This window comes from Cyrtonyx montezumae, unplaced genomic scaffold (assembly GCF_038088225.1).
Source record: "Cyrtonyx montezumae isolate F1298 unplaced genomic scaffold, pur_monq_1.0 scaffold_29, whole genome shotgun sequence".
In the NCBI taxonomy this organism is placed as follows: Eukaryota; Metazoa; Chordata; class Aves; order Galliformes; family Odontophoridae; genus Cyrtonyx; species Cyrtonyx montezumae.
Genome location: NW_027072033.1, coordinates 3080603 through 3288778, shown reverse-complemented (window position 1 = coordinate 3288778; position 208176 = coordinate 3080603). Strand labels below are relative to the sequence as shown.

General features: G+C 39.2%; 4 protein-coding genes across 6 annotated transcripts; 1 reads left to right on the top strand and 3 right to left on the bottom strand.

The window, feature by feature from the left end:
- Positions 1 to 16785: 16785 nt before the first annotated feature.
- FOCAD (focadhesin) lies at positions 16786 to 115732 on the top strand. Its single transcript, XM_065740597.1, has 44 exons — positions 16786 to 16839; positions 22020 to 22108; positions 26346 to 26420; positions 27626 to 27780; positions 32932 to 33036; positions 38752 to 38853; positions 40448 to 40652; positions 41180 to 41386; positions 41839 to 41926; positions 43101 to 43297; positions 44744 to 45001; positions 56827 to 56931; positions 57378 to 57479; positions 57962 to 58092; positions 59598 to 59724; positions 67566 to 67700; positions 68038 to 68088; positions 68883 to 68966; positions 70147 to 70279; positions 74420 to 74608; positions 74859 to 74980; positions 81402 to 81494; positions 83058 to 83146; positions 84526 to 84567; positions 86952 to 87060; positions 88803 to 88919; positions 89960 to 90198; positions 91837 to 91926; positions 94263 to 94410; positions 96809 to 96928; positions 97806 to 97928; positions 98593 to 98670; positions 99046 to 99117; positions 99285 to 99387; positions 99817 to 99897; positions 100874 to 101002; positions 105296 to 105411; positions 107609 to 107866; positions 108455 to 108544; positions 109916 to 110093; positions 111516 to 111613; positions 112382 to 112633; positions 113714 to 113789; positions 115307 to 115732. The coding sequence occupies exons 2-44, from the start codon at positions 22052 to 22054 to the stop codon at positions 115378 to 115380; spliced, it is 5403 nt and encodes a 1800-aa protein (XP_065596669.1). The 5' UTR covers positions 16786 to 16839; positions 22020 to 22051; the 3' UTR covers positions 115381 to 115732.
- A 3610-nt stretch (positions 115733 to 119342) lies between these two features.
- On the bottom strand, positions 119343 to 133318 carry HACD4 (3-hydroxyacyl-CoA dehydratase 4). Its single transcript, XM_065740611.1, has 8 exons — positions 133230 to 133318; positions 131822 to 131964; positions 130062 to 130165; positions 129188 to 129315; positions 123915 to 124027; positions 121471 to 121577; positions 120740 to 120871; positions 119343 to 120014 (listed from the first exon to the last, which is right to left on the bottom strand). Exons 2-8 carry the CDS (start codon positions 131893 to 131895, stop codon positions 119932 to 119934), a joined length of 741 nt encoding a protein of 246 aa, XP_065596683.1. The 5' UTR covers positions 131896 to 131964; positions 133230 to 133318; the 3' UTR covers positions 119343 to 119931.
- Positions 133319 to 139893: 6575 nt separating this feature from the next.
- LOC136051238 (interferon alpha-2-like) lies at positions 139894 to 140523 on the bottom strand. Its single transcript, XM_065740568.1, is given in 1 exon segment — positions 139894 to 140523. A coding segment is annotated over 1 exon segment (630 nt).
- A 13782-nt stretch (positions 140524 to 154305) lies between these two features.
- Positions 154306 to 201461, bottom strand: TJP2 (tight junction protein 2). Of its 3 annotated transcripts, none has more exons than XM_065740601.1 (23): positions 201254 to 201461; positions 176037 to 176090; positions 173921 to 174045; positions 172023 to 172125; positions 170715 to 171294; positions 169238 to 169341; positions 168947 to 169100; positions 167797 to 167905; positions 167552 to 167691; positions 166964 to 167030; positions 165395 to 165545; positions 164704 to 164812; positions 163450 to 163660; positions 162042 to 162229; positions 161463 to 161558; positions 161276 to 161355; positions 160024 to 160234; positions 159554 to 159654; positions 158985 to 159197; positions 158513 to 158623; positions 157175 to 157513; positions 156708 to 156793; positions 154306 to 155224 (listed from the first exon to the last, which is right to left on the bottom strand). In XM_065740601.1, the coding sequence occupies exons 2-23, from the start codon at positions 176079 to 176081 to the stop codon at positions 155056 to 155058; spliced, it is 3492 nt and encodes a 1163-aa protein (XP_065596673.1). In that variant the 5' UTR covers positions 176082 to 176090; positions 201254 to 201461; the 3' UTR covers positions 154306 to 155055. The 3 variants fall into 3 exon arrangements, with proteins under 3 accessions (XP_065596673.1, XP_065596672.1, XP_065596671.1); XM_065740600.1 differs by lacking the exon at positions 201254 to 201461 and adding an exon at positions 192992 to 193101; XM_065740599.1 differs by lacking the exon at positions 201254 to 201461 and adding an exon at positions 179739 to 179835.
- Between the last annotated feature and the right edge of the window lie 6715 nt (positions 201462 to 208176).

Here is a 208176-nt window from a genome sequence, read left to right as displayed (position 1 = left end):
CTCTTGACTCAGGACAGGAGTGAACCAATAAAACCAGTACTGAATGAGTACATTCTGATTTGCTGTACTGCACATCAGCGTAATGATGGAAACGCTTCTGCCACTTGACTTTATTTGCTTCTGCAGTCTTTATAACTATTTATCCAATACCAGTCAGTTGATAAATGATTACTAACATCTGCAGATTCAGGTTCAAATTTGGAAGAGTTACTTAATGTGTTAGTTGTGAAGCAGTGTTCCATTTTAGACAAAAAGTGTTTTAAAAATAGCATTTGTATTTAAGCTGAAATGGTTGTGATACAATTAAAGTAATTTAAAAAATATATTAGTTTTACAAACTCCAATATAACTTCCAGTTGTCAGAGGCAGAATCAAAGAATGATCCTGAGCCACTGAACTGACAAATTGGTGCAACCACTTTCTTCATTTTGGATCAGAAGTTAAAACAACCATTCTTTGATCTCATCTCAGCAGATGGATGCAATTATGCGCATATGAAAGTGACTTTGACTCTGGGTCAAAGACATACAGAATTACAAAGGTGACAGCAATTTTCTAGTAGTTCTGCCTAGTACTGTTAAACTAGAGCTTACCATGGAATAATTACACAGCTGCAGTTTCTCTTTTGAAAATAAGAGACACTTGGGCCATGTTCTTAACGGAATATAACTACCTAAGGGTTTATACAAGCAGTCACTGCAGTGCTAGAAATCCTTGCACATTTTATGTCTGCCGAGATGCCTTCTGTGGCTGCACACTTCCCAGTAGGCACCAGGCACCATATTCAGACACCTTCATATGAACTGTGTGATGCGTGCTGTGGTGCACAGATCCCAGCCTGCTGTCTTTGAAGGAAGATGAGAGAATATTTTGGTTCAGTGCACAGCTGACTTTGGATGCCATGTAGCTGTGCTAGTGCAGCACTGCACCTGACCCAACAACGGCCACATTTCACAGCTATATTCTTGTTGATTTCACACAGAACTGAAAAGAATACTGCCTTTCTCTGTTATTTCCTAAAGGAGGCAGGAATGTTTTGTGCCATTAAAAATGAGATTGTTTCCCAAGTCACTTGGACACATTAAATTGTATTCAGTATTTCAATTACGGATGTTTAAAATTAACTTTTCCAAGTTCACGTTCTGTGACACAAATATATGGGCCAAATTTTACGTAGGCCTTGGTATTAAATGTTTAAAGAAGACAACTAGCTGAAACAGTTAATATTACCAGTGAGCTAGGAAACCACAATGTCTTTTAAATATATCACCACTCAAAATTTCTCTTTATTTGAGATCACAGAATCATAAAGTCATAGAATAACTCAAATTGGAAGGGGCCCATAAGGATCATCGAGTATAACTCTTGGCTCCACATAGGACCACCCAAAAAATCAGACCATATGTCTCATAGCTTTATCCAGATGCTTCTCAAACTCCACCAAGTTCAGTGCCATGACCACTGCCCTGGGCAGCCTGTTCCATGCCCACCATCCTTTCCCTAACCTTTCCCTTACACTCACCTGGCTCTCTCCTGAAGTAGCTCCATGCTGTTCCCTCTTATTCTATCAAAACACTAGAGAGTAGAGCTCAGCATTGCCCCTCCACTCCCCTCATGAGGAGCCACAGCCACTGTGAGGTCTTCCTCAGCTTCCTCTGCTCTGTGCTGATCACACTGAGGGACCTCAGCCACCCCTCATATGTCTTCCCCTCTAGTCCCTTCACCACCATTGTAGCCTTCCTCTAGACACTTCCTAATAGTTTTGTGTCCTTTTTGTACACTACGCAAGGTCAGGTCACGCAAGTGTAGTGTTGAATGGGACAATCATTTTCCTTAACTTATTAGCAATGCCATGATTCATGCACCCCAGGATAAATCAAGTGGAGGGGCTACTACCATGTTCAGTGGCAAAGGTAGAAGAAATTAAAGAGTAGTCTCCAGGAAAGAATTCAATTTCCATAATGCCACAAGACAAAAAAAAGATTTCTGTCCCAGTGTCCATTGCTTTATCATCCCTCTTCTCCACAGGCATGTTTTGGGAGATCACCCTAGTCAGCAGGATGAGGGCCAAATGGAGCAGCTGTATCCAATTGGACTGCAGGATGTCTCCCCTGCCAGGGGAGTTTTTCTCTCTGGCCAGCTTCTCAGAAGCAGTCTTCTAAAGGCTGCTCAAATTAAAGCACGTTCCAGATGTGGATCCCTTCTGGTAGCAGCCACATGTATGCCATACAAGCTTGTCACCGTGGGAGCCACATCCACCCTCTCACTGCTGCAACAAGCAGCAGGACCCAGTGCACTAGGAATTTAACATCACCATTGTGTTCACACTGGGGTCCATCATTGATGCATTTACACAATCTGCTGCTTTTACTTGCACTATTCACCAAATGCCATGCTTCCATTAAGGGAAGAGAACTTTTCTGATGTTCTTGCTCTCTCATGGCATCTGAATTTCCCTGAATTAACACTTTTGGCAGAGTTACATAACAGCAAACACAGAGCGCTAACTCCAATCCAAGCAGACACTGAGAGCACATCCTGAGCACCAGGGTATTTCTGGTGATGCATGTGAATTAAAAATAAAAGTGGTGCATTTAACTCTTGGAATAGAGAATCAAGCTGCCCAGACAAATAATAGATTCTTGTGCAGGGAATAATAATGTTCTTAATAACATTAAGTAAACAAGGTACGGGATCTAATATTCAATACTTTTTAAATGCAGTAAAACTGAGCTTTTTAATACAAGCAGTTCTTCAAAATAAATAAAAAATTCTGGGCTAGCATTGCATTGGAAAATAACACAATTCTGTTCAAAGCCAGATACTTTGATCACAATCTGAAGATGCTAGTCTGAACTGAAGCGAAACTTAAAATGAACCTACAGCTGATCTTACACATAAGACAAAGAATATGTATAAGCTGCTTTGTAATGCCAGAACTAATGGCAAAATACTCTCACTAGCTTGGCTATTCTCTTATTTAGCTACATAGGATGGACAAGTGCCAAGCAGCCTAGTCCAAGTGCATGCTTGTTTTGAGGTTTTATTGGCTTGTCCTTTTCTATTCACAAATCAAAGTGGAAATAAGTAGTTCAGCTGGTAACATATTAACCCATTAGTCAATGGACAAGATCTTTAAGAGCAATGTCTTCATGTTTTACACAACAATATAAAATAGTTTATAACTCACCACCAGCCACCTCAGAGGGAGGTAGTAATGACAAAGGATAAATGTAAAAAGGAAGTATTGGTTGTGCACTTACTACAGCATAGAATGTGGGGGGGGGAAAAAAGAGAGAGAGAGAGAGAAATAAAAAATAAAGGCTCTAGGGACTCATGGACTCATAAGAAAATCTCTTTGGAGTGGAAAATCTTGTTAAGAGACCTACAAGGAGGAAGTATTTTGTTTTTTATTTCCCCACAGTGATGTAGCCTTAAGAGGAAATACTCCTCTTAAACCAACAGACAGTCAAATTCTGGAGAATGCCTCAGTTCAGAGAACTTGTTCTGGATTTCCAAAAGGGTAGCAAGGAGATCACACATGCAAAGAAGCTACTAAGGAGTAATTTTACCTAAATCAGTGTGCTCAATTCTTTGCCTGTAAATATGTCTCCTTGCTGGAAATAAACCAAAGCTGTAAAGGAGACTGCCCTCCTCTTTAACAGGTTCTTGTCAAGGCCAGTATATTATTTTTGTAAACAGATCATTGCCCATGGTAGGAGTGTATGCATATGATAATCATCGTGACTCAGTCACTGACTATATGTTTTATGCTAGAGCTTGGTTCAGAAGTATCAGAGAGGCTGAGGATACTTTATTCACATTTTCTGTGGCCAGAATTACAGAACAACAAAACTGTCCAGATTTCTAGTTTCACTAGAAAGTGATTGAGAAGCTAGAATTGCTTAATATTACCTCAGAGAGAAATTTATGACGATAAGCAGATTTATTTATTAGTGACAAGTGCCGACATAACCATAGGGTTCTTAGCTGTCCCCATCTCTAATCAACTCACTGTTGCAGCATCACTGTCACAGTTACTACTTAAATAGTTACATCCCCACTTATTAGATGGGGAATTGAAACAAAAAGAGATTAAGCAGGTTGTGTAAGGAAAAAAAAATCCTAACAAAAAAGAAGTTATAATAGTTACGCAGTACAGCAAGCAATTAAATCCAAATAAATCCAAATATTTAGGGAAAAGTTTGCCCCTAAAAAAAAAAAAAAGAAGAAAACTAACTCACTAACTAAATAAATAAGAAGGAAAAATTGAAGAAATGGGAAAAAACTGTACTCAAAAGAGGCACAGAAAGACAGAGACTGAAATTTAGAGCTAGCTCAACAATAAGAAATGCCTGTGAAATGTGGAATTTGAAAGAATATTGCTAAGTCTGTGAAATTGTGAAATGTATGTATTTGCAGATGGCCTTAGTGGTTAGGTAGTCATATATCAGAAATCTAAACAGAGTTATCGTGAGTAGAAGGTAAGATGTTTCTACATATGAAAATGTTGCAAAGCAAGACTGCTCAGCATATGGATGTTTGGGATCCAGACAGTAATCACAGACTACAAGAAAGTTGGATCCAATGTTTATGAAGGTACTGTGGGAAGCAAGGCAGAATTAAAATGGGTCTGAAATGCTTTGCCATTGGAATGAAGAGTTTCACTCTCTACATTCTTACTTGTCATGGAGATTTCAGAAGCACCTCCATATAAGCTCTGCGTGGTCCACTGAATTCAGCAGATATGAGCAGCAGAGCAGCTGCACTCTGTTTACACTCCTCCTAGCTGTAGGGACTCCTCAATGCACAATGAACTTCCTATCAGAAGAGTTTTCAGCATCAAATGTCTTTAATTCCAGATACTTTTCCATATGCTTAACACCTCAAGCACAACTCTCCAGTTCTCCAGAAGATACAAATGAAAAAATATGGTGTCCTGATGAACTGCGTATTCCATATCGCTTATTTTAAACTAATCACGACAGTTTTATCCTCTTCAAACTGCAAATACACTGATAAAGATGTTGAATAGGAGTGGCCCCAATACTGACACCTGGAGGACACCACTCATGACTGGCTGCCAGCTGGATTTAACTCCATTGACACCAAATCTCTGGGCCAGGCCATCCAGCCAGTGCTTCATCCAGCAGAGTGCATGTTCATCCAAACCATGGGCAGACAGATTCTCCATGAAAGTGCTGTGTACTGTGCTCAGTTTTGGGCACCTCAATACATAAAGGACACAGAGGTACTGGAGCAGGTCCAAAGAAGGGCAACAAGGCTTGTGAAGGGCTTGGAGAATATGCCCTTATGAGGGACTGGGGCTGTTTAGTCTGGGAAGAGGAGTCTGAGGAGAGACCTCATCACTTCTTCAAATACCTGAAAGGTAATTGTAGTGAAAGTGTGTTATTCTCACTGGTGACAGGACAAGGGGAAATGGCCTCAAGTTGTGCCAGGGGAGGTTGAGGTTGGATGCAAGGAAAAACTTTGCTACAGAAAGGGCTGTTAAGCATTGGAATAGGCTCCCCAGGGGAGGTGGTTGAGTCACCACCCACGAATGTGTTTAAAATCCATGTGGATGTGGAGCTCAGGGACATGATTAGTAGTGGGCTGTTAGAATTGTGGTCGTATGGTATGTTTGCAGTTGGACTTAATGATCTTGAAAATCTTTTCTAACATGAGCGATTCTATGATTCTATACATACAAATACATATGTGATAGATATATATTGTCTTCATACAAATATTGAGAACAAGTTTTCCAGAGCATCACTGATCATTGCTCTTTTCTGCATCATCCTCTGAACGGAAGTATTTGAGGGTAAAAAAGCACCCAATTATAACTCTGGCACTGATGCTGTCTTAATGACTCCCAGACCTGCAAGTTGGGAGACAATCAAAAGCACTATTCATGAATTAAAGCATGTCTGTAAAGAGATTTTCTGCTTTATTTCAGCTTCAGAACACAAATATGATATCCCTGATACCATGGAGTAAGCAAGAAGCCGCTCTAGTGAGATGCTTCACAAAGCATGACGCTTCTCACTATCAACTAAAAGAATCAGACAATTCAGCATTAAAAGAAAAAAAATTCAAAATGATAAGAATATCATCTAGAAATCTTCCCCAAGGAGATATAGTTCTGAGTGGCAGGGAGTGTAGGATGGTTTGGGCAGGTGTCTAGAGCAGTTTGGAACTTCATTTCTGAACAACTGCAGACTCATGAAAATCTAGTGGAATATCTGGAAGAGATCTGCTGTTACCCTGGTAATCCTAAAAAGATACAAATCTCTGCAGCATGCTGTGGCCTGGCCCATGCCTACCAAGCTCTATTCACACTATTCAGCATCTTCAAGGGGAAAAGAACACTTTTGAATCTGATGACAATACAACAGACCCTCCAACTCCAATGACAGACCCTGAAGGAACTCCAGTTTCTGTGGCTGCACTGAACACTGTGACAGACCCTGCTGTCATTCCAGCACTCATGATGAGTGGTTGCTCGTGTTACAGGTCCTGTGTCAGTTTCAGTATTGTGATGAGGAAAAGAAAAAAATCTTCCTGAGGGAGATGAAGTGTACCCAGAGGTACAGTCCTGTGGCTGCTCCACCCCCTATGAAGAGCACTGTGGCTGCTCAAACTCCTGTGAGAGGTCCTGCAGTTGCTCTGGCTTTTTTGAGAGACTCTACAGTCTCACAGACCCTAGAGGTGCCCTGACACAACCAGTCCTGTGGTCACTCCAATCCCTCCAAGCCCCACACAAAGTGTCAAAATGACCGCTGTGGTTTAACATGGCAGGTGGCTGAGCACCACACAATTGATCACTCACTCCACTTCCCAGTGGGATGAGGGGAGAGAACTGGGAAAATAAATAAATAAATAAATAAAAGTAGAACTCATCAGTTGAGATAAAACTATTTACTAAGATAGATAAAAAGAAAAAGATAGAAATCATACTGTATGTTATATCATATATCATATATCATCCCAGGCACTCTGAAAAGGACAAAGAACAATTTAATCCCAACTGAAACAACAATACTTAGGAAGAAAACAGAGATGAAACATGCTCACAGAAGTTTTATGGTTAATATACTACATTTACTTGTCAAGGCAAGATGCCAGTTAAAAAAAATATAATAAAAAACAAACAAACAAACAAACAAAAAAATATATAAAAGCTGGTGCCAAAAAGGCTACATGGAAACAATTTAAAAAAAGTTTTTATATAGGCTAGGAAACAAAATGAATAACAAAACAATACAGGAGCACCACACCAGATGCTGCAGCTGGACTGACCACTGTTTGGCCCTGCAGCATACTAGACATGGACTTGATGAGGTGAATTAGGAGCTTTGCAGAAGGCAATGCTTCACAGGTGTTCATCACTTAGACTACATCCACTAGGCCTTGTTCTTTGGGTTGAAGAAGCCTGAATGTTATTAATATAGTCTGTAACACACAACATCTTTGGGAAATATGATGGATATGCCGATCTCAGCATGGAATGCAGTGATCCTGACCAGGACACCACTGTACACAGATGAGTCAGTGACCCATCCAACAGCTGGCTTCAATAGGTGCAGACCTGTGTGTATGGGAACTGCTGAATCACGGCCTGAACCACTGATTGGTCACCTGAGGTGAGCACCAAGTCAGCCATGGGGGCACAGGTGAAGGTGATATACCTGTGTGGGTGGAAGGGGTGGAGCCTAGTTCCTCCTCTCTCAAACCCCATTTAAGGGCTGACCACCACCAGGGAAGGATCTCTTCTTGGAGATCCCTCCCATGTGGAGTCCTCTGCGAGCCTTGTCATCTTAAAGGTGAGCCATCTTCTCTTTTGTATTACCTGTATAACTGTTTATATAGAACTACTTAAAATATACCATCTTCTATACTATTCCCTGGTGGAGTATCGTCATTAGGAGTTATTTACCCTACACCTGTGCTGTTCAGCACAGCCTTCAGGCATGTTGTGCTGCACAGATCTCCTGGCAAAAGGGTAACCTCAGCCAGAACATCATAACAGAAGCGTTCTCTTCTGTCACATCTCTGGAACATATTACAAATTCTTTCATCCTTTTCAACTCAAGATACAATGTCTCCATATATGTTTTTGGATTTAAGCCAACATTTAACTTTGAATTTAAGAGCACAAGAGACCAGAAAACAAATTCACACCACCTTCACCCACATGAAAGCCTGGACAGACAATGCCCATGTGAGCCAGCACCTGGGCCAAGGGACAACTGAGGTTCCCCAACCCTTGTAACCACAGACAGACCAAGAGAAGCCTGAAGGAGGCTGGAAGCCACATCACACTCAGGCTGTGCTCACACAGCTGCCACAAGCTGAATCCATCAGAGCAAAGTGTCATGGAGGCATGAAAACACTGCAGCAGTACAGCACCTTTATGGTAGCATGGCACTACCTTCCTTCCACAGCACTCTTTAAAGCCAAGATGGATCTCTGGCTGTAAGCAGGGTCAGGCAGTTGCTGCCCAGGGTGAGGTGCTGCCAATCGCCAGCTGTTCAGCCACCCAACAATGGGTTAGAGCCTGTTCCACAGAATCATAGAGTCACAGAATTACTCAGGTTGGAAAAGATCTTCAAAATCATCAAGTCCAAACCACAAACAAACGATACTACCCTAACTCTAACAACCCACTGCTAAACATGGCCCTGAGCACCACATCCAAATGGATTTTCAATACATTCATGTGTGGGTGACTCAACCACCTCTCTGGTGCTTAACAACCCTTTCTGTAAAAGTTTTTCCTTACATCCAACCTAAACCTCCCCTAGCACAACTTGAGGCCAATGTCCTTTCTGTACTGAGGTTCCTGTATGGGAACTGCTGAATCATAACCTGAACCACTGATTGGTCACTTGAGGTGAGCACCAAGTCAGCCATGGGGGCACAGGTGAAGGTGATATACCTGTGTGATTGGAAGGGGAGGAGCCTGGCCCCACCTCTCCCAAACCCCATTTCTCTCTCTCTTCTTGGAGATCCCTCCCAGGTGGAATCCCCTGCAAGCCTTGACATCCTGAAGGTGAGTCATCTTCTCTTTTGTATTATTTGTATCCTGTCTATATAGAATTGCTCAAAATATACCACCATCTATACTATTTCTTTGCGAAGTACCATCCTTGGGAGTTATTTACCCCACACTTGGCAAGCCAGGCAGACCTAGTGATAATAATCCATACTTACCCAACATGTCCTTTATTTGGAATATGCTTAAATGGGCCAGGGGGGAGAACGTTACTCCCCTAGACCAGACAATCCCTGGTCTAATTTCAGGGTTCATGGGGTCACCCTACTATGGGTTGGCATCCATTATTGAGAAATGGGGACCCATGCGGGTTCCAGGGACTGCCTCTCTCTCCCCATCTTATTTGACTGACTACTTTCTAGGATTAGATAAGGACATACTCGTTACCAAGGAGCGGCAGCTAGCCGCCTCTGCAGTAGCCTGGCCTTTAGTAATGGCCATACTTAAATTAGATACTGCAAATGTTAACATGGAAACTGAAAACCAATTATTAAGAGAGTGTATTGAGAAACTTGAGCAACAGCTGGGTACATTAACAACCAAAAAGCCTGGCCTAAATGTCTCCACAAGACAAATATGGAGTATATAGGTAGAGGACATCCAAAAATCAGAGGAGGCAGACTTAGATATGGCAGAAAAAAAGATCTCTAAGGCAGATCTTGAAACTCCATCTATGATGGACCCATTCGAGATTCAGCCTATTATAACTCAAAAAACAAAAAAGGTACAGGATAGACCAGCAGGGGTGCCTCCTGACCAATGGCCCCCTGCTGAAACCTGCCTCCATGTGACAGCTTGTCCATATACAGTTAATGAGTTGATGGACCTAGTACAACGGTTCCATCAAAAACCAAGGGAAAGCATACCATCATGGCTCCTAAGGTTATGGGATGCAGGAGCTGAAAAGTGTTTTAGTGAATGGGACAGAAATGTCAAAATTAGCGTCCATAACAATAAACCCGGCCTTGAGACAAAGGTTATATGCAGCCATCCACTACAATGATGAAAACTATTCTATTATAGATTGGTTGATGGCAGCATGCCGCCTAACATGACTTAACAAAACCGATGTTCCCCTCAACACCGGTTTGTGGCCCTCTATGGAGGACCTCCAGACATACATCAGAGAACTAGGTATGAGGGAGGCTATGTACGCAGACACTTTTGAAAGCCCCGATACAGAGAAATTTACAGCGGGCATGAGAGATCTGATGCTGCAGCAGGCCCCCTCCCACCTATACGGGATGCTACTTTCCATACTAAATCCGCTGGTGGCATCAGAGGCCATCATACAGCAGGCAGCCCAGTTAGTGGCAGACTTAGGGGAGACAAAGCGCATAAGAACCAGGCGCAATGTTCGTGTAGTGGAAGACGCTGAGGCCTTCCCTATTAAAACTAAAAAGCCTGCTCCACGGATACCCCGATCAGGCCCTGTACGGGTATCCCGGAAGACTATGTTCAATGACCTCATATGGGCTGGGGTTGCATTTACCAAAATTGATGGGCAACCCAACCATGCTTTGTTACAGCTGTGGAAACAGCTTAAAAATGATCAAAAATTTCAGAGCGCTCCCAGAAAATCGGGAGTACGAATTATACAAGAAACACTGACAACAACCTGGAATCTGGCTGACTTCATAATACCAAACAGAAGAAAAAAACATCTGCAGGTGTTGCGGGCTACAGTGCCTGAGCCAGCTGTGCCAAAAGATTTGGATCTGGCAAAGTTCACAGATTAACAAAAAACACTGGTCCCCATAGGGCCTCCAGATGTGACTGGAGGCCCTATGTAGAATTAACAATATTCTGGTCTAGGACAAATGTGCAGAAGGTGATGGCTCTAGTGGATACTTGCACAGAAACGTCAATTGTATATAGAGACCCAACAAAATTTAAGGGTAATAGAGTGATGATTGGTGGGTTTGGGGGACAGACTATTCCAGTCACCCAAACATCGTTGAAATTGGGGGTTGGGTGTCTCCTGCCCCGGGAGTATAAGGTGTCGATTGCCCCAATTCCAGAATATATCCTGGGCATAGACATTCTATGGGGTCCGGCTCTCCAGACGACTGTGGGAGAGTTCAGACTACGGCAGAGGTACATTAGTATCCGGGCAATACAGACAATATTGAGGGGCCATGCAAAACATGAGCCCATTTGTTTGCCGAAACCACGCCGGATTACTAATGTAAGACAGTACAGACTCCCAGGGGGGCAAGAAGAAATATCAAAGATGGTGCAGGAATTAGAGAAAGTAGGTATTATAAGACCTGCACACAACCCATATAATTCCCCCATATGGCCAGTACGGAAGTCAGATGGAACATGGAGAATGACGGTGGATTATAGGGAACTAAATAAGGTCACGCCGCCCATCCATGTGGCCATACCCAATATTGCCTCCTTAGTGGACACTCTTAGTAGGGAAATTAAAACCTACCATTGTGTCCTGGATTTAGCAAATGCGTTTTTTAGCATACCTATTGCTGAAGAATCACAAGATCAATTTGCATTTACGTGGGGAGGCAGGCAGTGGACCTTTCAGGTTTTGCCACAGGGGTACGTGCACTCACCAACATACTGTCATAATTTGGTGGCACGTGACCTGTCTGCTTGGAGAAAACCAAATGATGTGAACCTATACCACTATATTGATGACCTCCTGTTAACATCTGACTCACTGGAAGCAGTAGGGGAGGCAGCAGATTCATTAACTGCCTACCTAAGTGAAAGAGGATGGGCTATCAATCCTCATAAAGTGCAAGGTCCAGGACTGTCTGTAAAATTTCTAGGGGTAGTCTGGTCTGAAAAGACCAAAGTGTTACCTAATGCCATCGTAGATAAGGTTCAGGCATTTCCAGTCCCTACAACACCAAAGCAGCTGCAGGAATTCCTAGGTATATTGGGATATTGGCATTCCTTTATACGTCATTTGGCGCAGCTGCTGAGAGCTTTATATAGACTTACCAAAAAGGGCCAATTATGGGATTGGGGAAGAACAGAACAGGATGCTTTCCAACAGGCGAAACAGGCGGTTAAACAAGCCCAGGCACTGGGTATATTTGATCCAACCCTCCAAGCTGAGCTAGATGTTCACATAACTCAAGATGGCTTTGGCTGGAGCCTGTGGCAATGACAGAGTTCTGTTCGGACCCTCCATTGGATTTTGGTCTCAGGTGTGGCATAGAGCAGAGGAAAGATATAGTATGATTGAAAAACAGTTATTGGCTGTCTATTCCGCATTACAAGCGGTAGAGCCAATAACCCAAACGGCCGAAGTTATAGTCAAGACTACATTGCCAATTCAGGGGTGGGTAAGAGATCTGACCCACTTTCCTAAGACAGGGGTGGCCCAGGCACAGACGGTGGCACAATGGGTCGCCTATCTCAGTCAGGGGAGTAGTCTGTCTTCCTCACCGTTGAAAGAAGAGCTCCAGAAGATTCTTGGCCCAGTAACGTATCATAGTTACTGGTCAAAAAAAAACGAAACAAACCTTGGTTGCTCTACCACAGAAGAGTCCCGTCCAGGAAGGAAAATATCCCATTCCTGAAGATGCCTGGTACACGGATGGGTCCAGCAAGGGCAACCCAAGTAAGTGGAGAGCAGTAGCGTACCATCCTGCCACAGACACAGTATGGTTCGAAGAGGGGGATGGTCAAAGCAGCCAGTGGGCAGAGCTGCGGGCGGTGTGGATGGTTATAACCAAAGAAACTGGTGATGGTATCCTGAATATTTGCACAGATAGTTGGGCTGTGTATCGGGGGCTCACTCTTTGGATCGCACAGTGGGCCACCCAGGATTGGACTATCCACTCCCAGCCGATCTGGAGCAAAGATATGTGGTTAGACATATGGAATGCAGTTAAACACAGAACTGTACGTGTCTACCATGTTTCTGGTCATCAACCCCTACAGTCACCAGGAAATGATGAAGCCGACACACTGGCCTGAGTTAGATGGGTTCAGAACTCACCATCTGAGAATATCGCTTACTGGCTACATCAAAAGCTGCAGAATGCTGGGCAGAAGACCATGTGGGCAGCTGCTAAAGCGTGGGGACTGCCCGTACAACTATCAGACATCGCTCAAGCATGCTGGGACAGTGACGCCTGCTCTAAGATAAGACCGAGGTCATTGCCTGAAACTACAGCCCACCTTGCTAGAGGACACGATCCTCTACAGAGGTGGCAGGTTGATTATACTGGGCCCCTCCCTCAGTCTGAGGGGGCAAGATATGCCCTAACCTGTGTTGACACCACAAGTGGGCTAATGCAGGCCTATCCAGTACCAAAAGCCAACCAGACATACACTATAAAGGCACTCACAAGGCTGATGGCTGCCTACGGGACACCGCAAGTCATTGAGAGCAACCAAGGAAGTCATTTCACGGGTGCAGTGATACAACGCTGGGCAGAAGAAAATAATATCGAGTGGTGATTCCACCTGCCATATAATCCAACGGGGGCAGGCTTTATCGAACATTACAATGGTATTCTCAAGGTTGCCTTGAAGACAGACTCTCAGTCCCTGCAGGGATGGACAAAGAGACTCCACGAGACCCTGTGGGACCTGAATGAAAGACCTAGAGATGGCAGACCCAGTGCCTTGAAAATGTTACAGACAACATGGGCCTCCCCACTTAGGATCCAAGTTACGGGCACTGATAATGAGGTGAGACCCCAGATTGGCTGTGAGAACAATCTTCTGCTCCCTGCCCCTGAGGACCTAAAACCAGGTACCAATAAAATAGAATGGCCCTGGAAGGTGCAGGTAGGACCACGATGGTGTAGCCTACTTGCACCTTGGGGGAGATTATTGGAGGTAGGGGGTTCGGTAGCCCCTCTGGTAATTGGTACATGGCCTATTGAAATAATGGTTAACACTCCAGCCTTTATTGCTAAGGGGACCCCTATCATGTCTCTGTGGCAGATCACGACACCCCCTTTGGTGCCTGATATAGTCGTACAGTCACAGACATCGGGTCAAAGAGTTTGGTACAGGCGGCCAGGGCATGCCCTTGTACAAGCTGAAGTGTTAACCCAAGACAGGAATACGGCCTGTATCTTACCCTGGAGAGCGGATCTTCCCCTCTTGGTACCTCTAAAGCACTTATATTACTCCCCATAAGTCTATGAGTCGCCAGAAGGAACCAAACAATGCTGAAGTGTTCCAGAGTTGCCATATGACCATGTGCAGCATCTGGTGATGGTCTAACCGGGACTGATGACACATAAGATGGACCTGCACTGTGTGATTGCATGCTTCCAGTAGATACCACCGAGCACTGGCCCAAAGAAGAGTTTGACTGATATGCCAATCATCACCCATCTCGGATTACATCAACATGCGTCGTGATGGGCAATTATGTAAGCGATGCAATGTATTGGGTCTCTGTATCAAGGGGAGCTCACCTTATGGTTAGTTGATCAGTGGTTCACGTCGTGAAGGGGTAGAGTGTATGGGAACTGCTGAATCACGGCCTGAACCACTGCTTGTTCACCTGAGGTGAGCACCAAGTCAGCCATGGGAGCACAGGTGAGGGTGATATACCTGTGTGAGTGGAAGGAGTGGAGCCTGGCTCCACCTCTCCCAAACCCCATGTAAGGGCTGACCACCACCAGGGAAGGATCTCTTCTCGGAGATCCCTCCTACGTGGAGTCCCCTGTGAGCCTTGACATCCTGAAAGTGAGCCATCCTCTCTTTTGTATTATTTGTATCCTATCTATATAGAACTGCTCAAAATATACCATCATCTATACTATTTCTTTGTGAAGTACCATCCTTGGGAGTTATTTACCCCATAGGTTCCCAAAATCAAACACAGTACTCAAGGTGGGGCCTCTCCAGTGCCAAAAACACGGGCAGGATTACTTCCCTAGTGCTGCTCACCACACCATTCCTGATACAAGCCAGGATGCCATTGGCCTTCTTGTCCGCCTGGGCACACTGCTGGCTCATATTCAACCCAATGTCCATCAGCACACCACGGTCCCTTTCACCACAAAGCTTTTGAGCCGCTCCTTCCCAAGACTGCAGGGTGGCCTGGGGCTGTTGTGACCAAAATTCAGTACCCAACACTTGTCCCTACTGAAATTCATAACTTTACCTTGGCCCATCAGTCCTGTCTATCCAGGTCCCCCTGTAGTGCCCTCCCAACTTGATGTTGTCTGCAAACTTACTGAGAGCACACTCAATCCCAACATCAAGATCATTGATAAAGACATTAAATAGAAGTGGCCCCCGTACTGAGCCCTGGAGGACAGCACTCATGACTAGCTGCCAGCTGGATTTAGCTCCATTGACCACAGCTCACTGGGCCAGGCCATCCAGGCAGTGTTTCACCCAGCAGAGCTTATGCCCATCCAAACCATGGGCAGCCAGCTTCTCCATGAGGATGCTGTGGGGGACAGTGTCAAAGGTTTTACTGAAGTCCAGGTAGACCACACCAATAGCCTTACCTTCATCCACTAAGCAGGTCACTTTATCATAAAATGAAATCAGGTTTGTCAGCTTACCGTTCATGAATCCATGCTGACTGGTTTAATTGATCTATGATGGGTCCTGGTATTAACCTTTCCATAACCCTGGCACTGAGGTGAGACTGACATTTCTGTAGGTACCAGGATCATATTTCCAGCCCTTTTTGAAGCTGGGCATCACATTTACCAGTCTCCAGTCCAGGAGTTTTCTGGGACATCCCTGGTTATCCAGGACTGTTGAAAGATGATGGAGAGTGGCTTGGCAACCACATCCACCAACTCCTTCAGCACTCTAGGGTGCAGTCCATCTGGCCCTATGCTGGATGTAAGCATCCAGCTCTCAGAGCAGGTCCAAAGCCATCTCATAGTGGATTATGCAGGGCCTATTCTGCTTCCCACCCCTGTCTTCCAGTGTAGGGGGCTGTGTGCCCAGGGAGCAACCCCACCTAGAGTACTGCATCCAGTTCCAGAGATCTCAGCACAAGAAGGTCATCGATTTGTTGGAGCAGATCCAGAGGAGGGCCATGAGAATGATCAGAAGGCTGGAGCACCTCCCCTATAGTGACAGGCAGAGAGAGCTGGGGCTGTGCAGTCTGCAGAAGAGAAGGCTCCAGCGGGACCTTAGAGTGGCCTTGCAGGACCTGAAGGGGCCTACGGAAAAGCTGGGGATGGGCATTTTATAAGGGCAGGTAGTGATAGGACAAGGGGAAATGGCTTTACACTGGAAGAGGGTAGATTTAGACTAGATGTTAGGAAGCAGTTCTTTACGTGTGAGGGTGGTGAGACACTGGAGCAGGTTGCCCAGAGACGATGTGGATGCTTCCTCCCTGAAGGCATTCAAGGCCAGGCTGGATGGAGTCTAAATCTGTTCTAAAGGTAGGTGTCCCTGCCTATAGCAGGAGGGTTGGAACTATTTTATCTTTAAGGTCCTTTATAACCCAAACCATCCTGCGAAACTAGTCTTACTATCGAAGACCGGGGAAGGAAGGCATTAAGGACCTCATCCTAATTTTCTCCATGAAGCTCTTCCAGGACGAGCTTCACACGTGCAGCCACCTATACCTGCACCCCACAGGCACCACAGACGCCTACCTGCCACAACTCCTCCCCCCTCCGCTGCCCGGGCCGCCGACGCGGAGCCGCAGGCAGGCGGCAACGCAGAGCCCGCCCCACGCCCGCAGCCCCCACCCCCCCTAGCAGGGGCGCAGGCGCCAGTGGCCACGCAGGCGCCTTTCGCTGCGTGGGCCGCGCTTGGCTCTCGCCGGCGTTCGCTTCCGGGAGCCGATCCCGGCGCCGGGCGAGGTGGGGGCGGTGAGGCGTGCTCTTCAGGGGTGCGGGTGCGGAGCCTCAAGTCGAGAGGCGGGGTCCATACTGACGTGGGGCCGTCCGGCACACGGCTGCGGGTTGTGGGGAGCCGCTCTTGCTCTGGGGCGGCGTGTGGGGCCGTTGTGTTCCGTGCTTGCCTGCGGTTCTGCCGGGCTCCGTGTCTGCCTGCCTGTCGCGCCGACGAGGGAGCAATCGTTGTCATTACTCAGCGCTTTTCTTTTCTTAAATCTTCGGGCTTTGAGAAGCGCTGAAGTACGGGGTGCGGCCTCTGTCGTGCCTTTGGGCTGTTAGAGTATTTTGGGGTCCGAATTAGGAGTCCTGCTTATTCCTGCGCCTGATTGGTGAGTGCGTGCCTGGGAGCTGCCGAGACTCGCGTTGTAACGGGCACCGGTGGGGCCGTGCAGCACTGCTCCCGCTAACATCCTGCGGTGCCGATGGCTGCTGCAAGGGCTGTCCTTCAGAAAGCTCTCTCTTGCTTTCCCCGATCATTTGTGCATTCTTGTATTAACTATGGAGATAGACCTGTAACCCGTGTTTGTCTTTCCGCCGTGTCCCTCCCTCTGACAGGCGTTACTGTAGCTGACAAGCAGTGCAACTGTGTTTTTGCCTTTTCTCCATTAACATAAGCAGTGCCAGTGCTTGCTGGCGGGTGCCTTTGTTCTTTCTGCTCTGGTTTCAGAAGAACACTGGGTTGAAATGGGAATCCTTCCTAATAAACAAAACACAGCAAATATAACAGATGTAGTCAGAATGCTCACAGTGGCAGATCTCTGTGTTCTTTTATTTAGTTTAGCTTAGCTTGTAACAGTGACTTGGAGTAAACTTTTATTATGGGCCAAATCTGTAGGTATAACTCCAAAATAACCCTTTTCTAGTTCCAGTGTATTAGCGTTGCTTGTCCTTAGCATTAGGATGTTTACCATGCCAAAAAGTGGGCCCATGAGAACCTTATGAAGTTCAGCAATGCCAAGTGCAAGATTTTGCCCTTCAGTCAGTGTAATTCCAGATGTGTATACGTGCTGGGAGAACTCACTGAGAGCAGCCGTGCAGGGAAGGACCTGGGAGCTGTGATGGACAAAAAGCTAGACATGAGCCAGCAGTGTGCTCTTGCAGCCCTAAAGGCCAACAGTATCCTGGGCTGCATAAAAGAGTGATAGCCTGCAGGCACAAAGAAGCACTTTTCCGATTTGCTGTGCCCTTCTGAGGCCCCATCTGGAGTACTGTGCCATGATCTGGGACCTCCAGCACAAGAAAGACAGTGAAGCTCTTGGAGTGTGTCCAGAGGAGAGCCATAAAGATGATTAGAGAGCTTGAGCATCTCTCCTACAAAGACAGGCTGAAGGACCTGGACTTGCTGAGCCTGGAGAATGGAATGGTGCAGTGAGACGTTGCATCTTTCCAGTACAAGAAAGGAGCTTGCAAAGAAGAAGAGGAGTGACTTTTTACATGGTTTAATAATGATAGTACTAGGAGGAATTATTTTAAAGTAGAGGAGGGAAAACTTGGGTTAGATGTTGAGAGGGAATTCTTTATTCAGAGGGTGGTGAGTCCTGGCATAGGCTGTCCAGAGAAGCTGTGGGTGCCCCATATCTGGAGGTGTTCAAGGCCAGGTTGGATGGGGCTTTGGGTCAGTGACTGACCTCACCGGGTCAGTGGCTAGCCTCTGCCTTGCAGAGACTGGATGAATTTAATGTTCCCTCCAACCTAAGCCATTCTTCATTAGGAAAATGAAACTGAAATCCCTTGCATTATTGTCTCATTTCAATCTTTTTTTAGTGCATTCATGTGTGTTTCTGACTGTTATTTAGGGAGGCTGTTTTTTATCAGTTGGTGTTAAAAAAACACCTTTTCAGTCATCAGAACAGGAAAAATACGGTTGGGCCAAGGAAACAAAGAGGCCTTATCAGGACAAGAACAATGTAAGAGTTGCCACTTAGAAGGTGGGATTCTGACCTGAAAGGTTTCAGGATTTGTGTATCCCTGCTGACATGAGCTTTTTTTGTCATGGCCCTCTTAACATGTTAGGAGTTTATTACTGTGAGAATCTGCAAGATTTTGTAGTGTATCTATTTATTTCTTTTTCTGCAGGTGAGGAAATGGGCTATTGATCACTTTGAGCCCCTTTTGCACATGGATAGGTTTGATTCAGGGTGATGTGGATTCCTTTGCAGGGTTGTTTTGTGTGCAGTGCTAGCAGTCTCTGTCAGCTGTAACATGGAAAGAACAGTGGTATTGGAGTTAATGCTATTAAGGGAGATTCGGCTAGGTGTGGGTATTTTGGGGGGGTACTCAGCTACAGTTGAGGCAGTACTGTGCCAAATATTGTAGTGCAGTGTAAAGTTTTAAGTACTTTTCGAGGCTGCTGCTGTCAGGCCAGAGACTTGCCAACAGCTTGGCTTTGCTTGCTTTTGTGATAGAAGACTGATAAAAATAGGAAACACTTCTTTGATGTCGCTTTTCCATTTCTTGGGATGATTCTGTGCCAGTTACGCCATTCATGGGAAGGAGAGAAAGGAGTTGAAAGAAATACTGATTTTATTTATTTATTTATTCTTTCTTTCTTACAGAAGTGGCTCAGCATGCTGACAAGGGTAGGCAGCAGCCATCGCTCCTAGGGGGAAGGAGCAATTGTTCATAATTTTATTTAACTAATAGCAAGTGCTCTCCAAATTAGAATACTTGAACTTAGGAAGGGGAGAAATCTCACCTTTTTCTTTTATTTATTTTTACTGCACCTGTCTTGACTTACTTCAGTTCCAAAAAGCAAGGCAGTAGGTTAAGAAAAAAGGCCCTTTTTCAGCAGTGGTGGCAGTGTTGGTTTCTCTTAGTTGTTTTTTTTTTTGTTTGTTTGTTTTGTTGTTGTTGTTTAATTAAGTCTAGTTTTTGGTAGTGCTGAGGTTCTGTTTTATAAATAATATTTGGAAGTGTCTACAGCAAGATTTTGGCTGTTGCCTCTTCAGTTACTATCAAAAGCAGCTGTTTGTCTTACCTTCTGTCTCATGATAGTGAACAAATGATTGTGTGATGTTTCCATGAAGGTTTTGTGCTGATGAGAAAACTGGAAATATCCTTGAAGAAGAGGGATTTAAATGAATAAATGACATAATGAGAAGCTGTGACCAATTTAAGAAGGCTGGTAGCAGAGTGCAGACCCTGAACTTCAGGAGAGCAGAATTTGGTTTCTTTTGGGTGCATGATAGTAGGATTCTGTGAGGTAGCTCTGAAGGATGCAGGAGCTCAGAAAAACTGTCAGGGCTATAAGCACAGTGTCTTTCAGGCTCAATAAGAGAGCATTCCAATATCAGGATACCAATTTTGGGAGTTTTGTTCTGGCAGACTAGACAGGGAGCTCCACTGTGAAAACAACAGCATACAGGAGGGAGATGAGGGAACAGGCTATGAAGGCATGGTTCAGAAACATCACTGAGTTAACAGAAGTAATATAGAAAAGTTGAAGCTGAGCCAATGTAGAAGCTTGCAAGGGGTTTCAGTGGCAACAAGAGGAGCCTTTACTGTTGCATTATCAGTAAAGGCTGAGGAAGGAAAAGTAGGATGTTCTCAGGGGATTTGGCTGATGTCCTTGTGAGGTTGTTCTTGCTGGTCTTCAAAAGGGAGTGGAGATTAGAGGAGGTCTGCTGTCACTGGAGAAAAGTAAATATTGAACTGTTTTCAAATGAGGCAAAAAGGCCTATTTGAAGAGCTACAAGCATGTCAATCTCACTTCAGTCTGTGGAAAAATCATGAAGTCAGCATCATATGCTGCTGGAGCTGTTTGAGGATGTGGAAAAGGTGGAAATCACGGGGAGTTGTAGGCCAGTCAACCTTGCTTCAATCCCTGGGAAGACTGGGAAACATACACTTAAGAAACTACTTTTAAATGCTTGGAGAAGAAGGTGATGAGGCAGCCAGTATGGATTTATCTCGCGCAAACCATGTTTGTCTGGCCAACCTCCTTGCTTTCTCTAATGAAACTACTGGTGCTGTGAACAAATGGAGGCAGTGGATGTTGCATGCTTTACCAATACTTCTAATAAAGTTATCCATCACCTCTCTTTCAGCAGTTTGCTGCAGCTGTTGCTCTGTTAGAATGCAATGTCTGTGGCCATTATTCTTTCCCTCTATTTGGGTGCTTGTGAGATAGCATCTTGAGTGTGATATCCAGATCTGGGCTTCCCATATCAGAAGTATACTGGAGTAAATCCAGTAGAGGCCAGCAAGATGGTCAGGTAGTAGAGCACAAAACATAAAGGGGTGGATAAGAGGTCTAGGCTGATTGAGCTTAGCTTTTGATGCTTACTTTTAGCTACTTAACTGTGAGAAACTTTATATTCATTCAAGTGATAAACATTTTCCTTCTGTGAATGGAATTTGCTATGGCTCATAGTGCATTTCCATGTTTTGAGGGTTTGATCCCACCCTTTAGAACACTGGTGGCGATATTCTGAATTTATTGCACCAATAGCTTATGTTGAAATTGGAGTACAGTGTAGGCATATTTTCTGTAGGCTGTTTTTGCAAGTGTTAGCTCTTAATCAAATGCTAGATTGTACTTTTTTTTTTTTTTTTTAAGGAAGACTTCTAAAATGACTGAAGGTGTGTTTACAACAAACAAAAATGTTTGAATTCTTGTTGTTTGTCATCAGTGTCAATGGTATGCAACAGAGTACACTGAAATCTGATTCCTCTTCAGTTTAGTTTCCTGAGTACTGGGAGGTGTATACATATTCCAGCTTCTAGAGAAATTTGGAATTTTTTTTGTCAACTGTTCTACCCAATAACTGCAGTTCTGATCTGCAGTCTTACAGATGGATTTTTGTTTTGTTTCTGTTTTTGCATGTGGTACTTAGATGTGTGGAGATGCTTGCTCTCATACTCTCAGAGTATGCTTATGCTGTGTTGTATGAAACTGTATTTGCTCTGTGTTTAAGAAGTGTTGATCAGTCGTTCTTGGCATGAGAGCATAGGGTATTTAGAATTTCAGCTGTTCCAGGGTTTTAGCTTATGAAGCAAGGTAAGCTAATGTGGTACACTTAGGAGATGAGAGAAAATGCTGTAATGTTCATATCTGTTGTTTAGTGTAAGCATCTTAAACGTGTTTTCTTGTAAATATCAAACTGTATTGGCTAGTCCCAAGCATTTTTTTTTCTCTCTTGCAGGGTATGAATTAGTGTCACATGACAGAGCCAAAATGTCGGATGACATCAAGAAGCGGTTTGAATTCCCTAACACAGTTATTCAATCACAGGTATTTACTTTTTTAATGTTAAACAAATGGAATAACCTGTGATTACTTTTCTTCTATGTCCTGCTGCCTGACTCCAAAGAGGTTTTAAGAAAGACCTTTTAGCTTCAAACCAGAAAACCTAAGTAGCTGTTACTCTCAAGGTGCAAACAGAAGCTAAGTGCTGTGTCTGTGTAGCCTGAACATTGTACATTATCACTCATCACTGTAAAGTCTCAGGGTGAAAATCAGAAGGCTTCCAGTCCTGGAAAGTTTAAGTAAGGCCAAATGCTATTTAGTAACCCCGTGAGTTGGAGAGAAGCAAAGAGTTACCAGATGTCATGTATGAGGTGGAAGTTCTTGACAGTGTTTTGTACGGCTGTCCTTAGGACTGATATATCTTTCTTCTGTGTGGTGGCAGCTGAACTACTGCTGTCTTGTCTGTCGTCAGTAATTCTGTACAGATTCTGTATAACCAGCAGGCAAAATGCCTGTATTTTCATATCATATCTGCCTTTAACTTTCTTATTTAAGTGAAACATTTATCATAGTATCTTTAACAAGCAGCAAGGAAGAAAGTAATAAGCTCTGTTTAGTCTTTTATCTGGTTCAGTCATTTTTCATTTTAGCATTAAAATGTTTCTCTTCAGCTGGAAGATGAAGAGCTAACTTCCCCATTGTCTGCTTCTTCCTATTTTGAATTGAGGGTTAAATTTGCAGCCAGATGTTTGATGGAGTTTGATGTGAGTACAGTCTGCAATGTGATTCATCTGTCTTTTCGGTTCAGGTTAAGCTGCTTTGGTTTACAGTAAGTAATTGACTTTGAATAGAGACTAAAAAATCCCCTAGTGGTCAGCTTGATATTAGGCATAGTCCTCAAAACTGGAGTACACCTAAGCTGTAGTAATATGTCTTGCGCTACGGATGAGTTTGTGCTCTTTAGCCTTGGTGAATAGGGCTCAACATTTTTTAACTACTTCAGTTTTCTTCAGTGCAGAATGCCTTTGTATGTACTACAGATGTTTCTTAGTTTATCACTACAGTTGCTCATCATTTAAGCTCACCACAGCTACTGCTGTGGGTGGGTGATTTCTGTAGCTTCCACCTCTATTCTGTGACCCCTCAAAAGCACACTGGCATCAGCTGTCCAGGTATTCCAGCTGTCATCAAACATCTGCTCTGCAGATCATATTACCTGTACAGACAAGGATCAGCAAAATGAGGGACTTGAGGAGGGCTTTTTAGGATAAAAGGTTTTACAGATGAATCTTGGGATGTGGTGGGCTATTCTGTGTCCTGGGTTTTTTGTATAGCTCACAAAAGCCCCTTTCTATTGATAAGCCTTTTTTCCTGTGTAATGAATTTTTTAAGGATGCAGTTGTCATTTCTAAAGTTTCTGATCATAGAATGGCTTGGTTTGGAAGGGACCCTTAAGATCATCTGGTTCCAACCCCCTTGTTATAGTCAGGGATGCCTCCCTCTAGAGTCAGAGTCCCATTTAGCCTGGCCTTGAGTACTTCCAGGGAGGGGCAATCATAGCCTCACTGGGCAGCCTGTTCCAGTGTCTCACCACACTTACAGTAAAGAATTGCTTCCTAACATCTAGTCTAAATCTACCCTCTTCCAGTTTAAAACCATTTCCCCTCATCCTGTTGCTACCTGCCCTTATAGAAAGTCCCTCCGCAGCCTTCTTGTAAGCCCTCTTCAGCCACTGGAAGGCTGCTATAATGTTGCCTTGGAGCTCTTCTCTTGGCTGAAAAGCCCCAGCTCTCTCAGTCTGTTCTTGTAGGGGAGGTGCTCCAGCCCTCTGATTTGTCTTAATGGCCCTCCTCTGGACCCACTCCAACAACTCCATGACCTTCTTGTGTTGGGGCCTCCAGAACTGGATGCAGTAATCCAGGTGAAGTCTCATAAGAGCAGAGTAGAGGGGCAGAGTCACCTCCCTCAACCTGCTGGTCACGTTTCTCTTGATGCAACTAGGATATTATCGGCTTTATAGCCTGCACGTGCACATTGCTGGCTCATGTGGAATTTCTCATCAACTACACTTCCAAATTCTTCTCTTCAGGGCTGCTTACAAGCCATTCTCCACCCACCCTGTATTTTGCTTGGGATTGCTGTGATCCACATGCAGGACCCTGCTCTTGGCCTTGTTGAACTTCATGAGGTTGGCATAGGCCCACATCTCCAGCCTGTCTAGGTCCCTCTGGATGGCCTTCCTTCCGACTGGCATGTCAGCTGCACCTCTCAGCTTGGTGTTGTCCACAAACTTGCTGCGGGTGCAGTCAATCCCACTGTCCATGGTACCTGCAAAGATGTTAAATAGCTCCGGTCCCAACACCTGTCCCTGATGATTGCCACTCATCACCAGGCTCCACTTGGACACTGAACCATTGACTGCAACTGTCCTAGTGTGACCATCCAGCCAATTCTTTTTCCAGAAAGTGGTCCATTTATCACATCCATTTTTTTTCCAATTTGGTGATCAGGATGGTTGTGCAGGACAGTGTTAAATGCTTTACACAATTCCAGGTAGATTATGTCAGTTGCTTTTCCTTTATCCACTGGTGCTGTAATTCCATCATAAAAGGCCTGCACATTTGTCAGGGATGACTTACCCCTTGGTGAAGCCATGTTGGTTACTACCAATCACCTCATCTTTATTTTACACGTGCCTTAGTAGGGCCTTCAGTAGGATTGGCTTAATGATCTTGCCAAGTACAGGGGTGAAACTGGTCTATAGTTCCCTCAATCTTCTTTTTTTCCTGTCTTGAAATTGGGAGTTATGTTTTCCTTTTTTCAATCAGTGAGAACTCCACCAGACTGCCATGAGCTTTCAAATATGATGGATAGATGGCAACTCCATCTGCCAGTTGCCTTAGAACCCATGGATGGATCTCGTCAGGTCCCATGGATTGCACGCCTTCAGGTTCTTTAGATGGTCTCAAACCTGATCTTCACTTACAGCAGGAATAAAAGAAAAATGATGAGCAGGAAAAAGAAATAACTGGATGTTCACTTAAGTTCTCTAAAAAGCTGTGGTCTGAATGAGCAGACTATTTTGCTGCTCTTTCAGTGAAATAGCTGGACAGAAACAAAGACCTGACTTAGTTCAATTTTCTCATTTTAAATTCTCAGATAAGAAGGTTTTTTTGTTCTTTTGTTTCTTTCCCTTTTTTTTTCTTTTGTTGCTGTGAAATATGTCAGAGTACACATCAAAACTTTTATGAAGTGCAATCTTGGTAGTCTAGGAAGGTTTATAGTGACATTGTTCCTAGAAATGTGACCTGCTATCTCAGAGTTCTTCATATCAGACTAGTGGCCAGCCTCTAAAGGAGTTGTAAATAAATTGTAAGAGAGGAAGAAACCTGGAAACGTTTTGAAATATGTTCCTTTATTTTTATACACTGGTGAAACAGAAATGTTAATCATGTGACTTTTGTTGGTTTTTTTTCTTGTCTTCCAAGTTAATTTTTATCCAAAAGTAATTATCTGTTCTTACAATAGGAGAGCAGATGGAGCTGTTCTTCTGGTTATATTGATAATCTGAAACATTCTCATTTTTTCTGCTCTGAAGAGATCTTTATCTTTCTCAGAGTTTTCAGTGTAGCACTATCAGTGATTATGAAATGTGTGCATTTTGAAGGAATCTTGAGGAAATTGGGTATTTCTTCTGTTATTTAATGAGAATTATTTTCATACTGCTCATATAAACAACCTACTCCTTTTAGAGAAGTGAAGCCCTGTTTTTAACAACATTTTTACTGGAGGACCTGGAAAATCAGTCTTGTTTGTTATTTCATTGCCACAGAGTAGCATTATGAGAAATACAGTTATATCTAAATGTCTGATTTATAGTAAATCAAACATTTCTGGCTGTAGATGTACTGTCAGGTATGCAAAGGTTTTAAGACCATGTTCATCATCAATGTTTTCCTAAAGTAGCACTTCAGATCTTTGCGCATGTTTATATGTTCAATTCTGCTTCCTTTCTTGCTTTCACTAACTTATGTAGTGACAGTATATAGTAAAGAATATAGTAATGGCCAGTGCTGTGAAGTGTGCAGAGATCTACATAGCTGCAAGTCTGCTACAATTGATAAACTAAAATGTGTGCGATTCCTGAGTATGTGCGTAATCCTAATCTTACAGGAGGCTGTGTAGAAAATGCACTTATTTCTGTATTTTTTTGTTGGTTTTTTTTGTAGTGGAGAAGTGAAAAATAACATTTGATCTGCATGCATTTTTATTTCTTGTTCAGGCAGTGGGCCATCTGATTGCTGCAGTACTGAAAGAAAATGCTTCTTCAGAGAAGATTAAGCAAGCCTCTCACCAGGTCTGTACCATTCTTTCACTTCTGTCTTCTTTCCCATCCATGGATGCCTATATTTTTCCTGTGGATTCTTACTCCTTATTGTGTAGCTTTAATAAATCTGAGAAGTTAAGTACTTTGACACTGTGTCTGGGTGTACACCTGGTAACTCAGCCTTCAGGATCAGAAGGCGGATACCTTAACTCTGCAGGAGAGTAACATCTCATTACTCAACTGAAGAGAGATTTGAATTTATTTACTTTACCAGAAGTGTGATATGCTGTGTGGTGAGATATTGCTGTTTTTAAAAAATAAATAAATTATAACAATATAGGTATTTCAGAAAATATATACATTCATGTAGCTATATTGATTTTTTCTTTCATATTAACTATGTAAGAGTGCATATTTATGTAAAAGAGCATGATGGAAAAGGATGCTTTTAATTGAGTCTAGCTCACTTAAGTATGGATCTATCTTGTTAACCAAGATCCATACGCAGTGCTGGTGTTTGCAGGTGTCACAGTCACATCAGAGAGGTCTTAGGATTTCCTCCATTTTTCTTCTCCAGTGCTAATCAGTGCTGAAATAAGCAGAAAAAAAACCCTGTGGATTTTTTCCTTTGTCTGAAGTCCCAAGCCCCAACAAAGTAATAAACCCTTATCATGGGAGAATTTTGTGGTATTCTGTTGTTCAAAAACGTTTTCTTTTCTCCACATAAAGTCAATAAACCAACTTAGAAATGCACATCTAGCATCAAATAAACAGTGTGTTTGATAGACAGATATTTGTGTTTAAGAGAATGGAGGGCTTCATTTGAGGAACAAAGATGGTTTCCTACCCTGTAGCTGTTTGTATGCCTGCCTCTAGCTGTCTGCAGTACACTGTACTATAGAGCCAGTTTGACATAGCAGTTTCTGACATTTCTGTTAATATTTCAAAGGAAAGTAGAATTGATATGAGTCTATTCTCACAGGCATAGCTGAAAGATTCTCTTGTTCTGTCTTATTCTTCTGTTCATACTGAGGGCAGTGCATCTGGGGAAGAGAAACATGAGAGCTACCCTAACGTAGTTGTTTCTTTGATGAAAAATCTGTATTCCAACTTCCTCTTTGTACTCTCTCAGACTTAAAGCGAAGGTGTTAAGTATATATTATATACAAGTGTGTTTGAAATGAAGGAAATCAGTGTCATCCTTCTTACTGCTTGTCTCATACTTCTACTTTTAGACTCCTGCTCTGAATTTACTCTGGGAGAAGTGCTGCAGTGAGAGTGTTGCCTTGAGAACAGCTTGCTCTGAGGGTTTGGTGGCACTTGTTGCAGAGAACCATGCTGAGCTCAGCTATGTTCTTCATGGAGCTGTCAACCTAATTCCCTCAGCCAGGTGGTATTTGTTTGTCTAATTTTGTGCCTTTTGTCAACTGCTTATCAATCACAGCTTTTTTCCATATGAACCCTATGGAAGAGAAGTGGCTCTGTGAGTGACTACAGTCAAATTGATATTCATTCAGAGCTGACAGTGCACTGCTATTCTGCTGCAGGACAGTGTTTTCATCTTGGCAGTAACCATATTGGTTTGACTATGAAAGAAGAACTCTAAGTCTCTCACACATGTGCAAGTGGAAATTGTTAAAAGTTTAAGCTAATGGTCTGAACTGTAATAACCTCGGAAATCAAGGCACTGCCTGGTTTTGTTCCCTCTGTCACGGGAAGGAAAATGGCAGTGACTCCTTTCATGATAAGGGAAGGGAGAATAACGTGGATCCACCATTATTCTCTAGGTAGGCATTAGGAGTGCTGGCTTGTGTTTTCACATCCATTGAAGAAATCACTTTATCTAACTCTGCAGCTGTTAACTCTTAGAAAATTCTGCAAATATAATGCTTACACCTTGTGATGTATTTTTTTTTATACAGGTAATCAGCACAATATACAAGAAAATGCAGATTTGGGGAAAAAATGCACAATGTGTAAAACTTAAAAATGGAAAGTCAAATGATAATTGGGGAAGTGTTTTCACACAAGTCCCCCAGCCTCATAAAAGACTTTGGGTACCTTTGTCTCTCTCCCTAGTGCCATTTTTAGCCGAAGCTAAAGTGAAGGCTGCTCTAAAAATAATGCCTCCTGTTTCATTGTGTTGGTCCACAACATCAGAGGCAGATGGTGGAACGGCAGTAGTGATTAATCCCCTCACCAGTATTTCATTACATATTATTACCATGTGACAGATAGCAGTAGAGGAGCAGTCTGAGGTGGAAGTGCATCTGAAGCAAAGGTGTGGAATTGAATCCCTGCATTCAGAAAAAATGGACCCAGTGACATTCATCAACACTAGCTGAATGTTTCTGGAGACCAAACAGTGGATGTGAGCACAGTGAGGTGGTGGGTGGTGCCATTCAGCAGTGGTGACAGTGACAGTGGGTCACCTTCACTGGTGCAAATTTTTGAGTGCAGCATGGAGGCTCTTGTTCATCTCTGGTGAAAATGGTAATGACTGTGTTGAAAAACAGGTTTGTAGCTGGGATCTTTCTCTATTGATAAAGTTGTGTTATGTTCTTTGCATCCTTTGTAGGTTCCATGGAAATAAATAGAAGGCCTTATTTTCAGAGAGCTCAGTGTCTAGTGTGGTGTATTATGCTGGTGAACTCAGCATCATCACAGAGGCTGCAAAAACCATGCTATTCAAGATAAGTTTTACACTCTTTAAACTCACAGAATCAGTTTCAGGCTGAGGTTTCTCATGGTCAGTCTGAGCCAAGGATGAATTTAGTTTTTAGTAAACTGCAGTGAAATGCTGAAGAAATCACTTGCTTAAAGAAACAAAAATAAGACTCAGTCCTTGTGGCTGGCTTTCTTGAAGTTGAATTATGTGTAGGATCTTGCTGTGATGATGTGACTCTGCTGAGTTTACAGTAGCTGGTTATGATTCCTATAGAAAGTATCGTAAATGTGTTCTTACAATATGAATAATTTCTGCAAACCATGCATTCAAAAGGACCGTCAGTTTGGGACCAAGAGGGGAATCTGCATTGTTAGCAAAGAAGCAAAAGCACCTGCGCTTCAGACACTGGGAATCTGAGTGCTTTGAGATTAGCTGTAGGGAGTTTCACTAGCTATGGCTTGCAAACTGAAAAATATTTCATTCCTGTTCTGGCCAGGGTTGTTAAGAGTATCACCAGAATATAGGGAAGTTAAATTTTTATACCGTCTCTGCTTCGAGATTAAAAACTACCAGGAAAAAAAATATTTTAGACTGAGCTGACCCTAAAGACAAAAGTAAAGTATTGAAAGGATATGGCTCTGCCTCAGTTCCACCCATTCTTAGATTTTCCATGTGTTAAATCACCACAATTGGTTAGTTGCTATGGTAAGTGCTGGCACATTACCTAGGAGCCATTATACATGTATTTTTGACATTTTTTCATCAAGATGCCACAGTTCAAACCACATCCTTTACAGACTGCAAAGCAGGATTTAGCCTAACCGCAGAAGTCCCTGGATTTAAAATGTCTGTAGCCTCAGGAGCTGATTAAAATGATTGTTTCTTATTGGTTCATTTCAATGCTGATGCCTTTTTTTTTTCCTCTCAATTGTTTTAGAGTCTTAGCCTGCTGTTTCTTGTTATTCCCAGCCAAATTTTTCATCCAGGTTTGCTCTGGGGCTTTGCACAGCAGTGTGCACAGTGTCTTTAGAAGAAAATAAATATGAGATTAGCAGCCAGAAAGGCGCATGGAATTGCTGAGCACATTTCAGTGCTAGATGAAGTTAGGTAAATGCTTTATTGGCAGAGACTACTGATGTTTTGTTCTTTCTTCCCCTCCTTTTGTTATGATGAATTTAGCAGGGGTTTAGCACACCTGGTGGTTTTTATTTTGTCAGGTGTATCAATTTCTACATGCTGGGAAAAATACTGTTAGGGATGCATTCACTGCTTACTTGTATTTACTTTTTACGTGGTTCTCACTGTCTGCTTATTATAAAAGTGAGAAACTATTCAGATCTCTGGTGCTTTGTTGTACTTGTCAGTATTAAGTTTCCTATGATGCCTTTAAAGTGTAAACCTCATGGAGAGTTACAATTCTAAGTCTATGTTTGTACATACATACTTTCTAGTGTATATTCATAAACTTAAGTATGCATATTTATATATATATATATGAATATACACATGTACACATTTTACTATGGTTTTTTTGACATTGACCTTTGACTTCCTTTGCTTTGATCCGCAAAATAGTAGTTTTCTGCCAGTATAAATCATCACAGGCCTTTCTGTTATGGAAGAAGGAAAAATTGTGGCCAGTATTCAGTAATGAATGATCATAAATAACCAGAATATTTTATAAAAAAGCTATTAAAAATAAATCGTTCTAATCTTTAAATTGTCAGAAGGATTTTTGTCTGTTTTCAATTTTTCCTTATTACCTGGGCATTACTGCTGTGATTTTTTGCTATGTGCCATAGCAGTGCTCTGCTACAGTTCAGTAGCTGGGTGCAAAGCCTCAAGCAGGTGCTCTTCCCCCACCTCCCACCAGGGAAATTCAGACTAGCACTACTGGAATATTGGATCAATCTAACCTGTTCTCTTACTGTTTTATTGTTTGCTTTTTCTGCACTGCATACTTGCTCTGGTGATGTTGGGGATACATCAACAGACTGACCTTTAAGTGGTTCAACCCTTACAGCGTCTCCAAGGTCATTTTTCTCTCCATGCCTGTCCAAAAGACTCTCCCACTCTGTGTGTTAGGCTGGCTGCTCTGGGATCTGTAAGCCTGCTGCGCTCCTTTGTTTTGGTTGCTTGGCAACAGAATTCTGCTGAACCTCCTATTCTTGTGTATGGTTGGATTTCTGTGTTTCAAGAGCCAGGTGTCATGATAGCCACTAATTTTAACGATTACAGGCACATTTTTCAACTGACCTACTTCTGGAAGAAAACAAGCAAGCGTAGTCTGGTTTTGTAGCACTGTTGCAAAGAGCATGAAAGGCACAGAAGAAGGCACATGATCTTTGCCTTTATTTTGAATATGAATATAAACATTTACTGGTGGGTTCATGTAGTGTTGGAATCTCTGTAGGATATTCCCTGGTATACCTTGACATCTTGTGGATGAGTCCCTCTGCAGGTGGTATTAAATTTTATAGAGATCTGGTGGTTATAAGTGATATTTATCTGTCATATTTGTCCACTTTCTTTGTTGTGACTTTTAGGCTTTGATTTCCTAATTTTCAATTTCTTGAATCTTCACTTGCAAATATCAGGCCGTGCTGTTTTTTGTTGGTTTTTTTTGTTTTGTTTTGTTTTGTTTTTTGTGACTACATTACCCCATTTTTGACATTACATGGACCTAGCCTGTTTGTGCAAACAGGCTTTTGGAGTTGAGTTACTGCAGTGGTCCATTCACTGATGCAGAAGTGGAGTTATAGATAAAACAGATTTTTCTGACTTTCTACTTTGAGGAAAGAAAGAGGGAAATAATAATAAAGAACAGTAAAACAACACTGGCCTCCAGTTTTCTTTTTTTCTTCATTATTTTTCCCTGTGCGATATGTGTTAGGTGATGATCTTTTATAAAATATATTATTAATTCTTCCTGTTCATTTTTCTGAAGTTGCTGTGTTTTAGTAATGGCAGCAGTGAACTATCTGATACCATTCTCTGGATGAACAATCAAATAATTGATCATGACTCTTTTCTCCTGACAGCATTTTTACTGTGTAAGAAGTAATCTTCAGAAAATAGATTGGGTTCTATAAGGTTAGGTTGAGTTTTATGTGATCTGGTTTGAAAGATGTAGAACTCAATGGAAAAAAATATCTTGAAGATCATGCTTTTAAATTCATCCAAGCGGTATCAACCCTTAGATTTGTTATTACCTTTATTGCACAATCAAAAGACTTCTGTTTCTCATTGTGCTGGACTTTACTACCTTAATTATCATCATCCCTGGAAAATGAGAAGTCCTATCAAACATTCAGAAATACTTCTTGTTTCTCGTGTTTTCACTGGAAACAAACTTAAAAATGTAAAAAGGAAATAAAATAGTTGTATGTAACAATCTTGTGAGATTTAAAGTAAGGATAAAGTAGATATCTCAAGCATTCTTTTTTCTGATAAGGTATGTTTTAGTGTATTTAGATGCTTTCTCCTGGAGATGAGGAGTATGGGCTGAAATGTGGAGTACACTGAATGCTTACCTGTCCATTGGAATGCAGAGAATAGCTAGTTTGAGAGTTTAATGTTTTAGAATACCAATGACCATTAAACTAGGGACAGAATTGTGCTTGTAAGATCACATGGGAAGAAACCATGACAAATGTTAATTTGTACATTGATTACTGTCTGCTATATTGTTTTATGAAAAAAAAATACATGGATATGCAGCGTGTCTGAAACTGTAGACAGATGGCAGATGTAAGGTCTGTAAGGAGAATTCAGTGCTTCTTTAGTGTCAGTTTTGTTACTAGGTTCTTCCTCTTACAAAAGAATCAAATAACTTGGCTCCACACTTGACAGCACTGTCCTTTTTGTCAACAGGAATGTGCATGGTTTAGTAAAAACTATTTGGAAACTACTGCAAATTCAAGCCATACAACTGGGAAGAGATGGAGATGAGGCTGTTCAGAATGCGTATGGAATCAGGTTAGTTTCAATTTGTTTTAAATAGACTCCCTATCAACGTTTTGTAATGAGGGTTAATGCTGGCCTTCTGTCTGCTTGTTTGGGTTTTTTTGTGTTATTTTGGACCTAAAGTCCTAGAACCAACCCAAGTTTGAAAAGCATCATCCAGTCAAACTCCTGGCTTCACACAGAACCACCCAAAAATCAGACCGTATGCCTGAGAGCATTGTTCAGACACTTTTTGGACTCAGGCTAAATTTGACAAGAGTAGTGTCTGTGCAAGGAAGTTAACTGCTGCATGTTTCTTCAGTGATTCAAGGGACACCTGGCTGGGTGCAACTGAACCTGGCTTCATTTTTGAGCTCAGCCTTTATTATCTTTTATGTTTGCTGTCGGCTGAGGGAATACATAATTCAAAGTTCACAGCTGTACAGATAACAGCTTTAAAACAGCTGTCTCTGAAGAAAGAGTTCCCAATAGTTACAGTTCTCACAAAACAAACCTTTAATACTACTATTAATGGAATAATTTATCATAACTATTGCTGAACATTTTTTAACATGTGTTGTAACAGTCCTTAAGGTACAGAGAGGAATGTTCTGAAGTAGTCTGTTCATTCCTTTGGGTGAGCAGCAACAAATGGGAAGAGACTTATGTGAAACAAGTAGTATTCTGAGGATGTCTTATGGTCACAGTATGATTGTCTGAGGTGGTATTTTGCTACTTTCTTTAACCTAGCTCTGTAATTCATTCAAGGTCTTAGTCATATCTGAGAATCTCACTAGGTATAGAGTATATCTGAGCTGCTTTCTTTCTGCAAAATACTGGGGGAAAAACTGCTTTAGTAACAGTTGCAGCAGAACTGATTTTCATCAACTTCAGAGGACTCCTAAATAACTAGGACAGCATATGCACAATTTCCCTGAACCAGCAATGCACCCTTGTGGCAAAGAAGGCCTGCAGCAGCCTGGGGTATAGTAGGAAAAGTATTGCCAGCAGGCTGATAGAAGTGATCCTTCCCTCTGTTTGAACATGAGACAGATTTTTGTGCTTTGTCCACTGCCAAGTTATTAGTGCAGAAAACTTAGGAACTTACTGGAGAGAGTCCAGAAAGGACCACAAGGATGATAGAGCGACTGGAGCACTTTTCATGTAAGGAGAGGCTGAGGAAAATTCAAACCCTTCAGTGTGGAGAAGGCTCAACAGGATGTTACCACAGAATCACAAGCCCAGGGGTTGGAAGGAACCTCTAGAGATTGAGTCCAGCCCATTGAATAGATGTTGCAAAAAATCTGTTAGAATTTAAAATAGTTATGATTCTGCTTTTTGCTTAAATGTTTTAAGGTGTTTGATAGTACAGAGATAAAGTGAACACTGGAAACTCAAAAGGGGCAATGGCAAAGGAAGGTTTTGTGATGAAAAAGAACAAATACTGAGGCTTGTGCATACACAGTAGTGTGATAATTGCTAATGGTCATTTTATCATGTCCCTCTCCCCATTGTTGTTTTTTTTTTTCCTTCTATCAAAATAAACTTCCCATTATGAGTGGTGTCCTCCAGGTTGGGTCGATATTGGGGCCCATCTTGTTTAATATCTTTATTGATGACCTAGACGAGGGGATTGAGTGTACCCTCAGTAAGTTTGCAGATGACACCAAGTTGGGAGGTGGTGTCAAACTGCCTGAGGGTAGGGAGGTACTACAGACGGATCTGGATAGGCTGAATAGCTGGACTGAACTCAATGGGATGAGATTCAATAAGACCAAGTGCCGGATCCTGCACTTTGGCCACAATAACCCCATGCAATGCTATAGGCTTGGGGCAGAATGGCTTGAAGAATGTAGAGAGGAAAAGGAGCTGGGGGTGTTGGTTGATGCTCGGCTTAACATGAGCCGGCAGTGTGCCCAGGTGGCCAAGAAGGCCAACAGCATCCTGGCCTGTATTAGAAATAGTGTAGCCAGCAGGAGCAGGGAGGTGATCATCCCCCTGCTCTCAGCTCTGGTGCGGCTGCACCTCGAGTACTGTGTTCAGTTTTGGGCCCCTCACTACAAGAAGGACATTGAGGCCCTGGAGAGTGTTCAGAGAAGGGCAACAAAAGTGGTGAGGGGTCTGGAGCACAAGTCTTATGAGGAGCGGCTGAGGGAGCTGGGATTGTTTAGTCTGGAGAAGAGGAGGCTCAGAGGAGACCTTATTGCACTCTACCACTTCCTGAAGGGGGGTTGTGGTGAGGAGGGCATGGGCCTCTTCTCCCAGATAAATAATGACAGGATGAGAAGGAATGGCCACAAGTTGAGCCGGGGAAGGTTTAGATTAGACCTGAGGAAACATTTTTTCTCTGAAAGCGTGGTCAGGCACTGGAATGGCCTGCCTAGGGAGGTGGTTGAGGCACCATCCCTAGCGCCGTTCAAGAAGCTTTTAGATGAGGTGCTAAGGGATTTGATTTAGTAGTTTAGTGGGTAGGGATGGTGATAGGAGGATGGTTGGACTAGATGATCTTGTAGGTCCTTTCCAACTGAATGTATCTATGAATCTATAAAGTTCTTAAATATTCTTACTGTTAAAGTGGTTGTCATGTTAAAGTAAATAATTTCAAAGGGCATCCAGAGCTACTAATATGAAGCTGCTTGCCCTGCAGTAGCAGTCTTCTTGAGAGGAGATCTTGGTAAACTCATCCAGCTTTAAAGAAATTATGAATCAGTTTTGAATCAGCTACTCTTCTGTCTTCATATGGAGAAGATCCAAGTAATGTTATGAATATGCTTCAAGCTGCTTTTTATGCAGAGAAGTGATATCATTAATGGCACGTTGTATCTCTCATGCTTTAAAAAAGACACTGTTTGGTAGTGGAAAAACATTTCTTTTCCTGTATTTAATTTTGCTACGGTAAAACGGAGGAGACTTTGGAGAACTGGATGCACTTACATAGGTCACTCTGTAAGTAATGCCTCCTGTTTGTTTCCATGGAAACAACAATAGACACAGAGAGCACAACTCTAATAGTGTACATTCTCAGCTACAGAACACTATTTTTTGCAACTTTGTCATCGCTATTAACTGTGCATTTTTGCCAACCACAAACAAGAGCCAGCGTGCCACATTTGTAAAAAATCTTTCTAGCTGTGTGGAACGTGGCTTGTCTCTTACTATTGCTGTTGAAATCCACCGCCCACTGCATTGTGCCAACATCCACCATGTTGCCATAAATGTTCTGCAAGAGTTGATGGATGTCAGTGGATACCATTTTTTCTGAATGGAAGAATTAATTTCTACACTTTCCTTGATGCGCACCTCCATGTCAGATAACATTTTGTCAGGCTGCCCCTTTGCTGCCATTTGTTGCACAGCAACAAAACATAATGAAATACTGACAGGAAGGTTCAACCTTACTGCCATACCAGCAACATCCACCTCTGGTGTTGTTGGCCAGTGTAATAAAAAAGGAGTCATTAATTTTGGTACAGCCCTTTTATTTTACTGTAAACTGTGCAAGTGAATTCTATACAAAAATCCTCAATGGAATAATAAAAAAGAACATTCACAAAAATCCATGATTCTCAATCTTTTGGGACATTCATAAGATAATATTAGAGGCTAATGGTCAGATTTTTCTTTAAGGTCAGTCTCAATTATAAATAATAGATCTACCTACAGTACATCTTCCTATCATGATATAATATTGTATCTAATTCTTGAATTGGGAGAAAATAATGTCTTGCAGTTCACAGGATTTTATGTGGTTGTGTATTCTGATTTCATTTAGGAAAGCATCTGTGCTTTTAGAACTGTGATTCCACACATCCCTTAAACAAATCAACCTTGGAAAACTGAGAAGGGTTTGTCTATGCTGCTAAAGAAAGCAGGAAATGTTCCTTTTAACCTAGTATATTGATAGAAACTGCCTAATTTATCACTTAGCTTTAAGATTTCTAATTGTTTCCATACTCTGTTTAAGTATTGCTGTCTTTCTGACTTTCTGACATGCTAGTATTTCAGGGGTTGCTAAATACCAAATCAAAATAATAGTAATAATAATAGTAATAACTGATGCTACTTAAATTTAAATATGGAATAGTCTGAATTTTTATGATGAAGTTAGGGCCAGCTATAGTGAGACAGAAGTAGCAAGAAAATTGTCACTGTGCTTGAGAACTATACAGTCCCGCTGGGTAAATTCTCTGCTCTAGCATTAAGTTGTTTGGTGGTTTCCTCCTCGTATTAATATGCCTGTGCAGTAGCTCAAACTTGAGCTGAATTGAGGCAGAGGAGGTAGAGAATAACAATATTTACCAGGAACACTGTCAACATCCTTAGTTTGGGCGAGTTATAGCATGCATTTATGGAACCTTGTCTGTAGATATTAGCAGAAAGCCATTGGCTTCTTTGTTTGGGTTTTTTTGTTTGTTTGTTTGTTTGCTTTGAACCTGGGGCTGTGTGGTGTTCAGTAATAAAGCGAATGATCACCTTAACCTTGTTTTATTATTGTCCCTCCACAAGACAGTTCATTTCCCTAGATACTCATGTATTTACAGACTTCTGAGTGGATAAACAAGTCTGCAAGTAATATTTGAAGAATACTCCATTTAAATTGGAGTTTTATTTGAAAGTCTACTTTTTATTGAATAACAAGCCATCTTTATTTTGGGATGCAGACTTTAAGGCTGCAATGCAGCAATAACCTTAGTCTTTTGATTACTGTACACAGATTATAGAAGATTCTTAATCTCCAGTAAAACGTTTACAGAATCAAGGAAGGTAGACCCGTGAAGACTACGTGCATAAGTAAGCAAATTTTAGATAAATGAATATAGGGATTGCCACACCTCCACCCCAAAAATGAGGACCAGAACTATAATGTATGCCTACTTCTCAGTTAATAGATGTTTTCTGAACACACTGCAAGTAGTCTATCTAAGGATCAGTCTCATGACAGTCCCTGTACTTTGAAATCACTTATTTTCCTGAACAGAATCACTTCTTTAGAAGAAAAAATAATTTGAGGAGCAGAGGGAAAATCCAGTGTAAAAAAAATACATGTATCTTCTGTGCTTGCAGAGTGGTTCCAGTAACTGAAAATGCATTCTCTTTTCATAGACTAAATTTGCCAATTTCAATTCCCACCATCTAGTTATTGCTTGCTAGCATGACCAGTTTTACTTTGTTGGCACTCTGAGGCTCTGGTGACCTTTTCACATCAGCATTTGTCACAAGGCTGGCAATAAAGAGGAGGCTCCCAGGCTGCTGAGGGACCTTCTAAAAAGAAGAGCTGGTGAGAACAGTAAGTTGAGAACAGATTTTAAGTGTTCAGTTGGACAAGTGGTTGAACTGGTTTCAGACAGTAAAGATTTATACCTGTGCTTAAAAGACAAGTGTGTTGTGGATCAAAATATGTAGTGCATATTATGTGGAACCTATTGCTAGAGCCTAGTGCTTTTACCAGCTCAAATCAGGTGATGCATCTTAACAGTGTTCATCGCATTGATTAAAAAAAATAAAAAAACAACAAAACCTGAGTCAGGAATTTTCAGATTGACTCTTCATTTTATTCTCTTTTCTTAGAGATCCTAGAAAATGTACTGATTTCATAGTGTAAGTCTTGGGAAAGTGGGTAACAAAGAGAGCTGGTAATACCAGGATATTAAACTGTCCATTTCTACTGCTGCTTTTATTTTGAACATTGTAAACTTACACATTTACTTGTTGCATTATAGATCCAAATGTGATTTTTCTGCATTTCAGGAACAATCCTCATCCATTAATCACTGTCCTTGAAAACAGACCTGATTGCTGGCCAGTTTTACTGCAGCAGATAACAGTATTTTTCCGTCAGTGTCCAGAGAGGTAAGTAAATGAATAAACTGAAAAATAGCAAATCTAGGTAACTCAATTGTCAGCATAGTTTTCTTCTTGAAGTTAGCTGCAATTGTAGAGGCTTATATGTAAGCAGTAAGAAGTGTATCTTTGGAAAAAGATAATTATAAAATTTAATGACACAATTTAAATGTAAAAGTGGATCAGTAAGTGACAATATAATCCATTAAAAATATATTTTTAATTTTTGCTTAACTCACCTATATTGATAACATTTTTGTGGACATGGAGAAACTTGTGTGGAGAAATATGATTAAAAACAGAATTCATTTTGATTTTTTTGTAAGCAGAGTTAAAAATAGAAATCAAGTAAAATTAGTTTTAACAAAAATGATCCCCATTCTATGATGGAAACTGCAATTACTGTCGTTCAGCTGCTAATGGAAAAAGTTCACTAATCTCATCAAAAACTATAATCTCCAGCATGTTTTAGCAAGTAGAGTTTTACAGGGATAAAAAAAATGATTTGTATTTGCCAAAATTTTGACTACTTATAGTCAAAGATGACTGTATATCATGTATGTAACTAATATATGTGAAACATATGAATGTTGTAAGATAAGGGCAGGAAGCTATACCTCATAGGAAAGGATGAGGTCTTTATATATGGTATATACTTCTTGATTTAAAAAAAGAAAATGAATAGCATAGCCTTATTATAAAATACATTTTACAAGAGACAGTTACCAGGAGTTTCAGTGTTCTTTCATGCTTATCTCCAAGGAACTTGTCCAGTAAAGTTTCATTGTAAGATGTCAAATGCAGGAACTGCTTTGCAGTCAAATGTTTTAAATATGCAACAACGATATGCATGTATTTCAGATAAAACAAATCTCCTTTTTCCAGTTTTCTGGAAGACTTACGTAAACTGATCAGAGTAATATTATAGTGGAACTGACTTCTATATTTTATTCATTTACATTAGCAGAATAAGTTTATTGATCTCTTAAATTTCTAGTAGGTCTAAGTTATATAATCAACAGAAAGACTTTCAGAGAAAAGTCCAATTTAAATGATTGGAGTATTTTCAAATATTATTTGCAGACTTGTTTTTCCACTCAGCTACTAAATCTGAGACTCACCAAGAGTCTCGACAGAGATCTGAGTGAAGTTTTTCTGCTGTTGGCATGTTTCAAATTAAAATAGGAGTTATTCTTGTTGTTTCCAAGTACTACTTCAGTACTGTACAGTAGACTTTAATATTATTCAACACAGAAAGTAACTTTCTTAAGTTGAGGAAAAACAGACTAAAACGTAGAGTATCTTAATATACAAGTACATATCAAATCATATTCCTTAGTGAATACTTACTCTCTTAAAAATGCATTTCATTGTGTGGTTGCTAGATAAGATCACATGATAGTACTTTGTGATAGTAAATAGTGTTTTTTTGTTGTTTTTTTTTGAGAGAGTTAGTAATGCTTTTCTTAATACCTTTCTGTTAATCATATCCTGTGAATTACTGCAGAACCAGGGAATGTCACATCACTTGGGTTTTCTATGAAGTTTGTTCAATTTATGGTAGAAAGTACTCTTGGCAAACTTTTTTTTCTTTTAACCGCAGGGCACAGAGTTCATGTGTTGCTATAATGGCTCCATTTCTAAGATACCTATACTGTGAACCATCTCAGCTACGAGAATATGCTGAACTGCGAATGGGTTTGCTTAGGATTTTACTTCAGCCGCATGGTCCAAAGCATAAAGAAGCACCCTGTGTTCTGGAACATCAGATTATTCAGCTCCTGTGTGATTTGATTCCACACCTTCAGGTAGAGTTCTTGCCAGACCCAGCAGGAATGAGAGTGCTGTTACTGCATTTGAAGTGAACAAACATATCACTATCTTCCATTTTCTGTAGACTACGTTCTACATGGTGATAAATACTACTACCTTTTCTTTTGAGATGTACGTTAAAATCTTAGTTACATCATAGAGGAAGTAGCCTAGAAATATCTGATCGAAGAATATTTATATTAAAATAGTATTTCCCTGCTGTATGAAATCTCTGTACAATTTGTTTTACTTGGTTCATAGAGCTTCAAGAACTAAGTTGATTTTCTACTGCATTTGAAGAATAAGGGATTTTTCTCATCAGTTACTTTAGAATCTTAAATTAAGTTCATCTATTGATTTTGCGAATAAGTTTTATCAAAGATTCCTGAATTTTGTTCTCTAAAGCCTTAACAGTAACTGTAATGAAAATATTTTAGATCTAATAGAAGTAATTTTAAGATATTCTGCATAAATAGGAAAGGACAATTGAAATTGAAAGTGTTTTTCAACTACCTCTCTATAGGTTAAAGACTTGCCACAAGTTACAGAATCCTTGTTTTTTATTCAAGAGTTATTCATCAGCCTGTTGCGCTTTCCTGTGTTTTGGAAAGTTCAATTATCCCAATTTTGTCTGCAACTGATATGCTTCTGTGAAGTGTGTTTAAGTGTAACAGGAGAATGTTCATCTCTGATCTCCTTAATAGAGGACAACTTTGAGCTCTTACAAGAGGTAAGAGTTTATTTTTGTGAAAGGAAATAGTCATGTTAAATTTAAAGGATGTCATGCTAAAGGCAGAATTTCAAGACTTTGATATATGGCATTCATCTTTGAGTGACCAGTGTTGTTTTGAAAGCTGATTTTTTTTTTTTCTTGATTAAAAACCTTCTGATGGAAAAAAATTAAAAAAAACCAAAACAAAAAAACAGATGCTGTGTATATAAGCTAAACTTTAAACATAGAGATTTGTTTAAACTGAGTTTGTAGTTACTCGTTTAAAGTACTTCCCATTTGCTATTTATATTCTTAATCGCATTACAGTCCATTAAGAATGGATTCTCCTTACAGAATTTTGGTCACGTGTTTTTGTGTTTGGTTGGTTTGCTTTGGTGGTTTGGTTTTTTACTTTTTATGCCCCTGAAAAATAAAGATAACTTGAACCTTTTTCATTTTTTTCTCTATAGGTGTTTCCAGTGGAACAGTGTATAATTGGATTAGCACTTCTGCTGCTGCAAACACCAGAAAGTCAACAGAAGTCGATCTTGAGTCTAGGTAAAGCTCTTCTGAAAGAAGAATACGCACACTTAAGACTACATATTTATTTTTGTTTTGTGAAAATGGGATCTGCACTCTATTGAATTAGATTGAAGTGTGAAATATTTGGTATAAACTGGATTTTTTTCCTTGATTTAAAAAGTAAAATACGATCTGATGGCAGTAAGGCTCGATTTTTCCCACTCTGTTGACTTTTCCTGTGAATGTTACTATCTTTGTTTTGAAGTTTATTTGTTTCATTTTTAAGTCAGTAAGAGTATATTTTCAGTGGAGATTAATATTTTCTGAATGGTCTCTTTTGATATGTCTTAAGAGAGTAGGTGTGATAATCTTGATAATGTTAGTCTGAGCCTTTGACTAACAGTTTTGATTGAGTTACTACAGTAGAAGTGAGGGACTATGTTACACTCCATTACTGTATTTTGTGCAGCCATCAAGTGCTTCACTATAAAGAACAGAAGTGTAGGGGTCTCTAAGTAGAATATTTTACCAAAAATACCGGTGGTGCTCCAAAAGTAATGCCTCCTCTATCATTATATTGGCCCACAGCACTGGAGGTGTATGTTAGTGGTATGGCAATAGAGATTAAACCTTCCCAACAATATTCCATTGTATTTTGTTGCTGTAAGACAGTGGGGCAGTCTGAACAAAATAGCATCTGACATGGAAGTGTGTTGGAGGAAAGGGGTGGAATTGAATTCCTCCGTGCAGAAAAAGTGGTGTCTGCTAACATCCATTGGTACTTGCTGAAGATTTGTGGAGCCCAGACAGTTGTAGTGAACACAGTGAGGCAGTGGGTGGTGCCTTTCAGCAGTGGCAACAGCACCTGTTGCTGGTAGGTTGCCTTCGCTGGTCGATTGTTATGAGTGTGGCATGCAGGCTCTTGTTCATTGTTGGTGCAAATGCAGTGCAAATGGCAGTGACTAAGTTGAAAAACAGAGTCTTGCATCTGAGGATTTGCTCTACCAAATAGTGTTACTGTGTTCTTTGTATCTGCTGTAGCTTCCATAAAAATAAGTAGGAGGCATTACTATGTACTGTATAATTCTTGAAACTGTTACTTTGTTTGACCAGTGGGTTTCCTAGAAATGTTTGTATCATGCAAAATTAGAAATTGTATTCTTTTATTTTCCTTAAATTATAATCTTTTTATCCCCATTTTCTTCAATAGCCAACAAGCTCCTTTCCTCTTCAGAAAATGTTTCAGCCACAGCCCTTGTTTTGGTGATGCCTCTGCTACAGATCTTATCTTCTTCATCAGTTGGAGACTGCTTACAGGAGGATGATTCTGGAACTACTAGGCAGCAGCTGGCTAAAGATCTTTTGGAAATAATAAAGGAAGAAGATGTGAAGAATAAAAAGGAATTGGTAATGTTCTCAGTTTCTTTTGTTGTTATTTTTCATTAGTTTTATGGTACTTACAGGGAATACAGTTAACATTTTGCTGCATTATGCCTATCTGACTGGGAAAAACTTTATATAAATGAGTTTATGTAATAATTTTTTATGAAAATACTCTACGGTCTGTATATTGTGTAGACTACTAGTAAAACTGAATGACATTTCTTTCTTCCCTTTTTATAGACGATATAAAGAATTTACCTGAAATATTGATTAAGTAACAGGACTTAGTAGAGAACTACATTATGTATACTTACTTTGTTTCTTCTGCTTATCTCATTCCTTTCCTTACTAGCGTGTTGTCCTGGCTTTTTTTAATGTGTACTGTTGTTCTCCATCTATTTACCTATACCTGTTTTTTACATACACTAATTGTAGTGTCCAAGAAATTGATTAATTTATCTTTAAATTACATGCTATTTTACAAAGCTATCCAAAGCGTGGAGGCATTTTACTTGCAATTACTGAAGGAAAGCATCATTAAAATGAAGCTCTGCAGTTTACAGAGAACTGCAGTTGCCGCTCAGAATCTTTTTTCCCTGGTAATTTAAAGCTGGGTGAGTTTGTCCCACTGGGGTCTGAATTCTATTTCTGATTTTAATTTGGAGACTTCTTTTCAAATACTTTTAAGACTGGCTTTTTAAATAAATGTTATTCATTTAATTACTACATGCCAATTATTGTCTTGATAATAAAGATTTCTGAAAACTTTGCATTTTCTAAGGAAGTAGAATTATAAGGAGAAAAGGTACTGTCTTGTATTTCTTTTAACGAAGAACTTGAACACATGCATTAATAATACTTACAATTAATTTAGATTAATTTTCAGGAGGTTTATATTTACCCTTTTGAATATGCAATTTAATATATAAATACATATAAACATATTTATGTATGTATAGCCTTTTTTTGTGTGTGTGTGTAGTATGTGTGTATATGTATGTCTTTATATATACATGTAAGAAAATGAAATAGCCTGAGTCAGGAGAATTTCTCACTTGTATGTTACTGCTTTTCTGCTTCTAACCTTTATTTTCCATGATGACAACTGTAGAACATGAATTCTGAGAAATGAAGCAGTTACAGCAAAAATAAACATAGAGGAAGATTAACTTAAAATAAGTGGTTTTTTTTTTAGTGAGTGCTATGAAAAGTATGAGAATTTCCTTAAAATATTTAAATACTTCTATAATGTTCATGTCATGGTCAGGAACATAAGTTTTAACGTATATCAATTTTATTGTGTACATTTTTGTGAGGAGGTAGCACTGCAGTTGCCTGCAGAAACAGGAGTGATGGATTTCAAATAAAGGGGAAATTCCTGAGAGAGTATTAATACTTTTGATCATCTTTGTTCTTTCGCAGTGTTTTACTTGTTAATTTGAAAATTTTGTTTATATGTTTCATTTTCAGATGTACTGTAAACTCATATTCCCCATAACCAGCTCTTACAGTTTATTGTACACCACTTGGAAGATTATAGAGCTCATGAAAGAAAAGTCAGCAGTTACTGACTGGTTATCTTCTGTGAGGTCAATGCTACCAGTTACAACTCAAGTTCCTGCCCACATTTTTCTTCTGCTGGCTTATCTACTGATCCAAGAAAAGGGAGACAGTCTTCGTGATGTACTACAGACTACTACAGAAGTAGCCAAAGCTGATTGTTCTCAGGTAAAAACGTAGTGTTATTTGATTTTGTTACAGGAATTGTGGTAGATTGCCCACCTCAAGAGGAGCAAGTCTGCTGTAGCTTCCTGCTCAGGTCCAACTTGTCATGGGACTGAGCATGCATTCCCAGTAAGTACACACACAAGACATGTATGTACCTCATGTGCCTGTGGCTCTGTGTGTACAGTGCAGACACAGTGCACTCTCATTAATATGAACAGCACTAGTGGCTTTATTTTGCTCCCCTTTCCTGCTGAGTGCGTTGGCTATCAGCTAATAGGAGTACATGTACATTGTGTACATATGTGTACTATGGCTGTCTCCAGCAGTAGAGCTCAAACTGTCGCACTAGCTATCCAACTCCCCACTTTCTGGCATCTGGACATAAGAACCCCTGTGGCTGAATCTCCACAGGTTCTGGTACAGACTGCCTTCCAACCAAGCATACACAGCTGGTTGAACTACCATGGCAACACATGCATGTATATATTCACCTACGCATTTAATACGTGCATGTGTACACACATGTATGTTGACACCCGTATACTTGACACATACAGCTCACCAAAACATCCCTAGTCTCTTTTCGACTTGCACAATTTTTTGTGTACAGTAACAAGCACATTATACTTCCGTGTTAGGGTGTTTTCTTGTTTGCAGGGTTAAGAAAAAAGACTGGTCTATTTAGTGAAATTACCTAATAAGGATAGAATAAAACACCAACAAGTTAAAAAAAGGCTACTAAACCATTTCTAGCTTTTGGAGGATATTCATCCTGCTGAAGTTACTGGAGGACCACCAAGTCACTTGTGATGTCTGTTGCTCTGCTTCTTAAAAATATCTCCATAGTCTCTGCTGTTATTGTCTCATTCACTAGTGAATCCAAGTTAAATTTATGCAGTATGTTTGTATGTTTCTGCATAACTTAGATAAATGCAGATACATAGCCTTTTAATATAGATAAATAGATAGATCAGGAATCCTTGTGCAGAACTAATCATCTTGTAAAATGAAAAAAAATATGGGTAAGGGAAAGTGTTGTTTAGTTTCAGATATACTGTAAGGGCAAGTTCTGTATGCTTAGGTTTTGTAGTTGCTTTCTGTTTCAAATGACTGTCACACTTCTGTAGTACAAAAGTTGTAAAAACTTACAGCTTATGAATATGTACTTAATGCCTTAGGGTACCAAGCACTGCAGGTCCAGGATGAGCTTGCTATTGAACATGTTTTGAAATGTTGTGCTATAACAGAATCACCATATAGTGCTTTTGGAGATAACTGTAATTCTTAAGCTGGAGAAGTTTTTTAACTTGGTGCCAGCTTCATCTTCTTTGGGTTGCTCACTGATAACTTTCTTATGCATGTCATTCTCTCCTGTGTTTTGTTGTTTTCTTTTCTGTGTTTCGTATGTAGTGGGATTGAAACAGATTTAAGAGAATGTGATTTCTTCAATTTTTTTCTATATTTGATTGAACTTTTTTGCATTTTTTACCTGTATCAAATTTATACCATTGTACTCAGTCATACTTCTACATTGTAATTAATTTTGGTGGGCATCAATTATCTTATTTCAGGACTTACAAGGTATTTAACAGGTTTTTTTTTTGTTTCATGATCCTTGAAACTCAGTAATTATAAAGACTGAGAATTTTATATATTTTTTCCTTTTTTATCTAATCCTATGTGAAAACTACTTCTGACTCTTGTTCAGACACATACTAACGGATTAGGAGGTCTGTTTTTCAGTCTGAAAAAAATTGCTGGCTTCTGCTGTGGAATTACTCATCAGAACTGTGAGCATTATGTGGGAATAGAAGAATGTGTAGAATGTGTTTATTTACATGAGCTGTATGATCACCACTGTGGTGGGGAGAAAAAAATAAGTAAATTGTAGTATTTAAATCTTAGCTAAACCAACTAAAAGCCTGTGGATGCTTTGTTCTGCAGTGTAGCTGTGTTTCCAAGAAGTGAGTAACCTCCAAATACATTTAACTCGTGGCGTTTCCCACTGCAGCTTGGAGAACTAGACACAATTTGAAGGGGCTAATTCAAAAAGGAAGGCGTTTAAAATGTTTTTTTGTGGTGCCTGTGTAGCTATAGTGTTGACTTTTCGTTCTGGTTTGAAAGTAAACAGTGGATGTGGCGTATTAGCAGGAGATAAAGTGAAAATTGCATGCTAATAGCTTCAACACAGTTGTGACACTTCCAACAGCAAGTAGCCATCAGTTAGACTGAAACCAGTTACTGGCTAATTTACTGTTTTACTATACTTGTGCCTGTTGTATGTGAACTAGTTAGGGAAATGTTTAACTTCCTACATTTTATTGTATTTTGGAGTTCCTCTTTTGTCCTATGCATGCTGCTGTTATTAAACTAATGCTAGCAAGGAACATTTCATCTTAACAAATATAAAGATGTCTGCAGATTCAAAATACTGCTGTACAAAGTTTGAATCTCAATATTGATATTTGCTGTATTCTTGGAGAGGAAACTTGCAAGACTACATAGTTAATTCTTACAATACAGAATACAAGTGGGACCTAACTCTTAAGTAATCTGTGAAATATTTGTGTGATTGGTATACTTATTGACTCGTGTCCCTTTCCTTCTCTTTCCTTCCCTCATAAAACAGAAATAAAAAAGCAAGAAAATAGGGTGTAATTACAAAGAACATGAGCAAACTGGAGTTTTACAGTGCTATTCTCAGTGCAAAAGATTTTTTTTTCTGCCAGCTACAGCAGGAACGTACTTGAAGTTGTTTTTTGTTGTTCTGTGTAATCGTTGACTTCCTTTTAATTTGTCATAGTTTTTTTTTTGCCTCTCTTGACAAAAATACCAGTTCTGCATGTTACTTAAAAACCTGTAGTGAAACATACTGGATCACAAAGGCTTTGTCTGAGACAGGAAGAAATACGTATAGAGTTTTCTAAATGTGCTCTTCCTGCAGTGGTAAAATTCCAACTTATTCAAAGAGAGCAGTTTCCCAAGTGGTGGCAGTGTTGCATCCTATCACCACGTAGAATAGCATTTTAGTATTTTCTGAATGAGGATGGTGTCAAGCTCATTCATTGAGTTGTTTCTTAATTGTTTTCAATCAAATGGAAATCTTCAGGACTTTTATGCCTTTCTTAACAGGTGACTTCACATATTGTGAGTCAGAATGTTGAGAATGAGTTTTCTTTTGTGGAGGGTTTAAATTATATTCCTAGAAGTGCAGATTAGTTTTCAGGAGGATATAGTTTTATCTTAGTCATCTACTTCATGGCTAGAAGACTTTCTACATTACAGAATGTAATGTAGAAATGTATTTACATTTAGGTTGGAAAAAAACTTCAGTATTAAGTCCAGCCATGAACTTGACCGCTGCTGAGTCCATCACTAAGCCTTGTGCCATATCTACATAACTGTTAAATGTCTCCAGGGATGGGTGCTCCGCTGCTTCCCTGAGCACCCTGTCTAGTGCTTCTTCTCTGTGCTGTCTTCTCTGTGAATATTCCCCTAATATCTAATCTCTAAACTTCCCCTGGTGTACGGTTGTTTTAGAGAGCAGTGAGGTCTCCTTTTAACCTTTCACCTCAGCCATTCAGAGAGACCTAGACCGACTTGAGCAGTGTGCTCATGAGGAACTTCATGGGATTCAGCAAATCCAAGTGCAAGGTCTTTCCCCCTGGATAGTGGCAACCCTCACAATCAGTACAAGAGAGGGGATATAAGAATAGAGTGCAGCCCTGCTGAAGGAGACTTCAAGGTACTGGTAGATGGCAAACTGGATGTGAGCCAGCAATGTGCCCCCACAGCCCAGAAAGCCAATTGTATCCTGGGTTACATCAAAAGAAGTGTGGTCAGCACATCAAGAGAGGAGACCCTACCCCTCTGCTCTGCTGAGGCTGCACCTGGAACACTGTCCAGATGTGGAGTCCTGTGCACTAGGAGGAATGTGCTGGAGCACATCCAGAGGAGGGCCACAAAAATGATCCAAGGGATGAAACACTTCTCCTATGAGGACAAGCTGACAGAGCTGGGGCTGTTCAGTCTGGGGAAGACCCTAGGGTGCAGCCTTTCAGTATCTAGAGGGGGGGGGCCTCTAAGAAAGAAAGGAATAGGCTCTTTAGCAGATCTTTTGTGGTAGGGCAAGGGGATATGGTTTCAAACTAAAAGAGGAGAGATTTAGATTGGATATAAGGAAAAAGTGTTCTGCAGTGAGGGCAGTGAGACACTGGAACAGGTTGACGTGAGAGACAGTGGATGCCTTCTCCCTATTGATCTGCAAGGCAAGGCTGAACCAGACTGAGCAGCCTGATTGACCTGTGGATGTTCCTGTTCATTGCAGGGAGGTTGGGCTGGATGACAATTAAAGGTGCTTTCCAACTTTTAGGATTCTGTGATTCTCTTGAGCTGTGGTGATCTGTCTACATCGAACTAACAGGTGAAAAAATCCTTCCTGGCAGTGAAAAAAACATCTTCTGCCCAGATGCAATTATAAGGGATAGTTGAAACTTCATCATCTTTTTTCGTTTCTTTAATGATCAGCAGAAGTCCATATGAATTATAAATTGCCTAAAATGCAAAAGTTAAGCCATCATTTGTTGATTACCTCTAACTTTGTCACATTTCATTTGCTAACAGAGACTGCAAGTGGTGAACTTCTAGTCTCTTAAATTACACTGGACTTTGAAATACATTATTGAAAAATTTGTTAAGTATTCAGATGATGTTTTAGTAGTATTATATAAAGCAACCAGAATAATTAGTAATACAGCTGCTGTTCTGCTGGGAAACATTAGGAAATTCAAAGAGAGAAGAATACTTCATTTGGGTTGATGATTCCCTTCTCAGTCCTTAGTTATATTTGGGTCTCCTCAGCTCTGCTTCCTGAAGTTAGTACTATCTATTGCAGTACCAAATTCTAAATATTTTTTTTATTATTTGTTGTTATTTTTAAGGGGTCAGTGTAATCTGTAATACTATTGCTAATGAAATTCTGTTTCTTGAGTTAGATTATTAGTGCTGATAGCAATGAATACTGCATGGAAAGGCCACAAGTGATTGCAATGCAAAATCAGAAAAAAATTGTTTCAAGACATAATGGAATCAGAAAAGGAAAATGTGTATTTAGAATGTTGTCCATTGTTTTCATAAATGGGTTCACACCTACACAAGGAGCATTCACAAACAGAATCTCCACTGTCCCACTGAATACTATTTTTATATGGAGTCCATAATCTCAGGAATAAAGTAATGGAGCATTTCAGAAACAGTACTAGGCTTAAAAATAATATATAACAACTTTTACAAACGTTATTCCAGCTATGCCTTACTCTTTCTGTGGAGCCTGCAGGGGACTCCTGGGTATGTATCTCCTCCTTCCTCAGTAATTAAAAGCCTGAATTTCTTCATGTCATGTATGATGAGCAATTATATTAGATCTGTTTCTAGCTGAATCATTTTGGAGTAATGGTCTGAAATACTAGAAGTCCGGAAAATCTTTTTAAAAGCGTGATGAATTAGGAGCAGTATGTTGGCTTTTAGGCTGTTTTAAGTTAAGTCTCTGCAAAGGCCACACTGACACATACTGTTCATTAAATATCTAATACAGTCTTTCTAATCAAATTAATTTTCTTGTTGTGCACAAACGACAAAATTACAGTGGGTGCTACCCACTTCACTGCAGGAGAAGAAATCCAATTTATCTCATGGAGACATCACTGGTGAATGGTAACACGAGATTTATTATAATTACTAATGAGTTTTAAAGGACATCCATTCTTTCATGGTCTTTCAATGGCTGGAATGAAGTAATGTGAGGAAGTGCATCTCAGGATGCATTATTGCATTTACATTTTTATTCAGGAGACTATGTTTAAGAGCATGTTGAAATGGTTTGGTGATGGGATGCTTGACAGTATTGCTGGAAGTCTGATAATGTGATTTTAAGAGTGTAGCTGTTGGGGAATTATCATGTTGTAGTCTTGTCTTATGGACAGACTCCTCATTTTAAAAGCTGACTGATTAAGATCCTGGTGATGTACATGTAATATTTCAAAACCTAGCATATGTTTTCTTAAAAAGTACTTCAGTTCTTTGAGAAGGACTTTGTTTTACAGCCTTTATAGAGAAAAACCTGTCTTCAGTTGGGCGCTCTAGTGAATGAACCAGTTTTTCAGATGTGTGTATTGTTTAATATTTGGTTTTGCTCCCTGGTGCAAGAAATACCACTGTGCTGAATGCTGTTGAAAACCTGGTCACTATGCTGTCTTGCCTGCTGGAGAACTCGGTGTTACCTCCTTTCTAAAGTTCAGCCCTACATTTTCCAGAAATAAAATGTGGAATACTTTGTAATGACGTTATTTTTGCCTTTTTGGCTTGCTTTTTCTGAGTTGCCTGCAGTGATCTCTAAATGTTAAAACTGACTCTTGGAGGGCTAAAAGAGCCCTCCAAGTTAGGTGTTAAACCAAAGAATGTGTGGCATGAGTTAGGTGGTACTCTGTGCTTGACGTATAAAATGGAGTCAGCATTACTGATGTGTTTGAAGAGGCCTAGGGAGAACATGATTTACTATTTTTTGGAGTATATTTCTTGTGCTGATAGAAGGGCTGTGTAAGGGAAAGTTCCCCCTTCTGCAGAGTTAAGAAAGTGTGGAGGAACAGAAAGGGTGAAGAATTGTCTTCCATCCTCATTTTTGAAGAAAAATTGTGTTATAAAAAGAAAAATAAAATAATTTCTAAAAAATCAGATCACCAGTCATTAGTCTTGTTAATAAATGAGGGTATTTTGTCTTGTAACTTCTTAACTTGTATGTTAAGAAAGGGGCTGTTGAAATACATAATTTTTGAGATGTAAATTGTTGTTAATAACAAACCCCAAAGTCTTGAAACCTTTTGTCAGACTGCTAATGAGAGGCTTGACCTAACGGCTGCATCCTCCAGGAGAGGTACATGCAGGAGGCATTGTAGCCAGGCATCATGCCTCTCTGCCTCCGCAGCTGCTTCCTGCGTGCTGAGAGCTAGTGAACTGTTGTATTGGCTTTTCAGAGCTATTAAGCTTTTGATGAAGATTGAGCATAAATACAGTACTGAAATTAGTCCCAGTATTGTTTATCCATTGCATTAGGGAGAGAGGAGCAATTTTGCTGTACTGGAACATTTTGTTTTTCTCCTGATCTTATAATCTGAACGTCAACTTCAAAAAGAAGCACATTCGAAGAGCAAAACAGTAAAGGAAATATGTATCTGGCCTTTTTAGTTTTAAGAGTTTGATCATTCCCTGGCAATTCTGTGTATTGAAGTTAATGTAGAATAAATTTCTTAAACTAGAAGGTTAATGTGAACACAGTATTTGATATGAAGCTTTTGTTGCAGGTGAGGAAGGATAAGCTTGATCAGACTGACTTGAAATACATTTTAAGTAAAATTAAGAATATTATTTCTTTTCAATGTAATTTACTTTGTGTGTTGTTCAGTCTGATTGCCATGTGTATAGTGCCCTGCTGATGCTGAGAAAAGTGCAAGAAATAGTCTGTTGAGTAGAGAGTTGACTGAAGACTCCATGGAGCAGGGTAAGATCCTGCTTCTGGCAGCATTGGGGAGAGATCGAAAGGAAGGAACATAGGTAATGAGTTCAAACACTGTTACAATACATCTGACAGCTTTACTATGGATACAGCCTTTGGACAGCACGGCACAAACCACTGACAGCATTAATCAGAAATGGATATAGTTTAAAGGAACAACAAAGCTCTAATTCTTGGAGTTGAGTGTATTCCAGCCATAACGATACATGCCAGATGTTCTGCATAATGTTTTCTTCTCTGTTCATGTGTTGTGTTAAAAGCAGTGTGGAAGACTGTATCTCAGAGAAAGAGCATGCAGTGACCTCTCTAATAACTTAAAATAATGGTGGAGGTTTCTTCATTAGTGTTACTGGTTCCCACACTTGGAGGAATTTAATGTTCACCATTTGCGCCATCATCAGGGTTTTACCTTGAATTAGCCCAAGATTCAAGTAACAGTAAATCAGTGGATGATTTTTTTCCTTAATGCCAAAGTTACAACAGGTGCCCAGAAATAAGTGTATTTATATCTACCAAACTTCCTAGCTTCTTTTTTTTCATCCTTTATTATTTGTTTTATATGCAAAATTCTCTTTTTCATGAAGTGTGACTTAACATCAGTGGATTCTTGATTTGAAGACACCTGAGCGTTTGATATTTCCAGTCTTACTCTGTGTTCTAATTAATTTATTAGGCAGTTAGTTTTAATATTTTCCTGTGTAGTAATGCATGTCCTTTTCTCTTAGGCATTGCTATTGCCCTTTTGCCATCAGTCAGGTGGGGAAACACGGCTAAACAGATAATTACTTTTGAAGTGGAAGGTAAATAGAAGGCAATTAACCAAATTGTTTGTTTTGAATGAAGGTTTATTTTTTTGTTTGTCAGTATCAAGGCAAGCTTTATGGGATTTTGACTGGGGCTGGAATTAATGTTAATTAACCTCTGCCATGTGCTGATGGACTTGAATGAATTAATTCCCATGCTTATTGTTGTATTTCTAAAAATACTGTCATAACAAAAACTACTTATGATGCAGGATTTGTAAGTATTGAAACAGTCTAGAAAGTGACTGGGCTTATCAGAGGTGTTTAGACTAGAAAGAATATTCTGGTTACAGCACATGTAGGAGCATAAATACAGGATAGTCTCCAGAGACTGTGAACAAAAGGATCCCAATTAGTATTTATGCCTGAAAAAACTGTTGAGTTGTGCTATGAATGAAATGAGTGAAAAGGTAACTGACATAGTGTGAACAGAAAAATGATAGTTTGGAGAATTAAGGAAGAGGTGAGAACTAGGTTCTCAGCTCCCTGCAAGTCTCTTCTAAGTGTTGTTCCAAAGTGATGCTATGAGATGGGTTTTCACTTTTGTGGTATAAACCAGTGTATTAGATCTGAAAGGAGTTAGAGATATAGAAGATACTTGTCATATGAGAATCAAAGAACCATGAGATACGTTGCTTCTCAGGGATTGTGTTGCTTTCAGAAATCTGTTACTTCTCTTTATACCTTTACACATTCTTCTATGGAATTGTTTATTCTGAATGAAGTAGTTTTTTGATCAGAGAAGGGCAAATTGATTTCAGAGAATCTTGCGAAAAGCCAGCAGCTGTTCTGGTGAAAATCAGGTGTACAGTCACTTAAATAGAAAGAATGGTACCTGTCTCATTACCTGCCTTGAATTGTTTGGAAGTTGGTGTCACTGTTAATGGTAGTTTAGAAATAAATTGCTGTGCCTACACAAATGCCTTTGGCTGCTGTGGTCTGCTGAGTCAAGGATGTTAAGTTAACCAGGAGAATGTTTGTTAAGAATGCTGGTTGGGAATATTTATGTTGAGGCTAACTACTGGAGAGTACAATATAAAACCACATCCTTTGGGTGACAGTGTTTCTTGGGGCCATCTGTTTTACCATTAACTGTTAAGTAATAGAGATGTATATTATAGATTTAGGTTTCAGGGAGGGTAAACAAAAACAGAGAACCCTACTGGAAACAAGGAGTGAGGGTTGCTTGAGATAAAAAGGTAAATCTGTCTCCTACAGTTTTGCATATTCAGAGATATTATTCTCTACTTCCACCTTGTATGTTGGCATGTACTGCAGGATAACACAGGGAGAGTTAACAAGTGTTCTCCACTTAATTATCTATTAAATCCTGAAAATTAATTTAAGCATTTCAGAATACATTGGGATTTCGAAACCTACAGTTCTAGCCTAAATTCTTAAAAAAGTGTCTATACAGATTTGCAATCTACCTTTCATAAATGTAACAAATGTTGCGATGTGTAAGACATAAAACTTTAACCCATTAGCAGTTTATATTTCCTGTGTGTAAAAGCTTTCAGCTCACGTAAAAGAAGCCTTGCCTCTTCAGGTTTTATTTAGAAAAATAGTCACTACGTGTGTTTAATTAGAGGATTGAGAGTTGTCCTTGTAAAGTATTTGTACTTCACATGAAGTATTAACTGGATAAATTCTGCCCTCATCTGTATCTCTGCTACTTCATTTCTGTATTGCTTTCTTGATCTAGTCTGTTCTTATGTAAAAGATTAAGAACCTCAAAAAAGAAACTAAAAAAAATAATTCCTACAAAAGTTAGAAAACTGCACAGGCTGTCTTCAGTTCTTTTTTTTTTCTGAAAGAGAAGCAGAACTACTTCTACAACCAGTAGAAAAACCGTGGGAAATAGGGTGAGTGAGAGGGATGAGTCCATTAGTCATAAGTGTGGGAAGTTCTTGGGGTAAATAAAGGAATTCATTTTATTTTGATATGCCAAGTGGTATTTAGAAAACTTGAATAAATAATATATTGCAGTTAATTCCTTAGTTGTTAAATACAGATTCCAGAACAAGACCTTTAAATGTGCGGAAGTACAGATTTGGATTTCTCAGTTGTTATAAAGATAGTACTGTTTTGTAGGACAAATGGTGTTTTTTGGTCTGTTAATCACAATTACATGAGTGTGAACCAGTGCTGTATAATTGCTTTTAAGCGTCCATGAAATAAAGTGGAAAACAAAGCACAGCATGATTAAATTTAATTTTACAGTGTGGTGATATGGGTCGCCACAAGAGGGGGAAAAATAATGCTGCAGGGATGCAAATACTAAAAACTTTGGCCTAAATATAAGGAGAATGGTAGTGTATGATAAATAAATAAACATCTCCTATCTCTGTCACTTCAGGAAAATCTCTGTGGTCTTTCATTAGCATATATTTGAAAAATTGAGTAAATTACATTTCATCGTGAGAGGTTTTGAGGGATAAGATAGGAGCATCGTCAGAATTCCTTTGAAAGGACAGGAAGCAGTTGGAATGTTTTTTCAATGATTTGGTATATGAATATTTTAATGTATATTTTTTTCACTTACTATTCCCTTCACAGTGCCTGTGACAGAAGTTTTACATAAAAATGTATTTCCTATGGAAATTTTAGAGAAAATGGGAGACTTCTTGCTAGTAATGTTCTCAAGTTCTAGAAGTAGAGGACATATGAATAGCTGTAAACATGCAATTCAAAGTAGCTGAGTCTTCTGTTGAACTTAAATTTCCCATTTGGAAAGAATTCTTCATAGATTACTTTATGTAAATAATCATTACACTTCCAAAAGAGAACATTGTATGGTGGCAATACAGCATGTGCTGTAACAAAACCTGCAGCATTACTTATTTGTTTGTATTAAGGCGTGTTTGAATAATATTGCCTGATGATAAAGGAATACCTTTAGAAATTTACACATTAAGAAGATGCATGTAATAAACTGGTAAGTTATAGCTTATATGTATTACTAATATTTCTGTAATACCAATTCTCATCTCCAAATCTGAGCTAATTAATATCTGCTAATTATGAGACATAATCTAAGAGAAGTAAGAGAGAGAGAGGGAGGTAGTTTATCCCTTTAAAAATATTCTTCTGGATCTATAGATGAAGACCATTGTACATATTTGGATCCAGATTCATAACTACATTCATTTTTACCTGATCTTCTTGCAAAAGTGAGACAGTCATTAGCATTCCAGATTACTGCACTAGTTACAGCTGAACATACATAACAGTGTGCTTCTAAGATGATTACCTAGAAGTGCATAGAAGAAATAAATTATAAAAAATAAAAAATTAAAAACAAAGGAAATTTTCCAAGTTTATTATTACCAGAAAGCAAAATAATGCAGAAAGGTAGGAATTCTTAATATGGTCATGTAAAATCATTGTCTTTTATGTAAGACACTTCCAGATCGGCGACCTAATTCTGAAGTTATTTTCTTGTTTTATTATAGGTCCCAAGTCTTATCCCGGTTCTGATATTTATATTGGGAAGACCTTTGGACCCTGCACTTTACAGGGATGTATTATATACTTTACCTTCACTTGGTGTACACAAGGTCAGAATGAAAGCTTTTTTAGTAAAATAAGAACTGTATCAGTAAGCAGTCATTTATTTACAAAAGAATGAGTGATTTAGACTGAGAAATCCAGAGCTCGCTTAAAATAATAGTTTACTTGCAAGCATAAGCATAAATTCTTAAATTGTTGGATGGTATATGGCATTTGTGTTCAAGGGTGGAAAGTATATTATGCTTTGTTGTCTGTGGCATGTCATTATTGTTTTTAGATAGCCTAAAAAGTTGTTCTTGGATTCACTGTGCCCTGAAGTTAGTTTTTTGCCTCCAGAAATTGGTTTCCAGCTTCTTTCTGACATTGCTGTTGGAAAGTTACATAACTTTGATACTTGGTCCAAATAACGATTTGTAGATTTGTGCACCTTCTTGGACATTAAAAAAATATAATATAAATAATGGTGACTTTTGGTTAACAAAATCTCTTTCAGGTTTGTGTAGCTCAGATTTTACGAACCATATACATGTTGGGGAGCACACCGAAGCTTAGAGCTATTACTTTGCGGCTGATGACATCTTTATGGGAAAGACAGGTTAGAAAGTTCTTGTTGTTGTCTTTAAGTATAACTGCAACTTGTAAACTTCATTTTTTCTAATGAGGAAAACAAATTTGTTTTGGAGCATTGTTTACCATAGTATCTCATTAACAGCAATATCAATTGAACAATGAAAGTGATGCCTTCATTGGTTATATTTTAGTGAAAATTTTCAGTAGTACATCTTTCTGGAAAGCTGCTTTTCATTTCAGCAGGAGGAAAGTTAGAATTTTTGAGGGACAAGATTCTGTTTCACTTACAATATCATATGAACAAGTCCTTAATAAAAAGGCAGTAACTTGTTGCGAAGTAACAATATATGGTCTGAAGAAGTTATTCAGATCTCACAGCAGCACTGAACTCTGATGAAGAAAAGCAAAGTATGGCATTCAGTAGAAGTAGAGTTTAAAACTCAAGTAAAAATGGTAGCAATCAAAAATCTTGTCACCAAGATAATTTTTATATTAAATTACTTCTAGGATCGAATTTACCCAGAATTACAGAAGTTCTTGGCAACATCTGATGTACCCTCTTTGTCTGTTGACAAGGATGCTCAATGGGAAAAACTGATTGCAAAAGCTGCCTGCATAAGGGATATCTGTAAACAGAGGTAAGAAGAATTTGTTATCTATCATATGTCTTTGTGAGGGAAAACTTTGTGTGGTTTGAGTTTTTTTTGTTTGTTTTCTTTTGTTTTTCACGTAGGCTGCATAATTATTGCTAGCTGGGCTATTTGGCTAATTATGGCTAACATTATGGCTAATATTTTTCTAGTTATGCAAGATACTGATTCAAGCATTGTTAATCTCAACTGCTTACACATTTTGGATTTGAAAGGATAAGTAATTTTAAAGTTAATGGGAAACAGCTATCTTCATCTTAAAACAAAACAAGGGTCTCGCACTGGTCCAGAACAGAAACCTAAAGCATACCAACTCCAAATTTTAAGGAAAAGAGTTATGAACCATTAGAAGAAATAGCTATGACTTTTGATGTGTTCAAAGAAACATCTTTTCTAGAAGTATTCTTTTTGTCACATGCAAATTATGGGTCTTTATTCAGATCTAGTAGTGGCTGTCTAACACACTAACAAATCTAATTGGATGCTGTATTGATGCTTTCCAGTTACAAAAATTCACAAAGGTCAGCAATTAGTAGTAATTTACAGTTCCTATGAAGATTATTTTTAAACACGATATGAATTATTTTTGTTTTTGTGTACTCAATACCATCTTTTGACCTTCAGGAAAGTGAAGTTACTAACAGCAGGAAAGATTCAAATTGAGGACAGGGAATGTTAATATTTAATGTTATCAAACAGCATTTTTCATGAAATGATAAAATAAAAATGAAAACAAGTGAACATACTGAGAGACATTTCAGTGCAGCTGGGATACTTTCTTTCCAAGTAAAAGTCATTCAGGTATAAAGCACTGTTCTTCATGCATTTAGGAACGATTTGGAAGAAAGTGATAACTAGTAGAGAAAGCCTGAATGTTCTGTGCATACAAACCACTTCAGCAGTTGCTTTTTACCCAGAGTTCTTACAGAATCAGCAAGAGGGTCTGCAGAATCAGCAGTTGACTTTTTTTTTCTGCCCTGAGAATTGGAGTGGGTGTTGTAATACTAGAAAACAAATGAGTGGCTGTGTAGGCATTGAAAGAGAAATAAATAGCTGCAGCAAAAAATGTATTTAAAAAAAATTTTCTAGCTGATGTAAGAGAGTCATCATGTATCATGCCAGTCTTCTGTTTCCAAAATACACATTAATGCCTATAGAAGACTACAAGTAAGAAGCACAGAATAGTTTCTTGAATAGCACTTTCTTGGCTGCTTCTTCATGATGTGATCTTTTAGAATTCACAATATTTTTCTAGAGAGGCTTAACTACTTGGTACCATTTTTAATTGCAGATTCTGTGCCTTATGATCTACTTCTCTATCACTCAACCTTTAGAATTCCCTACCACTTCATCCCTTTTCGCTTCTTTGCCCCCTAGTTTTAGTTGTCATTTTTGTATAACCAGTACTTATTGAAATTTTGTATGCAGAGTTTGTATGTACAATTGTTTGTATGTGTGAATACTGCCCTATATATTTGTGTTTTTCTCTTTAGGCCATACCAGCATGGAGCAGATATGTTGGCTGCAATTTCCCAGGTGCTGAATGAATGCACAAAACCTGATCAAGCTTCACCTGCTGCTATTGTCTTACAAGGTCTTCAGGCACTCTGTGAGGCTGAGGTAAGGTCAAATAACTTTATCAGGGTCTTCCATGTTTTGCTTGTGCATAATGTTATTTTTCCCCCAGTTGAATAAATATATATATATATATATTTATTTTTTTCACAAAAACAGCTGTACAGAATTCTTTGGTTGATAGTTCCTGGGAGACTGTACTGTGAATTTTCACTGCAGCAAGTCAGGTGGTTGGTTTGGAATTTAAGTCAGTGTGATTGTGTCAGAAACATTCTTTCATGCTTTTTTCCTTCAAATTTGAAAAGAACAGCTGTGTGGAACATAATTTTGATTAGCTGGAAAGTATGTAAATCATTTGTCATATTTTCTTACTAGCCTGCCCTTTTGTCTCTTATTCACACAGTTCATCTGGTGTAGGATATGAAATCACTTGTAGTAGTTTATAATAATAAATTCACTACTGGTAATGAGGATGAACGTGTTACTGGAGCTGGAATGTGTTACTATCTCCATCCTCGGAAGTTTTCAAGTTGCATTGGATAATATCCTGAACAACTGGATTTGATCTTCTTGAGCAGGGGGTTGAATTAGAAACCTCCTTGCCAACTCAATCCCACTGTTGTGATCCTATGGTATCCCTGAGTTAGGAGCCAAGACTCCTTGTTTTCACTGACAACCCAGATGTGGTGTCTCAGACATGCTGAGAATTACCTTCTAGACAGACTCTGGACAGTGTGGGTGCTGTGTCTGTTAGTGAACTAGTAGAACTAGTAGTACTAGAGAACTAGCGGTACCCTACAGGAATATGTGATTACTTGTTCACTGCCAAACAGCAATCTCAAGTTGTTTCCTTACTCTCGGTGCAATGTTTTTCACAAAGAAACTGATCCAGTAAAAGAATCCAGCCATTACCACACTGTACATGTACAATCACATCAGCAGTTCAGGAAGAACACAGAAGATGGCTAGTGCCCATAGAGATTATTATTCAGTATAGTTAAGTTTTAAGACAGTGGTTACTAAGAACCATCTTGCTCAGAGTAATTACTGTGTTTGTTTTTGGTGCAGAGTTTGGCTCATCTTGAGCTCATATGAATTCTTGGAATGGAGGCCTCAGTATTACTGATGTTTTCCCGGACTGGATTATATATAGGCTTTGTTTCCTGCAAAGAAGCAGGAGTTAGGCCTGTGACAAATGTCACATCCAACTGAAAAAAACATAATTTGAAAAGCACTGTACCACTGATGAGTGGTGGGAAGACTGAGACAACTCAGTGTATTCCAAGTAAAAGGAACACTTTGTCAACAGTGAATGCTTTCCTTTTCTAATTTTTACTGGCCCTCTTGAGCCTAATTTTTTCCCTAATTTCATGTCAGTTTGTTTGGGAAAACAGACATACTGCAATGGGATGCTGTAACTTTTATAGAGTTGTCTTTCAGTAAACTGGATAATTGCTTGGTAAGTAATACAGTCCATGCCATATTTTTTATTTAGACTCCAGTCCACAGAGCAGGAACCTGAAAAGGCATAATCATAGAGGGTTTTATTTTGCTATTTTCTTATTGTGGCACTGTCTCAACAAGTGACCATGGGAAAAGGATTTAATATCTCTTGAGTTCTTTCATGTGTAGCTGCTTAGGTGCAGGATTTTAGCAAGCACCTTCTCAGATGATCAGCTTCTCCCTGAGTATAACAAACTACATTTTCATATACATAGTGTTGACAGTTGATGACAGAACTGTACATGTTGTGTAACTTGTTCCAAGAGTCTCAGATAGGTTTCTTTGTAAAAGCAGTACTGTAATAAAGCTTGCTGTAACATTAATTTTTTTGTTAAATGTATAGTTTTACTGGTTTTTGAATGCAGTAATTGTTTGGTGTAAATGTACAGGCTTTATGAAAGTAAATAGCAGTGCACGAGCTGCATTGAGAATACTAGCTTTGGTTTTGCGTGGCTTATAGGGAAGACTAAGCTTTTTTTTTATTTTATTTTATTTCTGTGTATAGCAAAAGGTCTTTAATGAGTAGCACACAGTGACCTGCACATCAAAGGTACAAGGCAGTTGTTTGATTTTTATTTTGCTCATGTTAATTCAACAGAAGCTTATATATTTGATATGCAGATGTCTACCTTGGCTACTTATTGCTTTTGTACATCAAGGACTGTATGCAAGCCAAGAAATATTCAAGAATGAAAATGCTAAGCATAGTATTTTAAATGCCTTTCCAACCTTTTTGTGGAACTGGTTTCTGTTTATTCCTTCAATACATACTTCTTTGTTCTATCTTCAATACATCTATCTTTGTTCTATCAAAAGATACCAGCATAGCAAGGGAATATAGTGAACTAAAATCTTATGTGGGAACAAATTTTATTGACTGAGTTTGATATTTAGAAGTAATTGCAAAGCTGGATGTAGTTTTAATGTACACTTAATAACTGTATTCTTAAAAATGTGGGTTTGTATTGAGGGGTTATCAGAGAACTGTTACGTTTTTCTGTGAGTCAGTTTTCTGTCATTTTATGTTTACCAGGTCTGATTCACATCTCATTTGCAGCCTCCTAACTTTATATCCCTTGCCTAATAAGTAGTTAAGTACTGAATTTATATATGAAATTTTATCCAGTAACATAGATGAAAGTCCTTACCTGTGCAGAGTAGATGCTGAAGGTAGATGCCAAGATCTCTCTGCTTTGTTTCGGGGTAAACTCTGTATATGTAAAGGTTTTTCACAGCAATGAATAAGCACATAAAATTAACTGACTAAAAACTTCAGTGGTCTGCACTCAGTATGGTTGGTCTGCTTGAACGCTCAGTCAGAATATTTGCAATGGTAAGGGTATACTTAATTTCTTGTTTTTTCTATTGCTGCTTCTAACAGTGCTGCTTCTTTTTTCTATCTGAACTGTGCTTTACGCCTTCATTCACATTGCTACCTTCACTTTCAAGTCAGCTACCAGTACCAGGCAGTGAAATGACTACTTAATTCAGCAATTATCTGTTGTTATTCTCAGTGCAGAATAACATTAAAACTGTTTTTCTTTATACTTTTATTGAGAATGTTTATAAAAATCTCCTGATTTAATTTTATCACATAGGTGGAATTGTATTTCTGTCTTAATATTTTGCTTTAACTTAATAGGACTTGAATAAATTTTCATAATGCTTGCCCTGGTGGTTTAAAGACATTTTTTATTTGTAATTCTGGTTTGTTTCCCCTTTAAAAGGCAAAATGTGAGCTCTGCCACCACTGTTGGTTTTTTTTTGTTTGTTTTGTTTTCTTTTAGACTTTGGTTCTATTCTGTGTGTGGTTATGAATTTGGGTAGTTTTGTTTGTATGTTTTGTTTTGTTTTTTTTTTTATTCCTGACTTTTCCTGTTGGCTCCATTGTTGTTGCCATGGAGCCTGAAATCTGAAAGATAAATGGTAGCAACAGATAACTACCCTGTGGAATTACTTCAGATACAGTGATAGCATCTGGAAAGCGAAATTCTCCACAGGGAGCAGTTTAAGATTTGATCAAATGCCACAGGGAAATTATTCAAGTTTTCACTAGAACACTTCAGTCCTTAAAGAGAGAATACATGGGCAACTGGAAGAATCTCACAAGGAAAAATAATACTGTTTAGCATAGGTTCCTATAGAACTCAGGCACTTACCTTTGTGCTGTTTTGGATAATTCTTCCGCTAGAATTGTACCACTAACAGCCCCTCTCCACTTTCTTGTAGGCCCATGTACTAGAAAGTTGTGATGTGATCTTGCCAGAGCCTTCTGTTTCCAAGATGAGCAAACCCAACTGTTTCCCACCTTAGGAGAGGTAGTGCTTCAGCCCTCCAGTCATCCTCATGGTCCTTTTCTGGACCCTGTTCCAACAGCTCTATGTACTTGTTATGTTGCAGGACCCAGATCTGAATGCAGTACTCTCGGTGGGGCCTCACAAGAGCAGAGCATAGGGGAAGAATCAGCTACTTTGACCTAGTGGCAGGGCATATTTTGTTGCAGCCCAAGAAAACAGTTGGCCTTCTGGATTGCAAGCACAGAATAATGGCTTGCATTCAGCTTTTCATATGTTTGCACCCTAAACCCTTGTCTGTGGGATTGCTTTTTATGCTTGGGTTTGCCTTGGCTTGGGTGCAGGATCTTGCATTTGGTCATGCTGAACTTCAAGAGCTTCACTTGTACCGTTCTTTCAAGTCTGTCAAGGTACCTCTCTAGATGTCATCTCTTATTCTGATCAGTAAAGTACCACTGCAGCAGCTGGTGAAACCAGCCTGCGAAATCATTGCACTCTACCTGCAGAACAAAACCTGGTATTTTTGTATGAGATCTTACGGTTCAAGCTAAGCTCTGGAAGCTGAATATACTAAACCAGGAGCACGCAAAAATCTGAGCAGATCTTCTGTGTCAGACCTCTGGTAGTTGTCTGTTACTTTAGCTCTTATGACAAAGAAGTAACATTGTGAACATTTAAGGCAAACTGTTGCCCCTAGATATCAAAGGATCTACAGGGAGGAATGTGAAGATATTTATTTGAATATCAAAGTGGTAAATTAGTTAAACTGTTAGTATGAACAGATTTTATAATACGAATGTGCCCTTCATACTGAAAGAAATACAAAGAGAGGATAATGGGAATAGGGATTTTAGCAGTGAATAGATTTCAATTTGAAGAGGAGTTTTTCATTGGATTTTTATCTGTTTCCTGATGGAATAGTGCAGTGCTTGTTTCTTCAGCATTTTTTGTCAGGTTGAAAGGTGTTAAAGGACATTTCTTTTGACTATATATAGTATTATAGATATCAAAAAGCTTCTGAATTTATTTGCAAAATAATCCAAAGAATTTCCTGTTTATAAGTTGTGCACATCAGTTCCGGAAATGCCTACAGAATAGATCATAGCTCAGCTTGAATTGTTCCCATCCTCTGATTGATAAAATGCCGTGATGAATGGAAACAGTGCACTTCCCTGAGTTGGCAAGGCTTGGGTTTGTTTTGGTGTGTGTGTGTGTGTGTATGTGTGACTAGTCTGACAAAAGCAGCAGGTTTTGTTGTCTGAGGTTTGAGTCATGTTTTTTTGGAGGTGATGTTGAGCATCTGGAACTTAGGGTCAAGTGCTGGAATAGCCTTTTTTTTTTTTTTTTTTCACTTGGATGCTATTGCCTGAGCTCTCAAAAGATCCCTCTATGCGTTTTGTGCTTTTGCAGTACTGCTACTTGTGCCGTTGCTCTGGTATTGTTTCACAGTAGTAGTATCTTGCTCGTTCAGTCAGACCTTTTGTCTGAAGAAACCAAATACTTTTGTAACAGCTTATCTGCGCAGCACTTCTGTTAGTATTCCTCTTTATAGTTAGAAGAAGTCAAAGTCTTTGCTTTTCTCCTAGGCCTTTGACAGAATGAAACTCCAGTGCCTGCTTCCTCAATCTGTCTTACGACCATTAAACTTTCTCTCTCTGCTGTGATTTTTTTTTATACTAATTCTGCATGGCGCTGAATTTCTAGATATGTCCTAAATGCCTTGATGAGTGGTTGTTAACCATTTACTAGATTCATGGCTTTGAATTATTTGATGAAGTACATAAGAATAATCATTAATTACATTATGAAGTACAGAAACTGATCTTACATTTAGTGGAACTGTTCACATGTTTAAAACTAGGTTGAAAGTGGAATGGCTTTTTGAATAGAGGCCTGAGAAGTGAAGCATGTTTGGAGAATACTGTTCCAAACAGCTAGCATGAGAATAAACTATCTACTGACTCAATACATAGAAACAGTATTTTCTATGAAATAACATTGTAATATAAGGTTTGCTGTAAATATATTTTATGAGTTTGGTTCTTGATTTCATTCAGTGTAATATCTGTGAGCCACAGAAGTCATAGTTGGTTAGGACAAAAAAGCCATGATATTTTCTGCTATATATCAAGTGCTGAATGTGAAAGGGGAGTAAGTTCCTCAGAAGTAACTGTATCTCATATAAATTTTGGCTACAAGCATTTAATTAAAAAAATCTATATATATGAGGATCTATTTAGCAGGTCCATAAAACTGAGCATACTTTCTGCTGTTCTAAAACACTTACCAGTTCATTATCAACTTGCATGAGAGTTCTGATTTTTTTTAATTTTTTTTTTTTTTTTGCTACTTGCAACAGTTTTGGGCCCCTCACTACAAGAAAGATTGAGGCCCTGAAATGTGCTCCAGCTTTGTTGCCCTCTCTGGACACAAGTCTGATGAGGAGCAGCTCAGGGAGCTGAGATTGTTCAGTCTGGAGAAGAGGAGGCTCAGGGGAGACCTTAGTAGTCTCTACAACTCCTTGAAAGGAAGTTGTGGTGAGGTGGGAGCCAGCTTCTTCTCCCATGTGACTAGCAATAGGACTAGTCTGAATGGGGTCAAGTTGCACCTGGGGAGATGCAGGTTGGACGTTAGAAAATACTTATTCTCTGTGAGAATGTTCAGGCTCTGGAATGGGCTGCCCAGGGATGTGGTGGAGTCACCATCCCTGGAGATGTTGAAGAAACATTCAGATGTGTTACTGAGGGCATGGTTTAGTGGGAAATATTGGTGATAGGTGTTCAGTTGGAATGGATCATCTTAGAGGTCTTACCCAACCTTGGCGATTCTGTGATTCTATAATTCTAAACTGCTGGGATACATCTGTCTTGTAGCATTTAATATTGAAGCTTCATTATTTGACTTTTCTTACACTCTGTTGAGTTGATAAGCAAGGTAGCATCCTTTCTATGCAGAGTGTTACCTTGCTGTTGGAAGATGGATTTATTTATTTATTTCCCTAATGCTTTCAAATCTGAAAAAATACCAGTCTTAGCACCATCTTGCAAGGTGTTTTGAGTGTTGGATTTCATTATCTGTAATGACAAATCACTTCTCTTTTCAGGGTATGTTTGCCATATAGCTATATTGGTCTTCTAAATAAAAAAACCTTTAATTCTTTGTTGAGTAGATGCCTTGTGGGTGCTCTTTTTTTTTTTTAATATTGGTGTGGCTGATTTTTCTTTTAAGGAACTAATAGCTGGGATTGCAAAAATGTGTCTGAGGGGATTTCACCTTCTACTTGGTGCAAAAATGACTTTCTGGTTCCTAACATAACTTTGAAGTGAGATTTTAAAGCATAAAGCTAATGTTTTTGAGAACTTGGAATGCAAATGACAAGACTCTAAATTCATTATTAATAGAATAAAAAGTAATTCCATGATTTTCAGACATTTCACGATTTTAAGTTAACCCTTGGAAGTGCGATATTACTGACATCTGCATTTTTTCACAGATTAATTTATTTTTCTTATTTGTTTCATTTTTCTTCAATTATCAGCTGTATAAAAACTGACCAGCTTAACATAGGTCTTAGTATTGTATTATTTTTTTTATTTTAGTTCGTGTTCTTTGTAACGATTTCTGGATTCCCACAGTTTTATATTCTTCCTTTCTGTTCTACAGATTCAGCAGGATTTTATTGTGTTTAAACATTAAAGGCATTTTGTTTTGGAGCTTTCTCGGCTTTCATACTGTTGGATCTCTAGAGATAGCTTACTTTTAAACTAAAAAGGATGTAATTATATTATATGAAGATAACTTATGCATCTGCGTCTTTATTTGTATTGCTGCAGTGCCCTATTTATTCGGAGTAGCTGTTTTATCTGATGAGGGCATATCTAGTATTATTGTATATAAGAGAATTTTTAACATGCTTGCAGGATCTTTGATCTGGTGGGTTTGTTGTGTTTTTGTTGTTGTTTGTTTTTTAATGCAACTTATGTTAATTCCTATTCACAAGTGTTAAGAAAAAGCAAATTGTAGAAACAAATGTTGTGCCATATGGGTAGTAGTTGCTATTATTAATGATGCCTCCCACTTTTCCTTCAGGTTGTTTGTATTAATTCTACATGGAATGCTCTATCACCAAAGCTGAGTTGTGATACAAGACCCCTTATTTTAAAAGCACTGAATGAATTGTTTGCTTTGGTTCCCTCATTAACAGTGAATACAAATGAATATGAGGTATGTACCCTGGACTATACTGAATTTCTTCTTTCGCTGTCTATTAATTTTACAAACACCTGCTTATTTTTGCCTATCACTAAATTGCAGCTCATCACAATACACATTCCTATACCATTTCACAGCTTTAGTTTTTGTTAATGAATCCTGAGAGACAGTTGTGAAATTCTAGTGCAGTATTGATCACAAATTTCCCTCTCCCAGAATGTGTTCATAGTTCCGGCCTTCCTCTTTCATCTTTCCTGATTCAGTACATTTTGAAGCAGCAGACTGTGTGAGGTAACTTGATTTCAACTGTTTTTGCTTTAAAAAAAAACCGGAATGTCTGTTTTTATAGAAATTCAAAGCTCAAGTTCTCAGCTTCCTGTGGAAGAACACACAGAACAAGGTAGGTGACAACTGAAATGGTTAATTTCTGATGTCAGTTTTAATAATGGTGTTAATAAACGGTGTCAGCAACTAGATATCAAATTTGATACCTTTCTGTCAATAAAAAGTTATCATTGCCAGCAGTGTTGTTTTGTGGTAGCTTTTTCTTCCTGTTGTTGAGTGCTGAATCCCGTTTTTGAAGCAGTGTAATGTATGTGAAAAGTGGTAGCTAACTGCACATCCTGAGATTTGCAGCTTCCACAAAGAATTGTACCATCAGAGTAGTTTGAATCCTGTGATAGGCTTCAGCATTGACATAGTAGAACTTTGTCTAAGCTGGAACTGTGATAACTAGCTCAATTTGGAAAATGTCTAAAATACAATCTTAAATTAGTTAAATATAACATGTAGAGATCGGAACAGTTGCATGGGTAGGTACACCTCTTTTCTTTACTGGGGTATTGTAACTGTGGGAGTGTTGGGCTGTCGTAACCATAAACCTAGTAGAACCAAAGAAATTTAGTTTAGATGTAACTCATATTTCTACATAAACTAAATTTAGAGCAGTAGTATAGTAATCAGAATGATGTCAGGCCTAGATAATTGATTTTATTCACTTGCATTTTATTTATAAAGTACAAAGCAATATAGAGAATGCCTCAGGAAAGCATTACTGTTTAAAGAAAATAGTTGGTTACTCTTTTTCAGCATTCAGTGGTTAATGGATAGGCTTTTTGTATATGGAGTGTTCGGTATATACCAGTGCTGTTTGCCATGCTTGTGATTTTCTTCTTCTTCCTACTGATTTTCTAGGATGCTATTGTAGCTGTTTCAGCCTACAAATCACTCTCATCATTTGGCTCTGACGATCACACAATTCTTCATCTTCCTGAACAGGTAGCAGTGTTGTATTTTTAGCAGTATGGGACATCACTTGTATTTGCTGTGAGTTTTATCCCGTGAGTGATGCATTGTCTCTATGAGACAACTGAGAGTCTCAAAAAAGGAGTATGAACTCCTGCTAGTGCAATGATATTGTGTATGATTAGCATAACTGAGGTTTATGAAAGGGAAAGCCTGCAAATAGGTGTTAAGCAGTCAGAAAGTTTTTCTTCTTTCAGTGTTCAGATCAGCACATTAATCATTAGGCACCAGATTTGCACTTTATGCTCTTCTCTGTATGCAACTGAATGTTGACACTAAGGAGCTCTCATGACCACTCTTCCATCCATTGCAGTACTTGGTGCTTTGGAATGGGCAGGTCAGTTTGAAAAATGCATGCTTGTTTGGAGCTGAAAACTTTACCAGCATTAGTTCTATGTTTCTATAACATGGCACTTCGTTGTTTTGGTGATTTTAAAAAACAGTCAAAGTATTTGAGATCACTTACTAGACATCTTGTTGAATATGTAAAGGGCTAGTAAAATCTGAAGCTTCAGTCTGATCACTCGAATCAGTAATCTTACAAAATGAAACAGTAGAGGGGCATTAACATATAAGATCTTTGTGAGTTATTTTCTCTTTTAGAATAACCTTGTAAGCTAGAGCACAAGACAGAAAAAGAGAAATCTCTTAACACTACTGTAATGCTGTTTCTCTTTTGTGATAGTATGTGGTTCAGTATTACCAGTGCTGTTACTTCACTCTTCTCAGAAACAAAACATGTTTTCATTGAAAACACTGTAAATATTTTGCAGTTCTTCAAAATCTGAAAACTATATCAAAGTGCAGAGAACATTTTTATTGTAAAAATAAGTATGAAGCATAGTTTACTTCTTTGACCAAAGAAGAATCAGTGTGAAATTTTTAGTAATACTGTTTCAGTCACTGCACGTCAAGAATAATTTTATTACTACAGGTATCATGGATTTACATATCCATGTGATTTTTATCATCCAGTTCTGCATTTCATTCAGATAGAAGAAAAGTTTTCTTTCAGCTCCAATTAATGAAATTGTTTGAAATTAATGAAGTAGGGAACTTTTCATATTTACTTGCTACTTCTGACATTTGGAATCATGGAAGATAGTGAGGATTCAGAAGTTTGTTCTAATATTTCTGTTTTTTAATTTTCTAGGCACGAACGGAAATTAACCCACTGGAGGAGACAGATATGAATGAAGACGAGGAAGAGAAGGAGGTGGATCTTTTTGTTCCAGGCTCTTCGTATATCAAGCTGTTATCTCTAACACCAGATTGTGTATTAGGAGGTAAAGTTCCTTTGGTTAAGGTTGTCTGCGAATTAGTAACAGCAATGACTGTACATGCATTTGGCTTTCTTATAATAATATCATGTTAATGTGCATACTGATTTGTTATTTTTTTATCATCTTACATCTTTTTATCATCTTACAAATTACAGAGAAAAATATAAACTAAAACTTCAGAAGAAAATAAAACCTGCAACTCAGTCTTAGGAAGACTGTGGGTCAGAGGTCCTGATGTTAGAAAAGAAGAAACTTCCAGTGTTTCTTAAAAATCCTTATTTATAATGCTCAGTCCTGTAGCAAAAGCCAGTTGCTCGTGATTTACTTTCTGATGTCCAGATGGCCATTGTTTCATATCAGTGCAGTGTCAACAGGAAGGGCAGTGCACATGCTTGTACAGGCAGCTGTCTGTTTTAGGGAAACATAAACAAACAAAAGTTTTATAAAACGGTTTTTCTGATATGAAGAACATCACATGCTTTTTAACAATACATAATTAATATACAAAAAATGCAATATGTAAAATATAGCCAATCAATGAAGATATCAGCGCTATGTTTATGTATATGAATACTGAAGTGTGTTTTAAGGGGTGTTCCCTGGATGGTAGATATTTCTTGACAACTAGGGAGTTGAATCGCTTTCAGTATTTGTTAGTGGAAGTTTCTTTTCTTTTTTCTTCTCATTTTTTTTAAGCTCACTCAATTACTATAGTTAGTGCTATCATTCACTTCCAGCATTCATTTTCTAACAGATGAAGATAACGCAGAATGTAGAACTGTTGAACAAAATCTTTACTAACTGCTAGAGATTGTTGTGAATTAGTCAGTTTTCTGAAGGGATATGAAACACAAAAATAATTAGGTCTATACTCTATTAGAGCTGAAACTGCTGTTACTTGTTACTGAAATTAATGCACTACTTCCAGCTTAGAGGGAGAAGGATCTAGATTTATCCATTTATTTATTTATCTATTTTACTTTTTTATCTCTCCCTCCTTGTTAGACCTTGCAGAGGGAATAAAACCTTTAAAATTTTTCAGCATCCACATGCTTCTTCCTGAAGAGGGTAGTAGTTAATGGAGTTAAGTCCAGCTGGCGTCCTGTTACGAGTCGTGTCCCCCAAGGGTCAGTTTTGGGGCCCATCTTGTTTAATATCTTTATTGATGACCTAGATGAGGGAATTGAGTGTACCCTCAGTAAGTTTGCAGATGACACCAAGTTGGGAGGATGTGTCAAACTGCCTGAGGGTAGGGAAGCCCTTCAGAGGGATTTGGATAGGCTGAACAGCTGGGCTGAGCTCAATGGGATGAGGTTTAATAAGGCCAAGTGCCGGGTCCTGCACTTTGGCCACAATAACCCCATGCAATGCTATAGGCTTGGGGCAGAGTGGCTTGAAGAATGTAGAGAGGAAAAGGACCTGGGGGTGTTGGTTGATGCTCGGCTTAACATGAGCCGGCAGTGTGCCCAGGTGGCCAAGAAGGCCAACAGCATCCTGGCCTGTATTAGAAATAGTGTAGCCAGCAGGAGCAGGGAGGTGATCATCCCCCTGTACTCAGCTCTGGTGCGGCCGCACCTCGAGTACTGTGTTCAGTTTTGGGCCCCTCACTACAAGAAGGACATTGAGGCCCTGGAGCGTGTTCAGAGAAGGGCAACAAAAGTGGTGAGGGGTCTGGAGCACAAGTCTTATGAGGAGCGGCTGAGGGAGCTGGGATTGTTTAGTCTGGAGAAGAGGAGGCTCAGAGGAGACCTTTTTGCACTCTACCACTTCCTGAAGGGGGGTTGTGGTGAGGAGGGCATGGGCCTCTTCTCCCAGATAAATAATGACAGGACGAGAGGGAATGGCCACAAGTTGCGTCGGGGAAGATTTAGATTAGACCTGAGGAAACATTTTTTTTCTGAAAGAGTGGTCAGGCACTGGAATGGCCTGCCTAGGGAGGTGGTTGAGGCACCATCCCTAGCGCTGTTCAAGAAGCGTTTAGATGAGGTGCTAAGGGATTTGATTTAGTAGTTGGGTAGGGATAGTGATAGGAGGATGGTTGGACTAGATGATCTTGTAGGTCCTTTCCAACCTTATGAACCTATGAACCTATGAAGATGTGAACAGACAGGGAGCTTCTATGGCAGCTCTAGTTAAAACACATCTCCAAAGATAAGATGGTCCTGGTTTTGGCATTATTATTGAATTGCAGGAATTATTTTTTATAGTGTTTTCTCCCTCTATGTGTAAGGTTGCAAATCTACAGGATGTATTTTTGCAACAGTGCAGAGAAAAATTAGAAAATAGTAGAAGTAAGCTTTCTATGGCCACTAGTTAGAACTTGCTGCAGTTCCTATTTACTATATAGTTTTATGTGTGGAGCATTGAAAACAGTATCTTCTCTCAAACTCTTTTAAAACTTATTTGTCATTTCAGTTTTTATATTATGTCAAAGCATTAAAGCTCATAAGGCATGGGAAGGAGTGTGATTTTTTTGTTGAGTAATTTTTAATATTAACAGTTTTTCATCCTGAATGTCTGAAGCTTGTTTGAATATATCTCTCCTGCGAAGATGCAAAGTATTTTTTTCCTGTAAAGTCAGTTGAATTTTTTCCTTCAGTCTGATTCCAGGCTCTAAAATATAATATCCTATCATTTGCTGCACATAGCATGCACATAGCTGTTTCATGAAATTTACCTAGATTTTTCAGTGTATTTATATCTGGCAGCTTAAATCCTTGGGTCGTATCTCTTGCATAAGGATTTGCTTTTGAATGCCATGTTGAGTATTCAGTCCTTTTGCATAACTAGCAAGTGAAATGAGTATCGCTTGTGCTAGGGTATGTGGATAGTTACCAGCAGAGAAAGAGCTGGTCTCTTTGTTTTTCAATTACTGTAGTCCACCTAAACAGTAAAACCTTTTGCAAAAGTCAGCATTTGTGAATATTGTCTTTCTGTCATTACCTTTAGTTTTCTAGGAATAAGTATTTATCACTGAGGATTGGCAATAAGCTTACAGTTTGTGTGAATCGCTAGTGTAAGTCACCAACTGTGAATTCTAAGGTTTTTCTTTGAAGGATGTTGGTCTCACATGTAGTAAAAAATAAATAAATCTGAATATGTAGTTTCCCTTCCTGTTATAACACAAAGACCTGTCAGATTTAGACTACTACTCTGTTATGAAGCGATTTGCTAAAAATAATGGGAACATAATGAAAATAGAAAATGTATGGAAGTTCCAGTATAAAATATCGTATTGGAGTTGGAATTATATTCCAAGCTCAAGTAGATATTTCTGGGACCTAGGAAGGATGAGTGAATGCCATTTTGTCTCCATTGTTTTCAAGCTCCCAAGTCAAAGCAGGGCTGTATTTAATTTGGGAACTTGTATGACAAGTAACAAAAGTGCTGACAGACTCTTGGAGATACCAAGTTTGTAATGTCCAGGTATGATTCTGACTCTTAGCTGTAATATAGTAACATTGTGCAGTCGTGTACATTGGTGGTACACTCAGAAACATGGTCCTTTTCACTAACTTGTGCCTTCAGATTGACTTTGCAAATGAACGGTAACTTTTTTGTTAATTCTGTAAATTTTGAGCTCAGCTAGACTATGAAACACGCAACTTAAGCGCACAGAACTTAGCATCCATTGCTGTGGTTATAGAAATCAAGGCAGTGCTTCTTTTTCTCTCTATTCCTTGTTTGCACAGGCATTATCTTTTCATGTAGTCTCTTTGCATTGCACTCTTTTTAAATCTCCTTAAAAACAGTCAAATTTTAGAGACTATATTTTTTACTATGCTCTTATTTATTCTTCTGCCAGTCTGTGTCAATTTTACTGGTGTAACAGTGAAAGAGTACATTTAGGGAATAACTCAAGGAATAGCTCAGGCTGTTTTTCTTCTCTACCTGAGCGTATGATAAGACTTAGACTAAGACCATTTGAAGTCACAGTAGCAGCCAGTATGGCCTCAGAGAGACTTGCCAGGGATTCTCAGTTCCTTGACCATGAGCTCTCATCTGAATGTATTACTTGATTAGCATACCTGCCCTGAAGCACAGATGTCAGTCATTTGGGGTTTTTTATGATTGGTTTGTTTTCCCAGTTATCAGCTCTGATGTCCCCTTTCATTTCTGTTCCTTTCTTTGTGATTCATCTAGCATTTGAAGAATTTGCAACTGCACTAGTGAAACAGGAGATGACCAACATGCCCCGAGGTGTGTATCATTCTGCCTTGAGAGGAGGGGCCACTCGCACAGACCAGGGAAAGACTGTGGCAGGTGTTCCGAATTTCTTGCTGAAAATGTATGAGAGGAACAAACAGCCAGGAATGACACCAGGTCTTGCAGGTAGGCTGTCCCTCTATTTGAGTTAGGTAGTTATATGCACTTGGACCCAGTTATCTCTCATATCAGAATCAGAGTGAATCAGTTTAAGAAACAGTGTTGTCTTATGTTGCTTACCTGTGATTACATGTGCTGCTTAGACTTTTAGATTGTCAGCTCTATTTAGTTGACTTTGAGTTTTCAGCTGTCATATGCAAGACTTCTAAACTATTATGAGTATTTTTACTGAGGCTTCTTTTCTCTTTTTTTTAAGCTGGCATGTTGTTGTGTTATGACCTTCCAGTCCATATGGGCAGAGATGGCAAGCCTATTAATCGCTTTCTGGCTAGCAGAGGACGCAACTTCCAGCAAATGTTGGTAGCCCTCATTCACGAGGCAAGTTGATTACTTTTTTTTTTCCCCAGAGATACTGTGCTTCCTTGTCCTCCTTTACAACTGTTCTTTTTTATAATTAGGAAGTAGCTAAATCAATGACACGCGTGAATGTGTTATGATTAACTAAATGTGTTGTGAGGGACATTTTAACCTAAATGAACATTTTTGAGTCTTTACTGCTATAATAACTTCTAAAATCAGAAGAAGCAGCACTTGGCCTTTGCCTTTTTCTGACTTGCAGAAATAATTAGACTTGCCTATACCTGTCATGTCTAGCTACTTCTAGTTGAATAGAAAGTGAACAATAATGGGACTTAGTCGGGAAGTAGCATTTATGTCTGGTGTTCAAGAAACCCTTAGATGTTGTACTAAGGGACATAGGTTAGTGGGGAAATATTGGTGCAAAGTGGATGGGTGAACTAGATGATCCTGGAGGTCTTTTCCAACTTTGGTGATTCTATAATTCTAACTAATGCTTGCTATTCTATTCTGTTTCTTAAATGTTGTAAATCCCTGACCTATTATAATGCCATGCAGTTATAGAATCGTAGAATGGCTTGGGTTGGAAGGGACCTTAAAGATCATCTCCTTTCAACTCCACTGCTGTGGGCAGGACTGCCACCCACTAGAACAAATTGCCAAGGGCCCCATTCAACCTGGCCTTGAGCACCTCTAGGGATGGAGGCATCCACAGTTTCTTCATCTTTGATAAACTATAATATTTTAGTAGTTTTGGATTCATATCAAGAAATAATCCTCCCACTTAATCATTACAAAAAGTGAAGTACTTGTAACTAACTTCAATAGTCAGAAGTCATGGTATTTTTGTGGTTGATGTGGAAGATCATCTTTGAAAATTTAAGAGCAGTAAAACAAAATAAGTAAAGAGGAACTTGTGAAAAAATGTTTATTCCATAACTTTAAGGACGCTCTGAGGAGTTGCTAAAAAAGCATGTTAATCTCTTTCAAAGTTCATAAAACAGTTCTGTTAATATAGTCATTCTGTATTGCTGCAGACATGAATTCCATGCATTTGAGGATGAAATGTCTGCACACAGAACCTAAATAAAGATATGAGAATTTATGTCTGATATAAACAATAGATCATAGATAATGATTTTTTTAAGAAAATGATTTTTTTTGCAGACTGAAAACCTGAAACTGAGTATATCTGTATGCAGTGGAATATCTATGGGGGCTGTGTTCTGATCCTGAGATATGTCATCTGTGCTGTCTCTTGGATTTGCTGTCCTGTCCTGACTGTTCACATAATATTTGTACTTGTTCTCTTTTGAGCTAATATGCTGGTTCCATCTATAGCAAATTTGTCTTTAGCATAACTTGCTTGCAGCTTCCAGACAAGTGATGTGTACCATGCAGAATTTGGTTTCTTTTTCATTTGATCTCTCGAGGTCCCTTCCAACCCCTATGATTCTATGATTTTACATAGGGCAAACTTCCATATGCATCATATTTGATGCACATAAAATCTACATCCCATAAGAGGGCTGTGATACAGCATCTCATCATTTTGGGTGCTCTGAACTGAAAAAAGAGCCACATAAATTAACAATCATGTCTTTGAACCACAGAGACATATATCAGTCTGCAGTAGGTGGACTACAATCTAGAAACTCCTCCCTGGTGCTGTCCTAAGAAAGTAATGTTAGAAGGATTATGAAGTACAACACACATCTCAAGGCATCTAATCATGTATGCAAATGTAATACTTTATATTTTGTCTTCACTTCTTTATTGCAATAGAATGAAAGCATAAACTGGAAACAGTACCCCTCATCATCACAGAATTGAGCAAGAATGAATGTTTCGTGTTTAAATGCGTTGGAGGAGAGCAGCAGGGAAAGCCCACTTGAATGTGGAGAAATATATCATTGGAGCAGATTCAAAATAATAAGCTGTGAATAAAGAGTGGGCTTGCATGCATAGAGTACAGAAAGAAAAATGTCCATCTGTACAGTTGTTTTGTGTGGAGGGACTTAGATTCGGTGCCAGATGTTCTGGAGGAAGGCATTTATTTTATTATATAATAATAATACGACTTCACATAACCAGAGTGGTATGAAGGCCAATTCTGTTCTTACATGGATTCTGAGTATGGATTTTCTGAGGCTGTGTGTTCCCCACTCTGCTAGCACTAAACTGTTGTTTTGTATACATCTACTTGTCCAAATAAAGCATCAGTTAAAATGTGTAGGAAAAAGTTAAACAACATGTGCATACTAGTATAGATTATAATATCCAGCAGCTCAGCAATAATCGACTTTTCCTGAGTTAACAAATTACCTTTTGAATCAAAAACTCAAAACAGTTGGTTATGACATGGTGTAGTTTTAATGTGAATGTGGTGAACTGGAGTTTGTAAAATTTTGAGATTGTTTTAATGTTTCTGACTACAGTCACCAGCATGTATTTATTGCTAATACAACTGATTAAGGTATAGTAAAACTGAAAAGTCTGTGTTTAAAATACGTAAATACTAATTAAACAGTCTTTATTTTTTGTGAAAATTCTTAGCTGTATATCTTTTTAATTAAAACATATTGATACTTCTGTTTAAAATTACATTACTTTTAAAGACAAAAAAAAACTTCTTTCATTTTTTTCTCATATGAACAGTTGGAGTTAATGTCAGGTAAATGTGGTTGGGCCATTGGCTAGAACAGAAGTGAATTCCTGGGCTCATCTGCGTGAATTTAATGCTTTAGTATTTCTTTAGTCCTTGGAGTTTAGTCCTTAGGGAGCAGCTAGTAAAAGCAAGGAGTTTAAGCTATAAAGCTATGAGGTAGCATTACTGATCTAAGAAAACAGCACAGATATTACTGACTCAAGTCTTTTTTCGTGCACTAGCTAAAAGGATTAGCTGTTCCTGTGAAGTCATTTATTCGGGTTTCAATGGAACACATTTAGCAGTTTTTCAGTAGGTTTAAATTATTGGAATGTCATTTTGTTGCTACTGCTCTAAGTCTTTTCAATTTATATATTTAATATTTACAATTTTTTTCAGTAAAATAAGCATTTTTATTAGTAAGAGAACTTAGTTGTGTTTAAAGCACTGCAGTTAGCATAAAGCTCCAAGCAAGCTTCCATGTGCATGTAATTGAAGAGATAATTAATTGAGAGACAGCAAACATCCCCTTGTCTTACCCACAAAAATTCTAAGATTATCAGTTGTCGACATAAATAACATCCTTAGATAATTATGTCTGTATCTCTTCAGTAATTTGATGTGCTGTCACGTCTGTAGAATGAGTTCACAGGTTGCAGATCAGCCTGGATCTCTGCGGAGTTGCTATTACTACACTTGTTTTTTTTCAAATAACTGGGCTAGATTAGTCAGTGATTATTTGTGTGTCTTTTAACCTTTCAAGTAGTTCTTGAGATTTTTGGGGAACTATGTCTTAGTTCCTTCTCCTGTCTTTCAATGGTGACTAAGGATGAAGAGTCACACATATTCACATACATGCCGTGTGATTTGATGGTTTTATGAATGTATGTTTTGGGTTAAAGGAAATAAAATTGTTTGGCTTTTGGCTAACTACCCAGCCAGCTTTTATTTTTTTTAAAGAAGATGAAGGGAACAGTTTATGCTTTGTGCAGAAAGCTTATGAGACAGGCTGCTTTTGGCACGTGGATGTTGTAAATAGTGAGTTTGACAGCCTGAAGTGGTGCAGTATTTTTAAAGCACAGGAGGAATATAGACTTGCCTTTGCATGTTTATCAATATTCAAGTGTTTACTATTTGTTGTAAATAGCATAGTTATGTTGCCATAATAATAACACTTGCAAGCATGACTGCACAACTGAGCACTACTAGTGAGTTGTGTAATATTAAATAGGCTGCTGAACAAATAACCATGTTAGACACTCTACATGCTCACAAAAGAATCAATCTCTGTTTTGTGTTAATCATGCATATCCAAGATAAGCATCTTGGATCAGCTTCTTCTGTGTCCCTCCTGTTTTAATTTTAATGTAATCAAGAGATTCAAGAATTTGTTCAAAACTTGTCTCTGAAGTACCACAGATGGTGATTAGGTTTTCTAGAAAGGAATTTTCTGTAGTGTATTCTTTTGTGCCTAGATACTTCAGAGGATATTATTCACATTATGGACCATTTTGTGCTGGTTTCCACTAATGAATTTGTTGAATGTTTCTCCTCCAGTGATGAAGCAGTGTTTAAGAAGTAACGAGAATATTGAAAAAGAATCTCTGAGCAAAATTTGAGAAGCAAAGAGATGTTGCATCACTGCTTTGTTGATACGTAAATCTAATGCTTACCTTATTTATGAAGTCTCTGAGGCTTTATATGTTCTTGTATGAGAAGAGCATTTAAACTCAGGCACTTCACTGACATGAGTAAAGTTCCAAACACATTTCTATAGTCACATATTTGTTAGTGAGATGAGCTGGATCTAGGGACGATTAGAATCGAAATCTCTTGTGCTTAGTAGAACTCACTGGAATTCCCTGTCTTTCTGCCAAACAACAAATTTTAATATAGATCATAAATATTGATTTTGCTGATTCTAGGTCTTGAGATTTGTTCTCTAAACAGTGTTATCATAATTAGGTACCCAAGAAGCAATAGAAACAGTGTACAAAGATTTGCGGCAAAGACAAAAGTGCTTAAGGAAAACTCATGCATGTCATTATGTTTACTTTTTATTGAGAGTGCACTTTTTAGGTGATATGGACTTACTGTTTTCATTGGAAATGACAGTCCAGTGTTGCAGAAGAGTGTGCAGTATGTGCTCAGAAGCACTCAAGTACAGCAGTAATATCTTCTGTGGTTTGTCAGAGCTCCCTCTCTTGTATTTTGGCCTGCAGTCTCTGCTATTGTGCCTTCAAGGTGACAAGTCCTTCTGAAGGTTTTAAGCATCAGTCAGCAGACTTAGATGATTCATTCCCAGCTCAGGGTATTTCTCATTGCTTCAGTTATCAGGCTGCAGTGCTTCCTACTTTTCAACCTGATGTGGCTATGATCCCTCCCAAGAACATGTTACATTTGGATCAGGTGTAGCAAGGCTTCGCCAATGCTTGTAGTGGCCCCTCTATCCTCTTTCCCAGCACCCCTCCACCTCATTCCCCCATATCTTCTTACAAATAAATATGTAAATTGCATGTTCAAAAGCACATGGATTTCGCTGATCTTCAACTTTGCCCATGCTTACCTGGTGCCGGTTTTCCAACACTTTATGGAGTTGTTACCCTTGTGTATTCAGTGATTGAAGAAAAGTCAAGACAGTTAGTATCCTGTACTGAATACTGAGTACATACAAAACTTACATGATAATCTTTAGCATTGTATCCAGTTATTTTCAGTGCTAGATAATCTTTATTTGAGCATTCTTTGTGTTGAGGTTCTGTTTCCTCCATCTTCCTTTCACTCCCTAAATTCACTAAATATTTGATACTAGTTCATTGAGAGCTGCTCGACAGGGCAAGCCATGGCTCACCATAGAGAGCAACTTTTTTAACAATTTATGTGGAACCCGAGGAAGATGTCCACGCACCTAATGAGGTAAAAGATAAAAGTATTCTGTTATGATTCTGGTGCTTCTTATGAGGTAAAATTGTTGAGGCAAAAGATGAAAGCGTTCTGTTTTGTCTCCAGTGAAAAATTATTGAGAAAAAGAAGACTGTTCACCTGCTGAAGTTGGAATTGAACATTTTAGAACCATCATTTATGGATTCCTTTTGCTAAACAAATGTATTGGTTCTTAAACTAATATATTGATCCCTATTGTTAAACAAACCAACCTTCACTTTGGTATCCCTTTGCACTATGTTTAGTCATAGTTGAGTTTTTCCGTAAGTCAGAGAGTCTGGCATGTTCTTAATTTAGAAATGAAAAGTGCAGGTCTTAAATAGTGGCTGCTGAAATATATTTGTCCCTCTCACCTTAGCCTGACAAGTTGTCCTTTCTCTTATTAAAAACTAATTACCCTGGAAAGGGCTGATATTAAATAAATAGCTAATTTCCTTTGGAGTCTAAATGGATGTGATAGCATTTTTTCATCATTTTTTCATCATTTTTCATCACAAAAGTGATGTCAAACATAAACTGTTCCATCATCTCTGTTGTGAGTGCATTTTTTGTCTATCAGTGCTACAAAGTGTTTTGATCATTGCCATGTATAAATACTGTGCTCTCTGGTATCAGTTATATTGTGAAAAATCAGAAGTCTTGATTGTCCTGGTTATTGAAGTTGAGAAGTAATTTGGTGTGGAGGAAACCAGGAAGAGAAGAGCAAAGAATGTTACCAATTTTATTTCCTACAAGCGTGTATAGTGTTCTGTACACATTAGCAAAATGTTGCCTGCAAATCACAGGTTGAAGAATATATGAGTTGCATATGTTAGACTTAATATAACCATTCCTGCCATTTCTGTTGCACAGGTTAACATTCAACCTTCTGAATGGCACCGCTCTATACTGCTGCCACAGTCCTGGTTGGGATTTATGAGTCGAACTTACGGCGCAGTCCTACAGGTAATTCTGAGGTACACAATACTGTGCATATTAATGCTCATTCAATCTGTATGTGCTTTCATTTCTTCCAGCAAGAGCTTCCATGTAAGTAACAATAATTTAAAACTGAAGCTGTTGAACAGAAAATAAAAATGAGTCTTCACAGTCTGAAATTATTTGAACACATACAATTCCTGTTTACAGTTCTGGTCCATGCAACCTTATTTGTGTGTCAAGTCCCTATGTAGTCAGTTCCAATTGCAATTTACTTCTATTCAGCTAGAACTCTATGCTGTTGTTTTGGATAGGAGTTTTCAGATAACATTTTCACTTAATGGTAAGAAGGTATTGAGAAATTATTAATTAAATAACATTACATGCTGAGCATATTAATTTCTAATGATAAGAAATATAGGAAATACCTTTAAATTTCTCTTTGATTTGGCTATTTGACATGGTATCTAGAGCAAAATAGTGTCATTGTTCTTTTCACTAGAAGAATAACTCAAAAACTCGTAACAAATAACTCCCTTCTGGAAGTCTCCCTTTGTAGTACCAGAAGAGTTACTGCTTTGTATTTCCAGGCCTTGTCAGAAATTTTCAGCATGAGCAGCTCAGATTGCTGAGCATATTCAAAAAGCTTGGACTGCCCTTTTACTGTGTAGCAGAATGTATGCTTCTCTAAAATTTTTCAAAACAATTTTTACCTGGGATATCTTGAAGCATCATTTTCTAAGTGGGTCCTCATTACAAAGCAAGCAGATTTTCAAATTGTAGTTTTAGGTCTTAACTACAGAGGGGGCCATTGTACCTTGCATGTAATTAGTTGCTTTTTCTGCTTCTTCCCCTCTGAGACTATGAGAAACCTTGCATTTACCAGGCTTGTTTCTGAAAGCTTCTCTAGGATTTGCTTTCTTTTGTTTTTCAGAGCAACTTCTGAGACCTGTCAGTAAAAAACACTTTTTTTTACATTGAGATCTATTATCTTTACTCCTTGTGTTTCTTTAGTATATTTTATCTGAGCTGAGAGATTACAGTACAAAATAAATAGTCTGGATCATGCATAACTGAGTATTTCTGAGGAGGTAGAACAGTAACCTTTTCCACTTTTCTGAGGTAGAGGTTTGTAGAGTCCATGGCTTGTTAACCAAAGGTAAATGCTCACCACTGTTTTATCAAGGCACATCTGTGAGGTTTTTTTTCCCTTCGGACATGTGGAAGTTCTCTTGTCTGTAGTCTGCTCAAATGCCCAAACTCCTGCCAGTTTGGCCAGTTTGTAAATTTAACATGTTTTTGGTACTCACCTCAATTTTGTTATGATCCTAGAGGTCTTGATTTAATCTTGATCTTAAGCCATTGATTAGTTGTTTTAGGAAATTGTAATAGAATCAAGAGCACTATAAAGACAAGGAATTTCTCATCTGAGATTGTGCTTCTATGTTCAAGAAGTGTTTGGACACATAAGAAGCAATTGGTTAACTTATGAGTTAGCCCTCAAGGAAAGGGTTAGTTATCCAGGTGTTTCCTGAAAAAATCTTATCATGATTGACCATGTAAGATCTACTTTATGCTGTGATTCTGCAGGGAAGGCAAGCAGAGCTTGAGATGCAGTTAAAACATGGAAAAGAGGATCCTGAAGATGGGCAGTACAAGCAGTTTACAGCATGGCTCTGGTAAGGAACTGTGACTTGTCACTTACAAAATCCCGCCGGAGTTCAGGATGCTTTATGACAACTTACAGTGACAAGTGAAGCGCAGAAGACAGCAAGACTTGAAAGCCTTTGATTTTGCAAATGTAGCAGTTTGTATAAATACTAATGACAAAAAATAAAGTATCCGTTTGGGAGGAGGAAAAAAATTACCAATAGTGTGCAAGGACGCTGGTATTCACAAGTTCAGAGGTGCATTCCCTTTTACTTTGGCCAGAATTTTGTAGTGTGAGCAACTGGAAGAAATGGAAATTATATTTGTCATATGTTGTGTTAAATTACAAAGATCATGGAAGAAATGAAGACTTTCCTGTAGATATTTTGTGAGCTGCCTCACTCAAAATAATTTATGTAAGAAATGTAAGTCACAAAGTAACATATATATTAATAAACTGAGACATCTCAGTTCATATAGTAAGCTGAAGATATTGTTTAAAACGAAATATATGATGCACACTCTGTTCCGTATCCTCAAGAAATTATATTTCATCCAGCTGACCTATATGCCTCAGTCTCAGGATATAGTCATGTATGTGCGCAACCAGTGGTTGTATGTTGAGAATTCAGGGGACTTCACAGAGAAAGAACTATATCAGTGGACAGGACAGATGTCTCTTTCTGTGTGTGTTTGTAAGTCTGTGAACAAAGTATGTAAGTGTGTGTGACCAAAATCTGTACAGAGAAAACCAAAATGACATTTGCCTATCTCAGTCAAAAGGGCGATACTAAGTCACACTCAATAACAGTGCAAAATCTTAGTGGTTTTATTCCAGTTAAGTGTAGGTCAGTGTTTCATAGCAAGAACCAGAATTGTAAGATATATTTTTGTCTAAATTGACAATCATGTCCATTGTTATAAGATCATTCCTTACCCAAACTTGACAGGGTAGAGGATTACTAGCGCAACAGCACATCATCAGTAGGGTAAACCTAACCTGTCTCACGACGGTCTAAACCCAGCTCACGTTCCCTATTAGTGGGTGAACTATCCAACGCTTGGTTTCTGCTTTTGTCTTAATATGAATGCAAAACTAAACAAATGCAGAGTTGTCATATGTGAGAAATTCTAACTATTCCTATTGCTCTTGAATAAGTAGATCCAGATTGCTACATTCCCTAATAGTGTAACTGTCCATAATTGTTTTCAGGAGAATAGTAAGTGTTAAGTTTGTATGATACTCTGTATGAGCAAGAGGAAGCATTGGGTGGTAGGTGAGCACTAAAACACTATACCTTTGCACTAAGTTTTCTGAAGAATGTGGAAAATGGACATATGTAAGACATAAATCAGCCAAATTCATACTCTAGTGTGCAGTTGTTAAAATTCTTTGTTTCTTTTGCAGGGTTAGAGATATGTTGACAGATGTCATCAAAGGTGCTTCGAAGTAAGAGTGACTTATTTACTACAGATATGACTTATTTACTCTACAGATGAGAATGAGGTTTCTTTTGTGGTAGATGATGTAAAATACTTCCTGCAATTGTCTCTCTGCCAGTTTCATGTTTTCATGTGACTGGTGCTCAGCAAAAGAAGTCTTCCCTACATTGTGCTTTGAACATTTTATCACTGTCAGAAAGGCTGATGCCTAATGTTTTGAGAAAAGCTTGTGTATCACTGTATGCGTTATTGTTTGCTTCTTTCTTAAATAGCAAATTCTGCCTCAAGTTCCTTAATTTATCTAGGAGTTAGCTGGTCTTTACTGGAACACTGGCTCTTCAATGCTATATTGCTTCCTGCTAAGATGTCTTTTGTATGCCTAAATGCCTTGAAGACGAGTATTTCTTTCCAGATTGTGTCAGGCTTGTTAATTTGCTATTAGCATTGGCATGTGGCTTTCAGTCAGCAATTAATATCTTAAAGTTTCTTCATTGGCAGGCTAGACTTCCTCCAAGCTTTCTCCAGTTGCAGCTATTTTCTTTTGCTTTGCCCTTGGTTAACTGGAAACTGTTCACTTGCAGCAGGTTGCATAAAAGTGTCGAACAATGATTACTCAGAAGAGCAAGTGCTTAAAAAATCTCAGGTGATAAGAATGTAGGTGAAGAATTACCATGAAATCACACAGACCATTTCATTGTTAGTAGTCCTGTAAATCTAGAAAAGAATAGGTTTAGATTACTGCTGTGAGCTGAAGGTTCTGGATGTTTAAATCAAGAAGTGAACTATTTTTCTTTTTATAATTTACCATTATTCTGATATTACCAGCAGCTCAATTTCCTTGCCTGTCAGCTCATCTTAAAAGAAGTCATTTGAGGGACATGTTTGATATTTTATCTACTCAAAAAATGTGTGTGTTAAGGTATCAGAAAAGGAATGAAATAATAAACCTCGAATATATAATACTTTGTGTCTCAGAGTAAAAGCTACAATTTTAGTTTTAAAAGATCACTTGTGAAACTATTCAAGGCAATGGCATTTCCAGTTTTGGAAGAGAGTATTTTCTTTCAGTAACAGTAGAAAAATTTTCTGTGTATAGATCACGTCTCTGGAACTACTTGTGGTTAGTGACTTTCTTTTAAGAAAACATTTAATTGGCTGTCTATTTTTGGTGAAGGGTAAGACCCCTCCTCGTTAGTATGTAATGATTTGTACTTTGATTAGATTTAAAGCATTTGACTTTAATGAGAGTGTAGATGTAGAGATTACTCTTATGTACTTCATGAAGTATAACCTCTTAGAATTTGATACCAACAAAAAAGACTCTGTAGCATAAATGAGGAAATTACTTAAGACAGGAGATTTAGGGTATTTGCAATAAACTTAACTAAACATTTAATTGTAATTATTATAGGTATCTCTTATCTGAATTCTTAACTATAAATATTTATTATTATCTGTTATCTAAAAATAAATACTTTCGATGTGTGGAAAGGGTCGATGACATTCCAGTAAGATGGCTTTTATAAGAGAGAAAATGCAGAAATCCAGAGCATATTTTCGTTGTTAGAATGAAATATTTAGATCAGGAACAAATCTGTGGATAGGTTTATGTCTGTAGCAACAGTTGAAGAAGTTTTTGGAAATGGAAGACTAATGCAGAAAATATAACAATTTATATTGGCCTAGTGTAAGGCAGTCAGTGGTCTCCTGTAGTTGTATTAATCATTTGCTGTTACAGTAAAACACTGAAGATGGTTCTAGCAGAATTGTATTGTGACATGTTTTTTTCTGAGAATGATGGGAAATTGATATCTTTCTTTTAATGAAACTGAATACAGTTACTGTCTGTATAATATTCTCAAGTGCGAGATTTTTTTTTCCTGAGTTCTTTAAAAAGAAAAGTAAGGTTTGCACTGTGGTAGAGGTTCATACTCTTTGAAATCTGTTACTGTCCATTATACAAATGTTTCGTAACATGGAAAAATCATTCAGAACTTTTTTTTAAGCTAGGATTTCAGTGATAGGTGCTCTACTAAATCTCCTAAACATGCTCTTGTGGCACCTGTCAAGCAGTCTGTTTGAAGAGCTTTTTGTGTTATCCCATCCAGGGATGGTACTAGCTATGATGATTCATGCATTCCTGTGACTGCAATTGATCTGCAAGATGGTCTTTGAGTAGTCGCTGACATCTTTTTATATGTATTGTTTATTAAGATAAAATACGTTACATATTTGTTGAGCAAGAAAAGAGCCCAGTGAAGTCACTTAGTGCAAAGCCCTTCCCTCCTGGACTCCTTGTAGCATAACTTTTCTTTATTTAGATACTTGCTTGGTTGCCTAATTATCTATTATGCCACTTCACTGTTCTTTGCGTTTTTTTTGTGTGTCTAGGGAAAGCCCAGTGGTGAAAGGAAACTCTATTTTAGCGTTGACTGGTCTTGCAGTTGCTGTAGCCAAATACGAAAGCAGTCTTTTCTCAGATACTGAAGGCATGCCTGAAGTAAGTGATCTGAGAAATAAATTATTTTAGTGAAATGTACTGAAGTAATATGACCTGGTATGTTTGAGGATTTAGTAAGAGGGTACGAAGTACTTCATGCTTTGAAATTCAAATTTCAGTCAGAGCAAGCAGGCATATTCTGAGAATAAACATACGCTAGCTTTGTTGCGTGAGATAAGGATGTAGTGGACACTGAAGCCCAACCACTCTATTTTCTTACTGCTTAAATCAGATACAACAGAGTGTTTTAGGGTGGCATAGAAGACATGCTATTTTTGTGTCAGTACATCATCTCATATTGTTACAATAACTGTGATGATCCACATTTTATACGCGTTGAAAAGAGAGGTCTTAAAATCAACCACTTAGTCAAAATAAAACTCAGAGCAACAGATGTATACTGTAGGTTAGATTAAATGCACTTAATGATACAGACATCTTTTGCTGACAGATCCAGATCACTTAAAGAATTCTGTTACAGAACGGTTGCATGGAAAGAAGATAATGCACTTCTGATTAATTTAACTAGTTCATTGTTTTCTGGTGACCTGAAAAATATATGCTCTTACATACTAACTTGTTCAGTCTTTTTTGCCTGATTTCTTTTAAGAGCATTTTGAATGAAACTTTTGACTTGGCTAATGATGGAAGATTTCAGTGTCACAAAATGCGTATGATTATGTAAACTCTTGGTCACAAAGCGAAGTTTAATGACTTGTATGGAAATGCACAATATGACTGAGAGGGAGGGAGGAACTTCTGGCTGAGTTTTTTCCACATTTTATAAAAACATGTCAATAACTTATTCCCACGCTGAAATGCTTCCTGACTGATTCCTTCTGCCTCAGAGACCGAGACATTTTTGGCGTAGTTTGGGTGCTTGGGTTGCCATTCATTGTTATTTTGTTCCTTCTGTTATGACTAGTGAATATGCTACTCCTTACACCTGACAAAAGTTCACTGTTTTGCCATAATCTCCCCCAAAGTTATTTGATTTCTTCCTAGAGTGAAACAGCTTTTGAGCAACATGTAGTAGGAACCCCACAGTCTGTTAGCAGCAGGTGCCATCTTTAGGTAGAAGCAGTTGAACTATATATTATTTATATCAATGTTAAGTTGTATTTTTTGTGACAGGGCAAATTGAGGTTTCTGATTGTTTTCGTGTATATGAGGGGCTGTGTAAGGTTTATTTTTATAATATCCTTTATTACTGGAATAGCCTTTAAAAGAATATGTGGGGAAAAATAGTCTTGTTTTTCAGATGTCTTTTGTCAGCTTGTATGTAATAGTTACTTAGAATTTAGGTTTTCCTGTCCGATTTCAAGAGTACAATAGTTAGTTTAAACATTCTTGTCAACAATTGTACTTTATAACCACATTGCAGTTACTTCACTAGCCATGCTGAGTTTTTGTGGCATCATTAAACTTATATCTTGGTCTGAAAAAGTTCACTAAGACTGTAATTTACAGAGAAGCTGTAAAAGTTCAGAGTTATGAATGTTTTTGTTTGTTTTTATTTTCCTTGATGCTGTTGTGAAGCTGACAGCTGTTTGCTCTAACTGAATAATATGTTCAAAAGTAGTGTCTGGAAGGTCAGTGTTGTCAAATAAAATGTGCTGTGTATAAAGGTAACGATTTCATTCTGCATGGATCATAGCTGATGATCCACTGCTGAGCTTCTGTTCAGAACCCAATTTAAGAAAAAAACAGCAGTGAATGTTTGGGTTTGATTTTTTTTTCAGGCTATACCTGACTTTCTTCCCATGCAACAATGGATTTACATGGTGATGGAGACTCTCTTTAGTATTGTGAATAGCCGTTACCGCCCTAAAGGGCAAGTCTTCCCATGGTTTTACCAGGTATGTGCAGCAGCGTTAGAAGCAAGAGCATTTATTTGTATTTTGTGCGTGGAATTCTTTGTCTGGAGTTTTCTGATTCTGTTTGCCTTGTAGGAGTTAGAATAATAGAAAGGCTTAGGTTGGAAGAGACCCTAAGAATCATCAAACTCCAGCCAGACCTGGATGCAGTATTCCAGGTGGAGTTTCATGAGGGCAGAGTAGAGGGACAGTAACTTCCCTGTCCCTGCTGGCCACCCCTCTTCTGAGCGAGCCCAGGATATAGTTGGCCTTCCAAGCTGCAAGAGCACACTACTGTCTCATGTTCAGTTTTTCATCCACCAGAACTGCTAGGTCCTTCTCCTCTGGGCTGCTCACAAGGAGTTCTTCTCCCAGTCTGCATACAGATCTGGGATTACTCTGACCCAAATGTAAAATCTTACACTGTGCTACGTTGAACTGCATTAGGTTCACATGGACCCACGTTTCATGTTTGTCGAGGTCCATCTGGATTTGTAGCATAGGAAATATAGGAATATATAGGTAATGTAGGATATATAGGCAAATAAAAATATTTTTTTCCCTTTTAATGTGTCTTTAATGTGTCTTCTGCTTATATTTGGATTTGCCTTGAGTTTTTGTCTTCATTAACAAAGTAATAAAAATCATATGAAAATACTCTACTGCATAAATGAAGAAAGTTTTGAAAGCACCTCTGGCATACATCATTGCTGTTAAGGAACACATCATCAAACCAAATGCAGTATTAAACACTAGTCTGTCTGAATGTGAGGAGATTCAAGTATTTGGTTGTCATTAAGCAGTTTTTGTAACTCCTGCTTTTGGGAACAATATTGTTGTAAAGTTATTTTTGAAATGGACATGTGAAGTGGCTCATATTTCACTCCTAAAATCCATAAATAATTTTTAAAAATATTATACTGGATGGATATTTATTTTAAATTCCAGAAGTACTGAATGTTACTATCTGAAAAAGAATTTTACTTCCTCCCCAGCAGAGGGGGGAAAAAAAAAAAGTAAATCTTTTGAAAATCTTTTTCTAGAAATCCTATTCTGGTGAAAATACTGCTAGTGCTATAGCTCGTTCCTGTGCAGCCACTGCTTTGTCTCTTCTGGTGCCAGTTATCATTATATCATGCAAGGAGAAGGTTGAAGAAGTCCTGAATATGCTGACTGCCAGGTTACCTGGGAAACCAAATGCTGATGAGTCTCAAGCTGTTCAAATCCACGTGGGTCTTGCTTTGGGGATGTTTATCTCACGCTTGTGTGAAGAAAAAGTCAGGTAAGGATTACTGTGTGTAATGTAGGTGTAGAAATATCTTCCTACTTTTTCCATCGTGTGGCTTCTGTGATCTAGGGAATAAAGTATTTACAGGTTGTAGGCAAATGATTCATAAGTTGCTTTGCAACATTTCTTAGAGAGTGTCTTTTATTATAATTGCCTTTTTCCCTCAAAATCTGCTATTTTGGGTGTTTTGCTGGCATTCCTTCAGGGTGATTGACTGATTTTTGTTATATCCTTAAGCTGCATGTGCAACCTGGGAGTTGCCTGCTTACATTTAATTAAAGTATACTAGATGCTCTGAGAGGCTTAATTGTAAAATAATTCACAGATTCCACTTGTCCCTTTCAAAGTGATATTCAGTACGCTGAGTAGTATCTACTTGCATCTTGTTACCTATATGAGGGCAGAGCTACAATGGTGGAAGTGTAGTGGACTGTTTTACAGGTGTGTCACTACAGGAGTGCTGAAGATTGGCCTCAGAATTGGCCTAAGGTCACAAATTTTAAATGATTCCAGAGAATATGAGATGTAGGTTTGTTTCTGTATTAGTCCAACTTAATGACTACTCAGAAGTTCACCTGTCTGTGTACACATAACATTTAATTACTATGTTATCAGATGTATCAAAAAGATTTGTCTGTCAGTTTTTAATTAACTCTATGAAGGTAATGTTTCTGAAACAACTGCTGGTAAAGAGCTTGCTGCGTGGCTCTGCGTTAATCTTCATTCTTTGTTGTCAGCTTCCTGCATCCAGTTCAACAGCAAGATTTGCTGATGCACTGCCCATGAACAAGTCAGTGATGACAACTAAGCTACTAGCAAATATTAAAATGCTCTTAAGTGCTGTTGAGAGCTCTGCTTCCCCTTTTTTATGTTCACCCTGTAACTTTAAATCCTCTAGTCTCTCAATCACATCCTTAAACAGCTTTGAGAATGCAGAGGAATTCAAAGAATCATCCCCTTCAGGGGATGCATCTACCAAACCCTTAGATGAGTCTTTTTCTTCCTCTGTCACTTGTTCCACCTGCTCCTTACAGTCTCTTGCATTTTGACTAACTACCATTGACGTCCCATCATTGCAGCACTTAAGTATGTAACAAATGACAATGGAATTTTGGTGTATATGAGCCTTTATTTGTTTTGTTTATTTTTTTTAGTTTGGTGAAGGGTAAAGACATTTAATTAAAAAATAAAACAACTTTAAAAGGAATCAAACAAACCTCCAATGAACTAAAACAAATCAATTTTTACTCTTCCACTGCACTACATAATTTCAAAACTTAATCTTAAATATTCTTCCAGACATTGACTGTCGCCACATCCTAGGGATGCAGCTGTAGGTAATATCAAATCATGGAGATAATTTGTATTAAACTTGTCCTGTTCATAAGGACGGCTGTGGGTATGTTTTGTAAGGGGGAGTCCCTGTGACATCTTTGGAATGAGAGATAGTTTCCTTTGTTTTATCAGTATATTAGGTATATGGATAGAGAGAAATACTTCCAGAACCTGTTTCTGCAAGAAAATAATTTTATTTAACAATATATTCTTTCTTAGCAAAAGGTTAATGTCCTGCATGATTTGAAGAGCAGAACCGCATTTGTAATTTGTTTTCTGCTTTGTTCTATTTCGTAGTGAGTTACCTGGTCAACAGATGAACTTACTTCTAATGAAGTCCCTGGATGCACTGGAAGACTGTTGTTTTGACTCCAGCCTGGAGTACAAGTGAGTTTCTTACATTCTTGATTTCTTGTTTTGTTTTGGACCCCATATATGTATTTTTTTTCATTCAACCTTCTGTCCCTAAATTTTGTAAGATAAGGAGACTCCTTTTTATGAGTACTTCAATAGAATCATGGACTTATGCAGGTTGGCAAGGACCTTGGGAAGCCCACATCGTTCCCAAAACAGACCCAGCTGTCAGGTTGGAGTGTATTATCCAAGCCTTCACACTGTCAGGGTTTGAAATTGACTATCTGAAGCAGGTCTGACCTGCCTGGACCGCAGCTCTATGGCTGGGCTGTCTTGGTGAGGAGAAAGCTTCTTGACTTCAGTTTGAGCTTCTCGTGTCTCAGATTGTGCCACTGCTTCTCACCCTCCCACCACACGCCATGTGTACAGCTGTAAATGTGGCAGACTTGTCCAAAAAAGGCATTACTGTTCTACAGGCAGGATCTTTACAGCAGGATAATAGGCACAACTAATTGTGGGTCATACGCCTTAGGTCAACCTTTGTGAGTGTTTCAACTGTGCTCAACTGATGATGCTGTTTTATTTTAGAGTTTTTAAATACATACCAGGTTTTCTGAGATCTTTCTACAGCAGTCCTTACTGGAGTACTACAGCCAGCGTGAGGCTCCTAGCATGAGAAAGATGTGGAGCAGTTTGAGTGTGTCTAGAGGAAGCCTCAGAGGTGATCCTCTTCTATGAAGACAAGCTAAGGGAGCAGGATTTGCTCAGTCTGGAGAAGTGAAGGTTCTGGGGAAAGCTCTTTGCAGCCTTTCAGTACTGAAAGTAGAGTTATAAGCAGGAGGGAAACTGACTTTTCACCTGGTCTAATAGTGATAGAGAAATAGTTATAAAGGAAATGAGGGAAGGTTTAGGTTAGCTGTTATGAGTAGATTCTTTACACAGCAAGTGGTGAGGTACTGGCACAGGCTGCCTAGAGGAGCCATGGATGCCCTGACCCTGCAGGCATTCAAGGCCAGGTTGAACTGGGCCCTGGTCAGCCTGAGTCTGAGCCCTGCCCATGGTAGGGGTTCGAGCTCAACGATCTTCAGGTTCCCTTCCAACCTATCAGTTTAGTGGTTCTGTGAAGTGGTTGTGAAGCTCTGCCACACTTTGGCCCAGAAATGTTTTTACAAGGTATCATGGCTACATCCAGGCTGCCAAACAGCTTGCAAGGAAGAGTCATCTTCCTGAGAGGCAATGAGAAACACCTTGAACTGGTATCTAATCATCTAAGCCTATCAGTCGATGCTTAAAAACCTCAGAAGGGCATGTTATCTTCAAAAGACACACAGACAGAAACTGTTGCATTCATGACTGTTAACTTCTTACATTTTTCACTTAGATCATACTGAACAGATTTTCTCACATCAACCTTTGTATAGTGAGGAGGGGGCAAAAGTTAAAGGTAGGCTTTTAGTTGTAGCAGTATAGTATCTGTGTAACAAACAAGACAGTTCATACAGTCCCTGTTTTGTACAGTTTTTCTTTTTTTTTCCCTTTTCTGTAAACAAATAAAAATATGATGTGTTGAAGATTGAACTAGCTCTCAGTTTTGAAGAGTTTTATTTTGAGAGTAACAGGAAACAGTAGTGTTTTCTGTCTTGCCTTACAATTTTCTTTAACCAGCATGAATTCTGCAAGATGTGGCTTTTTCTTGCAGCGCAGAACTGTCTTACAGTAATAAATATTGGAAAAATATTGAGCAAATGATGAATGTTGATGCTTACTTATTAAGGATGTAGTAAAGAACAGATCATTAAGAAACTAGAAAGTATATAGTAGTCTTTAAGTTGCTGTGCAGAGCCTTTGATTTTTACAGTTTTTTGCCAGACAACTAACTGATTTGAATATAACATATTTTCAATTAAAGTTGTCATGAGATTTGCTTATTCTGCAGTTTGAAACCTGTTAAATTCACCTTAGTAACAAGATTTAAAAACATCAGTCTTCCTTCATCCTGAAATACAAACCATTTGTTCTGTTTCAGAATTCATTTGTGAAGTCTTTAATTCTGCAACATATTAGACTGTATCACTCTGTACAGTGCCAGATTATGGTATTGAGAGAAGTAACAGTGGATTCAAAGATGTGTTGTGACAACAAGTCAGTATGTCTAATATTCTGGCACTGAAAAGTCTGGAACAAGTTAGGAAATCAGAGATGCAATATATATGACACATATACATGTGTGTATATATATTTATTTTTATAAATCACAAACAAGATGGCCAAGTGAAAGAGAGGGGTGAAGAGATGCAGTCAAATATAATTTTTAAAAAGTTCAGTGTAGACATAGTTAATCTTTTTTTTATTTCTCTTCTTTTTTTAAGCACTGGATGTATTTTGGGAGTGGGTCTTGTTCTTTCATTTCTGAGTCACAGTAGCCAAACGGAATCACGAGTACACGTTTCTGCTTCACTGAGAAAACTATGTGCATACCTGGACAGCAGTGAGGATCAAAGCAGATGGGTCCAGGAGGTATGACCACCTTCTTATCACAGACTTCAAATTTTCATTTTTCCTTCTTTGCTGCCTTTAATAACTCAACTTTTTACTGAAGTTTTTTTTACTGGTAGTAATGGTGTACTTTTACAGTATCAGACTAGTTTTTTATCTGTTGAAGAAAACAATTTTAAAATAACCCATAACATGGTACAAATACTAGGAAATTGCCTGAAACAGTTAAAGACATTCTTCTCTGAAGTGCCATCTGTTCTATTAGAAAGCATACAGCAAATTATTCTCAGAGAGCCCTAATATTTCCTTCTTCAGCGTGTCTTCTGCTTCCTGCTTTGAAAGCTGTTGTCATTGCCTAGCCATGAGTCTTTTGCTTCTGAAAGTTGCTATGGGTATGTTTGCTGTTCTCTTTTTAATTTCTGGGCTGTTTTTTTTTATAAGTTTAGGAAACTAAAAAACTGAGTGGTGCTAAATTTGAGTGTGTATTTCAGTATCATTTGCCAAGATATGCTCTGCTAGTTTTTGACATGGCCCATGTTATGAGTGAGTGTTACCGTGCTGAGGTAAAGCTTGCTCATGAAACTGGAGAAGTTCACAGCAGTAAACAAGAATCAGGATAAACAGGTTTTTGCACACACAAAAAAAACGAACTCTGTATCTTCGCATCCAAGGTCACAGCAAGCTCAAGCAAACTGCAGAGTTGCTTTATTAAGGGAATTAGCAGAATTGGAGAAGGAAAATAGCTTCCCTCTCCTGCGAGTCTCGAAGTGTTTTACTGAACTTAGTTCAATAAGCAACTTAATAAGCAACTTCTGAGTTGAAATGCAGCACTTGTTTAGCATCATTAATTAATTTTAGATGGTACAAAAATTACCTTTATCTCTTAAAAATCTGTAAGATATTGCATAGATAATTACACCAGTTAAACTTCACCAGCGCTGTAGGCTGAGTACAGCTATACTTATGAATGCCTCTACAGGCTAGAAATGGCTGGCATACAATCCTGCTCTTATGAGGTAGCTTTGGCTACATGCAGTAAGGGGTTCAATCTGAGCATTACTTCTTGAAGTCAAATTGTTGATAACTGTCTAGCAGATCGGAACTCTTCAATTAATATATATGTCCTGTTGCATAGCATTGGTGCAAAGGAGGGTGGACAATTGCCTCAGCTGCGTTATTGAAAGATCAGGCTTCATTTCCTTACTCTTCATATCTACGGCTAAATGACTGAAAAACAGTGTCACTTGTGAAACTCTGTGCTGGGATATGAGGCTAGTGTCTTATATTTTGTGAGGGAGACTGTTCTACTGTATGCTCTTTTTCTGGACTTGCAGGTGTGCTTCAATCGTGAATGGCCTCCTAACATGCAGTGAGCGCTGACATAAATTATGACTGGATTACTTGTGTGCAGGAAAATTACTGCATTTATGCAGATCAGAAGTTGGCCCTACATAAACAAAAACAGAAGTTCTTCTAAACTTAGTTATACTGTTTAGTAGCATAGATTAAGAATCTTTCTTAGAAGGGATAAACATCTGAAAGTATGAATTGAAAATGGCATGATGTTTTTTGTCATGCTACTGGATTCCCCTGTGTATTTACAAATGAGATCTTCCATTAGCCTCCATTTCTTAAGAGTTAATCTTCTTGTCGAGTGTTTTCTATAGTGGCATTTTATAAATTCTGATGCAAATACTATCCATGGTTCTGATGAGACCGTGAAACCACCATTCCTTTTTACTATTTGTGGAGTTACCAAATGAAAAGTGAAGGCTTAGATACCATCTTACAGAAAGAAAAAGGATCAAAGCCTAGAGTGAGGTTTCTCAAGTTCCTAACACTGGAGAATGAAGAGAAGGATTGCTGAGTGTTTAAGGGATTGTGCTTAGCTTCCTTGGGTACTGCTGTCAAACTTTGCAGATCACCTCTGGGCAAGGAGAAGACAACAGCAGTCAGATTCATAAAATTTGTTTCTTAAAATATTCAGTCTATATTGTGAAGTACGCATTTTCTCCAGAGAAAGGGTATGTACACATACTGTGTGAAAGCAAGTGTGACTGAGGAATGCAATACCAGTGAAGAGCAGAGCAGCAGCAGTAGTAGCTTTCTTTTTGAACTGCCAAATAAGAATTCATGTATGGTCTTAGTGTTTAGTAAGTAGGTAGTATAAATCCTGACTAAGGTTTTATAGATAGACTCTTTTTCTCCTTGTTTGTTCTGTGTTTGTTATTTTTGTTTGCTTATTTGTTTTGTTCTGTTTTATTTTGTGGGACTATTTGTCAGATCTTGTAAATAAGACATATTGTTGCCCTCTGTCAGTGAGGCAGCACTTCAAAGCTATGAAAAGCATCCCTCAGCTTCTACTGTTTACATTGAAATTGAATAGTGCTGGATAACAGAGTTAATTTATTTTTTTCAGGTGCTTGCCTATTCTGTTGCCTGTTCCTGTGTCTCTGCTTTCAGTGTTGGAATCATAGAAGCAGCAGAAGCTGAAGAGACCATGAACAAGCTGCGGACCTTAGTGGAAAAAAATCTGCAGGTGATGATTTAGAGTCTGGGCTTTTTTTCAGTTCTGTCTCTTTAATACCACATCCCGCTATATCTAGACTGCCGCTTGAAGAAAACTATATTAACCTATTTGATCATTAATGAATAATCACTGTTTTCTGCATGCTATACGATTGTCCTATCATTTTGTTCAATGGTGCATTATCTGCCCTAGTATAGCAATGATCAGAGACTGAAATAGTACCAGATTGTATATATTTTATTACATGTAAAAGGAAAGTTGGTACCTTGGAGATCTTGATAGCTTTAGTCCCTGTGTCTTGCCAATTCTTCTCTTGTTTGTAATATTTTTGTTAAGAAAACACATCTGCTGTGCCCTTCTGAATTTGTTTTCTCTCAGTCAGATAGATCGTCATAACCAGAGCCACAGCTTACTCCAGGTTACTGTTTCTTCAAGTGTTCTGAAGTTACATGCAAAAATGCATTAATAATCTCCATATTCTAGTACTTGTTCTTGTTGGTTAAACATATATCAGAAAAGGAAAAAAGGAAGAAGAAAAACAGAATGTTTTAGGGTCAGAGCCTGCTATTAGGCTGATCAATTGTTTTGAAACTTCATCTAGAAAATAAGGAGTCTAAACAAATGGCCTTTGTAATTCTTTTGATCTTTGTATTTGAAAGTCTGCTCCAGAATATAGGCTTCAGAGCAAATCGTATGCCAAAGGTCAGAAAATCGTGCATTGTTTGAAAGGAGAAAATACTTAAAATACGGAAGCATCTGGTGTCCTTGATAAAGACATGACTTCTGAAAAGAAATAATAAATGTTTAAGTAATCTTGCAGTAGCAAATACAGAAAAGAGTACAGAACTCTTCGGGAGATTGGTTTCTTAATGTGTCTTTCTTGCAGACATCCGGTTTTGCTTTAGCTCTTGGTACGGTTGTTCATGGTTTGTCAGCTTGTGGTCATGGCAAAGCTGAAGACTTGAGTAATAAACTAATGCCAGCCTGGATAAAAGTTGCTATCACAGAGGTAAAGGAGTTTGAGTTCATATCCTAGATTTTAAGAGGGGGATCGTAAGAGACATAATTTTCATTGTTTTATTTGGAGTGGTTTAGGTAAACTTGGGACAATCTTAAGCTGTTTGAGTCATACTTGGAATTAAAAATGTGGCTTTAAGCTGTTTACTAAAGAGGAAAAAGCTTGTTTCTCTTCTGGCTGTTTGCTTTATGGAAAATTCTTATTCTTATGGAGTCTTGGAGATCTGGGAATCTTTATTAATTTGGAACAATATCAAAACATAAAATGCAAGTTGTTAATTAAGATACCTGGTGAAATTAGGTGCTACTTAACAAAATGGAGATAGTAGTGTCTCAATTGTTTTGAATTTACTCTCTTAAATGGTTGTTTTGTTAAGTAATAAATTGCCAGTAATTCATTTTTATGATAATTGTAATTGCTATCTCTGTACTCAGGGGAAGCAATGACTGTAGTGCATTTTTTAAATTGAACAGGCAGCATTTGTGACTGTGTAGATGAGCAGTTCCAGGGTGGCTGAAGGCCCCACTCATCATTGCTGTTGTAACTGTGCAGTGGGAAGATTAAAATGTATTCATTTGTTCTGCTTGCCATTCTGCTTCAATAATTTTAATTTCTCATTTCCTAAATATTCACTGACACTGAACTACTTCTCCAGGGCTCTCCAACAATGCAGCGTCTGGCTGCTGTCAATGGGCTGGTTGCACTGGTTGGCTCTGAAGGAGGCATGATACAGGTAAGACCATACATGCTAGATAGTACTTTTGGCTCTTCTAGAAATCTGATGAGAAAACAAGACAGAACGATCTCTCCCGTATCCATACTGGAGCAGTAAGCTACCAGGGCATCTAATATTGAGTTATGCTGGGTATGAACCAAGTGGATGAGTTAGTTTGTAGAATGGAATCTGACCCACTTTTGCCACCACATGGCCTGTATGCAGTATCACTGGGAATAAGTTTAGCTTGAGTAGGCTTTTTCCTCTTGTCCTCCACTCCCCCATAAAAAGGCATGTGTGCAAATGTAATTGTATTTTCAGTATTCATTCTCTGTTGTGTAGCTTCTTTTCCTCCCTTTACAAAAGTCACAGCTTTTTTTGTTCCTTTGGCAGCTTAAATCTGAAAGCATCCAGACCTCCCAGTTTCAAAGTAAGCTCAGTGAAGTCATTAGAACCCTTACACAGGTAAGGAATTAGTCTCACAGGTAAGGAATTAGTCTATATTTTTAAGCTTTGGATAATGCACTAAGATATTTTGACACCATGCCCGAACAGACCAATTTTGTTTGAGGAAATGATGTAATGTCTGTGTCCAGCTTGACTTTCTAAATATTTGTTTGTTATCTGAACAGATAATCAGTTTTTCAGGCCAGATTGGCCTTCAGACAAATGCAGCAGGACTTCTTGGACACCTTCATATGTCCTGTTTGTCTTCTGCCCAAAGCAGGACATCTGGTAAGATGCTTTATTCTTGCTGCTTAAAGATTATATAGCAGTAGCACCTAATTGAAAAGGCTACAAGAACACTATGGACTAGGCACTTCTGTTTCTGTTCCATTAAATTTAAGGTGGAGCTTTAGGGCTTACTGAGGCCTGACTTGCAGTGGCTGTTACATTTAAGGAAATTCTTAGCCCTGGCTTTTCAGTTGTCGATTAAATTTGTTTTTCAAAATTGACATTTTTCACAAAGACTAATGTTTAACTTGACTTTACAGTGGGAAGGCCAATGGATCTATCAATAATCTTTTGGTCTAATTGTATCGAATCACCTGCAGATTTAGTGAGCTCGAACATAGCTTTGTTTGATATTTTTGTTTACATGGAATCTGGAAGTTATAATTTCTGGTGACACATTTTAGTATGTAAATGGTCTTTTCTTCACAGTTCCTCCAGATTTTAGCTACTTGCCTGAAAGCAGCTTTATCAGGGCCGCCATTGACTTTGCCATTGAAAGTGGGAAAAAAGGTAAGAAGGAATTAGAGTATAATGTCTAGGAAATATGTTATGGCTTTAAAATATGACCTTAACATCCTGCTTTTATTCAAGAGAGCTTTTCTAAGCACTGATTTGTGTATCTCTAATGATGCACAAACTCCTTTAAAACAAAAAAATTCAATTACACTTGAGAGAATTAAATAGTTTTCTGATTTTTTCCATATTTTTAAAGGTTCTACTTTTCCCCTCTGCCTGTGAGGTCATGTATCTCCCTTATGGAAGTGAAAGTTTAATCACTTTGTGTTAGCATGTATTCTCAGAAATTATTCATCAGACAAGGTTTTCTTCTGTCCCGTTATCAGTGTTTCTTGTCTAAGATTCTATGTGACATTCTGATATTTAAATGGATGAGTACTATGTGTGAAAACTGCAAAGGAACCTGGTGAAAGTATGCTATATTGTGCAGAGTGCTAATGAAGAAAAGCTGTCCAATTAAGCAAGATTTGCTTCTAATGATGGTACAGATTTCTTTGTTTACAGAAAACTGAGTTAATTCCCCATGTTTAAGTAATGCAGTATTTAGTAAAGGTTAGCATGTCTTGCAGTTTTTTGTGGTGTGCACCTTTGGGCTGGGACATGAGCACAGTAGCAGAAAACTTGGCTGTTCTCTTACTAAAAGATCCACAAAAAATACAACCTTATTAGATGAGGAATATCTGTAATTAACTTATGATTCAAGGAAAAGGAACTAGAAAGCTTTTCAGAAACAGAAAAACCTTCTTTGTCAGGTTTTTAGTGTTGAACATTGATCCATAATTACAAGCAAGACACAGCTAATTCTTAGATATAGGGGACAAAAAACAGCGCAAAACCAGTAGTTAATTTTATAATGCTCTTCAGTTAATCACTACAGACTGGTCTTCAGTGCAGCTTAAGTTGATATAGTAGATGCATTTTTCTTCTGAAGTGTTTAAAATTCAGACTGTGATTGAATATTCTGTTCTAGGCCCTGAATCTGTTCCAGCTCAGCTGGTGAAAGTCGCACTGGCACCCATTGCTGTAGTTGGAGGAAGCCATCAGTATCCACCTGTGAACTGGGCATCTGTTCTTTCTCCTTTGATGAGGTTAAATTTTGGTAAGTTTTATCATTTGCTGTTATGTCATTTGTACTAGCCACATGACTTGTTTACAGAAATTGTGTTAGTAAAGTACAGAACCTACAAAATACTTCAGAAATTGAAGTGTTTACTCTACTCTCAAGGCCAACTTTGTGATGTTTGCAGGCATATATTTGCAATTTTTGTGTTGGACTTAGGATTTTATAATACTAGAAGAGGTTAGAGAAGAGCAGAGCTTAGAGATCTGGAGAATTTTCTAAGTTCTGTAGAGCACCTAGTGAATTTGGATTATTACAGTGAGAAGAACCCATCAAAAACTGCAGTGCCCATTCAATGCAGCAAAGTTTCCTGTGTTAGAAGATGCAGGTAGTTTTATCACATGCTTGAACTGTAGCACATCCAACTCTTGCTACTCTGAAATACAGTGTCTACAAAATGGCACTGGCTAACAGGGAAAGAAAGCATGTCCCCATCTTTCCATCACCTCTCTGATTCCTATGCTTCTAGGAATCATTTTTCTTCATACTGAAGACTAGCTTTGTTCCTGAATGTCCTGATTTCAACAAGAACAATTTTATTCTTAATAGCTGTCATGGTGCTGTGTTTTGGATTCTGGGTAAGAATACTGGTGACAGTACAATGATGGTTTTGTTGTGGCTGAACAGTGCTTAAACTAAGTCAGGGACTTTTCAGTTCCTCAGACTGCTCTGTCAGCAAGGAGCTGAGGGTGCATAAAGAACTGGGAAATGATGCAGCCAGGACAGCTGGCCCAAACTAGCCAATGCCACAGTGTGGTACTAAGCAGAACTATAAAACTGGAGGAGTTGGCCATAGAAGGGCTGCTGCTTCTCAGGGATTGGCTGGGCATCATTTAGCAGGTGAGCAACTGCAGTGTGCATCGCTTGTTCTGTATATTTTTTTTCATTACTATTACTTTCCCCTCCTTTTCTGTCCTATTCAACTGTCTGTCTTAGCCCACAAGTTTTACAGTTTTTCTAGTTCTCCATCCCACTGGGGGTAAAGTGAGAAAATGGCTGTGCAGTGCTTATTTACCTGCCAGATCAAGTTACAATGCTGAAATATGGGGTTGAATAGCTTATCTCAGGATATCTGCTGCTGTCATTTTTGGTTGACACTGATGTCTCTGAATTTCACTTATTTCCTTAAAAAACATTTATTATTAATTGTCATGGTTTTATGATTTTTGGCATTGGTATTCCACATCATAACATCATGTAGTACACTTAGAGTTAGAGTTAATGCTCCAGCTCCATGGATCATTGATAGTTCTGGATATACCTGTCTTGAGAAGAGAAGAACTACATTCCCCAGAGGACTGTGCAATGCTTTGTATTTTTACGTGTTTCCGCTCAGAGGGAAAGATAAAAACTGTCTGCGGTCACGGGACAGATCTCTCTTTTTGGGATGGACTCAGCAGTGGGTGCTCGCTGCCGTCCGCCTTCAGCGTTAGCGTTCGGTTTATCGGACACTCTCTCTTGCTCATTTTATTTGATTTAATAGCTTCAATTCCAATTATATTGTATTATATGGTGTTATTTTGCTTTCTGATATCTTATTTAGTAAATTAGCTTTCCTCCTCACATCGTTGCAGCTGTTTTGTTCCTAGGCCCATCTCCCTTTTCTCTTTTCCCTTTCCCCCTTCCCCTTTCCGTGGGTCCCCCGCACCAATCGTCATGCAACCGGGCCGAACCTGCCCGTAAACCGTTGACATTCATAGTTCTATATTCCCTTGATTCTGTTGAGTTTTGTTTCTCTTGATTTATGTAGTTGTCATTACTGGCCTTGCAGATCATTTTTTACAACTAGCCTGGGCAAGAGCTGTTGCATTTAAATTGAGCCCAGAAGATTGTAAGTTTTGCTTATTTCTTTCTGATGCTTGTTTTACTTATATAAATTGCCTGTAAAAGCTCTAGAAATCACTGAGCTGTCCACTGTGAAACAAATACTTGCTAGATCTAGGAAGATTTGGCAACAAATGAAATGCTTTTACTGTTAATCGAGCTGGAACTTTTGTAATCTTGCAATGGATAGTAGAATCTTTGGTAAGAGTAGATGAAAGAATTTCCTACACTGAGCTGTGCAGTGCTTGCTGATGCAAATTTGTGTGCAACCTTATGAATATCTGAAACTTTTTAAATTCTTGGGAAATTTTTTTATTCCTGTTTTTTGCTTAGGACTCTGACTTTTGTAAATGAGGGGAATTCCAAAGGAAATAGTACATCAATTTTGTGACAATATTTTTATTGACTTCAGTCCACATCATCGTCTGTTTTCAAATATTATTTCCCTTAGAATCATAGAATCATAGGGGTTGGAAGGGGCCTCAAGAGATCATCAAGTCCAACCCCCCTGCCAAAGCGGGTTCCCTACACCAGGTCACACAGGTAGGCGTCCAGGCGGGTCGTGAATATCTCCAGAGAAGGAGACTCCACAACTCCCCTGTGCAGCCTGTGCCAGTGCTCCGTCACCCTCACCGTAAAGAAGTTCTTGCACACATTCGTGCAGAACCTCCTGTGCTGCAGTTTCTGTCCATTCCACGTTGTTCTGTCTCCACACACTGCTGAAAAGAGTCTGGCCTCGCCACTTTGCCCCCACACCTCAGATACTTATAAACCTCGATCAGGTCCCTCTAAGTCTGGATCAGGTCACCCACCCTGCCAGTGACAGCATCATAGAAGGCCACCAGGTTGGTCAGGCATGACCTCCCCTTGGTGAACCCATGCTGGCTACTCCTGATAACCTCTTTTTCTTCCAGTTGTCTGGAGATGGCATCCAGCACAAGCTGTTCCATCACCTTTCCAGGGACAGAGGTGAGGCTGACTGGCCTATAATTACCAGGGTCTTCCTTCTTGCCCTTTTTGAAGACCAGAGTGACATTGGCTATCCTCCAGTCATCAGACACATCCCTCATTCTCCAAGACCTCTCAAAGATGATAGAGAGCAGTTCAGCAATCACCTCCGCCAGCTCCCTCAGCACCCATGGATGCACCCCATTGGGTCCCATGGATTTATGAACATTAGCATTGCCTAGGCGCTACGGACCACCTCTTCCCTGACTAAAGGAAATGATTCTTCTTCTGTGTTTCTGTGGAAGTTGTACACTCTTTTACATTATATATCTGTACAGAAATAGATCTTGTTGTGTACTAAAAAGCATTATTCAACTTGTTTTAAAAAGCCTAATGCAATACAGTTCACCTAGCAGTCAATTAGAAACATAAAACTAATGTAATTATGCTGAAATGTTTGTATGAAAAATAGACTATATATTCAGTTCTCTTGGATTCTTAGATCACTGTTATTCATGAACACTTGCATAAAACATAAATGCTTCAAAAATTTTACTGTGAAATTTATCTATAAAGGTATTGCAGATAAGACTGCTTTCCTAGCTTAGAAAATTTATTGTAGTTGTTGAGCAAAAACTATATAATGGGATTAAGGTGGGACCTGTTATTTAACAGTGTTCGGTCAACAATCATAAATAAATTTCCTGTGCTTTAGTACTCCAAGTTAGTGAGGCAGTTTTGAATTGGCTGACAAAGTATCTTGTAATGATTTTACCCTTTCAGAGTTCTGCAAGTAGCATAACATCTAATGTAAGATCTTTTTAAAGAGCCTAAGTAAATGCCAGTATGATAATTAAGGCTTTTGATTTTGTGCTGCTGTAATCATGAGCTACATGGAAGCGATTGCATTGCTCTCTTGAATATGTTTTTGACTAGTTATTCTATTAAGAAATAAGCTGTACTAGTCACTAAGAGGTTTCTAAAAAGATGCCAGTAAGAGAGATTTCATGCCTATTGCAGTCTCCAGGCACTGTAGAGTCTTCCCACATGTTAAACTGTAGAACAATGCAGCCAAGCACTGCAAGCATTGACAGTGACTAACCTCTGTTCTGTGATGTTACATGAGCATACATGGATGTCTCAGATACACAAATTAGTACTGTTAATTTAGCATGATGGAAATTGACTAATTTCTCCTGTGGATTAATACGTGGGGTTTTTTTTTAGTGAGGAGCATTTATATTTTCTTTCAATTCTCATGTTTTCCTTAGTAAGAGAACTGAAGGGGACATTCAGCAGGACATCTCTGAATTTGTCCAAGTGTGCACAGAGAGAGTAGAATTCTACATTGAATGAGTTGAAAAGTCTTAAGTAGCAACTCTATAAAATGGAGCTTCATCTGCAAGTGCTCAAGTAGAACAGTAATCTTCATTTTATGAGTTAAGAATAAATTTAAATATAAATTATTTTATTTCCTAACTTTTATTTTGTTTCTTTTAGGTGATGAGATAAAATATGTCTGCCTTGAACTGGCTGTGACACAAGCCCAATCATCTCAAAATGCTGCAGCGCTTTTGGGGATGTGGGTGGCACCTCCTCTTCTTTACAGTCTCAGTGTACGTATATCAGAAAATCTCTGTGACTTCAGCACCTCTTTCCTATGAGATTGCTCAAACAGTAATGAAGTTGAGAGTGTCAGACTGGAAAATGACTTCTGGGTTCTGAATTCTACCGAAATGAATACTACGTAGCATCTGTTTGTAATGGTAGTCTGGAGAAGCTCTTCTGGAACATTCAAGTTCAAGATGAACTTAAGACCAACATTTTGATCACAAGATCTTTTGCATCTCTTTCATTTCCTGCAGCATTTCTGATAACCTAGAGATGTAAGAAGGCATGGCATATAGGGAAACAAGTTGTTTTTCAGTATGTCAGTTGACAGGCTTGGATAAAACTCCTTCTTATTTGTCCAAAATCTTGCCTGCTTCTTCTAGCAACATTTCTTGATTTACTGAAAGATGTTACTTTTTAAAAACTTAACATTAATTCTCTAGATAGTTAACGGACACATCTATAGCAGAATCAAACTGAGGCTTATCTTCCCTTGCAACACAGGTATTTTTATGGAGGTTCAGTATGGACTCAATTATATAGTTTCTAAAAACTTTCTGAATCTCATAGTATACTTGACTATGCAGTTCCATTAGTTTATTCTACATGAGGAACATGTTCAGAATGATTCTCTGTAAATCCAGTGTGGATTTCTATGATCTTTTCCAGTTCCTTGAGAGGTATCTTTTGTCTTCTGGTTTAAAATTAGTCTCCACAGATAAATAAACACTTAGTGACTGTTCTAATTTATACATTTGATGAGGTACTTGATGAAGAAGCAAAGTATTTGATTTCTGAGTTCTGGTTCCTCAGTGCAGTGTGGATTTGAGGTCACAAAATGGACTTAGCCCCCAGATAGTTTTCTTTTTTTTCAAGATGACTGCTGTTTTCAACATTAACTAACAATAATAATGGGATTGGGAATATCATACTTCTGTGCTTGGCTGACTAGGCAAGTTCTGTGTGTTTTGTGTGGGAATGCAGTGTGCAGCATACAGGGGACTCAGAATTTTTGTCAGTACAATAAAGTATTTAGTAAGATAGAGTTCATTGAAAGGAAATTCCTCACTTTTGAAAGAATATTGCCATGTTTAAACTCCTTCTAATTCAGTCAATCCATAAAAAGACAAAAGAAATGAGACACATTTATGGAAGATTTGATTTAACTTAGAGTGCTTTCAGAAGTGGTATTTGAGCTGCATTTTTTCATTTTTTTCTTTTTCTTTTTTTTAAATTATATATAATTGTATTTATTAATTATTATTATTAGTTATAATTATATATTATATAATTTTTATAATAACAGTTGAATGTCATATTCCATATGAACATGGAATAAATGTTCCATCAGAAGAGGGGTGACCAGTAGTACAAGGGAGGTGATTGTCCCCCTCCTCTCTGCCCTTATGAGGCTGAAGCTACAGGAAAGATGTGGAGCTTTTGGAGACGTTCAGAGGAGGGCCATGAAGATGGATCCAAGGGCTGGAGCACCTCTCCTATGAAGACAGGCTGAAGTTGCTAGGCTTGTTCATTGCAGCCTTCCAGTATTTAAAGGGAGTCTATAAACATGAGAAAAATAAACTTTTAACATGGTTGGATAGTGATAGGACACTGGGGAAACACTTTCATACTAAAGGAGGGGAGATTTAAATTAGATGGTCAGGGAAGGTTTTTTTACTGAGAGAGTGGAGAGGTGCTGGAACAGGATGCCCACAGGGGTTGTAGATGCCTCATACCTGAAGCTGTCTAAGGCCAGGTTGGATGAAGCCCTGGGTTATCTGATCTAGTGTTTGATCTAATGATTGGCAAACCTGCCTGGGAACAAGGGGTTCAGAGCTTGATGATCCTTGAGATCCCTTCCAACCCAAGCTGTTCTGTGATTATAGTGTTAGAATATGAAACTAATGGAAGATTAGATTCTGCTTTTAGCACGAGAGGAATTTATCAAAGTCCTTGAAACATACTGATTTATATCAAGTGTAAACAAATCATTTGGTATTTCAAAGCAATTAATTTTTTTTTTCAGTCTAGATGATGAGTGATACCTCATCATTTGTAGATTGCTTCTATGGAGAACAGGGAATACCAATGAATTGAAAAACAATTCCAAATATCTAGACCAGTAAGAAATACCTAAACACAATGAAGATAATCTGGAAATTACAGCAAACTTTAAGACTCAACCTTCTGTTCACTTTTTAGATGAAAACAAAGAAATACCTTTTCACATCCCTGCCCCTGTGGATGAAACATGTTGCAGACGACAAGCTGCAGGCTTTTACAGAAGTGTTTCTGATACAACAATTTGAAATGAACCGCATGAAAAACCCAGAAATTTGCCAGTGTGTTTTACAGGGACTCGTGCAGGCAATGAAAATTCCAAACCCTGCCCAGTACTGCTGGGGCTTTCTGTGCCATGCTACTGAGAAAATATTTGAGCTTCTACCAAATGAAATTCAGGTAAGGAATGAATTATGAAACATGTAAGCTTCATGACTGGTTATTTTTACTGATGTAAAATCCCATCTTTTTTCACTGACTCATCAGATTTGAAACTGAAGTAGGATGTAAAATTTTTAGTGAGAACAGCTAAGATTCCTGCATAATTTCAGTTTGTTACTTTCAAAAATTCTGTTGATTGAGTTGTGAGAGCAGTGTAATAACAGTTTTCCCTCATAAATAATTTGGTAATGGGAAAACACAGTATTGGTACTGAAATAAATGATACTGAAACAGAAGCAGAGAACAATCAGAGATATTCTTTTTCAACAGGGGATTCAGCATCTTGCAGTGATGTAAAGAACTGTGTAGCTACAGAAAATATCTGCAAGGGAGGATAGTTTAAAAAGAATGATTTTAAAAAAATGTATTTTTTCCTACGCAGAGTGTATTGAAGTCTCCAGCAAATAGGGGATTTGAAAAATAGAGTAAATATTTAGTCTAGTCTCTAGCTTTATTTTACTCATCATGATCAGAATGAAGTTCCTGCACACTCTGGTTTTAATGAAGAAATCTGGTGGTAATTGTAAATTTACTTTTCTGTTGCAGAGAAGTGAACTGGAGATGTACGTCAGTGTAGCAAAATGTATCTCAGAAATGGCTGATGCAGAGATCGATCGCATTGTCCAGATCTCTAAGGTAATGATGATTTTTTCCTAATCTTTTATCACAAAATTAAATGAAATAAGCATATATTACATTTTTTCTTCTTACCAGGTATTTTAGCTCCTGAAGAAGATTGTTTATTTTGTGTGTCTTACATATAAGAGTTTTAGCACTACTCTACAGGTGTCAGAAGCAAAAGTGGTCAGTCCATATCCAAAACTTTGGATATTAATTTGGATATAATTTCACCCCAGGACTGTGAACTGGACTGTTATTTAGAGTAGGAATGGTGTTAGATGTTCTTAGTCCATTAGTGTAAAAAGCAGACTGTAGCCTTCTGTGATAACAAGATTACCAACTTGAAACAGACTGTAAAAGCATCCTGGTGAGAACTGCTGGAGTTTTTCCTTTTGTTAAAAATGTAAAATGCTTCTGCCGAGTCGTCTTTTCAATTGTGACTTAATGTGCTGCATTTGTATTCACTTTCTGAGTGTTTCCTGGTATACAGGACGAGAGGGAATGGCCACAAGTTGCTCCGGGGAAGATTTAGATTAGATTTGAGGAACGATTTTTTCTCTGAAAGAGTGGTCAGGCACTGGAATGGCCTGCCTAGGGAGGTGGTTGAGGCACCATCCCTAGCGCTGTTCAAGAAGCGTTTAGATGAGGTGCTAAGGGGTTTGATTTGGTAGTTCAGTGGGTAGGGATGGTGTTAGGAGGATGGTTGGACTAGATTATCCTGTAGGTCCTTTCCAACCTACTGTACCTATGAACCTACAAGATGACTGAAGATAACAATGTAAACTTTCAGCGCCTAGCTCACCACATCAGCTAGCAGTGGAACTCTTTGCAGATGAAAAATATTATATGCTGAGAAAATAACCTGTGTAGAAGGACCTGCTTAGAGCAGGTCTATTATGAACAAATATCCATTACGTAATGCCATTCCATTTACTGGCAGATTCACTTGTCAGAGAGAGTGAATCAAGCATTTAAATATATCAGGGAAGATGAACTGACATTTTCTTAATTTCTTGAGTTCTGATTTCCACACAGTAGAGAACAGTTTGTTAAAACTTCTTTTGTCTCTGAAGGAAATCTGTCATGCAAAAAGATTTGGATCTTAGGGGCTGTCACTGTGGCTCCTTTCAGTTTAAAGGGGAGCGTAAAACTTAAAGCGGTATGGAAACAAACTATTTGATTGCACGTTGCTTGATTATTCAGATGTGCGTAAAATTAATGCAGTGTGTACAGTCTTATTTTTCTTTCAGACAAATTATGAAACCTAAGCCTTCTAGGTAGTCAGAGAATTCCTTCCATGTTTTTATAAAGAGGAATACATCATATCCTTCTGTTTCCACAAAATAAGATATATTTTTATTTAACTTTTCCTTCTTGCATTTGCAGAACAATGTGGAGAAGGCCATCTTCACCAAAGTGTATTTAATTTCTCAAGGCAGACTGCCTTTGAAGGACTTGAGTGTTGTGATCGATACTGTGACAGGCTGTTACCAGAAGGAATCTGTTGTATGGATGTTCTTGCATAGTTTCTATCATTCCCGTATTGTGACCCATGAAAACACTGGTAAGACCAGCCTTAAAAAAGGATCAACAATGATGTCAACAAATATTAATGGGTCTGCACTGATACTATTTAATATAGTTTTAGGATAGTCTAATGCAATTGTTTTCAAACTTCTCCAGATAAGAAACTACTGAATTTTCAGAATATTTCAGCTTTTGTAATTCTAACAAATGTTTTTATGACTTTCTCCATTTCTTTATGGTTCCATGAATCAGCAATGAATTGTACATCATAGACAAGTGATTTGCTGACCAGAGTTGTGACTAGATGTGTGTCTTCTATTGTTCTGGTCTTTTGGGTAATGTTTGAAATATATAAAGCACACCAGAGACCACTACCAGTGCAGCCTTGATGTCCTTCCAAGCTAGTATCTAACTTAGCAGTGTGAGACACAATGTGTATCTGTGAACCTGGCTGAGCCAAGAGAGTAGCTTGCCTTTTTGAGCTCCTTGTGGTGAATTAGTACAGGAAATGAAATTGTTCTTCCTCCTCCCCACCATAACTGATAGTTGTCTAGTGGGTTATCAGTTGGTTGGCTCACCTCAGCTTCTGATAAACACTGGAGCTGATGCAGGAGAAGTAGCAGAAACACACAGTAGGATAAATGAGGAAGAAACAAGTACAAAGGGAATGAAGAATTAAGTTTCCCTGTTTTTGTGGCTGTGGGACCTCAGGCTTATGGATGAACTTCAAAGTATTATGTTGTTCATTCATGCTTGAGGTCCAGACTTGGACCTCAGTGATTGAGAACTTCAGCCATTAGTGAGTTTTGAATGAATGAATGAATGAAGTGGTTCCTTTCACTAAAAGAGGAGGCAATGTGGAAAAGGGTGTGTGTGGGGAATAGAAGGAGAGGGTAATGACATTCTCAAAGATGATGAGATAAAAAGTGGTTATTGGTTTGTAGAGAACTGAATTTGGACAGAAGACTCTGAATCAATGAAATATGTTCTATCATTGAGTTGAGCGCTGGTTTTAGTTCCATTGCCTGGCTGTATTTTAATGATCATCTCTGTACTCTAAGAGGATTTTTCCAGTACTCACCACATTACTGTCTGATGTATAGTGACATCAGGGCTACACTTAAATGCTGCGCTGAGGCAAAAAACCTTGGGGAGATTTTAGGTTTCAGACGTAGTCATGTCTGCAGAGCAGGCTGCCATTATGTGAAATTATTCTTGCTAAAAATTTCTTTTTCTGCACATACAGTGTGTTGCCTGCATTACAAGCAAAGGCTTTGTACTGTATAAATGCCTGTATGCCTTCTGCTAGGGGGAATCATGAAACAAATGTCACAGTGGTATTGCTGGTTACTGTTCTTCCACAGTTGTTGCCACAATGTGTCCTCATGTTTGATTTTTAAGGAAAGATGGTCCATTAGTTTAAAAAAGTTTAACTGAGACAATATTATTTTTCTTTTAGGAGTGCTGAAAAGAATGGACTGGCTGCTGGACTTGATGGGCTACATTGGAAATTTAGCATACAAGTCAACTCCCATACAAAATGCTGATCTTAAAGAGGTACATGCTGGGAAAATAACTAGCAGCTTTCAGGGAAAAAAGTTGTATTTATGTAGTTGACATTCTTTCTCAGCACTAAGTATTATTCTCTATTATTATGATTTCATATTTTGGAAGATACTCATTTTCAATTTATGCTGTGAATGTGCATTTAAAACTCTTACTTTAAATAACCATAGCATCTAAATTGTAAGAAATGCTATAGGAAGCTAAGGGAAATTGTTGCTATTAACTTGCTGTTTATAGAACAATTAAAGAAATATTTGAGTTCTCAAGTAGAACTAGGGAGGTTACAATTCTGCACCTGCCATTTATTTGAGGGTTTGGGCAGTTCTGGAGTAATAATATGGTTAATTATAACATCTGTTCAGTCAACAGTCTCCTGTCTTAGGATGTCAAGGAAGATACAATTTTTGTATTGCTACAATATTTCCCAGTTGTAGCTCCACAAGCTTGACCCTACACGTTCAGGTTATTGTAAAAATGTTATTTGCACATTTTAAATAAGATGTGGGTCAGCCTTAAATTAAGAGATGGCTTTAGAGGAGTGTGTTTTTGCTTCTCTTTCTGTAGATGCTTTAGTTTGATTTTGAGTTGAGAAAAAAAAAACAACCTTTCACTGCTTCAATTCATTGAGAATATTAAGAAATTTTTAGTTGTTATCTTTTGAATCAGCTGATTACTTTGAACAAGTGACCTTTTCTTTTTTTTTTTTTTTTCCTGTATTACTCATTTAATAAAGTGTAATTCTACTTTTTTCCTCTTTAGGTTATAGATTTCCTCCTGTGGCTATTTGCAGGTTCTGTGGTGGCCTGGGCTGACCATAATGCACCATTACTTCTTGGCCTCAGTGCTGACTGGACACCATGGAAACACCGAACAGTATTACCAGAACTGCCTGAGGATTGTGTAGGCAAGCACCCCACTGACAAGTTTGCTATGCAGGAGACACTCACTCTTCTTCCAAGTAGCATTTCCCTTCTGCTGGCTAAAGAGCCTTGGAAAGAACAGACACAAAAGGTAAGTTTGCATGTAGTGGTAAGCTTTTTCCAAGAGTCAGAAAGAATCCATTCAAAGTAGTCACCTGAAATCTTAAGTGCACCTGATGTGATCTTGTTCATCTTTATTCACATTGAATATGACTTGTCTCAGAATAATTGACTCAAGTAAAATTAGAATTACAAAGAAATAAGGAGCATTCCAAGAATCAAACTCTTAAGAGTACAGCTCAGAGAGGAGAATTTGCTGCTGTTAGCAAGTTGATTTTGTAAACGCTATAAGGCAGATCCCATAGAGTTGTACATCACCATTGTGGCAATTTAGGGCATTTAAAGATCTTTGTAGTGTCTTTCAGTTTCATTTTATTTTCAAGTATTTCATTAAAGTAAGTGTAAACTATTATCTTTTATTTGGTAAACCTACTGCAGTTTGTTTATGATTGAGATAGGTGGAGATATTGTGAATCCATAGATTGATGGCTGTTTTTTTTACAAACTAGAGCCACTGACCAGTTCCTGCACGCTTCTGTGTGGGAATTTGAGTTCCCACTCAAATCAGACTTCAGAATACAGGAGGAATGTAGGAGTGGGGTGTTAATATGCAAGAATTTGATTAGGCTTAAGGGAAGTATTTGACTCTGTGTTCTGAAGATTGTTCTGATAAGGCTGAAATACCATGTTTTCCTGTAGGTACAGTGCATTGGTAGGAAAACGGTGAGAAATGACAGAGTTTAGAAGAGGGACAAATACAGTAAGAGTAATGATAATAAAACATCTGGACAAGAGATTGATACAAAAGGGTTGTATTAATAAAGATGTAAACAGGCAAGAGGAAAGGATTTACTGTGCTTTCTTTTCTACAAAGAATTATTGCTTATGTAGTAGGAAGGAACAGAAGTACCAAATCCAACAGTGGAAGGAATTACACTAATGGTGAGTGCAGTTTGGATAGTTTGGCTGAATCTTAATTGAGCACTACTGGAGATAACTGTTCAAATTCAGCTGCAATCTGATGTTGCTTATCAAACTGAAAAGAATTTATGGTTTCTAAAATACAGAGACTCTTTTAATTCACGTTTTCTTTTTTTATTTCGATCCTTAGTTTATTGACTGGCTTATCAGTATGTTGGAAAGTCCTAAGGAAGCATTATCAAAATCTTCTGCAGAACTGCTGAAAGGTATTAATTGGTTCCTTATCTTTCTGTAACTATCAATACAGAGAAAATCCAGTTATAAAAGGAGTAAGATGAATCCTTGCAATTAGCATATGTAGGAGAGCTATATTTTGTCATTAAGGGAACTTCAGAAGTAAGAATCTACCCATCTGTGACACCTTTTTAAATACTGTGCTGTCTTATCTACTGCCTCTTGTGATATTCTGATGAAGATGTAAAGAACCCAGTGTCCCCAAGGGAGATACCTGGTCCTACAAGGGTGGGTCCTTGGTACCCTACATACAAGGGTAGATCCAAGATAGATCTGTCAACTGTTTTTTAAATTACTTTTAAAAATAAACATACTATTTTTAAAGCCTCTGATTCTACATCAGAAATCACAAAAAAAAAAGTACTATTCTGATGCAACTGAACTGTGGGGAAGGGCGAAGAGACATACAATGACAGCCTAATATAATCGTCTGTCATGTTTAGGAGTAATAAAATGGTGGAATAGGGATTATTGAATTGAAGGATAAAAATAAATATGGGAGATGTACAGTATTTTGATGTAACGTAATATAACGTGACCCTACCTCGCACCCGCTAGTCACTTGGAGATGTAGAATTGTGATGCAATCTGTGCAGGTGATTGTTAGGGGACATCATAAATACTCTTCAGTGAAGGAAGTGTGCTTTTTCTTCTTTCCATTAATGCACGGCACTTCCTGTGAATCCTTGATTTGTTGGACCTAAACATGACTTCTTGAAATCTGCTTATAAGTTGTTCGCTTTACTAGGATAATTAGCCTTGCTTTGAAGGGCTACATCTTGTAATCACTCTGTGATAAATTTAAAAATTGGCTGACTGTCTGCTTGTCTTCAGGAGACTCTAGTGTAGCAGAAACAATGCTAATGGATGTTGGGAAATCTGTAATCAGAAGGATCCAATGCAAACAGTATACTCTCAGTGTGCAATGGCTGAGATGAGTTGATTAAAGGTTAACAAACTCCATCCTAGATGAGTAGAACGTGAGCAGTTTGGTAACCAGATTCTGCTTAAAAGCATGATCCTTTTGAGTCAAAGAATCAGTGAATTGCACTGTGAATCAGTAACTGTGCAGAGGATAAAAGACCTTGTACTTCATACTTCTGTCCTTCCCAGTAACTCCTGTCCCCCCCTCTTGGATCCATGGTCACTGAATTGAGGCTTCCTGCAGACTTGTATGAGCTATGTGCTGCTTCAAAGTGACAGTCTAATTAGAAAGTGGTGATGTGATATGATTTCAGTAGAAGACATGCCATAAAGCAGGTGAAAGGTCTAGTACAGCATGACATTTCAGAGTGATGTAGAGACTAGTGTATCTGGGAATAGCAGAAGTGGCATCAGAAGCTGTCACGCTAAGAAATGAAAGTAATGAAAAGTCAGTGTAAGGGGAACTGAAATCTATACCTGTTAGTGAAATGACTAGCAAGAATACTCGCACATACTTTTCAGTCCAGACTGCACATATTGATGTGATTTTTCCTTGTCTTCACAGCTACACTTCTGGCCTTGAGATCTCTTGCAGAGTTCAAGAAGAAAGCAGTGTGGACTAAAGCTTATGGCTGGTAGCTGCATGCAGCATCTTACCCAGTGAAGGACAACTGTTCGTATCTGAAAGCATAAAGTTACTATTCAGGCACCAAAACGACCAATTTCGAAGATGTTTCCTATCAGAAGTTTTTGGATTTTGTGTTTTATTATTATTCTTTTTAATCCTCTCCCCTTCTCCCAAAGACTTATGAGGAAAGACATCACTTTTCACTAGTGGGGTCATTCTCCTACAGTCTGTATGGCGTGGTTTGAGCTTTGCTGTATCTAAGTGAGAAATATGCATTCGGCTGTTTCAATTGTTTCAGTGACATCTGGGAGCCTCAGAGGCTGGAGTGGAATGTTCCTTTAAACATGGAGGCTTTCTAGGTGCAAGTGGAAAAAAAATAAAATATAAATATTGTTTGGATGTGGCCTATTTACTGAAGTATGTTTTAAAGACTTAAATGAGTGCTAGTTTTCAACTGATAATGCTTTTTACTAATAACATGATGCCCTTGAGCAGCCGTGGCAGAACAGTTAAGGCATGTAAGATAAACAGCTTCTGAAAGGAGTGTTACGTGTGTCAGTTTTGCAGCAGCTTTATCAAGACTGTTTAAATAAGTCAGTGTCTGCAGGGACGTGGGGAACCCCCAGCTCCAGGGTTACTGCAGCTTTCCTTCCACTAAAAACTGTTCTTGTGTCCTGTACACAACTCTGTATATGAGAAGAGCTTTTCCACTGCAGTCTGGGGAAGACAGATCTTTAAAGGAGGGAAGCTGTATTTAGCAATTGTCCTCACTGAACAAAAGTTAACTGACAATAACTGCATGTGTGCTGGACTGTAATTAGTCTTGCAGAGCTGTACTGCAGGGGAGCATTATGGCCCTTAATCTGGAAGCCACACCTCCTACAGGAATTCTGTTAATTTCAGGACTGATAACATTTCTGTGCAGAAGAAATTTTCCACTGAATTCATCGTTGGCATTTCCCACCTAACAGTGTGTGGCTGTGAGAAACAGACACTGGCTGTTGACGCGTTCTTTCAGCAACTGGGTATGCGGAAAATTACCACAGTGCTCACTTGTATTTCTAAAGCAGTAGATAATGATTTCCTGCAGTATGTGGAGAAGGCAGTCTAAAGGTGAATACACAGAAGGACTCTGAAAGCAGTTATGATTCAGTCAGAGCCTCAATTTGTGGCATTCCATTGGTATGCACTTGAAAGTAACCTCTAACAAAGCCAAATGTTTTAGTGCTGCCACCTCTAGTGTGCTATTGCAAAGTAATCTACAGCTCGATTCATCTGAGTTTAGCATTAGCATTTTATTCCAGATGAAAAGTGTGATCATTTAAGGGGAATCTCTGGGTAACGCTCATGTGCTGTATTAGTTTGCATAGTAGAACAGTATACAAACTGCTGAATTGGAGTATATGTAATGGAAATACTCCAACGTAGTGTATAGTATACTTTATTCCTTCACCCTTGTCTATACAGTTGGCTCTTTGCCTTCTTTATATAGTTATGTAGGAAAAGTGCTTGGGCTTTATTTCCCAGGGATGGAAAGAAGTCAAGCAATATTTGAGGGTCTTTTTTGCCTGTGCAGTCCTGAGCTTTTCCAGAAATTACATAAGGTACAGTTGAAGTTACAGTGGCCTACTGTGGTCATACACAGAAAGCTTTCTTCCCTAAATCTCCCTCATGCCTGCCCCAAGTTACCTCTGCACCGGAAATGGGGGAAGTTTCCTGTAACATTATATGTTGGAATTTCTTTAACAAATCATTTGACTTTAAAGAATCATTCTACTATTTCAGCCTTTTAGTCAGCTATTAGAATCAATGCAATGGGAGTAGAATGCATATTAGTATGTTAAAACAAACAAACATGAATATCTGTGCTTTATGCTTACCCAACCTCCTAACCAGAACAGGGTGAAAATCTCAAGAGGTAGGATAGAGTTTAAGATAGGGAGAGCAAAACAAACTTAAGAGTCAGAGGAAGATCAGTTTTTTGCCATATCACAGAACCACAGAATTGTAGAGGTTGGAAGGGACGTCTAGAGATCGTTAGTCCAATCTAGTCCAACTCCAGTTAACAATAGTGTGATGAAAAATATAAAAACATTCCCTCCTACATGCTCAATTTCACTTCTTAATTCCTGTTAGGGAGTAAGGGAAACAGAGATTGTGATAACATTCTGTCTCTTCTGCTGCTTCCTCCTCATTCTATACCCCTGCTCTGGTGTGGAACACCTCCTTCAGCATCTGCACTGTTGCAGGCCCTTCCCATGCACTGCAGTACTTCAAGAGCTGTTCCAGCATGTGTCTTCATTGTGGGGTAGAGACCATCTGGAAATGGCTGCTTGGTATTTCCATGGCTTCTTCAGTGAGTGCACATCCACTGCTGCACAGTTAATAGTGGTGTCTTGTGGTGGCTGTTTTGGAGTCCTCTGGTACCAACTCTCTGGCAAGGTCAGCCATCCTTGCACTTTCCCTTGTGCCAAAACCTTGCTACATAAAACCCTATATAATATGTCATGTTTCTTTATACAGGATAACTGAACAGTTGGAGGGGACCTCAAAAATTCTCCAGTTCCAACCCCATGCCATGGGTAGGGCTGCCTCCAGCTCGCTCAGCTGCCTGGGGCCTCATCCAACATGATGAGGGATGGAGCATCCACGGCTCCTCTGTGCAGCCTGTGCCAGCACCTCACTGCCCTCTAGTATTCTAGTATCTTAAGAATTTCTGTCTAACATCTAATCTAGACCTATCCTCTTTTACTTTAAAGCCATTCTCCCTTGCCCTATTTCTTTCAGACCATGTAGAAAGTCAGTCTCCCTCTTGCTTATAAGCTCCCCTGAACTACTGGAGGGCTGCAATGACATCCCTCCAGAGCTTACTATTCATCAGGCTGAAAAAGCCCAGCTCCTCAGCCTGTCTTCATAGGAGAGATTCTTACACCCTCTGATCACCATCACAGCCCTACTCTGAACTCACTCCAACAGCTCCACATCCTTCCTGTATTATTGACTCTGGTTTTAGGTCAAACACATTAGACTGAATCACCAAGAGGGGAAAGGTCCATGCTTCTCTTTGCATTTTACAGTGTCATCTGATTGTAAAGTGTTCCTATTTCAGCTTTCTCCTTTGAAGCTGCCATCCTCTTCAACTGCTTATACTTTCCTTTATTCAGACTGTCTGCACTTGTATTGGTTTGGGTCAGGCAGAAGTCCAAAGTGGAAGTTCCTCTGCGTCTCTAACAACATCCAAGTTACTAACTCTTGTCTGCAGTGCTTTCAAAATATCCAGGGCCCCCCTTAAACTATTGCACGTAGGATACTGCTGCCTATGGTTTGCATATATCCCAGTGGTCATAACAGTCTGTGGGCATTGTCTGCTGCATATATTAAATAAAAATTATAGTAGGTGGCCTTTCATAACAACTGACCTCATCAAGACCAGTCATACTTGTTTGCTACTCGGAACAGTTTGAACAGCCTCTTCATAATGTGATAGCGTTAATTTCCCCTTCAACTCTTCCATCCTTTCCTCAGTTTTCATTCAAGCATAATAAAAATAGCCTCAGCTTTCTCCCCCATCTCCATGAAGTAAATATAGAGGAGAGTAATTAAAGAGGCAGTATCATATGAAACATAAGAAACATCCCTAAGCAGTTATTTCTGCAGCAAGCACAGTCTGTTCTCTTTTCTTTCTACCAGGTTACCCAGGCTGCTATATGTTCTTGACTCCCAAATTCAAAAGCTGTGCTCTTGTTGCTTTCTTACAGGTAGCTCAACAGAAGTAAAAAGGGCAGTGAACTTGAGTAAAACCGGTAGAATTTTACACACGGCTCTTCTGGTGGTCAGTACCCTCACTTCAAACATCAACATTTATTTGGCCTCAGCTCACACTTCTTTTACTTAGCTGTTGTTCAGCATGGAAGAAAAGTCACAGCGATGAAAGAGATGATAAGCTTTGCTTGGATGATTCGTACCTGATTATTTACCCTCGTGGTTTAGTTGCAGTGGCTGGAATCTTCCTGGCAGCAGTGAATGCTGGACCAGAATGTCAGGGATGTTTAGTGAGTATCAGAGGCAGTCAATGTATGAACCTCATAGGCTGCAGATTTTCTGGATTCTGCTCCTTGAGAGATCCCCATTGCAGCCAATTTATATATACGAGGCACATACACATTTGCCTAATATAAAATAATACTACATTAAATATTGGTGTTACAGAACATCTGATGATGAGGAGGCAAGAATTAAGACCAAAATAAGGGTGGTTAGTGTAATTGTGGTGAAGGCACTCTTCTATTTTTCTTTCTTTGGAGTTCTCTTATATTAAAAAAAAAAAAGTGTACATTTTTAGAAATCCTGACATTTGTAGTAAAAGCTTTCAAAAGTAACAGTTATTCCAAGCTTCACCATTTTTGAGGAGCATTAGAGATCCTTCTTTTCTGAAGATTCAGCACAGCTGGATAATGCACATTCAAACAGGAGGTATGCATGGAAAATCTTTGTCTTTTTTTCTTTGCCTATGACATGTACTAGCCTACTGGGAATAAATTTTGTATTTCAAAGGCATCAGCTTAGCTTCTTTTCTTTTTGCAGTTGCCCATTTCCAGGTGAGCCTTCCTTTCTGAGAAGAGGTTCCGGATGATAAAGCACATACCTGAATTAAATCACAAAATGGTGTAAGAACAAGTGAAGGGAGCCCAAAGCACCCTCAGTTCACGTAAGAGGAACAATACAATCTTTGTATGGCAATTCTGAGCAGTCCCTTTTGTGAATATAAAAACAGAACGCTACATTACAATGATGAGATTCTTCAAATTAGCTGTTAAGTCAGTAAGAGAGCCAAGGCTTAGCTGCATCGTTAGCTGTAGCTCAAAGTTTTCAACAGTACATTGTTGTGAAGGAGAGCAAGGTCTGTTTATATGCAATGTTTTGCTTTTCTTAAAATCCTTTTGATTTTAATAGGGATTAAATATTGATTTAATAGGCCACAGAAGTCTTAGTATAGATATGTCTTCACACCAGCTGAGAGGAATGAGTGAGGAAGCGTAGCACAGAATATCACCAAATGGGAATTGATTATAAAGAAAACAAAGTCCATATAGGGTCAAGATAATTGAAGGACTTTCTATATGTGTGTGTCTGAGTATGTATATATACTTTTTTTTTTCTGTCTCCAACACACACACCATGTCCCTTGCAAAATAAATTCTTTGTGTTTGAAAAACATCTGAATTCAAACCAGCTGGTGATGAGCCATCCTGTAGTACTCTACACAAGATACTGCAAAGAAAGTTACACACTGACATGATTGTGACTTTTAGTTGTCAAGGGCATTGCAGTTGTGTTGAGACCTGGTTTTGCAGAAGATGAGGTACTTACCTGTAAACAGCACTAGCAGGTACGTTTTCAGAACATAGGGGAAGTAGATTGAGAAGGCAAATGGAAATGGTAGCTTGACAGAGTATGTGCCAAAGGTTTCAAAATAAGGCAGTGATATGCAGATTGCAAATGCTGTAAAATAACATAGCAAGCCATAAGTCAAAAGGAAGTGGAAGATCATCATAAAAAAGACCTGTAGGGCACAGACAGCTATGCTTTATGCTGAATTTACTGTGTCATTCCTATGCATAAGTACATGTTATTTTCTCCTTGAGTTCAGTTTTATTGATCTGAGGTACTACTTCCTATTAACACAAGAATTAGGAGATTTTAGTGTTCATAAAAAAATCTGCCACTGCTACAGCTGTGCTGTTGATCTCAGTGGGCACATTTCCCAGCATTGGTGTGATAAGTTGCTCTGCATGGTCTAAGCTGGTCGTGTCAGCCTCAGTGGGGGAAAAAAGGTAGTATTGCTTCTGTAGGCCAATGCAGTCAGTCTGGAATGGAGAATCTCTGTGTTTTGCCATACTCTTAAAAAACAGAAAACCTTTAAAATGAAAAAAAATCCAGAAAAGACACAAGTGACACAGAGATTAATTAGTGTACAAGAACATTTGTGTCTGCTTTGGCAACACAGAAATGTCTCATAGAAACACAAATGATAATTGAACAGATTAAATTTTATTGGAGAAGATAAATGAATGTGTTTGGGCCCTCGTCCCGTTCCTTACCTTTAGCCAGAACTGAAAGGGGATAGAGCAGGATGCACAGTGAGAAGTTCAGCCATGTCAGTGGTAAGTAGTTTATTCCTGTCCTTGCCAACATGTTGTAAGTGTACCTGCAGCAAGAGGAAGACTAGATGACCTCAGACAGAATGAGCATATCTTTAAAGAAACAGTACTGAAAAATCTGAGGGGGTTGCAGAGGAGGATGGAGGTATCCACCTGAGAATCTTTCAGAGCAGAACTGCAGAAATTTTGTTCTTGCTCTTATTTAGTTTTAAAATGGATGTCTCGCAGTTTTATAAAGTGCTATTTGCAATGCTAGCCTGGAGCAGGCAGACAGCAAATCAGCCTTTCAGCCCTAAGTGCACAGCATTCCAACTCAGTCCATCAGACAACAGATTCCAGATGGGGATATTACAAGAGAGGAGCAGGTACAGCGTGACTGCTGGTTGGATTAAGGAAATGCTGCTTTATGTCTGCTGGAATGGTTACAGCAGTGCTAGAGGCTGGACAGACAGGTACACACAGGTACTGAATCTTCTGTAGTATGGCTGCCGTTCTCCTGGGCCTCAGAAGGGGCCACTGATGCAAAAAACAAACAAACAAACAAAAAAACCAAACAGTAGTTACCCACTGTTAGCCAGAACTGTTTCTGACAGATAAAGCCAGCATTAAACAAACCTTATGCTTCTATTAATTAATTAATTAGACTAATTTTGTATAATTCCTGGACTGTAGAAGAGGAGACTGACAGGCCAAAACTCTGTTTCTCTCAAGCTTGCCCTCTGCAACCTCCAGCCTGTCTCCCTGTTTTTTAAATCAGTGTTTTTAAGGCATAACCTCAACCCAGAGGAAAAAAGAGACAGCTACCCCTCCTCTGTGTACCTTCCTGGGCTGTTATATTATGATATAAGCAAGAAATCTCAGACATGGAAAACTTTGCAGTATTTGCTGTCAGTATATCATAGCCCTAACACACAGGATATTTATGTCCCTGGAGAACTGTGTGCTAGAATTTAATATTTCAAGACTTGTAAGTCGAGGGATGGAAGGTTCAGTGCTCCTTTGAGTTGCTAAACCACAGCACAGATGCTGTAAAATAAACCAGATAGGATGTCTGAGTCAGCATGAGTTATTTTATGCATTCATGTTTCAACTGTACACTTGCTGCTTCCAACCACTATATCTTACCTGTCTATTAAAGAGCCACTGTTATTGCTGTAAAGTCAAACTCTGTTATTCAACAACAGGGGAACATAATTGTGCTAATGAGACTATTATGCATCAACAGGACTGTACAGCTGATATTATTAACACTTTTGGCCTCTCTCTCTGGCTGCACAGAATGTTTTCATTTGAAATTAAGTTCTATGCTGTTGGCCTTACTAAATTCATAAATAAATGGAACGGAGTGATGATCCAAATAATTGAGACACATAGTGCTTTGTTAATGCATGTAGTACTGAAGCAAATAGTCTGAAGCTGGCTTAAAATCTTTCTTATCAATCCTACCGGCCATTTTTCTTTCCCAGACCTCTTTTGTAACATACATTTCTCATGCTGCTTAAATACCTATTCCCCAGTCAGTCCTCAAAACCATGTATTTAAAACAGCACAGGCCTGTTTTAGCAGATAGCTAGATAGTGTGTAACCCACAAAGAAATCTGCTCCTCTGGGGAGGTTATCATGAGGGCTCTGTCTTATTTGAATGCATAACTCTACATGCCCTCCTTGCTGTAAATATACATACTGAGGCCCTCAGAGGCTTAAGTAACATTTGAAAGATGTTACTGACTGCAGATATCAAAGCAAAAATCAGCAAGATGGAACTTTCACTATTATACTTCTACCAGGGTCACCCTCCCCCACATAAATCTTTTGAGATCCTGATCTGCGTTGTGCCAATTTTGTCTCCCTTGAGTTCTTCCTGTGGTGTGATACGTGTGCATCTACACCAAAACTTTCCATAGCAGGAGCTCCTTGGCTATCCATGCAGCACAGTGCACTTAATGCAGAATAAGTCTTAGGAAGAAGTTCTGTAGGTCCTGCCTACTGTGCTGTCAGTCTTGGATCAACATGAGATACTAAAATAAGTAGCTCTGTGCTTAAATACTGTGGTGATGGGACTGCAAATCACTCTGGTAAACTGCCACTCCTCAGCAGATTGTTGGGATTTCCTTCATTGCTTTTGTAAAGAAAGTCAAATCCTTTGAACTAGAAATGTTAATGCAGCAATTTACTACTGTGAATTTACTACTGTAAATTGCTCTGTCTCTCAGAAATGCCAATTATTATAAAAATTAATAAGCAGCTTACCAAGACTAAGTTTTTATTTAAAATTGGTAATGCTTTTTTCTGCTAAGTCCATTGTAGTGAAATGATGAACCTGTGAGGCCTTGCTTGCAAGAACAAACCACTTTCCCTCCATAGTTTCACCACTGACTTCTTACCTGACCACATCTAATAAATTCCAAAGGAAAAACAAAACACACACAATGTATTTCCCTTGAACTTCTTCCTGACTGTTGATGACGACAAACAACACAATTATTCTCTCAGTGATCTGAAAGGAAAAAAAAAAAGAATTGAGAACTCAGGTAGCATCTCCAATAGCTCACATTTCTATGCTATTTTAGCAAAGCAGTATGTCAGACAGTGGTCACACTGAATGTCACACTGAATGTCACGTTGAATGAATGTCACATTCCCGCCTCTGCTTTCCATAGCTTAGAGATCTGGATCTTGAAGGATCTCTCTCACACAATCACAGAATTGTAGGGGTTGGAAGGGACCTCTAGAGATCACTGAGACCAACCCCCTGCCAAAGCAGCTCCCTAGCCCAGGTCACACAGGTAGGCGTCCAGGCGGATCTGGAACGTCTCCAAAGAAGGAGACTCCACCACCTCTCTGTGCAGGAGATTTGCAGAAAGTAGGAAGAAATGTTAAATTACTTGGTTTTCTACCCTTCTTATTCCTGGACAGAATAAATGGCTTTTAGCTCAGCATTTATATCAATTGTTGCTGTAATATTTACGTCACGACAATTTCCTAGTGGCTGACCCTTAGCTGACCCAAAACATAATCTTTTACAAATAATATAAATTGATTGAACAGGCAATGTCTCCAACTTAAAAAACATTGTGGCAATACTACAGTTCAGTAGTTTAAAAATAAGAACTGAGAGGCCACAACAGATAACATGGTTTTGCCACCTCCGTCACAAGACTGTCATCCTATGCATTTGATCCCCCTGGTCCCTAACTAAGAAAATGACTTTTATGAAGGTGCAGTTGACAGGCCAGGAAACAGAGAATGAGAGGTAATAAGTCCTCTGTTTCTATGCTGATGCTGAGGAACATGGCAAAAAAGAGGGGGAACTGGGAGTCCTGCTGCAGGACCTGAAATCAGATGTACAGAGACAGGAGAAGTGTGGTAGCACAACCATCACAAGGAGGAAATCAAAACAAAGGTAAAAGCAGTGGAAGCACTGAGTGGGATTGTGTGCTACAGAAAATAAATGAAATGGAAACTGAGTTAAAAGGATTTTGGTGAAGAATGGTAAAGGAATGTAGTGCTGGTAATGGGAGCAGTTTCTTACAGACCCTAAAATCAGAAAACATTGCTAGGAAACGCTACTCAGGAGGTGGTGCTGGCTGGAAAAGTGCTAGAAAAAAAAACATGGGTTGAATGGCTGGGAGATTATCCCATTCCAGTGAGACAGGAGGACACACATAACTTCCATCTCCAGTTTCAAAAGGATGATCACTGGCCAATGAGACAGAGTAGCTTGGAGAGCCAGCTTCATGTTCTCAGTGCAGGAGTGGCTGCAGTGTTCCTTTTCTCCCTGGAGCACAGGCAGATGTGCAAGAGGCTACAGCACTGCCTGACTGGAGCTCAACAAGATAGCTCACCATAGGGTCTTATTTGGAAAGGGGTGGGGGGTGAGGATGAGGGAATAAGCCACTTCAGTGGCACAAAATGAAGCCAGTGATCAGACTGTGTAAAGCAGGTTAAGTGCCTGCAATAGCAGGGAACTGGGCATGACAGAGCAGGTCCCCTGCAGGTCTTCTCCTACTAAACGCCAGTCTCAGCCCACATGCCACAGGATGTACAAAGCAGCCATGGAGACTGAAAGTGAAAAACACCTGTGATCTTGCAGTGGAACAAACTTGGGAGGAAGCACACAGGTCTGGCTGCCCAGTGTGCTTGTGATGACTTCAGGAAGATGGACATCATGCTCCATTTCCACACCAAGTAAGAGGTTGCCCTTCTGCTTACACCTATTCCCTGTCAAAACAGCCCTTTTCTTTCCCAGAACTCGCACCTCGGGTTACCTAGACAAATTATGGTTTAGTGAGAGTCCAGGGAGATCTGAAGCAAAGAAAAGGACACCTAAGAAAAGGTGCTACCTGAGGAAGAGGCACTTCCAGCAAATGTCACTTGGTGTGACCCTAGGAACACATATCCAAATACTGAAGTACATGGAATCATGTGTAAATAAATAAACACATACATGTATGTATCTACCTAGGTGTGCACACATGCATATACAAACTGCTAAGATGCAGCTCATTTGCATAGATCATTATCTTGCACAAATGAAAATACATCATTCTCTGTCACTATCCCCTTAAAAAAGAAGGAGCAAAACCAGAAGTCCAGTGTTTTTGCATTCAGAAAAGGGAAGTACGTGCTAACGCATCACAAAGCATAAATAAAATGGTTTCATTTTTAATTCCTTCTTGATCTTTGTGTTAAACTGGAGTTTCCTTCCTCTCCCAGCACTGATCTCTCACAGGATACAGCAAGTGCTGCAGAACAGCGTAAATTTCCACAAGATAGCCTGGGCATTTAAACAAGTAAGTGAAACAGAGCCCATCAGACTGGCTGAGCCTTCGCCAGGAGCAGCCTGCACATTCACTTCCATTTACTAATAACAGTGACTATGCAGTATCATTAGTACCTGAAACTCTGAGAAACACCCATCTTTCCCTACGTCTCTTGCTGAAGTACCAGTGCCATCTGTTTTTACTCCCTGGGCAGAATACTAAATTTCACTCTTTTGGTAACTGCAATGACGTCCTGGCCTCCCTTCAGTCACCCAGTCTGCAAATGCCATGAGACATTCATTTGCACCAGCTTTGTGCCCCTCCCTTCACTTCCCTTTCACAAAAGCACCCATCATATGGGAACTATCTTTCGCAGCGTGGCTTGGCCTTGACCTACATAATTCTTCTTAGAAGTCTGGTGGTCTGAGGCTGTCCCTTAATGAGGCTGTTCCAAATTGGTTTTCCTGAAAACACCCCTGAGCTTGCTTTTCCACTGTCTATAAAGTGTATCTCAAAGCATTCCCTGTAAATTCATCATCGAAATTCCACTTCAAGCTTCTCTCTGTGATAGTGTCTACAAAAAAATTAGCTGTCTCAGGGGAGCATTTGCAGCTGGTTTTACTGAAGGCAGTGTTACCACTGCCCATGTGCTCCCGTGGCACTGCCATCACAACCTGTTCTCATCTCTGAGATGAACTTAACTGTGAATGTGCATGATTGCACATGCCCCCACGGATGCATCTAAGGATATAATTTACACCTACAGTCAGAACAAGCAATGGGAGAAAAGAACAGCACAACCACTACCAAATTTCTTTTCAAAAAGCATTTCTTTTCTGAAAGAGTGGTCAGGCACTGGAATGGCCTGCCTAAGGAGGTGGTTGAGGCACCATCCCTAGCGCTGTTCAAGAAGCGTTTAGATGAGGTGCTAAAGGACTTAATTTAGTAGTTGGGTAGAGATAGTGATAGGAGGATGGTTGGACTAGATGATCTTATAGGTCCTTTCCAACCTTACGAACTTATGAACTTATGAACTAATTAATGCAGCCTTACAGCGTGCTATCTGCAGTAGCCCATCAAGGCTGTGGTAAGACAAGCCTCTCTACTGCTTTCTCCCACAGCATTATGGAGAATAACTGCCTTCCAAGATGCACAGAGGAAGGTTTGGCAAAGCACAAAGTATTGTAGGCAGAAAGATGCTTAAAGTGTACTGTCACAGCAAAATCAAATCAACCCTGGTGAAAACAAAGCCTGTGTCCTAAAGCCTGTACACCTTACCTGGACAGCATGAAAGTCCTACTAACATCAAGACAAGACAGATTTTTTTTGAGTGGGACACAAAAAAGTAAAGATCCAAATCTATCTTCGCTGAGGGACAAATGCGTGAGATTGAATACTTAAAAAAAATAATCCTGATTTGTGTAAGAATGTATGGATTTAAGCAGGGAGAAAAAGCAGTTAATTGCTTTTGACAAACCTGTTACCAGACTGCGTGAGCAGCATGAAGAACAGAGACCTCCAGTAGTCAATCAATCTCTAATGGAGATTTAAAAAGAGGAACATCTTCACCCTTGTCAAATGTCACTTGGCAAAAACGGGCTATCCAGAAAACTAAAAACACAACTAATTTATCATTAGTCTTCCACCTTCTGACTGCAGAGAGCAACACTAGTTTCACCACTATTCAAATACTAAGGATTATAAATCTTTGAAGGTAAATTCAAGTCAACAGATTTACTTTTTCCAATATATTAAAAAAAATTCCCAAAACTTGAGTTGAACTCCCAACAGAAAATGTCAGTAAACCACAGAATTACAGGGGTTGGAAGGGACCTCAAGATATCATCATGCCCATCGCCCCTGCTAAAGCAGGCACCCTACAGTAGATCACACAGGTAGGTGTCTAATCTTGAATATCTCCAGAGAAGGAGACTCCATGACTTCTCTGGGTAGCCTGCTCCCGTGCTGCATCACCATTACTATAAAGAAGTTCTTAACACATGTTCGTTTGGAACTCCCTATGTTCAAGTTTTATTATTCTTTGTCCTATCACTACACACCACCAAGAAGAGCCTGGCTTCATCCACTTGGCTCCCATCTCTCTTCACATATTTAAAAACATTTACCAGATTCTCTCTCCGACTTCTCCTCCCCAGGCTGAACTGACTCAGGTTACTCAGTCTTAGAATCATCTTCTTTTCTTCTACTTGTGATCCTTGGTCTGGTTTTCTGCCTACAGTTGAACATATACCCTGAAAGCCTTTAACAGCATCAAAACCATTGGATGCTGTCACAATTTGCACATGTATAGGTGTGACCTTTACGGCAAGAAAATCACAACTGTCCTTCCTTTCCTTTCACAGCATTAATTCTCTGTCCTTAATTTCTCTTTTTCCTTCTACATTCTATGACCTTCAGCAAATCCCATTTTCTGACACGATCAAGCACCTTCAAGGTACTGGTGGTGACCCACTGTCATTTTTTCACTTCCCCACAGACTTGTCTTACAGTTGTCTAAAAACAAATACATATGTCTCAGTGGGAAAACAACGTGGAATCAAACTAGTGACTGAAACTAGGCTCTGAACATGGCTGCAAACACGCTGGCTGGAGAGGCCGCGTCCCTAAACACCACGTATGGCATTCAGAACATCCCCAGTACCTATGGTGGTGGCAGGCACTTATTACTCAGTTTTGCTCTGAATGAAAGAGTTAAGAAGGCAGCTTTCTTCCCACACCAGCTTTGTTACAAGGCATCAACCCTTGCACTTAGCAGACTATCAGCAGGACCAGGTCCCTGCGGAACGGTGTAGGTGGACCTGTCAGGGTAGTTCAGCATGGCTAGTTCAGAAGTATGAACGTTGTGGAAGAGGGGTCTTGAGCAAAGGACATACCTGCAAAAACCTGGGGAAGAGACGGCTCTTATCAATGCCAATGAGGATGTGTAGGATCTCCAGTACAGACAATAACTGACACAGGCGCATCACAAGTCCTATGGAGTAAAATGTGTCGGCCAATGAATCTACAGGCAAAATAAAGAAAAAAATTAGAAGTAGATTACAACATAAAAGTCTAGATCGACTGCTGAGTTTGATTCTGCCCTGTTGCCCCCAGAGATTACAAGAAATAGAGTTCATACAGTACTAAAATTTAGGGTAGCAGAAGCAGACATTTAGGGGGGGTGAAGGCAACCCATTGTGTCTCACACAAAGACAGGAAACAGAAAAGAATGGGAGTGTCTACATTTGATATACTGGCAAACACTGTGCAGTATATGCTGGTTTACAGATATCCTTTTAGGATATTTCTCTTCACAAAGAATGTATATAATATGAGGAGAGGACGAAATTCTTGCCTGTATCTGTGCCCATTATACCTTCTAAAACAACCAGACCACAAAATATGTATGTTATGTATCCACAACTACCACTTCTGAACTATTCTGAATTTCCAAAAAATTACTATTTTTCTTCAGACAACTGGAAGAGAAATATGCTATGAAGTTTTGGCAGATAAAAAGTTGTGCCCAGAGATTACAAAGGTCTTCCCTCCTAGTGGCTTCAAAAGGATTGATGATCATAGAATCATAGAATCACAGGGGTTGGAAGGGACCTTTAGAGATCATCGAGTCCAACCCCCCTGCCAAAGCAGGTTCCCTACACCAGGCAGGTGCATAATGACTTGACCTACTCACATATAGGTCTGCATATGTTTACATTTTGACGTTTCTCTATACTGCTGCTTCCTAAAATGTTTAAGGAATCCTACCTTTTCCAAATGACATGAACCTGATGATCATATTTGTAAATATCCAGGAATGCCCACAGAATTGCATCAGGTCATACACAAAGAGGTAGGTCTTCACAGTAAAGCTGTGGAGGTGAAAATGTTAAAGCAAACTGTACTAATTAATACAACCCAAAATAACACCTTCCACTTACTTCCAACTTGCAAAAGATGCAAAGAGTACAATAACACTATTTGATAAAGCAACTTCTCAGCTGCATCATTTATGCTCAGGGACATGATTTAGCAGAGGGTTGTTTGAGTTAGACTAGTAACGTTAGGTCATGGTTGGACTTGATGATCTTTAAGGTCTTTTCCAAACTGATTGATTCTATGATTCAACACTTACTAGTTACATTTAATAAACTGAATCTTCTGTTGAAGAAGACAAATTTTTTATTGCTATTCTGATTTTATTTGAATGGATTATCACAGAATCACAGAATGTCAAGGATTGGAAAGGACCTCAAAAGATCATCTAGTCCAAATAATCTGGCTGCAGAATGTTATAGGTTCTGAAGATATTTAATTTTAGTTCCCACAAATACATTTTCTGCTCTCTTATTCTGTAGAGGGATGTTTGTCTGTCCTCTAGCTACAAAAAGGACTATCTTTTCTGGAAATGAACTTGTTAATTTTTTATTAGAATTCATCTCCTGTGTCTCAGCAATTGATTTTTCTGTCCCAGTAGATAGTTAAGATCTCTTGCCCCTTGATCCCATCTGTCTGCCACCAACCTTTGTCTGCACATAAACAAACACAGTGAATTTCTGTGCTTTGGAATATCTGAACATGGTGAACAAATATAATTCATTCCCAACATTGTACTACAATTATAAATAACATGAACAAGAGTATTGTTGTTAGGTTTTTTTTCTTTTTTGGCCTAGGTAATCTGACCAAAATTTTTAATGTAAGTATATGCCAGGGTTGTCATAGTAAATGCCTTTCCTCCTCTCTTCTTGGTACACAAGATGGCTACTATTCCAATAATTACTTATGAAAGTAGGGCACTGAAGTTCCAAGACAAGAAACAATCCACAAACATTTCTTTTGGGAAAACTATGTTACAGTTGAATTGCACTGAAATCCAGAGATTTCAGTGAGACTGACTGACTTAAAGTTCCATCTGCTCTTTTGCTGAACAGCATATTGCTTTTCTTCTTGTGGCAAGAAAAAAACAAGTGGGACACTGTACATGGCAAAAGACAAAAAAAAAAAAAAAAAAGTTGGGATTTATGGTCTCATTACTGGAGCCTGTAATGGCTAGGAAAATTACAGGAATCATCACAAAAATCTTCAGGCTTTCCAGTCAGTGTCTCTACCAGTCCCTTGGCCCCATAATGCCTTGTGGGCTTTGCACTGGATGTACTGAGTACATGGTCCCCTTCTTCTGGAGCTTAACGTATCTGATACATCCATCTCTTTCCCTCATAACTTGTCTTCTAGTGGTTCAGGCTTTTATTTTCTGAACTCTTCCTCCATCCACTGGCTAGGTATTATAGTATTGGCACTTCTTAAACTGCTTAATCTCAGCTCAGCAGAGTGTAACCAAGATGTCTGTAACTGTATCTTCATGTCAACATTTAGTCATTATGGCACCCATTCCATGTTAAAAATCACTATCATTTAAATGTATTGGTGATCACTGAAATGGATACATGCTGCTGTTACAAGGGAGCCCCATATTCCCCACAGAGTGTACAGATGAGCTGGCAGGCACTGTGGTGTCATTTTGTTACCTGGAGGACCAATCTCTCATGTGTTGATGATCTCCAAGTGAAGAAGTGGTTCTGATCTCAAAATAGGGTTTCATCCCACTGTGTTAATACTCACACAAAAGGTACCAAGACCAAAGAGATGCCTTTGACAGCTGTGAATAAATCTGCAAAGAATTAAAAGTGATTATCAGTGTAATCATAGGAAATGGAAATGTAGTTGTTCTCTATGATCTTCCTCATCCCCAGGGTGTTAAGGTCAGACCTTCTCCTGGATAATCAGGAGCAGATTGAGGTGAACCTATCTCCCTGCTCTGACAGTCTGGTGTCACAAGAGGAAATTCATCCACCTGCTTCTGCTTGATTGGCCACTGGTACTCACAGCAGGCACTTCTCCACATTCACTTCCCAGAAACTGCAGTTGCAGTACCCTTGCAGGCAAAGCATGGACTAGCAAATCCAGCAACTGCTTGCAGACAGCAGTTCGTTTTTTTGCTCACTGACTGACCTTGCAAATCTCACTCAGCCTCCTCACTGCCTGGTTTGCAAAATGGAGTTTCTGCTGCCTTTGTTGTCTGTAGTGTGGTGCACCTCAGTGCTTCCAGATCACTTTTAATGTTTCTCAGACTGAAGGCACTGTGGGACCACTGCACATCCCGGTACTGCCATCATGCTGACCACAGGTGAAAGAAGCAGACATGGAAGTTGCAGTAAAGAGATACAGAAGGTGAACATGCTGTCTGTTGTTTTGGTTCTCAATCCCACATTACCTGCTGTGACAGATTTTATAACAAATATACTGAAATGCAAGCAACACCGCCTCGTGTAGTGGCAGTGCCCACCTGACTCTCTCTGGCTTTGAGCTAGAAACCCAGAACCCTAGATGAAACCCTGTGCCATTCAGATCTTATACAGGCAAGACATTGCCAAGCTTTCTTTCCTCCCTGCAGTTCAGCAGCAGCATCTGGGCAGCAGGCCAGCCCGCACCTCGCTTGGTGGCAGTGCCAGATGATGCCTCCCCTGGGCATCCACCCTCCCCACCAGGGCCTCTGCAGGCCAGTTGCTTCCCTGCCACATCACCGACTCAGCTCTCTGCTTCCTTTGCTGTGCTCGGACTGGCTTGTTGCACAGGACAAAGCAGCCCTTGCCTTGAAACCAGCCAGAATGTTTCTTTTGGATTTATTTATTAATTCTGTATGAAAGGTCTGCTAGAAAAGCTCCTCTGCTGACACGGTTTCCCTTTAAGTCACACTGGTCTGAAGCTCTGCCCCTTTCCCATCCCACCCTGTGGGAAGCTTCAAATGCTGCAGCTTAGGAAGGAGACCCTGCACGGAAGATGTGCTTTTCTCTCACAGGCACATCTCACTCCGCTTTGTTTTCCCTTCCTCTTCCTGAAGAGCAGCCTAGGTCATCTCTGCTCAAGGGACGTTACCTGTTGCAGAGGTCAGAGTGCTGCAATTGCTCCTGATCTTCCTCCTTTTTGCTCTTCACAGCTGCAGCAGCTGTTTGCTGGGATATCACCCCTCCTCTTTCCTCTTCCCCCACCCACAACGTCACTCTTTTGTAGCACAAAGCAGGAACAGTGCTGCACTTCCGAGAAGGGAGTTTCTAACCCCAAATGTCTCCACATTGCCAGCCGTGCTCCTCACACAGATTAGCCCAGCATCGCACACCCTACTCTCACCTGGTCCAGCCTAGCCCAATTTACCCAAACCTATCTTAGCCTACTCTGCCCTACCTAAGCTGAACCTGATCTTGCCTAGCCTACTTCAGCCTAGCCAAGTCTGACTTGATCTAAAATAGCCTGACCTAGCCTAATTTGGTTTCTTGCCAGCACCAATAAGATACTCTCTAAATCCCACTAACTTTGCCTCCCAAGTCAGTGGAACATTTTCAATGATCACTGGAGAATAAAAAATGAAAAGTAATTTTTTTTCTCTTCTGGTTAATAGTGCTGCAACAATGCTAACAAGGAAGGTTGGCAGCATAGCATGAAGGTGGCACTTTACTTCAGATAGAGAAATAATTTTGCATTTCTTACACAGAAGTATCTTTTAATTCATACCCCTGTGAATTATGCGCACTACTGACAGGGGAAATGTGTATGAACAAGATTCCTGCTGCCCTTAAGTATTTTGAATACCTTAATATAAATGAGATGAAAAAGAATATCATTGGCAATGATAATAGTATATAAACTGCCTTCTGGCAATAAATGTTTTCCCACTAGCACTCACATTGAAGCATATCCCACCTTACAGGCGGTTTAAAATTTATCACTGTGAAAAAATCACCAAGAACATAATGACTGTCTAGTAGGATTTCATGTAAAAGTGCAAGTTCATGTAAAAGTCTAGGGAATGTCATCTGATGTCATGTCTGCAAGTGGCTTGGAGCTCCCAGCAAGGCCACATCTTGCAAGGGCAAGAAATCCCTCCCTCCATGGCAAGCAGGTGATTTCTTTTGTTGGGATGATGTGTTTTTCCTGGCTGACTTTCCCCCATGGTACCTCCATGGGGTGTGGTACCATGGGCACACAGGCATGCTGAGCTCTCCGGCTGGTGTGGTACTCACTTCTATGGCTCAAGAGACATCACCCTTTCTTGGCTAAGGAAAGTATTCCTTCCTTAGGAGAAAATAATAAATCAGCATTAAATAAATGGCTAAACAAATAAGTTAAACAGATGGTTATTGAAATGCTTTGCCCCTAGCTCTTGCAAAACAGCCTCCACACTGTGTGCCTCTGGGAAGCTGGCTGGTGTGAATGATCCTGCCAGGAGCTGAGGTCGTGGCTGTAATAAGATCCAGCAGCTGGCAGAGTAGCTCTTTTCAAGTATCAGGACAACATACAGAAGTAACAAAGGCTCATCCAGCCTCATGATTTGCAAGATCCGTTGTGGATAAGTGCCAAGTTAGCACTCCCACTGAAAACAAGGGCACCCATGCTGCCTGATAGATATGGTCCTCATGCCCACCCTCAGCACCAGTGCCAGCCACCCTGCAGCAGAGACTGGCAGGAGGCATTTCAAGGGAAAAAGTCCTGCCATCTGCATGGCTTTGGTAATCTATATCCAACCTTTCGTATCTGCCATTCTTAAGGATGGTCCTTTCCTACTGCAGGCATGGGTATTTTAGACATGAGTCAGCATTACTCTCCTTACTTGTTCCTCCCTGGAAGTCTTTTGTGGGAGCAGGTGACCCAACCAGTCACTTCTCAGCAGATGGGGAAATACACTGGTTTTGCAAAGGGAGGCAATGAAAGGATCAACTGAGTATTTAAGACATACTCAGCTCGGCAATGAGTCATGAGTCTCTGTGCTCCAGCTCACTGCACCCAGTTTCACTGGGATGAGACCCACAGACCCATCAAATCATCAGGAGGAATTAGCTCTCAATGGCCAGGGAAATTCCCTTTTTTTTAGCTTTAGCTATTACTAAAAGTCACTTACTACAGAAGTTGTGATAATAGTTTTCAACACTTTCAAGAGACTGTTACCCTGTTATGAGGAACTCAGAAGGAAAGGGAAATGTGCTAGTGACCAGATCTTTTCTGAATACACGCGAATAGCTGTGACAGGCATTTAATCTTGCCCAAAGGACAATAGCATGAGTTTTAACTATTAAAATTATAATTCCAAGTAAAGATGTCTAAGAGCCAATGGGAGCTCTACACAGTAAGTGGAGACCAGAACTGAGTCCACCTCTAAGTTGATGAGATCTGAACAGAAAGTGTATTAATTCCTTAAAGAAGGAACAACATTTTCACAAATATTTAAAGTAAAATAGGGTTGTGTGGTGGAATTTTTTTTATTTTTATTCTTTTCTGGTTGGGTGGAGGGCTGTTTAGTTGTTTTTTGTATTATAGAAGAAAAGCTTTCAGTTTTATTTAAATGTCAAGATATTTCCTTTCTGGAAAAAAAAATGAACTGAACTTGCAGTACTCCAGCTAAGTCCAGAGGAAGCTGTAAAGGTTCTGGCCTACCAAGATAAGAAAATTGAGGAATACAGCATTCAGTAAAAGCTAAAGTGAGTAGACACCATAGTAAGTGGCCTGAAGGGGGCACATACACCACTTGGAATCTCAGTATTTCTTCTTAATGTGCATTTTGACTCTGAAAATGCTGTTCTAACGGTTATTTTGTGGAGATGAACATTAGTGGTGTTTACTTCCATATTTTCAAAAATCAGATTGTTATTTGGATTGGGTCTCAAGCTGTTATTTGCTCAGAATTGTGAATTATTCATCAGTGAAGTTAATACCCAGTTTTCCAACCCCAACTAGAAAGTGCTTGCCTGCAAGAAGGCTGGTCCTGGAAAGCCAGACTCCCTCTTGCTGGGAGAAATCAGGAGTGACATGAACTTCTCTGTGCTCATCAATTCATGAAGTGCTGTTGCTTCAAAACTAACACCCCTTCAATTAAATTAAGAGAGCTGCCAGTTCATGTGTTCTGGGTTTTTGTTTTAGTATCATACAGAGAGAAGAGGCATTCACCCAGGACGCAACTGATGAGGAACCTAAAATTTGTTTGGAAACAAGAGCATGCAGCAGTGAGTTTGCACAGTAGGGAGGGGTCCCACTGCAGCACCATAGTTGTCTTCCAGTTTGTGGAAGTAACTTCAGCCCCTGAATGTCTGCAGGCTAAGAAGGCATTCTTTGCTCTGTCTGCCAGAGTTTGCTCCTGTGGGAGCCCTCAGTGTTGAAAAGAGATGCTGCGCCCTACCAAGATTTTTTGATACAATTGTAGAAAACACTGGTATAAATGAGTCATCTTTGCCTACAATAATAATAGAAAGATTTTTTTTATATTGAAAAGCACAGTCACCATATTGGGAAACATCAAATTCTTACCTTTACATCTTTTATGCAATGCATGAACTTTCTAAAGAAAAGTTAATTTCCTCAAGAGCAGATCCTGCTCCTCTCTTCAGTCCACATTGCTCTGATAGAAGGGCACACAGCTGTCCTTCCTACAAGCTAGGGCCCTGGATAATTGTTTGGGGAGTTACTCACATGGGCTTTTTTCTGTTTTGCTTTTATTTTGTTTTACTTTTCATTCTTTTCCTTGTTTTCTTTTGTTTTGTTCTCTTTCTCTTCAATTCTAAAATGAAGTAAAGGCAGAGTTTGTGGAATATGCCAAATTTGTGGGATCTGAACAATGAAGCACTAGTGGGCATGTCTTATGAGAAAATGTATGACTTTTTTTTTTTTTTTTTTACCTGTAAGCACTCTCAGCTTGGAAAGATTTTGTTTTTCTCTGTTAAAATTTCTACCTAGATGTAAGCCTTCATGTTCACTGTTTTATTCATTTCCATTTGAAAAGAATTTATGTTCAAAACAGTATTTTACTATTTATGTCTCTATTTCTCAAAAAAATCCAAGTGGAGGAAGTACTGGAAACCTTCTGTAATGGTGATAAAATACAGCTTGCTGCAAAACACTATAATGGCAAGTGAAAGAAAGGATCTGATGACTCTCTACATTTCTTTATTTACCTTTCTTTTTTCACATTAAAGATTCTTCGCTTTTCTTTGAAGTAACCAAAGAAATATTGTAAATATTGTTTGATATTTACTTTTTACCTCTTAATTGTTCAGCAGCCATTCTCTTCCAGGGTGTCTATGCTTAACTGGGTCTTTGAGATGCTGTCTCTTTACAAACAATTTCTGCAACCTCACAGATGTCTGAAAATTAATGAAAATCAAATGCTGGTTTCTACGCTTGTATCCATCATCTCTGAAATCCTCTTCCTTTCTTCATAAGTAGTTCATTTTTCTTTCAGTTCCCTACTGTAAACCTAATAGCAGATTACTGACTGATAGGCAACACAATGTTAAAGAGATGCTATCTTGACAAAACATACACACATTCACCTGCAATTCTTGTCTATAATCTCACTTTGCCCTCTAGTGCCCATTCTGTTGTTTTGTGCACTTTGAAGTACCCCGTCGGCTGAAACGATTCAAAACCTGTATCTGCTCTGTAATGAGGTTATTAAGGATAATTATGAACTAGATAAGCTTTTCAGGGTGAGAGTTGCTGAATAATCAATGGGCAATGAATTTAACATATTCCTACTGCAGGAAGGTGAAGCAGAAAACCCTGTAATCCCTCATGAGTGAGCAGTTGAAGATATTTCATTCCATTTCCATGTTTCAGTAAAAATGAGGCTGTTTCAGTATCAGTTTACTGCATTGAAGAAGTATCCTAGAATGTCACAACCAGAAAACTGAACAGGCTGAATGTCCTTTTATTGTACAGGCTTGCAGAAGTGCGAAAAGCAAACAAGCAGTGGAAATCAGATTTCTATCGGTCTGGCAGTAGAACTATTCCAGGTGCTGTTGGTTACAAAGCACAAGAAATTCTCTTCCATAGGTTCTTTTTTTGTTTGTTTTTTTTGGTGAGATCTCACTCTTTTATCTTTCTGTTTGTGCTGAATCATGGTACAGTTGTTAGCAGGTTTTCTTTCTGGTATTTCCGCTTCAGACCTGATCCCTATAGGTGTCGTCATTCCCTTTAGCTTGCGTCCATAACTGGCAGAGAAGAGAGTATGTATACCCTGCAAAAGAGACCTCTGTCACAGATAGGATACCTGAGATCTGGACAACCATTGCTGTTGTTCTTAGCAGTTCATTTTCATCCAGACCCACTTTTATTATCTGTACTTTAAATGCTGATATTCTGAAGGGCTACAGACCAGGGAAAGCTTTGAAACAGCTGCTCACCAGATGCCAAAATCAACCCCTAGCAATTTCAGCCCTTTAGGACTGGAATTTCCTTCTCATAGGAACTTTTCTCAACATCTCAACCCTGCCTCTTCATGCAGGACCCAGAAGTTCATCAGTTTTGGCCATAGGATCCAGTTGGTTTTTTGGACTTCCTTTTAATGAATTTATCATTTTATACCAAAGTTCAGTTGGTAATCCAGCTTGTATGTAACTCTGTATTCCCTCTTTCTAACAAACAGCGACTACAGAAAACACAATTATTTGAAATGATGTTACCTAGGGACAGTATCCTAAGTGTAAAATCCTATTCTATCCTTGCAGAAATTAGTGGACTTTTGTCCAGTAGAAGCAGTTTATTTTGAGTAAATTGTTTATATTATTAGTCAAAACTGTGTTCTGTTATGTATGGGGGGAACTTTGCTGGAATACTGACAGCCACATGTTTCTGTGGATTAATTTATGAGCAAACAGAAAGAGGCAGAAGATGTAATGCAGCAAGAAAGCACAGCACAAAAGTGAACTGAAATGGAATCAAGTCTGAGATTGCAGTGGCAAGGATGAATATGACCATGAGCAAGTAGGACGTGCCACTGGCTAATGTGGCTTTAGGATAGTTTTACGCAGAGAAGTTTCTTCAAATAAGCTTGTGAAAGAAGTTAAAGTGAATTGGAAAGATGACAAGATGCAAAAAAAGAAAACATTTCCCAGCAAGCTAGAGGAGGGAAATGTATTTTAACTAAAAGTGGCAGTATGCAACCGACAAGTTATTGCAGAAACTATAGCTATTGCAAACAGATTCCCATGTAGACAGATTCTTCTAGAATTACTTTATCTCTTTGAACAAAGCAAATTTTCAAATGAATCAAATATATAAAAGGAAACACTCTTGGAAAAGAGTGTACAAAACTTGAAAGAATAATGAGCAGTACCACTCTAAACCAGGACCATTTAAATGAACAGCACATCGCTTTATTTTTGATGTAAACTTGATCAGTAGAAATATAGTAATTCCTGTGAAGTGAAGGATGTGTTTTCCATTCACAAATAAATGATTCTTTGTATGAGGGTGAAATAGAGACAGAAAGGAGTAGAACATATTACCATATGATAACATCATTCGTCCTAAGATTATCATCCCTTCCCATGAAGTAAACTCACTGAAAAGTCATACAGATTATTTTACAGGTAGTGTATACATAATGATCACAAAAGAGAAGTTTATCCAACACTGAACATATTACATTTTCAAAAATAAATATTAGCAATGTAATCATTCAAATATGATCAAGGTGAACCAGAAGCATTGTCACAAGATAAATTATAGTATTTAATTTAAAAGCTAAGTTATATCAGGTTTAAATTTTTGTACCTTAGTTGTAAAGCTTCCTTATGACTTTATCAATCAGTTGAAGACATCTCCTCATTTCTGCACGGCTGATCTCCCAGGAGCACAGGTTGTGTTGCTTCTCTTTAAGAAAATAGTCTATCTTTTGAAAATATTTTTTCACTTTCAGTCTGTTGACTTCTTTACTCCAAAAATATTGAGTCTGTTTCTTGATTATGCATGCCTCCAATTGCTCAATTTGCTGACAGAGTCCATTTTGGAACTGTTCTAGGGCTGCCCCATCCCAGGCAGCTAGAGTCATATTTTTGCTAAAGATATAGAAGATGTGTTGCAAGATTTCTTCAATGGCTACTTTAACAGTTTCTTTCTGTCTGCGTTTTAGAACCTGCTCAGGAAAGCTGAAGGACATTTTCTCTCTTAGACACTGTTGAGGAAATTTTTTGCCCATTTTGTCCAAAAGCTGCAGGCTGTTCTCAATCACTTTTCTTTGCTGCAAAGGAAGGTAACTACAGTTAAGACTTGAGATGGTGATGGTGCACAACAGAATGAGGCCAAGTTGTATTAAGCCAAAAGTGTACATGATAAAGATAGGCAGCTAAGCTTCTCCTTTCCTGTATAAATCCCAAGTGAGAGGCTGGATTGCTTTGAAGGTCATTCATAGGCTCATGTTTTTTTCAAAATCTTGAAATTTAATTATTCTGTGGGAGAAGTTTTCTTTCATCCTTTTTTTTTTTTTTTTTTTTTGGTTTTTAAGGTTTTCCCCCTTGCGTATGCTTTTACACTTACCACTTTCATTTTCTGCTTTATGACTTCATTGTCTTTTTTTCTTATGCCACTTTCTTTTTATTTTGGCTGAACGTTAGGTTGAGTATCTTAGATCACCAATTCCCTCTTCAGAAATTCTACAGCATTATACAAATAATTCAAAACAACCCACAGAAATATCTTTAGTTTTTTAATAGTTTGACAGTGGGTTGACACACTGAAATACAGCACTATAAATGAAAAATCAAGGACATGCTGAATACTAATGTCATATTGTCTCCTTAGCATGGTTTATACCCCCCCACACACACAGTTTAGATGAGCTTTGTCTACCTATTTTCATTCATAGAAATTACTTTCTCCTAATCTTTAAGTCTGATGTCCACTTGGTGACAGCCACGTGAAACACAATGCACACTCCTGATGGCAATGCAGATTTTTATGAGCCCAATTGCATAGCTAATGATGGTGACTACACTGAAAAATACTGTTTTGTAGCTGAAGCTTTGTTCTATCAAATATTGTTATCATGCTCTTTGTATCTCTTGTAGTTTCCATGGAAATTAGTAGGAGACGTTACTTTCAGAACAACCTACATATTTTAAATGTATGTATATCTATAGATGTATTTGCATTAACAATATAAGTATATAAATGCATATATTTTATATACATATATTGTGGTAATTAAACAGGGCTTGATCTCGCTCAAAGACTGTAAGCACTATGAGAATAAAAATACTAACACTGAAACAAATACTTTTAAATATGAGCAACTGAGTCATAATAAACATCAATACCAACAGAGAACATGTCAGAATACTGACGTTCAATGGAGAGAAAAATGAAGAGAGAAGACAAAAATTGACCTAAAGTTTGTCCATTTGCTTTCTTTAGCCATATAGGTCAGGACTATTAGTGCACTTGGAAATCTCACTCTTTCATTTTACTCGGATGGAAGATAGTCTTAAACTTACATCTAGTTGTTTCTTCATCCTGTTGTGCAAACATATCTCACTGCAAACGAAATTTACAACAGCAAATGATTACATCTATATGAAGAGGTCAGACAAACTGTTTTTTTTTCAGCCTGAGATCTAGTTCTATGTTTTTGTGCAGTTGTTGCAGTGCCAGCCATTGCTACATGGTTGGCTTCATTCTTAGTCTGATGATCACTCCAAACAGATTTATGACACTATTTTAGGGCTTCCTTTGTGTTAAGCATATATGTATTCGGGAAGTATTAAAGATCATAAATTAAGACGAGCACAGCTATCCACATGAGCAAATTCCTTGGTGTCCTTGGTATTTGTTAAGCATACTTGGGTTGGATGATGTACTGCCACTATGAAGAATAAATTATTCCCTTATCAAAACTTTGCAATAGTGGTATTAAACAATAAGAACAGCTAGAACAGAATGGAAAGTAGATGATGTGGGACCAAATCTTACTTAGTGGGAATGTTCAATACTTTGAAAAAAATCCCTGAAGTGTTTTACTCTTATTAGATACAAAATGGCCATGGAGACTTATCATGTGCAAAAATACAGCTGTAAAAAATATATATTACAGCCATCAAGAAATCGATTAAAAATGTACCCGATTAAAAATGTACCTAGTCCACAGAAAAGTTTTCTACTACTACAGCATGTTTTTCCAAGCTGTAACAATGATCTTAATTCTTCTACTGGTATTAAACAGGTAAACTTTCTCACCTCCATTTCCCAGACATATGAGTTCTTTATTTCTTCTTTCAAAATACCTTTTAAAGGTTTCCCTCTCAATGAAGAGCCATTCCTGTTTTATTTTTTTATAATAACAAATTGTTGTTCCCCACTTGGTCAGCTTTTTTTTTTTTTTTAACTTTTGTACTGAGCAGAGTAATAGTACCTTCACATAACTTACAACACAGTCTTCTCTAATCACCTATCCTTAATGCTTAATTAAGAAATATTTATTTAAAAGTAATTGCTGGAAGAGGCAGCTGAGTGCTATAAGGCTGTAGCCCAGAATGCTTTTGATTATTTCTGTCTGTGGTTGAAGCAAAACCCACACTAACTTAGAATAAAAAGAGGAAATATGTTTACAAAGTACAGATATATTTCCAAGTAGACCTAATAGATTGCTCTTATAAAAAGAGTACCCAATCTTTGATTCCATACAAACAGCTCTGCCCTTGAAAAGTCATCTTACTACACAGGTATTCATCACAGAAGTGTAAGACTAGAGATAAATATGCACAACTTCATGCATTCCTAACACCTTCAAATTGTCACAAATTGCTTCTCCAAGAGAAGTTTTTAATCTCATTATAAAATGCAGTGAGTGCTTGGGATGAGTATTTGCCATCCCTTATCCCATGGGTTCTTTTATCTAGGCACCAATGCAAGCAATAATTCAGAGTTCAGGCTACACTCATGCAGGCAAATGGAGCAGTGCACTGGAACTTTCCAGCAAAATAGGAGCATGGATAATCCAATCAAAATAAGCAGTTCCTCTCAACATTTTACCCACTCAAGCTATCAGTTTCTTTTCTCTGTTAACTTGTTAAAACCACACTGATTTTTAACAACTAAACACGCCACCAAGGTTTTCAAACAGGCTCATCTTGTCACCATACATGGTATCTATCTTAAAAAGGGAAAAGGGAGTAGTGCATGATTAACGCCATCCCTGGAATAATTGCACAAGAATGGATAAGAAAGTTACATACATAAATACATATATACAAAACTACAAAATCTTCCTTATGAAGAATATGTTCAGTAGTTTTAAATGTTCACAGCATAGTTAATTTATCTTATATACTCCATTTTCATTCACACTCAATATCACAGTCTGCACTAAGAAGTAACTCAGCCATGTGATGTTTCCAACCTGGTGTACTGATTCCTGGCATTCTGTTGACCTGTCCCAATACAATTAAGTGTTTTACCTTATCAGTGTATCACCTTATTTCAGTGAATTATTCATTCACTGAAATAAATTGTGCACTGTGTACTTGGTATTGCAAAGTATTGTTTCATAAATTGCAATTCTACAAAACAAATTCTAATAAAAAGTGCTACAGATATTTACCTGAAAAGAGGTTTGAGAGTCCTCAACAAAGCAGCAGCAGAGAGAATTATTATAACCTACTCTTTTGGCATGAAGAAAAAAAAAGATGATAGCTTTCTTTATTATATTTAAGAATTGTCATCTTACTTATAAAAGTAAGATGTTTAAAACTAAGCTGTAGGTCAAGGGCATTTCCAAGGGACTGTGTTCAGGAGATGGAGAAAAAGACAGGGGAGATAGTAAACCCATGTTCCACTCCCTCCATATGCCTTGCTGCGCCAAGCCCTTTCTCTTGCTGGCCCTCAGCACATCCAGAGAGGTCTCGCCCAAGTGGGCAACAGGCTGTAGATCATCCTGGTTAACTTCATTCCAGCTGCTTTGTGTCCTGTGAGCTGCAGGCAACAGCTTTCTATTGAATCAACATGGTGACTGCAGCTGAGGCTAAGGCAGAAACCAAAAGTGGAGGACCATAACCTCCTGGTCAGACACATATGCCCAGGCAGAACTCCAAGATGTCCTGAATTTCCACTGCAGGGAATTCCAGAATCTGTAAGTGCCCCTAGGACCTGAGGGCAGAGGGAATGTCATCACTACAAGAGTGTCCAGCTTGGCAAACTTTTTGAGCATTTGGCCAGTCGCATGAGGAAATCAACAGGCTGCTCAGTGTCCAGCAATTGGAGAGAGACTGGTGCCTGGTGTCATGCAGTGACACAGGCAGACCAACAGCCGTTATAAGTTCCTGCAAGGGAAAGAAGATAAGCCAGCTTCCAACCTGGAGGAGTTAGACTGAAAAAACACTTGAGATGAAGGAGACTGGACTATCATCAAAAGCAGGGTAGGACCCTCAGAACAGAAGAAGAGGTTTCCCCTCACCCCTGAAGTGTAAGAAATACAAGGCTCGGGGGGTAAGAAAAAGAGATGGTGTGGGTAACAGTCAGGGCCCAGGAAACTACCTGAATTAGAACCAGCACCACAAAAAAAATAACAAGGGTGTAAAGTAACTGGGGACTCCTCACTGATGGGCAATGAAACAAACGTTTACTGCCTAGACAATCTCTCTAGAATTTGCTGCCTGCTGTCAATCCGCATTTGCGATCTCAAGAGGCTAACACACCAGCTACAGTCAGAAATGTACAGCCCATCCCTGCTCTTTCAGGTGAGGTTGCATGAGGCTGCAAGAAGGAGACTAAGAAATATCAAGAGACTTCATGGCCTTCAGAAAGGTGCTGAAGGGACAGGTAGTGGTCTCTGTCCTCCCAGTTGGGGGCTGGGATCAGAAAATAAGGAAACAAATGGATCAGGTAAATGATTATCTGCATGGACGGTGCCACACTCAGGACTTTGGGTTCCGTGCTCTCAGTCAAACGTTGAGGAAACTCAACATGTTACTGCCAGATGGGATGCCAATGAGCAGAAGGGGGGAGAATAATATTGGGCAGCAATCTGATTAGGCTGATTAGAAGAGCTTTAAACTAGATTTGATGGCAAAAAGGGATATACTACTAACAGAGAAGAGCAAGGGAACACTGCCACTTTAGAAAGCAGGGAAGAACCTCAAAGGAATTATGGAGGGCTCCTCAAAGAAGATAGCCCACCTGAGAGGCCTCTGCATTAGTTCACACATTGTGGGACGTGAGCAGGAGCTGATGCAATTCAAAAACTATGACCTAATCACTATCACAGAAACATGGTGGGATGAATCACACAACTTAAAACACTGCAGACAGATGCTGCAAGTTTTTTAGAAGGATGGGCAGGTAAAGCTGAGTTCAGCTGTTTCCTTGTGTTAGGAAATGGATAGATTGTGAAGAGCAGCTTCTGAGAAACAGCCACGTCCAGGTTAAAAGCTTGTGAGGAAAAATTAAAGATTGAACCAATACAGGACATCTGGTGGGTATCTACTACAGGCTGTCTGATCAAGGGGAGCCTGTTAATGACACCTCCTTTCTTCAGCTAAGAGAGACACTGCTTTCACAGGCTCTCATCCTGGTGGGGGACTTCAGCCACCTGGATGTCACCTGGAAAAGCAACACAGTAGGCCCTAAGCAAACCTGGAGTCAGCTGAGGATAACTTCCTGGTCCAGGTGTTAGACAAGCCAACCAGAGGAGAAGCATTACTGAACCTGGTGATCACCAATTCGTATGAGATAATAAAGTTGAAGGCTGGAAGCAATCTGTGCTGTAGCAATTACACTCTAGTTGAGTTCATGATCTCAAAAAATGTGGGCCTGGCAATAAGCAAAGTCAGGATCCTGAACTTCACAAAAGTGAACTTCCAGCTATTTAAAGTTTGATGAGATCTGAGAAGCTGTTCTTAGGAACAAAGGAATCAAGCTCTTTGAGGATGCCTGTCTGAGAGCCCAAGAGTTTTCTATTCCAGCATGTAAGAAATCATGCTGGGGAGGCAGAAAATGAGTATGGCTGAGAAAGGACCTGCTGATGAGACTAAGGTGTAAGAAGGAAATGCATGGGTAGTGGAAGCAGGGACATGTGGCCTGGGTATAGTATAGGAATGTTGACTGGATGTTTAGAGATGTGATTGGGAAAGCCAAGGCACAGATGGAACCAAATATGGCAAGGGATATGAAAAATAACAAGAAAGGGTTCCACAGGTAAATAGATCAAAAGAGAAAGACCAAGGAGACTGTATCCCCTCTGATTAATTACAAGAGAGAATCATCTACAACTGACGTGGAGAAGGCTGAGGTTACTTGACCCAGTCTTCGACGGAAGTTGGGCTTCCAAGATCTTTCAAATCTCTGAAGCTCTAGGTGGAGGTCTGGGGAGCAAAATCCCTCTCACTGTAAGTAAAGAGTGAGTTCAGGACCATCTAATTAAATTGAGTATGTATTGGGGCCAGATGACATGCATCCCAAGGTCTTAAAGGAACTGGCTGATGTAAATGCCAAGCCACTCTTCGCTGGTATTTGACAAATCATGGTTGTGAAGTCCTGTGTGAGTGGAAAAAGGGAAATGTCACTCCCATTTTTAACAAGGGTAAAACAAGACTTGGGAAACCACAAGCTGGTAAGCCCTACCATGGTGCCTGGGAAGATTATGGAAAACATCTTCCTGGAAACTATGCTAGGGTGCTGCAAGATGAGCAGCTGATCTGAGACAGCCAGCACAGCTTAACCAAGGGCAGACTGTGCCTGACCAATCCAGTGGCCTTCTGTGATTGAGTGACAGTGTCACCAGATAAAAGAAGAGCAACTGATATCACTTACTTTCTGCAAGGTTTTTGGTATGGCCCCACATGACATTGTTATCTCTAAGGTGGAGACATACAGATATCAAGGGTGAACAATCCAGTAGATAAGGCATTTGTTAGATGGCCGCAGCCATAGGGTTGCAGTCAATGGCTCTAGGTCCATTTGGAGGCCGGAGATGAGTGCTGTCTTTAAGGGATCTGTGTTGTGACCTATCTTCTTTTTATCATATTTTCATAGACAGTTGAATTTAGTGCACCCTCAGCAAGCTTGCATATGACTCCAAGCTGAGCAATGTGGTTTACACGAGAGAAAGAAGGGATATCATGCAGAGGGACCTGGAAAAGCTGGATAAGTGGGCCCACATTAACCCAGTGAGGTTCAGTAAGGCAAAGTGGAAGCTGCTGTACCTGGGTTGGGGCAATCCCAGATATGTACAGAATGGGAGAAGAAGGCAGTGAGAGCAAGCCTGTAGAAAAGGACTTGACAGTTCTTGTGGATAAAAGGCTCTCCATATAAGCCAGCAGTGCATGAATTCAGCCTAGAAGGCCAAGTGTATCCTAGGCTGCCTCAAAAGAGGGATGGCTCGCAAGGAGAGGTGATTGTCCCTCGCTTACTCTGCCCTTATCTAGGTCTGGGGCCCTCAGAATAAGATGTGAAGTCCTCAGAATAAGAAAGATGTGAAGCTGTTGGATTGAGTCCAAAGGAAGCTACGAAGATGACTCAGAAGGCTGAAGCATGTCTCCTACAAAGAGTCTGAGGGAGTGGGCTTGTACAGCCTGCAGAAGACTTTAGGGAGACTTCACTGTGAAATTTCAGTACTAGAAGACTTTATAAAAAAGAAGGAGACCAACTTTTTACATGGTCAGACAGTGATAGGACAAGGGGTAATCATTTTAAACTAAAACGAGGCAGATTTAAAATAGATGTTAATAGGAAAAGTCTTAATGGGAGAGTGGTGAGGTCCTGGTGCCAGCTGTGGGGTAAATAACTCCTAAGGACGGTACTTCACAAAGAAATAGAAATAGTATAGATGATGGTATATTTTGAGTAGTTCTATATAGATAGTATACAAATAATACAGAAGAGAAGATGGCTCACCTTCAGGATATCAAGGCTTGCAGGGGACTCCACGTGGGAGGGATCTCCAAGAAGAGATCCTTCCCTGGTGGTGGTCAGCCCTTAAATGGGGTTTGGGAGAGGTGGAGCCAGGCTCCACCCCTTCCAATCACACAGGTATATCACCTCCACCTGTGCCCCCATGGCTGACTTGGTGCTCACCTCAGGTGACCAATCAGTGGTTCAGGCCGTGATTCAGCAGTTCCCATACACCAGCTGCCCAGAGAAGCTGTGAATGCCCCATCTCTGGAGATGCTCAAGGCCAGAATGGATGGGGCCCTGGGCAATGTGATCTAGTGGGTGGCAACTGCACCTGTGACAGGGGTGTTGAAGCTGGATGATCTTTAAATCCCTTCCAACTCAACCAGCTCTATGATCCTATGATCTTCAATATTAATCTGAAACAGTGCTTGAGAGATTGCAGTTCTAGAGGCTTTGCAGTCGCTCCAGATTTAATATGGAAGATATTTCCTTCCTTCCTGTGGAACACTGAGCGACCCAACACTTCCAAAGAACCCCATGTCCAGACTAGCTTATATACTTCCACGTGCTGTGAAGCTATAATGCCCAGTTCTCAGGTGCGGGCGCTCCCACGATGGTTGTCATCAGCTCCTTATATACAGCACAAAGCTTCAAAGTGTGTGCGATTGCACGAGAACATCAAAGGCTGGTCTGGAGCACGTGGTCACCATGTGTCCCGCAGGACAGATGGCAGCACTTAGAAGGTCGCACAGAACAAGGAAAGTAGCAGTGTCCCCTGTTGCTTGGCTATGACATATGTCTTGGGCAGAAACTGATGAACCTAAGGCCTCAACATGTGGCAGGAGAAATAGGCCGCTCTGGGAGCACCTGCAAAATGGCATCACTTTGTACTAGGCTAGCACAGATACCTAAGATCTGAATTTTTGCTAGGGTTGTGTTTTTGGGTGTTTTTGTTTGGTTGGTTGGTTGGTTTTGTTTTTTTATTTTTATTTTGTTTGTTTTTAAATTTCTGTTTCTAAAATATCTCCAAATATCCTTGGTCAGTGGTATTTATTCCATTTGCTGTCCTGTGAACCTGGATGCCTTAGTTCTTTCTTGCTCCTAAGTAGCTCTCCAGACATTCACTTTAGGGCAACTCTGTAGTGTGAGTGACCCACAAAACAGAGCGATGATGCAAAGGTTGTTTGTTTGCTTTCTGTAGTGTAGAAGCTGGAGACAAAAGTTTGGATTGCTTCTTTTTTGCCTTCTATTCTTTCCCACAGAGGGGGGATTGGCCCAGAGAGTTGGCAGTAAGGGAGTGGTTGACTCAGAGTTGATGAGTGAACAAAACAGAATCAAAGACTGAGTCATTTCTCCTAACCTGTTCCTGAGTTTGGAAAGCAGCCTGTGAAAAAATCTGGCACTGTGTGGTTTTACTTAGCCAAATACTTGCAGACTGATGCTGGCTCCTTCACTTCCCAAAACCGTTTTTGACATTTCACAGACACTCAAAATCAACACAGAAGAAGCACTCCTTCACAGGTTGACAGCGCAGATGGAAGGTGGAAGTGTTCAACTTCCGCTGTCCTCAGAGGATCAGGAGGTTTGAGCTTTGCTAAAATGATTTGGTATTCTGTAGGATGAGGGAAGGCTGTGTAGTGCTGTTCTGGGTCACAAGGGAAACCAAATCTCAGCTAACATTCAGAGTAGACATTCTCTATTCATAAAACATGCAAGATAAAAAGCTCTTCTTTGTCTGTCCTATTTTGTTGTGTTCTTAATTAGTAAAAAACTACAATTCGTAACTTGGTAGAATCAAACATTAAAGAACTGTTTGCTCTTCGTTGCTTGCATAAATTCATTGTTGCTATGGAAAAACAATGGAATTGCACTTGCTTAAGCAATACTAAATTTCATAGAATCATAGAATTCTTAAGAGTTGGAATGAACCTCAGGGGGCCATCTATTCCAACTCCCTTGCAGTGAACAGGGACACTACAGCTAGATCAGGTTGCTCAGGCCTTGATCCAGCCTCACCTTGAGAGACTTTCAGGGTCTGGGCATCAACCACAGCACTAGGTAACAAGTTGCAGTGCCTCACCTCCCTCACTGTAGAACTTTTTTCTCATATCTAAATCTACACTCTTTGAGCTTGAAGCCATTTCCCCTTGCTCTGTCACCACAGAATCTTCAAAACAGTCTGTCCCCCTTTCTCCTATAGTTCCCCTATAGTTCCTCTTTAGATACTGAAAGGCCACTATCAGGTTACCTCACAGCCTTCTCTTCTCCAAGCTGAACAGCCCCAACTCACTCAGCCTGTCCTCACAGGATCACCTCCCTGAACCTGCTGGCCCCGCTTCTTTTGATGCAGTTCACGATTCAGTTGGCTTTCTGGGCTGCAAGGGCACTTTGTTTGTTCATGTCCAACCTGCCATCCACTGGTACCTCCAGGCCTTTTTTGTCAGGGCTGCTCTCATTCGTTTCATCCCCCAGCTTGTATTAGTAATGGGGGTTGCCTTGCAGTTGGATTTGTTGAACCTCGTAAGGTTCACCTGGGCCCACAGGTCCCTCTAGATGGTATCCCATCCCTCTTTTGTGTTCACCACACCACACAGCTTGGTGTCATCAGCAAACTTGTTAAGCATGCACTTGACCCCACTGTCAGTGTCACAGGAGATGAAGATACTAAAAAGTTATCAGCACCAGCACTGACCCCTGGGGAATGCCACTTGTCACCAATCTTCATCCAGACATTGAAGCCATTATGCACCTTTCTCTGAACTCAATCCTGCAGCCAGTTCTTCATCCATCAGACAGTCCACCCATCAAAATCATATCTTTCCAATTTGGAAAAGAAGATGATGTGGGTACCTGCTGTGTCAAAGGCCTTAGTGAATTTGATTTGCTTTGCTTGTTCTACTCAAATGTATCTGTAGGCCAGAATTTGACCAGTAGACTTTAACCCTGTTTAATTCCAGGTTATGGAATTCAGTTCCAGTCTGAACAATATAAAAAGGACTGTAGGATACTGGAAAGCAACCAGAAGGCAACAAAGCAGGTAATAAGATGGAAGCCAGGGATGACTGAAGACATTTGGACTTACACTGACTGATATAGAGGCTGGAGGCCTGTGGGGCTGGGAGCTCCTCCACAGAGCATCTAAAGGGAAAGCTGCTTCCATGCATCTTCCTCTGTCAGAGCAGAGCCTGCTCTGGGGCCAGCTCCCTCCTTGGCTGAGGAGGAGGCTTCTGTCTGTTTCTCTTCTCACAGCCAGGCCACCAAAGCCCCTGTGCTCTAGCAGAGCCAATATCCAGATGGCAGGAGCAGGATGAGCAATGGTGGAAGCCTGAGGCTGTTTGGTCCTAGGGAGAATGGGGCCTAGCAGATGTAGAGCTGCTAGGCAACCTTGGCCAGCTCATGCTTGCTGCTTCTTTTTCACTCCTCCCTTCACTGTGGACTCCATGTGGGCTGTATGGCTGGGGAGCACTCCTGCATATGGGCTGTCCAGGAATGCCCACACAGACAGCAGCTTCTTTGCCTGCCCAGGCCCACAGTTGCCAACCGTCCAGACACTGGGAACCGGGCATCCCTGTGGCTGTGTCTCTTGACTCTCATCACCTGATACTTGCATTTTAGGGCATTTCACATCTAGGACATTTCCCCAGCAAGGCTCTGGAAGGCTCTACCAAGAGGTGGACATTGCTGGGAATCTTTGCACTTGCACAGCCTGGGGCCAACACAGCTCTCATCCTGTTTCTGCTACCCTGCCATGTCTTGTGCTCTCGGCCTCAGCACATTTCTCCCAGCCAGGGCCGGACCCTTGCCCTGAGAGGGACTCCCCACACTCCTGCCACTGACTTGTTGCCCAAGTGGCATGTCTAGAGTGGACTCCTGCCTGCACACAATGACTGTATCTGCAGAAGAAAGGTCTGGGTCATCTCTTCCCTGTTTCATCTTCCAGTCCGTCAGAGATAAAGCACAAGGCAGCAGCTTGTGGAGAAAGAAGTGTTGTTTTTTAATAACAGTAAGATGTTACAACTCTGCAGTGGTCCAAACAAGCACCATGGAGCTCTGATGCAAGATAAATTCCTGCTTCCAGAAATGAAGACCTGCATTTTTTTTGAGAGAGATGTACTGATACAAACCAGTTCTGCAGTTTGAATGCTAGCTAGAAAAAGCTATGAAAGTTAACTATGAGAGGTTATCCCAGCATACCAATATAGGTAAAACTAAACAAGAAGAGAAGGAGATCAGGGAGGGGCTAAACAAGAAGTAAACAGGGGTGGGTACATCAGCTGGGGGGATTAGAAGCTTCACACAGGCTGTGAACTCTGCAGTTCTCAACCAGCAAGGGAAAGGAAGGAGATCTGAACTGGGAAGTAGCAAATATACTGTTGTGTCACTCTGATCTGACGCACCCTTCTCAAGGCTTCCTGCTGCTGCAAAGGCATAAAACAGATGGTGATTCATAGTGAATTCCACCTGAGCCTGAACTATTGAATATGACCATTTCTCACAAGGTGAACATGTGCCACACCTCAGCCAGCAATCCTTGGCAAGAGATGAGTGGCAGGGAAATCCCACAGGCAACCCCACAGAAGTGCCCTGCCCATGGTTCCACTCATCCCAGCCTCTTACCCATTGTGCAGGATCACCTTCACAGCACCAAGCTCCACAGACAGGTGAGCCACCTCCTTCCTCAGGCACTGAATCTTTTTGGCTTGTTCATTCACAGTAGACAGCAAGTTCTTGCAGACACACAGACCCTCCATTGTGTCTCCTTTTCTTGCCGAGCTTAAGAATGCTTCCCATCACCTCCACATTTAGCAAAAGGCAGAGAGGGAAAGGCACGAACCCTGGGGACTGTGCAAGACAGCACAAATGGCAAATGTTCATTTGCCACTATCCCACTGAGAGAGCTGCAGGATAGGTGGGGGCCCTTACCATAAGGTCACTGGGTATGGTGCAGTCTGACAACAGAGCCTGTAAAGGAAAAGCTTTCCATTGGAGCATCAGTCACAAATGGGAGCAGGAAGATGGGTGCATTTGTACTACAGACGTCCTTTGTCAGAATTTCATGTCCTTCAGCAGTCATCACTGATGTGTGACAAATGATTACCATAGTCCTAATGTTTCCTCCCGTATCAGGCTGAAATATGCTCCCTAAAGACATGGGGGACTGGGTCAGAGAGCATGTGGCTGCATGTAGGGTCCATTTTGAAGGGAGACTCATCACAGCCTGGTCTCCAGGTGCATTCAGCACCCCACAGCTACCCCAACATTCCCCTTTCTCATTAAATACTACTATCCTCCCCAGGCTCCTCTAGCTGGGATAGAGACCTTCCCATCCCTCTCTTTCCAAATATTCATGGGAAAGCTCCGCTTCAGTCACAGAATCTATGATTCTATTTTATCTATTATTCCATTCTGTTCTGTTCCATTCTGTTCCATTCCATTCCATGTCTTTATGAATATTCTGTTCTATTCTACCTATGAAAATATGAATTATTCTATCAGTATCAAACCATGTAAAATGTCAGACTCCCTCCTCCATATAAGCTCCTCTGAAGTACTAGAAGGCCGCAATGAGGTCTCCCCAGAGCCATACCCTCTCCAGGCTGAACAAGCACAGCTCACTCAGCCTCTTTTCATAGGACAGGTGCTCCCGCCCTCTGCTCACCTTCCTAGCCTCTGGACCCACTCCTGCAGCTCCACATCTTTGTTATTCACCAAGTCATTACTGCCCATGAATGGAATGAGGCAAGGATACTAGGTGGAACAAAAATCACCCTGATGAACTGATGATCATGACTTTTGCTTCACCCTTCTTATACACAACCAACCTACAAGCTAAAATCTAATGTATGCAGGACATAACCACTGCGAAGACAGAGTTATGGTGCTGAAATTTAGAGGAACCCACACCTGAACACATACAGCTGGAATAAAAAAAATGTTTTGATGACAACAAATTCTCTTAGCTGATTAAAGTGGCTTAATGGAAGTAAGCTACGGTGAGCAGCCCATGTTTTCTCACCTGAGGAATACCTTCACTTTGACAAGAAAAGACAGAAGGCAGTACACCAAATGTAAGTGTCTTACAGGCAGACTGTAGTTCTGTTTTGCTTTTCTTTTAAAGGAGAACAGACTAAAATACGAAAATACAAGGCTTCAAAACACTACTAAGATAGCACCAACAGGGAAGCTTTCTGGTATACTGAGGAGCAGAAGATAGATGAATGATGTACTGCTGTAAGCACATTTGTGGAAGTGAGGCTCTAGCAGCCCAACACTGCTCAGAAGGAAAAAAAAATGAAACATAACATTTATCTATAATCTATTCTTTATTATTTGCGGCTGTGTAAATTTCAACATGACTGAATTTCTACACCATTTTTTCTGTTTTAGCAGATCCTGGTCTTTTTCAACCAAGCTGGCCAACTCCACCTTCATTATGTACAGTCAGTATTTTAGAAATATCCCATATGCATATATGAACTTCAAAAAACAACATGCAAGGTAAATTATTGTCACAAATCTGATAAAAAAGTTAGGCAAAGGAGTCAATCCCCCCATTAGTGTGTTATGGCTTTACACAAGTATTGGATGTCCAAATGAACAACTAGAAATGCTTCCTGTTAAAGGCACTTACTGTTTTTAAATACTTTTAACTTTAGTTCTGTTGCATCGAGAATTCTTACCTCCTAGATCATACTTTCACAACACGGTAAAACAGCCCAAATTGGCAGTATTAATAAAAGGGGAAAAGAAGGTCTTCCTGTTAAAGTATGAAAATACTAACAATTAATGCAAACTTTGAAACAGGATTTGGTCCTTTCAAAACAGGCAACAGCGTTCAGGCGATAGTGATTTCTTTTCTTAGAAGCTAACAAAATAGTATATCCCCAAAAAACAAAGTCTTCCAGTTTCAGCCTATGGATATGTCTAAGTTGTGCAGCACACCTACTCATTATCCCCAACAAAAATACAGCTTTGCAAGACTAACTTCTGCTCCACTTTGGCTGGGAAGGAAGAGAACCTCAAAACAGCATTCTGCTTGCACGGATCAGCAAGCCTACAGTTCTGTGTCTCTGTATCTGGATGGCTGTCCATAATAACCTTTCTTAGAGTGGTCTGATAGCTGCCGACGGTACTCTTCCTCCTCCTCTCCATCACTGCCACAGCTGCCACGATCCTCAAGGTAAGGTCTAGTAGGAGGTTTCTGGGGTTCTGGAGGTCGGTAGCTAGCACAGTCAGATGGGGGAAAAAAAAGGATAATGTTTACTTCCATTCTGAAAACTTAAAAATAACAATACCTCGTATTGACTTTATGGTCACACACAACACAGAGAGCCACAAGGAGCCAACGAAGCCACTTCAAGCTTGTTTTACCAACATCAACATTTGTATAGCCACAGTAAGTCTAACAAAAGAGCAAGCTGGAGCTTTGTGTTCAGATCTGATCCACTCAACATGCCTGGAAAAATGCTAAATTTAGAAGTATTAACTACTCTGCACCTCACCCAACCTAATCAAGTGCTTTGCTGCTCTTTACTCCCTGAGCACAGAGGTTTCCACACTATTGCTAATACCCCAACTGAGTGACATCTTCCTCAAACTATTTCGCACCATTCTTTTCTGCACCATTCTTTGTATGCCTGTTTCCTTTCCTTGCATCTCTAGTCTTCTGTATCGAGGTCTGAGATGGGATGTTTCTTAAACTTACAGCCTTCTCTTCTCATTCAGGACTCTCACAATGGCTCCCATCTCTAAAAGAAACAGGCACACACAATCTGTTTATTTCCTTTTTATACACTTTGGTGCTGCCCATTTAACGTGACACCAAGCAGATGTATGTAAATGCAATATGCCAAAGATGTTTCACCAGTGTAAAAACCCATGATTTTTGCTGCCCTACACTGTACACAAATAAGGTATCATTCTCTCTCCATATTGCCACTGCAGCCCTTTCCAGGGCAGCCATTACCATTCCTCTAAAATGCTAACAGCACTGACTTATCTAAGTAGGCGAATACTCTCCATATGCAGTTAAAAATGACTTTCTGGCTACTTTCTAAAAACTCAGGGAGTTCTGTAGAGCACAAAACAACAGTGTTTATTCCTAGGTGACTGTGGAGGTTTCTGCTGACACAGTGGTCATACAATTGAAAAATCACTAACTTTAATAAAAGAATCTCAACAATTTCATGAGACTGGTTAGATTCAAAGAGAAGTTCTCTCCTCAGCTGTGCCTTGATGGGCATCCTCTGTAAAGTTTAATTCTGGGTTTCCCTATCCAGGCAATACATCTGAAACTAACTAATAACCTGAGTAATTAAAACTGCAGTTATTCATTAGGATAGACTAACAGTCACCAAACATCTAGCACAGAAAGAATGGAGTTCAAAGGACACAAATGCAGAAAAGCATCTGAGTTAGATTAATAGTAACTGGAACTAAAACCTGACTGTGCAAGTCTCTCAGTAAGCAAAACAGTTGTTTCTTCCTAGCTAACTAAAATATTATGAATACACTAAAAGAAAAAGAAAATAATGAGAAACAAAAGGAGTTAACTGAAGTTTTGCCTCATCTTTACAGTAATTTTCAAGGCACCACAAGAAAGCAATTACTGAGGTAGGATTCTGATTATTTTTATGAACAGAAACTATCCTCTTGACACTGAACTACACATTCAAAGCAGAATACTTTAAAGTGGATATACCTTACCTCATGGGCTGGGGCCAGTTCTGGTCTGACTTCTGCGTTTTGATAGGGACAGCATAAATATCTGGGTGCTTCTGGGCTATTTCAATCTTTAAAATAAAGTTGGAGAAAATAACTGTTCATTTTAAGTCTATCCACAAGGGATAAATAATAGACATAGGATGTCACAGCTACATCTGAAACAATTAAAGCACAAACTGACAAATGATCTTATTTGTATTCCTGCAGGTGCAAGATCTTCTGCTAAAAGTACATGTGGAAATGAAGGATTGCAAGAACAAAATACAGAAGCCAAAAATTACACTCTCTCTCTACATGCAAATCCACACAGAGATATTTCCTTTTGTGTAATTTACCACACTTCCCCCCCCAGAATCAACACAATGTTAAGTGTATGGTTTTCACTTTCAGGATGCAGACTGTCCTGTGTACTGGAAAGCACAACAAGGGGAGAATGTGTTTCTTCATACCCTGGCATTCTGGGCCTCCTGTAGCTCTTGCATTCTTTGCATCCTTGCCTTATGATCCATCTCCTCAAATATTTTGACTTTCCTCAGCACAGATTTTGGAGTATTTTCTTGTTCACTTCCTTCCTCTTCCAACTTTCCCTCCTCTTCTTCTTCTGCACTTGGGACTGCTGGCTGAGTATTTCTCAGGATGGGACGCCCAAAAGTAGGTTTCACAGAAACAGGTGGTGGTGCTGGTTTGGCTGATACAGTTGAAGACTCACTGCTGACATTGACGTTACTCGGTCTGGAGTCATAGTTCTTAGGGAAGTCATATAGATCCTCCTTGTTTTGTAGCTTCCCCTATAAGTATTAATAATAAGTTTACAATAGCGAATTCATATTATTATCTGAAATGAAGACTTTAATCTGAAGTCAGTCATTTTGCCTTTGTATTTTAGTAGTGCCACCATTCAAAGAAAATCTTGAAAGGTACTTGAGCATTTGGATATTCTGGGTAGCCATACATCCACATGCTACACATCAGGCTACAGAAGAGTAGCATACTTAGACTTATTGTTACAACTCTTTGAAGATTACCATAACTACCACAGCAACCAAGCAAACATAGCATTCCAAGGAAGAATGCAGAGAATACTGAACCCCCAGATGATTTGTCCATACTATCTAATATAAAATATCACCTGGAATTTAGAAGTGCACAGCACCATGCCCATCATCTCTTCTACCATTATTTTCATTGCTTGTGTCCTGCATGGCCCTACCTCCATTGGTGAACTGTATTTGGATGTATTTTTAATGTATTTGTGTATGGAATGAAGATGGTGAAGGCATACAGTCTCATGCAGAAAAGACGCTAAGGTCAGTGGATATCAGAAACTGCAAGAGTGAATTTGGTCTCCAAGCATCATCATTTTTTTCCTGAGCAAGGTTTAAGTAGTAAGTTAACAACAATTTCTAGTCATGGAAATTGATGACAGAGGTGGTAGACTTGTTTCTGCATTTCACAACAATGGCCCATCAGATGGACTTTTCTTGATGATTAACTCAGGTTTGTCCTTGTTACTTTCAAGTGCCTTTCATTTAATTAGCAGACATAAAAAGCAGTATCATTTCTTTTTCCATATAGAGACCTCATAAACTGGAATCTTAAAAAACTGCTATCTCTTAATAAACTGCTATCTCTTTTCTTTCTGCTGGGCCTTGCAAACCCCTAATTCATTCTCTCTTCCACTCATCCTTGTTCTCCTGTCTTTCATCATTCCTGTTGCTTTTCCTAATGTGCCACCCTGAAAAGTTCTCCTGAAAGAGGAACTTTGTATTCTGTTTCTATATATTTACCTTGGGTGGTTCAGGTTTGAATGCTGGAGGTGGACTAGGTTCTCTAAGGATCTCCCTGCTACCAGCTTTCCTCAATGGTGTTCTTTGTTCCAAGCTAAATTTCTTTATATTCTGTGAAAGAACATGAGAGATTAAAAAAAGCTGCAGTGTCATTCAACCATTTTTGGTCTCTCTCATGTTTACTATTTTGGCAGCAATAACCAAAGGTTACAGGACTATCAGCAATCTGATAATCAACACTGCAGATATAATTCAAGGTGATTAGACATTAGCAGAAACCTATAGAGTTAAGCACAGCAGCAGAGGTATTATTACTTTTGACCAACAGAAGATACTTCTGAAACACTATCATAGGTAAAATAATGCTGCACCTTAAAGAAAGTACAAGAGATTTTTATTTATTTTGAAGCCATATATACAAGGCTTTCAGAAAGTTCAAAGCACAGCCTTCCTGAAAATCCAGGCATCTCACCTCCTCATGATGTACAGGTTCAGAGGATCGGCCAACAGATGAAACTCTTGGTTCATCTACAGGTTCATCAAGTTCATTATCAGTGTATGCACCTCCTTCTCCATCTGTATCTTCTAAGTCACTGATCAACCGACTGTCACAACTCAGATAGTCAGCACCCATGGCAGTAAGGTAAGACATGCGATCATCTGCGTCATCTTCCATGCCATCCACCTGTAGAAAAGTTATTAAGAATTAAGGAACAAAGACTAAAGAAGTAAGAATTAGAGCTTAACTACATCATGACATCATGGTAAGAATGGCTTTGCAGAACCAAAAGAAATTCTAGAACAGAATCATAAAGGAAAATCCCAATTAGTTTATTCTTCCTCACCACTCTTCCATAGCCACAGGATTAGGGGTCAAAGCTCCAAAAGTATAAGATCAAAACAGGTAATTTTCAGTTACCAAGACAGACATCAACTGACTACTTGTGTAATATACCCAGCATAAGCAAATAAAAATTTTAACATTTTTGCTGACGAGATTATCTTGAGACATGTGTAAATTAGCACAGAGTGATCGCTTACCTTTCCTTCTGACACCCAAACTGCTTCACCTTGCTGTTGCTGAATGGTATCCTTCAGACTGCCATACCAGCTATCATTAGCTGAATTCAAATTGATGGTGGCTACACAAAATTAAGGAGAAAGTACTTACATGCAGCAAACACAGTATGAGCATTTATGTGAGTGTTCAACACACTTTTCATTTATATCACAAACATGTAGTAACTTTACTTTGTTCACATCCTAAGATTCTTAACTCATTTATTGCCTTTGAAAGATAGCACACTGACTCTCGGTTATGTTTATTATTATTATTATAATTTGGCAAAACAAGGAATTTTGAGAGGAAATCAAAGAAGAGATTGCTCATGACCATGGCTTCACATTCCTAGTTCCAGCCTGCATATTGAGTTAATACGCAGAACAGTAACTGGATGTCTGAAGACTGACAGTTACATCCACTGATAAGCAGGTTTGACACATATTCTTACCTGTAAAGAGGTGGGAACAAGTTTTCTTCAGCTTGTTTGCTTGCTCATAAAGCTTTCTTGAGCTCTTGTTAGATGTGGAACACAGCCTTTGTCTCATTGTTTTCACACCCTGCTTACTGTCTGGGTTAAAGAAGACTACAATGGGAAACCACTGGGTATAATTTAGCAGATCTACTGCTTTAGGAGTCACATCCAAGAGAGCATGTTTATCCTGTTAACAAGAAACTCCAATCAGTGCTCTGCCTGTACAGACTAAGGAGCAGGGTTTTGAACATCTTATCCTGGGAAATCTAGGATGCCTTCCTCCTCAGAAGGCCATAACTTGTTGGATTTTTTTTTCCTACAGTTATATTGCATTCAGAAGCCATAGCAGGCAACATTTCCCCTTCAGCTCAATTTTTCTGAACAGCTATTGCCTGACTCCACACTCTTATGTTAATTAACTAACTCACATTAAGTTAAATACACTTATTCTACTGAATTTAACTAGCTTTTCTCTCCACCTGTGCAAACCACAGCTTCCACTACCCCAACCATAGTTAACCAGGATGTTAACTATGGAATTTTATCCACACTTATTATCTGAGGAAAGACTTTTTTTTGTTTAATATATTACTTCTCAGCTACTGCTGGTGTCAAGAAATGTGCTGCAGTGGGGCATGAGCTCTGAATAGCCTTCTGTGTCACATGTTAACCCCTCTGCCACTGCCTATATTGGGCTTGGGATAGTAAGCAACAGAGTGCATTCTGTAGCCTACTTTTTAAGGTGCTTCAATTACAACCTATTTACTTTATTCCCAGAGAATATTACAAAAAGAGTCAGTTCAGTCCCAGTAGATTTCACTGCTACCACAACCCCTTCCAATTCAGTTCAAATAAGGATAACTGTGACACAATCTAAAATATTAGATTTCTGATGGCAACTGCCATATGCAGAGGACTGCATGACAGAAAGATTACACTGGAAAATTCAGGAAGCACACCACAGAATGTAGACACCCCTCTGCTTCAATTTATAATGGACTAACATAGCAGAATTTAATTTTTAGTATCAGGTTCACATTCTCATTTAGAGAACAGCTATCAAAATGATACAAACTGATCTTAAATACATTTCAAAATAGCTCTACCACTAGACAAGTCTGCTTATGAGAGAAATAGATGCAGTGAGGATAGGAGAAATCCCAAGTTTCAAGAGCAAATAAACTCAACAATATGCCTTTAAGAGTAAGCAGTTGTCATAGAAAAATACCTGCTCAATGATTTGCCTCACAGTGTTCAAGCGTACTACCCCAGTTGCCTTCTCTGAACCTGCATCTCTGGGTTCTGTCTCTGCAAAGAAAACATTTTAGCTCATCTGTAGTAGCTGGGAAGGTATGAGAACAAGTTACCACTTCTCTTCAGCTAAAGATGATAAGGAAGCTAGGAGGACAACTTACTTGCAGTCTGGTACAGGTGAGGCAAGTCATTTGACAACTTTTCCATAGCAACATCTGCAATAGGGCCAAATATCACAACAGGTCTCTTAAAACCAGCTGCAAAAATATAGTTGGAAAAAAGATTAGCCCAGTAAGATTGCTTTTACACACTTACGTGAAGCAGTACAAAATATCTTCATTTACTCTGTAAACTTAGCAAGATGTTAAAGGTATCATGAAAAACACTTAAATTTTATTTCTTGAAAGTTGGTGCAACAGTGCAACTTGAAGAAAGCTTCATCAGCTGAGAAAGCATAGAAGTGTTTTAGTTTAACTTCCTTATTCCTCATAATGATGATGTGTAGTTTAGAGGCAAGTGAGAACAACAGCAGTTTAGAAAATCTAGAAAGCTTTATTTTTAAAGCAGTTTATAGTGTCCAGAAATTTGCATTCTGATAAAAAAAACCATCATCTCTTTCTGTTGTTCAAATTTAACACTGAAGGCTAAGTTGTTCCAAATCACCAATTTAGATGAATAAACATTTGGACGCTAAAAGAGCCAGCAATAAAAGGACAGGTGGCTACAGCAGTCTCACTCACCTTCACGCAACTGAACTCGCTCATAAGCTGGGAATTTTGTGCCCACTGATACAATAGCTGTCAGATCTTCACGACTCTTCCTCAAATTCTTCTTCGCTCCAGATCGCTGCCCACGTGTTCTCCAGAAGTCTGCCCTGTCACTAGAGCCATCTTTCTGGGCATTCTGAACACTGGCCATCTGCTCAGCTCTGACAGAGAAAGCACAGTGCTTATTTGTAAGCATCTAGTCAAGAATGGGCAAAAGGTCTTTCACTGAAGAAACGAGTTTTGAATTTGCAACCAACAGTTTGACAGCTAGGCAGCCATGAATGAATAGTTGAAAAGGATAGAAATACGGGTTCCTTGGAGCAAACTCAGCATCAGAATGATGATCCAGATTACCAAAGCTACAAAATTGCTGGATTAGCCCAGAGTTTTAAACTGGTAACTCATACAGAGATAAAAAGAATGCAGCTGCACAGCATTGTGAAAAAAGAGCAGTCAAAACTGATGGCCTAAACAGCTGCAGCTATTATTCTCTTCTTCATTTTAAGCCACTACAGTATAGAAATAAAGGTTGCTTTGGACGGATTAATTACCAGAGAGGATGGAATGTACTAACCAGGAAAGAGGCAGGGGAACCACGTATGAGCTGTATTTCAGTAACTTCTGTACAAAGCAACTGAGAGCATAATTTTTTTGTTCCCATCATAAAACCATGACCATGTTCAGGGATTAAAAGCCAGAGTCTAAAGAAACATCCTTATTGTTTCTGCAGATTAATTTTAATTCCCTTGTTCAGTGCACAATCTATGAACACTTTTATCTCACATTAACTTTTACTAGAACAGTGTAAATTAAGCAAAATAACAACAACAAAAAAAAACCATTGCTGTCGTTTAACTCCATAGTTCATGCTAAAATCACTACTCTTGCTACCAAGAAATATTAGCTTGGAATAAATTCTAAAAATGTTTTCATCAAGGATTTACAAAGACTTCAGGCACTAGAAGGTCTTTTGAGATGAATCATCAGAGTATCATTGCACATGCAGTAGTGAGAGCTTGCTGGGTTTTGGCTTTCTTGTTTGTTTTTTAAAACTACCCTCAAGCAAATAAAGAACACTACCAATTTTGTAAAAAAAGAATTAAGAAGCTTGGGTGATTATTGAATCACAGTTCTAGGGCTGTGTTGCAAAAGCCCAGCTCAGTGTGTCCATCCTTTCTCTCATCTTCTCACAATACCATGGTCTAAAATCTACAGTTTTACAGGAACAAGTGTTGTGAAAGTACAGACATAAAAATTCCTTCATCCTTGTAAGGAATAAACAAACAAATAAATAAAGGTACGACCATAGGAAGCAAAAATCCCTGAAAAAAGAATAACACCTTTTTTCAAAAATTAGCAGGATGAGAGAATGTCAGCTTACCTGCTCCTATTTGGAATGAGGCCCTTTTCAAGTTCATTTCCAATTCTCACAGCCAGCCAGTTTCCCAGTTTGCCATCATACAGCGTATCAACTACTCTAAAGATCTCCCCTCTGGTGAAGGCTAAGCTCTGTGGTGACTCCTTCTCACACTCAAAGTGGCTTCTGATGAAGAATGAATCTCCTCTGCCACAGGCCATGATGTCTCTGTATACTAAAAAAGGAACTCCATTTAGTTTATGATTTTTACACTTGAAAGAAAGATTAAACTGTCATTCTAGATGAAAGTTTTAAAATTAGAATCATATAACTGACACTGGAAAAGACCAGTAACACCATACAGTCCTATTATCAACCCATCACCACCATGCCCACAAAACCTCACTGCTATGTCTACACTCTTCTTGAAATCGTCCAGACAGTGACTCAACCACCTCCCTGTTCTAACATTCCTTACCATGCTAGGAATACTATTTTTCCTAATATTAGACCTGAACCTTCCCTAAAGCAACTTGAGGCCATTAATTCTTGTCCTACCGCTAGTTACATGGGAGAGGAGGCTGACAACACTACTGACCACTGAGAAGCACCACCAGTCACCAGTCACCAGCTGGATTTAATTCTATTCATCCCATTTGATTCTTTCCCTCCACTCAAAAATACACAAAAGAACAGCCTCCACAACCACTACCCTATGCACATATTACCAATATTGTTCTGCATTTGTACAAGTGTGGCCATTATAGCAAAACGGAAGCATGAACTTGCACCTTCAAAAAGCAAAAGGCAGCTAGGGTACTTCAGTATTAAAGCAGGCTATGTCTTCAAACAGGAAAGCAAGAGGCTTGCTCCTTAACTGCTCAGCAAATTGCCCACTTTCTGCTGGGCGACTATGAATACATTATGATTGCCAAGGCATAGCCGAAAAGGAATGTAAACACCAGATCTCAGGTCAGCTGCTACATGCAGTAAAGAAGAAGGAACGAACAGTATGTTACCAGGATTAAGACAAAATGCTACTTGCTAATAACAAAAAAGGTGATGAAATGTTCTGACATTTATCACACAGGCATCTCTGTGATCCCTGTGGTATGGAAGACAGCTTTCTCATGCTATTGAAAAGGTAACTAAAATGCTGCCAAGAATAAGCAGGAGAGAAGTTATCACTGTAGTTTCACTGACAAAACAGATCATAGCATCCTTCTCAAACCTCCAAAAGCTTCATAGATACACGCACATTTTGATGAGAACACCTACCTTCATATTTGCTTTGAGCCAAAATTGTCACTGTATCACCTTTGGGAATTTCTAATAGGTATAAAACAGCATCCTCCCGAACAATGCCTCTGAAATCTTGAGTGTTTACCTATTTACCAAAAAATAAAATAACACTTGAAAAAAACAACAATTAAAAAAGAATACCCAAAGCTTTTTTTTTTTTTTTTAAGTGAATACATATATATATATATAAGTCAGAGTAGTCTTTCTAAAATAGTAAGGTTCAGGATGTTCAATGATAGATTATTTTGATTTCTTCTACAAATTAAAGAGTCTCCAAAAGGCCTTGAAGATTAGCCTCCTAAAAATGAATAAAAAAAAAAATAGAATGAAAAAGGACAAAATAGCATAGAAGAAATAATTCAGAACCCAGGAAAACCAGTTGCTGTTATTCAAATAATTGGGAGAAAAATGAAAAAAAGAAAAATATACAGGCTTTTTTTTTTTCCCTACTCCAAGACTAGGAGGATAGAGTGTACAGAAAACTTATTGTCTTCCATCTTGAGGCATTTTTTTTTAATTAATCTTTTTCCTATCAACTCTTTCCACAGAATTTTATACAAAACCAAGGAAAAACTTGATATTCTAAGAACATTGCTTATTCTATATTTTCACTAAGAAGCAAACGAAAAATTACAAAAGCTTGAATTTCAGGGACATATACACATACCTTGAGAATCTGATCTCCTTCCTGAAGTCCTTCCTGATCAGCTGAGGTGCCTTCTTGAATTCCAGCAATAAATATCCCTACATCATTTCCACCAGCAAGCCGTAGACCCACACTGTCCCCTTTCTTGAATCTCACCATTTTTGTATTGGGACTACAAGATTTACAGGCAGAAAAAGGACAGCCAGAAATTAGGCATATGACAGTAACAGGTTGGCAAGAACAAAAAATTGCAACTTTAAAAAACATGTAAGTAACACTCTTATCCCCTTTCTGTCACTAGGTAGGCTGCACATACCCAAGTAATGCTTCAAGGATCAATCACTTATTGGACCCTCTTTCCACGTAAGCAGATCTATCTATCTATCTATCTACCTACCTACCTACCTATCTATCTAGTATGACAACAGCCTGAGTAATGAGTAATCTCACTCATAGTTTTTTCCACCCAGCACTCAAGAACTGTCATACAAATGAAATTTAGGCCTATTTTCTTTGCAGTTTAACATTTATTAGATCACATGGAACTTTTGTTTACTTGTACTGACAAATAATTCAGAATATATTCTACTGTTATGTTAACTTTCATACCTTTCATATTTCAGAAAGGAGGAGGCTACAGGATTAGGTTCAGATTTTTCCTGTCAGAAAAGCTGTATGCCTAAATGACCTTCCAACACAGAGGACAGAATTTATCTGTCAGCCTTTCTCACTAATACCCTAAGCCTGTATTACAAATTCCCCTTCACTGAAATAATAACTTGATTAATTTGTACATCAATAACCGCATAAAAAGTCCAACCCCTGGCAAGATAAGAGAACTGATTTGAGAAAAAAACTTCAAACACATGATCTTTAGGCTTTGCCTTACAATCTCAGTGCTCTTCTCCCTTTCTTTTTTGTATTTGGAAACAGTCAAAGAGAACACGTATGTTGATTTCATATTAATACTGTTTACAACCTTTAGTATCTTAATTTTTAAGGCAACAACAGTACCAGATTAAAATTGATCACTTCTGAAAAAAACACAAAAAATCTGCCAATGCCCTCACCTCCACAAATTTTGCAAGGTTTTGGGGTTTTTTTGTCTGTTTGTTTGTTTGTTTTTTCAGTCAGAGCAGTTATGAAATGGCAATATGGACTGCACAAGCTTCAGTTTGAAGAAAAGATGCAAACTTCTGTATATAATTTTTCAGCTTGCATAGAAACACATCTGGCCTTCTCTTCCAACAGACTTGTTCCCAAATAGAGAATGCTCTCTTTGTATCTTAATATAAGGGAAAGGGTATCATTCTTTTGTAAGTATAAAATAATGAAGAGGTGTAAAATACATTATATACATTCCATATCTATAAGGAATTCCATGTTCCATGTCTATATGTTCCATACAAATACTTCTAAAACCATTTTTTTTCCCCAAGTATACACAGTTAGAAAGCGTGTGATCTTGGCATTAAACTTTAAAAGGAGTATCACTCCAGAAGTACAGAAAGTCTGAATATAGGCAAGCAATAGCTACATGCAAGTAATGGAAACACTGAGAGCAAAAGAACAGGGAATATGGCTCCTTACCCATATATTGCTTCATCTTCAGGGCTAGGTTTAAGAACTGTTCTTGTAACTGCTTTTGCTTGGGACACTGTATGTAAAAAAAAAAAAAAAAAAAAAGTGCAAGTTACTAAGCTATAAAAAAAAGTTCAACTGGCAGCAATTTTTAGTGATCAAACAGCAGTCCAACTTTCCCATACCAAAGATTAATACAAATTTAAATGCCTAGAACTGATTTATTTTCCTTTATTTTTAGGTGTTTCTTTGTTTTTCCTTAATTCTTGGGGGGAAAAAAAATCATCAGAAGGATACATAACTCTTTCATCAGGCAAGACAAATAAAAAATAGCTTTTCCTGTCTACTTAGGGTACCAGGCTACTAGGTAGCATCCAGGTAAGTAAATGTTTTTGCAATAGTAACTTTAATGGACAACTGCCTTCAGGTAAACTCAGATGTTTCCTCTTTCTTTATACTCCAAAGCAAAGACAGACCTGGATGTGATTAACTGGAAGACTAAACTAGACTTATGGATTTGACTGGGGGAAGAAACATTCTGCAGTCAGGAGGGGGAAAAAAAATGGAGGAAACTTCTATGGGAATTTCAGCTCTGACCTGCTACATCATCTTGGTACTTTGGTTCTTTGTTTGTGTCTGTAACAGTGACAGCAGTTGTAGCAAAATCACCAGTTGATTTAAATGGTGTAGGCATTGCTCCCATCCTAGACATCCTATTGGGTGGATCATCTTTTGCACTAAATTGAGCACAAAAAAAGAAAGAATGCAGAAAAACAGTTAACAGTGCGTGTACTTCAAGCATTCCCATGATAAGCAAAATACTAGAAAACAACACTTCTTACTTTGTTTTCTCCTTCAGCTTTTCATTGGATGAATGTGAATCCAGATCAGAATGATGTAATCTGTCATCTTGAGGGGAAAATGATCTGTTTGACTCTATTTCAGAAATATCTATAGAAACAAAAAAATATATAAATGAAAAGAGAAGTATATATAAAAACAGCAACAAACCAAAAAATGCTTATATTATCTGTACATGTAATCACCGCATTTGTTTACAAAAGCTTTCATATGTATGCTGAACTTTCAAGCCTATTTCCCTTCCAAGTTTGGTGTTCGGATCTGAGTAGGGTTTCATAAGTGTTGCATGCTTTTTAGTGCTTCCCCTTGTACACTGAAATATACCTTAGGGAGTTTTCACACAACTTTTGGGAAGCACACAGCACACAGCTACTATCACCATACTATCACTAGATTAGCTAGCATTAATTTGAGTTCTGCTGAAGAAACAGCAACAGAAGACTACATTAACCATCCTCACTTGTGCTTCTCAGTGATGAGAAAGAGTAGCCTTGAAATTTGAACCACACCTCAGTCATCATGGTAAAACCTACGAAGTATTGTACAGCATATGCTGACATCCAAGAAACAAACACCCTGCACTAAGTAATGTAATATCCTACTCCCCCAAACATCCTGACACCTTCGCAAAGTGAGATCATATTGTGAGATACAGCTCATGCACTGTCAGAGATCACTTATGAGGATACTGGAAATTGAAACCATTTCTTCCAGAGACATCATATCCTCTTGTTCTAAACACTTTTCAAATGAATTATGTAATAAATGTTAATGTCCTCAGAAGGACAGACAGTTCACTCTGCATGATTTTAATATTAAAGCCTTTTATTAAGGTAACCAACTTGTTTAGTATGGGAATTAAGTACCACTGACAATTATTTTGCCTGACCATCATCACTACTTCTTCTGTCTTTACCCCTGCCCAGTATGTAATTGCATGATTACTACAGAATTCTTTTTTCACCTAAAAGGAAGTTGGCTTGATGCTTATTTGACCATTATTTAGTTGTGTGTGCAGTTTTTTGCTTGTTTTGTGTTTTGAAAACTAGTACCACTGTGTCACAGCAAAACACCATAAGCTCCAATTTATCTCTGCAGAGAGAAGAATTTTTCATCCAAATTAAACCTCACCATCCATTTCTGAGTCACTGTCATTCAATGAAGGAATGTTGAGCAGGGTCTGCTTTCTGTCCCTGAGGACAACCAGCTGGAGCTTTCCTCGAGACTTCTCAATCAATTTTCGGGCATCAGCTAAAGACATGTTCTCTGTCACTGTACCGTTGATCTGGATATAGAAAGGTATCAAGTAAATAACAAAACTCCATATTGCACTGAAGTTCAGTACTGAACTTCACTATAACATGACATATACCATCTTCAACAAATACTTGCTACACTGCTAGCATTTTAACCACAACGCACCTTAAGAATGATATCCCCTTCATGAAGGTTGCCATCTTTGGTTGCTAGGCCAGTACTAGTCATTTCTTTGATGAAGATCTGACTTCCAAGTCGGAGACCATATTCTAGAATCAGAGAAATAACCCACTGTAGCTTAGATAATAAGCAAGACATAATTTTTTAACAATGTTGTGTACAAGCAGCATTACACTATGAGAAAAATAGATATGGGGGCTCAGTATACCAACATAACCCCAGATTCTCTTATTTCAGTGCTGTCCCACCTGTAAGAACAATAAGAAATCTGAAAACAATCACAGATAGATCATTAGCCTGCACCTTCAAAAGTGAAATCATGCCTTTGTTCAGTACGTGCTCATAAACACATTGGACTACATTTTCTCTGCATCAAAGTTTGTATGATATAGAAAGGCATGAAAAGGTGTCAACAACACTAATAAAAGAGCTAGTTCTTTTATCAGTTGCTTTATTGAAGCCATTTCCTATCTGTTAACACTGGTTTTATAAAAAGCATGTCTTTGAGCATGAAAAGACAGAAATCACACTTGAGAGAATCTTCAGAGCGTACATATGAATGGCAGAAAATATTACGGAAGTACTGGCTACATATAAAACTTCTTAAAGTCTCTTGATATTCCTCCTTATTTGGATATTTATCTGCATTATCTTTGCAGGTAGAAACATATGCATAGGGAGAACTAGAAGGAAGGAAGATGATCCTCACCAGAGTCAAAAGAAGAGCTTAAATAGGCAGAAAACTTTCACAAGTCAAAACAGGCACATACTTTAGAAAGTAAAAAAACAAAGAAAGAAAGAAAGAAACAAACAAAAAAACAACAGAAAATGAGCATAATCTAATCTCAGATAGGCTTTACAACACAAGAGTCTCTACTTCAGTGCATATTGAAAGATCACATTTTTTGCCTTCATCTACAACCTCCAAGACTCAAAAACAAAAACAAAATAATTAGAAAAAAAACCCTATTTCAGTTGTTGCTGTTTCAGTATCCATTACTTACACTCTGAAGTATTTAGAACCAATCAATTCTTGGAACCACTTATTTCCTTCAGCATAATAAAATTAAGTGCACCATTAACAGCAGAGTCTACTCTTCACTCAATGTATCTACCCTTTTTATAGATATGACAAGTGTAATCTCAGTCATGATCATATCCATGCTTCATAACTCATGTAGAAGAATAGGGAGGAGAAAAGAGAAAAACAAAAGACAAAGGGGCTCAGAGAGACTCAAGTGATGTGGGAGAACAGTTCAAAGGCAAAGTCCAAGGTGCTGGGAAAAAAAAAATAACCTGAAAGCAGGGTGAGAGAACAAAAGAACAACTTAAGCAAAAAGTGAAAAAGCTCTACTTGAATACTTTAAGCTTTTTTTTTTTCTAAAGCAGAGAATATTTAGGTACCCTTCCTGTTACCAGCAAAACAATATGCTTTGTTAAAGTCAAACCCTCCCATACCTACCTTCACTATGTTTGCCTTTTGTTAAGAGAACACTGATGGGTCCATTCTGATCCTGCAGTCCTAGGTACTCATGCTGATGGTATGTTTCAGGTGAAGGACTGCGAGAATGAAGCCTGTCTCGACTTCGACTCCTCACCTCCCTCACATATCTAGGATCAGGTTGAGATCCATAACTGTAACTGGCTGGTCCATAGTCTTCTCTGTAGTCCCGTTCATAGCCACCATCCCTGTCAATGCTTCTTCCCCTGCTCCGATCTCTGCCATAGTCTCGTTCCAAGCTCCTATCAATGCTCCTACCACGACTGTGATCACGGCTGTAGCTACATTCCCTGCTACGATTTCTGCTTCGGTTGTGCTCTCTGTCTTGGTCATCTCTATAGCTCTGATCCAGACTGTTTCCCCAGCTTTGACTGCGTCCTCCGTTGCCACTACGCCAGCTTCTTTCACTGTAGCCACTCCGAGCACTTTTGCCATCAAATTCTGCATGGTCATCCATTACATCTAAAGCTCTGTCCTCATAGTCAAGAGAGGGGCTTCTCCTCAAAGCAGCAGCCGGCACTTTCCGTGGCCTTTTCACGACCTGATCAGTGCAATATGAAACAAAGAAAGCAACTTCAACAGTCAGAAACTGACATCTGACAAATGAAAAATTCTTCACACTCTGATCAGAGATGGGAAAAAATAACGAACCTCAAAACTCTGAAATACTGCAGGGCTGTAGTTATAACAGTTGAAGTTAGTCTATTTATAGTACAAGTAAATGAGGTTATTTAGATGTGCAGAAGAAATATGTACTAACTGGAAGTATAAAAATCAGACGAGTTAAAATAAAAACACACACACAAAAAAAGCAAACCCACAAAAAACACATCATTAATCATATTCTTTTAACTCTGCAACAAGTATGCTTCTGAAAATGTGACAGCCCCCTTCAAAACAAGTGTAGATGCATCTGTCAAAGAAAGCTGGTCTGAATAGCCAAGTCCTGTAATATGCTGGACACAATTTTCTTCATATTATTTTATTTTGTCCAACTAACACTCATTATTCAGGAAAACTCAAGAGTAAAGACAAATTTTGTTCCCACCTTTTCAACAAGATAAATAACAGTGTCACAAAGTTAACTTTGATTTGCTTCACCTGTATAAACTAAAAGAAAAGCACACTTTATTTACTTGTATGCTCTACTGGGCAAAGGCTTGCTTTGCTTTACACATTTATTGTATATTTCATAGTAGAAAACAGGTATCTAGATTGGTTACACAGGTATATACCATTGTAGAGTGAAGATATTCATAACATACTTACAATGGTGGCCACTTTTCCACTTTTCCTAAGCTGTTGTACTGCAAAAGAATGTGGAACATTTTCCATTGGGGTCCCATTAACTATCACTACACGGTCATTTTCTCTGAAAAAGAGGAGAGAAAGAGAGAGAAGTATTGAGAAATCTTCATAAAAACACCAAAAGAAAACATTTTTTTTTTCCCCCTTAAGAATGAAGGAAAAGATGGATCAAGGGAATTTCATTCACTTTAAAAACAGTGCTCGTTATATAGACACTTAATACCTGAGGTTGCTACAAGAAGCTTTCAATATTTTGATAATCAGAGTTTGGGTAGAATAGCATAATTTTATACGTGTATTAGTATGTCCTGCTGCAGTAAACTGCCACAATTTCAAGGAAGATTTTGATTTTGTTTTAAGAATATTCATGACAACCACCAAAATTTATATTACTTATTAAATTTTTCATGACTCATCATCTTTCACAACAAATGTTAGCTTTTTTTATTCACAGTAGCATGAAGATTTTAAGATAGCTTCACACTGCTGCACACAATAGCATTCATACAAATGTCAACAAAAAAACATTCCTGCACACTGCTCTGAAACACTGGCATTTAAACCCCATCTACCCTGGAAGAACAAGTCTGATGAAAACCACACCAAACTGACTTCCTCCAGAAAAACAAAATAGAACAAAAACTGAATAAACAAAACAAAACAAAACAAAAAGGCAAAAACCCAAAACAAAGCAAAACAAACAAAACTGCTCAGGTCAAAAGAGATTATAAATTCAATTTTTCAAACAGACCACTAAGACTTAGCTATCCACAGGAGACAAATCCATAACACATGATAAATTAAAAACACATTTTCTCAAAGGCATTTCAAATCTACAGAGTGTAGGAGATAAAAATAATTTCACAGCTCCTCCTGTTACTTTTTTCTGGTGTTTACTCAGTTACAAACCTTACAGTCAAAGCATCAGTTCAAGCAAGTATTGGCTACTGTACCTTCTTTCAGCTAGATAAAAGAAATCCTTAGTACCAATTATTTTCTATTCACTGTAATCAAGTCACATCACAATCTTCTTTTTAAATAAGAAGATTACATACTTTAAGCTTCTCTTTGTAGAGCATTTTCTCTAACTCCTGAATGACTTTCATGCCTCTTTATGTACCTTTCCAAACCCTTTTACTGAAGGAGTATACCATTTTCTGTTCTCCAGTACTCTTCTGATCTAGTCCATCAGTTTTATGTGAGAAACTTTATATTATCTTGCCAAATTTCTGTTTGAAAAAAAATGGCCAGAACCCACTCTTTTGAATTACTGTGCAACTTCATCATTCTATTTAGCAGTGGACTGGAAACTATCTTAGCTAATAGATTTAAATATACTTGTCTGCAGTAAATGTTGTCATACCAAGGAAGATGTTATCTAAAGGATCTTGAAAAGCCTTTATTTCTTTCAAAATAATATTTAGCAAACACTTCTGTTTCTCTTCCCTCCCGTTATCTCTTCCAGTACCTGGAATGGTTTCGACTCACCATTAGGCTGACTTAAGACATTCTCATGAAAACTAATCACTGACCAGGAAGAATGTTTTGAGATGCTAAGTATTTTCTGTTGTTTCTTTAAAAGACATAAAATTGTAAGGGAGACACAGCTGCCCATAAAAGCTTTTCAACACTCCTGAAATTTATTTTCTTAGAAAACAGCAAAATATAACAATCCCAGGTGTTGTTGTTCTGGTTTGGTTTTTGTTTCCATTTACAACAGTCATCTAAGTCTTCCAAAAATCACAAATCTTTATAGGACTAAATTCCCAAGACATCAACCACAGCTGTCTGAAGGTTTTAAGTATTCTACAGCCATGCTCATAAAAATGTGTCAGACAGAGAAATAAGAAATTGCTTACTGAAGTAGTCCATCCGCTGGGCCACCTGGGAGAACATCTGAAATGACTATCGAGGTTTCACCATTTTCAAAATGTGGGTTATCTCTGCCACCAGAAACTGCAATCCCAAATCCTCGTTTTGAATCCTTGGAAACAAAAACAAATATAAAGCAATACTCAATTCCATCAGCAAACATTCTGACAGAGAGAAATGAGAGTAACATGAATATTCCTATGATAGCATTCTATTAGACATTATTCCAAATACAGCAGTTGCATGAACTGTTGCAGAAGCACACAGTACCTCTGGATTGTAGAAGGAATGGATTTATAAATCCACGTAGCAAAGTTGCATGTTCCCATGTTCCAAACTCTCAATCTACATAGAATACTCTGAGTTTGAAGAGACTTGCAAGGACACTGAGTTCAAATCTTAGCTCCACACAGGATCGCCCAAAATTCAAACCACATTTCTAAGAGCGTTCTCAAAGTACCTTCTGAACTCCAGCCTCTAATCTCCCAGTCTATACATGTACCCTAGGGATGCCCTCCTCCAGGTGCAGAATCCAGCACTTAATCTCGTTAAACTTCAACCCTGTGACAGTTATTAGTTAAGCAGACCACTCACTAATTTAGCCTACATTTTGTACACCATCCCACTAGGTACACATGCCGAAGTTACTGTTGAATATATATGGCTCTATTTTGTTACTGATGCTTAGGAAATCAGATCAGCATTTCTATTATGTCATCTTTAACAGCAACTATCTAGTCTTTCATGGCTACTTACTCCTAAACCAGGCTAAACAAGCCAATGACCCTGTGAATTTTATACTTTCTCACTATCAAGTATTTTAAATATGCAGTTTAAGTTGAACCTGCTCTCATGGCAATGTCAGGTCTGTAAATGCTCTAGTTTGGCATTCAAAAAAATTAAGGAAGTACTTAATGAGATGTGAAGGAATTGTGCCAGTAACACTAAACCTGGAGAGTAAGCGTAACTTAACTGCAGACAAGAATATGTGCACAAAGTGGCACTTCTTCCACAGCTCTACAGGTGTATTTAATAACCAGCTTGTGCTTTCTTCAATGAAATAATCAAGCTTCACAGTTACTGCATCTTAGCTTTGACAGGAAGCAGATCGATGCTTCAAAGCCACAATACAGAATTAAAACTAATTGTAGAACTCAATGGAAGTGCCTGAAACAGCAAGTCCATGGCTCATACTGTTCAAGTGGCAAAGAACTATCTCAAATTCAAAGATGAAATGCACATTTACAAGTAACTCAATACTCCAAAAGCTGGAAATTTCAAGATCTTCTGTAGTGTTTCCCCTGTCCATGTCTGCAACATGAAAAGCAATCCACCTCAGCAGTTCACCCATAAAACCAGTTCTGCAGGCAAGATGACTATTTTACCCCAGGCCATCAAGTTCATTTCATTGTAGAACATATGAAAATATTAACAGCACAGTAACAGCTTGCTCATTGCGTACAGCACCGAAATAGCTGGGAAGACTACCACCACTGTCAAGCAACATATCCTGTACTGCAGTGTGGTTGCTTAGCCCTTACAGAACTCACAAGCAAGAGACAGACTTTGTTTAACTCAAGAGGACCTGCAACATACCGATCATAACTTCAGCTTTTCTTAACAGTTAAAGCAATACTTGAAGCCTGCAGATTGTAGAAATTTAGATGAAGTACTACCACTAAATTCCACGTTTGTTGACATGAAAGTATATATAAACAAATCAGTGGAAATGTGTTCAATGATAATTACAAGGCTTGAACATTAACCACAACTGCACGATAAAGCCATTTGCTTTGTTTTTAAGGTTATTCAGTGATGAATTTTCTATGTGGCTCTTATGTAGTACAGTAGACTGCTGTTACGAAGCACAAATAAAAGCAAATATAGTACTTAAATAGTTAATTTATTTTTAACATTAAAAAGTCACATTATAGTATGAGTAATTAGCAATTAAGCTTTGAAATGGAAAACATATCTGATTTATACAATACATTAATCATACACTTGGCTCAGATATGCTAAAGACATTTATTGTAAAACATATTTAGTTAACATCAGTACTAGAATATCTGAAAGACAAAGAAAGTATTAACAGGCACTCACCTTTTGTAAGGTCACAGTGTACTGTTCCCATATCAGCTCTTCCATGCCTGGGGCCTGTTGCACATAGAAACCAATTAGCAAAACAAAAAGCATACAACTACCTAGACTGTGAAATACTCCATTAAAGCACCATAAAGATATAAACATAATATATCTATTTTAAGCATTTGGTACAGTTAATATGAAACACATGCATTTCATTTAGTGACTGTGTATGTAAAAACAGAAAAAAATATCAGAAGGTTCAAGTTCATAGGATTCCTTCAAATTTCACTGATATAACATTCACTCTAACTTTCTGGAAAAGCCTCATTTAGCATAAGCAATTAACTCAAATCACACTACCATGATGTAAGCCTGGATTCAAAGAACACAAACTACCCACTGAAGATCTCTCCATTCCAGTGTATACCACAAGATCCATCCAGTGTATACCACTCCATTCTAGTATATACCACTGAGATCTTAAAACCCAATGAGCCTTCAGATTTTCCTTCTTGTTCATGTGGGTTTGACAAAATGTTAAATCTAGTCTGATTTATATAACTGAATATTTAGATTCCCCAGCTAAAATTTTATTTCACAGAAAAACAGTGTATCTTTATATAGCACTGGTATATGCATTTCTATGACACTTCTCAGAAGCCTATTTTTCCTTTCTTTTCTTTCTATTTCCATTAAAAACTGATCCTGAATGGGAATGTTTATTTTACGTGATATAACATGAAATCTTTCCAAAAGCACAGCTTAAAATAAAATATAAAATAACCTCTCAGTAGTGGTGCATCATATAGCTAGCTCTATCCTTCACTGTCTGGACTTGAAATGAGGAGAAAAAAATGAACCACCAATTCAAAACACAGAATATTTATTTGCCAAAGAAAAATCCAGGTTCTCCTTGAGAATGTGTATGCATACTGAAGTTACAGGTTTATTTGATTTTTCTGCTCAAAGTAGGCATTTTTCTTGGTAAGATAAGAAGCAGAAGTCCTGAGAGAAGCTCAATTTTGACTTAATTGTGCTCTAAAAGGCTTTAAAGGAATTACTGGTGACTCTACTCCCCCAAAAAATGGACACGATGTGACACACTATAGATACACCTGTGCTGTAAGGCATCCCTCATTTTTCTATTCTTATCAGGAAGTTCACAACACTAAACAACATTAAACATTCACCAGTATTTTTCTCCTCCAAAATGGACAACACTATCCAGTCTTCTAGGACTGAGTCCAATTAAAAGCACATTTAGCATATCTGTTGAGAGAATGATTTAAATTGAAATTAACACAAGTACTCCTAAACTTCTACTTGTCTAGAATGAGTGGCATTTGTAACTTCCTATTAAAATGTACATGTCTATTGTCAGTAAGTTACTCTGTTTGCTGAAGCACATAATGAAATTATTTTCTCTGATATTCCTATGTTACTAACTTAGCCTTAGCTTACTAACATGCCTTAGCCTTCCGCCAGCTGCCAGTGTCTCATTATACAATTTCCCTTAAAAAGAGATCTCCTGTAGGCTAAAGAAAAAAAAAAGTCTCTTTATCTACATGCTTTTTCGGAGCTGCAATGAGAAATAGCAGTAACTAGGCTTGCTTGTCTGGCACGTATGAAAACTGATAGTTTAGCTACTACTGACCCTCAGTTATACCATTGCTGTCCTACTTTTCTATATGGTATCTTTAAGCTCTGTGGTCTGTGCTAAAGAAAGGTCTCACTGTCATTTAAATTACAGTCGTCTTCACTGAAGAGAATTTTAGAAAGGAAAGGGGATCAAATGACCGGTAACATCTAAAGCAGCTGGGTTCAGATTTTGTGGATGGGTAGATGGAAAATCTTTTCCATCTCTCTTACTGCTTACAAGCCCAAACAACTTATGTATGTGGAGGGAACATAATTTAAATTCAATTTACACTGCCTTCAGTCCTTACCAGTGCTACTTACCAGCTTAACATACTGCTGAGACTGACTGCACAAACAAAATATTAAGGCAGGCAGGGTACAACAGACAGCCCTTGGGGGCAGAGGGCAGCACACACGCCCTGCTCTCCCAGCAACTCTAATATCAAGCTTTCTGATATTCTATCTGCAAAAGGATGGCCTGAGAAATGCCTGCTCATTCTGTGCAGTGCTGCAGCAAAGGGACTAAGTAAAGGACAGTAAAGATACTGGAAAAGGATCTGTGGGTAGGAAACAACTAAGCTTACAGGAATTCCTTTCAACAAAATGATGCTTCTAATGAACTGTGGAATACATAAAACCTGGCACACGAGATAAGAGATGCATCATGCAGCAAACAGACATGTACCAAGCTAACACAGGTAAGTTTATTTGCTCTGACAAGCAAGTCTCATGATATACCGTCATAAAAACAAACAATAGGAAAGGAAAAGAAACTACTGTCTACAGATACTACAGTTATGATCTTGCATGATGTCAAGCTAATAGCATCATCTCATCTGTGCTAAGAAATCGTTCCTTAAAATATCAGTTATGGTCTTCACACACTTTCTATGCAAACGTGGGGGAAAGGAAGGCGAGGGAACTTTTATCCTGAAACTATTAGGAACCATTAAATAAAAGCCACTTAAAAATTCACTTTTAAATTTGTAATTAATATGCTTTCAGAAACTGTTCCTTGGGAAACTGTCTCCCAACTGCTGTATACCACATTAGTGAAGGAAAGTACATTATGTACTTGCAAAGCTGATTTTGCGCAACATAATTACCAAGACAACAGGACCAGCTCTGCCGTACTGATAAAACCATTCAGGCTCTGCAACACAGTTCAGAGAACTGAATGGTCACCTTGGAAGCCTCTAAGGCAAAAAACACATCTGTCCTCCCTCAAATCTCTCAGCAATAATCTCTTTAACGCTACAAAAAAATACTGCTTATGCCACTGCCATGATAGTAACCTGTACTGACAGTTTACTGGGGAAGACTAAAAAGGGAGGAAGAGACTACAAATGCTATAAATCATCAGCCAAGGACTTGGAAAACTATGATTAAAAGTATCCACCAGAATAACAAAATCCCTGTATTCCACACCTAATGACATGACTGTCCTCTGTCTGTATCACCGTAGCCAATTTCTTCTCTTTTTGTCTCTAGGGAAACACTAAGGGATCTGAACAGCCCAGACATCCCTTGTACAATTGCCATTTCAATGCAAGATTGCACACAAAAACACCAGAGAAAGAAAGGCACAACAGTGAGGATTCCACCTCCAGTTACTATTAGTAACTGTTTTGCAAGGTTTCACACAGACAGCAGGATAGCTGCCGGAAGTGCAAATAACTGTCATTAGCTAGTCTAAATTAACTAGTGACTAAAGTCAGTCTATTTCTATTAAGAACAGTGCAGTCAGGATTTGCTTAAATCTGCCTAATTCTGATACACCAAAATGATAGGCACTTTCCAATACAGACCACTTGACAGAATCTGTGGCAGGAAACAATTCAAAGTACTAAAATCATCTGTGTGCTACAAACAGCAACTCTCACTGACAGTCATCCGCTATTTATGCAATTACTTGCAACTGAGAGATGGCCCCAGGCAGCTTCCTTCAGAAAACCACTACCAGAAGACCTGCCACCACAGTCATTGGGCTGGGAATGTGAGCTGAAGGGGGGAAGGAGACACAAGGCACAAGGGGGAGGGAGGAAAGACCGGAGCAAGATGACATGAAAAGCAACTCACGTGCCCCCTTAAAATCCTCAACTTTTTGACTGCATGTGACCACATTCTCTGCAGAGCTTGCGCTGTCTTCATTGTCACGGGATATGATCTGTTCAGGGACGCCGTGCATCCTGGTCTTTTCATCTGTTTCTACCACTCCACGCTGTTATGTAATTCTAATACAATAGTGGCCTACATACTAGAACAAATCCTGCCGTCCGTTTCACACAGAAATGCATCAAAACCACAGCAGGGAAATCTCCTCAGAGTTTTACTAACTCTTGCTGTACGAGGCCCCAGGGGAAAAAAAAAAAAACAACAACAAAAAAGACTATATACTTGATTTAAAAAATAACAGGAATAGTTGTTAAGTGTCAGAAACAGATCAAAACACAGCAAGTTACTCTTTTTACAAGCACATTTTAATTCCCTCCCATCACAAACATATCTGAAACTTTAAAGAAACAGGGTACTAGCAACACTGTAGGAAAAGGCATGAAGAAGCGCAATGAAGACTACTTGAACATTCTGATCATAACGTTTTATAGTAACAATTACCACTTGACTCCATTATTTTGCATATTCTAAACTGTGTCTAACAGCCTCTATCAAGTCTCAACAACTTAACTCTCAGACCCAGGAAGTTCTTACACAAAAGTAATTGTAAGCATGCGAGTAATTCCTTCATCTGCACAGGTAAAATTAAATGTAAACACTTCTGGGACTTACATTTAAACATATCCAGGGTATATGACTCCAGTAAACAAGAAAAATAGAAACAACTTGCAAATAACCATGAATAGCAGATATCAGATGCTTGATAGCACAGGAAGTAAAATTTTAATAAGTTAATCATAGAGCCCAAAAGATGACCTTATTGGAAAATACATCAAGCTAACAGTAGTTCCATCTACTCCACATGAATGGTGCGAATTTAAAACTCAACCAAAGTTTTCCCTGAGACTTCACAATGCACCGCAGAACATTAAGTGAAAACTCCATCCACAAGTTGCACTTCTTAGACAGACAGGTAATTCTAACTGCTGAAGGTGAACAATGTTAAATTGAGACACCTGGAATCAAGGTTTTTCCCTGGCAAGACTGAATTCAACTCCCTGTGTTTCAAATGCCATCCCGCCAACCTCAGGCAATTCCTTGCACTAGCCAGCAGAACAGATCACACGCCCTGGCTGGGCCTCTGCTGCCACAGCAGACCTGCATGGACAGAGGACTTGTCACTGGAGCCTGGTCGAAACGGTGGAGAATCTCCATTAATGTCTCTAAAGGAAAAAAAAATCTGCAGAACAGACTCACATTCACAAATTCCACAACCACATTTTCATCAAATTATTTAAACAAAATCAGCAATAAGAAGAAAGAAAGGCAAAGATGCAGTGGAGATGCCTCTATCTCTGTCCTCACTCTCCTCACCAACCTGACAAAGCTTCCACTCTTTGAACTCTGAATTTAAAAAGTATCATGAAATAAACATCCTCCAAGACCAGGCAGTAAAAACATAGTAAATAAATGCTGGCCATAAGTTGAAGTCTTCATAATAATCTCTTCTTTCTTGGTTTTGGTCTCTTGTCTCCTCTAAAGGAAAAAGAGAAAACAGATGGATTTTCTCTAGCAATGTTTAAAAGAGTAATGGGAATAAATAAAAATCTAGCAGTCTAGAATACATACACTGCAAATGTATGAAGTTTTTCTTATATAGTCATGACAGCAGCTCTCATGAGACCAGAGAGTTAAGAGAAAGTCTCTGACTCTTCATATGCATTTCATTTGGGGGGAAAACAGTTTCTGTAGGAGAAAAATTCTTCAATTTAACCTATCTGAGTGAGATGGAAAGCAATTGTCCATCTTTTTTTTTTTTTCTTTAAACCACTGCCCTAGCAGATCCATGATACCTGATCCATCCTTGTTACTAGCAGATTAAAGCACTGAGAACAAAAAGCAAACAAAAACACCCTCCCTCCCCAACCCACGCTCTTCTATCTCATCCCAAGCTGTGCAGGAAAACAGGCAATGGGAGCTGCAGTTAGATCATAGTGCTTGTCACTGCTGGACCTTCATTGTCACTCCCTTCCCCTGGTTCCTCGTAGAATCCCTCCCACAGGATGTTGTCCTTCTCAAAGCGATCCTGAGTGGGCTTCCCACATACTGCAGCTCTCCAAGCACTGCTCCATCACGGCTTGGTATCAACATAGCCCACCTTTCAGGGGTGGATTTCTCCAGCACGGGTCCCTCCAGCCCTCCTGCCCCATTGTGGGCTCCTCTCCAGCTTCAACCCAGGACTTCTGTGGGGTCTCCAGCCTCCTTCAGGCCTCATCCACTACCATGTCATGGGCTCCTCCATGGCTGCACATGGAGATCTGCTCTGCATGGTGCCCACAGGCTGCAGGAGGACTGCCTGCTCCTCTAAGGGCCTCTCCAGGGATACAGGGAGCTTCTGTTCTGTGCCAGGAGCACCTCCTGCCTCCTTTTGCACTGACCACAGAGCTTGCAAGGCTGTTTCTCTCACATGTACTTACTCTTTTTTCTCACCACTGCTGTGCAGTGTGTTAGCCTCTCTCAAATACATTATCTTTGAGCTATAACCAGCATCACTTATGGCTCAGTTCTGTCAAGCAGCAGGTCCCTTCTAGAGAAGCTGAAACTGGCTCTGATCTGACAAGGGACAGAAGCTGAGCTCTGCCACCCCAGCAGCCCACCTGCTACCAAAACCTTAACACGTAAGCTCAATACAAGCATAAAATTTCTAATCACTTCTTCTTCACAGATTTGATACACTGCACAGTATCACACAAAAATTGTCCCCTTAAGATAATGACAGAGAAGTTTTTGAATTTCCAGCTAGATAAGTGATCAAAAAATGGCTAAACAGCTGGACCTGGAGAACTGTGGTCAGCAGCTAGAGATTGGTAACAAGCAGAGTACCCTAGGGGTCAGTACTGGGTCTAGTCCTATTAAACACTTAAATTAATGACCTGAACAATTGGGCAGAGTGCACCCTCAGTAAATATGTTGACAGAAAACTGTGGAGGTTGCTGACTCATCGGAAGATGGCAACTCGTCTCTCATCTCTCTTCTTCAGTCTCTTTTCCACTCTCTTCCATTCTCCACTCAGCTTCCTCATCAAGCTATTCCCTTACATCCTAAACTTTAACTGTTTCCCTCCTGGGATGGTATTTGATAAGATTTGGGTGGACAGTTGGGCACCAGAGTCATATATGTTCTCCTTATAGTTCCTTAGCATACAGAGGGGTGTTAACTTTAATAATGATGTCATGGTTAATAAAGCAAAAGATCTCATGTCATGCAATGCAGCCTTCAAGATTCTGTGCTGAAACATTATGTATATTTTCACAACTTCAAGCCAAAAGAGGCCTGTCCTGCTCCTGCAAGACTGCTTTGACTGCTTTTTATGCAAACCTCACAGGCTTCCACCTTGAAGGTTTTCACGTGAGATAAGCAAGCATCAGTGTTTTTAACAACTTATGTGAAAAACCCACAGCCTGGGACTGTTCTGTCTGCAGAAGAGGATGCTCAGGATAAATCTTATGTGTGTACAAACTCCTGAAAAGCGCACCCAAAGAGGATGGAGTCACACTATTCTCGGTACACCTCAATGCCCAGACAAGAGGCAATGGGCACAAACTTAAACAGATTCCCTCCAAATACCTGGAAATACTTTTTCCCCTATGCCTGTAAGGGAGCACTGGCACAGGCTGCCCAGAGAAGCTGCAGTATCCTCCCTGGAGAAATTCGGAAGGATGTGGTCCTGGGCAGCCTACTCTGAGTGCCCTGTTTGAGTAATGGGCTTGGATCAGATGGACACAGAGGTCCACCTTCCCACCACAGTCATTTTGTGATTCTACCAAACAAAACAGTTTTTCGTGCAAAAGAAGTAATGAGTTGAAAAGCTTTTCTTAATCATATTTGACTGAAAAGATACACTGTTCATTTGTTATAATTTGTAAATTCTGTCTGCAAAAGCACTGGCAAACACCATATGAGTACCACAAGCCTATTCCAGGCATTCAACACCTCTTCTGTTATCAACACTCCAAAAACCCTCCAGACTGAAATCTGAACTAGAATCCAGTTCTATTTCAGAACTGAAGAGATAAAGGACAATAGCACTATTCATCAGGCTACTGAGAACACTAAGCAGTGAACACATTCAGGTCCCATTTATACTCTTGCCCCACTATTATAATTCACATTGCAACACCACACATCCTCCCGCAGATAATTCTTATTTTTAAAAAATCCAAAGAAGATGGGGAAAAGTTAGTTATGTGCACAGTACCTCCACAGATCCAGAGCTTTAACAAGTTGTGTGCTTTTTAATTCAAAAGTTTTTTTATTTCAAGTATAAAAACTTACAAATGAAACCAGGGAGGCTCTACATGTGTGTGCCTGTGCAGTGCATTTGCAAAAAATCTTTACTGTTTTTCCTTCTTCTTCTTCTTTTTTTTTTTTTTTTTTTAATGTCAATGCCAATGCATAGAAAACTTGTTTATTAATTTAAAGTCTAACTTTTACCAATTATACTTAAGAGTTTCAGAAAGGTCAAACACTTTGAGGTAGGAAAAAAAAAAAAGGGAAGAAACAAGTTGTTTTTTTTTCCAAAAGTATTCTAAGTTCAGGTCATTATAGAAATAGCCAATAAATATCCCACATATTTTTGTCTCTGTGTTTGTTTTCTTAAGATGCTTTCTTCTGCTCAGGCTCACAAAGGTTTTTGTTTCACTAGGAATGAGCATCTTCAGAAGGTTCATGGAAATCAAGCTGACAAGTTGTCTCTGCAAAATGTCGGCAACCCATACAAGGTAACAAATAACAACGCCCAGAGCCTTACGCTCACAATTAATCCGAAGATCCACTAGGTGGTGCAGTGATGCTGTAACAGAGGCCCGCACCGTTCGCCTTCTGCAAGAAAGTTGACCAATTGTTCTAACAAATGCAACTTCGGATTATCACTTTTGTACGGCCATGCTGCACAGCAACAGTGGAATTATTGCTGTGAAGAGCTAGATTTATTGTTATACTGTTTATTTACTAGAACATGTTGGCGTTTGAGTGATTTTCATACACAGAATTTGTATAAATAATAATAATAATAAAAGGATTAAAAAACCAACCAAACAAAAAAACCCATCTTTTAGGCCAAGATCCTACTTCAAAACTTTTCTTTCAGACTAAAAATGACAGGAATCTTCTTGCTAAAATAAGTTATGTATTTATTGTTTTCTTAAATTAAATATTAAATATTTAAAGTTTTCTTAAATTTTTAGGAGCACATATTATCAGAAAATAGACCTTTTATTTTCCAAAATTTCTGCTTCATAAGTCACTTTCCTCCACAATTACTTCCAGGATTAATTTCAAAGTTTATAAAAAGAAAATAAAACAACATGTTCCCCAAGATATTTTTTGTTCCTGAAAAGAGAGAACTGCCTGGGACTCTGGAGATAAACCACATTTATTACCTATCAATCCCACCAACGCCCCATGGAAATGAATAGCAGAAAAATCCTAAAGATTGTGAACCAATACAGAATGACTGTTGTACCTGAAGTTAGAAACACATTATAGCACTAATTACTAAAAGGAAAAATATAGCCTTTTCAGAGCAAAGCTTTCTGTTTCAGCCTACTTTATATCTGAACTGAAGTAATGTACCTCTCCACTTGCATGCCTCCTGGTAGTATATCATCAGCAAAATAAAGACCCTGATGGTCCTCCGTCAAAGAGATGCAATTTTTCATGGAACTGGAAAAGGCCAGAAAACTCATACATGGGAATTTTCTAAAATCCATTAACTTACACTCCACAGCACCTGTGACCTCTGCTGATAAGAATGACAGTTATTCATTTTAATTTAATACCTAGAAGCTATCTAGGATGATATGGTCTTTTATAAAATTATGATGCTTTTCCCACAACTATGTTTTCAACAGCTGTCTGCTGGTTACTGTTCAAGGGGGTGAATACTAAACCAGTCACCTGAACTCCTGTGACAATGTCCTATGAGCTGCAGGTCCTTATTTACCACCATCACAAAGGAAAAAACATGAGCGCTGAGAATATCAACAAAAAATAATACATACATGGGAGAGCATAACAGATTCAGAACACAAACACCATCAGTTTACAGCCTCAGCAGGCTACACTTCCTAAGTATGTACATGCAAAAGTTCTAAGGTTTCCTGGGACAGGGTGGAAGAAATGAGCACAAAAGAGCAGATCATACTGGTTACAGCTTAATTTTATTTATACATGTATGTGTATCAAAGTACCATATCGCATTACAAACAGTAGCCTATCCAAGAAAAAAAAATAGTCAATTTAAATAGAATGCAGTAGCAAGGTCACAGGTCGTACCTACTAAAAAACTTAAAAACTCATAGAAATAAAGCTTACATTTCTTTTTTGAGCAAGTCCTCCCCCGAAGTACCTTTTGCCCAAGAACAGTTCTGTCATTATCCTAATGAAATCATGCAGCAATTGTTCTAGTGTTTCCCCCAACAGGAAGCAACCAATTGTTCAAAATTTGTGCAGTGAATAGCTTCAATTGAAATACAGAATTGCCATTTTGGAGAAAATATATCCCATTTCCGTTTAAAAAACAAAAACCCAAAAACCCAACAAGGGGCAAAAATGTTGAAATTATTACCTTCATTTTCAGAAAGCAATTTCTGCCTCTTGAGAAATAACAACATTTTGGGAACTAATATTTTTCCCATCAAAGATTTTTTGTTTTCTTTTCACGTTGCTTCAGAAGAACAACAGAGGTTGTTTTGTGTAAGTGTACTGGGATGCACAGCACTGCTCAGCAGACGTACCTTGGAGATACTAACTTACTCTCCCACAGGCATTGTAAGGTTCTAAAGGAAAGCACAAACCTCACCTCTCAACTTGGCACGTATTCAGTCTTGCAATAAGGAGGTTTTCCCTACCTCCTCTTTTCAAAAACAAATAAATGTTTCAGGACATAAGAAGCTGAAAACAAAGTAATTTCAGCTGAAGATCAACATTAATGTAGGCAAAAGGCAGCTAGATCACTAACATTTGTACGCTGCATACTTTCTTTTCCTGTATATGCTACAAACAGTAATGCAACAGAACAGTCACTAAACTTTCAGTTCACCTAATCCAAAACAACTCTAGAGGTTATCTGACTTACCCCTCCCATCACTTCACCTGTAAACTCTACAGAACCGTCTGTTCACACTGCTTCTGCACTTCCTCTTCCTTCAGAGACCCACTGCCCACACACACACACAGTTGAGAAGCAAAGCAGGCACGCAGTTTATGCACAAGCCAAGCTCAGCAGGACACTTTTTGCTTGTCAATCATAAAAAAAGTTAGTACCGATGTGGTTCAAGGTTTAATGGGGAGGTGATTGAAACTCAACAGCTCTAAACAATTTTTAATTATGCTAAGTAACACAAATGTCTTTTCCTTAGTCTAACTGTGAAGAACACAAATGCAGCTGCCGTAACCTAAGTCTCCAATTTCAGAATCAGCCACTCTGTGCAGTCCAAGTATATTTACATCTGCATACTGTTTCTGAACTCTCCTGCTATTTGCACCTAGACTAGAACAAGTCAAGCACTGGAAGCAATATCAAGCAACTACTAGTTGAGAAAGTGCATTTCTGCTATTCCATTGCCCTGACAGACTCTGTGATTGCATGAACATAATTATTTACCAACTAAAACTCCCAAATCTGAGAAAAAACAAGCTGGGTACCCATCTACTGCTTCATGTAATTTGTTTATAAAAGGTCAATTCATTGCTGGAATATAATCCAATCAGGTCAGCATTTATATTTAATAATCTACTCATAATGCAAGACAGTTCAAACAATTGTACAACTGTTGTTTTCTGAGCTCAGTCCCAAACCACTTCAGATTTTTCTCCCCACTAAGATACCTAGTTTCCTTTTTCTAACTCTTATTAACAGAAGAATGATGCATCATAGTCTTATAGGCATTTTACTTTTCTTACTGTAGTGTTACTGTAGCAGTGGAGTCATATTTGGTCACATTCACTTTTTTTTTTGTCTGATAGAAATGAACACTACTAAGGTTCTGTACAGTGCAGAAGTTTCAGATAGTATGTACATCTTGTTTGTTAGCCAGTTCTTACAGAGTTACTAATTTAATTAATCAGTATACCAAAAAACCATTGTTATTCTTGTTTCAAAGCAGATTCTTACTTTCCTATTATTCCAAATCTCAAAAAGATTTTCACAGTTGTTTCCTAGTGCTACTGCCTGGATCTATCCTTTTTTCTTTCCTTCAGCCACCTTACCCCTGGATCCTAAAAGCCTTAGGCAGTCCACCTCTCCCCCTTTCAAGATGACTCAAGAGCTTACTCAGTCACACCAGAAAGCGATGCTGAAGTTCACTCCTAAACTTTAACATATCTTCCACATATCCAACATGAGTCCGAAATCTTTGCAAAAGGAGTTCAGTATATTTTATGTTATGCATTTTATGTATTTTAAGAATTTAGGTTTATAAATCCCAACACTCCTCCAAGCACATATGGAACAATACAGAACGAGCAGTCAAAAAGCATTTGTTTTCATCGCAGGCTGCTCCTCAAACATCAATTACATCAATTAGGATGAGGTGATAGGTTAAGCCAGCTATATCCACTTCGCAAATCACATTCAGAATCCCTCTGCTCACAAAGCAGCTTCCTCCTCAGGACCTCCTAAGGACTACAGCTGCCTTGTCAAACACTAATGGTAAACAAAAATACTGCCCTTAACTCTGCATATTCTGGGCCACCAGTAAGTAGTCTTTCATCCCACACAAAACTGCATTACAGCGAAACTCACCACATACCTGATCACACTGAAAAAAAAAAACACCTTGAGATAAGAAAGCAATACAGGGAAAGTTGAAAATGGAAACATTTCAGGTATTTTCCATTCCTCTTCCCCAGTCCTTTGGCAAGGGAGGATGTGAAGCTGAAGCGTAACATGCAGTAGAACATGACTTCAGTAACATCTTAACACACTGACAATATGAACATTAAAACACTTCAAACTTCGGTAGAAATTATTCCATCAGGATTTATAACAGTATTTAACCAATAAACAACTTCAAAAAGGTGAGGGAGGGAGGAAGAGTGTAAAGTCAAGCACCTCTTCTTTTCTTTCATATTCAGACAGCAACTTCTGCTTGATTTGCTCCCAAAGCACTAATCTGAGTTCATTTGCAGCCATTCGTACTCCAGTTGAAAGGATGCCAGCAAAAGAATTTGAAACTGCAATCCTCAATGCAATCTCTCAGCTCAGTCAACACATATCCACCCATGTAACGTCAGTGTAAGAAAGTTCAGGCATCTGCCCACGTGTTAAAAGAAACCAAACTGTCTTGCTGCTACAGAATAGTGCTGTTTCCATTGCACTGCACACTGTAGTTCACAAAGGATAAACTGATCAGAACGGAATCAGGTGAGTGATGGGGCAAATCCTAATCCTCACTTCAACAACTACTAGTGTCTCACGGGCTTTGAAAGAACAAGGAAAGAAAGAAAGAAAAAAGAAAATCCTGCACATGAGGAAATCATGTGTCTTGGATGGAGCTTTTCTTACTGATTCTAATTATCATCTAGAACATAGCTCAGTTTAACAGCAATTTCACTTCCAGCCAAGATTCAAAACAGAGTTTTCTTCTTGCAGTTTGATCTACTGAAAACAATAATTCATACCCAAGGGCTTTCTAACACACCAGGCAAAAGCAAACCATGATGAAGTGTTAATGCTTCTTACTAACCTCTTTAGAAATATATATAAAATATATATGTACCTGTCTATGAGCAAACAAACTTTACAAGAAGACCAGAAAAACAAAATCCATTATTGGAACCATTGTGACCCAGGAGCTTGAAGTTTATCCTTACTGCTGAAGAAGGTGTTAGGAAAGTATTTGCTAGCATCTACAAGGCAAAGCAAGAAAAAACACTTAAAAGGAGTGGAAAATTAAGTCAAATTAGTATAAGAGGCAGAGAAGTTTGTTGATAAAAAGTCTTAATAAATGAAATGGTACTGTTTAACACCACAATTCTGTTAAAAATAGAAAGGCATCACAATAACGTATCAAAGGAAAACCCACACAGAGAATTTCAAATCTCCTACCTAAAGCATCCCTGCATGTCAGAACAGATAAGGACAGATCTCTCATAAACCCAAGGGCCCTCAAATTCTGATTTACCAGCAGTATTCTGATACAGGATTTTCCACATTTAATCAAAAACTTGACAACTGTGTCCTGAGGCACATGAAGAAAGCCACCCCATCTACTTCTTCCATCTTAAATATTCTTATACTTCAAGTTTACTGGGCACTGCTTATGAACAGGTGGGGGAGTGTAACTGCCAAAGCAGAAGAGAGAGCAACAGCAGCTTTGGGAAATGCCAGAATGAATCCATCTGCAATCAACACTCTGTCCATAAAAGCATGACCCCAGGCCTTTTGCAGGTTGACCTCCAATAATACACCAGCCACAATGAGGTGAAGCACACACAAGAATTACACAGCTCAGTTAGCAACTGAAGAGAGTTCCCGCTGAAGTACAGGGTCATGAACAACATCACCACCTTTGATGCCAGACAGCAAAACACTTTCAGGAAATCTGAAGTTCTGGAAAATAAAAATCTAATGCCAAACTTAGCCAGGTCCTCAGACAAAAAAATGGTAGTGCAGACTTGCACAGAAATAGGAGTCCTGATGGCATCCTTTAAGGAATGTGCACACACACTGACCAACCAAAAATGCTTAAAAGTTGTTTAAAAATATTCTCACATGACTCTACAAATAGAGGAATCAAAACTACTGACCAGTTTTCTGCTTCTGGAACACAAAACTACAAATAATAATTAAAAAAAAAACAACAGTAAATTGTTATTCATTCTGCCATGCAGCTCTGCAGAAAGCCTCTGAAATACTGGACAGAAGAATCCTCGGCCATGACTACTGGAAGAAATGCACATTATCCAGCAGAATTTTGCAGTTCTTGGACATAAAAAGAAGTGCAATCAGTGCCAAGCACTGACCCTGGCAGCAAGCTTTGCAACTATGTCAAAAGCCAACAATTTGTCTCAGAATGCTGTGTTTGTGAGGCTTGGAATGACAAGTCTATCTGGACACCCTGCTCTGTCTCCAAAAAGCTCACATGGACAATCTGAAACGCCTTCCCATCATGTACAAGGTATTCATGTGCAAAGGAAACACATGTTAGGATGAATACTTATTTTAGGAGATTGAGTAAATTATAGAAAGGGGCATAATTTCTTAGTTGCATAACTTTAGGTTACAACTGGGGTTTTGCAAAGCTTTCTTTTTTGGATATTCTATTTTGTTTATGTTGTTTTGTTTAAAAAAAAAAAAAAGACATTTATCTAAATAACAATTATGAAATACTCAGCGCTGTTCATCAACTCTGGACTAGACTCCACCACCAGAGTATATAAAGATGCTGCTCTCTGCTTAATGGGGCATGACAGAAATCACAAACACACACCTTGGAAGCTGCTGCTGATCACCTGTCTACAGAATTAATTGCTAGCACTGCAGGCCTTGAAAGACTTTCATCTTTATTTTAATTTTCAAGTTACTGGATTGAGCTGCCTGGAGTGTTAATGAAGGTGTACCCCCTAATGTTTATTAAGTTAGACGATACCTCATTCTTACACAATATCAAGAGTAATTGTGTTTAAGTATTAGGTTCCACTGAATCATCCAGCTAAAGATACATTCAGGAATATAACTCTGTCTTTAGGTGGTACTCGTCTGTGATCACACATCATACAAAATTCTTGGGGACTTCTGCATTGATGGCAAGAAATACAGTTGCAAAATACGAAGTGATTTTACAATAGTTTACATTTTAAACACAGCTCTGAATTCCACTGTATCACTGGGCTTACACACTACATCCAGTTGACATCATTTGAATAGAAAAGCTCTGTAGCATCAGTTACGCTAGGTTCCAAAGAAAATACTGCAACTTAGTACTTACTGGTACACAAAGGACTCTAAAACTGTTTTGAGTGTCAGCTGAATCCACATGTGTCTTACAATTCCAATAACCACAAGCTGTGAAAAACAGAATTCCTAGAACTGAAGTCATAAACTTCATATTGTCTGAATAGCATCATTAAAAAACAAACAACAACAACAAAAACAGAAAATCATAGCTATCATATCTCACCAGATCATTTTTCTGTCTTTTCTGTAAAATACTGAACAGCCTTCTTTATAAAAGAAACAGATGAGTTGACTTCAATAACTGTAATGTAAGGAACACAGTCACTGGGGAAGTCACACTGATAACTTGCCCCTACCAACATTCAGTACGCATAAGAAACATTAGCTTTCCCACCGTCTCAAGCAGTAAGTGGGAAGGAAGATGAGCCCAAGTTCCCTTTTCTGTTCACACAGATGTTGCCACAGAATTCACAGCCAATATGGCCTACTTCCAAACACTCAAGGGCAACACAAAAGGAACCTGCATTTTACCCATTTCATTCCTAGTTCTTCACGTGAAAGGCAAAACTTAAAACAGTTGGAGGAAACCCCATAGACTTCACTAAGGACAAGTGTGCAGTCCACATTACAGGGAAAAAAAAATAACACGCAAAACACAACAAAACACCAACACATTCTCTTTCCTTTTTCCTTTTTCCTTTTCCTTTCCTTTCCCTTTCCCTTCCTCTTCCAATTCCTTCCCCATTAAAGAAGAGCAAGTTTGTAGTACAAAAAGGGAAATAAACTAATCAAGACAAAAAATGTTTGTTATCAAGAGGATTCCAGCAGCACTGATGAAACCAAAGATCTCTGTCATTGGAGGTAAAGGGAAGAAAACTTTTAGCACAGCCTACCAATCCATCGCAAGCTACTGAAATACACTGCAAGTCTCCCGCGTTGGGACAGTTCTATTTGTTAAGCAGGGTGACCATTAACTTAATCCTACAGATAATTCCAACAATAACCCTGTAAAGTGTTCATCTGTAAATACAAATCTCCACAACCACAGCAGCTCAGCATCAGCGTCTTGGACCTCCTCACCGCATCCTCCTGAGACGCCTGCGAGGCAAGGCACCAACCGAGCGGCATGGGGACCGAGGTCTCTCTGAGCCGGACCGCACGGTTACCGACACACCACAGAGTGGGCTTCAAGCCACGGACGCGCGCTCCCCGCAGCCCAGCGCCCGCCCCGGGGTCGCGGGGAGAGGCTACTGACCTGCTCCGCCTCCCCCGCGGGCCCTGGCGGTTCGCTGCCGGCGGAGCCCTGCGTGGCTCCCATAGTAACATCGCCTCTCGGGCGCTAACGGCCGGACTGCCGCGCTTCTCCCTCAGCCGCCCCGGAAGGGCCGCACGGAGCCCGATCCTAGGGAGGGGAGGCGGCGGGGGTGGCCGGAGCCCCGCAAGGACAAAGGCGGCAGTGAGGAGCCCCCACAGAGACACTTTGTCCCGCCGCCCGCAGCCCTGCACAGCCAATCCGGCTGTGGAGGCCCCGGGGAGGCGAGGAGACATTATCATTCGCCCAGGGATGAAAAGAATTGTTATTCTCCGTTTACAAAAATATTTCTTGTCTTCTTGCCCTTGGCAGCGGCCAGAAGCTGACGCCTGTCACGGGATAAAGCAGGGAGATGCCCTGGGCGGGATCTCTGAGAGCAGTACGGGGCTGTGGGATGGCACCCGCTGCATCACCCGACAGAAGGGCAGCCAACTCCTCTGCCTCCTCGGTCTGTGTGCTGTCGTCAGAAGGAACGGCCACGCACACCTGACGACTTCCCAAGCCCTCAGCCTCCATCAGGTGCCTTCCTGACACCTGGCAGGATTCCCACTTCTGTCTCCATCTCACTTAATTCAGAGTTAATTCAATTAATTCAGAGGCCGAGATGGCCATCTTGGTTCTGAGGCCATCACTACACAGCAGTGCTGCAAAGGTGACCATATTGGCAGGGTCTTGAGGAACTGACAGGGCACAAAAAGCACAAAAAAGCAGACTGGCAGAAGTTCAACCACATGCTTGTGTTAAACAAAGTTTTGTGTTCCCAGGGTTGTGTTATGTGGGGTTGATGAGTCAATACTGGAATCTTCTATTGGAAGGAAGAAATACAGAATGAAGAGGAACTGTCAGGGAAGAACTTTCCTAAGCCATAGCATTTAAAAAAGAATGCAATCAGCATGTTACTTTGTATGGCTTACTCTTAAATTTGGAGAGAAAAAGTCAGAAAAATGCCAAACCATGAACTTTCATCTCATTCCTCCCCACAGTTTTATAAGGCAGTGACTCCATCCAACATTTGTTGCAATACTAGAAGCTTGGCATACAACAAAACTTCAAGACCACAAAGAAAAATGAAGCACAGAAACCAGCGTCCTCATATAAATGGTGTTTTGTAGATTGAGATACTAGAATAGCATCTGGCCTCAACAGCTATATGAGGCACAGCAGGGCAAGGCAAACCAGCTGCCATGCTAGCCAGCGCTGAGCACTTCTGCGCTTTTCTGAAATTGAAGACAACCTTCCAAGGAGATAGCACAGTCTGGGAATATCAGCACATGACACTGTGCCGCTACTTCAGTAGAGAAAGCCACTGCCCAGTACTCACCTCCCTGAGAAGACAGGACATAGGGAAAGCAATACAGGCTATGTTTTGCATTGCTAAGATAGAGGATATGAGGCAATAGTTTTAAAAGCAAGAATAACTTGATTTTTAGCCTCAGAGCAGTGTTTTTTTCTTTATTTTCTTTTTTTTTCTCCTTTCTCAAGAGCAGTTGCCAGACAAAGTGAAACAAAGGGAAAGGAGAAGCAATCAGATCCCTACTAATGCATTCTCTTAATGCAGAGATATTAAGTTTGTGGCTGCAAAACGTAGAGAACCACCCTTCTGCAACCACCTCCTTCCCAAAGGCTCTGGCAGAGGATGAAGAGCCATCATTCCCAACATACCCTTTTGATGCAACCTTCTGCAGAATATAGGCAGCACCTGTCCAAGCAATCTAAGCCTACCCCATGCAAGACAGAGGATTACTTCTCATTCCAAGCAAGAACTGTGATCTGGCCTGAAGCCTCATTTAAGTTAGTTTTGTGACTTTGTCAAAGCCACATGGTGTTATCACTAACTCTGAGCTTATCAGAATATGCTTCCTTGAGCTATGAGGCTGCAGCCAAGGTTAACACACTTAGCTAGGCTGAGGTAAATGCAGCACAAATGCAGGAACTGACCACAGTCATGCAAGCAATACAGACTTGGTTTTAATTCTTTAACACAAGTCATCACCTAGGAAGCGCCTATCAGTTTATTTCCACTTGCTTTCCTGTAATATCAGATGGAAAACAATTCATTTGGGCTATTAAGAATATTTCCTATATTTCTCCATAAAAGCACAGTGGGCACATACTTTTTCTACTTTTTTATTTTTTTTATTTTTTTCAAACTGAACAGCTACTCTGCCACAACAGGCAGATAACTGTCAACCTGAAAACCTGAGCTATGATTCCTGATGCTAAGGCTCACACTTGAGTTTGGCAAAGTTTCCAGATGCTCATAACCATGTGACAGACTGATGAGACAATCAGTGCAATAACAATTTACTGGTTACTCACCCTGCAGTTAACCTGCAGAGAACAGACTTCAGGGTCTTTTGGGGGTATTGTCTTGCCTTTAATCAAGCTATCACCCCAACACAGATACGTTGTTGGGCCTTAAGAGGGAAGGATGCTGTCAATGAAACCAGAAGTGGAAAAATAAAGTATGACTGGTTGCTAGTCCAGTGACAAGAGCTGCAGGAACATCTCTAGCATCATAAGATATAGGATTCCTACAGGAAAAGGAGGGTAGGTAACTAAGGTACCCAATTCACATCTATTTCATTAGAGGATAGCATTCCTATTGTCCTGTATTGCAAGCTGTAGGGAAAAAAATGAGAAAATAAATAAACAAATAAAAGAACTTCCTGAATCTACAACTCACACAAGCACATCTTTTAAGTGTATAACACAGAAGACCAGCAGTCTTGCCAAAACTTGCCTGGGACAGCAGCAAAGCAGAAGAGGGGCCAGAGACCCAGAATGATGATCTGTTCTGTCTGTGCAGATCTCTGAATATGCAAGAGTGAATGTCTAGAGGAAGGGCTGCCTTCACTTTTTACTCTCTCCCTTTGAAATGGAAGACCCAGGTACAAATGAAGCCAGTCTTCCAAAGGATACTGTTTCAAGGAGATTAAAGGCTGGTTACCAGTATCACGTCAAAATCATAAGAATTGGGCCAAAAATGTGCAGCTCTGTCCTCGTAAGTGCTTAGGAACAGCTGTTCTGCATGTGCAGTAACTGTACAAAGCAGTATTACATTCAGGGATTTCATGAAATGCTATGTAGATGTTCAGAGATTTTATGATGATCTTTTGTGGAATGACTTATCATAATTAACTCTGTAAGACACATGCATGCAAATTATTTCCACTGATCACATTTCCCATTGAGACTTCCAGCTTAAGTAATCAAGGCAGACATCGTTTGCCACAGTCCATGCAGATTAGTAAGAGATCACTTGCTGCAGCTTGAGTCATGCAAAACCTAAGATGTATTCCATAAATTATCTAATGCTACTGTGAATGCATTTGTTGTGCTGCTTCCAGCACCAGCAGAGGCAACATCCATTTAACATTACGCTATGGGATGCAAATTTAAACACATAGCTGCCTCTCATGCTTACTCCTGCCCACTGAGCAAGACTGTTCATCAATTTGCCTGCAGCACAGTGTTGTGATGCAGGTGCTCTCTGCTCCTTCATGCCCATCCACACCTCTAATCATGCCTTTTAGCTAGTTCCTCTGACAATCACGCCTATTTAGTTATTTCTTAAGTGATGAAGTTTAACACTTATAGTGCTAAACAGCACTAGTAACTTTACAGAACTGGAAACTGATTTCAGTAAGAGGTGCTGGGAATGTAGGTTGCTAGTCCAGCTGTTGAACTGTCTGAATACACACAACAGTTTTGCTTTTGTTTCCAAGCAAGTGTTCATGATCTTCTGATGAAAAGCACTGTAGAAGTTTCTAAAAATACCACAATGCTAAACAGCCTTTCCCCTTTCCCTTCCAATCTCTTTAGACTGCTTTTTGTCATCAGCCTGCAAAATTACACAAATCAGTCAGCCCAGTCCTACTTAAATGATTCATAAATCCAATTATGTCTGCTTCTTTATATAGCGAGCTAGGCCCGAACAGATTCAACCTTCAGGATTAGAGGATGTGTAGGTAGCTGACCTCTGACTCTCTAACTGCTCACAGCATACATATGGTTCAAACACACAGCTCTAAACTGCAGTGAAGGCACATGAATGACACAGTAATCTTAATCTGTCTTGAAGGCATTGGAAAAGCTACAAACACTCTCTTTAACAGCTGTTGCTGTGCGTAGAAGTGAATCCAATGGAGGACCACCAAGATGGTGAGGACTGGAGCACTGATCCTGCAACAGGAGGCTTGGAGAAAAGGATACTGTGAAGGCACCTAACAGCAGCCCACAGACACTGACAAGAGGAGATCAAAGAGATGCAGCCAGCATCCTAGCATAGTGGGAGGATAGGAGATGATGGAAAAAAGCTCAAACAAATGAGGTTCAGAATAGATCTAAGGAGAATTTGTTTTTCTACAAATTGGAGAATTTGTTTTTCTACAAATTGGAGAATGGAAATAGCCACGGACCCAGAGAAGCTCTACTGTCTCTGACCTTCAAGCTTTCTGAACCCCAGATGGGTAAATGCCTAAGCAACCCAGTGACTTTGGGCTGGTGAAGAAGCTGGGCTTGAAACGTCCTCAGGTTCCTTTCCTCATGAATGATTTCATTGTTTCTGAGCTACTGCATGACTCAAGTGCCAGTGCCAGCTTAAAGCAGGGCAACACATTCATCATCTCAATCCTTGTCTACACTTCCAAAACACAGCTTATGATAAACTGCAAAAAGATTTTGATACACAGCTTGTAGAGTCTGGAATATTGGCCTGAAAGGATGCACAAATACACATGCTCAAAAGCATGTTCAAAAGCAGTAATTCCTCATCTGTTAATTTAGAAAGCAAAGGTTTCCCTGTAAGAAACACAGCCCAGCATAAATGTATCCCATACTTGTATATTTTTGTGAGATAATAACCAGTACAAACCCCTGCGACTTTTATTTATTTATTTGTTTACAACCTACACCTACAGATTTAGATATTTCACATCATAGACATTTCCTATCAACAGAATTTAAAAGATATTGTTAGATTTGGAGGGTGAAGCTGCACAATCCTAAGCCAATTAATTTCCAATTCACAAAAGTAGGGAAGAATGTATTGTGACAGACGTTGTTATGTGATGAACAGCTTAGGAAAAACACTACAGAAATTAACAGTAAGAAGGATAGCAATATATAGCATATTTTTCCTCAATAGTTTTGAATCTTTTTGGTCATCAATCTAGCAGATCTCACACAAACATTTCAGAGATTTATTCTCCTGAAAGACAGCAAGACACTGCTTGTTTGATGTTGCTACATCTTTGCAAAGAATGTATGAATTAGTATACACATTAGCATAGAGACACATAGCATCTCCATACCCTTTTATTTTTTGATAAATAAAATAAAAAACAAAAGAGCAGCACGGGAACAAGCTGAAGCATTTGATAACAAGCAGTAAGAAAAAATGAGTGGAGAGAATAAATAAATATAGCCTCTATTCTAAACACATCTGTATCTGCAGTGTTTTAAACTGCATGGCACCACCGTGAAAAGTACACTGATAACCAAATGAAACAGTGGGACATAATTTAGAGTGTGAGACATGGATTTAGCAATGACTCTACCTGAAATCTTTTCTCTCATGATAAAGACAATTCACCAGTAGAGTAAGCAAAATTAAAACAGCTTCCTCTAGGGCATGCACTTTCACTTCTATTAATTTTAGAATCCATAAAAACTTATTAAAAAAAAAAAAAGTTATTTAAAAGAAATCTCAACAAGATTGCACTCTTTTCTCCTCAAACATATGTGAAAGTGCTTATCAACACTCAAAAGGACCTCTTCATCACATTGAACTTGTCAATTTCATGGAGAAGGAGTGACATGAGCACATCCTGGTTGAATACTCATTTTGCTTACATCTCAGTCATTCCTCTCTCCTTCGTGTTTCTTGACTACTTGCAAAGCAGTGAAACAGTCTTCTGCATTTAGCAATCTGTTTGCCCTCCCTCATAATCAGTCAAGTCCTTACAATATCAAAAACTTTACCACGGTAATCAATTCTCACAGCACAAATTAATTAAGACAGCGCAGTAAAGAAAACAAAGATCCCATTCTCGTGGAGGTCATTACACTTATTTAGAACATAACAAAAGAATATGGAGAATGCACAAAATGTAACGTATGTATAACATTCTTGTTTGTTTTTTTTTCCTAATGCAGAGGTTATTTAAAAAACAAAGCTCCAGAAAGCAGTTCTTCAGCCAAATTAGTCCTTTCAGAGTGCTAAATGTCTGCCTCAAAGTTCTGCCTCTTCCTATCTTATTTATACTGGCAAACATCCTGCTGAGGAGTCTGTAAAGAAACAAAGCAGTTCTGCAGCCTTATTCAGTAATAGCAGGGCCCCACCTTAGGGTACTGTGCCTACTTCTGGGTGCTGCTCTTCAGGAAATATTAAAACTGCCTGCTGAGAATGCAAGGGAGAATAGACAGCACAGCCATCTGAGAGAAAGCAGATAGACACAGCCACCTTAATCATACACTTGCCAGTCCCACAGTTCTTGGTAGGTCTCAAGTTGGGTGGCTAGACCTAACTTCTGAAGCATTTTTTTCAGTGTGCATCTTTTCTTAGTAAGTGACCCTGGAATTCTGCTCCGAGTTGTACTTGCTAGTACCCAAATTTCCTGATATAAGGTTTGCATACCATACCACGTGAAAGTTTTTCATCTCAAGGAAATATTGCTAGAGTCTCCTAGAGAGCCCAAATGAGACATTTCTGCCTGTCTACACTTCACTGAAATTCTCACACCATATTCTCTGCCACACAGCTTCCGATGAAAACAGGGTTTGCTTGTTTGATATTTTATATAATTACATTTTATTTCTTTCTTGGTCTTTTTATTATGTCTTTAGAGTCTCATTAGCTTTGGTCAAACATGAGGGCTGCTCTGAAAGTACTGCCTCCTGTTTGATTACGTCATCAGAGGTGGATGTTGGTGGAAAGGTAGAGAGGCTGATCCTTCCTACCAGAATTCTGTAACATGCTGTTGCCACGTGACAGATGCCAACAGAGGGGCACTCTGACAGAACAGCATCCAACACAGAAGTTCAGATGAGGCAAAAGTTTGTCACTAAATTCCACCACGCAGAAAAAATGGCACCCAGTATATTCACTGACACTTTCTGACACAGCTATGGAGACCAAACAGTGGATGTAAGCACAGTGAAGCAGTGGATGGTGCATTTCAGCAGTGTCAGTGAAAGACAAACCACGATCCATACAGCCATGCAGGCTTTTCTTATGAGTGTGCTGTGCAGGCTTTTGTTAATCACAAGCAAAAATGCACGGCTAATGGTGGTGACTATGTTGAAAAATAAAGATATACAGTTGCTTTATCAAACAGTGTTGCTGTACTCTTTGTATCTGTTGCAGTTTCCAAGGCTATAAAATAGAAGGCATTACTTTCAGAGTAACCTATGTATATAAAAAATTAAGCAGCGTAACTGATACTCACTCTCTGAATAAATTACTAAACCACCTATAGCTATCCATCTCTCAACAGTGAAAACTAAGTCAATTCGTAGTTTTGCAATACCAGCCTAAAGATCATTTGCTCTCTTAAAATTGTCATCTGGCAATGACTTGGAAAAAACTAAGCACACTTTTCATATTCTCTCTGAAAGCACTTGAGAAAAGGTTTCAATTGCAAGGTTAAGATGCCAAAAGGATTATATTTACCTTGATGATGTACTATACAAAAATATGCAGCAAAACAACTCTCTCTGTGTGTGGCTATTTTGTTTCTCAGGACTCTGTACTGAGTCACTAAGCAATTCCCATTAATTCTACCCTTTGTGCTTCAAGTAATTTATTTATTCCCAAACACATGCTGAATATTTATATCTTCTGAAGACGTCACCATAGAATAAACCCATTCTTTAAGAATGTTTAGCAGAAATGAACTAGTCCAGGCCTGTGCATGATTATTTGCATAATTTTAGCACAGTATTGAGTTCACTGCACAAGTCTCTCCTCCTCAGTCCTGTTACACATCATCAAGCAGTCAGTAAGCGTGCATATATTCATTCTAAGTCACTAGAGAAATCCAGAAAAACAAGTTCTGTTCCAGTGTATTACTCTGTTGAGTACAGCTTCATAAAACTTTTCAAAAACATAGCTCTAAGAATGAATGCTATAGGTAGCACACAACAAAAAATTCATCATTTCAAACGAATGAGTGGTTCTAACCAACGTAACTTGACCAGTACCTTGTGAGGAATGTTGATTTTTGAGAGTTTTGGTCTGTTTGCAGTGAAATACTTCGCACGTGATGTACAGCTGTGCTCCCAGTCCCACTCACAAGGAGACGGCAGTGCAGTAGTTTGTTCCCTGAAAAATAAAGTCTCGTTTCAGTTATGTACAGTCACAACAGAGTGATCGAAAGCCTGGGACAGCTAGATCCTTGAGATAAAGAAGATTTAAACTATATTTTCCTGGTTAGGGCATGCTTTCACTTCCCTAGGAGTCAGGTTGAAACAGTGCTCAAATAAAGGAGACAGCCACCAATATTTACATTTGCAGGAGTGCTACAAACTTCAAATCAAGCAGTAACTCCCATCAAACAACTGCACAGGCCTGCACACAAGGGAAAAAGGCATTTTTGCAAGCAAAATAAGGTACAAAGAAGCACGTTTATTTTCCTCTTGTTGCTCTTGTACTCTCCACAAGGCATTGTGGCTTTTGATTTTGACTTAGCCTGACTATACAGAGTTAAACTAGTAACAACATTCTATCTTGAGCATAACCTCAGTAAGAACAAATACCTATATTTCAGTTCCTACATCTGGTAATTTAACAGCTCCACCTGCCAGCTGCAACCTCACTGCCTACTCCTTCCCTGCTCAGGACGGCTCAGCTGGCCTCCATTAACCTCCTTTAGCACAAGCAGTATTTTAGCTTCCATTCACCATCTGTTAGAGTGCTCCTCCTCTCCCAACCCCTTGTCGTAGCCCTTCATTATCCTGGTAGGAGAACAGAAAAATGAATGGTTTGACTGCAGTGAAGGGCAAGCTTTTAACAGAAATACAAAGTCACTCATTAGAACTTTTTCCCCCCTCAATACTTCTTGATTGTCTTAATTCCTCTCAAAGAGAAGATTTCTAAAGTGTCCCACTGTCAAAGATGCAGTCAGACTTGCCTAAAGATGTTGACTTGCAAATATGTTGAGTGGCTGTTTGTTTGTTTGCTTTAAGTAATTTCTTTGTGTTATTTTTAGGTTAACATTCCCTAGCTACTTCTGGATAGCGGGAAAGCTATAAGAAAGAAACACTGAAATCATTCTGCAGAACTTCTCAATTATCTCTGCAAGTCTACACACAAGATATGTCAATAAAATGTACGGCACCTACTTTTCCCCTGAGTACAATCAAAACGAGCTCCTAAATTCAAAAGAGGACACTCCAAACTTCTAAGATTTTTTTAAGATACATTTAGTCTCATTAACTTCTTCAAAACTTCACAAATACAACCACCTGCTCAGAGTTTACACTGTGAAGATAAAATATCATTGTCCCTCTCTTCTGACTATTCCAGCATGAAAACATCTTTCTCAGAAAAGAAAAAGGTACTTTTTTTTTTTTTTTTTAACAAGGTAGGATTTCCTGAAGCCACAGAACAAAACAGTACTTAGTATAGATTTCTATTATCAACAAAGAGCGAGAAGATCTATGCATTACAAACAAGCAACAGCGTTAGTGTTCCAGTCTTCATAGTTCCAGGCTGTATGCAGATACTCTTTTGGAAGCAGCAGGAAAGTTACACAAGAAAGCTGAAATCACATCACCATTAATGTCATAATTTGACACCATGCGGAGACGTCCATAATTATGAAAATCCATTTGTCACAGAAATCACATCACCATTCCAAGTAAAAATGGAAATAGGAAAATATGTTTTCTAATGCCTTTGACATGGAAATGCAAACAATTGCCTTAGCAAAATAATATATTTTCCTTTCAAAACTTTTAGGTGATAGCATTGGAGCTGGCACCATACTCTAACGTTAATTTTAACCTTAGGTGATAATTAAGTGTAGTAAAGGAGGAAGTTAGGAATGCATCTGAATGCGCATAGTGAGCAGTTATCAGATGAGGACCTCTACACTAATACATTCAGTATGAGCTTTGATAAACCGTTTCATGATGTGAATTTTCACACGCACACTTTTAAAATGCCTATTTTGACTTTTTCTGATGTGAACCTGACAGAAGTTGAGCAATAATATGACGATAACAAACTGAGTTATTGATTTATTCCTATTGCACAGAGTAAGCTGTCTGCAACCATAAAAAGATCAGTGTTTTTCTTTCTTGAACTTGTTTAACTCTGCAGCAATTACTGATTACCAGTCTTTAGCTTCCTGAAAGACTGAATGAAAATATAGCAGGATCCCTATCACAGTCCAACAACAACAGGTTTTCTGCTTTTGAGGAGCAGTCAGAATACCAAATCCAGACGTAAGCCAAATACATCTTAAACAGCTTGGAAATCCAAATGTATACAACAATTATATCAACTAAACCTCCCAGCAAAAGAAGGGAGATGCCTGATTAAGAACGCTGGAAAGAAAAACAGAGATTAACAGGATACTGTATTGTCTTTTTTATAGTGATGCTCAGCAGTAGATGAAAGCTAAGCAGCTGCATGCTTGAGTCACAAAATAAAAAATAAAGAATGCTGCCGTTAGTTCCATTTTTGGACTGCTTCTTTTGAGCTGTGTCTCTGGGCAAACAAGACCCCTTGAAAACAAAGAGGAATTCTTTAAGAATATACCATCGCTTTCCAGTGCATTTCCTCAACGTATTGAGAGCAATCATATAAACCTTTTGTCAACATATAAAGAGTGGATGCAAAATTCAAAGAGATTGGCTTGTAGATAACATATGTGAAACAATCAAAGGAAGTCACAGTCTTCATCCCATGCCAAATACACTGTACTAAGAATCCCCTTTAACAGGCAAATTTTAACAACAAAAAGCCCAACTATTCTTGAAAACAATATCAGAACCATAGGAACAACTTGCAGAATTTATGTTGGTATGTCTGGAAACTGTTGGCACTGATGTACTTGCTAGACTACTTGTTATGGGCTTGGTGATACAACTGAGAAATCATCTTGTGTTTCGGGTTGGAGTTGTTTTCACTGTCACTGTCACGAGTAGAGGAAGTGCTCTTGTGGAAAAAATTATAGAATAAGCATGCATCAGTCATAGATTAATATTCTTATTTTAATTCAATCTTCTCTTTGAAGTCTTGCTTGCACAAAACTATCCCAAACCAGTAGAAATGTGCCTCATCATTACTCTTGAACAAAAGCCTCCTACATTCCGTGCTGTGTCTTAAACAAAGCAACATTTTAACACAAAACAAGGTGAAGGACCAGAAGGGCTATGAAGATGCCAGTCAATTGCAGCTACTTGTAGAGGGGGGTGGGCTAGAAAAATAATCAATGTCCTTTTCATGCTATTAATTTTTGAGGGAAACACTGATGAACAAGGGTTTCTGAAACCTAGTACTGAGCTGAGTGGCAGAAGAAAGCTCCCTGCTTTGCTTTTAAACAAAACAGAATGCTCTGCCTTTCATAGTTTGAATATTTAATAGTCTTTGCTGATTTATCTTTTAACAACCAAACCTTTACTTCAGGAAAACAGTTCCTAGGTATGAGGAACTCTTGCTTCACAGCAGAGAAGGAAAGATGTGGAAAACTGCTTCTCTTTTCCACTTTTAGCAACTGTTAGTTCTCCCATGGATAAGAGTATACATTTTCTCAAAAAGGGCAGTGGGGTGAGTGGATGGACACACACATAGCAGATTTGGCAGTAAAAGCTGCAAATATAGAACAGCAACTATTTTTCATTCTGTTCTGGAGCATATTCTTCACTTAGGAATAACACCTTGTAATTATTCTGGTAGCTAGGGACAGAAAGTACATAGAAATCTCTAACAAAACCACAGCATTTCACTACACTTTCAGGAGACAGACCACACTATAGGTACAAAAAAAGATTACCTGTTTGAATGATACACTCCTTTTCTAATGAAAAGTTTTCAAATTGCAAAGCGAGTGCAAGTTTTCCTGTTGTTTTTCTCTGATAATATTTTCACACTTACCCTGGATGTTGCCACAGGTTTGCATGTCTACCCTCAGGAAGCAGCTCTCTCTTGTTAAGGGGAGTAATTCCTATTGCTGCTTCTAAAATAGTTATATATTTCTTGTAGCGCATCCTGCCTCTCAGCAGCTAAGTTATCATCCAGATGCAGATTCTGCAGCTGAAGTCATGCCTCTTCACTTATCTGAAATGCTGCTTTTCTAAACATGCTGCAAGTTTGAAGCTTTTTCCCCCTCTCCCAGGCTTGAAGAGTTAGCAAGAGAAAAAAAAAAAAAAGAAACAAAACAAAGAAAAACTCCTGCTGGATTCCCCTGAAACGTCATTGTTACATAATTCGATCTTTGAATAAGACACTAATGAAAATGATTGAAGAGACAATCACGGTTCTAAGCCTAGCCGGATAATGCACACTCTCCAATTGACTAATCCCTTGCTAAATCTCTGCTGCCTATAATCTTCCAAGTACTAATGGAACACTAGGTAACTTCTCATCAAATGACAGAGAACTGCACTGAAAACTTGAGACTTTTTTTTTTTTTTTATAGATACTGCGGAAGACAGTGAGCTTTTTCTTCAACTTTTTTCCTCAGCACCAAGAAAGCACTGGAAGTGAGATCCAAACTGTTCAAAACTGGCATGGAAAAACTTCCCCTTACTTGACTTATGACAGAATTAAGAACTCTGAAGACTCCATTAAGATACCTACTAGCCACTCAGTATAACAAACTCGTTTTAGCTACGAGGTAGGTGGCCCTAGACACTACCTACAAAGGTGGAGACGGATGGAGAAGCAGAAATAACAGTGATGTGTCAGAAATGCTGCAGCACCTTCAAACCACAGCAGACTTATGTGATTGCAGAAAGACCAACTAAGGAACTGTTTTAATACTATCCTGACCCCAACATGTGAATACAAATGTTTTATATATAATTTTACCTATATTACTACACAGGTGCGTAACATTTATACAGAAATACTAGAAGAACAGGTGGGACAGAGACTTTAACTACAACATACAAAACATTCAGAAATTAAATCAATGAATTACTTCTGCACGTCCAAAAAAAGCACTTAACTACAACAACAAACATCTGTACAGAAAGTATTAAGAAGCTTAAGAAAGTGAAGTGCTACTACAAGTCTCTAAGCATAGCTGACGTCATTAAGCTTGCATGCATCTTAACTTCTGAGAGCTTTGGAGGTCTATTGCAAAAGCAGAACTGACTGGGGAGGGAAAAGATAGGAAGGAGGCAGTTCTTGACAATTCCACTTTGCCAAGAACCTTCTAAGTGCAATAGCCTATGTTAATACACAATTTTACTAAACATAAAGACATTCTGATACAAGCCAATCTTCCATCCAAATCAGTTTTGTTATCGACATCATTATCACTACAGTTTCTTCTCTAAAATTTTGGTTCTTATTCTTTCTGTTCTCTGTATATTACAGTTTTCCCTCACAGACCTAAGGAACAGACCTTTCTTAGAAAAAATTCCCCACAGTGTTTTTCAGAGATTGGGTCCTAAGCAAAGTCTGAAAACCATTCAGTGCACCTCTGGTCCATCTTTTGTTTCTCTAGGGAAAGACTAACAGATCCAACTGAGCATATGCCACGCAACTAGACGTGCACCAACAGATCACAACCAAACTCACACAAGATACATAAGTTACTCCCAAGGAATTTTGGCTATCTAGAGCTAGTAAAGGATGATGCAGTTTATCAACTTCCTTCAACTTTATTTGAAACAGAAATTCAAAGCTACTAGCACACCCATTGTTAACGAAGGTCTACTTTTGCAGGGCAAACAAAAGATACTTTCATCCATTGTGTCCTGTTGAGGAATATCATCCGCTTCCCTTCTTTCAACTTGGTATTTTTTTCAGGAAGAAAGATTGAGTTTTATTGAAAGGACACTAAAAATGTCCCTAACTGGGCACATACATACATACAAGTACACAATCTAAGAACTAAGCTGTTAAAAAAAAAGCATTTGTATCAACTTTAGGAACTCGTAGCCCTCAGCCATATCCACACAGATAACATCAAGAAGCTGCCTAGAAGTTCAGCTAAAAAGATTACTTGGTTACTCAGTGTATTTGTACTCTGCCAACCTGCTTCCCATGGATTTCACATTAATTACTACTTACTTCACGAAATAAAGATTATCCAGTAACGTGACTGTCTAATAAATTGATACAGTGCAGTGCGGCAGTATATCTAAGCTTGGAACACTCATCACAGTCTTATCAAGATACACTACCTATAGGGGAAAAGGACCCATGACAATTGTTAGCGTCTCCTAAATTTGTTTGAAGTCTTCCATTCCTTTCTGTGCTTCCTTAGCTGAAGCAGAGAAAGTCTGAGGGGCAGTGATTTCAACCTTGCAAGAGCAATTCAGAAGTCAGCATGTTTTCATTCACGCTCTAGAAAGTCTAGACTCAACTACAGTGGAAAGCACGATGTGTTTCAGGGAAAAGGGAAAAAAATGACAAAAACACCCTTCTGCATTGAAGGAGCACTTACAAGATTGAAGCAAAAGCTTCCTTTTATTGTAACCCTTGACGGATGAAAACAGGAGTCATACTCTCTTAATGGGACACAGAGCATGTTTCTTGTAAAAACTGATGACAGATGCATGATCGCATCCTTCAGTCACTTCAGGCTTAACTCCAAAGAGACCACAAATGCCCAGTGTAGAAAAAAAATAAAATTATTTTCAGTCTTTGTAAAGTGAGAATCCTTTTTTTCCCCTCATCTCTCAACAGCAAAAAATCTCTCCAACACCCACAGAGCAAAGAATTCTGCCTTGGAGCAAGCAAAAAACCAAAGGTCTTCTCCTACACACTTATTCTTGTGTGACAAGAATAGCAACAGCTGACAATTTTTAACCTGAGGAGCACTAGTGTTTTGTCTGGACCATACAGATAAGAACAGTATGGGAAACAATCAGTGCATGTGTAATGCTACAAACAATCTTGAGGCAAAGAACCATCAAGGCTCAGATTTTGGGGAGCGAGGGAG

Bases quoted from the DNA above. Each gene is read 5' to 3' on its own strand.
- FOCAD (XM_065740597.1), top strand. From the start codon at position 22,052: ATGTCGGATGACATCAAGAAGCGGTTTGAATTCCCTAACACAGTTATT. The intron at 26,421-27,625 runs GTCTGTACCATT...TTCTACTTTTAG, and splicing joins TTAAGCAAGCCTCTCACCAG to ACTCCTGCTCTGAATTTACT. The intron at 110,094-111,515 runs GTAAGACCAGCC...TTTTTCTTTTAG, and splicing joins TGTGACCCATGAAAACACTG to GAGTGCTGAAAAGAATGGAC.
- HACD4 (XM_065740611.1), bottom strand. From the start codon at position 131,895: ATGAAACCCTATTTTGAGATCAGAACCACTTCTTCACTTGGAGATCAT. The intron at 124,028-129,187 runs GTATGTCCTTTG...TTTTCCTTTCAG, and splicing joins TCTTCCCCAGGTTTTTGCAG to ATCACTGAGAGAATAATTGT. The intron at 120,872-121,470 runs GTAAGGAACGGG...GTTATTTTACAG, and splicing joins CCTTTCAGTTCTGGCTAAAG to CATTTGCAATCTGCATATCA.
- TJP2 (XM_065740599.1), bottom strand. From the start codon at position 179,810: ATGAAGACAGCGCAAGCTCTGCAGAGAATGTGGTCACATGCAGTCAAA. The intron at 167,031-167,551 runs GTCAGAGCTGAA...TTTTACATACAG, and splicing joins GTACCAAGATGATGTAGCAG to TGTCCCAAGCAAAAGCAGTT. The intron at 157,514-158,512 runs GTAAATATATAG...TAATACTTATAG, and splicing joins TCAAACCTGAACCACCCAAG to GGGAAGCTACAAAACAAGGA.